This window comes from Martes martes (assembly GCF_963455335.1).
Source record: "Martes martes genome assembly, chromosome: 14".
Taxonomy (NCBI): domain Eukaryota; kingdom Metazoa; phylum Chordata; class Mammalia; order Carnivora; family Mustelidae; genus Martes; species Martes martes.
Genome location: NC_137902.1, coordinates 16,398,069 through 16,685,368, shown reverse-complemented (window position 1 = coordinate 16,685,368; position 287,300 = coordinate 16,398,069). Strand labels below are relative to the sequence as shown.

General features: G+C 46.8%; 5 protein-coding genes across 12 annotated transcripts; 3 read left to right on the top strand and 2 right to left on the bottom strand.

The window, feature by feature from the left end:
• The first annotated feature begins 93,629 nt into the window (after window positions 1-93,629).
• Window positions 93,630-126,786, top strand: HABP2 (hyaluronan binding protein 2). The gene is made up of 13 exons (XM_080823108.1): window positions 93,630-93,806; window positions 105,228-105,264; window positions 111,756-111,866; window positions 113,286-113,393; window positions 114,580-114,696; window positions 115,577-115,696; window positions 116,193-116,364; window positions 117,554-117,651; window positions 118,526-118,781; window positions 119,820-119,962; window positions 120,719-120,853; window positions 122,170-122,315; window positions 124,640-126,786. Exons 1-13 carry the CDS (start codon window positions 93,738-93,740, stop codon window positions 124,802-124,804), a joined length of 1,677 nt encoding a protein of 558 aa, XP_080679234.1. The 5' UTR covers window positions 93,630-93,737; the 3' UTR covers window positions 124,805-126,786.
• On the bottom strand, window positions 125,129-195,403 carry NRAP (nebulin related anchoring protein; the record flags this gene model as incomplete). Of its 7 annotated transcripts, none has more annotated exons than XM_080823101.1 (42): window positions 195,100-195,403; window positions 194,676-194,770; window positions 194,010-194,097; window positions 189,515-189,619; window positions 186,913-187,017; window positions 185,718-185,822; window positions 184,857-184,961; window positions 183,987-184,094; window positions 183,598-183,696; window positions 180,379-180,483; window positions 179,282-179,398; window positions 176,796-176,900; window positions 175,226-175,333; window positions 174,042-174,146; window positions 169,290-169,388; window positions 167,904-168,008; window positions 166,213-166,320; window positions 165,865-165,966; window positions 163,522-163,719; window positions 162,835-162,939; window positions 160,102-160,200; window positions 158,925-159,029; window positions 157,668-157,775; window positions 155,868-156,179; window positions 154,700-154,804; window positions 151,915-152,013; window positions 150,202-150,306; window positions 149,171-149,278; window positions 148,517-148,630; window positions 146,670-146,867; window positions 144,872-144,976; window positions 143,637-143,735; window positions 141,610-141,714; window positions 141,158-141,265; window positions 139,959-140,270; window positions 134,066-134,170; window positions 133,196-133,294; window positions 131,813-131,917; window positions 128,447-128,554; window positions 126,923-127,234; window positions 126,054-126,185; window positions 125,129-125,504 (listed from the first exon to the last, which is right to left on the bottom strand). In XM_080823101.1, exons 1-42 carry the CDS (start codon window positions 195,169-195,171, stop codon window positions 125,400-125,402), a joined length of 5,187 nt encoding a protein of 1,728 aa, XP_080679227.1. In that variant the 5' UTR covers window positions 195,172-195,403. The 7 variants fall into 7 exon arrangements, with proteins under 7 accessions (XP_080679227.1, XP_080679231.1, XP_080679230.1 ...); XM_080823102.1 differs by having other exon boundaries at window positions 125,146-125,504; window positions 126,084-126,185; XM_080823105.1 differs by lacking the exon at window positions 176,796-176,900.
• A 2,303-nt stretch (window positions 195,404-197,706) lies between these two features.
• LOC308354986 (uncharacterized protein) lies at window positions 197,707-202,818 on the bottom strand (the record flags this gene model as incomplete). Its single annotated transcript, XM_080822913.1, has 4 exons — window positions 197,707-198,885; window positions 198,989-199,109; window positions 199,696-201,341; window positions 202,804-202,818. 2 exons carry the CDS (start codon window positions 202,816-202,818, stop codon window positions 200,232-200,234), a joined length of 1,125 nt encoding a protein of 374 aa, XP_080679039.1. The 3' UTR covers window positions 197,707-198,885; window positions 198,989-199,109; window positions 199,696-200,231.
• CASP7 (caspase 7) lies at window positions 200,581-230,270 on the top strand. Of its 2 annotated transcripts, none has more exons than XM_080822856.1 (7): window positions 200,581-200,733; window positions 206,803-206,912; window positions 225,708-225,844; window positions 226,321-226,449; window positions 227,226-227,401; window positions 227,868-227,997; window positions 228,699-230,270. In XM_080822856.1, exons 2-7 carry the CDS (start codon window positions 206,803-206,805, stop codon window positions 228,920-228,922), a joined length of 906 nt encoding a protein of 301 aa, XP_080678982.1. In that variant the 5' UTR covers window positions 200,581-200,733; the 3' UTR covers window positions 228,923-230,270. The 2 variants fall into 2 exon arrangements, with proteins under 2 accessions (XP_080678982.1, XP_080678981.1); XM_080822855.1 differs by lacking the exon at window positions 200,581-200,733 and adding an exon at window positions 201,280-201,486.
• Window positions 230,271-247,330: 17,060 nt separating this feature from the next.
• Window positions 247,331-267,988, top strand: PLEKHS1 (pleckstrin homology domain containing S1; the record flags this gene model as incomplete). The annotated part of the gene is made up of 12 exons (XM_080823491.1): window positions 247,331-247,358; window positions 255,469-255,557; window positions 255,670-255,776; window positions 256,357-256,491; window positions 258,254-258,326; window positions 259,192-259,311; window positions 261,254-261,379; window positions 262,446-262,552; window positions 263,014-263,220; window positions 263,929-264,030; window positions 265,207-265,342; window positions 267,809-267,988. The coding sequence occupies 12 exons, from the start codon at window positions 247,331-247,333 to the stop codon at window positions 267,986-267,988; spliced, it is 1,410 nt and encodes a 469-aa protein (XP_080679617.1).
• Between the last annotated feature and the right edge of the window lie 19,312 nt (window positions 267,989-287,300).

Below are 287,300 nucleotides of genomic sequence, written 5' to 3'. Positions count from 1 at the left end.
CTCAATTATGCCCTTGTGCCCAGGGCATGGGGGACCCTGTCTTATCTGGACACTTCTCTGTATCATTCTCTTAGGGGCTGGGGACTGTGGCAGGAAGGGTCCCCAGAAATTGGACCAAGCTCCTGAGAGTATATGTGTTATTTTGGGGGGTGGAAGAGAAGCTGAGAAGGGGGCAATCCTAAAGTCAGTGTGTAGGAACATAGAAGATGAAAATCTAAGCGGGGACAGCCGGAAACTGGACTACCTCCCTCTTGGCTATTTCTTTGGATGGACTGTAGGAGGACTTGGATTTTTAGGGTATGCCACTGACCTGTCCCATTAACCATTCCCAATCTGCAGGCAACCTCTGGAAAATTCCAAGGATGCTGGAGTAGGTTGATCACATCATGGCCTCCCTTATTGTATGTATTTACCCTGTGTAACTTTATAGCCCCTTCTCACTCAGATTCTGGCTTAGCCATGAGAATTGCTTGGCCAATAAGATGCTGGTGACATGGGGCAAATAGAAATTTGAAAGTATGGGGACGCCTGGGTGGCTCGGTTGGTTAAGCAGCTGCCTTCGGCTCGGGTCATGATCCCGGGGTCTTGGGATCGAGTCCCGCATTGGGCTCCTTGCTCGGCGGGGAGCCTGCTTCTCCCTCTGCCTCTGCCTGCCTCTCTGTCTGCCTGTGTTCACTCTCTCTGACAAATGAATAAATAAAAATCTTAAAAAAAAAAAAGAAATTTGAAAGTATGGATCTATTTCCACCAACCCTCTAACACAACTAGAGTCCCTCTCCATGCCAACCCCGACATTGCCGTAAGAACACAGCAAGACTAGCCTATGGAAGGGCTGTAGGAGCTATGAGGACCTAACGCCATCCTAGGCCTGCCAGCCCACTGCCAGCCTGCCACTGACTGCAGATACATGAGCAAGACCAGCCAGGACCCCTGGAGGCTTCCTCAGATAAGCCAAACTAACCCTTAGACCCTGAGAAAAAAAATGAATAAATCCTATATTAAGCTTTGGGGTCTTTTGTTACTCAGCAATAACTAACTGATAGAGACGTGAATATTGTCAAGAGTAGAGAAGGGAGGCAGTGAGGGAAAAAGACAAGTAGAAGGCACAGTAACAGATTGAAACACTCAGAAAAACCCCAGCACTACTATATAGCAGGAATCCCGCCCCTGTGGCTGCCCTTTGACCTCCAGGGTTGAGCTCGGCTACCCGTTCACTTGAAGACATTCTCCCTTCTGGGTCTTCTGATCGGCGGTCCCAGGAACCAGAGTTGTCAGCTCTCGGAGAATACTGGCCCATGCTAGTCCTGAGGTTTTTGAACTGCACAACCATCAGGAGAGAGCACTGGAGACCCCACGTGGGAAGGCTGGGGGTTCTTTTGTCCTTGTCTACACTTTCGGCATTCCCCTACCCACGTGGCTGACCTCTTGAGCTCAGGTTTCATTGTTTATTTCCCATCTGGAGCAGCCTGCAAGACTGTATTTCGTTATGGTCTCATTACCGGGTCCCCAAACTGGACAACACCAGGGTTGGGGGAGGGTGGATAAGTGGGAGGTCATCAAGGTAGATCAGTGCACCTCCGCACAAAATATCTCCCTTTCCACCAGGTTTGCCTCATACCCCATGTCATGGGCATGGACAGGGCCGTGAAAGATAGACCTCGGGGAATCTGAAACACACAGATTCACTCCATGCAAATAAATGGCCATTCATTCTCGTCTCCTTTTCCTTCAAGCTGGCTTCCAAACTGGAGAAATGCAAGTCGCCTTCCGCTCTTCCCTGGATATTACATGGTGGTTTCAGGCTCATTATTGTTGCATTATACGTAGCACATCTGTTACTGGTCAGGAGCCAACTATTTAATTCTATTAGATACATCTATACAGCAAAGTGATAATCTACACCAGGTTTGTGGAACAAGCACTTAATACTTGGCAGTGAGCAGCCGAAGGCTCAATGCACAAGCAAGAGAATGTCTTGGAGGCCCATCGTAGCCGAGGGTCGCAGGCGGCCAGAAGGTTCTGCAGCATTCTTCCCCAGGCCGGCATTCCAGTGTGGGAACCGAGTCAGTCATCGGCTTGTTCCAACATCTGCAAGATATTGATGGAGAATGAGGGAGGTGAAGAGGGGAGGGAGAGGGGAAACGTTTACCTAACCAAATGCTAACTCTTCCAAGGGGATTCATGTCAGCGCAGACTAAATGATGTGAGAGCTTTAGGCACATGTGGTAGTATTTACCCCCCAAGAAATGGACACAGATTCGTGTCTTGTTCAGTAAGTACAGCGCCTTACACACACCTTCTGCAGTTGCCCCCGAGTTCCTCTCTGTGTTTCCTGGCCTCGTGTCTGTGCACTGGAGAACGGGTTTGCCCTCAGCACCGGGACCACAGATGGACGCTGTGTGCTGGGCTCTCCGGTCCGGACTCTGAGCCCAGGAAATGCCGGCCAGCCCGGCTCCACGCTCTCCCGAACCCCTCATCTTGCACATGCTCCGAAGCCACACTTGCTGTCTTGCCTCCTAACGAGGTCACTTTTTGTTGATATCTCTTGCCTTTTTGCCCAGAGGGCTGGAGAGATGGGGAAGGAATGCTGCTAGAATCTCTGTCTAGTTTCCCCTCCATCCAGCAGGAAGAATCGTTTTTAAATCTCAAAACTGATGAAGGGAAGCAGGAGGGGCAGGTCAAGAAGAAATCATGTCTCATATTTCATCGGTTCTAAGTAAGATGTCATCAATTTGAAGATGCATCATTATTTTATATACAACCAAGAAAGAAAAAAATGCTGACTCTTCACTTATGATAATGCCATCAATTAAAAGACTTGTCCCAATTTCAGAGATGTTAAAATATGGGGACAAAAATGTACATCTCAGTATGTTCAACCGCAGGGCTTCCCAAGGCTGGCCACTATGACTTGTGCGATGGGGGATACATCATTTAACATCTTTGTGCCTCGGTTTCCTCATCTGTAAAATGGGACTAGGGAAGGCACCCACTCTCTATAACACTGTTACAAGGATTAAATATTAATGTATGTGAAGTGCTTCAAGGAAATGCTACAGGAGTATTTATTTACTGTATGACCTTAACTACATTGCTTAATATCTCCAAGCCTGTTTCCTCTGTTACCAAATGTAGGTGGCAATATTGTCCTATTTATTTCCCTTTAATGCAAACCAATGCTTGGACCTGCACTGGCGAGGAAGACGGGTAGATGAGGGGAGCCGGTGGAAGGAAAGGAGCCACTGTAGGGTGTGGACCTACATGCCAGCATGTGGACCCATCCCCTCCTGGTCCTCCCAGTTGTCTGGGCCACACCTGTGGGACTGCCTTGCTGAACCCACCTGACCCCACCCCCACCAGACTGCGCTCCTTTCCAGGGGTTCAGGGCAAAGACCTGTCTTTACAGCTGATATGCACTGGGGTTGACTTTATATCCTAAATAGAGAAGAGGCGTGCCTTTGTCCCTCTGCTTTAATCATCATTCCCCAAGAAGTTGCCTATTTAGTCTCATGGCTAATTTTCTTAATGACCCTGGAGGGAAGGGAAGGTAGTACTATGATTCCTATTTACAAAATGAAAAGACTGAGGGCCGGAGAAGTTAAATGGCAGCCCAAAGTCACCCGAAGCTGCTTCTCTTAGACCTCGGTCATGGTGCTTATCCTGGGGTGGTTGATTGGATTTCTGCCTGCCTATATTCGGTGCCTCTCCCTGCCATGACCCTTCCTGCAGAAGGATTCTGCATTCCTGCCTGTTGACATCAGACTTGGCCAGGTGACTTCATTTGGCCAGTGAAATGTGAGCTCCGTCCAAGAAGAAACTCTAAGAGCGCTGCTTGATTTGCCATATGTCTTTTCCTTCTGCCATAACGTTGGCAAAGTTCCAGTTAGAGACTGCTTTATCACTGGGTCCCCTGGCAAGGACAATGTGAAACAGAGTTGCAGTTGGCCTACAGGAGACATGTAACATGAGCAAGAAGCAAACATTTGGTTGTAAGCCATTGAGATTGTGGGGTTGTACATTACCACCGCAAAACTGAACCTATTCTAACAGATACAGTGTGCTTTATAAAACATACCCTCCATGCACAGGGTCTGTACCTTTTACCACCCTCTACCTATATGAAACATTTGCTCTTTCAGAAGATAGTGCCAGTGGCCAGATAATGGCAGCCTCTGCTACCTATCTTTGCACACACCTGTCTTCTTCATAAAGTCCTGATTAGCTTCCTCTTGGCCCCAAAATCAAATATTTCTAATCATGTGCTAGATCAGCACAGTTTTAACCACTGATATCTCTTGGTATGGGTTCAATTGTACCCCATTCTACTTCCTGCCAAATTCCAATGCCAAAGTCCTAATTCCCAGTACCTCAAAATAAGGTCTTATTTGGAGATAGGGTCTTTACAGAGGTAGGTCATTAAGGGCAAATGAGGTCATTAGGGTCTGCCTTAACCCAATACAACTGCTATGCTGATGAAAAGGGGACATTTGGACACAGAGACACTCATTCAGCAAGAACACCATGAGAACATGGAGATAGGTGGCCATCCGCCAGCCAAGGAGAGTGGCTCGGAACAGACTTTTTCTCATAGCCCCCCAAAGGAACTGACCCTGCTAACACCTCGATATCAGACTTTCCAGCCTCCATATATGTGAGACAATATATTCTTTGTTGTTTCAGCCAAACACTTTGTGATACTTCATTATGGCAACCCTAAAAATACACTTCATGTATCTTTCCATTTAAGATTGTGGAGATGATAGCAAATTGGAAGTAGCAAATTAGGTAAGAATGAGATGAAATTTGGTAAATAAAAAGTAGGGGTGGGGTGGAAGAGATACTCCAGAGGCATGACATCGGCAAGGGGGCAGAGTGGGAAGTCCCTCTCGTGTGTTTGAGTCCTGGCAAGTGCACAGATCCTGCTCCTGGGTTGGGTGGGAGATGCTGGGGTAGCTAGGCTGGAGCCAGGTCTTGGGAGCAAATCTTGGTTTTGATTAATGGGCTAACTCTAAATGCTTTCATTTAAAAAAAAAAAAGATTTATTTATTTTAGACAGACAGAGTAGAGGGTCAGTGGGAGAGAGAATTTCAGACTCTTTGCTGAGCACAGAGCCCAGTGTGGGGCTCGATCTTACAACCCTGAGATCAAGACCTGAGCCCAAACCAAGAGTCTGTCGCTTCAGTGGCCACCCAGGAGCCCCAGAAGGCTTTCATTTTTGACAATCAGAAACTGTTACAGCTTTCTGAGGAATTCTCTGGTGGATTGGGCATTTGTAAATGGTCAAAAATTAATCAGGACCAAGCCTAGTTGAGCAAAGGCAATCATCAAGTTGGGACAATAAGTAATGAAGTAATGAATAGTTTTCTAGAGGGGTTGGCTTTTGTGGCGTAAATAGATCTCCCTCTGGCCACACAGTTGCACATAGCGCTTCTTGAAGAAGCTACTTGGTTGGTCAAACTTCTGATACGTCTCCCCACTTCGTAGTGACATCTCAATCAGCACCCCAGGAGGTGGCCTACTGAGTCTTGGCAGGCCCGTTCTCTCCTTCTCCTGGCATTAGCAGTCCATCCGAGTCGGGCAGAACCCTGCGACCTCTGAGTGGCCAGTGCAATGATTAAATGAGCAGTGCTGTCCTAGATCTGCCACAGAGGAACCCAGCCTTGACCTGATCCCACCATGTTTGCCCCATCCATGGCCATGTACTAGTTTCAGTCTGCCTTCCTGGTTTTCCATTCCAGGGTTCTCAGCTCTCTGAATTTGGAGCACTGAGCATCAGCCTGGGACCTCGGGCCCTGATGGACTCATCACCCTGAGGTTCCGGCAGAGGCCCTCCTTCAGGTGATAGGGACCCTGTGCCTGGAGGACCATGGTGACATGATCCGCTACCTAGATCCTTCTCCCACGGGTGCTGACTCCACCCAGCCTGCATTAACTGTGACAGTCTGCATAATATTAGAGAGGACAATGGGTCACCCTTCTGAAAGGTAGTCAACAACCTTCCAGCCAGGCCAGTATTCAGGAGGCTGCCCCACCTGGATTGCCAGAGACCCTGAATACCGCACATAAACTCCCTCCCCGCAAGGCATAACCACAGCCATTTCTTTCCACAGAGAACGGGGCGTGCTTGTTACTCCTGATCCTCAAATGCACATAGAAGACTCAATGCCTAGTTTTGAAGGTGCCTGGGGACCTGCAGATAAATGATGGCACTCAGAAGCCAGGGGCTCATGTTACCGCTGAGCTGCCCACAACTGGCTTTCCTCACTCTAAGTACCTTGGCAGCAGCGTCTTTTCCAGCTGTACGTCTCTGACTTAATGGGGAGCCCGTCCAGCACTCTGGAGCAAAGGCCATGAGATTCAAATCCCATTCCAAGCGGGTGAGTGACAAGCAACTAATTTCTAAAGCTGTGCAGCGGATATTTTTCTTCCTTCAACCCTCTGGGAGAGAAAATGATGCAGATGAAATGCCCCAAGGGGGAGCAGCTTGTTGTAACTTATGATTAATCTTGAAAAACCACATGAGTTAAGCATCCCAGTCCTGGAGCTAACCTAAAACCGGGAACTTGATACTGCTCCCTCGCACACCCTCTCGTTCCCGCTCCCAGAAAACTTAGTTGCATTTGTACAGTGCAGCTCTCTCGCCACTCAAGCCAGTGGAGGGACCTTTGCTGGGACCAGCTGAGAAAAAGCAGCCTTGGGTCTGTCTTGGGGGACAGATCCGTTAGTAGGAATAATAGCCCCAATGCATCTTGAAAGTAGTTCGCTCTTTCAAATACTTGGTTTTGTTGGTCTTCCTGAAAGCCAAGTCTTGGAGAGTCTTTCATCCTCTCCTTAGTCCAATAAAGATGTTTCTGGAAGCGTATTGGGCCACGATTGACCATTGGAGAAAATGGTCATGACAAATGGAGCCTGGGGCAAAACACAGCCATCCCACCTCTTCATAAGTAGGGCATCTAGGTCCCCCAAAAGGGCTCTCTGCAAGGTGCTCACTTCTGACCGGGAGCAAATCATTTTGCCCCTCAGGCTCATGTTCTTCATATCAAAATTAGACTAACACTGTTTGCCCCACCTCCCAGATTGCTTGGGGAAACAAAGTCACTCTGGCAATAACATCACTCATGTGCTTCAGCTGCCTCTCTTGGGGTTTTTATGAAAACTAAGTGAGCTCATGCATGTAACATGCTTAAAAGTCGTGCCTGGCACACAATCAGTATGGAGCAAATGTTGGCCATTATTTTTATTGGCTTGGAATAAAGCCACACTAAGGATGGTAAAAAGGAAAAAGTATGTCACCAGCAAGAGCAGCAATTACCTCCCTATGATCACGGCTCTCAAGCTGTGACCCCGAGTGACCCACTGGGCAAGAGGTTCTTTATCCCAACTACAAATGACCTCAGCTCTGAATCTTCTAGGTTGTCCCCATAGCGAAGCGGAACCTTTGGTCAAGGTTGTTGTGAATCGGGGACATTTCAACATGCCCCTTTTGATGTTGAGCCATCATAATGCAGAAACACTTTTCTTTTTTTATTAAGAAGTGATGAGGACAAGTGGCCTGGAGCCTTAAGCCTCCCCCCTTCCCTGAGCCCAACTTTGTCCTCAAAACTGACCCTATCGGAACAGAAGAGGAAGTGTTGCTATTTCCACAATTCCTGCTAATAACTTTTTTTTTTAAGTGGAAAGTTTAAGCATTTGTTTTCTAGGCTGCATCCGAGCATCCTGGGTCAAAGTTATGATGTCAGATGTCTGTCTTCTCCCACAGACCACCCAGTCTTCTCAGACAGAGCTTGTTGCCTGGATCTCGCTATGGGTCACTGGTGGGGAGTAAATCAGAGGCAGAGTTGGACCAATTTTTTCCTAAGGAGAAGGAGGCAGCGTTATTGGCCATGAGCTTGGGAGAGCCCTGGTTGGGGTACTGGGGTGTCCAGGCTTGCAAGGCATTTCCATTAATTGGCCACCATTTATGCCTTCATTCTCAGCTTATTTTAATTAGCTGCTTCCGGATTTAATCTCCCAAATGTTCTGCCTCCCGTCCTTGTTTAATCCTGCGGTCTGATGGGTCCTTATTTATGCACATCAATACTGTTTACAAACATGAAAGCCGCCCAGCGGTGTTTGAACTTTAGGCACTGCCATTGGTTATCGATGAGGAAAGGCAGCTCAGCAGGGGGCGCATCAATACTAACAGGTCAATATTGCATGCGCAGGCAAGATCTGGGCCTTTTTGCATGGTCTGGGGGAGGAGGCTGCCCTTGGCAGAGGCTCCATCCTGCTGGTCTTTGCCCTCTAGTATCACCATCTTCCTTCCCATTCTGAGTCACTGATCGCCTACAGGGTTGATGTGGTTATTGAAGAAGCTCGCGATTGCAGCAAGAGTAAACCACCATTGTGGAAGACTGTCTTTTTTCCCAATGGACCCATAGGGCCATGGTTCTCATGGGGTGCTGGAATCGGAGTCCATTTTCTGCCAGGCTCCCATACTTTGGGACAAGTCAGAAGCTCTCTTGGCTTCCCTTTCTAAGTCTAGAAGACATGTCTCAATGGTTGAACATGGTAACATGTACAACAGTGTTTTTATAACAGTACGATGGGTTAAGTAGGTTACGCAATGGTTTACGGAGCCAGAGGGACACAGGTTCAAGCCTCAGTTCCACTCCTTACTGGCCGGGTGCCCTTCCATGTGTTAAATGGGCTGTTTCAGAACTAAATGAGATTAAACATTAAAGGGTGAGTGTAGCCTAGTACCTAAGACCTAAGAAACACCGTTCCCCCATTATGATGGCTATTTTATTAAACTGTTATCATTATCGGGACTCCTGGTTGGCTTAGTCTGTTAAGCATCTGCCTTTAGCTCAGGTCATGATCCCAGGGTCCTGGGATCGAGCCCCTCATCGGGCTCCTTACTCAGTGGGGGAGGCTTCTCTCCCTTTGCCATTCCCCCTCTTGTGGTCTCCCTCTCTCTCACACACAAATAAATAAATATATTTTTTAAAAAAGATTATTATCATCATCATTATTATTCCAATTCCCAGATCAGCCACTTCTTAACTGAGTGAACTTGGAGAACTTCGTTTTCTTCCTGAGCCCTGATTTCTTCAGTGGTCAAATATGAGTCACAGCATCAACCTCTCAAGATTCTCAGAATTAAATGAAAATATAGTGTAATCCACAGACTGGCATATTGAGGTTTTCTCACCGTATCATCCGCTGAGTGCTGTTTTCTCTCTTTCTTTCTGTGGAGAGATGTAAATCTCCTTCCTTTTTGTGCCGGCACGAGGATTTGAGAACATGGTTGACTTCCCTCAGGGGGTGCCTCGGGAGACAATGTCCATGAGACACCTACGGATCTGGGGTTTTTTTTTTTTTGGTCCTTTTTCACTTTACCATCTCCTCCTCTCTGCATTTCATAATAAAAATCTGTGGGAACCAGCCTGGTTAACTCAGGACTTCATTTTTACAAGTTCCTGCATGGGACTCTATCTTCCAAGGGGGTGAGCCCCCACAGCCCCTGAGCTGTGTGACTGAGAAACTATGTGTTTCTAGGACTTCTGCCATGAGAACTGCCCAAGCCACATATACACATTTAGCCTCTGATGATCCACTGAGAGGCCCCAGTTTTTACCGAGGTTATTAACTGGCTGGGTGCTTTGGGATTAGCAACTCCTCCAACTGTAATGACTCTCCAAACAAACCGTTTAAAAATCTGCCTTCCAGGAGAGTGACAGGACTGACTCATCTGGACTTGCCCGAACTTTCCTTCTTTGAAGACTGACAGACCCATGTCCTAAAAACCCCCTCAGTCCTGGGCATCCTACCACATCTGTGAACCTACTTTCCCAGGTGATCAAATTATGTTCCCTGTAAGCTAGTGATGACACCAAAACAACTTGGGACCAAGTGTGGGGTTTCTCTGTCAGAAAGGAACATGGACACCCAAAGAAACCTGGGGTCTCATACCTGAATTCCTCTTCCCGCAGAGAGCATACGAGGCAGGTCATTCCTGGAACAGATTCTGTAGAAAAGACTAGATGGTATGGATGGTGTGATGGGTCCACACTCAACTTCTTTGAAACAAAACCACTCCTTTTCTCTACTCCCTACCTTTTCTTTGAGTCTTACGTAAGACCTCTTTGGGTAAAGCACAGCCCAAAGTAAATCTGAAGACAATTTTGTTATCTCTCTGGATTTAAGAGTCATCAAAGTTCTAGTCTCTTCGAGAAAGAGCAGCAGAAGCCACTCTACCAGCTTTGTAAGAGAAACTTGAGAATAATTTTAAGCATAAGCAAAACAAACCAAGTTAAAGATACTGGTCAATTCCCGGTATAACTGATGTTTCTATGGACTTTAGATTTGGAAGAAATGGAGTAAGTGAGGAAAGCAAATATAGTAGCTGATGTTTCCTGGTCCGTGATGCACGCCAAGCACTGTGCTAACCACTCATCTGCCTTATCTCATTTATTCCCAGTCGTAAGCCTAGAAGAGAGGTATCACTATTATTTGCTTCTTGAAGTTGAAAGCATGAGTTCCAAAGATGTGGAAGGAACTGGTCTAAGGTTGCACAGCTCGTGAGGGTCAAGGCCAGGATTTGGATTTTGGTCTTCAGGGCACAGAGCCATGGTCTTGACTAGTGAGCTACACTGCCTACCACTGTCTTGTCTTCCTCTTATAGTCAACCTCACCACTGTTCCCATAGATTTTTAACATGGTTGTTGAAAACTCTTCATAGGTGCTTTGCTCAAGAGGAAACCAAGTAGTCTACACTATTGTAATGCCAGGTGTCACATGCAAGCACACACACACAGACACACATACAGACACACACACATCTGATGAAAAAAATGCAGCGACACAAGTGGAATCATTGTAAAACATGCAGCTTTTCTTTTAACTTTGAGCTTTCCATGCATGCATCTCTTTCAGCCAGACATCAGACCGAATAGCCCTGTAAATTCTGAGGGATTTGGAGGGGGGTGAGAGAGGGGACGAAGATGCTGAAGCAGTGGAGGGAGAGTCATAGAAAGTAGGAAGCTCTGTGCAGGTCACGGCCCTGCATTTCTTCAGAAAACATTTCTTCAGAAAAGTTAAAACCTTTATGATTGGAAGCCTTGAGAACAACAAGGGACCAATATCTACCCTGTGGCCATCCTAAGATGTCACCCCAGGAAAACATGCCCAGAACTTCATGGAGGGTGGGGTAGTCTGGGAACTGGGAGAAACTGGGAGGAGGGTCCTGGGCTTAGTGGCTGAGCTAGGAGGCAGATTGGAATTGGGAATGTGAGTCAAGTTCACCTGGTCTGTCAAGGCAAGATGGTTTCAAGTGGTGTCTGGGCCACACACATCCTTCAAGTCCCCAAACTTTTGGCCACATGTTTTCTAAATCCCAGACTCCACTAGCCCAAGACTCTGAGAGCAAGGGAGTGCTGTTCTAGGCAGCTTACCCTTGTCCATGTATGTCCGCCAGAACCCTAGGAGCTGGAAAATTCTGATTCTGCCACAAAGGTCCTTTGAGGGCATCTCCTTTCCCTCTCCTCTACCTCAGGTTCCTTCTCATTCCTCCTTCCCCTAAAGGATGCTGACTAGTGTATCAGATACTTTGGGTTTGCCAGCTTCCAGAAGCAGGGTGAACTGAGGGTATGAAGCTGTAACTTCAACTGCCTTCAGTGTTCCCCCTTCATAGGAGGCAAACACTGAAGACCACCCCAAGGCCATGTGGTTCACTGTTGGGAGAGACTTCTTGGAGATACCTCCAGCTCTAAGTTCCCAGAGTCCTCCATGAGCTAGAAGTCACTTTACTTGCCTCTGAGAAAGTACCCTCCTTTATGGACCATGTAGACGGTATGGTGTGGGGGCCCCATTCTCCGAGATTCTGGAAAAGTTTTCTTGAACATCAACTAGTCGCTAATGTTGATATTCAAGTCTCCAAGACCATTAATGCCTCCTCACCCAAACAACAGGCAATGAGGAGCTTTTGAAAACACCATCTTCATAAGGTAAGGCATTAGGCAGTAAATCTGGACTTTTTTCTCCCCCTTCCCTGTCTACCTTTTTTTTTCCTTGCTAATTGGCAGAAAATTAATGAACGAGGCACTGATTGAACAGATGCTCCTCATGGAAAAAGGCAGAATTGGAGTTTTTCTTGCCCTCTTTTTTTTTGGACACATCAAGAAGGTAGTAACATGTGGCAGGTCAAAAATTAAGAGAAGGTAACATTACAGATTGTACAGAACACAAAGGAGTTGGAGTATGTGTGTGTGCATGCGTGTGCGTGTGGGTGTGTATTTTCTCTTTTGTTTTAACTTCCTTGCATCTTGTTTTTTTTTTTTTTTAAAGCTCATATTCGGCTGTAGCTCATAATTAGCAGCTAGGCCTCTGGGACCTAATTAACCAATTCAATTAACAAAAAAAGCACACAAGTCACCCTGACATTTGTCAGCCATTAGGAAGGATGTCAGACTGGCAGTTTCAGCCGAAACATTAATGGTGATTAGCTCATTTGCGACTCACTTTCCTCCACCATCCTTCTGGAGAGGCGGCCTCTAAGCCACGTTGTCAGGAGCTAGGGGCCAGTTGCTTGACCTTCAAAGGTCAATTGAAGGCTCCCTCCTCCCTCTTCCACTGGGTCAAGGGGTCCCATCCCAGCCCGAGCTAAGACATGCCTGGACTTCTCCCAAATTCTCACCAAGTCCTTTTGGATAATCCTAACTACTCTGGGTATTTCTCCAGGGCATAAGAATCCAGCAAAGACTTCTTTATTAGGGATGAAGTTTTGAAAATCTCATTGCCATTATTATTCTTGGCCTCTTGGTTCCCACATTTACTTCCCGTGTTCAGCAAGGTGGCTGCAGCTGGATCCAGCAGGCAGTGCTTGCATTTGGGCACCGCCTTTGTTCTTGGACTTGATTAAGTCCGGTATCTTAGAGGACACAGACAGGTATACTTATACGGTAGCCGTGGCTATCTTTGCCTCTGATCTCCCTTAATTTAACTCTACTTCCCTGGAAGCCCTGATTTAATAATAAGCAAGGAAGTCTCTGTAAATAAAAGCTCAGGTGGACAGATAAAGGGGGTCCATGAATATCAGAAACTAGGTGGTTTTCTCCCTGCTGTCTTCCTCTTCCTGACTTCTGGGGGTCTTCAAGGAAGTTTCCAAGGCTTCTTGTAGGAGCCTAAAGAAATAATAATCAGCAGGTATCAACAGGGAGATTGTGCTTGGCTGCGTGTAAGAGAAAACTCGAGTAAGCATGAGTTAAATGCATGGGGGATTTACTGTTTTCACATGATAAGAGGGCCTGTACCTCAAGCTGGTACAGCCGCTCTGCAACCCCACAAGCCTTCCCCCCATCCTCTACCCTTCTGTCCCACTCTCCTCAGCCTGTGTGGGGCCCGTCTTCATGGTTGCAAGATGGCGGCTCCCAGGCTTCCAGGCCTGGTGACTGTGTTCCGGGAAGGAAGAGTGTGCAGGGCAGAAGGCAAAAGACTTTCAAAGTCTGTGTCTTTTTAAAGCGAGAAAACCCATAATTTTCCAGGAAGGATACCCCCTTTAGACTGACCCAAACTGTGTCAGATGGCTCCCTCCCCCACAAGGAACACTGAGAAATCGGGATTTTCTTGACAGGATACGCTGCTGCCCTGAACAAAATTGAGATTCTGCCGGTAAGGAAGAAAGGAGGGATGGATATCGGTAAACTAGCAACATCCGCCACAACCGTGTATGGGATCCCTACTGGAGGGGCATATTTCCTCTACAAGAGCTCTGCAGGGTGGTGATGAGATCCTCATTTGAGGGATCAGACAAAGATGCTCAGAGAGGTGAAGTAGTTGGCCTAAGATCACACCGCATGCAAACAGCTGTGCAACAATTGAGATTCAGAGGTACTGGCGGTGAAGACTGGGTTTTCTCCACCATTACCGCCATAGACTAGCCACGGGTTCTCAACCACTCCGTCTATAGCCACACAACACAAACTCCTGCCAATTAAGATTTTGCCCAGTTGAAAACTTGGGCACAGGACACTCAGAAGATGCTCTCGCCCTTCCAGCTTGCCTCTGTCGTTTGCCTGGGTCCGAGCCTCATGCTAACAACCACACATACGGGTCTCATTTCCTCCCAGAGCTTGCCCAAGGGAGCCCCCAAAGCCACCTTGCTTGTCACCCTCTGCCCCTTCCTGCCAGCCCCCAGCCCCGGCTCATACACAAAGTTGACCCATTCAAACTGGAGATACCCCGGGCTGTGCAATTAGGCTGGGGGAGAAAACAGACCCTGTTTCAAAAGGTGACTCCCTACCATTTTGAAATAAGACTTCATTAATTGCAGGCCCCTATTGATTCATTACCATGAAACAGCCTGGACGGCTCACGTGTAGCATAACCTTTCTCAGCTGAGGGAGCTGGACATTCTTTGCAGGTAATCTACAGGGCCCAGCAGCAAGTATCTGGAATCAGGACCATTCATGCATGAACAATATAGCAGCTCCGTATTGTTACGCCCATTGTTCCCGCACAAAGAGCAGCGGGCAGGTTAAATCTATTTTAGCTGAGAAGGCTCTACAGAAAGCCTTGCTACCAAGCATTTGATACTGATCACAGAGTCACATCAGGGAACAGCCGCTGAAAGGAGGAAGTCATTTTTATTGCTGAACGTGAGAGGTGACAACCTCTCTTCTGCTCTGGCTCCCCAGGATTTAGGCCTCTAAGTGGGAGTGAGGGTTTTGTTTTGTTTTGTTTTTAAGGCCACTCAATGAGAGTGGGCTTTTAAAGGGGGCGATGGTACGGATAGTCGGGGGGGGGAGAAAAAAAGGTATCACACAATGTCGCATTCAGGCAACATATGTGAACTCGGGATTCATTCAATTTTAAAACCACGTTCCCAGGGGAATCAATTCTGTGAGTGTGAATTATAGCGAAGGGTGTGGCGGCTGGAGAGTTGGTGGCCCCAGAATGGTACCCTTTGGAACAAGGCATCTAGCATAGGAGAATGGAGATTCGGCCCCGGATTTGCCTCTCTTGGCCAGGCCACGCAAAGGCCACTGGCTCCACGAAGCCCCCTTCTGTCAGGGGTGGTCCCTTCGAGATTTCTGTGATGACCAAAGCGTGGGAGGGCTGGATGCCGATGGAGTGAAGATTCAGCCGGGTAAGATACAGAGGGGACCGAACGTATTTAGTTCGTGCTCCTCTTACAGCAAGAGGAAGCCACTGGTGGCTTTCCCTGCTTGTTAGTTCTGGGATTAGAAGCCAACCCACAGCTCCTCATCCTCCGAGGTCATTTCGCAGAAGAAAGACAGGGCTAAATTGGGGCAAGAGCACCGAGCTTTCAGGATGGACAGCAGCCATATACACGCTCCTGTGCCCTCCCAGGGCATCTCAGAGCCAACCATCAGGCCTACTCTAGATGTCAGGAAACCGTCATGGTGTGCACCGGGGTTGGTTGGAGTCGGTGAATGAACCTCCAGTTCCGGGGCAAAGAGGAGGGAGCTGCAGACAGCCATCTGTTTGCCAGCTGGCCCGGCAAGAGGCAGAATCAGGGAAGTGGGTGCCATTGGTGGCTTGGAATCATTCATGCCACAAATACCTAGAAAGGTGTGGGGAAATAAAGACCAACCAAATGCAAAAAGTAAAGGCTATTTAATCAGAGCTTGCCATAGCCGGGGAGTCAGCCCCCATCACTTGCACTTGGCAGAGACTCAACGGCAGCAGGAGTGAGGCAGTTTTCCTGTGGGAAAGAGAAGCTGGAGGTGTGGCCTCCCTGGAGGCTGTTGGTCGGGGAAGTGGGAGGTGGGAGAAATGGAGTGTCCTAGCTGGGGAGTGTCCCGTGGGGCTGCTTAGGGTACGTATTTGGCTTTCTCTGGTTGGTCCTAAGTTGGAATCAGGGATGACCACTAGGGAGGCTGTCAGTTATTATCTGAGTCCTGGCTCTTCAGGGCTGTTTAGCTCCCTGGACTGTCACCAGAGATAGTGGCCAGGCCTCCTGGGCTGTTGGTGGCCGATAAGGGGGCACTGTGCTTTGCGGGTCAAAGTTCACTTCTTACTTGTGGTCATTGTGCCTTTGTATTTTCAGTCTCTCAAGTGGATGAGGCCCTAAGTTGAAGATAGACGCCTTTAGCCCTCAGGTAACTTCTAGCTTGGTTCAGTCATTCTTCCCCACCATTCTTGTCCTTGGGAAAAAGAAAAATAATTACACAGATTTGCTTAGCTGTGCCTTCTTAGTAACATAACCCACTCTTCATGGATCTCACTTTGTTCCCAAATCACAGGTGCCTCCAAAACTGAAAATTGAAACCAGTTGCTTCAGGTAGGAGCCGCCATGTTGCTCCGTGAGCCACGTCCCCAAATAAGAGGGACCTCTGGGAATCCGGCATCCACCTTCCTTCTTCTGCCCTGGCTCCCACATGGTCAGGCAGATTCATAGTCAAGTCCGGGGAAAATACCACTCTGCTTTTGGTTTTGTGTTGAACTTCTCACGGTCTTGGGGCCAATGCCATGTGGTAATACATGTATGCACACATATACATTTCATTGTTGTAAATTATATAACTTATATTAACATATGAAACATCCCGTGCATCCTACGAGTAAGAACAAAGGGTACGTGGTTAAAAAGTGAACCAGTGGGGCGCCTGGGTGGCTCAGTCAGTTAAGTGTCCAACTTCTGATTCAGCTCAGGTCATGATCTCAGGGTCCTGGGATCCTGCCCCACATCAGGCTCCCTGCTCAGTGAGGAGTCTGCTTCTCATCTCTTCCTCTGCCACTCCCTCCCCTTCCCATTTGTGCTCTTGAATAAAATCTTGAAAAAATAAAAAAAGATTCTCTCTCCCTCTGCCCCTCCCCACACCCTTCCCTAAAAAGAAAAAAAGGGGGGGGGGGGAGTACCAGAGACTTTCACAAGAGCAAAAAGAGCATGTTCTTAGAAGATGATACAAAAGGTTATAGAAGTTGTTTAGTTTGTGACAGTAAATTTTTTTAATTAAACGGGTAATACAGAGACATTTCCTGTATCCTTTACCCCTGCCCAGGTCTATTGAGGAATAATTGACAAATGTATACATTTGAAGAGGACAACATGGTGATTTGATGTGCATGTATTTTGCGGCATGATTACTGAGATCAAGAAAACTAACACACTTATCATCTCGCATAGTTAAGTCTTCTTTTTTGTAGTGAGAATACTTAAGATCTACTCTCAGCAAATTTCAAGCATTCGGTATCATATTATTAACTATATAGTCGCTACGCTGTACATTAGACCCTCAGAGCTTATTCGTGGTATAACTGGAAGTTTGTAACACTTTGACCTACATCTCCCCATTTCCCCCTCTGCCCAGCCCCTGGCAACCACTGTTCTAGTCTCTGTTTCTATGACACTGATCTTTTTTCTTTTCTCAGCATCCACATGTAAGTGATAAATACAGTCTTTGTTCTTCTTTGTCTGGCTTATTTCACTTAGCACAACGCCAGGTTCATTTGGGTTGTAGCAAATGTCAGAATTTCCTTCTTTTGTATGGCTGAATAATATTCCATTGTGTATGTATATAGAGAGATATACGTATATATCTCTCTATATATCTCACATTTTCTTTATCCATTCTTCGGTCAAAGAACATTTAGTTTTTTTCTGTATCTTGGCTATTGTGAATAATGCTACAATGAACATGGGAGTGCAGATTATCTCTTTGAAATACTGATTTTGTTTCCTTTGGATATATGCCCAGGAGAGGGATTGCTGGATCATAGGGCAGTTCTATTTTTAATTTTTTGAGGAACTGTTACTCTGTTTTCCATAATGGCTGTGCCAATTTACATTCTCACCAGCCGTGCCAAAGTGTTTCCTTTTCTTCGTGCCCTTGCCAACATTTGTTACCTTTTGCCTTTCTGATAATAGCCATCCTAAACAGGAGTGTGATATTTCATTGACATTTACTTGCACTTGGTTAGTGATGTTAAGCACCTTTTCATTATCTATTGGCCACGTATTTATCTTCTTTGGCAAAACGTCCATTCAGGGTCCTTTGCTCATTTCCAATTTTTTAAAACTATTTAGTTGTATAATTTCCTTATATGTTTCAGATATATATTTTGGACATGTGATCAGATATTTGGTTTACAAATATTTTTCCCATTCTGTGTCCTGTGTTTCAATTTGTTGATTGTTTCCTTTGCTGTGTAGTATTTTAGTTTGATATAGTCCTACCTGTTTATTTTAGCTTTTGTTGCCTGTTCTTTTAATGTCTTATTCAAACATCATTGCCAAGAACAGTATCAAGGAGCTTTTCCCCAAAGTTTTCTTCTAGGAGTTTTATAATTTCCGGTCTTACATTTAAGTCTCTTAATTATTCTGAATGAACTTTTGTGAGTGTTATACAAGAGGGGTCCAGTTTCATTTTTTTGCATGGGGATATCTAGTTTTCCCAGCACCATTCATTGAGGAACAATTCTTTCCCTGCTATGTGTTCTTGGCTCCCTTGTCAAAGATTTCTGGGTTGTGTATGCCTGGGTTTCTTTCTGGACTTTCTCTGTCCTGTTCCATTGGTCTATGTGCCTGTCTTTATGCCAGTACCATACTGTTTTGATTACTATAGTTTTGTAATATAGTTTGAAATCGGTTAATGTAATGCCTCCAGCTTTATTCTTCTTCCTCAAGATTTGGCCATTCGGGATCTTTTTCGATTCCATATGAATTCTAGAATGGTTTTTCTATTTCTGTGGAAAATGCCATGGAAATTTTGATGTGGATTGCATTAAATCTGAGATCGCCTTGGATTTTATGGACATTTGAATTATATTAATTCTTCTAATCTAAGAACACAGGATATCTTTCCAAAGAGGCTTGAGAGTTAAGTAAGGGCCAAATGCTATGGAGGGCCTTGCCTACCGTGCTTGGAGCTCGCCCATACTTGAGTAGGCACTTGATAGCTCTGACTCTGAACAGTAAAATGATGTGGTCAGATTTGAGGTTGAAGCACATTTTTATGGTGGCTGGGTGGAGGATAGATTGGAAGGGGACAAAGACAATGTCAATTAGGAGTGTGCCTTGGCATTCTGGTAGAAGAAGATGAGGTCTAATGTCTGATAAATAAGCAGTACATTGTGGGGTAAGAGTAGAGAAGCTGTCATTTAATATATTCCCAATTTCAACCCACACCTTGAGAAAATACTCCCAAACTGGTTTGAAAGACCATCAGCAGAGAGCTTAGTGTCACTGAAAACAACCAAGACCTACTGAAAAAGAGCAGTGGGGTAAACGACAGCATGACAGAGGTAGAGGGGACAGAGACATCGGGACCCTACTTTCTTCTTCTTTGCTTCCCACTACATTGTAATTTTTGGCACAAACTAGGTACTCAATGACTGTCCTTTGAGTGAATGAACATTCACTTTTGAAGGTTATCCACTACCTTGAACAAGTTTACCATTTTCAGGGAGACTCTCATCGCATAGCAGCCAGAACAAGATGCCCTTGGCTAGTTGAATTTTTACCTAAAGTCTTATTAGGTCCATCCTACAATTATCTGTTCATTTGTTAGAGACAGCATGACTTAGAGGATCTGGGACTTTGGGGCTGTACAGGCTATGGAGCAAAGGTCCCTGGTGCTAAGGAGCAGAGAGGAAGTTCTAAGTCAGACCCTAGACTCTTCCCGCCTCCCATCCGCAGCCCATAGTGTCCCAAAGCATTTGTCCTTCATGGTCAATCCCAAGTGTATTTCAGGGGAAATTTCATCCATATGGTTTTGATTTACTTACACTTAACTCATCAAAACACTTCCTTTTTCCTGGGAGAGTTTGTTGCCATTTGGGAAGCATGATCGGATGTGATAAAAGCCTTTAAGCAGGAAAGACGCTGGGAAGCAGCCACAGATTTGACGTGTGAGAAGGCTGTGGGCCAGGCTTCGGCTTTCTTGGCCCCCGGTCAGAGACTGCCAATTTCAGTCCATTTTTCCTCCTTGACCTGAGAACCAGACTAGGGTAGAGAAATATGGAAACCTTGGGACAGAAGCTCCAGTGGCCAACATTGTAGAGTAGGGAGGGTGAGGCCCTGGACCACACCTTCAGACTGCCTGGCCTGGAGACGGGGTCTCAAATACAGCCATGTCGCCTCCAACTCCATGCCTAGCCCAGTTCATGTGGCTCAGTCTCCTTGGTTGTTGAATGGCTCCCAACCCTGCACCAGGAGATGGTTAGAGTGGGTGGATCCTTTTTTTTGAGAGAGAGAGAGAGAGAGAGAGAGAAAGAAAGAGTGAGCAGGGTAGGGGTAAAAGGAGAGGGAGAGAGAATCCTAAGCAGGTTCCATGGCCAGTGTGGAGCTCAATGCAGGGCTCGATCTCATAACCCTGGGATCATGACCTGAGCTAAAATTAAGAGTCAGACACTTAACTGACTCAGCCATCCAGGTGCCCCATCAACCCCATGATTTACATACAAGAAACCAAAGCCCAGAAAAGCAAGTGACTTGCCTAAGGTCACATGTGAGGTTAGTGGTAAAGGAAAATCTAAGTCAGGCCTTCTAAATCCCACTCCTGCATCTGCCCATTACTGCAGATGTGACCACGCCCTGGAACGTAGCCAGCTGGTTAACACTCTTCTTGCTCCTCTGTGTTCTCTCAACGTGTGTCGGTATCAGACACCATGGTAAGCACTTTGTGCCCAATATTAGGAGGTGTGACCTCAGACAAGTCACTCCACATCTTTTAGGTTCAAGAGGTGATAAACATGGTGGTCAGGAGCTGATGTTCTCCGAGCCATGTTGCCAAAGTTCAAATCCCAGCTCTGACGGGAACTAGATAGCTGATCTTGAACAAACTACTTAATGTTCCTGCCCTTCAGTTCCTACTCATAGTACTGGGATAAGACCCAATATTCTTATTATTTCAGACAAACCTCCCTAATGACCCAATGATGGAGCTGCTCTTGTTACCACCGTATTACAGATGAGTAAACTGAGGCCCATGACCATTATTATGACAGTTGTCCAAGGTAATTGGCAGAGTCGGAATTCAAACCCAGATCTTTCTGACTGCAGAGAAGTAGGTCTCTGTGATTTACTGGATAATATGATTAAGTGTATTTGTTTATTTTGGTTTATTTTTTCCATGAGTGTAGGCACAGCGCAATTTCTCTTACATCTTTAATATCTCCAACACGAAGCAACTCTGATGGATATTGCATATCAAATACATTTCAAATGAAATTTTCCATTGTATCTTCAGCTCCCAGCTTACTGATACAATATTTCAAGAATGTTTCTATATTAGGAGGCCTTCAGGACTAAGAGACAATAACTCTACTCAAATCTGCAGAACACCAAATGAAATATATTAACTAACATTATTAGAAAAATTCACAGTTGAATCCAGCCGCTCAAAAGATGTCACCAGATATCTTTGTCACAGTATCTCCTTTCTCTGCTTTTCTCTGGGCTGCCTCCTGTCCCAGCTGGCTCTCCTCAGGTAGGGCAACACAGCCATTAATTCCAGGCTGACGGGCTCCCAGATTAGCAACCCCTACAGAAAGAGCCTGTGTTGTCCCTCAGTTCCAGCAAAACCTCAGGACTAACTCTCTCTTGGTTGGGCTGAAGAGTGATACCCACCTCTGAAATATCCCACCTCCGAAATATCCCACCTCCAGAGTATGAAGTGTAGGAATTGGCTGGCCTTGGTCATGTGCCCATCCCCGGAGCCGGTGAAGAGAGTAAGACTCATTCAAACCAGAAGCCTAGGAGTGGGGGAGGGAAGACCTCCTCTCCCCACCCCCCCAGAAAACCCAGGACGCTATGATGAGAAGAAAGGGAATTGATGTCAGCTGGGAGAAACATCAGATCTCCACAACAACTTGCCAAACAAGTTTAATGGGAAAAAAAAAAAAGCTGTTTGCATCACACTTGACACCGCCATTGGACCCAAACCTTCGATCCTTAAACATTTAGTAATACCACTTTTTTTTTTTTTTAACCTGAGAAACCCTTTAATCTACCAGGGCAGCTGAAGGTGGGCTGGACAGAAGCTTACGACGGCATGTAAGCTGATGGGATGGCCACGTCATAATTTCCTGGCATCCTGTGTTGTGCACATGTGCAGCAAGACATAGCCTGCTGGGACAGAATGGGTCATTGAGACCAATGCAACAAGCATCTGAGTGCCTCTTTTGGCCCAGAGACCACCTAGCTGTAACATTCTAGTCAATTCCATCAAAACTCTCAAGGCAGTGTTCTAGATTTAGAGCCTGACTGCCCTGGGTATAAGCCTTGTGTCAACACATATTTGCTGAGGGATCTTTGGCCTCCGTTCCCTCACCTGTAAGGATGCTCACACAGGGGCACGTGTCACAGGGCTGCCCAGATGATGACTGCAGGAAACAAATATCACCCAGTAGCTGCCACCGTGAAAATCACTCCACAAAGGGAGTGACCTTCCCTCTTCCCTCCCTTGGGTGCCTCATTGCTGACCTGATGGGCCAACCCTTACATCCTTCTCGTGCTCCATAAGGATGGGTGCTGACCAGGTCCTGAAAGCTGAGATGGTGGCATGGGTACCCTTCCCTATGCATGGCATCAGCTTTCTCCACCACCCCTTTAGGGTGTAGGAAGAAACAGCAGTGACTCTCTGAAAATTGGCCACTCATTGGCCAGATGCACACCTTCACGGGCACCTGGGGCTTTCCACTGGGCTCCAGAATGCAGATTTAAGCGTTTATATTGAGCTTCGATATCAAGGCTTCTAGGTCTAATAATAACAGACTCCAGGCATGGAGCTGGATCTAACACTTTCCGCAGCTCATTTTGGGCTTACAACAGTCCATGAAGTCACCATTATTATTCTGTTTACAGATAAGGAAACCGAGCCTTGGACGGTGCAAAGCCTCCACAATCCCGTGCGGTCTGTGTGAATAGCGCCATCTGGAGCTGTGAGGTGCATAGCAATTGGGAAGGCAGCAGGCGTTCTGGTCTGCACCCAGGATACACCAGACACTGTTGCACTGTGCATTCTCTAGTCCCGTGCAAAATCTCAGGAACCATACATGGGGACCCAGGCTAAGTAACTTGCCCAAGATCAACAGCTAATAAATGGCGGAGCCTTTCAGAATCCTTGCCAAAAGCCCCTGCATTTCTCCCGCAGAGCCCTTGTTATCACTGTAATTCATTCCTTCCCTCCATCCTCCACCTAGATGCACATTCCCTGATGGCAGAACAGTCCATTCTTGGATCCCCACCGCACAGCAGGACACCTGGCTCGGAGGAGGTGCCGAATAAATACTGAAAAGTCAATGAATGAACGAACAGATAGCGTGTGAAACAGATATAGGGAAGAGTTTTTAACAGCCCACACTGTCCACTCTTTCACAGGGGATGCCTGGTGCAGGCATCCCGGGTGGTGGTTGGGCGGGGCGGGGGACCCTGCCTGCCTGCAGTGGCACCAGACTGTACAGAATAAAGTCCCCCAGAGCAGCCAAACTGAGGTTAGTTAGTGGGGATGGGCTCTCCAGAGCACTGCAAAGATCCTTGGCCTCCACACATCTGGCCAAACAAGCATTCTGTTTCTCAGACAAACTAAGACAATCCAGCCCAACATCCAAAGTGGCCACTGGCCAACAAGCGCTTGGGTTCACCGCTGATTCTGTTTAAACAGCTGAACGTGCACCAGAGATCCAGTCCGTCTGCTCGGGCCCTCTCCTCTCTCGTCCCTGGCTGAGGATGAGAGCATCTCAGGTCGGGACTCTTAATCCTCCTAAATACGGGGAAGGATATACTCCTGACTGGAGGCCAAGGCACCCCGGCGCCCTGAGAGGCGGCCCCGTGGGGGGTGGGGGGTGGGGGGTGGGGGGTGGGGGAGAATGATCTGGAACATTCAGAAATGCTGCCATCTTGTGGTACCTTCGGGCCAGAGCAAGGTACTCAGGCCGACTGCAACAAACCGGCACCTGGAGGGCTCCTCCCAAACTCCTATCTCCCTTTTTCTCATCTTTTTCCATCTTGACATGACACCTTCCACCCCCGCCCCCAACACACACTGCTCCTCAGTGGCAACAAATTCATGTTTGAATATCATTTGGGAATTTGGATTTTTTTTTTTTTTTCCTGTAAAGAGCACAACTTTTGAAAGCACTTTGGAATCCTTGGGTGTTTTTTAGAATTCTTTCTTCAGAGAGAGCACTTCCTTGAGAGTCTGTGAGGGGAGTCTCCCCAGTGTGTGCAGCATGGTTCGGGGCCCAGCTCAGAGCACAGGCCATGAAGGCGAGGCATCTGGGCTCCTCCACCCACCAGAGCTGCTCCTGCTGGCCATCCCCTCCAGGAAGCCCGTGCTGGACGCAGGGTTTTACCCTCAGCTTCTGAAAGCTCCCTTGAGAACTGTATGGCATTCGCACTGAACGATTCGGCCTCGAACTGAAAGAATTTCTGGGTCAGGGACACCAGCAAAAAGTCCCCCAAGGGCTCCAGGTAAAAAAAAAACCACTTGCCAGATCGCCGGATGTTCATGCTCGCAGCCTCTTTTCCCTCCTGTAATCCTGTGGCGTCCTGGGCTCCTCATCGGAGGATCTCATTGGAAAGGAAGAAGCCAAACCTTGACTGGGTGCTCAGAGGCTGATTGCTGGAAGACGTTGCTCTGGAACACACCGAACACACCGTACAGACCGGGCATGTTTGCATCACAAGGAGCTGAGCTGCGGGCGCCACCAAGCTGGTTCTGCCCAGGGTGGATTACCTGCTCCAGGGCCAGCCCTCGGCAAAACTGTCAAGGGAAAAATAATGATTTCTTCCACCTCCCAGCTCTCCTGCAATGCATGGGGTCTGCAGAGGGCAAGCTCCTGAGGGAAGGGGGTAGGAGGCAGGGCAGGCGAGCTTTGACGGAAAGTGAACTGGGTTACCATGTCAAGGACACTCCCCGCAAAAGGAGAGGGGGTCCTACTGGAGCCTGCTTGAGCCCGGAGCGGATTGGCTAGAATCAAAGAGTGGGAAGGTGCCCTCAGCCGGAGCCCTCCCCGCTGGGGCAACAACCAGCAGCAGAGCGTCGCCACCGCCACCGTGAACTTGGATTATCAGGACTCTGCCTGAGTGCAGCTCCCCACTCTGCCTCTTGGTGGCTTTGTGACCTGGGGAAAGTTACTGAACCTCTCTGGGCCTCAGTGTCCTCAGCTATAAAATGGGGGAAATGACCATAAAGGGTTTTTTAAGGATTAAATCATTTTGAAGTCATTTAAATAGCACAGGTGCATTGTAACTGCTAAACAAAAAACTACAGAAAATGTCATGTGTCTTTGGAAGCAGTCTTCATCTTCCCACACGCAGGCCCTGCGCTGTCAGAGGTGCAAAGATGAAGCCCCCGTCTGGCTGGTGCAAAAGCCTGTGCGGGATCAGAGTTGAAGGCACCCTGACGTTCCGGTCAAATAGAGCTCTCAGGAGTACAGTTTATGGGCAGAGGCAGGGTTTTGTAGAGGAAGGACCGTGGAGGGGAGTGGGACAGAGGGATGAGTGTGATGGACAAGTGCCCTTTGCCAAGTATTTTCAGCACTTGCCACGCAGATGCATGGTGGGTTTGTTCTTCCTTTTGCTCGAGGACCCATGTAGTTGGTTGGAGCCTCCTGATTAGTTCCCACCAATGAGTGTGACCAGAAGTGACATGTGTCACATTCAGGCCAAAGTGCTAGACCCTCCAAAGCGCTCTCGTCCTTTCTGACCCAGTGACCCGTGTGATTTGAAATGATGGCTGCTCCATCGGTCTACGTGCCCCCCATGACAGCATGCATGCAAACCCATGATGGACTTGTAGAATGGGTGACAAATTAAGCTTGTGACCTGGGGGGTTATTTGCTACCATAACACAGCTTGATTTATTTTTTTTAAAGGTTTTTTTTTTTTTTTAAGATTTTTATTTATTTAATTTGACAGAGATCACAAGTAGGCAGAGAGACAGGCAGAGGGAGGAGGAAGCAGGCTCCCTGCCGAGCAGAGAGCCCGATGCGGGGCTCGATCCCAGGACCTTGGGATCATGACCTGAGCCGAAGGCAGAGGCTTCAACCCGCTGAGCCACCCAGGCGCCCCAACACAGCTTGATTTAGATCAATGACTCTGGTTACTAGGAAAGAAGGTGTGACTTTGAACCAGTCCCTTGCCTTCTCTGGGCTTCCTTGTTCCTTCAACACGACAACATTGTCTCAGAAGGCTGGCTACTAAGGAGGGAGAAGCAGCACAACCTTTGGTCTCCCCTAACACTGCCGTTTAGAGACTGGTCCAAACAGACCCTCCTATGATTTCTCATGCTAACCTAAGGAGGTAGGCAGAACGGGTGGATTTTACACTTGTTGAAGATGGAGGAAGTTGGGTCTTCTGCATTTCTGGTTTCCCCTCACACCTCCCCCTACCCTCCCCAACGCCCCCATCTCTCTCCCTCCCTGCTCACCTCACCCTCTCTCCCACAGTTCCCTCCCCCCTCCGCCAACGCCTGCCCGGTGACCTCTATCTTTTCAGGCAGTGGTTGCCCTCTCTGGGTGTTCATGCGAATGTCTCCTGGAGTTGCTTTTATTTTACTTTCCTAAGAGTTAAAAATTTATATATTTTGAAACCAAATCTGGGCTATGCTATCATCTTAGTTTAGATCCACCCCAGGATCTCAGATCTACACGGATAGCTTTGTACAGAGAAAACGGAAGCTTGTCACAATGGCCCCAAGGTGGGATAAAATCCTAAGGTGTCTTCAAAAATGAAAGGGAGATACAACTGTGCGTGAGAGATCTTGAGTTATGGGAGGAAGCCTAGGGCTGGGTTTTTCAGGTTATACATGAGAAAAATGAGACCCAGGAAGATCAAAGGACTTGCTCCGAATGATGTAGGAATGATATAATTATTGGAAGGAGACAGACTAAGCGCTCTGTTTTCCAAATTCCCTCGTGTTCGTTTGCAAGATGCCTCCTGCAGACTCTGTTCAGTCGGTCTGGGGTAGGGGCTTGCAAGATGCCTCCTGCAGACTCTGTTCAGTCGGTCTGGGGTAGGGGCTGGGATCCCATGGTTTTAAAGTCTCCCAGGTGGTCCAGGAGGCCATCGGGTAGAGCCCTGCAGTGGGAGTGGACAGGGGTCAGAGCAGGGAAATTGACAGACAGGGACCTTTGTGTGGGATGCTCTAGGCAGCTTGCTAGAGAGCAGGAGGCCAGGCTTCTGTCCTCCAGTCAGGCTGCCGGGAGAAGGCTTGTCGGGTGTCTGCAGATTCTCGGGTATGGGGCAGAACCACTTAGTTGTATGTTAGTGCTGAACTGACTTCACAGGTCCCCCTGGCACACCAAGTCTGGAGTGTGTGCGATGGTAGGAAGTGATCATGGCCCCGCTCTACTGATCAGGACACTCACACTCAGAGGGCATGGTGGGGCTGAAGCGTCAGGAAAAGGCAGACTTGGAGCCAGGCTGCATTTGTCTGCTGTCACGAGTTACCTCTTAGCGGCTTAAAACAACACAAATTTAGTATTTTAAAGAGTAGGACACGGGTCTCACTGGATAAAATCAAGTGCCAGCAGGATTTGTTCCTTCGGGAGGCTCTAGGGGAGAATCCACTTCCTTGCCTTTTCCAGCTCCCAGAAGCCACTGCATTCCTTGGCTCATGGCCCCTTCCTCCGTCTTCAAAGTCATGCATCCCCCTCCCCGCCCCACCCCTTCTGCCGGCACACCTCACTATCCCAAGCTGGGAAAGTTTCTCTGCTTGTGAGGACTCGTGGGATTCCTCTGCACCCACATGGATCATGCCCCCGTGTGCAAGTCCTTAATTAGCCTCAATCACATCCCCAGAAGCCCCTTCTGACAGGTCAGGGAACATATTCACAGGATCCAGGGGATTCAAGTGTGGGCATCTAGAAGGGGGGTGATTTGCTCTGCCCACCGCACAGTCTCCACTCTTCTGGCTCTTAATTCAGAGCTCCGAGCTGTCCACTGGGCTGTGCATCTGCCCTTTTTTCCTTCCGCTCCCTCCCAGCCTCCCCTCAGCACAGGGATCGGCTCCACCTCAGGCTATATCTGCTTCCAAACTACTGCTCGGTTCTCACCCAAACCCACCATTTGCTTCTGAATTACATGCAGGACTAATTGTTGCTGGAGGCTACTTGTGAAATGGGGATAGTTTGCTACAAAAAAATCCCAGCACAAGGATTCAAAGTAGGAAATGAATTGCTCTGGGAGTGGGAAGGGGACACACATACACACACACACACACACACACACACACACACACACACACCCCATTGGAACACAATACGACAACTCCCTCCCAGAACCCACGGAGACCTCCTATGGGGAAGGGGAGAGTGAAGACACATCTTTAAAAAAGTTTTGTCGACCCCAACACTGAAAAGGAAGCAGGCAGGCAGAGCAAAGTGGACTCCGTCGGGACCACTACCGGTTCTGCAATTAGAAAGACGTGAGCAAGTCATCCCCTCCTCCTGGACACCACCTTCTACAACCATCAGAGGAGAAGGGGAGTGCTTGCCTGTGGGGTCCTCCCATGGTAAAGCCTACAGTGTAGTGTCCTCGTTATTAAAATGGACACGTGCTCCCAGGGCTCCTGGAGAGCTCAGGTGCAGAGCTGAGTAAAAAGTCCGGCTCTGGCACGCGTCAGGAAATCCTGGCCACCCCTGGGATGCTGTAACTCGCATTATTCTCCTTATTCCGTGTGACGTGCTTTGTATTCATCACCTTATTTAACTCTCGTGACAAACCCGTGAGGGAGGCGCTAGTCTTATTCATATTTTCCCAATGAGGACATTGAAGCCCGAGCTTAAACAACAGGTGTCAGGTCACACAGAGTTAAATATCTTCTGTAGGGTTCCCATAGCTTCTCCGAGGCAGGGCTGGGGCATGAAGCTAGGGACACAGAGCCCAGAGTTTCTTCTCACACCCCCAACATGCTTCTCTGGGATGCTGACCCCCTTGTCTGGAGCTCTTAGCCTGTTCCAGTATCATCGGTCCTCGAAGATCATCACGGAGCGGTCACTGCGAGCCGGAAGTGGATTCAAAGAGCAGGTCAGGGATTGTTCTTTGACTTGTCAAGTGAATCTGAAGGGAAAACTGTCCAATAAAAGCACGGAGGAGTTAAGACCAATTGTTTAATATATAGGCCTTTGAAAAAGAGGGATTTTAAAATTAGAAATGTTTGCTGTAGATTTTCCAAAAAAACACATTCAGTGATAACCCCCAGTTGAACGTGGCCCAGTGCTTCCCGCTTTACCCCAGCTGCCAGAAAAACTTGGGGCTGAAATCCAACAATTTTTCTTCCTGAAAGAATTCTTTGACCTTCCCGTGTCTGTGACTTGGAGTCTCTCGGACCTTCTTTGTGTGTGTTTTTCTCACTTTACGTCTTCTTTTTTATTATGCGCCCCCTCAAACCCTTTTGGCCAGTTCAGGGTACATATAATAAGGCCAAGGTGGGCGGGTGGGTGGGAGGATCTCAGCTCAAGTCTGAACTGCCGTCCCCTGAAGATGCAGGCGAGTGGGGTCCAGGATGTAGGACCTGAGGCCCACCCAGCGGGAGTTTACTACCTGAGAGATGGGAGAGCCTCCTGGGATGGGACTCACCCTAGGGGACGGGACAGCAGACAGTGTTAAAAAAGATGGGGGGTGGTCCTCCAAGGGCTGGTGGCCACTCGCAAGCTCTGATCCACCCATCCAAGCTGGCCTGAGTCCTTGGAGGAGGGTCCTCGACAGGAGAGGAGGAGTGGAAATTGACAGGGTAAGACAAGATGGCGAGCTGACAGGGCTGCTGCTCCCTTCCCTGACCCCAGCCGTGCAGATGTCACAGAGGCCAGAGCAAGGTAGATGGAACGTGCAAAGTGATGAAGAGGGTGTGGGACTCTGAAGGACGCCCAACATGATAGGGTCTCCAGGTTGAGGAGTGGGAGCACCCCAAGCAAAAGAGGGTCAGTACCCCTATGTAAGGTGCTTTTAATGTATGTTCTTTTCTTGTCAGCACACCGCACAGGGCTGACCCCTGATTTCTTTGTCTCCAGTGGGAGGCACTGCAGTGCCCAGACAGTGGCTCCTGGGGGCGGCAGGTAAGCATCACAGTGAGCTCCAGCCTCCGGCGGAAGCTCTTCTCTAGCTGGAAGCAGTCTTCTCTGCTTTCCCTGTCCTGTTCTGTGTCCCCGATTCTCCCTCTCCTGAGGGCTCTCCTCTCACACGTCACTTGGACAAGAATTCCTGCCTCAGGCTCTGCTTCCAGAGAATTTGACCTAAGCCAGTGTAGCAAATGCAAACACGTGAATAAAGTAACAGGAATGAGTCCTAATATATTAGTTGTAAATAAGTTAAATTCACTGATTTAAAAAAGATAGAAATTCCAGGGATGCCTGGGTGGCTCAGTCGGTTACGCTGCTGCCTTCAGCTCAGGTCATGATCCCAGGGTCCTGGGATCCAGTCCCACATCAGGCTCCTTGCTCAGCGGGGAGCCTGCTTCTCTCTCTGCCTCTGCCTGCCACTCTGCCTGCTTGTGCTCGCTCTCTCTCGCTCTCTCTCTATCTGACAAATAAATAAAATCTTTTAAAAATTAAAAAAAAAGAGAGATTCCGGGTTGAAAGTAAAAACTAAACAAATGAGTAAAAAACAAGGTATGGAAATATATGTAATAGGTAAACTCAGATTAGGTGTTTATAGAACAAAGCATTTTACACAGACGATGTATACATCAAGTTTTGAGCACACATAAAACCCACACAGAAACTGGCATAGATTTAGCCATAAAAGAAGACTCAAAAATTTCTAAAGAAATAAACCAAACAATGTTTTCTGATGGTGTTGGAAAAATAAAAAACCAATATCTAAGTATTAACTTTAAAAAATTGTATTGGTTAGGTAACTAAAAAGTGGGCTATTTAATTACTCTTGGGTCAGAGAGAAAATCTAAAGGAAGTTCTAAAATAACACTAAAAGCAAAATGAAAACACTGTAGGTCAAACTTGTGCGACAGATAAAAGAATGAACATATGGCTTTAAATACATGTGTCGAAAACAAAACAAAACCCTGAAAACAAATTAGCTTAGTTTTGATATTTAAGCTTTTACACTTTTTCAGTGGCAAAAAAGAAATCTCAGAAAGGCGTGATGGGAAGAAATAAAAAATATAGGATAGAAATTAATGAAACAGAGAACAGAAAAAAATAGATAAGACTAGCAGGGCCAAAGCATTTTGAAAGTTTAGTAAGGAGGATCAAACATCTGGCAAAATTGATCTTTTTCATCCAAATTTTGGTTGAAAGAATCGTGGATTTACACACAATCAGAACAATCAATGTAGAGAGAGTCTTGTGTACTCTTTCCTCAGTTTCCCCAAAGGTAACACTTTGCAAAACCAGACTACAAAGCACAACCAGGATATTAATGTAAATACGATATACTGATTTTATTTAGAATTTCTCCTTTCTACTTGTACACATTGGTGTGTGTGTGTGTGTGTGTGTGCATGTGTGTGTACTTAGGGCTATGCAATTTGGTCGCATTTAGATTTGTGTGTCCCCCACCCTAGTCAAGACACTGAACAGTTCCGTCACCATAAGGATCTCTCATGGAAAATCAATTTTTAGGGCACCTGGGTGGCTCAGTGGGTTAAGCCTCTGCCTTTGGCTCAGGTCATGATCTCAGGGTCCTGGGATCGAGTCCCACATCGGGCTCTCTGTTTAGCAAGCAGCCTGCTTTCCTCTCTGTCTCTGCCTGCCTCTGCTTACTTGTGATCTCTGTCTGTCAAATGAATAAATAAAATCTTTTAAAATAATCAATTTTTTAAAAAGGGAGTGAAGATATTTAAAAAAATAGCTGCACAATGAAAGCAGATAAGTACTTACAGATGCAGTAGAAAGTAATAAAAGCATATTATGAACAACCGTGTACCAAAAAAATCAGAAAACTTAGGCAAAATGGATAAATTGTCAAACAAATACAAAAGCCAAAGCCAAAATTGGGATAAGAAAACTAGAAGTATTGAATTAATATAGCTAATCAAGTAATAGATATGGTGATCAAATAGCTTTCCATGTTAAACCCCGGTATCGAACAATTTTGGAAGTAAGTTCTATTAAATTGTCAGATTAAGAGGTAATACCTAATTTACACAAATTGTTTCAGAGATCAGAAGGACAGAAAGTTGCCTAATGTATTTTGTGAGAGGAATAGGCCTCAAGTGAACACCCACATAAAACAGTTATGAGGTAAGAGCTAGGAAAAGATTAGCCAAACAAATTCAACACTATAGCTAAAATAGATAATGGCAAAGCAAGCTGCATCTCAGAGTGCAAAGATAGCTTCACTTCAGCAAATCTAGTATTGCAATTCACCATATTAATGTACTAAAAAGAAAAATTAGGGACGCCTGGGTGACTCAGTCGGTTGGGTGTCAGCCTTTGCCTCAGGTCATGATCCCAGGATCCTGGGATCCAGTCCCTCATCAAGCTCTCCGCTCAGCGGAGAGCCTGCTTCTCCCTCTGCCTGCTGCTCCCCCTGCTTGTGCGCTCTCTCTCTCTCTCTGACAAATAAAGAAATATAATCCTTACAAATATAAAAATAAAAATAAATACATACATAAGAAGAAAAATTACATGTTTATCTCAATATATCCAGAATATTATTTCAATACAGTTTAGCATCTAATTATGATTTTTTTTAACTGAGAAAAAAGGTAAGGTTACTTTTTAAAAATATGTAATATATATACTAAATTTAAAAATGTATGTAATATAGTATAGGATATTCCATTTTCAATACGACAGAGTAAGAAAAGGAAACAAAACATGGAAATTAACAGAATAAAAAGAAAAACTTTCTTTGCAAATGGTAACGATCAATGGAAACTCTTAATACTCAGAAGTGTTCACAAGATTGCCAGACACAAGAGTAGTTGATGTACGTCCATGAAAAAAGTTATCTCTGATTTCTGCCTATGGTCCTGTTGAATTACCAGGCCAGAACTTACCATCTTACCAGAAACAACTGGAAAACAGGATAAAATACATGAAGCAGCTGTTTTCAGGCATCAAACAGCACAGGCATGTGGTCTCTAGGAAAAGGCAAACGAATGAAATAAACCCTACGATCCCTGCCCTTCTTCCTGGAGGAAGGTTCTAGAATACAGCACAAACAGGAGGCTCTCAAGCATCCCATGGCTGCTTCAGTGCCTTGAGAAGAAAGTGATCAGAGGCTTTGGTGAGGCTGAGGAGACAGGAACCTGTGGGCAGGGAACCAGAGAGGAAGGAGGTTAGACGCAGGAAGAACTCCACGTGTTTCTGAGGACCATGCGAATGGCACGTGCGGAGTGAAACTCCACGAGGGCTGGGAAAAGACTTTCCTATAAGTTTCCACTGTGAGGTAAACAATGTCCAGAGTTGACCGAGGCCTGGGAGACACTGGAGTTCTGACCAACTAAAGGAGAGTCCTTCGTATATCTGGGATTTTCAGCAGAGTCACTGGAAGAGTCACACGGTAGTAATAAGACTAAAGTAGCCCAGAGTAAAAGTTACTATAAATCGGTCCTTAAAAAAGCCAAAGAACAAGACATTTTATGATGTCATAAAGATAGTGGAGTACTAGTGCAGAAACAGACACATAGAACTTAGAAAGTAACTTTGAAAGAGACCCATGATATATGATTTTAAACAAATAATAATAAAAAGGCACCAGGATTCAGTGGAGGAAAAAAAATGAATTATTTACTATATTCTGTGGGGGTAAATGGCTCACTGGATGAATAAAGTTGTGGTTCTAATTCAAACCACATTCAAAAATGAACTCCAAAAAGGCCCCGATGTACGAGAAAAATGCTACGTATTCCATAGAAGAATATGTTAAAGAATATCTTTTTGACATTAAGGGTGGTAAGGATTTCTTCAATTGGACACCAGAAACATAAACCACATGGCAAAGATCGGTGAACTTGACTACATCGAAATGAAAAAGAGCTGTTCAAACATGGCCCCAGAACCACGGTTAACTGATGGGAGGCAGATTGGGAGGAGATAATGACCATCGTTCAAACCAACAAAGGAATGGACTCTGGACTACAGAACACGGCAAATGAACACGAGAAAAACAGGAAACCCAAAGGAAAGGTGAGGAAGCCGCATGGCCCGTACGTCGATGGAAAACTGTTTCCCCTCCTCAGTCATCAGAAATAGGCAATTAAAAATAGCAATGAAATGCTGACGGGCAAAAATTCGACACATCAGAAAGAAAAGACAAAATGTTAGGGAAGAGGTGGGGAATCGAAGTGTACAATCTGCTTTCGCACCGAGCATCATCTTCCAGAAAGGCAGGGCCTTGGCGTCCTGGGTGAGCTCTGGGTTGCTGGTTGTGCCTGGGCGGGAAGGGCCGGGAGCCCTATCGAATGACACACTGAAGTTGGAGCTGTTAAATGAGCCACCAGGGCTGCCTGGAGGCAGGCCACCAGGAGAGACCATGGTGGCTTTCAGGTCCTGGCACTTGTCCAGATTGGACTGGACTATTCAGGAGAGGGGGAGGCTACGGAACGCAATTTCTTTCCACTTAGGAAGGTACACGACAAGGTGGGAGAAAGAGGCCAGTCCCAAAACATTGGAACACTAATACCGGCCCCGTCCTTCATTCTTCCAAGGAGGGGGCAGGTGTGGGTGAGATCCTCAGGTTTGCCTCCTCTGGGGCTTCTGACAATCTCTGGGACCCTGGGTAGGGCCCTCCGGACCTCAGAAGCCTCATCCACGTGGTGGGAAGGGGTCGTGGCCCTCGCCTACCTCACCAGCCAGGTTACATAAATACGAAGGCCTGTAATTTCAGGATGCAATTGGTCGGCTGGACCATTAAGGAGAGTTCGCTTGACTGCTTTGAGGTTTGACCTATTTATTTTTCTCCAGGAGTTTTTTTGGAAATTCTCTGTATTAAGGTTTTTTCCTTCCTTCTTCCTTTCTTCCCTCTGACTGACGTCAGCACAAAAGCCGGCGTGGACAGAATTTGGGCGTTCAAGGACACTGCAGGATTGTCCATTCCTGGCCCCTCCTCCTCCCCAGGTCCTGGTCTCTGCCAGAGCCCCATTGAACCCCAAGGACAAAGGACAAGGCTTCTCCTCCTCTGTCCCCCAGAGGCCTCACTTTCTCATCCCACTATTCAGCAACCCAGGTCTGGGGTCCCAAGCAGAAGCCTCAGGACCCATGGTTTATCCTGGGCCATGTAGGCCCAAGGCTTAGTTACCCTGCCTCCCATCCATTACTCCAAAAAGAACTTTGGGTCTGCAAAGTGTAACCCACAGAACATTCAGGAAGCAGGACAGACTTTATTATGGGCTGAAACTCTGGCCACCAGCTTCACATCCCCTAAAATGTTCCCTATCCAGATGCCTAATGGCTCAGAATTTGCTGTTAGAAATAAAATTGAACAAGGAAAACTTGAGCCCAGCCAGAAGTATCCCATTAAGCCTTAATAGTAGTTTATGGCTCAATGTGAATGAAATACTCAGAGCCTTTCCTGAGGGTCAGGTGTGAGAAAATTCTAGAACCTTCCAGAAGCCTGCCTATAATAGGGGAATGTCTAAAAGGGGGAAGGGGCACAGGCAGGACATGGGAGGGTGCCAAAGACAGACCCCGCCCACTCCTGCCCAACCCTGGACTGGCCAGCCCAGAAACTGCCCAAGCCCCTTCCCATGTGGCGTGTCCCCTGGTATCTGTGGACCCCACCACCCAGACCGGCCCTCCTGCCCTGCCGCTCCCTTCCCTCCTTCTTGCTCTTTCTCTCTCTACAGATCTCCCCATTCCTTTACTTACCTTCTTTCTTTTTACATTCTATTTTACTCTCATTTTTTCATTTCCTTTTTCATTTTTTGTCTTTCGCTTTTGCTCACATTTTTATCTTATTTATTGCCTTTTGCCTTCTCTTTCAGGTTCTCTCTCACGTTCCCTCCTTCTCCTGCCCTTCACTTTCACTTTCTCTGATTTTCTTTCCACGGGGGCGCTCAGTCTGCCGTCTTCCTCACTTCCCCGTCTTTCTGCCTATCCTTCAATGGAGGTTTTGGTTCTTGTAAATGCTACACATCGATGAGCATACATTTTTTTTTTCCTCTTTTCCCGGTTCTTTTTCTTACCCCCCCTCCCTGGTCCATGCCTCCTCTCCTCTTTCCCTGTCTCCCTTCTCCCTGGATACCCCTCTCTCCCCAATCCCCTTCCCTGCAGCTGCGTGAACATCTCAATTGTACCACGTCGGCAGATCCTCGCTGGCCTGACATTTTATCCTAGGTGCGTCTGCTTTAACTATACCACTTAAAAATTAAACCCATCTGCCCCAAACTGAAAACAGCCTCTCCCCCACCAGGGACAATAAATATTGATGACTTGAGGCATGATTGGCTTTATGATGTTTGATGACAACTGGTCTCAGTTACAGAATTTACATCACTTAATAAAAAAATGAAAAGCCCTAGCAGGGATGTTGCGTGTCAACAGACATTATTAAATGTCAAAAGAAATACGTTTTCTTCAAGAGCCTGAAATCTAAACAACGTGAGGGTGCCGGGAAGGGGTTGGGGGGGGGGGGAACGTGGGCGGGTGGGGGGGCGTTTGGACAGCTCTTATTTGAAGTTCAGAATACTGTTTCTTTTTGTGTTTGCCTTGATTTGCTCCGGATGAGTTTTCCTAGAGCCCTACTGTAGCCACCACCACAAAGCCTTTCTCGAGAGGTCTTCTTCCTTTTCATTATCTGAAAAGCTGAGCCCATTTGACATCTCTCTCCTTTCCCCCACGGGAGAGCTCTCAGATGCTCCAGGGGGAGAAAACTGGATGCACGGAAGGGCATGATGGCTGGAAGCCGGCGAGGAGGTGAGGACGCTTACTTGGGTCTCTATTTTTATTGTCAGGGCGAACTCAGGACTGTCTGGCTCTCAGGTCGAAAGCAAATAAACCCAGAGCTGCTATGTGAGCCTACTGTGCTTCCATTTATATCCTGATAAGTTAAATATAAATAGTACTATTAAAGGGGTGGCTGCCAACATTTCTATTTGGGGTACGCTCCGTCATTTAAAAAAAAAAAAGAGAGAGAGAAGGGTGGAAACAGTTACTGCTATTTTAAATATATTTATGTGTTTTACAGAGCTGGGTTCTGACTACCTGAGATGCTTCTGGAGGCTCATGTGGCTATATTTAGAAGGATCGTAAATGCTTGTGGTCTTCAGAGTGGTTTCGTGAATTAAGTCCCTAAAGGCGTTTGTAATTGAAAAGGTTAACATGGCTTTTTGGAATTCCTCACCAGTCCTTCCTCCCCCTCCCTGTGGCTTAGGCCAGGGGAGAATCAGACTCCTTTTTCACCAGGGCAGTTGTTGTGGTCTTTCAAAGAAGGTTCTGGAAAAAGACAACAGAACTGCAACAGGAATGCAGGGATTGATGTTGCATTTGTAAAGCAGAGTTGTTATTCATATCCACCTGACGGGGTCATTGTGGAGGCCCCAGAAATGCTATTTGTGGGAATGTCTTGACAATGGAGAAGGAACTGAGAGGTGTCTCTTCTGGAGAAAGGGTGTGCCACCGGGAGATCAGTGAACTTTGGACACTTAACCGTTGGGGACTTTGGGCAAGTCATGTGTCATCTCAGGGCCTTCGAATTTATCACCTGTGAAATGAAAATGCTAATGCCTACTACCTCTTAGACCTTTAGTGGAAATTAGATGCCAGGTGTCTGAAACTGTTTAATAAACATGGAACGCTGCCTTCTTTCATTCAGAAATATTTGGAGCACTGTGAGCCAGGAAAGCTGCTGGGAGCTGGGGATAGAAACAGAAGTTGTCAGAGGAGCAGTTCTGACCCAGAGGGTGCCATTCCGCAGCTCTGGCCTCAGAACTTGGAGGCACTCAGAACCTGTGCGGGAATTTCAGGAACAGTGGAGGTATGTGGGAGAAAGTTCCAAAGAGGGATGTGAGAGAGCAGCTGGGTCTAACTTGTCCAGGATATGGATGGTAGGGAGTGGGGGCACTAGGGAATGGGGAAGTTATCTTTTCTTGGCGGACGAGTCACCCGAGGCCGATGGAAGCACAGCATGATGCTGAATGGAAAGAATGACGCTGAATTTTGGACAAAGGAGGTCCATGGAGGCTGGAACAACGAGTTGCAAGTCCTTGGATGAGTAGCATGGCAACCAAAATGCAAGGTTTGTTAAGATTTTTATAGAGATGGTGATTGTGTTCACATTCCCAAGATTTGCCCTGTTTTTTCTTTGTGTGGTTGGGGTTGGAACGAAGCTGGAATGCTCAGAACGTCCCAATGTCCAGGTTCTGACAGGTCCTCTCAGACCCAGCCCATTACCTGACAATCTCAGCCACCTGAGCTGGGGGGCGGGCAGGCAGTTGGCAGGATTCTCACAGAAATGACTTTCTTGTGATTTGTCCAGTCATTCCTTCCCTCAGCCAAACCAGAAAAACCACTGAATCTGAGGTATTTGGCGTGGGTGGATGGTGTTCTGGAACCTTTAAGGGCAAATGGCTGTAAAATGAAATGATTCCCTTAAAAGCTCACTTCATCCTTGAAGTGTGTGTGTGTGTGTGTGTGTGTGTGTGTGTGTAGGGGAGGAGGTCCTATGAGGCTCTCACTTTTTCCCAATGAACTTCCCCAACTTCATTAAGAGCAAGTGCAAACAGATGGGGAGGGTGTGTTTCATAATAGCAACGGCCTCTTCACCACTGACCACCATGAGAAAAAAACAGCACTGCCCCCCACACCCCCTTCTGGAAGTTGTCCTTTTAAGTGAGGTAGGAACGTTGGAGCTGTTGGCCTCCAAGGAATTTAAGAGAATCAACATGTTTTCCTTTCCTGGTTGCATCTGTGGTTGGATTGCTTAAAATATTTCACTTCTTAAAGTAACCTCAGTTTGTTACGGTGGATTTTTTTGGGGTTTTGTTTTGTTTTTCTCCCTCTTGTTTTTGTTTGGTTTTGAGGCAGAGAAGACTAGCTCCAGGAAAAGGGAAAAAAAAAAAAAAGCAAGAAAGAAACTTCGAGTTGTCAGAATCGGAATGCATATCAGTTATGCTGGAGACAATGAAAACATCAAAAAGCACATACAAGCCATAAAAAATTCAGGTCCTCTGAAGCAATGTGGGACACGCTTGGTTGTGCTCCTCATTTGCATGCCAGTACCCACAATGCTCTGCAAGCTCCCAGATCTTTCCGAGCGGCCCCCGTTCTGAGCTCTAGGGAACAAAGTGAAAGGTTCGCGTGTGCTCGTGGGTGAGAGAGGAACTTTGGTATCGGCGGGAAAGGCAAGGCGGGTGTGGGGGGAGAGCTGCTCCCACACTGTGATTTGCAGACAGCCCTTTAGGGCTTAACCTCAGGCTTGGGAGCTGTACCTTGCTTTTTATTTTTTTGTTTGCTTTTTGTTTTTTTGTTTTGTTTTATTTGTTTTCACCTTCCTCTTCTTTCTTCTTCCAGACACGCTGTGATGGTGAAGGCGCGCCGTGCGGTCTTCAGAAGCCCTGACTGATGGGGTTGCTGCGGCGCTTGGCCGGAACTGGAGATGTTTGCGCGGCGTGTGTCTTGGGAGGCTGGCCCTCGTTCCAAGACATGTTGGCCTCTTCGGCATTTGGGCTCCCACGGACAACCCTCGCTTGGTCAGTGCGAAAACACACAGATGCCACCGTGACCTGCTGCTGGGGACCAACGGGGCACCCTCTGACTTCTCTCTTCCCTCCCACGCATGACACTTCTCTCTGCAAACCTTGCTCCCCGGGAACCCCCAGAGAGCCATCGTCTGGACAGTCCAAATTCCAGGGACAGATTGGGAATACAGGCCCCATCCTAAAGGCCGGTGGAGGCGGGGACAGAAACTTGGCCCCTGACTAGGTGTCCTCTGCCTCCTGGGTGGTCTTGGCTGTGTCACTCGCTCCCCGCCATGTCTTCTTTGCTTCCCAAGCCTGTTCTGTCCTGGAAGGACTTACGGAGTATCCGTGACTGTCACTGTCACAACTGTGATTTTAACAAGGCCAACCGTTCTGGGACCCAACAAATACATTAAAAAAAAAAGTGAAGCTGAGTCTTGGAGGCTTCCTTCTGGAAGGTTTTTGTCTGGGCCTGTCGTCTGATTCTTGAGCTTCACTTTTCTCAAAGCCGCAAAGGAGTGCTTAGGCTCGATAAATTTAGCGGTAGGAGGATACCGGCGGAAGAGTGAAGGTGGGTACATACGGGCCCTCACCCCACTGCCGGACGCCCCCAAGTGTCAGAGGTCAGAGAAAAGCCAGCCCCCACCTAGAACTCAGAAGCTGCCCCCCCGGGGAAGCCGGACCCAGCGTGAAGGGGTGGGGGGCGTTGGTCTGCCTCAGCCTGCACACAGCGCTAGAAAATGTGTTCTAGCAGGGGCCAACATTTGAAAATCAGGAGTTTTTATAGCATTTCTGGAAACCTCTGAAGACCTGACCACGCTAGGCCTCCAATGGCTTCATCGTCCTCCTGAGACAGTGGGCCCCCGGGGTGGTAAAGGCTGTCCTCTCCTGTGGGGCCTCCTTCTCCCGCCCACCCACTCCTCCACCCATGTACAATCCGGGCTGGCTTTCCCAGCCTCCGCCTTGGCCAGACTCATGCTCTGAATCCCTGAGGTTAGGAAAACTCAGGTTACCAGTCACATCTGCATAAGGGTCACCCAGGCCCTCCCACCCCAGCTCTGACAGCTTTTCCTAGTGGTGATGAAGGGGAAGCAGGACTGAAGAAGGCCTTGACGCATAAACACCCCCGGCTTTTCATCCCCATCCCCAAACACGCTCTACCTCAGCAAATGTGCTTTTCACCTGCTGCAGCCCCAGGAATCCGCTCCGGCCTCTGCCTCCTCCGCCCGGCAGGCCCATTTCCCTTCCTCACTTGTGAGGCCTGAAGTAGTCTGAGGTGAGGGGTGGGTTGCAAGGTTTGGATGTTTCAAAATTCTTTCCCAGGTTTGTTGTGTCTAACTTGGGCTGCAAATGGTTTTCGGTGTCAACGGCTCACCACTGTTTGGTCTGAGCATTCAGCTCTGTTGAATTTAGACGGCAGTGAAAGCCCAGTTTCTCCAAATACAGTCTAAATACATTTACACATTTATTCCCACATGTGCCGTTATGTTTCTGCCTGTCTCACCACACCTCAGACACGTCCGTGGAGAGGAGCGTCCTGGGAAGAAAATGGGCAGGTAACTTGACCCTCTACTGTAAACTTCATGGGGGAAAAAAAAAAATCAGCAAGTTGATCCAATCAGAGGGTGAGTGATAAAGATGTTTCTGAGCAAGGGCGTTGGACTGAGAGCTTGGACTGGAATTTGGTTGTTTCCCTACAACCTCAAAGATAAACAACATCACCAGAGAGAAGAAGGAGAAATAAAGTAAGGGAATTGAGAAAAATAAGTAAAAAGGTCGCTTTTAAAAATTACCCCCACCCCCCCAGAAAAATCTAACCGGGATTCTTCATCAACATCAGAGCCTAAATTTGTTTAATGTTTACCAAGTTACAAGACCGTTAAAAGAACAGATGAGTAATACTGATGGTGACAGTTAACATTTACTGACCACTCACCGTGCTCTAGGAACGGGGCTGAGGTTATTATGCACTTACTCCTTAATCCTTATAACCACGCTGTAAGGTCGATATATTATCCCCAAGGAAACTGACACTTAGTGTGGTTAAGTAATTTGTCCAAAGTCCCAGAGATCGCAAGGGACAGAGGGATATTCAGACCAGGCTGCCCTCCCGTGTAACGTGGGCCTGGACAGCGAGACTTATGCTCCCCTCACCAGCTGGCCAGAACGAGGATCTGGCAGATGGCCTGCCTCGGTCATGACTGGCTTGGGAGCTAGCACTTGGGGGAGTCTAGGAAGGCTGAAGAGAGACAAATGGTGTATTGGGACCACAATTCCTTTCCTAAAAATGACCGTGGGCATATCCCTCAGGAGGCCCACTGGCTCCTGTTTGATGAAACCCACGATCTTCAGAGATCGGCCCACGCCGGACACACCGACGGAACGGGCCACAGCCTGGCAGATTCGATGGTTCCCTCACGCTGAATGCGTGGGACCTGGTTGGAGGGTACACGGTATGCTCGTTGCCTCAGGGTGCCTGGCTGCCTCCAAGAGGTGATGCCTGATGTGAGGCCAGGATGGAGAGGCGGAGCCAGAACGGAGAGCCAGTCCCATCTTCCTCTGCCCTGTATCTGATGGCGGCCATGAGCATGGGATGGGGGTCTGAGCTCCAATGTGCATGGCTGGGAAGGAGACGGGGCATCATCAGGGAACCTGGAGTCTGAAGTGGGCAGCCCTTTATATGGTGACTTTCTGATACAGGCAGATGCTTAAGCAGCCTGGTCTGGGCTGAAAACTCAGCTTTCACGTACCCCTGCCCAGAGACCTCGAGTACCTAAGGGGCAGGCATTGTGCAAAGGTCTATGGGGAATAGTAAGAAGAACAAGGGAGGTTTTCTGCCTTCTCTGTTTACAGAATTCCTCCGTTGCAGGGCAGCTTGAAAAGGGATTCCAAGCTCGAACGGAGATTCCAAACAGAGCAACTCACGCCAGTGGGGAAAAGGGGAAGCGTCACAGGGTCAGAGACCCTGCATACTCCCCCTTCCAGTCCCCAGTGTGGACTGGAGAGTTGGGCATTAAGTAAATGTCTGTTGATGAGTGACTGCTTCAGTGGACGGTTGAATTATTCTAGGGCTCTTGGAAATGTCTGTGGGGAAGGTAGAAATTGAATGTAAGCTGTGTCTGTCAAAAGTAGGCTTGCTGCTAGTAACCAACAACCCAATTAGCAGTTGTGGTGTAAGTTAAAGGTTTATTTTTCTGTCACGTAACGTGAAACGTGGAGGTTGGTGATCCCACAGCAATATGGAGCTTCCTAGTCATCAGGGACTCCACCTCCTTCAATCTTTCCATTCTTCCATCTTAAGTCGTGAATTCCTCTCCTAAAATCCCCTCATGGCCACAATATGGCTGCTGGAGCTCCATTTATCACATCCACGTTTCAGGTTGAAGAAAGACAAAGGGGAGAAGGGCAGCCTTCTCAGAAGCCTCAGTTGACATTTCATTGGCCACTTATAATTGCAAAGGAGACTAGGAAATATGTGTTTTTATCTGGGCGTATTTCAACCTGAGTAAAACGTTGCTTCTATGAGTAAAGAAGAAGGGAAGAGTGGATAGTGGGCAGATAACTGCAGACTCTGCCTTTCAAGATTCAGCCTTCCTCATAGAGAGGAGGAAGGAAAGGAATCCGCCAAGGTAACCCCTGTCTCACTCCTGTCCTTTGAGATGGCACAGCTTTGAAACATTCTTTATTGAGGCCCGATGGTATGGCAAATACAATATGTGGGTGCCCGAGGTGCATAATTAGTTCCTTCACTATTCAAATCCTACTGTTAAGGGCCTGGTTAATTGCGCTGACTTCTCCTTCATTATCTTCAGCTATGTAAAGTGCCTCTAAGACAGCTTGGATTCTATTTCCTAATGAAGCTTCTGGTGAAAAATGGCATCTGACAGGGTTGTGGACAGAAATGCCCTGCAGTGGCTGACAGAGCTGGACATGTTAGTCAGGCAGGAAGATGGACAGATAGGCAGATAAAGCCTTTCGTAAATACCAAGTGTTACTTAACAGCCAACTTAGTGCCTCTCGCTGACTCGAACAGGCTCCTACAGGTTATTTAATGACTTCTGCTAAACAGAATACTAGAGTTTCTCACTTTTCTTAGGGCTACAAAAATTAAAGCTACTGTGTAAGACAAATGCCAAATTTCCACTCTCGTGTTTGTTCAGCTTTCTTAGCTTATTCCGCCAACGAAAACCAAATAGACACTCTTGGTTTTTCCAAGATGGCAACCCAACAACCAGCCATGTGTTCTAAGGAAAGTGCTCCCTCAACACAGAGAGCATAATGGGGCTGGAGGTTTTCCAGTTTTCTTTAGCCTCAGGCTTGGGAAGCTGCACTGAGGTTTTTGAAGAGGGAGGCAACGATGTGAAATGGAAGTGCTTGGAGCTCTGCCCATTGTTAGCCTTGGACGATCGCTGAAGGGGTGCACCACCTCCTGGTGAAACCATCAGCTTCTACTAGACATGGTAGAATTGACCAGTCCTTGAAGGAGGTTGAGATTATCCAAAATCCCAAACCTCACCCATATTCTATTATCTAGAAAGAGACTCATCAAAAGGAGAGAATAAATTCTTCATATCATTCATATTGGTAACTAATTACAGATGTCTTCCTTTCTAGGAGGGAATAAGTCTTACTGGTTCTCAATTAGCTTTTTTCCCCAGAACTTAAATGGTGCTCCATAAGTATTAGTTTAACGTCTGTGTAGATAACACCACCTAATTTCTTTCAGGAGCAGTGTCCATCTGGGCTTCTCCCATCCCCTTTGTTGCCAGTCTTTTGACCTATTTTCTCCTGGACATTTTCTTTATATGTTTTAATGATTAAGATTATACTGCACATACACAACACTGTGTGTAATATAATACACACTATAACATAATGTAATACACAACTGTGTACAATGCTCTAGTAGTCTCCTTAGCAGAAGTCGTTAGTGCTACACCATTGAAGCACAAACATATTCCTATGTGTGTTCATATGGCTAAGCTTCAGTAATAAGGAGACCCAAAACAAAGAGGCTAAAATAAAATAGTATTTCTCTATCTCTCATGTAATGGTCTAAGGATAGGTTAGGGCACTTGGGCCATTCTGCTCCACAAGACAATTGAGGGACAGGCTAGAAGAACACTGTCTTTAACACATGGTCTCCAATTCTTGATCCCGTGTGACTCCTCCAGTTTTTATCACTTCAAAGCCAGGGAGAAAAGGGAAAGGGAGAGTGGAGAACAAAAAGCTTTCTCATAAAAATATAATCCAGAAGGTTCACTCTTCATTTGGGCTTACATCTTATTGGTTGAAACCTAGAACATGGCTATACTTAGCTTCAAGGGAGGCTGGAAATTGTGGTCTCTAGCTGGACAATGTTGTATCAGTGCTTTCCCAGGTGGATATTAATCTTCAGGGTTTACAAATGAGAAGTTGGAATTCCTGGGAATTTTTGGAACTTCCTGAAATCATAAGATGGTCATAAAAGAACTCCGACATTGTTCATACTTTTTCTCATTCTCTGGATATCTAACAATATTGGTTCAATAAATAAGACATACTAAGTTTAGTAAATTTACAACAGTGATAATGTGTAGTAAATAATCAAATGTTGGAAAATATCATTGGGTAATATTCAAATAATGTGACATTTAGATGTAGCAGAGTGAAAACACTATGCAGAATTACATGTCAAAATTACTGATTTAAGGACTTACTTTGCTCCCCAAACTTATTTCTGAGATTATTATTAACAGGAGATATATATATATGCACAAGTCTATAAATTTAACTTTTTTTTTTTTTTTTGCAAGAATGACTCGCCATTCACAGCAGTCAGAGTCATGAACACACACTTGTAATGAGATAAGAGCTACAAACAAGGTTGAGTAGGTCATGACCACTTCCCTCCTATGTACTCTGATCCTGGTTCCTGGAAATGTTCATCTTAACCTGACCATGTTTTCTGCTCTTGGTTTTGAGTTAACATTGATGGATTCAAACCAGTAATGTCTCTCTGTTGACTGTGAAGCTTTGATTCTTGCCGGAAAATTACAATACTTATTTTTATGGTCCTAATTTCTTTACTAATTTTTCTTTCAGGATTTTGAATAACATAAAAATTTCCCAAGAAATTCTGGAAAGCAATCCTCACATGGAAACCTTAGTCAGGGTAAGAGTGGGGTGGGGGGCAGTTGGAGGAGACCCCTCAACTCCCCTGGGACTCCCCCTGGGAGATATCTCTGCTTAGAACCAGCTACATAATTTGTGGGCTCAATGAGAAATGAAAATGTGGAGTCTCCTGTTTAAAAATTATTAAGAATTTCTGGGTAGTAGCCATGGAGTATTAAACCAAGTGTGGTCACCATGGATGGGACCCTATTTAATAGCTCAGGTCCCACACCCATGAACCTGACCCTGCCTCTGCTATATCACTTTACTTAATAATCTTTTTTAATTCCATTTTAACTGGCTGCATGGTATTCCATGATTTATAAAACGATTTCTGTATTCTCAGGCCATCTTTCCCACCAGTTTTATTTATCCTATTCTTTTTTTTTTTAAGATTTTATTTATTTGACAGAGAGGGAGAGAGAGAACAGGCAGGCAGAGGGGCAGAACGAGGGAGAAGGGAGCACAGAGAGCCCAATGTGGGGCTGGATCCCCTGAGATCATGACCTGAGCTGAAGGCAGATGCTTCACTGACTGAGCCACCCAGGCGCCCCTACTTATTCTATTCTTGGAATAGGTTTGGTCTCAGGATATGGAAATATATGGAAACATTTGGTTTTCTGCCGAAGATGTGGAGCTTTAGCTCTGACACTCCTCAGGGGCTGCACACCCCAGTAGAGGGGTGATCCGTTACCCACAGGTTTTAAGTCTGAACCAAAGCCAAACAAGCAGAAACCAGCACAGGATGGGAACCCTGCACAGGAGGCATCATGGTGGTGAGCAGCTTCAACAAGCAAATCAAGCCACGGGTGGATAGAAAGAATAGGAGTCAAGACAACAGGGCCTGGCCTCAGTGATAGGACCAGGGATGAACTCCATGGGCGTGTTGCTCAGCCAAGAGACGCTATTGCCCTTTTTCCTGGGGGCTATCTGGCTCTTCTCAAATTCTTCTCCAGTCCATGTATCCCTGAGCTGGTCTCCTGTCCATGTTGGATGGCTCGCTTGCTCTCTTATAAACTCTGGGCAGGCTGAGAGCTCAGCTGTTAGGGGCTTAGAGAGGAGGGGTCGGGCTGGATGACCTCTCTCTGGGACTCCAGTATCCCCAGCAGGCCTCTGTGTGACCGTCAGCCTGAGATATAATGTTCACAGAAGATAAACATGTCCTTCTTGGCTGACACCTTAAGCAGGAATGAGCCAATGCGACAGAGCAGGAAGCATGACAGTGAAGGCTGGGAGCAGCATGGGACTGGTTATCTCCGGGGGCCAAAGGCATCTCTGACCCTGTCATTTATAACCAAAATGATCTCAGGTGACATACAGTCATTCTGTGCCTCTGTTTCCCCATCTGTAAAGTGGGACCAATGGGGGTCCCACCGTTCAAGGGATCAACACACTTCTTCCATAATGGGACATATAGTAAATATTTAAGACTTTGTGGATCATAGGGTTTTGTTTTGCTTTTTGTTTTGTTTTGTTTTAATAACATTTATAACCTCCTCTCTTTGAAACTTTGAAGTGCTTAATACAATGCTGTTAACTGTGCTTTGCCTCATATCTGAAGAATATACTCATAACTCAAAGTTGATGCCCTTTGACCAGCATATCCCCATGTGCCCCTACCCCAAACCCCTGGACAAGACCATTCTACTCTCTATTTCTGAGTTCAGCCTTTTTAGATTCCATACCTGGGTGAGAACATGCAGCGTTTGTCTGATTTACTTCACTTAGTCTAATGCCTTCAGAGTCTATCCCTACTGTCGCAACTGGTAGGATTTCCTTCTTATGTATGGCCTGATTTCTTTTATTTTTTGAACTGAAATATGTTTGTCCTATAACACGGTGTATGCTTACAGTATACAGAATTTTGAGCATGTAAATTTGATACACTTATACATTATAATATGATTTCATTACAGTCTTAGCGCCTCCATCACTTCATGTAATTATCATTTGTGTCTGTGGCAGGAATAATGAAGAGTTCGGTTAACCCAATACTGCAGTGTCATCTCCATTCACTGTACTGTGCATTAGCTCTCCAGGATTACTTACCCGACAGGTTGCAAGTTTGTACCCTGGAACATTTCTCTTATTCTGCCCCCCCAAGCCTCTGGTAACCACCCCTTTACTCTCTGTTTTCATGAGTGTGGCTTTTACAGATTCCACATAAAAGTAAAATCATCCAGTATGATTATTTTATTTTATTTTATTTTGTCCCTTCTTGGGTCTGACATGTCTCATGGAGCATAATGTCCTCAAGGTCCATACACGTTGCTACAAATGTCACTTTGAGTTTCTTCTCTATCTCATGCCTCAATACTATTCCCACACCTTCTTCATCCCTCTGATGAGGGGCACTTAGGCTCGTCTCTGTCTCTTGGCTATCACGACTAAGGCTGCTGTGAACATGGGAGTACAGATGCCTCTTCAATACAGGACGTAGGATTTTTGTCCCAAGCACCCCGCTCGGCTGCTGGGGAGTGAAAGCAGCCACGGGGGCATGTACACGAACGGCAGTCCCTATGTGCCAGTGACACTGTATTTACAAAAGCAGGTGGCGGCCACAGCGTGCAGATCCCTGACCCATATCACAGGACCGGAGTGATAACAAAGCAAGATAGGGTGTGGAGAGAACTTGATACAGACGCCTCTGTAATGAGAGCCTCTCCCCTGCGCAGCAGGGATGGCCAGGCGGGAGCTCTTGGGAGAACGGTCCCCAGCTTCTCAGCTTCAAGATCTGGCCCCTACCTTCTTAGCAAGATCCCGAAAGAGTGCTCCTCATCTACTTTTTCTTCCTGAGAGCCAAAGGGCGAAAAGGAAGCATCTTGACATTCTTCTAAGCAGACCTCATGGCGTACGTCTGCTCTGCATTAGTCACTCTCCGTGAGCATCACTGAAGATGGATGCTTTCTAAGGTGTGCGTGTAGACATGGGCTGCCACCATGAGAAGGGTCTTTGAGAATATGCCCCTGTCTTCGTTTCCATACTGCACGTTCTTAAAAGCACATCCCTCCTCTTCGATGTTGTCAGCTTGGTCGTCCACAGGGAGCCCTTGGGGAGGAATTCTCTCGAGCCCGAGACCCCTGGGTGAGCTGCAAAAGTGAAGTAGCTCAGAACGATGCTGTCTCTGGGAATGAAACAGAATCGGTGCCTGCACTTTCTTTCACCATAGAATCTCCAAAAGAGGCTGTGCCATGCAGAGTCTGAATCTAGTCTGGGGTGGGACCTGGAATCTGATATTAAATAATAATTTTAATAATGATAATAACAGTAATTTAAATAAAAGTTCCCCCGGGGTGAGTCTGCTGCTCATCCTGGTAGCTGCTTAGCTCTCAGCCGTTCTCCTGGCTCTGGTTCATTCCCCCTCGCTATTCCACAACCCCGCTCTCCAAAACCCCAAGCCCTACAGCCCTCTGATCATCTCTTTTCTCTGTGCACTCCCTGTGTTAGCCAAAAGGCAGAGGGCTTCGCAGGCGCTTTCGTCCCTGCAGCGGTGGCTCTTTGCTCCAGGAAGGAAATGATTTCACCCCGGATCGGCCAGCTGGGAAGGCTGGAGCCTGCATGTTCAGCCAGAGGACTCGGGAGAGCTTCGGGCCGGGAGGACTTCAGTGTTTCCAAGTCAACGCCGAAGGCTCATACACTGATGGATGGGAAAGCCATCGATTTTTCTTGAGAATGATAACTCGAGTGTATTTGTTCAGTGTTTTTCAGAAACAAAGGCTTGTCTGATTTTATTTTCATTTTGTTTTGTTTTGTTTTTTGTTTGTTCTGAGAAGAAAAAGCTTGAGCAGCTAAAGCAAAAATCTTGGTGTTTTATTATTCAGTGGCTCCTGGGGCCAAGTTGGTCGCATCCCTCTACCAAACACATTGATTTTTCAACAGATATTTCATGAGCACCTACTGTGTATCGTTCTGAGCACTGGAGGGCTTTGGGAGAAGCCTGAGACTGGGCAGTTTCTGTGTTGGCTGTCCTGTTCCTGGCGTCCACGGTCTACCACCACCCCAGCCCCCAAGGGGCTTCTTGGTCCTGATCGCAGTTCCACAAGAAACCAATCCCAGACAAAAGGATTTTAAGGAAATTTGGACCAGCTGCTCAGTAAATCAGGTGTGTTGTCTGGCCTTGCTGGGCCACTTCCTATACCCAGTCCTTGCCTTATTTCTAGCAAGCAAGTCTTCCTTCCTTTTACTGACTGTGTGCCGTGGAATAGGGTGCTAAGTGCTTTACACCTGCTATCTGGTTTGCACTTCCCATAACCTTAACAGGCTAAGAACATGATGCTCATATGACAGATGAGAAAGCTGAGGCTGCAGAGGGAATATTTGCCTGGCCCTTGATGCCAGGTTGTCAGACACCAAAGGTAGCGTTCCTCACCCCTGTCCCAGATGAGCTCCCTTGTGCTGTGGCTTCTGTGATGGCGTTTAGTTATGCTCCCAGATAGATCTCATCATCTGCACCTTTTGGTCCTCAACCCTGGTCTCTTAAAGCCAAGTGTCTCTTCACTGTCATGCATTTCATCGGGGAAATGGGACATTCATGTCTAAAAAGATCAGCTGTACTAGAAAATCACTCCTGTTCCTCCAGGTTGTCTGTTGCTGGGGAATCACTAAATATCTCTAAACCAATAGTTCTCAAAATATGGTCCCTCCACTAGCAGCAACAGCATCCCCTAGGGACCTAGAAATGCATATCCTCGGGCCCCACTCTGACCCACTGAATCAGAACCTCTCAGGACAGGCTCAGGTGTCATGTTTTAACTTCTCCAGGCAGCTCTGATGCACACTGAGATTTGAGAACCACTGGCCTAGATTTGAAGCCTGAGCGCTAGTAATTGTATCTATTGCAGATGGCGGCCGTATGAGGCACAAGGGCAAACCCGGAAACGGAAATCAGAGGGGTTGGCACTTCAGTATTCAAAAACTTGGAAACATTGGATATTCTGTTGCTATCTTGGAAATTCATAAAGATACATGCCACCAGCAGACTCAAGACCACATCTTCCTCTACTAAAAGCCTTGTTTAAATGTATTTAAAACAGCCTTTCCTAAATTCATTTAAATTTAAATCATGGCCCTTGTCTTTTGCAAAAGATCTGCTGACATCCCAAGGAATGAGGAATGAATAACACACTTTGGGGAGAGTTGATGATCATGATCTCAAAGTGTGTATGACCCCCACTTTGAGCATGGTTATCAGAATTAAATATCCAAAAAATTCAGGAACATCAAGAAGACTTGTTTTGGAAAATCGTTTTTGGATCCATATAGACACCATGTGCAAGACTCCAGGAGACAGCTATGTGAGTGGAGCCCCCTGGCGTTGTGCAATACTATAGCCTGGACCATTAGCCAAACACCGAATTAACAAAAGGCTTTAGAGAACTAAAATGTTTCCATCTAACAGAAATAACTTAGAGTTGAGATGCTTGGAGGGAGTCTAGGAAGAGGATTTTCGAGATATATAACTCTGAAATTGCATGGAAACTATTTCAGGATGAACTTTGTCAAGTGTAACTCTTGCAGTAAATGAAATGACCTTGACTAAGGTCATATTTCTGTCCTTTTGGCCTGAATCACTGCACACTTCCAAAGCATTTGACAAGAATAGTCTGTATTTAGGTAACATCTTTCACTCCCAAGCTTCAAGAGTCTACTACAGCCAGAACTGGCCAGAAAATTCCCAACATGGATGTCCCCTCCCCCCTAGGGGAATGGTAAATTTTTATGAAGCAGGAAGTCTGAAGACAAGAAAGTCATGCGCTGACAATGGAAGACAGAAGACCGTATCAGAGCTCATCAGCATGCAGAGGAACATGACTGTGGGCTTCATATTTCCATGAATTAACTTAAGAGAAAGAGGAGGATAGCTAGTTCTTGTTCTCTTTGTGGTACCCTAAGAACTTCACATTGGATCGAGAGATGTTTGCTTCCCTCCCAGGCCCCAGTCATGCCTGAGAATCACCCCAAATTACTTCACATGAGATGCAGGTTCCAGATTCAGCAGGGAACCAGAAATGCTAGACACATAAGACAGTCCAGCACAGGGAGGTGGTGAGAAGGGCCAGCTTTGAGTTCCCCTCTGCTTGGTGGGTGACTTCTTTCTCCTTTGTTTTCAAATAAAGTTTATCATTTTCTCCCTTATACATTCTTATTATAGGAAATTTGGTGAAAATAGAAATATACAAAGCAAAGAAACTCCCATCATCTGAAGAGAATCCCTATTAGCAATTTGGTCTACTTCCCTCCAATCTTTTTTCGATGCATTTTTAACAACAGAATTAAGATGACACTGTCTATGCAATCCTGTTTGTGGAGCATTATAGTACAAGCTAAGCATTTACTGGGTGTTATTTTTTTTAATCCTGCACAAAAAATGACAGCATATGCTCTTGGAAGGCAAAGACCGAGTTTGTCTTTTTAACTGTAGTGATCCTGGGACCTAGCACAGTGCCTGGCAACAGTGATGTTACTGAACAAAATCACAAAGAGCAATATTTCATTGAGTAGATATACCAGAACATGTTTAGGCTCCCTCTACTGTGGACATTAAAATCACTTCCATTTTTTCACGGTTACAGGTAACACTGAAATTTTGTTACTTTTTTTTTTATATTGGATTATTATCTATGGCAGATACTGTCAGCATCCAATCTCTAGGCCTCTCTCAGGGGTGCCCGAAGACTGTCTCTGGATGGTCTGCTGGGTTCCTATGTCACCTGACTGGACTTGTTCCTCAGCCATGGAAACACGCTTGGCCTACAAACATGGAGAATAGCCTGGATGTGCCAGCATTACTGTCTCTGAGCAAACTTCAACCAGTGGGGATAGGAATTCCAGCTTCTTTGTTCTTCAGCATGACAATTGACACAGTTGACAGGGTGTGTTCTATACACTCTGTCAGACGGTCTTGACAAGATTGAGCCCCAGCTCAGCTACCCACCTTGTCCAACTCATCATCTTCACTTCTCTCTCATTCCTGTTTCCCACATTCACCCGCTCCCTCATCAGGCTTCCTGGAATCACCTCATAAAGAAACATCTCACTTGCACCAAATCCTTTTCTCAGGCTCTGCTTCTGGGACACTCCAAACTAAGTCATTGACTTTAGGTCAAGTCGCAGAAGCCAAACTATTGAGCCAAACCAGATGACTTCTTTAAAGATCCAGGATTTATATTGCTGGGAAAATCATTTCCAAGGAGGGGTTTGCAGGGTTCTTTTATCAACCCTTGATTTTACTATAAGAATTTGGACCAAGAGGTGGACATTTAGGAAGAAGAGGAAAAGAAACCAAAACACTCACCTGCTGGGTCTATACTATGAGATTGGTAAGCCATTCCATTTGTTGTTCACTCTTCTCTGTTGTTTGTCTTGCTTCATTTTCTTCCATGTTCCTGGACAGAGGCCAGTGGTTATAGAATTTTCTCCTTTGTCTCCACCAATGGGAAGGGAGGGCGAATTGAAGGCAACAGAGAAAAGAACCCTGGAGGAAGGACCATTGACATGTTGCTTTGCAGTATTTCAGCCTTGGTTCTCCGTTACAACCAGAGTCTGGTATTTGGGTGGGGGGGGTGAAATGAAGCGAAACAGACTGTGCTATAAGCAGGTTTTTGTCATTATGAAACCCCTGCAATCCATGAGGAGTGAGCTCGGTTGTGTTCCAAAATAAGGCTCCGTGTTTGGGGATTGTCATAGTGACCTGGGAAGCATGGCTTCTCCAGGGAAACAGAGGAATGGACTCTCCTACGAGTTTCACTGCTGAGGCCATGACTCCACAAGGAAAGAAAACCGAGGCCATTGTTCTGAAAATGAGGAATAAAATCACCCTCTTTTGCCCAAGAATGACTGGATGTTCCAAGAGAGCATGGTCAACCTTGGCTGGAGGGGCACCGAGGATAGACATGTGAGGAATCCGAGTGCTCATCTTTTGTGTGTTGGTGACGAACCCCTTTCTATTCGGTGCGTGCCCGTTGCATGTGGTATTTTTGTTTTTCTGATCTTGTGTTTTATAGAATAAAGAGAAGGGTGCCTTGGTCAATGTCAATTTAAAGGCATTTATTAAACCAGACACATCCTTCCTCCAACCAGAAAATGTCAGATGCCTCCCAATTTTCTAGGCCCATATAGAGTTCTCAAAACTCCTCAAACGTGTTCAAAATTCTGTTTTCCTCTGGAGGATTCTAGCTTCCACATAAATCCATTGTGCAGGGAAAGGGAATCACATGACACCCACAGACCTGATGCTTGGTTGTCTTGGGGAGCAACACCAGCAGGGGTCCCGAGTCTGGCTGATTTGGGAACAGCTGGTACTACGCGGAGGGCTCTGTATGGCAGAGACTGTTTTATGCTACTAAACCAGACCTCCATTTCCTTCGGGAGGCACAGCTAGACAACACATGCAGGCCTCCCTGGTGGGGAGGTGGGAGCACATGATTGGCAAAGTGATGTGTGCATACTTCCAGGCTGGCTCCTGGCTTGTGTGCCCTTCTCCCTACCCTAACTTTCTGCAGTTCTTGCAACTGGATGTGAAGGACTCCACGGCCCCAGAGGATAATGGACTAGTAAGACTCTAAAAGCCCGGTCCCTGGAGTCATGGCTTGGGAGTGGGGGGATGACCTGCCCAGGAGAACTGCTGAGCAGTGCCAACACCAAGGGACATCATGCGAGTGGAAAGTCAGATTTCATTCGGTGAAGCCTTTGACTTTCCGCAGCTGTTTGTTGGGGTCCTACTACCACCTGTAAATACTGGTCGTTTCCAGGCATGCACCTGCGTTCACCGGAGGGCAGAGTCTGCTGTGCCACTGGTCCCACCAAACACCAGCAAAGCTGCTCATGGGAAGGGGCGTTCCATCACAAAACAGTGGCGAGAGCTTTTGGAAAACCTGAGATCGACACCCTTTCTCCATGGCCTGGGGCCACAGAAGCTCAGCCGACAGGGGGGTTGTGAAAGGGCAGAGATGTGCCGCCTGCGGGACCCCCAGCCGATCTGGTCACGCGCACAGCGAGCATCAGCGGGCATCCGAGAGCAGCTCACAAGCAGCTCAAGTCTACAGCACATGCGCTTAAGGAACCGCATCATAATGCAACGCAAAACTTTTGAAATTCTTCGTCTCCCCATCTCACTGTGACACAGTTCACGCAGGCACAGTTGCTGCTGCCCCAGTCTCTCTCGATCCTGGTGCCAAACTCATCCCCTAAACCATCTCTCTCACCCCTCCCACGCTGTCCCTTTCCCCTGTTCCGCCTCCCCATCCCTCTCCAGAGCTACTCTTTTGTCTCCCCGTAGCTCTCCACTTTGGAGCTCTGTAAACGGAGCCAGGCTTTCTGCTCTCCCTGGCTTCAGCATTTCCTGTTACAGCTCATCGGCTCCATTGATGAGTTGGTCATAAACCCAGAAAGGCCCATGAATGAAAACAGAATTCTCAGGGGTGGCCTTGGGGCAGTGCCTGTGAATATACATAAATAATAATAATAATAATTATTATTATTATTATTATTGCAAACAGATTGATCATCTGCTCCACTCCTTGTGAGTTATGTGACTGAATAATTCCTTACAGCCTTTAGCCTCAGTTTCCTCCCCTGTAAAATGGGGTGAACGGAGGTCCACCAGCTTCTCGCAGGAAGGGGGTGCGGTGCAGTGTGTGTGAGTGCAGTGAGCCTGCAGCTGGCAGTGAGCCACGCTGCCCTTCCCGCCCTTTCTGAACTTGACTCCTTCACTCCAGGTGAGGAGAATTCAGGGTGGGGAGCCAGCCCGAATGGTGCCAAGGAGGGTGAACTGAAGCCCCAGCCCTCAGCAGCACCCCACCTTGATGCCAGCTGCTCCAGAGCTCACTCCCGAGTTTCCTGGTCAACTTTCAAGTGACCTTGAAGGAAGTGCTGCTTCTCCGCCTCCAGCTGAGCGTTTCCACCACAGGGGAAACATGCCCACCCTTCGTCCCCCAGGGTGGGTTGTGAAGGTTAATGAATTGCTATTTGTGAAGTGCTTTGAGATCCGTGGATGAAAGGCCCTATGAAGTCAAAAGCATCGGGATGATGATTAAATTGCCTTGCCTGAGGTCAGACAGCGCAGGACTAGGGGAGCCGGGAAAGGGAAGACACATTCCCTTTCTTCCGTTCCCCTGCTAGAACAACTAAGACCGTCACCTGTTCTTGTGAAAATGGGCCTGTCCCTCTGTGGGTGGGTGTCCTCGGGCTTCTCATCCTGTCTCCTTTACTCCCGGCACCCTGGTTAGGGGCAGATTCGGGCTCCTACCCAGCTCCGCTCATTGGAATGCCGAGCAGCTCCCCGCTCTTGGGGAGATCTCTGGCTTGCGGGGTTTTTAAAAGCCCAGGGAAGCTGTCCTGTGAGGGAGGAAGACTCACACTTGACCCCGACACCCTTGTTGAGAAAGAAAGGACACAGTCTTTCCTAAGCCGACTGGCCACCCAAACGAAGGAAGACCCCTGCTCCAGCCAAAGGAGGGGGAGCAGGGGTCGGCGACCCCACACCGCTGGCAATCTCCTACACCCCACTTTCTCTCCCCTTTCTTTTCCTTTTCCATTCAGCCAGCCTCACAGTGGCAATAGTTGTTTTTACAAACATCTCCTGCACACCTTCGTCTTTTCCTGCCCCCACGTCCGCGGTGGTAGAGACACCTCATTGTAATTCAGACACCTGTCACTTTCGGATGTCAACGTGGCTGTTGCCACACTGATTAGTTAAGATGAAGAAAAAAAAACTACAGTGCCATATAAATAAAAAATTAGAGACTGTCACGTTGTGTAAAAAGGGTCCACCTTCTAACACCGGATCTCGGCAAAGCAACACTCCTTCTGCTTCCTGGGTATCCCAGCTAAGGGGAATGCTTATAATGTCTTGTTTTTAGTGATTAAGTGGTTAATGATTTAATGAACTAAAAAAAAATCTCATTTGTTGCTTCCCTTGGACTTGGAAAAAACCTCAAAGAGCTGATTTTCTGTGTACCTCAGTCCAATATTGCTACCTGCTGGGATACGAACACAGTCTCTAAATAAATTGCCAGTGGCCTTAGGCGGGTAGAAGAGTCTCCCTTTGATCCTGCTAGAGCAGATGAAGTCAAATGTTCAATCAATCAATCACATTCATAACTAGCAGCTACAATCGGGCTGACAACAGCCTATTATTTATTTTTAAAATCATATATTTCATTATTGCAAAACACACAGGCTCTCACGAGGGGCAAGAGACTAAATTATTGATAAGCCGTATAGATGACGGAGTTTGCTGTTTCTGACATGCTTGTCACTAACTATTGTCAGGAAGAATTTACTAAGATGTAGAGCCAGGAAAGTTGGCCAGAAATGTATGTTGTGCCAAAGCGGAGATGGGGAGAAGACACTCTAATGGCCTCTCTCTCTCTTTCTCTCTCTTATTGAATTCTTGTAGGTAAAAGGCAGCTGAAGACAGAACAGGTTTCTATTGTAAAGCAAGACTTGAAAAGCCCCCAATTTGATTGCTACAGAGCAGGAGATTTGGTTCTCAAAATAGCCATGCGTCTGGGAAATGAATTTTTGCTGGTGTCTGTGCATTCCTGGAAATAACAATCCTAACTCTCCAGAATTCCCACATGGACCAGGGCCAGGCGTATTTATTCAGGATTGTGCATCGGGGGTTGGGGGTGGGAGGCGATGTGCAAAAGCAGCCCAAAATGGAAGGGATGGAGGAGGCTTGCCTCGGACTCCAATCGTGGAAGAAAAGGGGGCGCTCTCCCCATTGCCTCCCCTTTCCTACCCCTTGAGCTAACAGGGTGCTCTCCATGGAGGCAGACTCCCTGTGGGCCTGCAATTGAACTTCTCTACTAGACTTGGGAGAAGGACGACCAGTCAGAAGAATGCTCAGCTCTGGTGTCTGTGTTGTTCTTTCTTTTCTGTTTTCTGGGTCAGTAGCTGGGTAGGCCATGGCTAACTGTGAGCCCTGGTGATGCTTACAGTCGCCACTGCTCCCCTCGTCTGAACAGTGAGGGGCTGGACAGGAAGATCTCTCGGCACTGTCCCCTGGCTGTCACCACCACTTCCAGGACCTGCTGGAAGACAAGAGCCCCTTGGACTGAGGGAAGGGAAGATGTTTTATTAAGGGAACGTAAATGCTTACTGGTACAAATCAAATTCGATTAGAACAAATAGCATTATATTTGAGCAAAAACAGCTGTGGAACTAAAGACTGCTCCCACCCACGCCCCCCACCTTGGATACCCCCTGGAACGAAAGTACAATGTAAATAGAATGTAAGCTCCTTTGGAGGTCCAGTCGAGATTTGACTTGTCCTCCTAAATTATTTGCTAATTCCAAGATGCTCTCCCAGCGGTTGCGATGGAAGAGAGACTCTGCTACGGGTCTCTATGCCCTAGAATCAAAGTTTTCTCAAGGCAGAAGGGCCCTTCCAGATCAATCTGCCCAACGCCTCCCCTCCCTATTTCACAGATGAGAAAACAGTGTCAGAGAAGTTGGAATCAGACAACCAGTTGATGGCAGAAGGGGAATGAGATCCTGGCCTCCAACCCCTTCCTTAAGCTAATCCAAGGAATAATCAACAGGATTTGAGTCAGGAAAAAAAAAAAAAAAAAAAAAAGGTGTCTGGACTCCCAGTCAAGTGTTTGTCCTATTTACTACATGATGCCGCTTTCCGGTGGAACATTCTGATCTGTGATCACTCGGTTTTAAGACCATAAATTCCATATAGAACCCAAACAACCAGAAAGTCACCTAATCACTCATGGTTTCACAATGCTGACCGAGAAAACGCGTAGACAAGGTTATATAGGAGTAGGATTTGAAAAAAACTTTTGGATCCATTGGAAGATGTTGCATCACCCTTCCGGAAGTCTGGAACCCTTCCAGCCTGGATGGCCACTTCCTCTGTGTGTCACTCCTGGCTGATATGCCCCTCTCTGGGGCACACGTTTCTGTCCATGATGTGAGGGGTCATCTATGTGTGCTGCAAGCCAGTGTCTAGCTCCGAATTTCTACATAAAATCCTCCTCCGGTGGCGTCTTCCTTTTATTATTTGAACATTTTACAGCCCGAGTTAGCACATATGGAAACAGAACTAACCAAGGACGTCAACGCAGCAGAACAAACCTGCCTTCTCATCTTCATGGTGCAGGAAAAATAACTCTTCACCGGGAAAATGAGGAAAATCAGCTGGTTAGCCTTGGCCTTGCTACACTTAGGTGAGTCGTGGAATCGTGTACATCTCAGTCTTCTCGTCTGTAAAATGGGAATATTGATTCCTTTTCTATCCACTGAGCTGGGGCAGATGGCCAAGAAGATCTGACTCCCTTACATAAGTGAGAAGAGGGAAAGAAGAAGCTTCAAGTGCATGGGAGACAGAGAGCAGTAGCATCACTTGGTGGGGGGATGTACTGCAGACGAGAGAGCTGGCTGCAAATACAAGATTACATTGCTAATGACCTTCAGATGCTGACCTATATAAATAAGCCTGTTTCACTTCTTTGGGAGGGGAGAGGAGAAAGGGACAGGGCGGGACTCATTAACTTCTTGGCAATGCTTTTTCTGCAGCAGTTTCAAGGAAAAATCTTTAGGAGGTGGAAAGCCAGCTGCTTTTCTATAGAGGGAGAGAGAGGCAGGAGGGAGTGCCCCTTCTCTCGTTCCTATCCTTGTCTGTTCTCTGGGTTGCAAGGTGCGTCTGTCCCCTAACCGCACATCAGCAACTCCCCTCGACAATGTCCATAAACATTCCAGTCATTTCCTCTGTGTGGCTTTTTCCCTTTTGAAGCCCGGGTGCCGCACACTTTGGGGAGAGTTGTTACCTCAAGGAGGTCTGGAGTACCTGCACGGCACTGGCTTGCAGCATGCTGGACAGATGGCTTTTTTCCCTGGCAAGATAAGACTATATTAAGTATGATTTTATGAATAGCCTGTCTCCCAGCCCTGGTCCCCCTGGGGGCCTCCCGCGATTGGTCAGTTGTGTGATTACAATGGGCACTAATTATACCCAGAAGCGAAGGAATAGCAGGCGTAACTTACAAAGCCCTTGGTGATAAGGGTCTGGGTAAACACAATGAGATAAAAAACGACTTCATCCTTCCAAAAGGACAAAGGCAATACTTCTTGGAAAAAAAAAAAAAGAAGGATGGTGTAGGAAAATAGTTAAGCAGAGAACAGGAATAAAACAGAAATGCTTCCAGCTTCTTCTTCTCTTTTTTTTTTTTTTTTTTTTTTTTTTTTTTTAGGGGAACACAGGCAAATTTGGGTTAACCCTGTGAGAACCACGGAAGAGCCAGCAGAACACAGTCCTTGACTTGTGCTGGGAACGCTCGGATTTCATGGTGATGCCTCCGGGAAGGGGATTCTCAAGCGTGGAAGCCAACCGTGTACATGTAAGACCCCAAAGGTATACATTGGAGCCAAGAAACAGCCGCAGCCTACACTCCAGTACAAACGCTCTTTCAGTGACTCCCTCTTTTTCTTCCAAATGGCTCAGCAGCAGCTGTGCCCCAGACGAGCCTATGACTCTTCCCCCGAAGACTAGTCAACTGAGTGTTGAGCAGAGTCAGGACGGCTGTATAGTCTCGTGTGTGAGAGGCAGCTAGTGCACACAGAGTCAAGGAAGGCCACACAAAGCCCAGAAGGCGCTCCCTGGAAAGAGGATGATGGGGAGCAGGAGAAAGACGTACAAGAAAAGAAGAATCACCTTTTTGCTGAGGATGGCTGACTCTGGTGCCTGGACTTTGCCCCTATTTCCTGCCCTTGCCCCTGCCGCAACACCCTCCCCCTACATGTCTTCATGGCTCCCACTTGCTTCTGTCAGGTCTCTCTCAAAGACCCTTTCCTTAGTCAAGCCATTCCCGAAGCTCTGCATAAAATACCAAAAACCAACCTCCCCAGCCCCAGGTCTCATACTGTTCCCCTAGGAGATTTCTCTACGAAGTATTTACTGTTGTGTGACACTTTCTATCCACCTGTTGGTTTATTGCCTGTCTTCTCTCACTAAATGAAGCTTTATGAGTGAGGGGACCTGGCTCCATTCATGCCGCGAGCCCAGAGCTCAGCACAATCTGATTGAGTTTGGGGATAGCTGGTAAAACGTGTGTGTGTGTGTGTGTGTGTGTGTGTGTGTGTGTGTGTGTGTGTCTGGAAGAGACTAGCATGTGGATTGGTAGGATGAGTAAAGAGAATAGCTCTCCCCAACGGGAGTGGGTACCCCCCAAGCCGGTGAGGGCCTGGGTAGAACCAAAAGGCGAAGGAAGCATCGATGGGCTGTGTCTGCTTGAACGGAGGCGTCCATCTTCTCCTGCCCTCAGACACCGGCCCTCTTGATTCTCAGGCTTTGGGGCTCAGACAATGCTCATGCTATCGGCCCCAACCATCAGGCCTTCAGATTCACACTGAATTACACTACTAGCTTTTTGGTTTTCAAGCCTGCAGACAGCAGACTATGGGGCTTCTTGGTTTCCACAGCCACATGAGTCCATTCCTCCCATAAAGCTCCTTATCTACAAGATATCTCTCCTATTGGCTCTGTGGCTCTAAAGAGCCCTGACTAGTACAGTGAGACTGTCACACGCGCAGCCCCACTGAAGCCTCGGTTTTACTCATGAGAGCACAGATGCCATGATGTTAAACCAATCCAAGATGCCATGATGTTAAACCGTCCAAGATCCAAGACGGTGGGTGGGGAGCTAAATTTAGACCAGGCAGTTTGCTCCTGAGTTCAGTTTGCTCTGAACCACAAGGCTCCAGAAACTTCTTTCTGAGTTCTTGACGGAAAGCATGATTTCCAACTTTCAGCTCCTCACCAGCTACCAAACCCCAGCCGAGCCCATGAAGGATGCACGGTCCCCTTTCTTCATCCACATTCCCCATGGTCTGTGCCCCGATAAAAACGCGTCACCATCATCAGAGAAACACGGACTTGACCCTTCCTAATTCTGTTACTGAGTTGCATTTGGGGGTGGGTGGGCCATCAACCGACACAGAGCCTGTTACACAAGAGAGCTGTGTGGTGTTCCCCCGATCTGCAGTTTTACTTTCTGTGGTTTTAGTCACCCGCGGTCAATGGGCAGGAGGTGGAAACAGGTGATCGTCCTCTGACACATGGTCAGAAGGTCAGTCGTGGCTTAACACTCATCACGGTGCCTCTGTCATTCACCCCACTTCATGTCATCACATAGACATTTTATCACCTCACCTCATCACAAGAGGGAAGTTGGCTACACCACAATAAGGTATTTTGAGAGAGAGAGAAATCATATTCAGGTAACTTTTGTTACAGTATCTCATAGTTCTATTTTTTATTAGTTACAGTTGTGACTCGCTTACTGTACCTAATTTATAAATTGAACTTTATCATAGGCATGCACTTATAGGACAGAATGTTGTCTACATACGGTTCACTGCTATCTGTGGTGTCAGGTACCCACGGAGGGTCTTGGAAGGTCTCTCCTGCACATAAGGAGGGACAAGGGGCATTGCCCTTTGATGTAAGTGACCAGTGACCACCCCGTGGGGAGTCATGAGAGAAGATTCTCACGTCTAATATCTAAGCAACAAATACACATGTACCTTATAACTACCGTGAACCGAGTAACTTGCAGTCTTTCCTGCTTCACAGCGACTCCTGGGAACTTGGAGACAAATGTCTTGGTCCCTCCTCTAGCACATGCAGAGAGCTACCCATCCCCAAACTGGTGAATTAGCCTCTCTCTCTATCTGAGCACAAGATAACTCTTCTAGTCTTGGTTTCCTTTTCCTTTTCTTAACTGTTTTTAACTGTTCTTACCCTATTATGTGTCCGTGGGTGTGGGGTATGTGTGTATATGTCTGTATATACATTTGTGTAGCTTGTAGGTTTCTTCAGCTTAGGACACAAATACAGTCAAAGCTCTTTGGACTTTCCAGTCCACTGCCTAAGCACCATCTTCCCTCTGTTAGCAGAATGTCCAGCCTCCCACCCACTTCTGAACCCCTGAGACTTTTTTTTGATTTATCTATTTTTAGGGAGGGGGGAGGCCAGAATCTTTCATGTAGACTCCCCCTGAACAAGGAGACCAATGTAGGGCTCTATCCCACAACCCATGAGATTATGAGATTATGACCTAAGCAGAAAGCAAGAGTTGGATGTTTAACCGACTGAGCCACCCAGGCGCCCCTTGAATCAACCCTGAGTCTTTAAACAAAGAAGTGAAACTTTCAGTCCTGCCTCCAGTTTCGGATTAACAGAGAGGATCAGAGAGCTGAGTGGTTTGCTGGGTTGTTGATGCAGCCATGGTCCCGTGGTGCCCCTGCTTGTGCTCTGCAGCCCACTTCCGTGTTTGAGATCCCTGCCATGGTCTTGGGCACTCCATCATGGACCTCACATTTTTCTTTCAATTCACTATCATGTAAGCCATTTATCCTCAGAACATGACATAAGCAGGGTCCCAGGGTGGCAGGCACACACCATTCTAGGCCACCCACATGCCCCCCCAACAAAACTCCTGGACTCTTGGGATGTATTTCTGGCCACCAGTCCAGGCTAACTCTCCTTTTTCTGCTCTCCATGGTTCTTCTAGGGAGCCCATGTCTTTTTTCTTGCTAGAGAACCTTAGCCAGAGCCAGATTTCTAGAACTTTTAATCTCAGAAAGCAGTGTTTGGGGTTCTAATTCCATTCCTCCCAGTAAGTTCTGAGCTTTTAACGCAAATGAGTCCACACCCTCCCCAGTGGTGTCTCCAAGGTCAGTGTCCAGCTCACCCACTCTGTTTTGTTTATCTCTGCTCTGCTCTAAGCTTGGTTATTTCCTCTCTTCTGCTTGTTTTGGATTTAGTTTTTCTCTTTTCCTAGTTTCTGAAGGTGAAAGTTTCTATCGTTGATTTGAAATCTTTCTTCTTTTTATATATAAGTATTTACAACTGCAAATTTCTCTCTGAGCATTGTGTTTGGTGACTTTCATGAATTTCAGTATGTCGTACTTTTATTTTCATTCATCCCTAAGTATTTTCTAATTCCAATTCCCAGACGTTGTTATTTCTTTGTTGACCCATTGGCTATTTAAGAGTGTATTGTTTAATTTCCACATATTTGTGGATTTTCCAGATTTCCCTCTGGTATTGATTTCCAATTCTATTCATCGTGGCTGAGGAAAGTATGACTTCAAACTCCTTAAACTTTCTGACACTTGTTCTGTGGTTTAACGTAGAGCCTATCCCGGAGAACACTCCACGTGCACTTGAGAAGCATGGGTGTTCTGCTCTTGTTGGATGGCGAATTCTACAGATGCCTGTTTAGTCTACAGTTTACGGTGTTGTTTGTGTTCTGTTTCCTTACTGTTCTTCTATATAATTTCTCTACTATTTAAATCAAGCTATTGAAGTACCCAACTATTATTGTGGAACTATTTTCCCTTTGATTGTGCCTTTGATTTTGCTTCATACAGTTTGGGGAATTCTGCTGTCAAGTGTGTATATGTTTATAGCTGTTGTATACATCATTTTCATGGTTTCCTTTAGCTTTATATCCATGGTTTCCTTTATTTCTTGGAGCATATTCAAAATTGTTGCTAGGAAGTCTTGCTCTAGTATGTCCAACATCTAGGTAATTTCAGGAACAGTTTCTGTTGCTTACTTTCCTTCTCTGCATGGACCATACTCTTTTGTCTCTTTGCATACTTCACAGTTTTGTTGTTGTTGATCTTGTTCTTGTTCTTGTTGAAAACTGGACACTAAATATTGATGTAGCAACTGTGGAAATTCATCCTTCCTGGGATGTATCGATGCTGGATAGTCTAGCTGTTGGCTTGTTGAATGATTTCACTAAACTAACTTCATAAAGCCTGGACTCCTTGTCATTTGTGGCCACTTAAGACTCTGTTTCATTTGTCTGGTTACCAGGTAGATATTGGACCATGGTTTCTTTAAATGTCTGAAACAATGACAACCACAAAACTCCCAGTCTTTGCAGATGAGCTTTGTGTGCATACCAGGACGTGTCCTCAATACTCAACTGAGCAGTTGACAACTTCACCTGACCCTTTACTTCATTCTGTGCAGCCTCTGAATTCAGGCAGAAGGGAGGGTTTAGGGACTGTTCAGTTCCTTCCTGAGCAGGCAAACAGCCCTGGGCATGCAAGAGGCCTTCATGATTCCCAAGAAAATGTCAGAGCCTTTCAGAGCCCTTATTTTCCAAAGCATCTCATTCCCCAGCCTTCCTCCCACATTTTTTGGTTAGTCTATTATTTGCACCAACTGTTATCCACTGCCCAGGCAGCAGGAACGAGTTCCCTGGCCTTTAAGTGTTTTTGACAAGTGGCCCATGGATAGCCACCCCAGCACTGGGTGAGTTCTGAGTCAGGCAAGGTAAAGGTGAGCCCTTTGAACTGCTCCAGGGAGCCACCAGACAGGTCAAAACAACCAACCACAATTCCCTGAGAAAAAGATCTATTTTTCTCCCTCAAGTTACCAGTGCCTGTATAGGGATTGTGGAACATTGTCTTCAAGACCACTGCTAAGCTAGGGAGTGGGGACTGGGACCAGGATAAGTTAAAAATCACAAAGATCTTTTACTGAGATAAAGTTGTTAGGTTTGTTTTTGTCTTTTGGGGGTTGGGTTTTTTTTTTTTTTTTTTTCAAAATCTTTACTAAGTGTCCCCCTTTCTGCTGTACACTTTTGTTTAGTTTCCAGAATTCCAAAAGGGTTGATTCTGAGTTTTTTTGCCAAGTACTCATAGCTTTCGTGGAGGAATGAGCTATTCAAGTTCCCTACTCTGCCGTTTTCACTGATGTCAGTCTTGTAAGTATCTTGTAATTCCCACACTGGGCTAGGTAATGGGGATGCAGAAAGTATTAAAACATGGCTTCTGACCTCAGGGAGTTTACAGTCTGGTAGGGGACAAGATTGTGGTACATGAACTAATGGTACAAAATGACGGTTGCTCAAGGTCAAGATTCCTACTCCCAAGGGAGGTCACGGAGGACAGAATTCTTTAAAAAGCCAAGGGCGATTGGGCCAAGTCCTTTTTATGAGTAGTTTCCTAGACATCTTCTGTCCCTTCCCGTAAGCTTCTGGGGTCACACTCAGAGGTAGTAGCCATTGCTCTGTCACTTTTGGTATTTGTTTCTAACTCCATAGTAGACAAGGGCAATTCTCTCCTAGACAGCTCAGAACTGACCTTTTTGAAGCTTCTCTCTTTAAATTAAATATGTGCATCTGGGACTTAGAGAGCATTGATTAGGTCGAGGCTGAATTGACCTTGTTTGGAAATAGGTGGCCATCAGATTGATAGAGTAAACATGTTAGAGGCTCTAGTTAATTTGGAACAGCTGTAGGCCATGACAGCCGCCAAAGAACAATCTCTTAATTATTTGGTTGAGCTCTGCTGTTTGCCAGGCAATGCTTTGTCAGCCCCAAAACCAACTATTTCATTAAAAAAATAAATATTTTGGGCGTCTGGGTGGTTCAGTCAGTTAAGCCTCTGAGGCTCAATTTTGGCTCAGGTCAGGATCTTGCGGACTTGGGATTGAGGCCTGCATCAGGCTCTGCATTCACTGTAGAGTCTGCTCCAGAGTCTCTCTCCCTCTCCCTCTGCCCCTCCTCTTGCTCTCTAAACAAACAAACAAACAAATACAATCTTTTAAAATAAATAAATATTTTATACAATTTTATGTACTAGAGAGTTGGTAGAGACAAAATACAGAATAAGTTAAGGTCCTTGGTCCTAAGCAGATCACAGTCCTTAAGATGAACAGAAACTCTTGGCAAAATAATCTGGGTCTACACAACAAAAAATGCACCATGAAGAGTGCTAGTCAATTATTTGGATGCATCCTTCCCTTCCTAGCTTTCTTTTCCACTTTTTGCTTTCCTTCCTTCCTTCCACAGATATAAGATGTGCCCAGCATTGCCTACTTGTTAAGAATGAAACACTAATAAAAACAGACTTGGTTTCTGCCTTCATGGAATCCACAGTCTGGTAGTTGGGTCAAAGTAAAAAGACAATCACAAATAACTAATTACCATTGAATCCATGTAACCACAGAGGCTCATGACCATTATAATCTCAGGGGTCATGAATTACATCCCCAAAGAAAGAATATCTAATGTGGGAAGACGAGGGGAAAATAAAGACTGATTCAGGAGAAGTAAAGGAATTTTTCAAGAGGAAGGACTAAGAGATGTGCAAAGGCCCTGAGCAGGAGGAAATCTGAGAATGGGGACTGGAAGGCAGGGCAGTGTGTGGTGCATGAAGTGGGAGGAGAAGCAATGGCACCAAATGAGATTGCAGAAGGGACAGCATAGGGACATGTCATCCAGGGTCTTGTGGGACTGAATTGGACCATATCCTAAAAACTGTCATAATCATAAAGCCACTGGGAGATGTGTGTCCACACTTACACCCTACGGTTCAAATGTATCCTCAGAATGTTACTTTCCCCCTGTAATTAACGTCAGTGTGACCTTGCACCCTCACCATAGAACAATAAAAAACTCGTACTTGACGTTGCTCATGTCTCAGTCACTTCCCACTTAAAACAATCTAAGACGAACTCTTTGGGATAAATATTTGGTCTTTTCAGAATGTGATCTCAATTGATTCTGGATTTTTCTTCACCCTCTTCTTCAGCCCTCTTCCCTGGAACAGACTACATGTTCCCAGTTGCAGTTGTTTGTTTGTAGAAGGGATCTTCTCTTCCATCCTGGCCTTGTGGGAGAGGCATGTCTGTGGGCATCTCCTTCTTGGGCTGGGTCCTCACCAAGCTCTCCAGAGATGTGTCCCATGGCATGGTCCTTGGTGGCTGGTACCTGTCAGGGGAGGCTGGGCCTCTCGTTTCTCTACAGCCCAGGATGACTCCCCACCAACACACTCACACTAGGTAGCTTCCTTTTCCACCCTCCCCTTGGTTGTGTGCCTGTGTGCTAAGCGCACCTCATCAGAATTAGTGGCGGCCCTGGACAAATGTCCGTGCATTCTCACCCAGTAGCTGGGATAGGTTACTTTGAGACACCCTATTCTTTCCCCCATGCCAGGCTCACCATTTGGTCCTCCTATGCTGTGCCCTTCAGTCTCAGGCAAGTGGAGACAACTGGTCACCTTCCACCCATTTCTCCCCATGGCTGATGGCTGGAAGTCAGGCGATCTAGGTGAAGAGGACAGAGAAGAATCCACCTTGACCAGACAAAGGAGCACAGTGAACCGACCCCTAGGTAGCCACCGGCTTTCCCGTGGCATTCATCCCACCTCAGTGGAAATACAGAACAACCTCCCGGCTTCTGTATTTGCCAAGAAAGAAGTTATTCACTGCAGAAACGGATTTGATAAAGCACATAAAGAGAACACATGCTTTAAAGTGTAAGGATTAAGTAGCTAAGTCTTATGCTGAAGTCAGAAGGGAAACAAGAATCTTAGGTCGTGTATCTTAAGTTTACACAAACATCATCTAATTCTTATTTATTTGGTTAACACTTTGGAGCAGGAAAAAAAAGTCAAATGTTATAGTTTCAGCATCAAAAACATATGTAAAGCAGCTCTTACTCTCCTGCGCGGTTGATGGAAATGCCCCTCTGGAAGGGGCGTGGAAGAATGCCTTTGTGTAGCTGAGATTTTATGTTCTTGACTCACCAGATCAAGGACAGATGTGAATGTATTTTTCGGCTTCATAACCAACAGGGAGTATTGCAACTTAAAGCAGCTGGGGAGAGAACTCTGTGTAATACAACGTTCTCCCTGAAAACTAACTTATATTTTAATGGAAAAACTGGGAGGTATTGGGGTGAATACTTTGATTCACTGGGAGAAATCTAGTGGGGGTGCATGGGGCACATCCTGGAGCTTCTTCTGGGGTTATGGGAAGTCCCTTTTGCTCTGTCAGGGAAGAAGTCCCTCTTCGAAAGAATGCCCAGCTTTCTTCTCTGTCTCAGGCCCCACCTGGCAGCAGTGTCCTTCGGGAGTAGGGGCTGGGGAGCGGTTTTTTTTGCTAGGTGCCAAATCCCACGCTAAGTGCTTTACACGTGTTCTCTCATTTGATTTCCAAAATAATCTCTTGGATTGCAGGTCATCAGGCCTTTATCGTAAAATGCTTGGGGACTGATGTGTTTCAAAATGAGGGCTTTTCCCCCTCAGGTGTTTGTCAAGGAAACAGTGGGGTTGTCGACCAGCCCATCACACCCCCCCACTGTAGGTCTGCGGTAGCACCCCTTAATCAAACACAGTTGTATTTTCCCATTTGATGGCACAAATAAAAGTTATAAGTTGTTTCACATGAATTCTGGTCAGACCTCACCACTAAATGGGTTTTAGTGCCAAACATTTGGGAAGAAAAGGAAAGCCTTTGTGATTTCTGAGTTTTTTGGCTTCAGAATGACAGGAAGGAAATTTGGACTGTCCTATGATGCCCACGTAACAGAGAAGGAGGCTGAAGTCAAACACGCTCGTTCTCTGTATCTCATTCTCTTCTAGTTTTAAACTCATTTCTCAATTAACCCCATATATTTTGGGTCAGTGCTCAGTCTTTTTAGAATTTGCTGGTTCTGTCTTTGCCGCCACTTCCCAGGTGGGCCTCCTTCTTGGGCCAATGGCTGGCTGCTGTAGCTGATTCTCAGGCATTTCTGCTGGGCTCCGCAGCCGCATGGGGACTTGGCATGCACCCTCTCTTTATCTAAACGTAGCTCTCTTTTCTTGTCTCCTCAAGAAGGAGGATTTGGGCAAACAAGAAACAAAAACGTGGCTCATTTCTACAAAAATGAGATATCCATGGACTCCCCTACCATGGCTTGAGAGCTGTTATTTGTGGCTCTAGAACATTTCATGTCTCTCGAAGAGTAAATGTTTCCAGGGCAGCTTGGAAGGACCTCTGTCCATCCACACACAAGGGCCTTAGCTCAGTATGTAATAACCACACACCCAGAGGTGGTTCTAGGGAGAAAGAAATCAAAGGTGCTGGGGGTGGGGAAGGTACTTTCCCGATGGCTAGGTGGGTGCACATGGGTATACATAGCAATGAAGTCTTTGCCAGAGAAGCCCAGGCTGGGTTGACCAGCAAAGAGCCAGTGGTGAGATGGATCTGGGTTCTCCCACCTGTGTGAGTGAGGGTGGGTGTCTCTCTGAGCAGGGTCCAAGCCAGTCTCTTTTCGAAGCCGGAAGTGTCCTTGACGATTTTTGCCCTCTCCCTCCTCCCTATTTCTGGCCAAGGGAAAACAAGGGGTCCAGAGCCAGAGAGGCCAAAGCCATGAGGAAATGTGTGTGTGATGGGCTGGGGGTGGTGGCTTTCCCTGTCCCTGCCGGCAACACCATCCCACCGGCTGAAGGACGACCAGTGGCTCCCGTGTCAATCACGAGTACAGGTGTTCAGAGCCACCAAACTGACTTCTCCTCCTCAGAAAGAGGATGAATGTCTTTCTAGAAGGTGAAAGGGCCTTGTAATTCAGAGAGCCAGCTGTCAAGAATTGGGGATGGAACAGAAGATTCGGTCCCACTAAGGCAGAAAGAAAAGTTCTATCCTAGTGCAGTTCTGCGGTGTGCTTGGACCCCCTGCCAACACAACGAATGTCCTCATTTTCAAAGAACAGGTGGGAGTCTGACGTGCTCCTGAAAAAGAGAGACAGAAAGAAATCCTCCCCAAGAACTTTAAAAGTCACTTTTCTTCTCTCCATTTCTGAAAGGACTTGGCCCATGTTCTTGCCCAGGGGAGAAATGGCTCCCGAGAGCTGAGGGGGTGGGAGAGAGAAGGACTCCTTAGACCCCGAGCCCAAGCATCTTCATCTGTGAAGACACCTACTAGAAATACTACTGGGAGAAGTTCATGTAGGGAAAATGCCGGAAGTGTGCAGGTGCTCAGTAAATTAGTTACTATTTTATTAGCAGTAGTATTGCTATGGTGATGGTAGTGATGGGGATGGTGATGATGGGGATGGTGGTGATGATGATGATGATGGGGATGGGATGGTGATAAAGATGATGAAGGTGATGATAGGGATGGTAATGGTGACGATGATGGGGATAGGGGGATGGTGGTGGTGATGATGATGAAGGTGATGATGGGGATGGTGATGAAGATGGTGATGGGGATGGTGGGAATTGTCATGGTGAAGCTGGTGGGATGTGGGTTGAAGTCGCCTCTCCTGGCCACGGGTACAGCCCCAACACTGAAAGTGTTATGACCCCTCCTTCCACCCCAGTCCTGCCCAAACTGGGGCTCCTTGACAATGAACATCTCTGGGGTGGGCTGGTTGAAAGGGGCAATGTTGTCCCCCCAGCACTCCCCAGGGTTGGCTTCTCCCTCATCCACTTCAGACCCTCTGGGCTCCCAGCTTCCTTGGCTAAGGAATAGCACCAGAGGAGACAACAGTTGCAATCTTCCCCCAACAGTTTCTGGTTGTCCTTTCCTCACTGAGATTCCCCATGCTGGGAGAGGGAGGCAACCAACTACTCCAGTGGGCTCCCTGGGCAATTAGGCTATGGTCCTTGCCCAGCTCCTGACACCCCAAGATGCCCATTTGCTATCCCCAGATCCTTAAGCGTGCTGGGGTCCAGAGCCCAGGTCCTCACTTGGACCCCAGGTAATGGTTACCTCTGATACCTCTCACCACAAGCCTGGGAGGAAGGGACTGTGATGCTCATTCTACAGATGAAATAGAGGCCCAGAGAGGTTAAGTATCAAGTCCAAGCTCACAGGGCCACGATGTGGACAGGGCCAGAATTCAAGCTCAGGGTTGACCTCAACGACCCTGTGATCTCCTGGCCTTGCTTCCTACACAGAGGTTCAGATCAACTGCCAGGAAGGCTGCTGTTTGCCAGACTCTGGACAAGGCCTAAAACAGGAGCAAAGGGATAAGGCCCATTTTGGGAAAAGAGCCCAGGGGAAAAGAGCTGAAAATCCAGCTGCTAAGCAACCTATTTTCCAGGACTGAGGGCTGCACTGATGCGGGAGGGGTGGGGTAGGAGTACCCTCAGGGGTTCACACCCAGACATGTCCCCTTGGGTTTGTTCCAGAGGAAGATCTTGCTGCCCTTGCTGGGAACTCCCATGAATGTGCTCAGGAAGAATATAAATGAGAACTTTCTAGAAAAGATGTGTTTCCACTGTTACCCTTCAACCAGAGCCTATAGCTCCACTCCTGTAGGGTTATAAACCTGACCAAAAGGACAGGAGAATTTCAGGAATCTTTATCTGAAAGTGGCCATCAAATTCCAGCCCCTGGCAAGCAGCAAAAAAATTCACTTCCACTCCAGCAATTTCTGCAACTGCCATTTTCCTCTTCCTTTCGTCTGGGATGTCCTTTTCCCAGCCTTCTCTATCTGGGGAACTCCCAGACCTTCTCCAAGACCCAGCTCAAATGTCACCTCCTCTGAGACGTCACCCTGGACCCTCCCAGGAACATGGTGAGTTCCTCCTTTGAGAATGCAGATACTTTTTGGAAATGTGTGCTGGGTTGTTAGTTTACTTATCCATCATCCTCAGTAGCAGCACAGTGCTTGGAATACAGTAGGTGCTCAATAAATGCAGATGGGACAAATATATTCATAAATAGAAGCCCATTTGACTTAATTTATGCCGGAAGTTGAAGAGAAGTCATGCGTTAGGTCTTTGCAGCAGCCTGTTATGGCTCATCTCATCTGCAGATTATTGATAGTGGCCTTAGAACAAGAAACAGCCACTGCCAGGGCCTCCCCTTGCTCCAGACGCCTGGATGGAGGCTGGGAGATTCGGTTCCGGTAGCCTTGTCTTTACTTCCCTCTTGTGGCCAAAAATTACTGCTGCATCTGAAAAGCCAGAGCTCTCACTGAAGCCAGAGAGAAGGAGGTATTTTTGCCTGTTGGAGGAGGTTTTCTTAGGGTCCCCTGACTTACTCTGATCTGGTTCCACATTTCCTAGATGTATCTGTGGCCCTTCTCCAGTGCCTTGAAAATACATTAAAATGATGGTAGATAGATAACCAGCAGAGCCTGACTGGCCTCGAAGTAAGCATCTAAGAGACTCCAAGTATCTATCAGCTTTGGCTTAAAAGTGTATTGGGTGCTTGGCTATGAAAAAGAAGGATATTACAAAGTGTGTGGTAGATTTCTCCTCTCAAACACCTCACAGTCTATTTGACATCTTGGCCAGAAGTTCGGGATGACGCTGTATGACACTGTATGCTAGAAGAGAATCATAAAAATGTCTGTCAACCTAACAGCCTAGCTTTGGAATCAGCAGAGTTGGAAGTCCATCCTGGTCCTACAACTTACTGCCTAGGTGACTTTGAACAAGTTACTTTGTCACTCTGGACCTTCCTTCATCTGCAAAATGGACTCGCTAAAAGAGTTCCTCCTTCGTGGAGTCACGATGATTTAGTGAGATGTGTGTGTCCAAACCTCAGCATGGTGCCCAGCCCAGAGCAATTCCCATAAGTGTTAGAAATTATTGTTATAAGTACAATTTTTAATTGTCTAGTGCAGATAGAGAACAGGGTGGGATGTAATAAAGAACAGGGCAAATATGTCCCTAACCATGGCCTTCCTAAAGGCAGAGCTCAGGTTTTTTTATTCTTAGAGCTCATTACAATATGGTATTTATTACTATGATAGTGTATCACAGGCAAGATGACCCACAGGGCTGCCTTGTTTAAGGCTGCATGGAAGAGGCAAACTACCAGCTGGCTCTAGCCAGAGTCAGCTTGTTTCAATTTCTCCCTCCTTCACCCATGGCAGACATCACTAATCAATCACTTTCCCTCCCACACCCATGGCAGGCATCACTAATCAATCACTTCTCCCTCCAAAACCCATGGCAGACATCATTCCTATGACATGGCAGACATCACTAATCAGTCATGGCCCACTTTCACATAGAGCAAGCATATAATCTCGGATTTCTCAGTATAGGGCTCCAGGCAATTACAACAATTAAGCAGAATGGGGAAATGGCATACAATCTAATTTACCTTTTTGTGTCTTGACACCTGGGTGGTTAAAGATGTATAGAGGAGTGGGACGGACATCTTAGCCAGAGGGAGTAAAGTAAGCTGAAATATGAGTGAGAAGGCAGATGTGCCAGGAAAAGGAAGTTAGTTAGAAAAGGGTTGCTCTGTGGAGCCCGTTAGCCCATAAAGTGGGCAAGGGGAAGGTTGTTGGACAGGTGAATATGTGATAGCAGTAGTTTCAGGGCAAAATCTCACTGGTGACTCAGCTAGTGCCAGGTGACTAAAAAGGGGTCTGAGCCCTGAGGAGGCGTGCAGAGGGCTGGAACTCAGGACAAGGTGCAGAGGGAGATAAAGGCCAGGGATGCTAGGAAGGAAGCTCTGGTGGGCTTGGTGAGTCCAGGCACATCAGGAATAAAGGAAGTGGTGCCAGCAAATCTGCTTCCCTGGCCTTGAGCTCCACAGGCCAGAAGAATAATGACACCTCCAGCAGGAAGGGGGGCTGGGACTCCGAGGAGAGGATGTGCTTTGTTTCAGGCACTGGAGGTGCCTTTGGGACATCCAGTGGCAATTTCCTGTGGGCAGCTGGAAATGGGAGATTGGAACCAGAGCTAGAGCTGCAAATATTAGAGAGGAAGAGAGGAAAAGGTTAATGCTTTACAGAGCCAGCCTCTCTTTTACTCAAAGCAGTTTGGGTAGGAAAAGAGAGCGTGCGTTCAGGAAAAAGATGAACTGGGTGAAGGTCATGGCTTAATTAAGAGGCATTCTCTGCAATTCGGTTATTCCAAAAGATACTGCATATCTGGGTCAAGTGTCCTTTTCACAATATCACCTAAAATGAGTAGGAAAAAAAATGTGTTTTTGGTAATAGGGAACAGTAAGTCTCATGCACAGGACCCCTAATGTCCCTATCGCTAAGAAAGAAAGTGTGTATTTAACTGTAATACCCAAGCAGTCAGAAGAGAGGTCAGAGGGACAATTCCTTTATTAGGAAACTCCATTTCCTAATGTGTAATAAAGTCACTTGGTCTCAAAGGTCAAACAGACCTGGATTTGAACCTCAGCTCCAGCACTTCCTAGCTGTGTGACCTCGGACAAGGCACTTAACCTCTCTGAACCTTGGTTCCCTCATCCATAAAATGGAGCTAATAGAGTACTTCGTTCACAAAGCTGTGGTGGTAATCAAATAAAATGATGTACATAAAGGTTTAGTTCAGTACTTGATCAGTAATAAGAATAAAATGGATGAGAGCTGTCCTTTTATCTTATCATCTAACCTTTTTTAGGAACAGACTTTAAAGAACCAGTGCATCTTTTCATGGCTGATATGAGCCTGGTAAGTCCTCTGGTGGTGGCAGAGAAACCCTACACTGATATGCACCAGCAGAGCACATTTATTTCTTTTGTTTAAGTCCATCACATTATCCAGTAAAAGACAAAGTGGGGGAGGTTTCCAGAATTCTCCAGGAGATAACCAGCTAACTGGTCATCTTCTATGGTCTTGTGCCCCAGATAGGTGTGGAGGGCTCTGAGGTCTGCAATCCTGTGTCCTTCCCCCTTTCTGCCAATGTTTCCTGAGGCATCACATCACTGGCGCTACAGTCCCCTTGGTCCATAGGTAAGGACATCTAACCAACCTAAAGAAGATGTCCTTGAGCCAAGGACCGTGAGCAGAAATGAGGTCCCTATTTGGCCGCAGGCCTATCCTTGAGGCCACTTTGGAGAAGTCCTACCACTGATGGCCTGCAAGAGACTAAAACTCTGGAAGGCTCTGGAAGGTTCTGGAATGTTCCGATTCATAGATTGGAGTTAAGGGCAGAAAGACAATTTTTTGTAGGAGGATTAAACTCAGAGTATACTGACAATATCTAACATTTGCTAAGCAATTACTAAAGACCAGGAACTGTTCGACATATGTACCAACTCGCTCTATCCTCACCACAACCTATGAGGGGGCTATCATCTCCATTTTACAGATAGATCACAGAGGCCCAGGGATGTTAGCAAACTAAAAGTTACTTAGATAAATTAAGTGGCAGAAGAGAGCTTTGAACCCGGGAAGTCTGACTGCAGAGCCTGGACCGTAACCACCGTACTCCAGCTGTGTCCCAGGACCGCAGTCCACACCTGAAGGGAGGGTGGGCAACCATGTAAAGTTGAGAAGAGGTTTTGTGGCAAAGGCACCCCTCGTAAGTGTTGTTTCCCCAGGCCTGAGCTCTCCCTGGCAGAGCGTCCTGCCTGGTACCAGGCGCCCAGATAAAGAACTTTTTTGTCAGATGTTCCCAGGAATGACTCACCGTTAGGAAGCTGCTGGATTCTTCTAAGGGCCCCTGTTCTTTTATCTTCTTGTTCCTTTCCTGGGGATAAATAGGACACTGAGAGAATTTCTTTAATTCCTATATTTACTCATATGTTCTTCTCATCCCCAAACAGTATTTAATAGGAAAGGTAAAAAGTTCCCTGTTACACCATCCTCCTCCCAACTAGTGGAGGAACTTGGGAGATGGCCCAGGGACCTAGCTGAATGGCTCTCCTTGTTGTACACGTAACTGAGGACTTGACCTCTGTTCCCACCTCTATGTCTGCTTTTGTGAAGCTGTAGAGAAGGGGAGGGCAAGAGTGCAGCAGCAGAAAGGGGGTGGGGTCTTCCACTCCCAGCTTCAAAAGGAGCAAGGGGACACCAAGGGGTTGGACTCGTATGATTTCTCTTGCAGCCACTGGCATTAAGTTATGGTGGTGGATCCCAGAGTCTTAGGATGAACCTCCAGTAGAAATGGTAGAGGTCAGAAGCATGCCAATGTGTCTCAGATCACAGGGCCCTTGGAGAGGAAGTCCCCAGCAACTTCATGCTGTCCTATCCTTGGGTCCACCCAAAGTCCAAGTTGGATACAAGAAGGCCATGGAATGAAAGACTGAAGTCTACTCATTCATGATTTACTCATTCATCACTCTCTTCACTGAGCACTCGCTCTGTGCCAGGAGTCTCGCTACAAGGGGAGGGGGGGCGGTGGTGGTACAAAGCCAAAATGGACACAGTCTCCGAGAAGCCTGCAGTCTGGAGGAGAGCAGATCTCAAGCACCCAGCTGAAACAGCCCCAAGTTTCCAGAAGCTCAGCGACGCATGGGACTCTTCCCCTCTGGCATGACCGGAAGACACAGTGGTAAGGTGACCACATTTAAGGCCTGGGGGAGGAGGCAGGCGGGCAGGGGGACCCACATGGTCTCCCAGCTAAACAAGCTGCCCACTGATGCTTTGGGCGGATGTGTTTGGTGGGACTTGCCTGGGCCAAAGGTACAAACCCATTCTTTCCTCCATCTCGTTCCCATCATCCAACCTATTCAAACAGCACTGGTCCCAGCAAGAGAGGGGATATGGGGCACAGGAGTGTTTCTGCTCGAAGGGCCAGCAGAATGTCGCAGAGGTTAGAGACACAGAGGGGAGCCAAGCCTACTTCAATGTACATCCAGTTTTGCCCCCTGAGCAAACATCATCTTTCTGCGGTCCAGGTTCCCTGACTGCAAAGAATCAATAAGGAGACCTCCCTCACAGGGCCGCCGTGACAATGACATGGACAACACCAGCGGGGCCCTCAGCACAGCACTCGGTGCATTGTAGCCCCTTCCACCTGCTCTACAGTGTTGTGTCTGCTCTGCAGTGCTGTGACGGTCAAATGAGACAACAGTAGGAAAGGGTTTTGTGAATCAATTGCGCTGTGGATTGAGACGATTATGAACCAAGGGCGTTCCTGGCTTCTGTCCCGTGTCTGTGGTGATCACTACCCGGTACCCAGAATTTCCTTCCCTTCTCGGATGTCTTCTCAGACAAGATTCCCAATCCCCTCTTGGGAATGAAGTGTTTCCACCTGATTCTACGTTTGACTTCTCCCCAGTCTCCAGTGAAACTGTAAGTCTCTTGAGGACCAGATCCATGTTCATACACAACTAAGAGAACCCTTCCCTTGCAGGCAGGATGTGTAGGCATTTTGTAGACATTGTTTCATGTTTTTCTCCCTAGACCCCTGGCAGGATGGGACTGCTGCTATCCCCATTGTCTGGATAAGGGAATAGACACTTCAACGAGTTGAACACTTTGCCAAAGACCTACCAGCCAATGTCTGCCTTTTTTACAGAGCCCACAACACATGTTTGGACCTCGATCAGTCTGACCCCAAGCCAACCTCTTAGCCCCATGAAGAGCCAGGCCCAGGCAGGCACCCAGTACATTCATTTTGCTTGGTTACTTTTGATTTCTCTTTTATCGCCATCTCACACTCATGCAAGAATTCCCTAATCATGACCCCACAGCCCTCTTGAACATGATGTGGGCACTGAGAAATTCACATGGGTGCCCAGTACAGGCACAGTCTCTGTCCTAATCCCATCAGCAGGTTTCTGAGTACCTACGATGGCCAGACCCTGTTGGAAGGGCTGGGATGATAGTAAGTGATCTAGCAGGCGAGGTCTTGTCCTCGAGGGGAGTGCGTTCTGATGAGGAAGATGGAGAATGGCCAGCAGTGAATAGAGCTATTGGGAGAGTAAGTCGCCATAGGATACGAAGAACAAGGACTATAGCATGACAGAGTGGCGTACTCTTCAAGCTGAATAGTCAGAGGAAGAGGTCTCTAAGTGACATCTGGGCAGAGACCTGAATAAATGGAAATGAGCCATGTGGATCCCAGGGAAGGGGTTGTCAAAAGGCATTCTAGACAGCTTGAAAGGCAAGGACACCAAGGCTAACAAGGGAGGGGGCTGGGTACACAGAGAGAAGACGAGCTGGCCAGAGCGGCTGGTGTGGAGCCGGCAAGGGGAAGAAAGGTCAGGTGAGGCTGAGCCAGCGGACCACGGAGGAGCCTGGAGTGCTCGGTAGACTCTGAGTGAGACCAGAAGCCCCTGGAGGTTTGGGTAGTCTAACAGAGAAACAAAATCACTCTTTGTCTTTCCGAGCAGAGATCAGTGGCCCTCAACTGAGGGCAGTTTGGCCCACCCTGAGGACCTCTGGCCAAGTCTAGAGACATTTTTGGTCATCGCGAACGGAGGGGGGTGGTGGTGTGCTACTGGCGTCTAGTGGGTGGAGGCCAGCAATAATGCTAAACACCCCCAAACACACAGGACAGCCTGTCCTCCCCGGCAATGAAGTATATGGCCTAAAACGTCAATGGCGCCAAGGCTGAGAAAGATAGGTATCGGCCCAAGCATGGGCAGCACACTCTTGGGAAGACGGCCGGGAGCCACGAATGCGGGATCCAAGTCCCTGGAGCCCTGGACTCTCCCAAGGTCAACATTCCCTGCACTACTGGTGGTATTTCCTTCTCCGCTCCAAGAACCACTTAATTGGGACACATTCCAGGCCACTTCCTGCTGCTTGGCGCCTGCTGTGTGTCTAAGCTCAGGATGATGAATGTTCTGTGCCCAGGGCCATCCGTACATGCACGCGGCCCTGACGTTTTGCGTCCATCCTGTATCCCGAAGTGTAATTTATTAGGCCTAATCCCTGTCTGGGGTAAACGGTAAGTCCTCCCTGTAGAAATGCTGGGGAAGAGGATATGCCCCATTATTATTTCATTAGGACACCACTGGGTATTCGGGGAGTCCCTGAGTAGACATCACGTGCTCCTTGGATGATTTAGGCAAGACAGCGGGGGGTGGGGGGCTCGTTCCTTCCAGAACTCAGGACAAATAGCCCCAGATTTCCATTCGGGCATCTTCGGCTCTCTGCTTATTACTGAGTTCCTTCTTTCACCTCGTGCCAGTGTTATTCCTCCACATCGGGAGAATTCACAAAGACCTTAAAGAAAGTGTCAGGCATTCACAGCTTTCTCAACAATGTGAGTCGTGGATCCGAAAGCTAAATGTCAGCAGCGGTTTCTAACCTAAAAACTTTCCCTCTGAAATCGGCATTGATGGAGGCTGCTAAGGCACGTTAGCATTTCATAAATTCTCTGTGTTCCTTTGGCCCCGCCTGTCTAAACATACGGAGTAAGGGGAAAGGCACGGAACTATCAGGAGACTTCTAGCTTCGGCTTCCCTCAAGGATACTCAGCACTCTCTCAATCATCAGGCTTTGCCCTTCCTTCCCACCCCGCTTCTCATGTTCAGGGTCAGCTCTAACATGCCCTGGGTAGTAGGCATGAGGGTCACTGGATTCTAATTCCCTAAGTCATGAAGATAAATTGTTCTTTGCATGTTCATTTCAGCTCGGAGATACCTACTTCTGGATCCTTCTCTTTCCCAGCCTATTGCATGGAGTCTCCAACTGATTTGAGTTGGGATGGATTCATGGACCTTCCTTTTCTTAATACCATGAGGGGCTCCTGCTTTGCCCAAGGTCCCACTGTCATTCAGCTCACAGCTTCCCTCATTGCTATGGGCAAGAGCTGGACCAGGAACGGGCTGAGAGAGGGTTCCGTCCGAGCAGTACACTTCAGTAACTGAGGTCCTCGGGCGAGTCTTCTCCCCATTCTGAGCTTCAGTCTCCTCATCTGGCAAGTGGGAATCACTGCGCTTACCTCTTTGGGTTGTAGTCTACAGAAAGTGAAGCAATGCATAACAAAGCCTTTTTCAAAATGCAGGGGGCAACTTGGAGGTTAAGATTCATTCTAGGGACACCTGGGTGGCTCAGTTGGTTAAGCGGCTGCCTTTGGCTCAGGTCATGATCCCAGCGTCCTGGGAACGAGTCCCACATCGGGCTCCTTGCTTGGCAGGGAGCCTGCTTCTCTCTCTGTCTCTGCCTGCCACTCTGTCTGCCTGTGCTCTCTCTCGTTCTCTCTCTCTCTGACAAATAAATAAATAAAATCTTAAAAAAAAAAAAGATTCTATTCTAATACAGTAGCCCCCTTATCCACAGGGGATATGTTCCAAGATCCCCAGTGGATGCCTGGCCTACAGATAATACATACATGTATACACACATACATACCTAAGGATACATACATACCTGTGATGAAATTTATTATAAATTGGGCACAGAAGGAGATTAACAACAACAGTAATAAAATAGAACAGTTGTAACAGTGTACTGTAATAAAAGTTACGTGAATGTGGTATCTCTAGAAATACCGTATTGTTCTGTACTCACCTTTCTTCTTTATGCTGATGTGAGACGATCAAATCCTTCGGTGCCGAGATGAAGTGAGGTGAGTGGCCCAGGTGGCCCAGGCATCGTGACACATGGTGTGAGGCCACCATCATCCTTCCAATGATCTGTCAGGAGGAGGAACGTTCACTGCTGGACCATGGTTGACCGCGGGTAAATGAAGCTGCAGACAAGGTCGGGGGCTACTCCTGCCATTTTGCTGTGACTGATGGGACGAGAAGCTGCAGGGCAGTGTGAAAGGAAGAGCTCCTCTCCTCAGGGGATGGCCAGAGCGCCCGGGGTGTGTTCTGCACTGGGCGAGGCTGTCGCGCACACCCGTCACCATTTTAGCAGAGTGGGCAAAGGGACAGAGGAGGGGCTGCTTGGCCCTCTTCATTGGGCAGGTTCAGGGGTCCACCTTTGAATGTCCTGATGGCTGGCCTTTCTGCAGGAGGAAAACAGCTGATCCTAGAAGAAAACAGGAGGACCCTCCTTTCCCCCTTTTACTTGATGTCCAGCAACGCAGTCATGAAGGCAAGTTCACACAGTACGTTTGGAAGTCATTTCTGCCTGGTTCATCAATAGTTGCCTTATAAGAACTCTTCGTGCCGAAGAAGCATCGTAAGCCTTTTTAAGCTCCAAAGATTAGGGCGAAACAGGGAGGGGCGTGGGAGGAGGACAGATAGACAGCATTCTCCATGCAGAGAAGTGGATTCTGTGCTTTGGTTCGCTTAATCCCCAAACTGAAAGCGGCCCTGAACATTGCTCTGAGAAAGGAGAGCCCAGATAAGAGAGAGCCCCTCTGCAAAGCCCCGCATTGAGCTGTTTGTGGAAATGAGGATTGTGTCCTTTCCCTGCAGCCAAAGGACAGAAAGACAAGCCCACAGAGGACGAATAGAGGGTGAGAGTTTCCTTGCGACGACCCAGCGAAGCAGGAGACGGGGAGGCCCAGCAGTGGCTGCATGGGTGAGACTCACACGTTTTGCCAAACCTCCAGCCTATCTTTCCTTCTCAGCCGGGGCACCACCAACCCGCCTGCTTTTACACCATTAAAGGCAGAGTGTTGGGTTCTTCGAAGACTGGGCAGCAGGACTGGGCAAAGATAGTGGCAAAGAACGTGGTTTCTAAGCCCAAGATCTCAGCCTGGTTGGGAGAGGCAGGCTTTGGGTCCAAAGGACTCCTCCCAGTCTGTGCTTGAAGGCCAAAGGTGGCCATTAGAGGGGCTAAAGGGACATGAGTGTGTCCCAACGTGATTCATGTGGCCTGACTGTAATTTGTGGGTCATCCAAGAGAGCTGAGAGTTTCCAAGGGGACGGCACTCCTTTAGAGGTGAAGGTGACTTAAAATAACACTCCCATAAGTTCATGATCACACCTAGGAAGATGGCACCGGGCATCTGCAGGGGGGGCCCTGCCCACCTCAATGGCAGGGGCAGGGATGTGAGGAGCCAGAGCAAAGCAAGACCCTGCGGAAGGGGGCTGGTGGGGGGCTGGCAGGGACAGGGGCTCTGAGGGTCACAGAGCGATGGGCCCAGTTCTGTTAAAAGTCGAGAAAGAAGAGGAAGACAGGAATTGTCAGAAGGGCGTGAGAAGGCTCCCGGCTGAAGGCAAAGCTGCGGTGTTCCTATCTGCTTCCTGAATTTTGGGAAATGCCAGTTGATTTCAGTCCGGTCCAGGAGGCCCGCATGGACACGGGGAAAGGGGGGTGAAGTCTGCAGGTCTTGGTGGGTCCATAGGGAGTGGAGACCCACAGATAGAGGCCACATGGGGAAGATGCCCCCAGAAAGATGCCAGCTCCCTGTCCTCACTCCTACAGACTCTGTGAGCACAAGGAGGGACGCCCCCCTGGAAGGGATTTGGGAACCTCAGGGACATGAGTTTTGAGTGTTGCTTACTGACGGGGCTCAGGGTCCCTTGGTCTTCTCTGTAACCGGTTTTCTCCACCCACAGTCGGGTGGTGAGGAAGAGTGTTGGGCTCGTATGCCTTTCCAGGAGCTGAGATATTCCCAGGAGAGCGGGCAGGATGGGGGAACCTGGGAGAAGTGCCAACGGTCCGTGCCACCTGCCTGGGGAGTCTGGGGACAGATACAGTGATGGAGAGCTCCATACTCTTACTCTGTTCTCCAGGCTTGGTGTGGCTCCCACGTGTTCTTTTTAACCTTTTTAACCTTGCCTTTTCCCTGCTGCCATTTTGGGGACGAATAATTAAATATACGAATATTTTAGGAAATATAAAATATTTTAAAGTATTTGTCAAAACCACCAAAATGTACACCAATTTTTTTAAGTGATATCAAAATCATATGTACATGTGATTTAAAAAATAATAGCATTCAAGAGCATCTAATGAAAAACCACCGTCCTCTGTCAAGCCCAGAGGCAACTCCTTAATTTTTAACATGGCTTCTTTCTTTAGTTCCTCTGGTGATCACCTCCATGTTTCCAAATCTTCTGCTTCCACTACTTTGTGCTTTATTGATGGTGCACTTTCTCCATCGCTCTTCTGCTTGGAGAGACGAGGACTCAGCTCGCTCAGGAACACTCAGCGCTTATCCTTCCTCCTTCCTGGTAGAACTAAAGCTCATCTGACTTCCTCTGTTGGTCACGTTTGTCTACATAATGCATGCATTCGTGCTATTTTAAAATACCTACTGTTTACATATATCCGTGTGTGTGTGTGTGTGTCTATCGATTGTAGTGTCTCTCTTTCCTGTCTTTCGTCATCTCTCTCACCATATCTTCATCTACGCAATGTCAACATAGTTGAAAACTTTGCTTGAATGTGGGTGGAATTCAGCACGCCCAGGTTCATGGCTGTCCCTTAGACAAGCAAAAAGAAGGAGAGAGTAAAACATAGGAGGAGCTGGTGTCCCCAGCCCCAGAAACCGGCCTAGCTAAAATGAAAGGATCAAGGTTTGCCCCACTTTTGCATACACACACATCTGCCACTGGACAGTCAGATGCCAAGAGAAAGGCTGGAAATAGAAAATCCTGGAAGCAAATCAGCACAGGCTGCTGCTTCTTGCCTGCATTAGTCTTCCCTTCCTTAATCCTCCCTCGTCACCAGCCAGCTCCTGATTGTTGACTCTGTGTTCCTACCTACTCCAGGAGCAGTCATCCCAGGAACAGTCATTCCCAGGATTGGTCACCCCTGGGAACAGTCATCCCCAGATACAGTCACCCCCCCCAGGAACGGCCACCCCCAGACACAGTCGCCTCCAGGTAGAGTCACCTCCAGAAACAGCCACCCCCAGATATAGTCACCCTCAGGTACAGTGATTTCCAGGAATGGTCACACCCAGATTCAGTCACTCCCAAATAAGTCACCTCCAGGAAGACTCACCTCCCCCCCGCCAGGCACAGTTACCCCCAGGAACAGTTATCGCCAGGTACAGTCATTCCCAGGAAGAGTCCCCCCCAGAAGCAGTCACCCCCAGGAACAGGCAACCCCAGGAACAGTGCCCCCAGAACAGGCACCCCCGGGTACAGTTCTCACTCCCCCTGCAGCAGTTCTCACTTCGGCTTCTCTGCCTCCTGTCCTTCTTCAGCCGCTCATGGATGCAACAGATAGTCACTGGGCAACCACCCTGTGCGTAGACACTGAGAACAGAGGTGCATAAAGACAGACAAGGTCCCTGAGTTCTGGAAAAGGGGCTTAAGAGGACTTTATAAGGAACAGCGAATAAATAGATTAACTACATGGTGTAGAAGTGCCTTAAAGGATGTCAAGATAGAAAATAATAGACATTCTCTTCTCTGAAAAGAAATGCCACTAGGCACTTAAGCTGAGACTGCAGGAGACAAAGGAGCCAGGCATGCAAAGAGCAGCCTGAAGGAAGGACCAAGAAGAGGAAAGAGAACGTGCAAAGGCCCTGTGGCAGTAATGGGGAACAGGGTGTCTTTAGGAACTGAGAGGAGGCCCTTCAGCTGGAGCTTGTCAGGCAAAGCAGAGAATGGTCCAAGGTGAGGTGGCCAGAGGCAAGGGCCAGACTTCGCAGGCCTGGTTGACTACGTAAAGAGTTCCATATCAGTGGGAACACAATAGGAAGGCACTCAAAGCTTTTAGCAGAAAAGAGACAGGGCCCCACGTTTGTGCTTCAAAACGTCCTTTCTGAAGAACAGGCTGAAAGCATGAGGACTCCTCTATCCTAACTAGAGCCAGGGACACCCCATCTTTCTTGGGGAAAGGGGTCCACCTTCTCTCCAGGTGGTACATCTGTGACTAACAAATGGTTCCAGGATAGGGGAGAAAGGAAGGCTCTAACAGAAGAGCCAGGGGGCCTGCTGGGCCACCTTTCACAGAGTGACTCTCGCGCCACGGACATCAGAAGGTGTGCGGGGTCTGCGCATCCTCGCCCGGGGCGAGTGGGGTCCAGCCAGCGAGAGAAGCAGCAGCGGGAGAACGTTCTCGGGATTGCAGGCGCGGGACCTGAAGCCTGGAATTACAGCCAGATGCATTTCAGTCCTCTATTAACATTTTTTTTTTTTTTTTTATCACCTGAACTCTTTCCCGGTCTCCCTGGCTCCACAGCAGGGGTCCCCATGTGATTTCTGCCGGGATCCACCCCCACTTTCAGGGACCGGGTTTGAGGCCCAGCCCCTCCACTTTCAAAGCCTTTCCCCTGGTCATCAGAGAGTGTCTCCTTGGGGCTGGGCTCTGTGAAATCCTGACTCTCTCCTCTCGCCCCGCCCCCTCTCTCTTCCTCTCCCCTCCCTCCACCCCTCCGTTTTTTCCCTGTCCTTGATATTGAGTTATCTGTTCAGAGCAAAGCCATCTCCCGGAACGGTGTGGATGGGATCTTGCCTCCCATCAAAGCCAAAGAACCTTTCTCGGGCGAGTGGTGTCTGTCAAAACTTGAACTGCTGCAGCATTTCGAAGCAGTGCATCCCTCCTTGGAGCTGTAGGCACACATGTCGCTGGTGAGGGCCCAGCATGGGCTGGTGTCAGCCCGTGGGGCCTGGCAGGGTCATGGGGGCTGATTACAGCAAGGCTTGAGCAAGCCCCAGTTCTGGGAGGCACTTGGCCTTGGTGAGCAAGGGCTCTCCAGTCTGACTACCTTGATCCACCTTCTGGCTAGTTCATGGACTAGCAGTTGGACAGACGGCAGGCTGATTAACATCTTCCGGCCATTCCTCAGGTGCTGGAGGCCACCCTCATTCTTGGCACATGCCCTCTTCTCCCATCCTCAAAGTCTAGTCTCTCTTGGACTTGGAATTTCTTCTTTTTTTTTTTTTTTCCCTTCTGTCTCATCCCTTTGCCCCAGCCAGGAAAAGTTCTCTGCTTTTAAGGACTCATTTCTTTAAGAAATTGGGCCCACCCAGATAATCCAAGATGGTTGCCATTTCAAGGTCCATACCCTTACCTACAGCTGCAGAGTCCCTTTGCCATATTAATGGCTTCCAGGTAATTTGAGCATGGCTATTTGAGGGCCATTATTCTATTCTATTCCATTCACATTCCCTTAAAAGTCCAGTTCAAGTCTTACATCTTCTAAAAATTTCTGCTCAACCATTTCTCTTCTACACCACTGAGCTGTGTAGCACAGAGAAAGTCACTTGATCTCTGTTTCTCATTTCCATTGGGTACAGTTGTGAACACTTAACAGCTGGCTCTCCTGGGTGGGGGGGGGGGGTCCCTGATCTGTAGCATTTGCCTATTTCTGTGATATCAATATCTCCATGTGGCTGATTTCAAGCTACCAGTGTGATGCTACCAAATGTAGACTTGAGAAGAGATGTCACAGTCAGCTCGTGGGAGTCGGTAGGGGCCAGCTGCAGCACACATCACATGTGTGCGTGTGAAACCAGGAATTGACTAGTTGATTCAAATATCACCGGTGAACCAATGATCCCTCAAAACCTTGGAAACTTCTGATAGCTCTCCGTATAAGTGTGTCCCTCGGGATCTGGTGCCATCTCCAGTGTAAATGTTGGAACGATACCTCTGTGAAGAACATACGGGAGAACTGGTTTCCTGAGAAAGGCTGGAAGAAATTCTGTCTAGAAAGAGATCTGAAGTCCTCTGCAGTCTGTTGGCCTTGTTGTGATCACAAAGCCCCAAATCCAATCACAAAATGTGCTTGGCTTTAGGAAAGTACATGATTCTTTTTTTTTTTTTTCTAGAAATGAATTCAGATGTGTTAACGGTTTTATTGCGATTTCCTTAGGTAGACATAATCCACTGGAGGGATCCGATGAAGAATGCCAGCCTCATAAAAGAACCATTAGGATGTTACATAAAATACATTAATAATCTTGCCTTGCAATATGTGGATTTCTCTGTGGTGGTTGAAAGTCTTGCTTTTAGGTAGCCCAGGAAAGTAATGGCTGCATTTATTGAGTATTTACCCCATGAAAGGTACTGTGCAAAGATCTTCGTGCATATTATCAAATTCAGTTGGCCTCCTAGGTCCCCGTGGGTTGGATAACCCATGGTCTGGATGACCGGTCCTAGATCATTTAGCTAGAAAATGAAGGCACTGGATCCGAACCCTGAACTCCCTAGCTCTACCATCCCTATCTGTGAACACCAGCCCCCAAGATGGGCTTCCAAAATGAGTGAAAGAATGCATGATTCAAAGGGGCAAATCACACACCTGCGTGTGTGTGTGTGTGTGTGTGTTGTTTCTACTTCTAACTCCTTCACATATATCACCACATTTAACTCACCTCGTAAGGTTATTTAAGACAGGCTCAGAGAGATTAAGAAATTTGCTAAGATCACACAGCAAGTGTGTGGTTTTGCCACCGGCTCTTGCCACCACCACACAAAGCTGGCAAGCAGACATGCTCAGAAAAGATGTCAACATCAGGCTGCATCTAGAAGTACATTTTGAAGGGTGCTCGGAGGTCTGCCACCCCCAGAAGGGAAAAAGGCTTTTGAAAACAGCACATTCTATTCAGAAAGCCGACAAGTCTAGACAGAAAGGGACACCCAACTCTCAGGATCCCTCCTCTCTTTCAGGTTTTCTACTCTACTGAAGTGGGGAGGGGAGGCCTTCCCAACATGCAAAACGTATGCAGAATTTTATTCAAAAATGTTTAATAAATCAAAGGTGCACTTAGAACAAGAAGCATCACACAGCCAGGTGATAGCTCTTTGTGAGTCTGAAGATCCAAGGGGGCGGACTCGTGTTTTTGCAGAACTGATTGATGGGATGGGAGAGATCGGAGGGAAAAAAAAAATACACTCCCTGCCATAGACAACCACGGAACAGAGGAAATTTAAAATATGAGAGGGAAGATTGAAGCCCTGCTGGAAGATTAAAGAAAAGAAAGAACTACAAATGGGCAGATCAATTGTTGTGTGAAGATCCTGAGGTATTTAATTCATATTGGGCTGGGCTGTACTTGGAAGTCCCACAGTTGTGCTGCACAAATGGTTCTTGTATCTTTCCAAAACTCGTAGATCACAGGAGTCCACAACCACCGATGACCAAAGACCAGGGTTCATTTTGGCTAGAGATTGCCAGCATGTCAGTGGAATTCCCCATCCTGTTTACCCAACTCCAACCTGTGCTCATCAGATCAGAAGGGGTTTTTTTTTTCTTTTAATCAAAATTAACCAGGAATTGACCAAAGAGGGGGGGGGGGGAACCTTTATTTTTCCTGGAAAACTGACTTAAGTATAATGAAAATCATGCCAAATGATCAGGGTTTTCTTTTATCATTGGCCAACAGGGAGCTTAGCTATAAATTTGTAGCTTGGCTTATTAACTGTGTAGCATCTATGATTTCCATAATAGCAGTCTGGTTTTCTGCTTGATATTGATTGCCCCAATTAAACATCTGCAATTGTTCCATGGACCTAGATTGGCCTGGCCATGTTTATGGCTCCAGCCATCTTGAATTAGACCAAGGGTAGACTGGGGAGGTTCATCCACAACTTGACTGAGCCATTCAGGTTTCCTGACTTGGATTTTCCAACTAAGCGATGTGAAGGAAATTTCCAGTCAATAGTTGGAGTGGATACTGTGGTGTTCCAGCAGATCCCTCCTCACAAATGAGGCCCTCTTTCTCTCAGCTGCCTAGTGTTGGCTCCTGAAGGCACTCAGCTGAGTTCCTTTTGGAGAATTACCCTTACCCAGAATTCCTTTGACCAAACTCGTGTTCTTTCTGTGGGGATAGCCCATGTCCAGTGACATTGGGTGTTACACGCAACAAATGAATCATTGAACACTACATCAAAAACTAATGATGTACAATATGCTGGATAACTGAACATAATGAAAAAATAAAATAAAGTGTCAGAATAAAGATTAGATCAACTGGAAAAAATAAAATAAAAGGTATTATAACTCCTTTCTGACAGGATGATTCCAGTAAAAGGGTCTGCCCCATGGCTCATGGCAGGACAACACTGAGGGCCAGCCCAGCTCTAGAACTTTCCAGGGGATGGGCTCTGTTATGACTATACTTCAGCCCAACTTCTACCTGTCCTGATCCCCTCATTCCTCTATGGGCATTGATCCTAAAAGCACTCCCCAATAAACTTCCTGTCCACAAATCTCAACATCTCCATCTATTTCCCAGAAAACCCAGCCTAAAATAATAGTGGCTGCCACTGGAGGAGGAAGTACAGAAGTACAGAAGGCCTTCTGTACTACCCTCTGGGCACATGGCCACTCCTAAGATTCTTAGGTAGATAATCTTTGCTGGAAATTTACAGATCAGTGAGGGGCCTTGAATAATGGGAAGGAACAATGGCACTTCCTTGCAGGATGTCTTCTCTCCTCTGATTAGGGATGACTTTAAGAATTTAATGGAATAGGCACCTGGTTCAGCGTCTGACTCTTGGTTTCAGCTTGGTTCGTGGTTTCTGGGTCCTGGGATCAAGCCCTGCATCAGGCTCTGTGCTCAGTGCAGAGTCTGCTTGAGATTCTCTCTCTCTCTCTCTCTCTCTCTCTGCCCCTCCCCCTGCTCACACACAGTTTCTAAATAAATAAATAAATAAAATCTTAAAAAAAAAAAAAGAACTTAATGGAAGTCCATTAAATGTGGACTCTGAGTGAGGGTCATTATGAGAATGTAACTTCATGAGGCTGGCACCTGGCCTGTCTTCTTTGTCCTGGCACATTGTTGGTGCCCAATAAATCCTTGTGGAATGAATGAGCAATCATCATTAGTCCCCACATTCCGTAAAGTTCTGATGATTCTGGAGCAGGGGACATAACTTCTCAGAGAACACTTGGAGGGCAGTGACGTCACATCGGTCCAGGCCCCTGCCCTGGTTTCTGGTGTCTCCACAGAGGCCTCTGCAATTTGTGCAGTGTTCTGGCTGCATCCTGTCCCTTTCTCCTGGGTCAGGGCTTCACAAGCCATGGCCTTCTTCTTCTTCTTTTTAATTAATTTATTTTAGAGAGAAAGAGAGAGCATGAGCAGAGTGAGGGGCAGAGGGAGAGGGAAAGAGAATCTCAAGCAGACTCATGCTGAGTATGGACACCTGACGCAGGGCTCCATCTTATGACCCTGAGATCATGACCTGAGCCAAAACCAAGAGCCAGGCACTTCACGGACTGAGCCACTCAGCCATCTGCCGTGACCCTGTGTTTGTAAATCCTGTTTTACTGGGACACAGCCACGTTCACTGGTGGAAGCATTCTCAGCAGCAGGATCGAGGGGACGTAACAGAAATGGATGGCCAGGAAAAAAAATTAAAATTTTTATTATCTGGTCCTTTCAGGAAAAGTTTGCTGACCCCTATCCTAGAGATAAGAAATGAGATAAGGGTTTTCCCCCAAGAAGGGGCTCATTCCTTCCCTGGGTTGGAGATTAGACTCTCTTAACACAGGGCCCTTTCATCTCTGAGGGTCTGGGGGCTCAGCAAGTACGGTCCCATAAAAAGACTTGACTGACATCAAAGGCAGTGCGTTCAGCAACATCTCGTCTATGCGAGCTGCTGCCCTAAGACACCTCCATGTTCTCATGTGCACCTCTCAGTAATGCCATGGAATAGGAACTGTTATCCCCACTTTACAGATGAGGAAACTGAGGCCCAGAGAGAATAAATGATGTCCACGGTGTCCTGTAGCAGGGCTATGGCAGAGTGGGGGCTCCCCCAGGTCTGTTTTGAGTCCTGGATGCTGTTTGTGGGCATTCCTCTCTCTGCTTCCCTATGCCGAAGACCCAGAAGGAAGACTGTTGTGACTTCAACATTGAATAAACATGAAACAGGTTGGTTCAGGCCCAACCGGTGGCTCCAGAATAAAAACCACCCCGAGTCCAGGACATTGAAGAGTGGGTCTCTGGCAAGGGCATTGTGAGGAAGCCTTTTCTTAGGGTGGAAGAATCAGTCCATAGACCACCAGAGTCCCAAGCCCACCCAAGGCAGCACAGGAGCTCTATGGCGGGATGTGTAACCCAGCTCATGAGAAAATGTCGCCCAGAACTCGGACAGAGCAGACGAACTTGATCGCTCCTGACACCCACACCGGAATGAGGGCTGAAGGCTCTGTGTGTGAATTCAAAAGAGCAGAGGTCCCAGGTAGGACTAGTCCAACTCCCCAGATAAAGACATATTACACGATAAGCTCCCCCTTTTTCCTTCCTAAATTAAAAAGACTACACATCGTTTAGAGACCACGCTCCTTTAGGGCTCTGTGCAGAAATCTATTCAGTTTCATGTTGTTGTGATACCAAGACTGTAGGGACATAAGAGACCGTGTGTGGGAAGCCTGCAGTTGTTACACAAAGAGCAGAACTGTTTTTTGCTTGAGATAAAGGGAAGATGACATGGCAGGGAAATTAATCTGGATTAAAAAGACTGAGGTCACTTCCTGTCGACACAGGAAGAAAAGCTGCTGGTTTGTTCTCTGAAACTCTATCCACAAAGTCAGAAGGTCTCAAGTTCACAAGAGGCTGGTGGGGGGGAAAGAGACGCCCCAGCCACATGAGTGATGCAGGGATTTGACTTTGGTGAAAAAGTCTCTTTGTACTTTTTACCGACCATACAGGTGCTGGGAAGTCCCCAGCTTAAATCTGGAAAACAGCAAACTCCCCAGTGCTCTGCCTCCTTGGCCCTTGCTCTGTGGTCAGGTCGCCATCAACGGTGTCCCCAGCACTACACGGGTGACCTGCTCTGCAAACATGGCCACCTTCACCGCCTCCCAGTCTACGGAAACCTCCCACCCACAAGGATGTCTTGTCCATCATCTTGTTCCCTTCCTTTTTCATACCAATCAGCAACTAAAATGAACTTGCTCACTTTTTCGTTGTCCCTGTCTCCAGACAGAACGTGTGTTCCTCAAGAGCCAAGTTCGTGTCTGCTGGCTCTGTCCCTGCGTCTCCAGCGCTCGGCTCACAGCGGATCACTGGGGCATATTTGATGGATATTAATGTAATCTTCAAGCACAAGTTGGAGCGTGTTTAAAATTTCACAAATGCCTTAGTTTTTCATATCAAGTTAGCGCTGCTATTTTAGGGGTCCTGGTTATAAGGTATCCAACTGTCATTTTAACAGAGTGGTTTTTCATTTAAGATACATTTATTGAACACCTACCGTGGGCCGGTCAAGTGCCAGGCATCTATGCTAGGAATTCAATGGCAAACAAAACAGAATGCCCACCCTCAGGAGCTTTCAGTCTGGTGGGGACAGTGGGGAATAAGGATTAATGACACAGCAATGCAGGCACAGAAGGGCGACCTCGCTAAGGGCTAGGAAGGAAAAGCACACACAGGGCTTCTGAGGAAGTCATGTTCTTCCTGAGACCAGAAAGATACATGAACTAGGTGCGTTAACTAAGTAAACTTGCTAAAGAGTGATCAGGGTTGGAGTTAAGAACAGAGTTAGCGTGGAGTAAAGATTAGGGGAAGAATAGGGTGAGTCCAGAGAAGAACTTTCCAGAAAAAGAAGAACTTTCCAGAAAGAGAACTTTCCAAAAAAAACTTTCCACTGTCCTAGAGGTCAGGTGGATGTTGACCTAGAGTAAGTTGATGGCTGCCTAAAATAGCTGGAGACAAAATAAGTAGAGAAAAGAAGACAAATTTGGAGTTATTTAGGAGGTAAAATGGTGTGACTTGGTCTGTCCTCCAAGGACATCTGGTGGCCGAGGCATTGAGTTTGGCCTTCTCCTGGGCTGGTACCTGGGGGACCCTCCTTGGTTAGCAACTTGGCTTCCAAAGCCGGAAGCAGCCACGCAGCTGTCCGAGCACGTGTGACAAATAGGTTACGACGGATGGGTGAGCAGGAGGGCCGGGGCGGCACCTGCCTCGGCTGGCAGCGAGGTTTCAGAACTTGGATTCAGAACTCAGGCGGGAGGATTCCTGGAACCCTTCCATAGATTACTGCGGGCAATCAGGTGATTACGAGAGCTCAAGATGATGCCTATTAAAGAAATCAATTGTGTTCCTGAGAACCCACGCTTCATGGGTTACGTTGCCTTATATAGTCGTCCCTGAAACCCAGTGTAGCTAAATAAGGAACAGAGGGAACAACGGGGCCCGAGTGAGAGCATCGTGGTTTCTTCACCCTCTTGATCAAAGAAAGACTCCAATGAAAGGGGAAAAAAAATAATTAAAAAGTAAAAACCTTACGTAATGAGATTTAAAAGAAAACTTTTGAAGCCAACAAGCAACCATGGGCAGTGCTTCAAAGGGCCCAGAATCAATGTTTGTCAATAGCAGTTTTGCATCCTTTATCTTTCATGAATATAAAGTGTGATGTTATTAGGAGCCCATCCATGCCTTAATTCTGTTTGAGATTTGATGAATCAGAACTCTGTTAACATTCTGTCTGAATCAGCAATGGCCAAGGCCTATAGCAGAAGCCTTACCCGAACCGGGGCTTTCATCCCGCCACTGGGATGGCAGTTAACTCTCGGACCTTCTGCAATGAACCCTCAGAGGCCCCCGGGGTACACCCAGGGGCCGGGGCTCTTGAACTCTGCCACTTTCTTTGGAGACTTTCTCCCCAGAAAAGAAACCACCCCGTGACTCAGCCTAGCTGCAAAGTTACCATTTGTTTAATCAAGATAGTTGGTTTGCAAAACATTAAACATTAAACAGTATTTGATACCTAGTTAATAATTGGCATCCTCTTCATGTGTTCTTGAATCCCTGGAGACTGACATTTCCCCCCCCAAAGGCACAGACAACAAAAGAAATTGTGCGTCGGGCCACGCAAGGGTTCTTACACTGAGTAGATGTTTGCCAGAATGTCTGTTCTCCATATTCTGCTGTTAATGGTTCTAGCAGGGAAGACAGCCGTCGGGGTAAGTGTTGCTTTCATATATCTGTAGTGGAGAGACTGAGGTCTGAGGAGGACCAAAGGGCCAGGAGTGACTAGAAACTTCAGTTGTGAAGGGCTGGTGTTGCCTTGTTCTATATGGCTTGATTGTAAGCATCAATGCACACCTGGGATGTTGGTTGCTGTTGAGAAGCCCGTTCCACTGGGCCACGCAACTGACTTGAGACTTCTTGGAGCAGAGTCTCCGTGAGCACCTTCCGACTAAAGGGACTGAGTGAGAAAATCTGCTAAGATGGTGGTCTGTGATCTGGGGTGGATCTTGGAGAGCCCTTTGAGAAGCCTTTGAAAACCATCGGCTCTCCTTGTACCTATTGATAGACTGACACAGTTTTCTAGCCATTGCAGGCAACACGAGGGTAAGATCGCCTGTGATTTGGCTCTAGAGGAAAATCTTGTCGGTTGCATATGATCCTGGTCACAGGTTTATTTAGACGAATTCGTTTTGGAGAAAGTTTGTGGGTAATATTGTTTCTCCCTTTTCACAGGACCCTAGTAGATGGGGCAGGAAGGGGAAGCAGGGACCCAAGGGAGGTAGTGGTGAGGAGGGAAAGGAAATGCCATCCAAGGGGCTTGCATGGGGCGCTAGGCATTTGGGAGCAGAGGGGTAGAGGAGAGGTTGGCTCCTGCTGTGTGCCATTGTGGTCCCAGAGTACTGACTGGATCTCTGTGGGCGCAGGAGAGGGGCCATCAACAGAAGTAGGGCCTTCTGGAGTTCCCTACTGGATGTGGTTTAGGCAAGAGTGTGGGTCTGGGAGCCAGCGCCTTGAGTCGCAGCTTTGTTACGTTCTAGCTGTGGGATATTGGGCAGGCAACATAATCTCTTGGAACCTCAGTTTCTTCTACTGCAAACCGAGTGATAATCTCTTACTGATCTGGGGAGGGCCATGGCTGATTGAATGAGGCAATGCATTGCCTTTCAATAAATATTAGCTCTTTTCCCTCAAAATTTCCAGAATGAATACAACTTCTCTGTAAAAATCAAAGAATGCACTCCTTTGTGCTGTGCATCGGGGCAGGGGGTTGGTGGATAGAGAAGGGGGAGGGGACGGGAACCGAATTAAAAGTCATAACCTCTTTATCTTATGAAATACCTTTGCATTTTATCTCCCATTTTACTCTATAGAGCTTTCTGGTAGGAAGCAGGTTCAGTTTTAGGTTTTCTGATCGATACTTCAAAAACAAGAGCCTCTCCTTCCCTTTCGGCAAACTGTCCTCAGACACTTACCTTAGCCCCATATTAACCTCTCAGGTGTCTCACCTCTGAGAGAGTTCTCTTTTCCAGTGATGACTTGTATATGTGTGCTGGGGTTGCAATTACAAATTTTCAAGCCCCCACCTCATTTGATTGCTTGTTGGATGTCTGGGGCAGAGGCCCAGCAGAAATTGCACAGGTCTAGAAGAAGAGGTGGAAATTATCAGAGGTGCACAAGGGGCCCAGAGAAAGTACCCATCAGAAAGAAATAGAGCCTAAAGTTTGGAGGCAAGGAGAGGGTTGATGCAGTCTGTTTGAAATTCACAAAATGATAATGGTCCCCCAAAATCCCTTTTTTGCAAGCCCCAGTGAATTTTTAGGGTTAGCAATGAAATTATAAGTCAATAATGGATAAAAGAGAAAATATGAGAGATAGCCTTCAGGCAATGAGCTTAGTCAGTTCCAGAGAGAGGATTCAGGGCTTTGGAATGTTTTCTTACCCCAGATGTGTGCCAGACAGGTGGTCGGGAAGGCGGTTTGCGTTCCACGGGCCAGGCCACAGACATCCAGAGGAAAGTGGCCAACTTGCTCAGATGCTTTGGAGAGTTCGGGAGATCATCGCTGGGAGGAAGCCACGCAGCCAGATGGGCTGGGGAGCGTCTCCCACCCCACATAGCTAAAAATAATAGCCAACTGCTATCATTTAATGAGAAGTCCTGTGCGCTGGGCTCTGTGTTTCCGGTGGATTAGTTCATCTTGGGAAGCACCCAGAGAAGAAGGTACCTTTATAGCTCCCATTTTACTGGTGAGATGATGGACAGCTTGGCCTCAAGTCATACCCCTGGGAAGTGGCAGAGCTGAGCTCTAGACTATGGGCTGCTGTCCACTGTCTGGACCAAGTCTTTTGCCTGGACCCCGGTTAAAGATGAGATTTCTTCTGTCCACAGAGCTTCAGGGGCATGGTCCTTTGTGTAGGAACAGGAATCTCTTAGACCGGGAGTCTGTGTGCTGGTTGGGGTGTAATGGCTCCCCGTGCTTCTGGAACTTAGAGAAAAGCATTCACAAGGCCTATGATCACTATCCTTTGGAAGGATGTGTGGACACTCTCCCATGAATTTAGGTCATGCAGCAAACCTTATAATGTCTTCTCTATGTGCTCATACATCCATGATCCAAAGATGTATAGGTCAAATGTGATGGCCGTCAACACCAGAGAGGCAACCATGGGTTCTTCCTGGCTGGAGCTACATTTGGTTTTCCTTAACGAACATCTGTCGCCAGCACAGCCTTGTAGGGTTGTCCCCATTTGATAGGTGAGAATCAGACCCAGAGTTGTTCAACTAACTTCCCAGCCAGGATTGAGGCCCAGATCTGCCCAACTCCTCCCCCATTACAGGAAGCCTGCTCAATTCCGTGAAGCATGGGCACCGCCATCCAGAGTTCAGAAATCTCTTCTTGCTATGCTTCTTGGGTGATTTGGGGGTGCCCCTGGTCTTGGTCATAGTGGAATTTGACCTCTTCCAGGGTCAGAAGCCAGAGGACAAGGCTTCTTCAGGCCTGCCCTACTTAGCTCAGCCCATCCCGACAGAGGACAGAAGACAATGGCTCTTCCTCTCCCCAGTGTGTTTGCTCCCACTTCTGGACATTTTAAACCTTAGCATTTAGACCTAAGAACTCCAGAACTCTATTATCCTCCCAGGCAGAGCACCGCAGAAATTTTTGAACAGGCTAGAGTCTACAGATTGGCAATTTGGGGTACATTCTGCTCACAGCCTGAGTTTTATTTGGTGGGTAGAAGGTCAGCCTAAAAGTATTTTAATTTCCTTTCAATTGCTTGGTGACATTTGCAAATCAGAACATTTCACATAGAAATACAAATTCCCAGCTTCTCTTGAAAACCAGACATTCTAGTAACATGGGGCTCACATTCTTGCTTGGCACCAACCAGACGAGGGGCTATTGCTCCCATTTTTAGAAGAAACTCAAGCCCCCGAGTCCATAGGCTTTACCACTTTCTACTGTTGACACCTTTTTGCTTGGCAGATGTTCATTATCTGCTGGGTTCTAGCTTGGAGAGAGAAAGAAACAAGAGGGAGCCCTGCTTGTCTATTGTGATGCAGAAACAATCTGGATGTTGAAGAATTGGAATCAATTTTGGATGGTCACATAACTGGGTTCAATGTCTGATTCATTTGAGCATCCAAACCTGCACGTCCCCCAGGACTAAAGCAGGCCTTTGATGGGAAGATACAAGCCACCCCTTTGTAAGCTTCAGTGTTCCAGAATGTCCAAGTCTCTTTCAAAGCCAGGAGGGACATCCCTCCCTCTTGCTGGAACCCACACAGAGTCTTATGGAAAAGAGAGCGACTGAATTTCACTGCGACTTCTCATACTTTTTTTTTTTTTTTTTTGACTGATCCAAAGCACAATTTCAACTCATTAGCTTTGGCGGTGTGCACTGGTATTTAGGGAAATCAGGTCGCAGGAAATCGCATGTGTAGATAGGCACAGATATATTTATATTTGAAATTCATTAGGGTTCCCTAAATGCAAAAGCCATGCTGCTGTCACAGAGAAACAGCGTGGCAGAATATTCGGGAGCCGGGATTTTAAATAAAACATGCTTTTCTTCATAATTAATATAACAAGGTTTTCTGGCTTAGGACCTGGCAAGGATCCCAGGAAAAATGAAGGGGTGGGGGTTGGGGGGTGGATATGATGTGCCTCTGACCCAGTGAACATATCCCAGGAAGAGTTTATGCTTAGGGAACCCTCCTCAGTCATGCCCATAAGAGAGAAGGAAAGAAAGAAAGAAAGAAAGAAAGAAAGAAAGAAAGAAAGAAAGAAAGAAAGAAAGAAAGAAAGAAGAAGGAAGGAAGGAAGAGTAAGAGAGAGAGGGAGGGAGGGAGGGAAGAAAGAAGAAAGAGAAGGAAGGAAGGAAGGAAGGAAGGAGAAAGAAAAAGGAAAAGAAAAAGAAAGGAAGAAAGAAACTCAAACTCATCGACAACAGTGGCTAATAATCATAATCATAGTGGCAACCATTTATTAAGTTTATTAAGTCTCTACCGTGTATCAGCTATCATGTGTCTACTGCTTATGATCTCATTAAAGTTTCCCAATAGCCCCACAAGTTAGGGACCATGTCACCCTCATGGACAAATAAGAAACTAAGCTGTAGAAAAGTTCGATGATCTGCTGTAGATGGCAGCCTAGGGCGGGGCGGGGCGGGGGTTGGGGGGCCGTGGGCGCGGTGTGGATACAGAGTTCGGATTCAAACCCAAGTCTGCCCAGTCCCAGTTCCAAGCTCTCGACCACTGCGCTAGAGGCTGGCCATGTCAGGCCCTACCCAAGAACAAAGGAGAAGGTTCAGTGTGGTGTGGAAGGTGTCAGAAGAGGCAGTGTTCTCAGACTCCAGCTTCCAGCAGGCGACAAACTTACTTCCACCTGGAGGCAACTTCAACAGTCCCTAAAGTTTTTCTTTCTTTCATCGAGGCTTGCCAGATGGCTAACCAATCAGTTCATTGTTTTCAAACTTTACTCATGAATGAAATCTTGTTAAATCCCAAGCCAGTTTCTTAATATGTTCCTTAAACATACTTATCTTTTCTCTATCTTGATAGATTTATTTTTAGAGGAAATTGTCACTAGTATAAATGGAAAAACAAAAATCACAGAAAATGATATCAGTGAATTCTTACTGGCTACACTTGTCACGCAGATGGTCAGAGCCTCAAGCCTGCTTTCTCCTTGTGGGAAGGGGGGACTAGCAAGAGGGGGAGAGGATAGAGACTTACCAGCTCCAGTGAGTTTTCCTTTGTGATTGTGATGGCTTTCCAAGGGTTGACAGTAGAATTGGGAAGGGAGTGACCGCCTCCTGCTCTGTTGGCTGTGGCGCCCTGGCCAAGCACCGCCCACATCATCAGCCTGGGGATCCCTGGGTCCCGCCTAGAAGACACAGCTTCCGGGGCTGGGCCGGGTTCCCATCAGTGGGCAGCTACTTTTCTGAGCCCCCGGGCTTTTTGCTGAGGCCAGCTGGCCCAGGTTAACTTGAGGGGTTATGCTCCTGAGGCCGCCTCAGACCCATCCTACTCTTTTGTTTTATTTGTTCATTTGCCTTTCCAAGGGCCTTCCAACTGCATTATCACATCTAGAAAGGAGTGTTTTTATCCAGTATCCCCATCCTGAATGACCTTACTCACTAACGTTCAATCCTCCCCCAATTCCTTGAAAACTACTCTCCCCAGGAGCAGCCGCATCCCCTTGCATAAAACATCAGGGCAAGGAAATTTTTAGTTTTACAATTGGGGAAACTGAGGCACGGAGGGATCCAATGCCTTGCACAGGAGCAAATATCAGCCCCCAGTCTCCTTGGCCAGGAGCTTCATGCCTAAGGCAGATACAATCAAAGTGAGACTGAAGGTAAAGTCACCTGGGTACTGGTTTGAAATTCATGTTCTAGGCTTACTCCAGACCCAGAGATGAAAAACACCTGCAGATAGGGCCCCAGAATCTGAATTTTCATCCAGCTCTCCAGCCAAGAATGACAACGGCCATGGAACTCCTCCCTCCACCCCACCCCCTCTCTGCTTGTCACGGGAAGCTACAGTCAGTCCGGCCCCTACTTACCAGGGCGGGGGGGGGGGGCTCGGTGGGCTCTACAGCTCTGAGCTTGAAAGCAGAGAAGCTGTACAGAACGCCTCCAAGCCAGGCACAGGAGACTGACTTCAGAAAAAGGCGGTCAGGTCTTGAGTCCCTCCCCTGCCCCAGTCAGCTCAGGTCCTTAGAGGAATACTTCACGCACACATACCCCGGGCCTTCGCTTCCTCCTCCTTACAAGAAGGCTCTAGACCCGCTCCTCTCCACAGTGCTCGCTTGCTGGTCACTATGGTCCTGCTTCGCCCAGGCTCCCAAGAAGGAAACCACCCACCCAGACAACTGGGCGGGGCTTCCTTCTTTGGCCTCCCTATTTTCCCTCTTAGAGCCTTGCCTCCTTGCCCGGGGCTTCAGATTAAAGCAAAGCCACAGTGAACCTGCCGGTCTTGAGAGAACATCGTGCAGCTTCTGGGCTAAAGCAAGAAAGGCAAGATTCCTTGTGACCATAAAAAAAATAAAAAAAAATTTAAAAAAAAGAAAGAAAAAGAACCAAGTGGCACCACTTTGACACCTATTAGGATGGCTAGAGCTTTTTCAAAAATGGAACGTAACCAGGGTCAGTGAGGATGCGGAGAAATTGGACCCTCACGCGTGGCTGGTGGGAATGTAAAATGGCGCAGCTGCCGTGGAAAACAGGATGGTGGTTCCTCAGAAAGGTAAACGTAGAACTATCCTAGGACCCAGAAAATTCCACTCCCAGGTATAACCCCAAAGGATGGAAAGCAGGAACTGGACGCTGTTTGGACACTAGTACTCACCATAGCCAAAGATGTAAGCAACCCAAGTGATCCTCCACACGCGAAGGGATAAACCAAACGGATATACAATGGATCCGACTCTGCCTTCGAAGGAATGAAATTTGGATATGTGCTACCAACGCGATGAACCTCGAGAACATTATGCCTCGTGAAACAAATCCAGTCACAGAAGGACAGACACTGGGATTCCACACATATGCGGTACCTAGAGTAGGCAAATCTAGAGATAGAAAAGAGAACACAGGTGGGCTGTGGGCAGGGAGGAAAGCGTTGTTGTCTAATGACTACAGACTTTCTGCTGGGGATGATGAGAAAGTCTTGGGTAGAGAGCAGGGACGGTTATGCACAACGGAAATGTGGCTAATGTCACTGAATAGCCCACTTACAAACGGTTCAAATTAAAAAGTATTGGGTTATGTGTATTTTATTACAATTTTTTTTTTTGGGAAAAGGTGTAAGTGGCTTTGCACAATTGTTAATTTCATCACCTCACTTGTCTGGAGCAGGAGTCCCAGTGTGGGGATGGCATGGGGCAATAGTTGGGATGGTGACCGGAATCCTAACAACCTCTGTCCTCTGTCACTGCCACCGCTCACCCTGACCTTGAGCTCTTTGTCCAACAGTGAGGACTGGCCTGCTGAACTGCGCACTCCTGTCTCTGGCTCACCTTCCAGTCCCAAGGCTGTGGCCTCACCTGGCCACAGGGCAGACTTCTCTCCCACCCAGCAGCCCCTGGGACAAACGCAATTCTTCCTCGTTGATCTACCACCAGGTCGTGGTAGAACATCCAAGGAGGAAGGGATGGTGGGATTAGGGTCCCCATTTTTTACCTACCAGGGGAAAGGTTTTTCTGTTGTTGGTTCACACCAAACCAAGCTTCTGGCCCCAAGGGACAGGTCTAGCTCCCCATCTCCCATCTTCTGCTTCCCAAGCTTGGAATTCATCGACTCAGGGTTTTAGCCTCTGCCTTTTTGTTTGTTTTCCAGAAGATCTAGAGTTCTGAAAGGTAGGGGAAGAACCAGAATTGAAATAGTCTAGAAAAAGATTAAACTAGATTAAAGAGAGGACAAAGCAGATTAGACTTCAATGCTCCTCACCCCCAAGGAGATTACACCGTAAATCAGTAAGACTCGGACACAACATCTTTCTCTCTGCCCTTTCTGTCTTTCGCACTAACCAACCTTAGCCTAGAAGACACTAGAAGCTGCTATTTTAGCCCTGTTGAGACGAGGAATACAAGTGGTGGAAGAAGCAGGCGGTGGCTGGCATGCCCCCCGATCTGGGTGGAGATGTGCGTTGAGATGCATTAGCCACAGCGGACCGGCGAGGCTGGAGCTGACGTCCGTACCTTCAGCAGCTGTCACTGGTGCCCATTGGCCCTCTCTGTGTCCCGCCAGGCCTGGGCTAGTCTGAACAGGCCTTTCATAAAGCTTTCCAAGGACAGGGGTCTGATCTCATCACCCAGTTCCATGCCCTGCCTCTCTCAGAATTAGGTAGCTCTTCTGTTTCCTTCTTTATTCTTCCTTCCCAGCAAATGCCTGCCATGGCGCCCTCATCCCCCGTCGTAACGGAGATTAAGACCGAGGCCTCCGACGGCCGGCCGGCCCCGTTCCATCCTGGCTGCAGCAGCGGGCCGGCCGAGTTCCTCTGGGCAGCTTAATCTCTGCACATCTGTTTGCTCGCCTCTAAAATGGGCATAATTATAGAGCCTCAATGATCAAGGATTGTGTACAGCAAGTGAGACCAAACGCACATACATCACTTGGCACGCTGTCAGCTGTCAACACACGTCGACTGAGACCACAGTTGTCTCCTCTTTCTTCTTAATTCTTTTGCTTTAGGGGTCTTCCTCCTTGGATTTCCAGCCCCAGGGTTAGGAGCTGTTTCATTTCCCTGTCACCGTGGAAAAATGGAATGCCATAATGGGATGAAAAGAGGCAAATATTGTGCCCACCCAGTCCCCTGGCCCCGCCACCCAGGTTAGTTTCAGGATCCAGACGTCCGGCATAAACAATGGCCACTGGCCCGGCCTTTCCCACCTGGAGCCCCAGTTACCCAGCCTGTGCCGGGGCACCCCGTTTCTGCATTGCACTGCGGCCTCTGCTGGAGGACCCGGTGAGTCACAAAACGAGTGGGCCGGCTTCGGATCCCTGGCACCCCCTGACACACAGCCCAGGCTGCACAGCTGAGCGGCAGCAGCTTCTGACTCTGCGAAACCCAGTGGGATCCTCAGGGCCCCCAGCCCCGAAAGGTCCAGCTTTCTTTTTGTCCGGTTTCCCTCAGAGCGCCTGCGCCTGCTCCTGGAAAGGGCACGTCTGCCACCTGCTGGCTGTGGGCTGCGCAGCACCTGGCCAGCCCTCCTGGTCCAGGTCAGAGCCACCATCTGGGGCTCCGGCCCAGGCACAGGTGTCAGAGGGCCTTTTCCGCACTGGGCGCCGAGAAAGTCTGTTCCTCCAAGTCCTCCCTCCTGTCCTGCCCACTTCTCGGGGCCCACAGTGAACACGCACGGCAGTTTATATGGGAGAATTCAGGTGGTACCGCCTCAGGGCTGGGCAAATACGGGGTAGACAAGCTCCGGACAAGTTCCATGGAGGGAAACTGAGGCAGGGTAAGGGACAGGATCAAGGCAGAATTGGCAGGAGAGGTAACGTTGGCATCTGGGGCTGTCTCATACCCCTCTTTTAGTACCACCCTGACCCTCAAGCCTGGAGGGGTCAACATCAGATGCTCCCCGTTCAAGACCCCAGGCCCGGGAATACCCCCTGAGACCCGAACTCACCCTTCCTCTGTCAGGCTCCCAACTCGGAACCCCCTTCCCAAACAAAATGCCCAGCCTTTGTCATTCTTTGCAGAAACCAAGCCAGGCGGCCATGAGGCAATTAAATGGGGACAGGCATCGTCCAGAGAGCAAACGGCCTCAGCTCTCTGCATCTACCTCCCTCCTCAACTGTGTGTGGTAGATGTTGTCCAGTCTGCAGAGGGTGGAAGGAACAGCATGCTGAACGTGAATATAGATATATTCACAATGCCGTTATCATTCTCGAGAAGTTCCACATTGATACACTAATAATCTTCAATATGAGTTTATAATTGGGTTTCCCGGTTGCCCCAATAATGTCTTTTATAGCTTTTTTCTTTTTTAAATCAAGGATCACTCCCTGCATTTGGTTGTCAGGTCTCTTTAGTCTCATTTAAAAACAAAACAAAACAAAACAAAAACAACCTTTCCATCTTCTTAGTCTTTCACGACACACACTGACATTTTTGTAGGGTCGAGGCTGGTTGTTTTGTTGAAATGGCTACTGTCAACACCTGTCATATTCCTCACGGACAGACACAGGATCAGCATTTTTGTCAAGAATCCCACTTGTTGATGTTGTGTGCTCGGTACCTCCCTTCAGGACACATTCTTTCTTTTTCCTGTCTTTTCTAATTTATTGTCCAGCTGCCTAATTCCCAAAATGGTTAAAGAGGCCCACAGTAAAACAGAAAATCAAAACTACCACTGCGGGGAGAGGGAGGTTGATGTGGGTACTGGGAAGATGACCACATTGACCACAGCTTTTTGGTGGCTAAGACCCAAAGGGAGACCTGTCAGGGGCTAGAAACTTCTTTTTCTAAATAAGAGGTCAGCAAACTTTGTAAAGTGCCAGATAGGAAATATTTGGGGCTGTCTGGTCTCTGTCACCACTTCGGCAGTATAGCACAAAAGAGGTTTCAAAGAATACTTAAAAACAGGCATGGCTGTGTCCCAATCAAATTCAATTTGTAAAGCCACATGTCCGGGTTTGGCCCCAGGGGCCTTAGTTTGCTGACCCTTGAATTAAGTAAAAGCAAATATTCCAGCTATTAAATGAGTAAAGCTTTCTTTTTCCGGTAAGTACTGCATTCTAGAAGGAACTGTTCATAACACTATTTATTTATTCAGCAAAAACTCTTTGAGGATTGCCGTGCGCCGAGCACTATGCTCAGTATGGGGTAATACATCAGTGATGAAACAGACAAGATCTTTGCCTTTCTGGAGGACAGAGCCAATGTGAGCAAAAGATAGCGTGCAGATAAACAGATGTAAACTGTGTGTTGCAATAAGAACTATGGAGCAAATGCATGGAGGTAGTGATGAAACAATGGGGGAGGGGTCATACCCATAGGGGAGTTGGGGAAGTCCTCCTTGAGAAGATGACATTTAAGCTGGGACCTAGTGGTGGTCATGGAGACAGCTTTCCAAGCAGAAGGAAGAGCAAGTGCAAAGGCCCTGGGGTGAGGGGAGCTTGGCTAGTGCTAGTTGGAACCCATGTGTGGCTGCAGATTAGCAACGGTCAGTGGAAGGGAAGGGTATGGAAGGAGGTTTATAAGTTGGGGCAGATGTTTGTATTTTATTCCAAGAACAATGGGAAGCCACTGGAGAGTTTTAAGCATCTGTCCATCCCCAGCCCAAGGAGCTGTCAACCAAGACCATCACCTAGACTTGAGTGTGAATCTGAATTCTATCACAACTGTGTGACCTCTGAGCCTCAAATGTCTCATCTGTCAATGGGCTGACAAAAGCCTCTTCAGAAGGCTCTTATAAGAATGAGATGCAACGATGCACAATCGGGCAGACAGGAGATGCTCAATCCATGCTAATCCCTATCACTGACAGATTGTCCATACCTGGGCAGCCAGGCCCCAGCATGAGAGCAGGTGATCACAAGCCCCATAAGTCAGGGAGGCACCCAGCCAGTCAGCTGACTCGACCTTGCTCAGCCCTGTGTGGGTTTATGTTTGTTTTTGTTTTTTTCAGTTCTCCCTGATGTCTTTACTCCTAGACCCGGACCCAGGTGAGTGTGTGGATCACCCTGGGGCTCCTCACAAACTACAGGCTGGTTCTGGGATGGAAGAAATGGGACCTTCGCATCTAAGTGCTGTCACAAGCTCAGGGTTCAAACGATTCAGAAGTGTTGTAGACCCCTTTTGAGAAATTTCCCAGAAAAATGCACTCCCGGTATTTGTGTCTCTGTGCACAAACACCATGCTTTATTCAATTCTGAGTTGCCCATGGATACCCCCGGTCCCCCGTCTCAGGACCCCAAGGGAAAAATTGCTGGTATAGTTAAATCTCTTCATTTTACAGAGAAGGAAATCGAGGCCCTGGGAGGGGAGGCTACAGGTCACACAGCCCATTAGTGATGCGATGAGATGAAAAGGCCAACGCAAAGCCAGGGTGGCACTGGGCACTTACTGGCTCCCTGCAGGCCCACCCTGGGCCCCGACTCACTCCACCCCTTGGGTGGGGAGCCAGGTCCTCTGTGCTGTGCCACGCAGGCAGTCCCCAGGCTGACCTGCCCCTGTGGCAGCCTCCCACCAGCACCCAAAACAACGACCCACTGCCCGGTGCCCTCAGCTGTGCCCAAGCCGAGCAGAGCTGCTCCTTCTGCCATCATCCAATCTCGGTCTTTGACTCTGGGCCCAAGTCTCCCTTCTCTGCTCCAAGACCGAAGGGAGAAAATGCTACACAAAACTCCCATCAGGGCGGAGACTGGCATTCCCACTGGCGGTGACCTGTGCTGGTCACCCACAAAGGACCAGAGCCAGGGAGACAGCACATGGAGATGGCAGTCATGTCTGAACTTTGGGTCAAGGGCTTATTTGGAGCCAAGGTGGGGACAACTGGGTCAAAATCCATGTGACAGTCAATATTCTCCTGCAGCAAAGCCGTGGCTGGCTCAAGACAGATGATGTCCGATCTTTGTCCACCCCTTATGCTCAGGGGATGTTTGTGGAATTGAGCATGGAGTGTGGCTTTTGAAAGGGTCTATGTCTTTCCCCAGTGCAAAGGAGACTGTCCTACTCAACAACATATAATTTAGTTCTTGGAGGAATTGTGTTTCAGGGGGCTCCCCCAGCTGCCCACATCAACACCCACATGTGGAGTTCGGTGGGGGGGGTCCAAAGCCAAGGGGACTGGGAAAGCTGCCCCCTCTGCGGCCTTCAGAACACACCACTCAGGTACCAGGTGTCAGACAGATGGAGCTCCAGAACTGTGGGGTCACACAGTAGGTGAGGAGCATAGAGAAGTCCAGAGACCTCATTCTCTTCAAGGATTTGAAAAGCAGACCCACCCCTAGTCCATGAGGTCAACTTTGAGAATTAAGAGGTGTCTTTACCCCAAGACACGGTACTGCCATCTTCCAGAAAACTGCGGAAGACATCTACAGTGACCATGAGTTTCTGACACTCTGGCACTGAAGTTGTGCAGTGAACAACGTGAACAACTGGAAGCAGTGGCCCCACTAAACATGGATCACAGGAAAGGGAGGATTCAATCTCTGTGTTCACAAGGCTTTTAGCTTTAATGAAAGAGATTAGAAGCAATAGGATCAGATTTGGTCTGCAAACCAGGAGAACTTCCTCACCATCAAAGTCATCAAAAAAATCTGAATGGGCTGTTGGGCTCTTGGGAGGTAGTAAGTTCTCCATCACTGGCCATCTTTAAACACAGGCTGCTTAGGAGGGAGTGGAGAGTGTTGGATTTAACCTTCTGAAATTCTAGACTCTAGAAGAACTCTGTCAATAGCTTCTGTCAGTTCGGTGAGTAGATGAAGGGACCCGGGAACCCACCAGCCCCGGGCTCCCAAGTCCGTCTCGAGGTGCTCTGTCGACCTCTGGCTAGGGAACAGGGTGAGATGTGTAGCCGGGCCTTTCTACAGAGCAGGTTAGGTTTTAAAAATGCCGCTGTTAGTGTCTGCTCTAATTGCACATGGGGGTGGTGCTTTGATGGAATTTGTCAGATCCCAGCTGGCTTTAGAGAGCAGCGTGGCCAAAGAAACACCATGCCAGTGTCCACAGGCAAGCGGCTTCTGTAGCTGGTCTTGCTGGACACAGCACATGGCGAGGGTTTGGCGGGAGCAGAAGGCGCCTGGGCCACAGTCCCCCGTGGGTGGCAGAAGAGGGGGCCATCAAACAGCACAGACTCCGCTCATCTCCCCAAAGCAGGTGCCGTGACAGCCAACGGGCCTGCGGAAATGCCTCTTCAAAGCTGGCTGGGCTCTACCCAGCAACACAAGCTAAGCCCATCCATCAGCTGTCCTGCCGCCTGCCAGTGAGGGTCTCGGCTGAGCTTGCCCTGTCAGCTGGATGGGAAGCGTCAAATACGGGCCAACAGGGCTGGGGCTTGGGGGAGGCCCTCGGAGGACCCGTCTGTGCCACGGTGATGGATGACGCCAACAGGGACAGCATTCCGGAGATTTTTATTCCGTTCCGCACATCTGGCAAGCTCCTTAACCAAGCAGCTGCAGAGTCCCCATCGCACAAACGCGGAGCTTTTTCCGAGAGACCCTGGGTCCAGACCACGGTAATCCCGGTCGAGGGACTTGGAGCGTGTGCTAAAAAAGATTTCTCGACGTGTGTTACTTCCTGGAAGCTGAAACCCATGGAGTTTCCTGAAACACAAACCCACAAGAGGCTCCTGGGCTAGTAGAAAAGCAAACCAGGTTTGGCATGAGGTAGACCTGGCTTGTGATGCCACGTCCTCTTACCTCCGCCACCACATTTATTTAGTATAGTGTCCGGGACATAGATAATAACCAGTTATCAGGATGATTTGAGGAAGTTCAGGATACTCTCACCATCCTTCCTGGTAAGTTCTAGAAAAAGACTCTGATAACTAGACAAATCCACAAGGATTTCTCCTGATGCCTAGTGTAAGATGCTCCCAACAGCTCCTCCAGTCTTCACCTGAAGCATTCTCCTTTTCTACAGTCTAGAGAACATCTCCAAAAATCTGTATTCAGTCCTGGAGTGTTTTTGTCCAGTCCAGCAATGAAAGCAAATTCCATGGCAGACAGTAACCCTTCTCCAGGCAGGAAAGCACTTGGACAAATTTCTAGACTCTACAGAGCCCATCAGGCATCTTCTTCACCAAATACCTCTGACCCGGATCTCACGTAGTTTCTCTCCTAAGTTCCATGTTTCCTCTGCTCCAAGCAGATACCAACTTTGCTGGCCTAGCTCCATGCCTGCTGTGTGCTGGCCAGTCAGAAGGAAGGGAGGCCCCGCCACAGAGGGAAAAACTCCCTTGTCAAACACAACCATTAACTGCATATAGGGCTCTGTGCTGGGTCTGAGGAATAGACAAGGCCCTCGCTCTTAAGACGCCAACTGCCTGCTTGGAGGGAACTATCAGATAGACGACGTTGAATAATAAACCATCTGAGTGCCAGCCATGAAACCTAACATTCTACACGGCTGCTGAGGAATGCTGGAGTTTCTAAAATTCTTATCCCACCGGCAACCCAGGATCAATCAATCCCTGTGTGTTCATTCATTATTACTACAGAGTATACTACCCTAAACTTAGTGCCTTTGACCATGAGTATTCTTACTGGAATAAGAATAATGTGTCAATTCTTTGCGTTGGCAATTTGGACCAGGTTCAGCCGGGCAGTTCCTCTGGTCTAGACAAGGCTCGGCTGATGTTGGCTGGGCCTCCTCTTGTGTCCGCAGTCAGCTAATGGATCGGCTGGGCTCTTATACATCGGAGGCCTTGACTGGAAGCGGTAGACCTTCTGTTGCCCCCACATTCTCTTATCCTCTATAGAATGGGCCAGACTTGTATGACAGGGCAGTCACCGGGGCCCGAGAGAAAAGAGAGAGGAAGTACACCAAACTTTAGAGACCCAAGCTTGAAACAGGCTCGTTGTCCTTCTTGCACAAGTCCCAAGGCCAATTTAGACCCAAGGGGTGGGGGAATCAACTCCATCTCTTGGTAGGAGGAGCTATAAAGTCTCACTGCCAAAGATGAGGTGACAGGGAAGGGTGGGGAGTCAGGACCATCTTCCCCCATCAGATTAGCTCATACTGCCTGAACTTGCCAACGTAGAATGTGAAGCAACCTCACCTAGACTTGGCCACATCTGGCTCCCCTGCCTCTCCACTCCCCATTCATCTCCTTTCTTGGCTGGCTTTCCTCCCCCATTCACCCTGGCCCAGAAACTCTTGTGTTGGAGGCCATATTCCACTCTTTTCTGTATATCTCTCCATTATTCCCAGTGCCTTCCTGAACCTGGTGTCATATTGGCCCATCGTAGGCGCACAACACCCTTTCCTTATGTAGACAATGGGATTACGTGCCAACAGCATAAAAAAGACAAAATAAACTTTAAGTTTGGAGGTGGAGAACCCCTGCCAGGGAGGGCATGCTTCTATATAGCACTCTGAAAACATGGGGCAGGAGCCCCAGAGGATCTCAGTGTCTTTCCTCACATAGAACTCCAACTGGCTGGCTTCTGGAGACATGGGACCACTGAGCCTCTGTTGCTTCTCTCCATCTTAACCAAGGGCCCTGGGCCCCCTGGGGAAGAGCAGGGACTTTTTGCTTTGTTTAGCAGAAGTATGACTCAAAGCCTACATGTCTCATTCCCTCTTTAGCGTCACTGAGGGCTGAGCAGATCTTGTTAACAAGGCTGGATTCCAGTTAAAATACACCAGCAGACATTTCAGCCAACCCCCATCACCTAGAAAAGTCACACGATTCCATTTATGTAAAAACCTTCCCCATTTCCAAATATCTGCGAAGGGAATGATTCTTAATGGCCGAGCTGAGATTAGCCCAGCCGACCTTCAGCCTGGGAGTGGGATGGGAGAAATTACAGGAGCTCTCTGAAGGCACTTATCTACATACACCTGTTGGAAAAACAAAAATAAATTCTCTAAACCAAGAAAGAAATAAATAAATGATGTAATCAGCTCATTACCAGCCCATTGTCTCTCCCAAATGTCAGTTTGAAATCTTTCATGTCAAACTCTGAAAAATGGTTTTTCTCCCCCCTCACTTTCTCACTCTCTTTCTCCGCTTTATCGTGCTAGATGGAAAGAAACTTTATTTGCTCCAGGAAGACAATGGCCTTATCTTCAACCTAGATCCTCGTCCCTGGAAAGGTGGCCTCCTCTGGGAGCATTTTCATAGTGGGGAAAAGCAGCTCGTGAGAAATAATGAGCAGGCAAAGGGAGTCTTGACTTGACACTGTGATAAATGAGGTGAAACTTTGGCAAGGAACCAGAGTTGGCGTATTCAAAAAGGAAATAAAAAGATCGTTCCATTTTAATGGGAAATATAAAACAGCCATTGTGCAAAAGTCGATTTTTCAAAAGCCAAAGAGATAAAGACTAGAAGGGAATGACTGAGAGACGAGGGAGATAATGCGGTTGATAATCAGGCTGAGGTAAAGTGCCACGCTCGGAGCCACCAGCGGGCTCGGTGGGAGCGCCTTTGCAAGTCTCACAAGCTGGATTTGCTCCTGCCTCATTACCATATGCATCTCCGGACCTTGTCCTTCTAGCTTTAAGTTGCCGCCTTGCCACACTCCTGCCAGCCCGAGAGAGAAAAGTCAGCCCAACTTGCTTCAAACCCCAAATTCTCTCCATGAGCCATAGAGTTACCAGCACCCTCTAAGTCCCCAGAGGACAGAGAGCTGAGCCTTACACATGCACTTGTTCTTCCTGATGGACCTGACTAGCATGAGGTCGACAACTGGGGGCTGCGCCACACCCTGTCCTGTCTTTCCCTGGGCAAAATCCAGGAACCTTCTCTAGGCTGTCCTTGGGCCAATCCTACACAGCAGGCTGGGTATGTGATGGGGATGGTTGGACCCCTTTCCCCAAGGATAAGTGTGAATTAATGGAGGCAGTGGAAGAGACCAGCTGAATGCAATCAAGCTGATGCAATTTAGGGGTTCTATGGGGATCAGCTGCCCTAGTCCAGGTGCTTGGTGCAGGGCCCAGTGCATAGTAACAGCTCAATAAATCCTAGCTGTTAGAACGAGGCTAGAGATACAAGGAAAGTAGTTTGGTGCCGTGACCAAGAGGAAAGTGATGAGTTTCTTTGACTTCGTAAGCTAAGGTGACTAATAAAGGCCCAGAGAGAAAGTTAATTCACAGAACCGCCCAACGAGGTGCTCAGGCACCCCTGGGTCTGACCATGGGCACATCTTGTGTAGGACCTTGGGGACCCTCTAGACCCCAATCATCTTCCTACTGTTTACAGATAAGCCAACCGAGGCCCCGAGAATACAAGTAATGTGTCCGACATCACAGTCGGTGGAAAGCCAGATCTTGAGTTCTCCTCATTTCCAGTCAGGTGCTCTTGACCCTGACAAATGCCAACACTGCCTTGCTGGTCATAACTCAACCCAGTGAAAACTCACGGCGCCTAAGCCGCTCTGTCCACCCTATCAGTCAAGGAGCTAGAAAGACACATGGGTGCTCCTTCAGGATCCGGAAATCTTTGGGTTGAATGATTAGGGTTTCTTCCGTTCTCTTCCTACTTCTGCAGATTGGACCCCTGACTACTACGAGAATAGCTACGAGGAATACAACCAGGAAGAGAACAGCAGTAATGCTCCTGCCTACCAGGAGAATCCTGACTGGTACTACATGGAGGATGGTAGGTTCCAACACTCTTCGGGGGCCCTCCTGGGAGGAGGGAGCACCGCTAGAAGAGAGTTTGTGTGTGACTGTACGCCAGCACCTCTCTTTCCTCTCTGACCGGCGTCAGAGAATGGGTATAGAGTACATGACTTAGACTGGCATTTTTCAGTTTGGATCATACACTAGGAGGACTGGGAGGGGGGAGGGGTTCCTAGAGATTCTTTCTCCTACCTTCAAGTGACAGAGGAAGCAGCTGAGGCCAGGAGTGGTGTTGACTTAGCCAGGGTCATACAGCAAGGTAGTGTATCGTCATCTGGATCTCCAGACACAGTGATTAAAAGTCATGTTCAAAATCACTTCCTAGCTTTGATATACAGGAAGGTCCTAATTATGCAGAAGAGTCTGGGTTGGCATCCAGCATCAGATTGTAGGTTTCACAAATTTGGCATTGAAACTCCCCTTCCCCTTGGGCTGTGTTTTTCTTTCTCTTTACACTCTTCGGAAGCTTTGCCTAGTTGTGTGTGTGTGTGTGCGCGCGCGCACGCGCGCACTCACACGTGTGCTTCTACATTTGTTTTTGTTTTTATGGCTTCTTAACCCAAGAAATGGGACAGAAGGAAAAAATGAGAAGTGGGGCCGGAGCAAAACCATGTGATGAAGCCAGGAGAAGGAATGGAATGCACTTAGCCGCTGGAATAAAAACTGTAACTGTGCGAAGTGGCCTGGAAGGCAGGGCCAAGATACAGGGCATCAGGGGAACATCAGACGGGACCATCAAAACAAGAGCTGGGCCCAGGGATCCTAGTTCCTGAACCAAAGAACAATGTGTGTGAACAGAAGGATAAAGAATTCCCCAAGGGAAGATCCATTCAGACAACCATGAAAAGCCAAAGGCACAGATGAAATATGACAAAATCTAACTGAACAAGTAGTTGAAGGAAGATGAAGGCCACTGGGTCATTTCCTCCTCGCCGCCGATTCTTCTGTCACCCTCTTGCCTTTGGTCTTCTTTCCTGATGTTCAGAAAGCTTGTGTTTCATTAGGGGTGGGTTTTCTTTCCCCACTCCTGACCTCCACCCCCGGGCACTGGGAGTAGGGGAGGTCTTCAGGCTTATGAAATGCCTTCAGCATCAGAGGCAGACCCCGTGGCACTCCCAGCGAGACTGGGAGGAGAAAAACACTGATGGTGGAAAAGGGGAGTTTCTCAATGAGAAACTCAATGAGATTCCTTCTCGCCCGTCCTCTTCCTAACCTGAATCTCGCTCTGTGACTGCGGTTTTCCTTGCTTTTTAAGGGGAATTCACGTTCCCCCCTTTCCCCCAATCACCGGCTACGCATTCCCTCTCTCATTCCGGGCAGGAGGCTGAAGTCTGATGGGCCAGCAGGGGGCTTCTCACCCGCTGTGAATCGCAATCATTGACTTCTGCCCTCATAGATCCGTGCCTGTCAAACCCCTGTGAACACGGCGGGGACTGCCTTGTCAGTGGCGACACCTTCACGTGCAGCTGTCCGGCCCCTTTCTCTGGAAACAGGTGTCAGAATGGTGAGTGGGCTTTCACCGGCTTCCCTCCTCCCTCTGAGTTGAACAAGAGGCTATTCCTCCTCCAGCTCTAGGGGGCAGAAAGGGCGGAATGATTCCGTGGAAAAGGTAATAACCACACATATTGTATCCTCCATAATGGACTCCTCGGCACGATAACAAGCAGCATCTCATTGAATCCTCCCCCATGCCTGTCAGATAGACTGGTATGTCCATTCTACAGATGAGAACACTGAGGCTGAGAGGAAGTAAGAGCTGGACTCTGACCAAGCTGTATCCTCCACCCAGGACTTGTTGTTTAGAGTGTTTAGACTAACTACAACAGAGAAATACTGTTCTCGAATGAGAGAGCAGGAAGAATCTGAAGGCACATGAGACCCAATGCAGTTAGAGAAAGGGCGCCCAGAGATACAGGGGACTTGCTCATGGTCACACAGCTAGTTAGAAGAGCAGAAATTAGAGCCCTGGTGCCTGGCTCCCATCCCCATGCTCTTTCTTCCTACCATCCTCACAATGTCTGACTTCAGTGACCTCTTACGGGCATAACATGAAGCTATGTGATAAGATATTGAGACTAGAACTCTCACAGGCTAAGTGCACCCCTGGAGAGAACATGGTTCTGTTCCATCCAGCCACCATCTAACTGGAGTGAGGGGGCCAGTGAGGACCTTTAAATAGGGCTTTATGATTGCCTTGTTTTCTCTGTGCCCTCTCTGCCCCTTCCTTCCATTTGCAATCCTGTAAGTCCTTCAATAAATGTATCAGGATGGTTTGGGGTATCAGGCATTAACATAATATCTGGGTTCATCCCTCAACTTCCCCAAAGAAGGACAAAATTGTAAATAGAATATGAAATCAACTACAAAGTAGAGAAACTGAAATTGCAGTTCTATTTGTTTGTGGAAGGTGTAAAAATTAAGTTGTTGTTGTTGTTTTTTAATCAAGATAGAGTAAAAGAAGAATATGAGCCCTGGAAGGAACTGGGATACAATCATTCATGACCCAAGGATTTGTTTTTTTTTTTTTAAATTGTCCAGGAGTAGCGTGGTGTTTCCAGACCACAGACAAGGGCACGCGTTCTGTCAGTCGCCTCTCACTACCCACCCCCCAACATCACATTGTGCAGGTACCCCGGTAGGTAAAATGTATCCCCAATCATGTCACTCACTTCTCTATGGATCTCCCATAGTGCAAAACAAGTGCAAGAACAACCCATGTGACCGCGGTGAATGTCTCATTACCCAGAGTCCTCCCTATTACCGCTGCGCCTGTAAACACCCTTACAGCGGACCCGACTGCTCCACAGGTGAGTGCTGAAGACCCCTTCTCTGCTAGGTTTTCTCTCTGGCTTGTGCCTCGGATGTCTGCAAACTATGGTGTGGAAGTCCAGAGACCTCTGATGCTTTAGTGGCATCCGAGATGGCCCTTTTAACTAGGACTTTTTAAAAATGCATCATCCCAGGGCGCCTGGTTGGCTCAGTCAGTAGAGCACGCAACTCTTCATTTTGGGGCTCTGAGTTCGAGCCCCATGTTGGGCGTAGAGATTGCCTAAAAATAAAATCTCGAAAAAATAAAATGCATCACCCCTAGAGATTCTAGGGGGAATTGACTAACCTGTGTTCCTTCCCAACCAAAAAGAATAATCGTGAAACTCATTTCCTCCAGGAAGTAAGCCTGGTCTATTTCTGGAATGGGCCGTGTAGGGGATTAAATCTGTACTTAGTCACTGCTATGAGTCAGGCATTGTCCCAAGGGATTTAAGTTTTTTCTTACATTCTTCCAAAAATGCCACAAGGAAGAGCTTTACAGATGAAGGAATTGAAGTTCAGAGAAGTTAAGTAACTTGCTTACAGTCACACAGCCATCGAAGGGCAGAGCCAGGTTTCAACCTAGCCCAGACTGGCCTGCTCAGTCTATACCCCTTGTTCCTTACTGGGTGACCCATCTACTTAGGTGTTCTTCTTTGCATGGCCTCCAGCATATTGACTCAATCACATTTGCTTATGTTGTTAAGGTTCGTGTGTTCATTAACTGGAGAGTCAATGGGTCTGTCTTTCCCCTGTGGTAACCCAACTTTTATGAAAAGATGGGCACCAGAAAAGTGCCACCAGTATCTCCTCATCATCTCTGATGTAGCTACAACTCCTTCTGAAGAGACTTCCTGGCCCCACTTCCTGTGTTCACAGCGGCTCCTGCGTGCAGGCCAAACCCCTGCCAAAATGGTGGCACCTGCTCCCGGCATAGGCGGAGAACCAAGTTCACCTGTACCTGCCATGACCAGTTCAAGGGGAGATTCTGTGAAATAGGTATGGGTCTCTACCACCTCTTCAACAGAAACTCTGGACCACAGGGAGGCCTTTGGGATCCTTTTATGTTTGGGTTTTGTTCCCAGAATGGAGTTCACATCAAGATTCCCAAACTCTACTATTGCCTTGGCCTTCCAACCAAAAGGCATAGGGTGCGCCTGGCTCCGTGTAAATAAAGTCACAAACTGGGATGTAGTGTAGGACAATCAAGCACACCTGGGTCTCCCTAGGCCTCAACCCACAGGCCACCAGCCCTTGTGTGAGCCAAAATTAAAGAATTAAGTTCCAGCTACCCACAACCACTGTGTTTCATGTTTTTAAGCTGAGTTGAACATGGGATATACAAGCCACTCTCTTTCTAGAATTCATGATGGAATCTCAGGGTGATCAATATTCAGGCCCGATCCTCTCCCTACTTGATGCTCCTGCCAGGTCCTCTTCAGGAGCAACATGCCAGTCCCTCTCAGTTCCCATGTCCCTGCCTACTCTTTCCAAGGTCCTGATGACTGCTACGTTGGTGATGGCTACTCCTACCGAGGGAAAGTGAGTAAGACAGTCAACCAACACTCATGCCTTCACTGGAACTCCCACCTCCTCTTACAGGAGAATTACAACATGTTTATGGAAGATGCTGAGACCCATGGGATTGGGGAGCACAACTTCTGCAGGTAAAACTAACATTCTTCTCCATGAGCAGTCTTGGGCACTTGTCAGTGTAAGGGTTTCTCTGTCCCTTTCCCCTGCTCCTAGTGTTCCTCGGCCAGCTTAAAAATTGGGGAGTGGAACACTGAAACTCATCAGCTTTCTTTCTGGGAAGGTTTTCCTATACAGGATAGGTTAGGTTTTGCTGCTGTAACGAACAGCTCCCAAATCCTAGTGGCTTGAATATCTCAGGGTTTAATTTTCACTGTGGCTGCATGTGGGCTGGGGAATGAGGAGTGAGGGAGAATCTTAGCTCCACACAGTTACTCAAATACCCAGGAAAGGCAAGGAGAGATTCAAAAACAGAGCATGAGGTTTTTTTTACTGCCTGAATCTAGAATGAACACATCATCTCTGCACATATATTTTATTGGACCAAAATAGTCATGCTTTATCCTGCCTGACTTCAAGGGAGAAATGTAAAAGGTAAAATGGAATGTCTAGTCAGCATTACAATCTCTGCCACAAGGATGCTCAGGTTTTCCCACATCAGGATAACCCCATTTCTATTCATGGTGATGCCTAGTTAACCTTCTTCCCCTTCTGCTGTCTCCAGACACCTCTGATGGCTTCCTCTACTGCTCTAACCAAGGCCAAGGATGCATATCATCTGCTTACAAGGGACAGGAATGCTTTTGTATGGCTTTAAACTGGTTCCATTAAGCCAGAGGATTTCCCTTGCATGAAATACAAGTTATCTCCCACTTTCACTCACTTTGAGCTGTTTCCTTCCTGGAAGGGTCTTCAGAGTGATGCCCATGGTAGGGCTTCCTCAGAGAATTCTCACGCACAGGATTTAGAAGTCTGGGCAGAGGAGCTCTTCTTTTACCATGTGTCTGTGGCTATTTCACTTTTCTGACCAAGGAGAATCTTCAACAGGGATCTCATTGCTTTACCTACAAACAATTTGATATGTCCCATGGATCTGGCAGAAGGCTTGTTGACTATTTTCTGATCATTGGGATTCTTCTCTGCAAGTTAAGTTTTGCCAAAAACACTATGTGCCAGGGTTTGTTAAGCTTTTGGAAGAATGGAATGGAAAGTGGCCCCTGGGAGAGCATAGGAACTTGTTACTCTCTTATCCAAAGGTCCTTTGATGAAGTTCAGTGGCTTCACCAAGCCTTAACCTTGGATTATTTTGTGTTTTCATTTTAGAAACCCAGATGGAGATAAAAAGCCCTGGTGTTTCATTAAAGCCAACAGTGCAAAGGTGAAATGGGAGTACTGTGATATCTCAGCTTGCTCAGCCCTAGGTAAGACCATGTTTGTCCCAAAGTCCCAGTAAGGTTGAGGTTGCATGTCAATAGATAGATGTTCCTGCACCCCATCTCTTCTACACTGTCCACCCACCATACCTGTTTTACCAATTGCCATCCCAGTGGAAACCCAAATGCCCAATCCTCTGCTCCCCTTTCAGGATGCCTAGCATGCCTGGATACCTTTGTAAACTGAGGCCAGTGATCCAATTATAAACTCATGTTTCCTGACTCCCAGTCAGTGTACTCAGCAAATACTGGCGGATTTCTTGATATATGCCCAGTACTATCCCAGGTCTTCAGTATACAGTGGTGACCAAATATTGGCTGAGACTCCATAGCCTCTCAGGATGCGACACGGACAGAATTCCAGCCTCACGATCTTCCTGGCAATCCCCTCTGGCCCACCTCTCTAACCACGTCGGGAACGTAGCACCCTCACACCTTGGTTGATGGGATTACCTCCCTGGATAGTTTCAATTCTGTGCCTTTGCTTTCATGGTCAGCTCTGTCTACAATACTGACATATGTCTGATTTTGTCCATCTCCAACTATTCTTTAAAAATCAACTCAAGTAACCCTTTCCCCAGTGATGGATTTACATATTTACACACAAGTTTTGTATACATGTCAGAATAAGAAGTAAAAAGCAACACCTTTATCATTAATTCTATAGACTTGCTTCATAGGAATCCAGGTATTAACATATTAACTGGGCACCTACTACCTGCCTGCCTGGTATATGTCAGTGCAGTCTCTTAACTCTGAAGCTTGCTAAGCTGCTGGACTCAGAATCATACCTCTGACAGCCTCCTTCTGAGGCCCTGGAAGGAAAGTGAGTGGTGTGATTTGTCTTTCTTGTGTCCCACAGACATTGCTGACCCAGAGGGAAGCCTCACAGAGCCTCTGACCAATCTTCCAGGGTTTGACTCATGCGGGAGGACTGGGATGACGGAGAAGAAGATCAAGAGGATCTATGGAGGCTTTAAGAGCACGGCGGGCAAGCACCCGTGGCAGGCATCCCTGCAGACCTCATTGCCACTGGCCACCTCCATGCCCCAAGGCCACTTCTGTGGGGGAGCGCTGATCCACCCCTGCTGGGTGCTTACTGCTGCCCACTGTGCCGAGTAGGTGCCTACTGAAAGCAGAGGCTAGAGAGACTCAAGTCTCTGGGGGGTGTTCTCCCCTTCCCATCAGATCAGCATTTTGGTGACTCTGGCAGGACCAGAGGGGCTGATCTACCCTAAGAGCAAAAGAGTGGGGCTCCTTAAAACCAGATGGAAAAGAGCTACCATGTCGAGAATGCTTACCATGGACATTACATGCATTCTGACAGTTAATCCTGAACACAATCTGCTGGAAGACAAGCTGAGAAAGGACAGGGATTTTTACTTTTATTTATTGTAATATATCCAATGCCTAGTGCAGGTCTTCATACAGTGCCCGTCCTTAGAAAATATTTGTGCAGTGAAAAAATATATTGTTATTCTCATTTCGTAAACAAGGACCCAGGGTCTTGGGAAGGTTTAGGACCTTGTGTAAAGTCATGTGTAAAGTGAGTAGGTAAATGGGATATGAACCCAGACTGACCTGTTTCCTTAACCTCTCCAGTCTTGCCCTGAACAGAGACAATGGCATGCTCCTATTGGATGCCATTACCATGAACCTCCTGGTTTTGTGTGTCTTCAGCCATGACTCCTGTTTGGCCTAAAGAAGCCAGCACTACTTCCCCTGAGTTCCCCAAGTTCATGGTCGGGGCTGGTCCCATGTAGACCAGGTTTTTGCGGCAGCCTTGAAAGTCTTCCTATCCAGGGTCATTAAGCAAATTCTTCTGGCATGCCTCAAACACGCAAACATTAACCTCCATAGAGAATAGTTGTTCAAGAAGTTAATTGACTGCTCTTTAGCAAATCCCAGGGGGAATGGGAGGTCTCTCAGGAAATGTAGGATACATGTCACAGCTTGCGTTTGGAGACCATGTTTCCTCACATTTTCTTATTTGGACCACACAGCAAGGTTCTGTGAGCAAGACAACAGTTATAGATGAGGATACCAAGACTGCAGAAGGTTGGGTCATTCATCCAAGGTCAGCCAGCAACCTGGGAGCAGAGCCAGTGCTTAGCTTCAGTCTCTCAAATACCAGACCATCTTACCTTCCCTTGCAGCATAAAGACCAAACATCTGAAAGTGGTGTTAGGGGACCAGGACCTGAAGAAGACAGAATTCCATGAGCAGAGATTTGGGGTGGAGAAGATCTTCAAGTACACCCACTATAATGAAAGAGAAGAGATTCCGCACAATGACATTGGCAAGTCTCCTTGATGGCAGATCTCCTATGGGTCTTGTTCCTGGGTAGATTTCATGACTGATGGAAAGTTGAGGTTTGGTCCTGGAAGGTGCTTTTATCTTTTTGGTCCCTCACAGACTCTATAAGGTGGAGAATTTATTCCAGAGCCTTTTAGTTTTAAGGGTCTGTGTTGATGTTATGGATAAATGAGGGGAAGAAGTGCTAGCAAGGCTATATTGTGCAAAGAACTCAGCCTTGAATCCCAGCTCCCTCCCTTTCCAGCTGGCTTCACTCCTCCAAGCCTCAGCTCCTCTTCTATAAAATGAATACATTGGTGTACAACAGTCAGCCTCCTGTGTGTTCAGTGACATGACGTGCATATGTCCCCATGTACATCTGGCATCTGGTAGGTGCTCGGATGTAAAGACAATGATGTTAAGCTGCTGGCTGCTCGGCGTGTACCCCAATTCTCCTTTCCTGGGACCTGTCACTCTCTCTCTTTCCTCAATATCTTATTTTTCCCTCTTGAAGCTTGTTCTTTAAAAAATGGATTAGAAATTATTTCAAATTCCTCTATTATTTTTTTTTTTATATTATGCTCAGCCTGAAGAGTGACTCCTCCCCCAAGAGAAGTTAAAAGAATGCAGTGGCCAAGGAGCGAGGCATTTGTTTGTTAGGCACTGGGAGTGGGGCTTTGCTATGTCTACCCGATCAAGATGAAGCTAATGACAGAAAAGATATCATTGTTCATTTCCTCTTTCTCTCCCTCCCTACTAGCTTTGCTCAAGCTAAAGCCAGTGGATGGTCACTGTGCTTTGGAATCCAAATACGTGAAGACTGTATGTTTGCCGGATAACACTTTCCCCTCTGGGACTGAGTGTCACATCTCTGGCTGGGGTGTGACAGAAACAGGTGAGTCTGGCCGTGCACCCTCCTGAGACGAAGGTGGGTTGCGTTAATCAGAGAAGAAAGGGGTCAAACTTAACATCCCTTCTGAACTTGAAATCAGTGTTCTGTTGAAGATGTATTACCAAAAGAAGAGATTACCTCATGGCTAAAGCTCTAGTTAAATCTCATTATTTCCAAGGAGCCTTCTTTGATCTTTTTCTCTGTCCCCATCCCCCACCTTGACCTCCATCAAGTATTGATCCTGTATCCACGGAGATCTCTCTCCTTCCCTAGGTAGATTGAAAAAAGGATAGATTATAAACAAGATGGGTTTGACGTCAGACAGACCTGGGTTAGATTGTTGGCTTTGTCACTTGGACACCTGAGTTTTAGTTCCTCCACAACCTCACTTACCTCCTAGGTTTAGAATCATGATAAAAGGAGCTGATAGAGTTCTACGGAGATATTCACTAAGTCAGCCCCTGGAGGGCGGGGTCCGTGCTTATTCACCTGTCTGCCCTGGAGTGCTTTGCTCAGGGGTCTCCATATTGTAGGCATTCTATAAATTTTCTTAAACCAAGCTATTGATTTGTCTCTAGGATGGGGTCTTATCTAAAAAGGTAACCACAGGATTAATTTCCTCGTGTGCTGACAAGATTATATTCTCTAACATATAAACTTCAGAAACGTGTTTCAAGTCTTTCTCAAAGACTCAAAATAGATTTCCACCCCCCCAAAAATCTTGTCCTTAATAATAGAAAGCAAGAAACACTTTAAATAGACCTGTATTTGTGAAGAAAATGAAATGTAATATACAAATTTGCCAGAAGGCTTTTGGGAAAGAAGATTTCGGGTTAATTAGATCTAGGGTTAACGGGAGACTAGTCTTCATGGGGCTCATCACTGTTGTGCACCTAAACCTTTCAATATCACTGTGCTGACCAGAGCACACTGAACAGACCAGAGGATCTGCTCTAGGAAGTGGGTCATCTAACGGAGCAACCAGGACACTGCACCTGTCATTAGGAATCTACTGTGTGCCAGCCCTCTGCTAGGAAATTTGAAAGGTGGTTTAAGACATTATCCCTGCCCTTCTAACCTGATGGTCTAGTTGGGAAGACAGAAGAGGGAAGAAAGGTCTCTGTTCCACTGATATAAGTACAGCGTGGAAGATCTAAAAAACCATGGTGAAACCAGGAGGCCAAGAGCTCCTGTCCTTGAAAGAGGAGACTCCTAAGCCCTGCTTAGACCTGGGGCCATCTTCTTATCCATGCTAGCTTCTGGTGGGGCAGGTGTTACCCAGGTCCCCACAGTGATGACTTCTTTCCTCTACCCCATAGGGGAAGGCTCCCGCCATCTCCTGGATGCCAAGGTCAAGCTGATTGCCAACACCTTGTGCAACTCCCACCGACTCTATGACCACATGATCGACGACAGCATGATTTGTGCAGGAAACCTGCAGAAGCCTGGGAAAGATTCCTGCCAGGTTAGAGGTTCCAAATGGCACTTGGAGAAGGAGACGTGGGTGGGAGCTTGCGCTGGGCAGAGGCCAGACTGACAGCCCAGGGCTGGGAGGCCGGTTCAGAGGCCCACCTGCCATAAAGCTGAGCCTCAGGCAGGTACACCTGTCCTCTGGCAAGTTGGTACCCATATCCATCCAGGAGGATCCAGCACGGTGACTATAGCGGCCACTTGGCCTGCCTTGTCTAATTTAATTCTCATGACCCTGGTGAAGGGGATATCATCATCACCAGATCACAGGCATTTCAAGAAATGATCTTGGCCTAGAGTACCTGGGTGGTGAGTGGCAGAGCGAGAATTTGCTTCCCTGGTGTTTAAATGGGAAGATGGTGCCTCTCGGCCCTGGGCAACGGGGCTGAAAATCCCAACGAGGACCCAGGCAAAAGACCAGTGTCTAGAAGAAAGATGACAGGCCCCGAGAATTTGTAATAATATTAACTAAGCATTGAGATTTGCATATGTATGTGTGCGTGTATGTGAGAGCAAGACCAAGACGGGGGTGGGGATTCAGCCGTAGCAAACTAAGTGGTTGAGTGGCTCCTTAGCCTGCTGGCCTTCCCTCCAGTCTAGGACTTTTGGGGACCTCAAGCCATGGAGGCCTATGGTGACTCAGAGGTTGCAGGACAGGGAGAGGGTGGAGGTTCTGTTGACTGCTGCCAAGGTGTTCTCAAGCCTTTCTCTCAAGTCGGAGACCAGGCTCCATGGTGTCTCTCTCTGTAGAGGTCACATCTCATCAGAGACATCCTTCCTAGACTCCCGGGAACACCGAAGCTTAGAATTTTCTGTCTGTCATCCTCAAAAGTCCCCCAGCTGTCCTGGAAACCCCAGTGTGGACACACTCAAACCTCAGCTCCCCCCTTACAAAGGGGCCCAACGATGATCTGCCGGCCTCGAGCTGGGATGGGAAGTCACCATCACTCTCTCTCAGGTTTGTCCCTTCCCAAGGGGCTGCAGATATCCACCTACTCAAAGGAGGGTCGTGGGCTGATGGGTGTGATTTGTCTGAACCCCCTGGAAGGTGAGTAAGGAGACAGATCTTTCTGTTCTCTAGGTATTTCGAGGGCTTTGCTCGCAGGCTTTGGAAACAGTCATGGGTTTGAATCCTGGCTCTTTCACTTTTGACTTTTGTCCATCACTGAATTGCTTTGTCAGCTTGGGCTGCTCTAGTAAATCCCCATAGATCGGCTTAAACAGCATGAGTGTATTTCTCCCAGTTCTGGAGGCTGGCGGTCCTGATCAGGGTGTCAGCGTGGTCAGGCTCCAGGGGGCGCCCTCTCCCGGGTTACAGACAGCCAACTCCTTGTGACCTCACACGGAGGAAACAGGGGGCTACCCCTGTGGGGTCCCTTTCCCCAGGGAACTAATCCCATGCTCGATGACTTCGCCTCATCTCCTCCCAAATGCCCCACCCACCGATAGCATCACATTGGGGAGTTAGGCTTCAACATCGGGATTTGGGGGAGGAACACATTTCAGTTCATTATATTAAAATAATTCTCCAATCTCGGGTGCCTAATCTACAATATGGAAATAACGTATGCATAAAATCCTAAGGTGTGGCTAAGATTCAAAGAGATGATTCACTAAAAATCCTCTCACTGGCTAGTGTAAGCCATGGTGCACGGTGAGAGCCGTCCCTTCTCACCAGCCTCCTCCTGCCATGTTAGCTGGGCTCAACCAGAACTGGGCACTGTTCTATGTACTTGACAGACATTAACCTGCACAGGAGCAGGGGCAGGGTGGGGGGGAGGTCTGTTGCTCTCCACAACCCACCATGTGAGAAACTGAGGCCCACTTCAGCGGGCCTGGTTTGGAACTAAGAAGATCTAATCCCATAGACCCTGTTGACAATGTAGACTGTGTTGTCTCTGAGTCCCGTCCTCCCCACACTGGTGTGTGCCCTGTGGGGCCTGGGAGGGCTCTGTCCAAACAGGGTACCACCCCCCCCACCAGATCTTGCAGGGGTGAGAAGTTGGGGGCTCCTGAGAACTCGCTGTGACTACGAGTCATGACTAAGTGTGTGGAAGCAGGGGCGTGACAACTGTGGTGCAGCCCTGTGGCTTCTCTGCCAACCCCTCGTGGACTCAGGGGCCTGTGGTGGTACTCGCTTCTCTCCCCTCAGAGCTTTGTGTCTTAGGAGGCATTGGAAGAGCCCTGCCACCACTTTCCAGAGAAACCCACTGGGGCGATTTCCCCCATTGCCCCCGGCAACTCCTCATGGAAGGCGGAGGGTGTCTCTGAATGTATTCTGATTCATAAAGCTGAACTCAGGTGTCTTCTTTCCCTTAGGGTGACTCTGGAGGCCCTCTGACCTGTGAGAAGAATGGCACCTACTACGTCTATGGGATAGTGAGCTGGGGCCTGGAATGTGGGAAGAAGCCAGGAGTCTACACCCAAGTTACCAAATTCCTGAATTGGATCAGAGCCACCATCCAGAAGGAGGGTAGCTTCTAAGGTGTCTTCTGAACCTGAGAGCCCTTTGTCCTGAGCACCTAGACAAGGCCAGGCCTCATGGGCCGCACTGGATGCCCCGGGATCCCCCAGGAGGCCATACAGCCGAGTGGCCATGCTCTAAGCAAAGACAGAGGCTGCCCAGCCAGGGACCGCCCCGGAACCAGCACGTCCACTGCTTTATTAGGCTGCCTCGTGGGTAACCCAAGAAATGCCAGAACCCACCCAATAGATACTTTGTTGGCTTCCCTTCAAACATGGACACCTTCTAGAAAATCACAGACCGCCTTCACCTCAGATATTTGCAAACGTGGGATCTCAGAATGACCGGAGCCAGCAGGAGTCACCTTGACATCTTTATTCCCCATCCCAGACACCCAAGGTACGCCACAGAACGGGCCACCCACTTCCAGGATTAGACGGGAGACCAAAAATACAAGATTCTCTGTGGCTTTCTGAGAGTCATTGTTTTAGTAAAGGGGGCTCAGGGAAAGGCTGGCGCACGGTTTTTTCAACTCTCTTGGACAGAAGCACGTCTCTGGTGAGCACCTTTCCTCCTGAGCCTCTTTCCCAAGAATCCTGGGCGGACGCAGCTCACTCACAATGGCAGAACCTTCCTCCTGTTGACATGTAGAATCTCCATGGCGTCTGGGTTCACGTCCCCCCTCTGATTATCCGTGGGCCCCACAGCCTCTGGCCCCCCCTGCGGAAATCAAACACACCCCCTGAGTCAGAGTGAAGCTTCCGCCCGGCTCCCACAGGTTGAGAGATGCTCCCCCACCCCGCCCAGCCCCTCCTCCCCCCTCCCCAAGAGAAAGGATCCTCGAGGCAAGAAGGAGAAAGAAGCAAAGCCAATCTCTCATTTAGACGTGGTGTCTTTCTTCAGAACAAAGTAGGGTTCAAAACCCAGACTGCTGCAGCCAGCGAGTCCCTGACCCTTTCTACGCATGTAACAAGCCAGCAGTGAGCGCAGCCTGGGCTGCCATGGCCCGCGATTGAAGGAGCCCCGGTAGGTTTGTCTCCGCACAACTAATGGCTGTGACTTCAGAGAAAACAGTGCAGGAAGTTTAACCCGGGTGTCATCCGCCCGGCCATCTCAGACCCATGAAATTAGGCGCCTTGCCCCAGCTGCATTTCTCACTTCTTCAGAGCCGGCTGACCTTTGGCCAAAAATAAAGTTTGAAAAGAAACAATGAGTCCGCCTTTCCCCACGGCTCTGCCGGCTGGGGTGGGTTGGCAGCTGGCTACTCACAGAAGCCCCCCGGAGACCCAGGCCCCTCGCCTTGGCCAGTTCCGCCGCCCGCCGAGCCATTTCCACTTTGTAGGAGCCGGGAGGTGTCCAGCCAATACCTCTGGTCAGATTCAAGTCAGATTTGTACTTGACCTTAGGGGACGGAGGGAAGCAAGACAAATAGGTCAGCACAGTCTGGGATGCTGGAACATATGCCGTTGTCAGTAACGGACAAGGGGAGCAAATTCCTCCTAGAGCTGCTGCACCGAGGGCCCGATGTGCTGTGAGCCGGCCCGGCATGTCCCTGGGCTTTGCATCTTTTGACTCAAGCAACAGGAGCGACACTGGGGGCCGAGGGTGGGGAGGACCGGTTCGAGTCTGAGCTCCCACCTCAACTCGCCCTGTGGCCTCAGGAAAGCCATTTCCTTTCTCTGGGCTTCAGCTGCCTCCCAGGGAAAGTGCAAGGACAGAGTTGGGACCGGCTAAGACCTCTTAGAAACACTGTGGCAGAACCGTTGAGAGCTTGAGCTCTCATATCAAACCAAATGGGGTTCGTATCCCAGGCCTGCTCCGTTTTGCTGGGTGATCTTGAGTCGGTTTCCTAACCCTTCCAGACCTGCGGTTTCTCATCTGGAAAATGGGGCAGGGACGGGTTGCTGCGGGAGCTCCAGGACACTGTGCTTGAAAAAGCATTTGGCAGCGAGCCTGGTCCACGGTAGAGACTCCACAAATTAGAATTATTAGTCCTTCTGGCTCTACAGTGTTAGGTCTCCCGGATTCTATCTCGGCCCAGCTCCCCCCTGAAGGTCATGGGGGAGGCTGCATGGTGGCCGAAGCAGGGGAGGAGGGGCCTGGCTGGGCGGGAGTGGGGGGCACGGGGGACAGCTCACATCGCTCTGCAGTTGGTGGGCCTTCTGCGCGTGCTTCAGGCCTAGCTGCTCCGGGTCGCAGGTGGGCTGGGGCAGGGGCTGCCTGTAGCCTGCGTCGCTGGCCAGCTGCTGGCTCCTCCTGGCCTGGATGAAGCCGGGCTGGTCCAGGCGGCTGTGGAACCGGGACCGACTCTTGGCAAAGTCCTTCTTGTACTCATTGTCACTCTGGAGTTTGCCGACGCTGAGGAAATGCCTCATCCTTGGGTCGTCGTTGACGCTGCGGTAACCAATCTGCAGGCCCCGGTCCCGTAGGAAGGCCTCTTTATACCGGAACTGCAGGTCAGAGAAGCAGAGATGGGTTCTGGGGGCCTCCCTGCCCTCCCGGGCCAGCCCACGGGATTCTCAGCAGGAAGTGCACCACAGGGTAAGAGGACAGCTTTGGACTCAGGCAGACCAGGAATCTAGAGCCCCCTCTGCTACCTTCTAGCTGTGTGGCCTGGGGCCAGTTACTAAGTCTCTCTGAGCCTCCGTTTCCTCACCCGATAAAATGGGAGAACGAGCCTCCACCCCACGGGACACGGAGAGGAGTCAGTGAGCGGGGGGCTGAGCTTCAGGTTCGTGCCCAGCGAGCGACAGCTGGGGGTACTAAGGCTGCTGTAATGAACTCAACAGCAAGAGGAGCGAGGCCACTCTCTCAGCGGCCACTCTTCCTTTGATTCTTCCCAGCCTCCAGGGACCCTATCCAGGGTTCCTCAAACTATCTATAGGGAAGGATCAGATTCATTTTGTTTTGGTTTTGGAATTTCCAATCCATCAAAGACCCAAAGGTGGCTCTACAGCATCTCATTCGTATGTCGTGGTAACACCCAAGCCAGCCTCTACCCTGCTACAGACGAGTCCCCTGGGCACAGGCTTGGTTGTCACAACGACTAAAACGTTGCCAAAAACGTTTCTGAATGCTTGTCCTTGATTTCTGGACCGACTGTGGGCAGATGTGAGCTATTCATGAGTGATCTGTGATCTACCTTCCTTTTCCATAAAAATGGCTGCCATGTTTTGAACACCTGTTACTTGCATGGCACTGGAAACCATGTTGTTTTCAGTCCTACATCGATCCTAGGAGATAAAAATTGTATCCCCATTTCATAGATGTAGACATGGGCTTTCGAAGAATGTAAACAACTTTCCCCACACTACACGGCCAAGTCCCAAGTGACTGAGCCAAGATTTGAACTCAAAATCAATCTAGGGGAAAGCTCAATCTCTTTCTACCCTGTCACACTGCACTTCAGCTAGAAGTCCCTTTATTGTGGATTAACACATCCGTCACATGTTAGTTCACTTCTAGGGACCCATACGTCAACTTTTAAGAGTGTCCTCCCCAACCTGAAATTTCTGGCTAAGGTTCTAGAAACTAAGGGCCTATTTTTAATTTCATTTGAAATACTTGTCAGGTTTGGGTGCCTGGTGGTTTGCTTTTCAACAGAACTGGGGAAAGCAGTCAGACCTATTAGTGACAGAGGGACAGAGAGCCCAAGGTCTTACGTCACTGGCGATCTCCCTGGACGCCCGGGCAGTCTGGAATGGAATGGCGTCCAGCCTGAAGTCGTAGCCGCCAGCCCGGGTCTGTTCCCAAGAGCTTCTGTAGGCTTTCTAGATGGGGAAAACAGAGAACTGAGTGAGCAGGGAGTAAGAACTCCATACCTGGCATGTTGTTAGCTCTGAGCAGGAATGAATGCATACCCTCCACCCTGCAGGTGTCCAAGGACAGAGCCATGGCCTCACATCCATCCCAAGGAGCTCCCCAAGCTCTTGGGACTGGTGGGGCTGGCCACAAGGGGCTCAGCTCTAAGTTCCTGGCTTGAGCATCAGGCCCTGCTCTGGGGGGCCTGGGGTCTGTGAGTCTGGCTCATTTGCTACATCCTGGTGGTACCAGAGGTCCTGCCCTACTCTTTCCTGTCTTTGCATTCACTTTCAGAGCCTCCGGTCTGCAGCTTCTGGATGCCAGAACTCAAAGTTTGAGAACTCTGCTTCTTCCCTCATGCTAAAAGCTCTCCATTCCTTGGGTCCAGGCACCCATAGCTCCAATGACTTCCTGGGGGCCCCCTCGGCTACTTCTGAAGCCGAGTCCCACCATTACAATGAGGCATGATGCCTCCCACAGGTAGCCTCCTGGTGCCTGCTTGGAAGGAAGAGCCTTCACCTGAATTAAATTGATCGCCAAGAACCTGACCGAGCTCCTGACCCGTGTATTTCACATCTTCCTCTTTCATTTTTTCCCTTTTGAAGTTGTTCTCACACACCCTCCGGGAGTCTGTAATCACATCCTCTTGGTCCTCAGGTAGACCCACATACCGGAGAGAGCATCAAAATCTCCCATGCCTTCATGTAGCTACTATTTTTTTTTTTTTTTTTAAGATAAGGGAATGGCTCCATGAAAGGAACCATCTGGAGATCCCAGCGGAGGGCTGTCCTTTATTCGGCCACAGAGAAGGGGGACAGCAGGTGAGATACATCAGCAGCAGACGACAAAGTGACAGCCCCAGACCGTGTCAGTGGCTCACTCATTCCGAGAGCCACAGCAGATCAGGAGGCCCCTGAAGAACCTTACTTTTGTCACTTGGAAATAGAGGTCATGGCTGAGGCTATGTTCTACAGGGGACTGAGGGGATTAAGCAAAGGAGGGATGGCAGATAAAAAGCAGAGGGCCTCGAACCACTGCACAACTGGGCCTGGAACTGGAGGGGCCCATGGAGAAGGAGCCACATTATTATGGAGCTCACCCTCCATCACCTTCACCATCATCATCATCTCCAACTCCAACATCCAAACCCACCAACCACGAGCCAAATACCTGCTGTGTTCAGGGGCCCAATTGCCTAATTGATGGGTCACACATAGCCCCAAGGATTCAGTTGACTGGGTCACCATGGATGGAGCAGGCAGGACGGAATGATAGGCAGATGGAGAGCAACATTCAGATAAGGACAGAGCAAGCATCACCTTTAGCATTCCGCCCCCTGATATGGTGGCCCCACAAACAGTAGCATATACAGCAAATAGAGTCCAAGCCCTCAGCATTCCCTGGGAAGGGGATAGCTGGCGCCTTCCTACAAAGGGTCTCCAACGCCGGATCTTGGCTAGGCAAGGACGCCAAACTTTCCTCAGCACCAAGCTCCGACGTCACCCCACTCTGGCGTCTGATGCACCCCAGCTCTCCAACCTCCACAACGGAGGCTCACCTAGTGCAAGGGGCCGAAATTGGGGTTCTCCCCAAGGCGCCCCCTCCCTGTCCCCTGCTCCTTCTCCCTGTATACTATTTGCTTGATGGTGATCACTTCCTGCCTGAGTTTTTTTTTATTCTGTTGAGGTTTCTGCCTTGCCACTGGGAGCCTTTAGATTCCGTAGGCCCTTTGATTTGGAACCCTGGGCGTCCTCTTCTTTATCACAGTGGGCGCAGTTTTGTCCTCATCCTCACACATTAGAGTCATTTGATTTTTAGTTATTTCGGCTGCCTTACACATCTCAATGGCTTTCTTTGCCCAGGAAGGTCACTTTCCCCGCACATCTTCCTCACAGAGCACTTGATCCAATTGTGTGCATTCTCCACGCCCCCGAAGAAGTGCTCTTTCAAAAGAGGTTCATGAGTTCCCCACATCCCACATGCCCCGGCGGCTCATTTCAGCTCCGGGACTCTGCAGACTGGCATCCCTCGTGAGCCGAGAGGCGCTCTGTTGCCAGCCCAGGGTGGCCGTCCTCCTTCCGCCGGACCCCAAAGGGACTAGCAGTTTCACCCCACTTTTCCCGGCTCAGGGCTTCCAATCCCGGCGGCCGGCGGAGGCCGGGGCCTTCCCCCATCCTCGGAGCACTAACGCCGCGGAGGTTTTGTCCCAGCTCTGCCGAGGGGGAGGTCCCGCTTCCCCCAGATGGAGGTCAGCCCACCAGAGCTGCTGTTCTAAAATTATCACTCACACATCCCTCAAAAGCCTCAAATGGTCATAATAACTCATATTTACAAAGCACCGTCGCATTCACCGCGTGGGATCCCACAGGGCTTTACAAACGCACAAACTAATACACACGCTAACTAGAAGGCGCCCGGCGCCGCCCCCCGCGAGGCAGCCACCTCTGGGGGGCGCGGGAGCAGCTGTTGATCCGCGCGCAGCCCCAGGACACAATGGCCAGGCCAGGGAGGGAAGAATGGCTGGACTCTGGGAGGCCCCGCGCGGCCCCAGGCCGACACACTCAGCCTGTGTGATTCTGATCTGACGCCGTCGTTTGATTCTGCCGCCCGCCTACCTGTCATCCCCGGATCACAGCTTCGCTGGCTGCTCGGCGGCCTATTCTGTGGCAACCGGGGCCTCCAACCCCCGCTAACAACACGCCCGGGTTTAGGAAACAGCATCTTGGTTATGCACGCAAAGGGCAGACATCTGAGGGGAACAGAAGCGTGGAGGCCGCCGCCTCCTGCACAAAGGGGCCACTTGTGTTCGCGCCCGATGGACGACAATTGCGCGGCGAGAGAGGGCCGCCGGGCCTCCGGAGTCACCCCGCTCCGAGGAGACGTGTCCGGGGAAGAAACGGAGCAGGGGTCTACGCCTGCCAGGGCCAGGGGTCCCGGACGGCAGCCTTCGCCCGTCGGGCCCGGAGCCAGAGTTCTGAAGCCGGAAGGAGCCGCGGACACCAGCTGGCTCTGCTCCATCCCGTTTTCCAGTTGAGGAAACTGGGGCCCGGAGAGGAAAGTGGCTCAGAGTCGCACGTGCTGTCTGTCTCCCTCTTGGTTCTGGGTTCTTCCTGTCGCAAGTCCTCCCCTTCCTGGGACTTTTCTCCCCCCAACAAATACAACCCAGTGCAGGTGTAGACACGTTTGCAGAAGGAGGGGCGCGCCACGCGAAGCATGGCTCCACTTACGTCACTCAGATGCAGTGCGTTGAGGCGGGCTCGGGCGAAATCGGGGTGGTCGGGGATCGGGGTGTACCTGTGCAGGGATTCCGCATCCCCCAACCTGTACAGGCGCTGTGGGGGAGACAGGCTGCGGTCAATGCAGAACGGGCAGCTGGCCGAGGTTATGGGTGAGAAGCAGGCTGCCCCTCCCCCACCGGGTGCCCGCCATGGGGGCAGAACCCAGCCCTACCCACAGGAGAGCATCCCTCCAGAACCCACCATCCGACCCACCGCACCCACGTGCCCAGAGTCAGGGAGGGTTGGCTGGCGGTAAGTAGCCCCCCATTTAAATATTTATCAAGATCTGCTCCAAATAGGCCCCAAACCAACATCCTGGTTGGCCTCACCTGTGTGGTTTTACAAACACTATAAGGTGTGGGGCTCTTTTGAGACTCTTTGCAATTGAGTATTGTTAAGTTTTCTATGAGTATCAAGATGTCTTAATGCCCTTATTGCTTAATAATAAATGAACAGTAATAATAAAAAGACACAACCATTAATCCTAAAATGCCTTAATATGTTTTGAGAAAATTAAAGTTTTCCGAGTCAACCTGGGTCCCAGGAAGACACAAGTTTAAAACTCAAGCTTTCTCTTAGTTGCTATTTTTAGATCAGTGATCTAAGAGCTACAAAGAATTTTAGAACGGGATAGAGTCTCATCTCCTTTTAGAGAGGATAATATAGTATTGAATATTCTGATCCTTTTCCAAATTCAGTTTGGGCTTCGCGAACGTGAACCTGTCGGTATATTTGGACTCTGTGTGACCGGGGGTCAGCTTTGTCACTGTGTGTGCAAAATCAAATCCCTCGACGAGGTCAGAGAAAAAATATTTAAGTTCCTATACTTCAAAATAAATATAGGAGAGAAGAAATGAGGCTAAATCATACAGAGAGAACGGAAGCAGAAAGAAGCCTTTAATATAGCTATTCTTTCTTTTTTCTAACTGGGTTATGTCCAGCTTTTAATTCCATTACCATCTATCAATAATTCAGATGTATCTCATCTAGTGTTAGTAAAAGATCATCAATAATACACAGTATTAATATTGTTATGATTATGAACCAAACCATAATAAGGGGCCTGTATTGAGGACCTACTACGTTCCCCATACTTGCTAAAAGGTTCACATATGTTTATTTATTTATTTCTCATTTAATTCACTTAATTGCCCTCCTTTCAAATAAGGGAATGGAGGTTAGGAGAGAACAAGTAACTGGCCCTACATCACCCAGGTAGTAGACAGAAGGTTTGCATTCCCATCTCTCCCAAGCCCGTGCTCTTAAGCACTGAGTACTGAGCAACACTACCCACTCCTGGGCACCTACGGTTGATGATGAAAACATACCCACCTCATTGCAATGCATGTAGCTGTTCTTGGCATGAACCAGGTCTGGGGAGTCAACCACCGTGGTGAACTTGATACTATCTGGTTTCTTACGGTATTTGGTCTATAAGAGGAAGACACGGATTCCCACGAAACAGTTGAATACGATGTATTTTTCTGAATGCGGCTTCACTCCACCCACTGGGTACCAGATGTGCCAATGACACTACTGAAAAACAAGTCTCTCTTCTTGGTGGGCACCTCACAGGGTCTCCAAGCTGTCTCTGTGATAAGGAGCATTTTACAAGTATTTACGCTCCTGCACCATTCCAAGGCATATCACAGGAAAGGAATTCAAAAGAGGGAAGGACTCAGTATCAATGCAGAGCCCGTCCAAATAAGTTTGGCTACTAAGCGATGGAAGGAGGCAGCGCCACCCTTGAGGGGATCCCCAGGCCTGAATCTGCAGGCCAGCAATATTGTGGGGAGTTTGGTAAAGGTAACCATCCCTCTGTAGTGCGTGATGTTATCTGAAATCAGATAACCACAGACACTACGCGCTTTGCGTAAACTGTAGGTGGATGGCAAATTCTGCCCCCAAGAAAACAATGAGCCAGCTTAGCTCATAGCCGCCTGATGTACCTACCGGGAATCTTCTAGTGCGTCATCTGTCTCTCATTGCCCAGTAGGGAACATGACTTTCACTCCCCAGCAAGTGAACTCATTTGGAGGGAAATCTTGTTCTGTCTTGTGATTTGGTTGCAAAAGGCCAGGAAAAAACTGGGGGTCTAGTGGCCATGGGGTCCTCTTGGGGTTTTCACCCCATAAACAAGTTCCCTCTTCAGGAGGAAATAAATGCCATGTTGCATTTATGAGAGAGTTGGGTGAGTGGTACCTCGCTGATGAGTTCTCCAGCCTTCTTTGCACTCTCCAGCTGAGGGGAACTCAGTGTCAGCCATCCTGTTCCCTTCATGCCCATCAGGTCTGACTTGTAGCGAAACTGCGGGAAGAAGATCATTGGCTTTTACCAACAGAGGGCCAAAGTCCATCAGGTTATTTCAAGGTGCTTGATTTGTAATAGCATCTGTATTCATCTTCATCGTAACACGTCAACATCTTCATTCAGAGTACATTGTGCACATCATTAAGTCAAACCGTGCAAGGGTATGTACTCTGGCAGGAATTAAATAATGGGTCGTGAAGAAGATCCAAGCAGGCCCCACCTGTGAATGGGCAGGGTTAGAAGTCAAGGGAATGGATGCACATGACTGCTTAAAAAAAGAGTAGAGACCTACACCCAAGCCCAGGCATCAGCCTGGATTATTCTGTTCCCTTCTGGCAGCGAGGAGACTGCCTGCCCGCCTTCCTGCCTGCCTAAAGAAAACAGTTTTACCCACCTTCAGGTGATCAAAGGGCCCAGAACCGTGGGTCAAACCTGCTGGGACTCAGAGCAAATCGCTTTACCAAAATGTGACTCAGTTTCTCTCTGTGATAGCTGAAGGTCATCACAACCCTTCTGTTCTCATGAGAACTCCTGAGAGGCCTCGAGAGCAAAGGCCACTCGATGCGTTGGATCTGGTTTTGTCTCGTGGTGGTAGGGGGGGAGCAGGGGGCAGAGACAATGCCAGCAGGACTCTAAGGACCACACACACTTAGATACAACCGGCCTACAGCATGAGAGGCATTTTAATTTTTTTGTGCCTGGATTTACCTCCCCTTCCCGCTGTTGGCTCGGGATTTGCTTATATCACAACGATGGGCTGGGTCTCATCCATTTTCTTCATTTTAAGGACTCAGAAGATTAGAACTACAGCAGCATTCCTGGGTGAAAATCCTAAGCGGTGAGTGGGACAATAGGTCTGATTAGGAGTCTCCTAACACGTTAAATCTTATTACCATTCCACGATCTGCCCACCATTACCTAGGACAAGACGGTTTTAGGAATGCTTTTCTTCTCTACTTTATGGAAATTAGGCATTTTTAAAGGTGGAAAAGGACTCTCCAAGGAAATCTAAAATATGGATCTAAACGAGGTTGATAGCGTTTCTCTAATTTAGATATAAGCTCTGCTGTAACGCCAAATATCACTCCAGAAACCAGTCTTCTGGCCTTTTTAGTTTCCTTTCATTTCAGGATTCACAGCGTCCCTCACAGCTGGACTCAAAGAGGGTCCGTTTCTGATCTACTGTCTGCTGGTTAATGCTCCTGTGCAAATTCCACTCTGCCTTCCAACTGGTGAAGGGAGGCATCACTCAAGTTCAGGAGCAGGTCTCAAAACCCCATGTCAGTAAGATTGCTTTGTATGCCGCGATCTTTCGGTCTACACCGGCAAAGCTTTTGCCTTCCACTCTGATAAAGAACAGAGAAAATTGGATAAATTTCTAAGTTAGAGAGAATAATCCTACAGGGCCTCTTCACAGCCGGGCCTTGCTCCTTTCATACGCAAGATGAAGTGGGGAGCACGCTTTCAACTCGCCTTTTGTTGAGCTGAGCAGTACAATGGCAGGTAAGTCAGAAAGCAAGATGCTGGTTCCCCAAAGATCTGACTGGGCCTCAGACTCTCTTATAAATGGATTGTCTCTTGATATTTCAGCTCCCAGCCCAGGTTTGACTATTCACGCAGACCCTAAAAACAACACGCCTGCCCCGGACTTCACGATGAAAGAAGGGGAGAGAGGAGGGGAGTCGAGAAGAATCAGCTCCCCAAAGAAGGTTTTGAAGAAGGATTCTAAGATAATAAGAGACCCTCTCACGCTGTCCAGCTGCACCTGGCTCCCCCAGATGGCAGTCTTGCTGTTTTCCCTTGCACGGATTAAGGCCTGGAAGCCACCTTCAGATTCTTACATGGGGGTTCCTGGCACCCTCGTTTTGGAGCACAGGCTGCAGTTTTGGGTCCCCAATTCCTAACAATGTCAACAACTGCACCCAGGAGGTGACCAGGAGAGGAGGTATCCGGGTCCTATTAATGAAAATCTGTAGAATCACCCTCTGGAGAGGTTTGCTTTATAATCACCCTCTTGCCAACCGTGGTTTGCCTTAGACTCATCACCCACGCAACGTTCTCACCACCCTGCAAAGGCGGGGTTCTTATACGCATCTGCAGAACAATTTTAGTGTTCAGAGGACTTTTCAGATTCAGAAGAGCCGTGGACGGCTGTCCTCTGGATGTACCAGACAGAGGGTCCTTAAGAGAACCCTCAGGAGCCAGAGAGCCTGGGTTCCTAATCCAGCCACCGGGGGGAGCCAAAGAGCACTAAACCAGGAGTCTGGACCAGAGCCCAGCTTCCACTATGACTCGTGGTGAGGTCTGTAGCAAGTTCTTTCCCTGCAGCCTGTGACCCTGGGCAAGTTACTTAAGATCATAGTACTCGAGTCGCCACATCTGTAAAAATGGGAGTCATATCAGCACATACTTAGATACTAAATGGGATAGTTCGTGCAAAGTATTGAAGCCAATGCCAGGTTCAGAATAGACACCCCATACATTTTAGCTATTGTTATTGTTGTTGCTTCTGATGGGGAAACTGAGGCTCAGAGAGCTTACAGAGTCTGCCCAAGGTCATGCAGCTGTAAAAGGCGGGGCCAGGGCCGTCTCCTTGACAGTCCCTGCAGGTGTTTTTCGGGTCTCCCTGCAGCTTCTGTGCAAGATCGTGGCCACTCACAGTGCAGCATTCCCTGGGCAGAGTATGAGTCTCAGATACGTTCCAGAGGCAAGCACGGGACAGGCAAGGCTTGAGCGATCATGGCCTGAAACCTTCGCCGAGAGGTGAGCACCTCTTGGCTCCCTCTGGCCCAACCCACAGCTTTCTTTCTAGCCTAGGTAGGAGAAGGCAGGAGAAGCAGCTGCAGGCCAGGGGGCCTGTTCCTCCCCCAGACTCTGCTGAATTGAGTGAACACACGTGGAGCCTTTGTTCCTTTTCCTATGCAACATAACCACATGAAATTAGATTTTCAATAATGACCACAAGAAAACGGGAAGCCTCAAAAGCAGCTGGGCTTTATGGGGTGTCCTCTGTTCATAGCATCTTGGAATCCACGCCCCCAAATTATCAAACTTCAGATCTATAAAGCCATGTATGAAGCACAATACGGTGATTTAAAAAGTTAAGCAACAGTTTCTCAGCATTCAAAATTGTAGTACACAGGGGCACCTGGGTGGCTCAGTGGGTTAAAGCCTCTGCCTTCGGCTCGGGTCATGATCCCAGGGTCCTGGGATCGAGCCCCACATTGGGCTCTCTGCTCAGCGGGGAGCCTGCTTCTCCCTCTCTCTCTGCCTGCCTCTCTGCCTGCTTGTGATCTCTGTCTGTCAAATAAATAAATAAAATCTTTTAAAAAAAATTGTAGTACACAGCCTATCTCGTAAAACGTCCATTTAAGGGTGCCAACCACCATTTCCCGGAAAGTCCTCTTCTCTTTAGATTGTTCTTCCTACTGGTTTTAGGGCTAAAATATCCTTTCTTTTAAGAAAAAAAAAGTGATAAAAATGGTAGCTTGAGGTAATGTTTTTTTTCTCACTTAGTTAAAAAAAAAAAAATCTCACAATATATGGACGCCACCCTCTTATAAACATCTACCCACAAACCCTGAAATCTGAGGTCACCAATCAAATCAACCGTCTCTGGTCTTCGGTTGCCTGGAAAGTGAAGGGACAGCTCGAGGACACGAAGCCGGTAAGTGACAAAGTGGGGCTTCCAACCAACATCTTCCGGCTCCCAGCTTGGTCCCAGATGGCCTATGTATCTCCCTCTGGGATCTGCCCTGCCCCAGAGGTTTGTCTCCCCCTCCCTGTCCCCAAGGAACAGCCCACTGACAAGAGGGTTGGGCCATGAGCTCTTCTTGCAGACGGTAGGCTGGCCATCTAGCAAGTGGAAGGCGTTTCCAGCAGAACGCAGCAGGCACCGTGGTGACCATGCCCTCTGTATGGAGCCCAGAGAGCTCCCCTTACTCCACACCGGACTTGCTCATGAACCCTGTGATGCTGCTCTTCCAGCAAACTGTGATGAATAATTAGGTGATCCTTAAACCATCACCACCCTGATTCATAAGTAACCCCCACTTATGTGTTTATGATATTCTACCTGTGCCACATCATTCAACCTAAGAGCAGTCGTTGCCCTAAAGACAACTGGAATTGTAAGGCTTGGTATAGAGAATGATCCAAACAGCTAACCCTTCCTGGCCTGTTTCTATGGACCATACGCTACACTGGGTGCTTCATAAAGACCAACCAGTCGGTCAGGGATGCTGCAAGGCACGGGGCGGGGCCCACAGCAAAGAATTCTCCGGCCCAGAACATCCAGGGTGCTGGAGTTGAGAAACCCAGATATGGATGGGAAGGCTTAATGTGACAACAGTCCCACAGGCTGTGTTCTAAAATGAGAGTTCCTTCCTCGTAGGGCTGCTCCGAGGTATAGAGAGGTAGCATGTGCCCGGTCTCGTGGCACAGCACCTGCTGCACAACAGGTGCTTCACACGTGCCGACCACGCCCACACTGTGTCATTAACACGTCCAAGTGGAGGAAGCTGAGGAGTGGGGAGGGATGGGACGGACTCTGGCACACGTTGCGGGGGACTCCTCACCAACCTGTTTGGTTCCCTTGCCTGGGTGAGGACCTCTCCCTTCTGTGTCTGTGTCTACACTAGGATTGTGGGAAGCATGACTCCCCTGCCTTGAACTCCCTCCACAAGAGCAAGGTGGGTGAGATCGTGGGTTCTACGGCCAGTCCTGCCTGGCCATCTCCCACATGACCTTATCAGTTAAAGATGAGTCATAACTGTCCCCGCCTCATGGCATGAGAGCAAGAAGGACAGTAATAGCAGTCAGTCAATCAGCATCAGCCATGATTGGATCTACTGTTTTCTGGTCATGACCTTCACCCCCACCACTCAGCGTCCAGCCCCAGAGCTCTCTCAGACCCCACTCCAGACCACGTCCTCCTCACTCGCCCACTTGCTTCTTGCCAGCCTCAAATAAGCTGAGGCTCCTCCCGCTCAGGGACTTGGCCTTGGGATTTGCTATTCTGTTGGCTGGAGTGGTATCCCCTTCCCTTATCAACTTTGGTCTTTGCTCAAATGTCGCCTTTTCAATGGTAACTTCCCGGACCCCACCCCTGATTTTAAATTGCACATGTGCAGGTCCACACACACCTTCACACCTACCCTGCTGCCCTGCTTTGTCTGTCTCCACAACATGTGTCACCATCAGACATGTGTCACCATCAGACATACTACGTATCCTACTTCTCACATTCTGTCTCCCTCCCATATCATGGAAGCCCCATGAGCACAGCAGTTTTTTTACTCTTATTGACTGTGGTATCCCCAGGGCCTGGAATGGTGCCCGATACATAGTAGGTGCTCAAGAAACAGTTGTTTCTTGATTGATTGATCAATCAAGAAACAACTTGATTGGGCGCCTGGGTGGCTCAGTGGGTTAAGCCGCTGCCTTCGGCTCAGGTCATGATCTCGGGGTCCTGGGATCGAGTCCCGCATCGGGCTCTCTGCTCAGCGGGGAGCCTGCTTCCCTCTCTCTCTGTCTGCCTCTCTGCCTACTTGTGATCTCTGTCAAATAATAATAATAATAAATTTTTTTAAAAAAATAAATAAATAATTAAAAACTAAAAAAAAAAAAGAAACAACTTGATTGATTGATTCCAACTCAGATGACCTAACACAGAGACCCAGCAAGTCCTGGTTTTGATGGGGTGCTGAGGGTAAGGGAGAAGCAGAGATTACACCCACTCTTGGTGGGAGGAGGAGGGCTGGTGTGCAGCCCGAAGGCCCCCTACCTCACTCTGCAGGGCGTGAGCTCTCTTGGCCCAGGACATCTTCAGGTCCTCAGGCAGAGCCGTGAACTCGTGGCACCGTGTCCTGTAGTCGTGGTCGCTGGCGAGGGCCTGAGCCTTCCTGGCGTGGACCAGGTGCACCATGTCCAAGGGCAGGTGACACTGGGCGTGGCTGCTGGCCGCCCCGCGCCTGTACTGAAGCTCGCTCTGCAGCTGGCCCACCCGCCAGCAGTGCTGGAGCCGGGGGTCGTCGCTCACGCTCCGGACCCCGATCAGCCTGCCTCGCTCCTTCACAAAGTCGTGTCTGTAGAGAAACTGCAAGGGAGGACCGCTGTCAGGGGCCGGCATTCGGCCGGCTTCAATTCCATGGGCACGTTTTCACTGCAGACCCTAGAAAAATCACCTAGTCTTTCGTGAGGACGTGATGATTATAAGAAGAACCACAGTGAGGCTGGCCCGGGAGCGTGCTTCCTCCCTGGGGGATGAACAATTAAAACATCGCTCCATTCTTCCTATCTAATTAAAACCAGATCCTCAGAACCAAAGAAAAGGCCCTACTCCCTTAAACGTGTCCTGTGGCCAAAAGGAATTTATCAAAAAAGGTAAAAGAGAAACTTGTGCTTTAACCGTGCGTACTTGGCAAAACATGAAACCCAAAAGACAGGATCCGTTTATTTGAAGTCCACATTTTCTGTGATTTTGTTTGTGGGAAAGAGAAAGTCACCTTCATGTCCCAAAGCTATGGACGCTATCGACAGAGTGGCTGAAACACAGCTGGCAAATCCTCATGCCAACGTGTGAAACTACAGAGAGCCAAAAGGAAGATGCGTTAGGGCTGTGTTACGGTTTCTAGAGCGAGTTCTCTTTCGAATTCCAGGTGAAGTTAGGCAGTGCACATGTTACCGGGGGCTGGGAGTTGGGGGCGGGGGGGTTGGGATTGTGGCTCAGGAACTATAATTCGAAATAAATCATCATCTCTCTCCTGCTGGAGACCTTTGCCTGAATTTAGCCCCTGATTAACAGAGCCTTTCTTTCCCTCCCTCCGTCGAAGAATCTCATTTCTAACTAATATATTCTGCAGGTGACATCCTGTCTCACAGGGTGATAGATTTGCTTTAATTCAGGAAAATCAGCCCTAGACGTTGTTCTACATGAAGTTAACAGACATTAGGCAAGACGGAAGGTCGTATCATTCAACTCACATCACTGGCTCGATCTCCAGAGACACGAGCAGCCTGGAAGGGGAGAGCGTCTATTGTCAGCTTGTAGCCTTGAGCACGGAGATTACGCCAAGACTCCTGGTATTTTGCCTACGGTAGGAACACATGTAGATCTTCTTAAAAAAAAAAAAATGACATGTTTCGGGGAACAAAGGCTACCCCTTTCATTTGTAATACAGTGTTCCAGAATCGATCCCTGACGAGTGAAATCTCTCTCTTTTGCAGAAACAATCTCATTAGCACACACACTGTAGTGCGCGCTGACGCATTTGGACGCAACACACTTGCGAAAAGGTATATGTACTGTGAGTCTCAAAAAGACATTTTTTTTAGGTTTCTGGGAACACCGGAAGGGTCGCTGTGAGATCCCATCCCAGCCACAGACATACGTGGCTTCGGAGCCCGTCTGAAGCTCGGCAACGAGAAAGGCTTACGTCACTCAGATTGGCTGCGTTTGCTTTCGCTCGGACCAGCTCGGGCAGCCCCAGGGTCGGGGTGTACCGGTGCATTTCATCCGCTCCGGCTGCTTTATAGAGGCGCTGGGTAAAAGAGAAGAGAAAACAAGCAAGGAGACAAGGCTTTGGTTTCTGCAATGCTAGAGGTCCCTCGTTTGCAAGTGGGAGATGTGTTCCCGGAAGGCCCCTCACCGTGTCATGGATACACCTGCGGCCTTGGGGAAGATCTTTCTTTCAATAAAGACAGTCTTTATGAGTCAAATTGAGTGACATAAAAGGAACGTGTAAGGAATTGCAAGTTGCTTTCGACGGGGTTCAGGACAGGTTACCCCGGAATATGGCACCTTCAAGCTGAAAATGTGAGACACAGCGGGGGTTCGAAGAACTCTTCCTTCTCTCCTCTCCTGCCGCAGGTCATAAGATCCTCCTGTGAGAGGTGCCCTCCCTACACCCAGAGGAACCGAGCATCCTGCTAAACCATCCGAAGATGGAGGGCTGCTGAGAGGAAGCTGAGTGAACAGACCTTCCTCAGTGTTCCCACTCTTAACTCTACCACATCTGCCCATGACTTTCCACTCTTCATTGAACCTTGTACAAAAACGTTCAAGTTTAACTGTTTCTTCTGGTCTTCAGCTCCTTATAAAGGTTCCCGTATCGTGTAAAACTTACATTAAGTAAACTCGTATGCTTTTCTTTTGTTAATCTGTCTTTTGTGACAGTATCCCCACCGAGAACCGAAGATGGGGAAAGAAAAGGTGTTTTTTTTTCCTTTTTCCTCCCTTACGCTTTACTCAACAATAGACTGAGGAAAGAAAAATACATTTAGGAACACCATTAAGGTTCTTCTCATTATTCGCTTTTCCTTTGAGGATATGGTATAAAGACAATAAATACTAAGATCTGGGAAATTTAGGAAAAGCCCTTGTTGGTGGAAGAGAGGCTCCCAAACCCTGTTCTGCCTCCTTTCCTAAAGCTCCAGCTCCTCCCACGAATGAACTCACACCGGTGTTGCCCTGGGAGGCCTCAGCCTGTTCCGGAAACACCTATTCTCGTGCTCAGAAATGGGTCTGTGGCTGGGGAGTTCTCTGAGGCCCGAGGCCACCGTAAGGGGCACTGTTAGCCCACAGCACCCAGCTCCCGCAGCAGGCAGGAAAGACCCCAGAGGAACTGAAAATTGTGAATGTCGCTGCACAAGCCTTTGGGGGCATTCTTCTCCCAAGCTGCTCTGTCTTACTTTTTGACTTTGGTGAGCGTGGAACCTCACGGCATACGTAGCCAAGTCTCAGCTGACTTCCAGAAGAGTCAGAAGGAGAATTTTTAAAACTAAGGACGATGCCAAATTAATTCCCTGCCAAGCTCAATTTCTATTTCAAACTTGCAAGAGAGCCGCCAGAGGGGCTGGAACGATGATCTGATGCCGTGAGATTCCTTCCCCTGGGTGCCCCTCTGCTAGAGACAATTAAATGAAATGAGCACACGTCAGGTGAGGGGAGGAGGCAGAAATTCCAGAAGGCTGACCCATACCACACCACGTGACCGCCCCTGGGTAACCACCCCTGGGTAACCACACATCCTCCCTCCACTAATCATCAGAACAACGATACGTGCACATGCGGTTAGCCAGTATGCGCCTAGACAGAACAGGTGAGCAACAGATCAGTACATCTCAACTTCAGCGCACGGAGGAAACCCGCAAGGATCCTGCTCAATGACCTTGTGGATTCCGTGGGTCTGGAGCGAGGCCCGAGTCGGTGCTACTAACAAAACCCCAGGAGATGCTGGTGCTGCTGGTCCACGACTGCCCGTGGAACCAGAGACTAAACCTGATTTCCAACTCGGCCTGCTTTCCTTCTGGAAAATGTCTACATTCCATTTAGGACGTTCTTTCCAGACTTTCCTGCAAACACGCGTTCTTTCTCCCAGCCCCAGACCCACACATATTCAGGCATATTTTGAACAATCTAGCAGTTTTGTAAAAGCCCATTCTAAAAGCCATCCAATTTTACCTCATTGGTAATCTGGTTGCTGAGTTTTGCATGAAGGAGGCTGGGTGTGTCTGTCACTGCTGTGTACTTGAATGACTGGGGATGCTGACGGTATTTACTCTGAGGGAAGAAGATGACGTGATAAGGCACAAAAGCAGAAGCGGAACACGTGCTATAAACACTAGTTACAAAACCTCACTTTTCAACTGCTTGTCCGTCCCCCGGAACCCAGTCTGACACCTGCTCTCACCACCTCTGTGAATGTGACCATTGACATCCACGTTTTGCTTCCAACCTTTGCTCACGGGAGACCCAGAGGTGCTCAGCTTTGGGGGTATCCCAGAAACAACGGTGCAGCTTAAAAAAAAATATATATATATATATATAATGCCTGCATTCCACCCTGGATCCCATGGGCCCAGGCCTCTATGTTTCTTTTAAAGTTCCAAAGAGGATTCTGACGCACCCACCAGGTTCAGAAACCACTCTCTTTTGAGATTTCACTGGAAAAAGAAAGCACAGAGTTCAGTCTAAACTCCCACGGTGAGGTCAGTTCCATTTTCTCAGAGCTTCTGATCAATGTGTGAGCCCACATGACACTTCCAGTGCCTTCCAACATGCCCTCCTGTCCTTGCATCTGTAAGCGAGTGGAAGTCCCAGAGCCCTCACAGGTGTAAGTAAGATTCCTCAGGCGCTCAAAGAGCTTAGAATCCTAGTCTTCTGTATTTTTACTATGAAATTATCAGCAAGCTTCTATCAATCATTTCCCGGCCACCAGAGTAGCACCGTTGCTTAGATTGTTAGTGCTAATCCCCTAAAAACTAAATGAGGGAGGTGGGAGTACCCCCATTTGACTGATTAAGAAGTTGAGACAAAGAGGGCAGGTGGGAGGCTAGAAGTCACACAGCCAATGAGCGCTGGCCTGGAATTTCCGTCTCCTTTCCTGTTGGTCTCCAAGGCCTACCTTCTTGCCATTGTACCCTAGGAAAGCAGATCTTAAGAGCCAATGAATAATTCTTATAGGTTCACCAGGGAGCTGGCTTGATATTTGCAAAACTGTTTTAAATCACATCCAGTCAGAATGGAGAATCCAGTAAGAAGAAGCCCCTGGCGAGAGGTAATGCTGCGAGTGGCCACTGTTAAGCTGCACATCTCGCTCGCTCTAGCAGTGAGCAGCAAGCTGAGTGCTGGGAGGGAACTTCTGCCACGGAAATAGACTGACCCCCATCACCGGTCCTTCCAGGGTCCCCAGTTACCTCACTGATGAGTTCAGACGCTTTCTTTCTCCCTTCGATCTCCAACGTGCCCGGGATGACACAGGGAACGCCTCGCATGAAGTTCAGGTCTGACCGGTACAAATTCTGTAAGAAACAACACGAGGCATCAGAAAAGCCAAACTCACGGGACATGGAAGCAAAGAAAAAACCGAGGACCCATGGCAGGGCCACATCAGAATTAGGACGCCAGGCCACGCCAGTCTCTCCGGAGAGGTCACCCTCGGCGCACACACGACGCCCCTCAGTTAACGTTCATCGGGGAAACAAAAACGTAGGTCAGGACAAAAGATTTTTCTGCTGTCACTTGTCTCAAGAGCTGCAGAGGGACGGGAGGCGGGTTTTTATCTTAATGTGGGCTATCAGAAAATAAACACCGGAGTGGATTGTGGTTAGGAAGTCAGTCGTCTTGGGGCAAATGTGGAAATGATGGTTTAATAGGTCTTCTAAAACAAAACCTAGCAGCAGAGGGCGGCATTAATTAATCATGGGTTAAGAAAGAACTAATAAATGAATCCACAATCATCTGGCACAGGTCTGTCTGAGTCTATCGCGGGTAGGGGCAAGTGCGTGCACTTGAGTGATTTGGGCTGACAGTTTAAAGGGTCCCCAAATTCACTCCCCTGCAGAGTCACCAAGGTGTCCCCCCTCCTTGCCCTCCTCCCCCTCAGGGCATGCTGTCTTCCAACTGCTATCACAATGAGAGACAGGGCAGGCGAGGGCTCTGCTCAGGCAACACAGGGGCTCCAAGTGGAGCGTGGCTGCTCCCTCGTCCCTGCAGTGGCTCTGGGGTTCCTGACAATTCATGTCATCTGATAAACACTGCACACAGCCAGAAGATTCGAATGGATGACAGACATCCCTAATCTGAGCACCCCTCTGCTTCCAATCCCTTTCAGACCAGGAAGCAGTCTTTGTATGGTGTTTTGCTTTCCAATCCCGGTGTGTTCGTTGCAAACCTCATCCCAGGGAAACCTAGCAAGCTGGAAAATAAGGCGAGCACTGAACAGGATGGCCCTGCCTGTTGAGAGGAGACATCCAGGCTCTCTTTGGGAGTCAGGAAATCCTCAAGGCTTCCCAACACTCCCGGGCCACCTGCTTCAGCAAACAGGCGGCATGAGCTTGAAATGCATGTGGGAGGCCCGTTAAGGCCTCTACAACTCCCTTCAGGGACCCAGGAAGGATCTCTGGGCCCGATGTCCTGCCCTCCGCTGGACACTCTCCTCTGCTTGAAGTGGGTCCGCTCTGACCCAGCCTCTCCCAACAGAGCATAGCCTCCCACAGAAAATGGGCAACTCAGGAATGTACTGAGCCCCATGAAGAACCCCTGGTCCGAGCTGAGGCCAGAGGCAATGCCACTGGCAAATCCTAAACATGCAGACCTGTGAACCAAGGGCATCTTGGTCAGACACCGTGCAAGTTCGAGCCCCCCCTTCTCACTGATGGTTGTGTGACCTAGGGCAAGCTACATTTTCCCCTCCTTTGAGCCTCACTGTAATGTATCCTTAAAATAGGGTAAAGACTATTGACTTAGGGTTCTTTTGAGGTAGAAATGAGATCATGCATGAAAACATAATGCTCAGAAACAGTAAATGTTTCCTGCTGCTGTTAAATCCGTACAATCGTGCTGGGCAGGAACACTGGGCGGTGTTTCCAAAGAAAACCCAGGTTTAGGATTTCTCACCTCCAGAGACCCCCACGGCGCCAACAGAGCTTCATGGTCATGGTCATAGTCAAATTTGAGCTGATCAGCCCCAAGAGAGATGCCGGGTCTCCTTACCTCGCTCTGCAACTTGTGAGCTTTCTTGGCACAGCTGAGCCTCAGGTCTTCGGCCAAGGAAGTGTACTGGGGGAGCGGGTGTCTGTAGTCCTGGTCGCTGGCCAGGCCCTGAGCCTTCTTGGCATGCACCAGGGTTACCATGTCCAACGGCAGATGGAAGTGTGCCTTTGAGAGTTCAAAGTCTTTCTTGTAATTCACCTAGAGGGGCAGACAGAACAACAGCGCCTGTTCTAAAGCCACCATTTGCAGAAGGACCGTCAGGGAGAGTGGTAGCAATGCAGTTGTCCCAGGTAAGCTGGGGAGACAGTCCTAGCCAGACTGGTGCTCCCTTCCTGTGGGGACAGGCTTCAGAAGTGGGGACTGGGGCTGACACTCACCACCTCCAGCTCCTGGAGGTCATCCTGATTTGGGTGATGAAGGCCCATGGCTCCCCCAGTTGGAGGCCATACAGAAGTTCAAGAAACAGACATAATGTCAGTGACCCCTTGCTTGATCTTTAGATCTTCCTGTCTTCCAGAGGGAAGAAGCTACATGGCTAACCTGGTTTTTCTCCCTGTCACCTACCAGATTCTCCCCATCACCCTCTCAAGTTCAGATTTTTGACACCAGGGTTTGTCTACTTGGGTGAGCTTGTGAAGAGCTTCTTCAAAGCATCAGATGAGACCTCCTAAGAAATCTGGGGGCCAGGAGCAGTGGGGCCAGCTCTGAGGGACGGGTGCTCCCAAGAGCCCAACATGCATGCTGAAGGAAGAAAGGAGAGGCCCATTCCAGACCATGAGCCCCACTGCAGTCTTCAGATAAGCTGTTGAAAGATCGATGAAACTCACTCCGGGCTTTCTTGGAACTCTGATGCATGATCTCCACTTCCTCCATCCGTCCCAAAGCTCCAGCTACCCCTCCCAAACCTCCTGCTCCCATCTCCATGAATCCTCCCCGACTCCCAAGGACAATTCATGTCCAACCCCACACTCTCAGGTCAACATCCCAGCACAGAAAGGGGGGGGGGAATGTTAGAAATGGGGAAACTGTGGCAGAGAACAAGATGACAGAGGACATGGGAAGCTGTGGAAAGAGCACGAGATGGACGGCTGGCTCCATGTCCACTTTCTAGCTGACCTTAGACAAGGGACTGAAGCACTCAGAGTCCAACCTTTCTGACCAGCAAACCAGGCTGGATAAGGGGGAGACGTTCCTAGAGACAGTTCATGGTCAAGGGAGGCTCAACATGCAAAAAGGCTTAGTCCTCCGTGACACAGTGGATCCGTCAGCCAACTCACATGTGTGCAAAGGGGCAGTGTGTACACACTCGTGCCAGCACCCAGGAGATCGAAATCGAGGGCTGCACACTCAGATGTTTCCAGGGGCCAGACAAGTAGTACCAGGGAGTAAAGCAGGAAGTGGGGAGGGGGTGCTGCATGACCAGGGAAACAGAGATCCCTTTTCAACGAAGCTCTCCACAGTCCACTTCAACTCTAGCCTTGAGGGGTCCAGGCCCAGCTTCTGGCCAGAAGTCTAAAACTTTTATGTGAAAATTTCCATTTTTTAAAGGTTTGCAATCGATTCACTCTGCAGACCAAAGAGAATACTTCTGTTGTGCAAATCTAGCCCACAAGCTCCCCTTTGGGGCCACTGGTCAAATCACAGAATGCCCAGTCCCAAAGGGAGCTAAGTCTCTCTTGATGGAGGAAGAAGCAGAAGCCCAGAGGAGCCAAGGGACCTAACAGCGACACAGAGTTAGTCTGGACAGAACCAGTGGCCACAACCAGAAGGACCAAGGACATAAGCTGGCTGGACATCATTAGCCGGGGGTGTGGGGGACCAGCTCCACCGGATTTGCTCCCACTTACTTCGCTCTGCAGCGAGTTCGCGTACACTGAATGTGCGAGGCTGAGATCGTCTTCCAAGCTCCGGGAGCCAAGCATCTGCCCTTTCATTTTCTCAAATGCCTCTTTGTATTTGTACTAAAGGGAAAGAGAGCGGGAGAGAGTAACAGCTCGGGGACAAGGGACACGGAATGGGAGAGGTGGGTATTGGGCGAAAATGTTTTGTTCTTTTGACAGTGACTGGGTGAGTTAAAAGAAAACGCGCGGGAGTCGTCAAAAGGCCCAGTCTTTCATATGCAAGACTCCCAATGACTAAAGGGCTGGGTATGAAGTGGCAGGACGCGCTAGCACTTGGGCGGCCCACGCTGGAGGAAGGTGGGTGCATTGTTAGCAGTCTCTGCCCGCGGACTTGCTTTAGGAAAGCGCCTGGCGGAGGGTGCATTTCATCTGCCCAGGGTCTGGAGTTACAGTCCGGCATTGGGCTTTGTACCCGGGCCCAGGGATTTTTTTGTTGTCTGGTCTGTTCTTTCTCGCTGGTCGTTATCCGATCGCCCTAACACAGTCATTTGGGAGAGCAGAGGATTGTATCCACAGGCAAAAGGCGGCAGGGGTGAGGGCAAAAGGAGTAAAAACTGGTTAGTATTAAACATTGACACAGTAATGGGGATAGATGCTCACATCACTTATGATTTCGCCAGAAGCCTTTGCTGCCTGGAATGGAATGGCATCCAATCTCAGCTTGTAGCCACCGTCCCGAAGTTTGCTCCAGGATTCCTTATAACGTGTCTGTTGGGAAGATGTGGACAAATAAAGACTTTGTGGGATCTGGCGGTTCTGAAATTCTCATTACCGAGATGGGGATCTGCTTTGTTGTTGGGTTTTCTCCCCGCACACCGCCCCCCAACCCGCCCCCAGTTGAAGCGCGAAATCATGGTGTCTTAGCAAACACCAAGTGTTGGATCCTGCCTTGTGTCCACCCATGATGGGGGTAGAGCCTCCTGGGGGGGACTCCTCGGAGTCAGACAGACCCACATGTCTCTGAATAAGAAGCAGCAAGTATAAGGTTGAGTGTGCAGAGCTCTTTACGTAAAATACAGAAAACTCAACAGTCTCTATCAAAGGACGGGGCGGGGGGGATGTTGCTAATCACGATCACGGGAGGGTAGGGTCTCTCCTTGGCGGAGCCACTGGATGCACTTGCCTATACTCTGATGCTCCATATTTCAGCCCCTCAGTACAAATGCCCTTCATACTAAGGCAGTTTTCCCAGTCTCCTTCTCGTAAATGAGCTTGACTCTTCTGCAGGGCAGCCTACCTAATCTGCAGAGCTCTATGCCAATGAAGATGTGGGACCCCTTGTTCAAAAATATGACACATTTGGGGCGCCTGGGTGGCTCAGTGGGTTAAAGCCTCTGTCTTCGGCTCAGGTCATGATTCCAGGGTCCTGGGATCGAGCCCCGCATCGGGCTCTCTGCTCAGCAGGGATCCTGCTTCCCTTCCTCTCTCTCTGCCTGCCTCTCTGCCTACTTGTGATCCCTGTCTGTCAAATAAATAAAAATACAATCTTAAAAAAAAAATGACACATTTTAAGATGGTGACAGCAGAGTGTTAAACTAGGCTGCAGGCCCTTCTGAGCCCAGGCTGTTGTGCCCCGCCCAGACCCCCTGATCTCTCCTAATTAAAACCAGGGTCCCTTCCATCTGCCTCACCTCACTGATATTCATGGCATTCAGCTTGGCCAGCAGGACTTCAGGGAGGTCAGCTGTCTGAGTGTAATGATGCTTTATGTTTTCTCCTTGTTCCCTGTACAACCTCTGTGGATGAAGAGAGGTTCTGTATTAGACCCGGGAGCCTCCTCCACGCAGGCACCAGCCAAGCTGCACTCCTGGGGACAAGGGTGGGGTGGCTGCCCCCTCCCCATAGAGACAGGATGCTGGGTGCCTCTGCCGAGATCTCACAGCCAGCACGGTGGCGATCGCCTCATCCCCTCCCGAGCCCTCCTTCCCAGCTCAGAACAAGACAGGCTGAAACTCACCTCTCAGCGAACACTCTCCACTTGTAGCATCTGCTGACCGCAGGTCAGCAGAAAATGAGATCTAGCTAAACCTTAGTAATTCTGTTATGCCCTATAAACCGTGAGAGGGCATCGAAATCTAGAAGCATGAGTGATGGCCCTTCCACAGGTGAGGTCTGCCCTGGGCCGACTCTAGTCCTTGTTCCCTCCCCTCATCTCAAGGATTCTTGTGCTACTAAATGTCCACTCGGTGGGTCTGGGGTCACGAGTCACAGGGAACTCTGATGTGGGCTCATGACATCGCCGTAGAGACGACACACGAAGTTGGCATGGACCACCGGAGAGAGTTTCTAAACCAGCCTTTTCCATCCTAAATCTTATTAGTGTGTCCAAGTTTCTCCGTATCACAGCAGTGCCCCCTAGAGTCGGTTAGGGTAAGGAGGAAGCGGGTGTTGTTTCCCTTCATACAAAAGTTCTTGTCTGACCATCTGTGTTTCTCAGAAGTCAGGGTGCTTCTGCTGGGCTGCTCGTCAATAAATTATAAATTCCTAAACCCCTAAGTGTGTAAATCATCCCATAACATGTTCTGACAGGCACTGAGGACATTTCCAAGTGCCTGTTGAATAAGGCATCCCCAGAATAATGTATTCAACTGGGAAGCAAGAGAGATAATCTTAAAATTCCTCTCCCATCAAGATTTGTAAATTTTCCTCGTAGCAAGTTGAATGGTTTGAAGATATTTATAAGGCGTGCCTGCCCTGCATAAGGATCTGTGGGCCTGTCTCAATAAAATCAGCCAAATGGGGTTGATCCATATCCTAAAGTGAGTTTTTATAGGATCTCGTAGTTCAATTTAGCCCCCAACAAACACTGTGCCATGAGGGCAAAAGGCCAGATCTCAGTTCCACATTATACAAGGAATATGGGAAATGACTTCAAAGTTAGTCTTACGTACACAAGACCCAAATCGTTTTCAAAGTCGTTAGGGGAATTCAGAGAGCAAGAATTTCTGCCCTTGGGTCCCAAGGAGTCCTAGCAGGGCTGAGTCTGCCAATTACCAAGAATTCTGGCCCCCAAAGTTCCAGTTCTGAAAACAACACTTCAAAACAAGAAGGACAGGGGGGAAAGGCCCCACCACAGACCAATCTTGAAAACATGCAAATGGGAAGATAGGAGAACATGGGGACGGCGGGGTGGTGGAGCCCCACTTGGCATCCGAAGAGCAGTAACACCCCATTTGCATCCTAATGAGGAGGCACCCCCCTAAGGTGTGTCTCGGCAAAAGGACAAGAAGTTCCTTCATCCTTAGAACAACAGAAGGAGCAAGACAAGAACCCCTCGGCTTCAATCGCGGTGTTGAAAGAAGGGCCCACTCTTAGAGTCATAATGTATATATATTATCACTTACATCCACTGCTTGGGTATAACTAATTCTGGCCTGGACCATCTCCGGAGTGTCTTTAATACTGGTAAACTTCAAAGCACCTGGATGCTGACGGTACTTCTTCTGTTGAGCAGAAAAAGATCAAAGCTGTGAATTTTGTGCTGCTCTTTCATGCCATTTGAAAGGGAAAATCATAGGTTGCTTGAGATTAGAGTGAATTTGTGAACATAATTATTATTCGGCTTCCTCCATCTTTATATCCTCGGTGCCTTCAGGTTAATATTTGTTTCAATTTAAGAATAACCTCATGTCAATTAACATTAAAGTATTTCTACCTGGTGCAAAGAAAACATCGCAAAATTAGGCTATTCCCGTAAAATACTGTGGGATGCACACTTAGGGAAGGATTCTTTTTATAAGCTTCAAATACTGTGTCACAGTTGTTTACATATCTTAGTTTGGGTCCCCCAAGCAAGAAGGAAGTCACATTTATCAATTGAAGCATCCTGTTTTCCTTCCCCAAAAGGACACCACAGAGATCATCACAGTCAAAACCCTTGCATTTAACAGCCAATGATATAACAATTCAATCACTTTAGGACCCAGAAGACCGCTATTATTGAAAGGAGCCATCACACATTTTGAAAGACACTGGGGGGGGGGGGAACAAAGAATTACAAAGAATTCAAATGCTGGCAAAGATCTAGATACCCCATTCAGATTCTAAAAGTCACGCTTAATTAATTCCTGTTGTTTTTTTTTAATCCAAATACACTTCCAGAAGACTAGCACAGTTGCTATCTCAATGGAATTATAAAGTGTATCTTTCTGCAAATTGAATAGTTATTTTATAAACACTTCCTCATTTATCAGGTTCCACTTTTGTATCCTGTTTTGTTTAAAGCAGATACAGTTCAACATCCAGCCCTCTCTGTTTTGTCACCTGTTCTTATAAATAAAGTTTTATTGGAACACAGCCGTGCTCATTCATTTACATGGCAGAGTTGAGGAGCTGCAAGAGAAACCGTGTGGCCCATAAAGCTGAAAATATTTACTATCTGGTCCTTGACAAATAAGGTCTGCCGGCTCCTGCTTTAAGTGACAGGCGTGTGTACATTTGTGGCTCTTTCAACAGTGTGTGGGATTCTGTCTGAAAATTAAGAGGTCAGCCAATTTGACACTAAACTGGAAATGTGCCAAACTGAAATGAGGTGACTGGGGAAAGTTGCTGAAGGATTTTCTTGCCTGACTGAAGTTGAGAACTGGTGTGAAGCATAGAAGATAAGCACATTTGTTGAGTAGGTTTGCAAAATGAGGTGGAAAATTAAGCCCACCATGGGATAAATAGTTCCAGAAAGATCCCTTGGGTGCCAGACTTGGATGCATGAAGGAATCATCTTGAAGTCTAAATTGAGTGTATAATTCATTTTTCACATCCTTTTATGAGTGGGTCCAGTGAGAGTTTAGGATCATGAGTCCTCAAACCTAGATGTTTGCTCCTTCAAGTTTCTCAAAATCATCCTTTTAAAATCATCCTCAATCAGACTGAATTACTTAGGGTAGTACAGTAGCCACAGAGCTCCCAGGGTCTTCTAAGGCTTGCGTGTTGACTAAGATTCCGAAAAATTAGGCCACTCAGACCGATCCTACTTTCAGAACCCGCTCTGTGACATGTCAGAATAACCTCCCACAGGAAAATATCAACGCTGGGCAGGTGTGTTTGAAAAAAACAACTGAGGGGTCTTTCCGTTTTACCTACTCATTTAGTAGGAAAGTCTTCTCAAAACAAGGTCCCAGGAGACTAGTAACTAAGGCTATAGGTTTTCCTGGGGCTATGTCATTGTGGTCTCCCCCAGACCCAGAAAAGTCTAGAAAGACCAGATTACTCTGAAAGCAGCTAAAAAAGTTCTCACTTGCCTCCTGAGCAAACAGACATGAACAGAGGGGGACTTGGGTTGTTGGAGGGTGTGCAGCCACAGTGTGAACATGAGGCAAGGACCGCTCCCTGGCCTGTCTAGTCTGGTGGCTCTCTACCTTTTGGCAGAGTCTGGAGACATTTTTGGTTGTCACAACCGGGAAGAGGGTGCTACTGACACCTAGAAGGTAGAGGTCAGGGGTGCTGCCAAACACCTCACAAGACTCAGGACAGCCCCCCGCTCCCCACCCCAAGCAAGAGTTTTCAAAATGTCAATAGTCTTGAGACTGAGAAAACTTGATCTAGTCTTTAAACGATCTGTTTAGTGAAACTCTCCTAAAATATGAGCAGACGGCTCTTTTTAACACGCCGCGACACCTTCGGGTCCAGCCAGGGAGGCTAAAGTAGACAGGAGTGAGATTTAAATAGAAATGAGACCCCCCTCCCCAATCAGGAGAGACCCAAGTTACATGCTCCACTCCACGTGAATATTCAAAAACTGTTTACACTGTCGCAGAACGAGAGGGAGAAAATGCACAGAAAGTCACGAAAGAGCTTTCAGGGTGCAATAAATGGGTCTTTTCCTCATCTCTCCCTTGTTGCTTCATTAAAAAGGTAAGTTGGTGGGTAGCAATTGAGCTTTTTTTGATTGTCGCTACTATTCCTAATACCGTTTGTCACCAACTTTGTTTTTGCCAAGGCTCGGTGGGCCCCTACTGGTGTGTGTTTGGTATGCAGTTTCCCTCTAATTACCAGCCCTAGTCTGGGTTTCCAGGCCTTTCATGTAGCTTTGCCTTTTTCTTTGCCTTTTGAGTGGAAATTATTTTAATTTTATACAGAAATGCCACACGCCTAGTGCAGCCAGGCCTGTTGCACGCTGTCAGGAAATCTCACCTCGCTAATGAGTGCTCCTGCCTTCTTCGCCTGCTCCACATTTAATGACCCGGTGGCGACCCAGCCCGTGCCTTTCATCCACTTCACATCTGCCCTGTATCGGTTCTGACAAAGGAGAGAGGAAAAAAAAAAAAAAAGGCAAGCCATTGTCGGTGCGCAGACATTTAAAGGGCTATTAACGGCGCCCAGATGTCGCCTTGGTGCCAGCTGAGTCAAATTAGATGCCACTTTTGTCTTATCCATTTCTGTACAGTCACAGGTAGGGCTCCAAAATGTCAATTAATTTCCCCTGTAATTGGAGCGTCCCGGGGCCGGCGCGTTAGGCCCCGCCCAGCAGCGCCCGGAGCGGGCGGGCCCATCCACCTGGTCCCTCATTAAGGACGCGCGTCTACCTCGGGAAGAGGAGCGTCCTCATTGTCTGCTTTCCCCGTTTCCTTGCTTAAAATGACAAGCAGGGGAGAAGAAAATGAGAATTCACAACAGAACCCAGGTGGGGAGCTATTTGAGGGAATTTCACAAGACAGCCGAGGCTTCCCACTGTGCCGATTCCTTCCTACACCTCGGTGTGGGGCGGGGGGGGGGGGGCGGGGGGGTGTCTCATTTCTTTACTCGCCATTGAAGGAGTCGTTTTCATGGAAAGCCATTTAAATGGACACGTGTCTAAACTAGCATATCGCCCATCTATCCGGAAACAGCTCGACCAGGAAGGGGGTGTCGGCACTGCCCTCCCCAGCCAGCTGAAGGCAGAGGAAGCCTGAGCCAGGTGGATCACACAGGGAGAAAGGGGAGGGGGCGCTCAGGGGTTAACCTGCTGCTCCTAAAAGGGACTGCCAAGGTTGGAAGGAGGATGGGAGATGCTGTCCCAGAACAGGCCACAGTTAGGAATGTCACGCATACGTCTGCCCCCTCCGCAGTAAAAGAAAACAGGGAAAACGTAGGCAGAGCAAACCCCAGGAGGAGAAAGTCACTGTGATTTTTTCCGGGTGCTGGTATAGGATCGCAAGTGGGCAGAGCGGGACTAAACGTCGAGCCGCTAGGAAAGGGAGGATGGATCTTCCCTGCGATCCAGAAACAGGAATCTGGATGTATCAGCTTCTGGCTGGGGTGGCTCGGGCAAACACTGGCGGGGGCACTAGCACACGTGCACACGAGCACACACGGAGCTTACATCACTCTGTAAATCGTACGCCTTCTTGGCCCATTCCACCCTCATGTCCGTGGGCAAAGCGGTGAACTGATGAGATGCTGTCTTGTAGCCGATGTCTGTGGCTAGATGCTGGGCCTTGCGGGCGTGCACAAGGTGGATCATGTCCAGGGAGACGTGGCACTGGGATCTGGTGTCCTCGAACCCTTTCTTGTACTCGAGCTCACTCTGCAGCTTGGACATTTGCAGCGAGTGACTCATTTGTGAATCACCCCGGGCATCCTTCGCCCCAATGAGCTTCCCTCGGGACCTCTCGTAATCCTCCTTGTACTTCACCTAAACGGGAGGAAGAGAGTGGAGTGCCTTAGCATCTCCTGAAGCCGCTGTTCACTTTCAAACCGAAGGCACGACCGTTCAAACACAGCCACACAACAGAACGTTATTAGAATTAGAGTCATAAGGAGTTTGCCTCCTATCATCACACAGTGAACTGAAATATTACTCGTTATTTCCCTTTTCACCTCAGCTGCCCGTCAGCTCAGAGCTACACTGAAGGCTCAGCTACACTACGGTCTTTTCCCAAGTTCCTGGTGACATTCCGTCTCTTATCTCTACTCTTCAGCCTCGTTTTTTCTGGCTTTAGTTTTAAGTGGCCTGCTGCTTTCACGAAAGTCACTTTAAATACCTTCCTGGGAATAGTGAAAACACCATAAGCAGAAAGTCATCATGAAGTGAAGAAGACACAGAAGAGCCAAAATATGATTGCCGTTGGAGAAAAGAGCTCGAATGACACAACTGGAACCCACAGAAATATGCGGGAGTGTGGGGAGCATGAGGGAACACAGGGGCTTGGAAAAAGACGCGAGGCCAAGAGTAAGGAGGATCAGAAGAAAAAAATATATGTGGAAATGCTTTAAAAACTGGAACAGGACACAAGCATGTGGCAACCTTTTCAACATTATCAGGAGACCTGGGCTCTCCTCTCCTCTGTGCCAGCTACAACAGCAGTATTTACTGAACCCTCACTCTGAGGTGAGCGTGCACCCCCACCCCTGCCCCACACACACACTCTAGGCCTCAGAGCACGTCTGCAGACCAGGGCTGCTTGGTGAGCTCTTCCCAGGTGAGCAGAGAAGGAGCTTATGCCAGAAGGTAGATCGACCGCATCACCAAGCCACTGTTTAGTTCAGCTGATATCTCCATATATTTATAGAGACAAGTACATTTATGTGTGTGCATCTATTTCGGAAGCCAGACTGTCTTGATGAAGTGAGCGGACTTGGCCTTACATTCTGGCTTAGGCTTCTTAGCTCACATCAGACTCCCAGCAGATGGCTTTGGACGACGGAAACTCAGTACGCATGAAATCGTTTCCTTTCCTCATAACTGCTTTGCAACTGCCAATTTCCCGATGAGTTAATGGAGAGGTGCAAGGTGGCACGGCCTTCCCAAGTCACCATGCTGAGAGGGGATGGAGCGAGGATTTTATCAAGGTCCACCTGCTACCAGAGCCCGTACTCTTAGTCGGTGACCAGCCACAACATCCTTAGATAGTCCTGGAACGGTCTCTGGGCATCTGTTAATCTGTCAAATAACCCATTTAGATCACTAGTCTTGCTACTACTACTAATAATGCTTCCAGCTACTAAAAACCAATATGTAGCAGGCAGTATGCTGGGCACTCATGTGGCAGTCTCACTGCAAAGTCGTCACCTCTCTCCCCACTTCACAGACTGGACCCTGAGACTCAGCTGAAGAGCCTGTGCAGACTCTCTCTGACTCTCCCAGAGGGAAAACGGCGACCTTCATTGAGCACCGACTCACCTCGCTGGCCAGGTCCCTGTTGGCTTTGGCTGCCAGGAAGCCCAAGGAGTCAAGACGCAGCTCAAACCCTTTTGCCTTCTGGTTTTCCCAGCTGCTCTTATACAGTTTCTGAGGAGAGGCAGGAGAGAAGAGATCACCCTCCCGTGCAAGGGCTTCCCTGGCCTCTGTAACGCTCTCTCTCAGAGGCCAACACTGACCGCCCCTCCACGGCAAGCCGGTACCCGGAATACCACCGGACCTCCTTGTTCCTGCCTCAGGGCCTCCTGACACACAGGGCTTCCGTCAAAAGAAGCAGAATTCAAACTCCAGAGACCTTGAAAAATACTAGGAGTCTTCGGGGAGGTCTCAAACACGTGGCTACGGTGGAACATTGCAGAACCCACAGCAACATTTCTGAAAGGGCTGTTCCCCACCTCCGCCCACTCACACCCCAGACCAGCTGCTGCTGCATTTACACCTACGACCTCCCGTTGTCTTCCTGCCCCCGGTCTCTAGTCCCCTGGATCTGTGCTTGCTCCTCCCATCTCTTGTCCTGCCCCCCCCCCCCCCCCCGCAGATTTCAGGTTCCTTCTTCTGCAAGTCTCCTGCTCTTTCTATGTGTGTCAATTGATTTAGCCTCTGTTGCTCCTTCTAATTCTCCCCTCTACCTATTACTCGGACCAGGACTCCAAGGACCAGGTTGCTGAGTGTGAGAGCTAAGGAAGGCCTCTCCTAACAGACAGAGAGAAGGAAGTTGGGACCATGCGTGCTCTTGTGTCTAGGAGTAATAGCTACATTGTACACACTCCTTCCAGGGATTTCTATATATTGACTCACTGAAGCCTGTGACAACCCAATGAGACAGTATGACCCTGATTTTACCAATGGGACAACTGAGTGCAAAGAACTTGCCCAAGGCCACATACGTAGTAAGTGGTAGACCCAAGGAGCAAACCCAAGCGGTGTGGAGTGAACACCTTGAAGTCTCACTTGCTTATTAATACCCTAATGCTGTTCTAACTAGGACGGGAATCACCACTGCCTCCTACCCTGTTATATTCTCAGTGGTTCAAGATTCCCACCAGCTCTGTCCTAGGAAAAATGGTCCTTCCCTCCCTTGAAGACACTGGCCAGGATCAAGGTCTGCTGGATGGGCTATTTACAGTGTCCAGATGTGTGGAACCTCCGTTGACACACCAATATGGCAGGTGGGTTTTGTTGCCCAGGGGCCTACATGGGGAAGCAGAGGCTACAGCTGCCCTCTCCCTCTTGCCGTACCTCACTGAGATTGGCGGCGTTGGCTCGGGCCTGTAAGAAGAGAGGCTCGTCTTTGCTGATGCTGTACTGATGGACAGACTGCTCGTTTCCTGCCTTATAGGCCACCTGTGGGGAGAGAGCCCTGGGTCAGGAGCAGGTGGTGCGGGGTGGGCTGGCATCACTGATGCGTCTTCAGATCTGCTTGCCGTCTCTGGGACCTGCACAGGCGGTCCATTACAAAACCACCCAGACCAGACACTGGCCGGCAGAATCCAATAAAGGAGGCTTCCGGCAGGAGGGGTAAAGGCAGAAGCAGCGGCAGGAAGGAGCTGAGAGGAGAATGTGGCTGGGGGACCAACACCTCCAGGGTCTCTGTCCCCACACTTCTGCCATGAGAAGGCATCAACCTTCCCAAGCTGTTGCCATCTACGCTGCCCACGGCCACAGGAAATAACCCCCCAGAGGTCTCGGATGAGCACAGACTCCCCAAAGGGGAAAAATTAGAAGTCTACCCGACAGCCTGCACCCCCACCATCAATCCCAATAATCCCAGTGCATTCACAGGTGCTGACACCCGGAAAGTGAGCAGTGACCCGAAAGTCAGCGTCAGTGGACATCTGAGCACTCGGCTCTCTCTCACTCTCCCTCCCTCCCACCCACCCACACAGCGGCTATTTGCTGACTCTGAGCTCTGTTGATGGCAGCTTTTCTGGCACGTGTACTTAGACCTTTAGGAAAGAAGGCCAGGAAGGTCCTGGCCCCATTGTAGCAGCTCGGCACCTGCGCGGCGCCGGGGCACGGCGAGTGCTGGACACTGATGTGTAAATAAGGCACATGCCGTTTCATTGTCGTGCCACCCAGATCTGAGCTCAGGTTACCCTCCTCAAAGGTAATTCTCTACTGGCTGCAGAATTAGGGAGTCTTTGAAGAGAGAGAGGAGAGGCAGAAAGAAGAGAGCGGGCAATTCTGAGAGCCGAAAAAGAAGAATGTCAGTGGGTAGGTATCTCCCTCAAACCAGCCGAGGAGGGGAGTGGGTGAGGCAGGGAGAACAGGGACTCTGGTTCCCACAGACAGCCTGGGGACCCCCGTGCAAGCCGGGCCCAGCCTGTCGAAAGCAAAGGTTTATGGTTCCTGGACGGCGCCTGGGCCCAGCCTGCGACACAGCGGCCTGGCGGGGCTGGGGCAGCCCGGGACTCACCCCGCTCTGCAGCTCCTGGCTCCTCCTGGCGTGTTCCATCTGGGAGCTGTCGGCCACACTGGTGAACTTCAGCTTATCCACCCTCTGCCGGTAGTTTTTCTGTTTCCAAAGAAAAGGGACCCTGTGGCATTCGGATTTAGCTGTCCCCACCACCGCACTTGTACTCATGACCATACGCACGTTCTCAGCGACTCCCCTATCTTCTGGGCGGGAGTCCTCCCGCGGGGCCTGCAGCCCCATCGGGACCCCACAGACCTGAGACAGCCTGCTCTGGGGAGCTTCTCTTAGCTGCTGTTCCTGAGTGAGGCCCTGAACTTCTCCCCCCACTAAACCTTATATCCCCTCTTGTGCCCCGAGATGCATCCATTTTGTAAATCGAGATCTGGCATAGGAAAGTGAGGCGGACGGAACTGGGACTTCACCACCTGGAAGACAGAGGCCAAGGCTCGCCTCTGCCTCTTTCCAGCTTCGTGGCCTTGGGCACATCCCTTAATCCCCAGAGCCACTCTGGCCACAATGGTACAAAAAATAGCAGCTGCCCCACTGCGGGGAGGGGCAGAAGCTTCACGGCTTTGCTTCAGTAAGGGCAGTCCGGGGGCACAAGAGTGTTCACACGAGCCGTCACCGGAACACATGGTGCTGTCGCGACTGTCCAAGGAGCCCCTGTGCTCTAGGGAGAGGACATGTGGGGGGGCCGCGGACGGAGAAGGCTGGTGGCTTGGTGGGATTCACCCTCACAGTTTCTCCATGTTCCAGATCACTGAGGTCTTGTCCTCCTGGTGTCCCCGCCTCCCAGCCACAAAGTAACTGGCAACATTTCAGATGTGCTAATTCTGTCTCCCCACAGGGACTCCTTGTCCTTCCCGGAGGTTGGCTCCTTTGGCTTTTCCACGGGACATGCCAAAGTTGACGGGAAAGGAGGCAGCTGAGCATGGCGGACTGAAGCTGAAGCTTCACATGGAGGGGAGAGCCGAGAGGAGCAAAACCCCGGTGCTGTCAGCAACAAGGTCACGGATACCAGCTGAGCCCAGAATAGGGTTTGGAATATTGAAGCCTCCAAGTGTCCTCCCTTGAGGAAAAAGAAATTCTAGGGGCACCTGGGTGGCTCAGTGGGTCAAAGCATCTGCCTTCGGCTCAGGTCATGATCTCAGGGTCCTGGGATCGAGCCCCGCATCGGGCTCTCTGCTCAGCAGGGAGCCTGCTTCCTCCTCTCCCTGCCTGCCTCTCTGCCTACTTGTGATCTCTGTCAAATAAATAAACAAAATCTTTAAAAAAAAAAAAAAAAGAAATTCCAGAGACAATATTCCAAAGAGAATTGTTATTCTCCTCTCTCGTTCCAAGGTGTTGAATGGGAAAACTTCACCACACAATTGAAGGAAGTCGCATTACCCTTCCATGGTGGGAAATTCCCGATCGTTCCAGACTCTGCCCTTGGTCAAATCGTAAGAACTTACTGAGGAGCCAAGATTCCACCCTGTACAGGGCACAATAGAAATATAAAACAGGAGAAGAGGGTGCTGTCTTCCTGGCCCTCGAGGAGCTTAATAACTAGTAGGCACAGGAAGTCAGGCAGAGATGGGAAGTCCCAAGAATGGAGGTCAGCCGGCTGGGTCTCCGCACCAAACCTTTATCCAAGACACACGGGGCTTTGTTTGCTCCACCCGGAGTTTAGTAGGCTGGAAAAGAAGCTAAGTAAGAGGAACCCTAACGTGCCGTTCACTTTTCTCTACCTTCCTTATTTCTATGTTCTAACCCTTAGTGTGTCTGTGTCTGAGAGAACGATGAGCAGGAAAAATAAGATTAATTTACAAAACGTGCTTTGGGGATACAAGACCACTTCGTGGGCAGGAGCTGGGGCCTCGGACCACACACACCGGGACAGAGCCCAGCTCTGTCGCCTGCTCGAAATGTGACTCTCCGTCTCTTTCCTCGTGAAAATGAGGATATTGGTAGGGTAGTCAGAGTGTCTACTCCCATAGGGCGGTTGTGAGCCATAAATGAGCCATATGTATGTAATGCACTCGAAGCCGTCAATCAACGACATAATTATTATCGGCCCACGAAGGTCAGCTACATTATCACTATTATTACCATTTGCAAAAGATACGCTGACTCAGCCTTCCTGATCCTGAAACAAGAGTTCCCTTTAAAGAGCCCAAACAGAGTTCCTGAAATAGTCACACTTCCAAATGAAATGCCCTTCAAAAGTCCTCCTCTGCCTGCTGCCAAAGCCAGCTTTACATGGTGCAAAGAGAAGCAGAGGCTTAGAGCCGCAGGGATGCTCTAACATTCTCGGTTATACCCAAGAGGAAGAGGAGCGGAAGGCTCGAGAAACTTGCCTGGAGTCTGCAGTGAGTGTAAGGCCCCAGCATCGTGGGAACGCTGACCTCGGGACATCAGGTTCTCTGATTCAGAAGGAATCGCACGCACCTCCCGTGACAAACACATTTCCCCACGTGCCCATCGACTAAGTATGACCACCCTTCCGAATTTTTCTTTGGATGCCACTGCTGCTCTATGTAAACCAGTAGGCTCCTTGCAGACACCTCCCCAGGATGGGTAAGGGCGTGGAAGACTACCCAGAGTGCACTGCTGGTGCCAAAGTGAAGAAGGACTCCTCTGAGTCAGGCCCCAGACAAGCACGGGGCTTGGGGAGGGAGAAGCAGAGGGAAAGATGGTTCTCAGGGTCGTGGGCTGAGAACCACTAGAAGCCAGGGCCTGAGCTCAGGTTACCTCGCTGACCAGCTCCCCAGCCTTCTTGGCCTGTTCCAGATTGAGACTCCCCTCCGTCAGCCACCCGACTCCTTTCATCCATGCTAGGTCGGCCTTGTACTGCAGCTGCGAGAGAAAACCCAAGCTGTAATGGGACGCAGGGAGGCAGATGGGGCAAAGGTGACGGGAGACTTAGGGGAATCCCTCCTCTCGCCTTTGTTTTCCTAAAAGAACTGTCCCCCTACACTTTTATAGTCAGACACAGCACTCTCCTTGGGGGTGAAGCCACTCGGCCCACCTTGTCGCATGTTCTGTCTCAGTGCTGAAACCCCACCACCGACCACAAAGAGGGCTTTTCAGACTTTTTCACCAAAAATCTTATCTACCAACCTGCTAAATTTCCAAGATTTACTTGCCATCTTCAACACTTGCTTCTTCCTCTTTGCTCGTTACCATTACCAGCACATCTTGACTCCTGCAATAGCTCGGAGCCCCAGGCCTCCACGCTCTAGCCTCCACTGTCTTGACTTCTATCTATAGCTCTACCTCCCCGCCCGTCCTCCCTGGGTCCAGCCCCTCTTGGCAGTTCTTCCTGCTCCTACGAGTTACATCATAGACTCATGCACGGGTTCCAAATCACCCTCAAAATGTCCCTGTACCCAACTGCAGGAGAGGCGGGAGGAGAACCGGCAGTGAGTGGGGGCTCACCTCACTCTGGAGCCCATAGGCTTTCTTGGCCCACTGAGTCTTTATGTCTTCAGGCAGTACGGTGTATTCGTGCAGCTTTGTCCTGTAGTCCAAGTCACTGGCCAGAGCTTGGGCCTTCTTAGCATGCTTGATGTGCACCATATCCATGGGGAGGTGAAAGTGGGTCTTACTCTCCTCAAAGCCTTTCTTGTATTCAACCTTGAATGTTATCAACAAGGCCATTATTTGAAGTCTGCCTTTGCAGAAGTGATTTACAACACAGGAAAGAAGCCTGGGCTTTCATGAGGAACTGGCAATGCCACTCATCTATCAGAAAGGTGTGACTCAATTTCTGGGTCTAGAAGGGGGCTGTGCTGGGGAGCTATGGTTCCACACGACTTTGTCTCTAGAAGGAATGCCTCTCACCAATATTAAATATTTTTATCTGGCTGATCCAGGAGGAGAAGGCTCTATCCAAGGTTTCCGTAGACTCTTTAAGAGGCAGAATGACGAAGCTTGGGCTCCAGAGCCAGATGAGCCTGAGTTCAAGCTGGTCTACCCCTTGCCAGCTGGATGACCTCTGGAAAGTTACATCACCTCTCTAAGGGCTCATGTTCTCAGGGGACTATTGTGATAAGCAAGCAAAATAGTAGTTGAAATCCACCTAGTACAAGGACTGGCATAGAGCAAACACCTGAAAAATGTTCACAGTGAGGATGACAATGATGATGGTGGTGATAGTGATGATAGTGATGATGGTGGTAATAATGTTGATAGTGGTGATGATAGTGATGATGATGATGGTAATAATAGTGATGGTGGTGATGGTGGTGATGACAGTGGTGATAGTGATGATAGTGAAAATAGTGGTAACAGTGGTGATGGTGATAATTGTGAATATGTGGTGATGGTGGTGGTGGTGATAGTGATGGTGGTGATGGTGATGATGGTGATGGGGGTGGTGATAGTGATAGTGATGACAGTGGTAATGAATGGTTATAGTGGTGATGATGATGGTGGTAATGATGGTGATGATGGAGATGGTGGTGATGATGGTGGTGTTGAGGGTGGTCATAGTGATGGTGGTGGTGGTGGTGATAGTGACAATGATGGTGGTAGTAGTGGTGATGGTGGTGGTAATGATGGTGATGGTGGAGATGGTGGTGATGATGATGGTGGTAGTGATGGTGATGGTAGTGATGGTGGTGGTGACAATGATGATAGTGATTATAGTGAATATGTGGTGATGGTGGTTGTGTTGAGGGTGGTGATAGTGATGATGGTGGTGGTGGTGGTGGTGATGGTTGTAATAATGATGATGATGGTAATGATGGTGATGGTGGTAATGGTGGTGGGAAAGGTGGCATGCTACAGAAGAAGCAGTATGGTGCCAGTACTAAGAGTCCTAGGCTCTAACACTACCCCTCCACCTTTGTCACTGACTACTATATGGCTTTGGACAAGACATAATCTTTTTGGTCCCAACTGCTCCAACTGCAAATAAGAAATGTCATTTTGTTCTCTGTCTAAAAAGAAGCCAAATTCTCAATGTCTTAGTATATTTCATGATTATGCGCTTCACAGGACTTGTTCCATAGTCACAACCAAAATGGCAACCCAGATGCCAACTCTCTTATTCTAGTCAAACCACAGCTCCTAAATGACTCACCAGGTAATTATATCTGGCCGCACCATGGGAGGAGCATAAGCTGGCCTCCTAACTTGGAGCGGCAATTGTAAAGCAGAAACTCAACACTCCTGTGTCCTTTTGGCCTGCTCAGCATCGTCAGGGAAGACCTGACCTGACACCAAGTCTATCCTCCCCCCAAAGCATTTTGGTAAGTGACACCTAAGAGGGTTAATCTCCAGCCATTATAGCTGTTTACAAGCAGCGTCACTTTGGTTGGTTGGAGTCTCCATGCTCCAGTTGTTTGCTAACTACTTCATACATCAAGTGTGTCACGGCCACAGGACCCACCGGGGACATTGCCACAACAAGCAGGATGCTTAGTATCTGACTTTCCCTATGAGATTAAGCTCCCCTGGGAAGGAACCTGTTATGTGTTGTTCATTCCTACAGCCCTGGTGTCTTAACAGGATCTTGCTCATAGTAGTTGCTTGGTAGACTTCTGTGGAATTAATATAGGTGGACAGACACCTTTGTACCTTGAGCCGTAGATGCCAGTCACCCTTTGGGCCCACACTCCTCATCTAAATAAAGAAAGTGAACAAACTCCTCGCATAAGCCACGAGAGAATTTGTAGGTGGCAGTCAACCATAAGGTCCCGGGTGAAGTTGGCCCCGGAAGGACACTTAAAGCAGCACAAGTCTGAGGAAGGGGTTGAGGGACAGGAAAGAGTTTACCTCACTGCTCATCTTGGCCACCTGCAGGGAGTGCAGAAGCCTCGAGTCTGTAGTGCCCATGACTTTGCCTTTCGTTTTCTCATACTCTTCTTTATATTTAATCTTGAGAGAAAGAAGAAAGTCTACGGTGAGGGGAAGAGAAACTGTGCCACCTCAGGGGCTTTGGTATTCACAAGGTAAGGGGAACAATTCTGAAAACAACCTCCCCAGTCTTTCGTGAACCCAGAAAAAGATTAAAGTCCTGGGATGTTTACAATGTAAGCAGTCATTATTTTTTTCCGCAGGACCGCTGACATTTTTATGGGAACCATTTCTTATACATTTCTGAGTTAATGAGAGGAAACCTACATTGCTAGCGAGCTCTCCGGAGGCTTTGGCGGCCAGCAGAGAAATCGCATCCAGCTTCATCTCAAATCCTTTCCCCTTGGCCTTCTCCCAGCCTTCTTTGTACTTAACCTGGCAAACAGAAACACGGGTGACTAAGAGTCAGGATCCAAATTCCTGCCCAAAGTTAAAAAGACATTTCAAAGAACAACATCAGGGGCACCTGGGTGGCCCAGTCGCTTAAGCATCCAACTCTTGGCTTTGACTCAGGTCATGACCTCTGGGTGGTGAGACCGGGTTCTGTGCTGGGCGTGGAGCCTGCTTAAGATTCTCTCTCCCTCCCTCTGCCCCTCCCCTCTCTCCCTCTCTAAACAACAACAACAACAAAGCTGGTTTCTTCATCTGTTTACGGACCAGAATCTTGGCTATTATTGTTAAAATGGTAATAGCAATTTTTGAGACAGTGCATGGATTCCTGAGCTGTGGGGCCATGCAGGGCAGCGGTGATGGGACAGAACAAAGAGGAGAGTCATGTGTCTATCCGGGCTGTGCTGTTTCCTGATCATGAGACTTTGGGCAAAGCACATTGCCTCTTTCAGCCTTGCTTTGCCATTTGCAAGAAAAAGGGAAAAAGAGAAAAAAAGAAAAGAAAACAAAAAAACAACAACAGAAAACCTCCTATTACCTATCTCAGGGTTGCTGTGGGGATAAATTGGATAATTTGGATAAATTGGGTAAAGAACATGAACGCGGAAACTAAGCTGGTAAAGACATAAGTTACTGATGTCGGCATGGTAACAACACCTATCTAATCGCCTTCTACTCTTCAACGGTCAATCTTTGCTTTAGGCCTGTGAGGCTCAGAGACATCAACCGACCTTATGTAGGTCACACAGCTTAAAAATGGCAGTACCAATTTCTGACTCAGGGCATTCTGATACCAAAGGCCATGCTACTGTGTCTATGCCATAAATAGGTGCTAGGGGTTATGATGATTCAATAATTGCATATGTAAGGTGCCGATCTCAATGAGCAGCATAAAGCAGGCATTTAATAAATGGTGGCTCCTTTTTTTCTTCTCCTGTCTCCCTCTAGGACAAGAAGCCTAATCATAGCCAGGCTATGACTCCAGGAACTCCAGGTGACTCCAGGAACAATCTAATGATTAAGATTGATCTTAAAACTGAAATTTTGAGGGCACCTGGGTGGCTTAATTGGTTAAGCGTCTGCCTTGGGCTCAGGTTATGATCCCAGGATCCTGGGATCGAGCCCAGGTTCAGGCTCCCTGCTCAGTAGGGACACTGCTTCTTCCTCTCCCCACTGCTTGTGCTCTCTCTCTCTCTCTCTCTTACTCTTCCTCTCAAATAAATAAATAACAAAAATCTTTAAAAAAAAAAAAAAAACACCTTAAGTTTTCTCTGCACAGCAAAGCAGCAGTCAGAAGTCACCAGGACAATGACAATGACAATGATGATGATGGTGTGTGTGCATTTGAACACATGTTTACATAATAAGAATTAAATTCCTGTGATCAGTTTATCCCCAGGGAACAACCACGTGCCATGAGACAGCAAAATTCAAAACCGTAACATGACGGGCGCCTTTGATGAACGTCTCTCACAAAGATAATAGCCTCTGCTTGCCGGGCCTGGCGCCCTCATCCTCACGTTGGTTAGTTAAACTCTACCATGTTCTCAGCTCCATTGCTTGCTCACCTCACTAAATAGTTCAGCATTGGTTTTGGCCTTCACCAGCTGAGGTACATCCTGTGGCAAGGTGTAATTCAACTTATTTTTCTCATAGTCAGCACGATAATTCACCTGTTGGATTTAAAATAAACCCACAGAGTAAGCGCAAGGTGTCTAGATAAAGGTGAATTCTGGAGGCAATGCTCTCTTTTTTAGTTTCCCCTTGGGCCCATAGCTGAGAAGGAACTTCTAGAAAAGGCATTTGACAAGGAAGCCTGCAATTGTATGAATGGTTTAAATGAACTGATTAAAGAAGTCAAATGAAAAGAAAAACAATTCAAAGGCACATTCGGGGTTGTGAGTTTATAGAAGATTTCCCTGCAGTTACTTCACCGACTCTCCATGAAGCACTAGAGGGTAGAGAACTTGTTTTGGTTTTTTTTTTTGTTGTTGGTTTTTTTTTTTTTTAATAGCTGTAGTACTGAACATCTTGCTTACATGCAGAGAAGATACTCAAAGAGAAATTACCCCATGACTGTCCACATTGAAAAAAAAGCCACCTTAAGTCACCTAAAGAAAAGTCAATCAGACATTATGTGATTTCCAGTGGAAAAATACAGCATCATCTGAAAAGCATCCTTGCCCCAAAACTGAACCTAAACCTGATCAAACCTACAGATCCAACTATTATTTTATAAGACATTTGGAGGCCAGAAGAACACAGGAAGTCCACACTGGGATGCAGTTCACAAGGCTCAGACCATGGGAAACATAACAGGATCAACACTCCAGTTTCTTCCATAAACCACTTGCGAGGAAAGAAGAGAGATAAACAGGAAAACTTAAAGCTGAAAAGAATCTTAAAGACCTATCAACCAGCCACAAGCATGGACTTCATTCAGATCCTGATTCAAACAAAATGTAAAACTGTAGAATTATAACTTTGTGAGATCATTGGAATGTTAAATGCTAATAGGATTACTGGTGATACCAAGAATTATTATTAGTCTTTGGTGTGATGTATTAAATTGTATAAATACGCTTAAATTTTTTTTTTATCTTTTAGAGAGGTATCCTAAAATACTGATAGTTTATATTATTTAATCTCCGGGATTTTCTCCAAAATAACAGAGGAGGGAGAAGGGGATGGGCATACAAATGAAGCAAGACTGGCCATGATGGATAGAAGCTGAATGAGGGATACACAGAGACTCATAACATTATCCTTTCTACAATTAGATGTATTTGGAATTTTCCATAATAAAAAGTTTAAATTAAGGGGGGGTCATCTCATGGTTGTCACAAGACATCTATTACTGTTAATGAACGCCAAACCCTTGGGGAGCCAGGTATCCGGGGGCCACAAAGCACTTGAGTCCCCCACATCTGGCTGGGCAAGGGCCGGGGACTTACGTGACTCAGTTGCTGGGCATTGATTTTGGCTTGGATAATCTGAGGAGTGTTGGTCACAGAGCTGTACTTCAACTTGTCGATGCTTTGCCTGTAATTGACCTGGTTAAAAAAAAAAAAAAAAAAAAAGAAAAGATACAAGAAGATGTCACCAGCAGTTTTCTTTAAGATTTGCTTAGTTCCCTACCCCTAAGCCCAGCAGAGCTAATTCTCCTATTCTATTACCCTATTACTAAATTCTCCTATTACAAAAGAAGGATTGAAGATTCCAACTGGAAACCAACAGATACTCCAAGCCCACAGATTAAACAAACAAACCAAAAAACAAAAACAAAAACAAAAACAAAAAAAAAAACCAGTACATTGATGAGTGAGTGACTTGAACAGGTCAACTATAGAAGATAGAACGGGTCAACAATAGAAGAGGTCAACTAAACTGCCAGTAAGCATAGGAAAAGCTGCTCATCCACATTGTTTTTTTTTTAAGGATTTTATTTATTTGACAGAAAGAAAGAGAGCACAAGCAGGGGGAGCGCAGAGGGAGAAGCAGGCTCCCCACTGAGCAGAGAGCCCAATGCGGGACTCTACCCCAGGACCCCAGGATCATGACCTGAGCCCAAGGCAGACGCCCAACCAACTGAGCCACCCAGGCGCCCATCCACATTGTTATTATGAATCAGAGAAATGTATATTAAAACTGCAATGAGACACCCCTCGACATTCGCCTGAAGAGTGAAAATTTAAACTGCCGACTACACCAAGGGCTGGCAAGGATGTGGAGCTGCAGAGACTCTCACAACACAGCTGGCGGAAGTGAGGGTTGGCACAGCCACTTTGGGAACCAATATGGCGCTTTGGCACACACACGTACCCCAAGTCTCCACAATTCTATTCCTAGGTGCACTTCCAAAGAAAACACATGCACAAGGTCACTCTATAATAATTCAAGCTGCCTGTCTATACTTAATGTACTTTTCTATATATGTTTTATACTTCAAAAGAAAAGAGGTTTTTTAAAAAGGGAAAGAAAAATGAAAGAGAGACAAAAAGTCCAGCTGATACGGTAAGTGGGAGGCAATGGCACATCAGACTCTGGGTGAGGATACTGTAAACATGGCTTCACCCTGTATGCCAGCCCCTGCCTGGCCCTCACTTTGGCCTTGCCTGAGTCCCTGAGAAAAGGGCTGGAAGCTAGGCACTTTCCTGAAAGAAGAGAAGGTTTAGAAGGTTTAGAAGGGACTTTTGGCTTCCCACTATTTCAAGATACTGGGGACTCGTGGATTTTCCCTTCTGAAAGCACAACTTGCCCCTCAGAGACTCAAGGATTATTAGCCACTTGCCCACAAGAAGATATTCATCCAATCATCTTATTTTCCTCCGATACTCCTAGGAGCCACTGCAGAGGGAATGGGGACTTGAGCAGGGAGGTAGAAGAGCATGTTGGAGGCACGAGGGCAGGGGATAAAGGGAAGGGTAGAGGGGAGTGACTGAGAGCCCCAGGGACCCGCATGGGGCGAGGGGAGCCAGGATGCAGACAAATGAAGAGAAAGAGTGTGAGGTTGTGGACGGTGAATGACCTCTGCCGGCGTGGTCCCCTGTCCTTCATTTGTCCATTCATTCATGCCTTAAACAAACAGTCACAGAGCGTCTACTCTGCGCAGAGTGAGCACACTCAGACGCAGCCCTGTCCATGTAGATATCTCAGCTGGGTCCTTGCTCTCAGGACCCCAAACTGACTCAGTCCTGGGGACACCTGACACTACCCACCCCCCCCCCAGGCTCCAGGTGAGGCCCTATCCATCAGCGACCCTCTGGGTTTGTTCACAGCAATCGAACCATTGAACCTCTCACGCCCAAGCTTCATCCCTCTGTTTTCTTGCCTGAAGCCCAGGATCCCACCTGGTATCCCACACAGTGGGGCAGCTTCTTTAGGCTTACACCAAGCCTAAGAACATAACACCCCTTTGCTGTGTCCCCACTGTCTGCTGCCATCTCTGCCCAGACCTTCACTGACCGCCTCTGGCCATGCTCCTCTGGCCACCACCCTCTTATTATCCCTACCTTACAATGTGAAAACTGAGGCCCAGAGAACTGAAGTGATTGGCCCAAGGTCACCCAGCTAATGTCAGGATTCAAATTCTAGCACTCTGCCTCCCAAAGTGGCTCTCATCCTCTGCACTTAAACCTGGTTTGCCAAAGCTAGTGTAGTGTGCTTGGAACTTTCATTTAACAGATGAACTTGGGGCCCCCTGTAGCCAAAGCTACCACCGTTTAGACAGGGAAATATATTCTGGGTACAAACAAATGACTTATAGATTAATTTCTAGGACAGCATCTAGGAAAAACAGAGTGTTCCTGACAGCGGGACACGGGGTATTTTGTTGGATTCAGAGCTAAAGAACAGCATCACTTTGTGCTTTTGGGTTAATGGTTCAATGACAGAAGTTTTGCTCATTCTCAGTTGCAGATATAGGGTATAGAGAAAAAGTAGGAAATACAAAGTCATTTCAATGTCAACCATTAATGAGACTAGAGTGCACTGGCGTCCTAATGCATTTACTCAGAGGGGAAATTATCATCTCATAATAAAGAGTCTATTAGAGTTCAGAATTGTGCATGATAAAATGTCATGAAAACTGTATTTTTTAAAAGGCATATTCCTTCCCAATAATTTTGCATTAAAGTGTTGCAGAGCACAATTACTCTCCTCTGCGGGACATAATTAACAGTTTCCATGATTAATCACATCCTTGCAACATCACAGATCCTTGGCCATTGCTTCCATCTACTTTCTGAAGGAAGTCTTTGCAAGGACGGAGTCTCATTTTAATGCTATTAGTGCTGATAAAATCCCTCTGAAAGGAATGCCCTCTCATTAAATACCCATGCCTGTTTATTTAATTTCATAGCTATTTGACCACCTTTAGAGCCACCAGACAGAGAAAACATAAATGCTCTTGTAATGGATTTCCCAAACTTCCTGAATATTTAAGTCCCTACACTAGGGGTGGTAAACTCAAATTCACACAGGAACCAGGAAGGGAAGGCCAAGGAGAATAAGATAAGACAGAGCACCTGCCACTCAGTCCCAGGCAGTTGCTACCACGTGGGAACTGGGGCTGTCATTTCCAGAGTTTCTAGATTATTCTAGAATAGGCAAAAATATGAATTTTTATATCAACTCCCCAAATCTTTATATGTTGACACCATTGTTTTTTAGATACTGTGTGGCCAAACTAAACACCTCTGCAACCTCAATGAGGCTCCTGGGCTTTCAGTTTAGAATCTTCCCCCTGCTTCTAATTAATCCTCTAACCCAGGCTGGTTTCATTCTTCTATCGGGCTTGCCCAGGTGAGCAGGCTGTATTTCAGGTGCTTAGTTTGATCCACAGCCTTACACAAACAAACATAATAGCAAGTCATGTTAGAACAGGAGTGCAAAGTTGTAGGAATCTCTCTAGTTTTCACTGGGCTCTTGAACATGGTTGATGGAGGTCTACAAACAGAAGAGCTCCCATTCTAATGAGGTGCTCTCAGTCCTCAAGTCCCAGGTGATGCACGCAGCCAAAAAAGAAAGGAAGTAGCTTAGGTAGTCAAGTGTATCCTTGGGTTTCACGAAGTGCAGTGATAAGTCAACCCAACCAAACTTCTTGGGAAAAGAAGAAGCAAGGCTTAGTTTCCCTTTATATCCCTCAACTTCCCATCCTTTGCTTTACTGTACATTTGAAAAGCCCATTTCATCTATTAAACTACCATTTGCCAATGATCCTCCTTTGTTGTCCTATAAACCATGTTAAACACTGAAGATGTCCAGCAGGAACCCCCAATGTTCTCACTCTGAGCAAAAGGGAGAACAATGTGAAGACCATCTTGCCAAGAGCAAAACCCAAGTCAATGTTACTAGGGTCACACTGAGCCCAAAGGAATGTGAAGGAAAGTAGCACTGGGCACTTAGTAAGTATATGCTGAATTATTTGTTAAATTCTTAATTGGTTAGAGATAATCATCACTGACAAATAACTATGATATGAACTGAGGTCTAAACCACCTTAACTACTTTTTAAGAAAACAGATTATTTGAATCTTTTTCCTTGTGTTTTTCGGAATTTTCTAAATTTCCTGTAACAAACATATATAGTAAAATTCCTATAATAGAAAATAATAAATTTAATTAATTATATGTATTTCACCAAGATAAGCCAAACTGTGAAGAAATAAAATCACTGCTATAATAATGAAGAAAGACATCTACCTTCCCAAGTGCTCCTGAGTCAACATTAAGTCAACATTACTACTTCCTCACAACTTATAGCTATATTATTTTTTATATATTTTATTTTTTATATTTTACTTCCTTTAGTCCTTCAACATACCACACTCCAAAACTTCAAATAGAAGGAAGGAAGGAAGGAAGGAAGGAAGGAAGGAAAGAAGAAAGAAAGAAAGAATTATTCCTCATTGTTAAGGAAGAATAAATTTAAAGGGCCCAAAGGCAGACATATTCTACCAAATTCTAACTGAACTTCGGATTATTTTCAAGATGAAAACAGAGTTGTCCCCACCTTACATGGGAAATCTAAGAGTTTCCACACATGCATGAATGGACTCTCTTAGTGGAAGAGTTCCCCTTCTCAATCCCTTCCATCTGTGAGGAACTATTAGAACTTGTTTCTTCCCATCTTGCTACTTAAGAATCACTCCACAAGAGGAAGTAACAAGGAATAAAGCAGAAGATGCTCTTGGAGGGGGACTTACATCTTTCAAGGGAACCAGTTTCATTGTTGTTTGGTAGGAAGGAGTGAGAGTGGCTGGGTAGTTGTAGTCCACAACATCGTGTTTATAATCAGCCTTGTAGGCAATCTAAAACACACACACACACACACACACACACACACACACACACAAGAAAGAAAGAAAGAAAGAAAAAGAAAAAAGAAATTAGTCTCCACTTTCTTTGTTTTGACCTTGTTTGAATGTCATAGGAAAATTTTTTAAAAAGTAATGAGAAATAAAATTAATTCTGTTTCACCACCTCCAAGGAAAATTAAATTATGTTCATACTTTGCTTTTAATTAATTTGAATTCTTCCTAATTAATCCAAAATTAGCTAACTTCCATCTGTAGCACATTTATTTTAATCTTTCTTATTAATTATGGACCTCCTTATAGTTTTTGTTAAAAAGAAACACCAGCATGTGGGTGTAAGATGAAAGGTCTTCTTGGCTAACCCCCTAGAAAATAAATGAAAAGTCAAGAGTCTTCAGAGTATTTAAATTTTTTCCCTAAAGGTCAAATTTGACATTCTCAAGCAGAGGAAATTTGACCTTTGTATGTTTTACTAATGAAATCGGTTCCTTTGAAGTGCCCTTTACCTCCAAGATTTACAACTTGGCATTTACAAACTGTCAGGTGAACTGACAAAGCCAAGGAGGGATTAAGAGATTCCGTGGTATGAGATCTGATCTATTTCGTTACCCCACTACCTTGACCAGTACTTGCCCCATAGGAGGTCTTCAGTGAACACTACAGTTGAATAAATGAATGAACCAACCAACCAACCAACCAACCAACTCCAAATAAATCACAAATGCTTTGGAAGTTTGAGAAATTTCGAATAAGAATATGTTCATCCATTTCTCTTTATGTCTCAGAAACTGGATGTTTTTCTCACACTGGATCAAAGATAACAGATCTAAGTACTCTTCGAGCCAGAGAAAGCTGAGATAAATAAATTGAAGCTTTTGAAAATTTTCAAGGGTTTTACCTAGCTTTGGTTATATTGGTTAATGTTTAGAAGCTTTCATGGGTCAGTCTTTATACAACAGGACATTGACTTTTAGAAAGAAAGTTTGAAAAAGAGTTGGCTGGATTCTTCAAATTTCACCTGCCTCCACCCCAACAGGTCCCCAGACCTACAGGCCCTTCAAACCTGGACTCACATTGCTGGCCAAGCTTCCAACCTTCATAGCATGGAGAGTCCGTGTGTCCATACCAACTCCTTCATAGTGGCCTCTCATGTGGTTCTGGTAATTTTCCTTATATTTATTCTAGAAGGAAACACAAAGCTTTCAATAAAAGACTTCTCCTCCCAACTTGTTAAAGATCAACTACGCATCTTAATGCAAGAAACTGGAAATAAAAATGACTATATAGAACCTATTTAAGTAGTCAGTGTATCACCAAAAAGAAGCCAAACCTTCTTTCAAAAAAACCACTTGAATTTCAAGCCAGCACAGGAAGATGGAGGGAGACAAGCACAGAAGCACACAACCAAACACAGGATCTGGTGAGTACAGGCAGCAGAAAACAGACCCAATTTTCTTTTTAACGTTTTCACTTGGGAATGTGTCCAATTTTCCCCATGTGAAAACCTCCCATGAGCGGGGCCTCTCCGATGGACAAGACTGGTCGTGCAGACACTGGGTACAAAGCCCCACGCTAGGGGCTGGTACAAATCACTGCATGCTGTTACCTCCGTTTCTAATCATATGAAGAATATAACCTGAGCTTCGTCAAATTCTGTGATTTTTTTTTTTACACACAAATTGGTGGCTACTAAAGCCATGTGAAATAAGGATGTCACGTCCCAAATGCAACTTACCAAGTGAAGGGAAAACCAAAACAGGATGCCAAGAAGTCATAAATAGGAAAATCTGGGTAGCTTCTAATGAAGCTGCATTAAAATCACCTACCCTGGGAAGCCACGAAGTTCGAGGCTCTGAGATTATTTAAACAAATACAATAACCACGTATCAGACACGATTCTACTCAGTTCGTCTTCACAAGGACTCCATGAGGACTTAGTGTCCCCATTTTACATATGGACAAAGGGGCTCGAGGGGGCTTAAACGACATGCCCAAAGTCGAACACTTGACTAATTATGGAGCCAGGACTGTCAGCTCCAAGGCTGGTGCTCTTCACCACTACATTTAGCCAAAAGAAATTCCTCCCTGAGCCTTACAAAGTCCCTCGTGATCTTAAATTCTACTACAGTATGCCGCGAGGCAGAAATAAAATCACATCATCTAGAATAAGTCCTTGATGTTCTCAAGGAAATATCCCCAGAACTTCGCTGAGAATTTCCAAATTTACAAATGCCATCTGTTCCTCTGTAAAATGAGGAAAGCACATCTGGGTCCCCAGGTGAGATGAGATCAGACGTTAACTAAGAAGCACAAAGTCACGTTGAAAGGGGATGTCGCATGCTCAGCCAGACTCCCATTCCAGCATTCACCAGCAGGAGCCGATACTGCTACACAAGGAGAACACAAGAGGAAAGGTGCTACCATTAAGGATTCAAAGTCAAGTGCATGGTAGGACAGAATTTAATACCAGGTGGACTACTCCCTGCAGGCAATCTTAATCAACACTCTTAGGTATTTGTGCCTAAGACGCCATGCTTCTCCGAGACAAACAGATATATTCACATAGACTGTCTCTTAAGAGACCTGGAGATTAGCTCATTTTTTTAAAAAGCCCAAACAAATGCTTAGGTGTTAAAAACTCACATCGCTGGTGAATTTTGAGATCTTGCTCACGTTCCTGAATTGAGGCGTCTCACAGTAGTTGATACTGTGACCTTTACTACTTTCCAGGTCCTTCTTATATTCCACCTTAGAAACCAAAACACCAGACGCACAATAGAACCAGGCCCAAAGCCACTCTTGAAAATGTCCCCGGGACTTTACTAGGTTATTTTTAGAAAACTTTCAACCCAACATTTAAAAATACCAGGCATAGGACACCGTAAGTTAACAGTACATGTGTTCCTTTCAAATAATAAATAAGTAAATCATTAGTTTGGCTCTGGAAATTAAAGATACATGGTCCCTTCCAAGAGAAAATCCAGTAAGAGATCATACAGCCCAAAAAGTGGCAAAATAGGTTTTAGAAATCAGAACGGCAGTTACTCTTGGGGGGAAATATCTGTGGGTCAGGGGTGGGGGGTATATCTGAATCACGTTCTGTTTCTTGATCTGGTGTTAGCTACATGGATGTGTCCACTTGCGGAAATCTCTTCCATCACGCACAAATGGCGTGTACATTTCTCCATATGTACACTTCAATAAAATCTAACCACAAAAGTTACTTGACAAAAGAGTATAATAAATGAGACCACTCACAGATGCCCAGAGCATCTTCTAATTTTAAATGGGTTAGCTAGTTGAGCTCCCCTGGGTAGCTGGATGTAAGATGAGAGGTTATAGTTACTGAAAAGGCCCCAAGTCGTCCCAGGTAATTAATTGGAGGAGCCAGCTGAAGGCCGATTACCACAAATAGAGCAGGACTGGTTTGTCCTACTGGGTAAACATAAGGGCAAAAAGAAATGGTAGGTTCTCTTGTGACCTCTTACCAAAACAAAACAAAACAAAAACCCCACAATTTGTTATCCTATCTTACAAAACATGGTGGAAACATGCTTTTTAAAGTATGCAAGATACATTATAATGCTCACAATCTGATAAGAAGTGAAAAAAGTATACCAAGCTATAAATAGAGTTGAATTCTAATCTATAAATGTCTTTATATTCATATACTTGTTTATAATATCTTCACCTAGAAAAAGGCCAAAATGTTAACAGTATTTTTCCTGGGTGGTAAAACTGTACTTTCAGAGACCTGGTTCCAACTCTCTCCCTAAAATTCTCTCTGAACCAGAATAAGACACGTTACTTTTCTAGACCTATGACAAAATCAGGACCTAAAGATTGCCGAGGTCCCATCTAGACCTAATATTCTGTGAATCAAGAGCAAGTTTTGGCAACTACTTGACTCTGCTCTTGTGGTGTGAAAGCAGCCAGAGATGATATGCAACCAAGCAGGACGTGGCTGTGTTCCAATAAAACTTTATTTATAAAACCAGGCTACAGGTCAGATTTGGCACTCAGGTTATCATGGTTGGCTGACCTCTGGCCTAGAGTATCAGAACCATCTCAAACATCTGTTTAAAATGCAGATTCCAAGACCTAGGCACCCATCTATTACTTCGAAAAACTTGAGATCAGGAAAATGTCACTCCTGGAGATTCCGAGCAGCCCACAGTTAGAGGGCCACAGATAGTTGGGGGCCTGAAGACTGGCCTTTAGAAGTTAGGGAAGAAAAATATTTTAGGATACTTGAATATCCTCTTCTGAATTGCAGATAACTTGTTATGGGAGTACTTTTAATAGCCCTCCTTCTTCCCATTGAAAGAGGTTGTTAACTCAGATGCCTTTAGGGTCTAGAGAGGAAATGCCAATGAGGCTCCGCTGTGAAAGAAAAGACTGGAGGGCGTGATAAGGATTTGGGAGCTCAAGGGGTTATTTCCCTGCCAAAATCTCAGCAATTCAAAAAATCTGAATCACTCAGTAGACTGAAGAAAACGCACCGTCTGGCGGCCAGTCCAGCCTCTAAGCTACAGGAATTCAGAGGAGACACACAGCTTCTGGGAAACCGGACTCCGATCACAAGACAATGAGAGAGGTTCCATGTTGGAACCACTTTCTGATCTTTGATGACCACTCCGTATGAGTGACGTATGGTTATAAAGGTTGGCTGGGGCACTATTCTGCAACTAAGAGTTGACTGCCTGGGGGCGCCTGGGTGGCTCAGTGGTTTAGGCCTCTGCCTTCAGCTCAGGTCGTGATCTCAGGGTCCTGGGATGGAGCCCCGAGTCGGGCTCTCTACTCGGCAGGGGGCCTGCTTCCTCCTCTCTCCCTGCCTGCCTCTCTGACTACTTGTGATCTCTGACTTTCAAATAAATAAATAAAATCTTAAAAAAAAAAAAAAAGTTGACTGCCTGAAACTTCTGTGAGAAGCTCTGTGAGAATTTGAGAAGAAACTTCGGAACCCTTGGAGAAAATTTGTTTGATTTGTTTGATTCTAGGCTCTCTCGTGAGTTGCTCTCTTTACTGCCCATTTGTTCCAGGGAAAGTGGCAACCGTGTGCAGCTCCTGCGGCATTGAACAAAATTTTTCACGCTGGGCTTGCCCCGTCCACGGTGCCCCGTACGCACCTCACTCACAAGCTTGTTCACGCTCTGGGCCCGCTTGAGAACCAAGTTGTCCTGGGCTGGGAGGGAGTGATAATGTGCAGCGCCTTTCATCTTATTGAAGTCCTGCCTGTATTTTATCTGAAAGAAGCACACAAAGAGGGCCCAGAGTTGTTATTTTCATGCTCCATGAGAGAAATTACTCCAAAATCACCCGGCATTTCATGTCAACAGTTACTTAAGAGAATTTTCTGAAGGGGGAAAAAAAAAAAACAACTACATGGGCTTTTTTTTTTTTTTTCCTCCATGAAATCCATAAACCACTCAGTCCCTTTTGTATTAAAGTTTTACTGGCCCTTTTCACATTTTGTGTACTTTATACTCTAATTCTGCATGAAGAAACATCAAAACAAGCATGCCCAAAAGTGTAATTCCAAACCTAGTCTTTTCTCATCTCCATCTTCAACGTCTTTTCTCATCTAACCCTCTAACGAGGGGCCAAGTGAGTCACATGGTTCACATCCCCTGTCGGGCCAAGAATGCACTGTCCTGGGCAAATGGGTTTAATAACCGAAGAGCACAGAACAAAGGAGAAGGGCAAAGGGGGTGTGAAATTCATGTGCGGCTTCTGACTATATATAGACCAAGCTCAAGTTGGCGTGTTGGATCTACATGGGCACATCGCTCGACTGAGTTTAATTATAGTCTATCTTTCAAGGACCGCCAGCTGGCCAGCATTCTGCAAATTAAAATCATTTCATCCACTGGGTTATACCCAGTTTGATAGTCACGTGACCTGTTTTCATCAGCTATTCCCCTAAAGTGCTAGGTTTCTAGATGGCTTCTTTTGCAAAGCCTCTCCTAACCCCAGCTTCTCTGGCTGGACCAGCATTGGCACCTGCTTCAACTCGCCTAAAGTAAGTTCCACCATCTGTCGGTGACATGCTCCTTTGAAGCAGGTAAACGTGACCAAACGGTCTGAACAAAAGAAGGTGTCGGAAATTTGGAGAGAAATCGAGCGCTAATTGATCTGTGTGTTGGCTTCAGCTAAGCATAGTCTTCAGAGTCTCATTTCTCCTCTGCTTTGGTGGCTCTGCAGGTCATCCCAACATGGTACTTACATCACTGGCGAGTTCGTTGGCTTTCTTGGCATTCTGATAAGCGGGGGTGATCATGGCGGGGAAGCTGCCTTTTCCTCTGTGCTCCTGATAGTCCTCCAAGTAGCCCTGTGGGGAGAATAAAAAATGTCCCTCAGTGATGTCCCCCTCCTTCAGTGGGGGGGGGGGGGTTAGGAATGATCTCTCCTAGAGCCTGTTCCTATAGAGGCCCGTCTACCCCGGACATTCCAGGGATCACCCCAGGAGCAGAACCATGTGATGACTAAGACTGTGGACTCTGTGGTCAGGTCTACTTACTGGTGCCCGGCACACAGTCAGCACTAAATAAATGCTAACTAACATCAACAACATTTCCGCTAGATAAATCCAGACATTCTACAAGTCTCCCAGGCCCATAGGGTATGGAGTTCTCATCCCTTATCTGACACCAGGGAGGTCCGTCTGCCTTCCAGTAATCCCAAAAGCTGCCTTTGTTGGGCCTGCAGATCTATGCAGAAAAACCCATTAACATCCCAGACACTGTTTTCCCATTTGCCAAGAAGAGCATTTTATAACTATTTGAATTTTTTGTATTTGGGGGGAAATTTCAAATTGCCCTAAGAGGCTCTAAATGGGGCTAAATGTGAATTTCAGACTATTATAATCTGAGCCCGTTTCTTCCTTCCTCTTCCCCACACCACCCACCCACTCCCACAAAACAAAACTTTCTCTTTCATGGACCTGTCATGATGTCGGTAGTATAAAGCTTTCCTGGCGATGGGATGTACTTCCAGACCCCATCTGATGCTACCTGCTCTCCGGGAAACGCCTCCCTCATTCCCAGTCCTCCCCCAGGCAGAGTGGGCTGCTTCCTCAACCGTGTTCCCACCAATCTGAAGAAATCTATGTGCTCCCTCAAGCTCATGACTCCCTCTTCCTCTGGCCTCCTCCAAGGCAAGGGCCTGCCCTACTCTCGCACCAGGGTCAGAATCCAGCACACACGTTTTTAAAAATAAAACAGTTGGGTTGAATTAGAAAGTCCAGGCTTCCCTTTTATCCAGTAATGACAATTGTTCAGCCCGAGTGCTCCTTTATGTTTGGCTGCCAAAATGTTCTGGGCCGAATGCAACAAGGAAAAAAAGTTAAGCTAAAAAAATTATAATAATGAAGGCTCCCAAATTCTTTGGTAATCTCCTTTTGCCCCTCCTGCTGTATGGGTGGGGCTGGCTTAGAACTTTATTTTAATTTCTCTGCTTATAAGTATCCACGTTGGGTATGTAAATCTTTCAGTGAGACACCCAATCCTACCAGGGAGTTGGCTGGTTACAAACAGTAAGTCAGTTACATGATATAGTCCATTGACCTAAAAAAAATGTTATTCGTGAAAAGGAAGAATGAATTGTTTGGCATTTTAGGCATTACAGATATTTATAGTTTATCTGACTGTCTGTCTGCTTTTCTCTCACTCCCTCCTCCTCGTGCCTGGCGGGTCCCGCTAAATCACACCAGGAAATGCCACACGAGGCTGATCCTCTCGACAGTTGCTGGCGGTCCTATCAAACAACACCCACTTTGATCCTAAGATTTGTTATTAGCATGACGGGAAACTTCAGCCAAGATGTCCTAATAAGCGAGAACCAACTACGACACTGTGAGGTTGCATCTCCATGATGGGTACAGACGTGTCTAAACACATTCGTGTCCTGCCAGAACGTGCTGGCCACATTTAGAACAAAATATTTTCTGCCGAATATAGGAACCAAATATTTTTTAATCTGATTTTTAAAAGTCAACTTGAGCCTTCTATACAATAGATTTAAAACATGAAATCCCTTAAAGCATAATTTCATTGAGGTTAAGCACTGAGGCCATTTAAGTAACTTACAGAATTTAGCAAAATGGTCTTTTTAAGATTGAACATTTTTGTTCAGACAGACTTTTGCAAAGGGGTCACACCCCCATCTTCATACACATCCTTAGTCTTCCGTGAGTGTCTCCCTAGACACTCTTTTAAAGAAAAGAAACAAGTTGTTTCTGTCATAAATTATGTATGTTGAATAAATCATGTATGTTGTAGAATCTGCCCACTGATGAAAAATTCAAACAACTTTCCAATCAATTTTTTAAAAAAATCAACTAAGCCCACTGAGTGCATTCTTCTGGTACACACACTTAGCCTTCCAGTATTCTTTACTTACAACTATGAAAAGATAATCTTCCCTTTCTCTCCTACACCTGTTTAGTACCAGAAAATACAGAGGGACATGCAAATAAAAATTAGCTTCCAATTATCATCTCAACCTTTTTTTTTTAAGATTTTTTTTATTTATTTGACAGACAGATCGCAAGCAGGCAGACAGGCAGGCAGAGAGAGAGAAGGAAGCAGGCTCCCTGCTGAGCAGAGAGCCTGATGCAGGGCTTGATCCCAGGACCCTGAGATTATGACTTGAGCCGAAGGCAGAGGCTTAACCAACTGAGCCACCCAGGCGCCCCTCATCTCAACCTTTTTACCCCCTATCACTAGGTAGTTCACTTGAGAAGTGGAATTGGGGGAAAGATTTGCATTCTCTGCCGAATTGCTTCATCTAACAACCTAGATAAGATATGTAGTTGCTAAGAAATGAGCCTTGCTACTCAGTGAAGTGCCCAATATTTTTCCAGACATGCCTTTGGATCCCTTTCGTGCTTACACAGTGATGAGCTAAAATTAGCCAGTCTTGGGCCTTGGGACCATTCTTCATTGAATAGGTGAGAATGTTTTACTCTTGACAAATCCACCATCTTGGCAGAGGTTCTTTATTTTTTAAAAAGAAAAGGAGGGGCACCTGGGTGGCTCAGTGGGTTAAGCCTCTGCCTTCTGCTCAAGTCATAATCTCAGGGTCCTGGGATCAAGTCCTGCATCGGGCTCTCTGCTCTGCAGGGAGCCTGCTTCCTCCTCTCTCTCTGCCTTTCTCTCTGCCTACTTGTGATCTCTTCCTCTCTATCAAATAAATAAATAAAATATTTTTAAAAATTTAAAAAGAAAAGGAAAAGTGCGTAGAAACTCTTTTCCTACATGGATCAGTTTGAGCTCAATGTAATTGTTTATCATTGCTTTCTGACTTAGAAAATCCACCTTTCATCAACAGGGCTAGATAAACCACAACCCAACTCCTAACTCCAGGGCCATCGGTTGTGTGACAGGCCAGCAGGCTACTGACCCATCAGAAAGGGCAGTCTCCCAGGGAGTGATTCATCACCTACCTGGCCATATTGGTCCATGCATTCCCTTGTGCCTGCAGCTCCAGCAGCCGAACTAGCCATTCCCTTCATTTCCCTTTGATATTGTTGATGGTACCTCACCTAAATGAAGGGGAAGGACAAACCTGGTGAGTTTCACCTTCTATGCACAGCAGCCAGAAGAGTAAAAATGAATGTCTCATGGAATGTTCTTTTTCTGCTTGGGTCCAGGGATTGTGTCTTAGACATAAAAGTGCCAGATCATGGTCTTGGCAAAACCTATTCAAAACTATGAAGGAAAGCTACACCCTGGACCATGGTGCATACAAAAGCAGACAGGAAGTTGTAGTCGCCCGGCCCAGGTAACTTCCTGCTTCCTCTCCTACCACAAATACACTGTCATGGACACTCACATCACTGGCCAGCTCATTGGCTCTCTTGGCGATCTGATAAGCGGGTGTGATCATGGCAGGAAAACTGCCTTTCCCTCTCTGCTGTTCATAGTCTTCCATGTATCTCACCTGGAAGACGAAAAAAGAAAAGGAATCTCATGCCACAGTCATGCTATGTATGAGGTTGTCTGATGAGAAGCCTTGCCAAGGGTTTGCATGAACCCCTCACATCGCCCATCACAGCCCCTATGGCACCATCAATGGCTTATAGCTTGATGGAACCATGTGCATCTTTTTTACCTTTTTATTCCCCCAAACCCAGCACAGTGCCTGGTACATGGAGACACTCAATGCAGAATTCAACACATGAAGCACATGCTGTGGGCCAGGTGGTAGGGGTGGGCAGAGGAAGGAGAGGAGGCTTTTGCCCTCAAGGGGTCATTGGTCAAGTCTAGGAGACAAAAGTGGCTCTCGAACCAAGGCGAGCGGAAGCCACTTGTTAAGCTGAACCTGGATGTGTGCTTACACTTCCGGCTCAGAAAAAGACAAAGTTCTTTGTCCTGTTATGTTAGGGGAAAATGGGGCTGTGAAAAGGCAAATGGTGGAAACCCCTTAGAAGTTATATTCTCTATTCACGGCGACAGGGATTGAAATTTTTCGGATTAACCACATACATCTGACTTGTGACTGATACTAAGCTTTCTCTCTAAGGAAGATATTTTACAATGTCTGTGCTGGCTAACTTATGGGACTTGACTGTCCTTGACCTTAGAAAGTTCTCCCTGGCTCCCACGCAGGATCAAGAGGCCTCTGCCATTCTTCCTCCCTCTACCTCCAAGGAAGGAAAGCATGGAGAATCTTAAAAGACTCTAGGCCTCCATCATTTCTTACATCACTTTGAAGCTGTCCTCCTGCCTTGGCCCGTAGCAGCTCAGGAGTATCCGCCACTGTGGTGAACCTGGACACACGCTCGTCATGCCCTCTCTTGTATTCCACCTGATGAAGAGATAGCATGGAGTCAAGGTCATACTCACTAGCCTTTGTGAGGACCCTTCCTTCCAGCTGTCCTGAAGCTATACCATCAGGTTAGACTCAACACAAGCCTATGACCAAGTCGTTAGTACAGGCTTCCTACGCTCCTCTTCAAAAAGCATCAGTGCTACTGTGTTAAGTCCAAGAGAATGCTAGGCATGGCTAACCATTAACAAATATTAACCCACATCATCTCTATAACCATCGCATGAGGCAAGACTCTCACTGTCCCCATTTTTTCAAATGAGTCACTGAGAAATAGAGAAGCTTCGTCATTTTCTCATGGTCACACAGCTAGTAAGTGAGAGAACCAGGAATCCAATCCTAGCATTCTCGCTCTAAAACCCGAGCTCTTAGCCAACAAGTTTTCTATTCCTCAGGAGGACGTGCCATCTACTTAACAAGAATCAGTATCTAAAATGTTAAAGTGACCTCAAGAAATTATTTGGTCCAGTCTTTGGAGGAGTTACCTCGTCTCTCCATTTGATAGATGTGGCCCAGTCAAGGCAGAGAGGATATCTCAAGGCAAGATAAACTCTTGAGAGAGAGTCTTCCCTTAAGGCAGAGGGAAGACGTAAGAGCACAGTTCTCTCCATAATATCATACTAATGACACCTACTGTCCACAAGCACTCTCTTACTGGTTTTTATCTGAATCCCAGAGTTTAATTAGTGACAAAAATTAGCATAATCTATGGTGAATAAGCACTGGTTTGCTCACTTGGCTGGCCAGCTGGTTGGCTTTCTTGGCTCTTTGATAAGCGGGCGTGATCATGGCTGGAAAGCTCCCCTTGCCTCTCTGTTGCTCATAGTCTTCTGTATACTCCTGCTGGTCAGAGTCAATGTCAGCAGGAGAACCAATATGATATCAGATAAGAATGAATAAACTGTAATTGTGAGCCTCATCAGAACCAATGCAACTGAATTTATAAGATAGTTGGAAACCATTTCAATCACCTGGAGTAAATTCAAAAATGTTATTCCACTGGTGACTTGAATAGCACCTTCAACACTAAAGAAATCCTATTTTCCAGGTCAAAGGGATTCCCCTTCAGTGCTTATATCAAATTGTGTGGAACCTGGCCCAACCCAAGGGACCCAAAGAGAGCACCACCCCTTTGACTCAAAGGCTTGTATGATAATGCAGCAGTTAATGCGTGGGAATCTTTTCTATAATTTGTCTGCTAGAATTAGCTCTACAGCATTGAGAATGAAGTGTTAGGCCTCCCTTCTCACTTTTTGAATATCACTGATGATTAGTCTTCCTACTGAGACATGGCTCTTAGCATTTGTGTCTCTGTTTTCTTTCCATCTGCTAAAGGCTAAGTCACTAAAGACCAACAATAGTTTCCAGAGTGATTTCTTCAAAGGGTAAATGCTCTGAGAGTATGGAGAGAACCAAAAGGTACTGTGTGTAAATCGTTAAGGATTTCCACAGTCTGGGCCAAACTTCTTTCTCTACATGAAAATCTAATAAAATCTCTCTTACCATGCTGGGGGGCAGGAGTCTAAAATGGGCTATCAGGGCTGGTCTTTTCTGGGGGCTCTCAAGGAGACTCCATTTCTTTACCTTTTCTAGAGGCCACTTGCATCCCTTAGTGTCTGGATCCCAATGGCTTTGACCTCTGCTCCTGTTTTCACATCACCTTGTTTCGGACTCTGGTCATCTTGCTTCCCTCCTTATAAAGGACCCTTGTGATTACATTCATCCACCCTATCAATCCTGGGTAACATTCCTATCTCCAGATCCTTAACTTAATCATATCAGCGAAGTCCCTTTGGCCAGTAATGTAACAGATACACAGTTCCTGAGGTTGGGACATGGTAATCTTTGGTGGAGAGGCCAGTAGTCTACCACAATCTTAAGATAAAGAAACATTCAAACTCATTCCTAGAATAAATTCTAAAGCCCTTACCTCACCAAGAGACTTTCGGGCCTCAACCATCCTTACGATTTCGGGGTCTGGCAGATCTCCTGGGCACCAAGCATTCCCTTCCCCATACCCAGTCCAATAGGCTCTCTATAAAGGAAACGCACAAATGCATAAACACATACGCCATACATTTGGTTGGTAAGACCTACCCCACCCTCTTAGCAATGCTCACATACACTGTCAACATAAGAGAAATTCTCTAAAAACTATAAACTCCTAGTGGCCTATGGTGGGTCTCAGCTAAAAGAAATGTTCAACTTTTTCACCTAGAAAATAATCTAATATCCTAAAAAGTAGAACTTTCTGGGATTCATTTATATTCTAGAAGGGTTTCAAATGTAACCTGGCATTTCTTTGCTCATCACTGTACCTAGACTGAGCCAGTGGGGAGTTGCTATGGACAGGCAATACGAGATTAACCAGCATGATTCAGACATGATGCAAAAACCTACTACTTGTCATGTGCCTAATATTGGGATAAGCAATTAACACTGGGAAAAGAAAAGCCAAAAACAGAGAAGAAGTTCCTTATTTAAGATATCTGTGGCCTCTATAGGGACATGAAACCAACACAGGAAATAAGTAATGATTAGAAAATGTCTGTGTGCTTAAGTGTACTGTATTGATGACAAACATGAGGCTTTAAGAAGAGATCTGTAATGTGATGGACCCCATTCTGGATAGGAAGATGGAACTGAGCTGGACCGCCAAGGCTGAGGTCAGTTAACAGGAGCAAAAGGAGAAAGGACATCCATTCTAGAAGGTCAGTTCCATGAAGGCAGGGATTTCCATCAGTTTTGCTTGTTGATGTATTCTAATAGCCTAGATCAGTGCCTGGCACATAAGACTCAAGAAGTATTTGTTGAATAAATTCCAGGAGTGGGAGCTACCATGAATAAAAGCATGAAGGCAATGATGGGCTTCATGTGAAAGACCATAAGGAGATGGGTTTGGTTGGAGTTCAGGGGGAAGAGATGGGAGCCAAGTGGGCTAAAGGTAGGGCAAATTGAACAGGTTGGGTAGAACCATGCTTTGGAGATCTGGAAAGACAGATAATTCATATATGAAAATATGCTCAACCACACTAGCAATCAGGGAAATTTAATTTAAAACGACAAGATAAAAAATTGTCAAAAACTTTTATCTGCAAATACCAAGGATCAGTGAGAGTATGGAGGAATAAGTCTTCCCATCCTCTGCCTGTAGGAGTATCAAATGCACAGCCATTTCAGAGTGCAATTTGACAGTGGCCATAGAAATTAAAAGGCATGTGTCTTTTCATTTTTCACTACCTGTTCTAGAGAAACACTCAGTTTTGTCCAAAAGAGGTCACACACAAGGGTTTCCACTGCAAATTCATAATAGAAAAAAAATTGGAAAGAACCCTGCCCATCAACGGAAGAGCATGATACATCCATTCTTAATGGTTGCATTCATGACATAGCCATCCAAAATAACTTAAAAGGAAGCTGACACAGAAATATCTCCAAGATATTTGTTGATTGAAAAATATAAGCTGCAAAACAAGGCATGCTGTTTCATGGGGAAAAAATAGAAATATCCCAATAGAAATATACATATGCAATATGTATGCATATGCATACATATAATGCATGCATATAATACATAGAATATGCAATTGCAATATACATATGCAATTTTCAGCGAAAATAATGACAAATATTTGTCGTGCCTTCCATTGTTCTAAGGTCTTTACATTTATATATTCTCTTAACCTTCGCCATAGTTCTGTGAGTCAGGAATTGTCAGAAGTTCAGTTTACAGATGAGAAAGCCAAAGAAAAGAATGGTTAAATAATTCATCAAAGACCCCTCAGTACATGGCAGTGGTCGTATTCAAATGGGAGTACTAAGAAACAGATGACGTAGATCTATATTTGTAATTGAGTCAAGTCCGAAAGAATGTACAGGTCCCTCTCCAGGGGGACTGATTGGAGACGGGGCACAAGGGGTTAGCTTTGTACTTCAGATTTTTTTTTTTTTTACAACAAGGAAAACACAAATATTATGTGTATAATGAAAAGTAAATGGCTGAGGACTTTTGAAATGATAAGACTCTTCCTAGTGAGCACAAATTCTCAGGTGGCAGGAAGAGTAAGTTAGGGCCATCTAGGAAGCTGCGCATAACCAACGTCACTGGACAGGCCGGACAGAGGCAAAGCCAGAAGGGAGAAGGCCATCCAGGAGGCCCTGGTGAAGGTCCACGCAGGAGCTGACGTGGATCAGAGCAGGGAGAGTGAAATGCAGGGGAAGGAGCAGAACTGAGGGAAGTATCAGAGGGAGGAAGGGCAGCCGTGGTTCCCAGCCTGGGTGCTTGTTCCCAGGGACAGAAACACAGTAGTTGGAAACAACAAACTGACTAGTGAGTTTGGGCTAGAAGCAGACACAGTGGAGATGACCCCACGACAGGCTGCGGGATGTCTTCTGTAGACAGCTGGAATCACAAACTGGGTAAATGAAAGCCTAATCCATTTCTCTAGAAGTAATACTCATGATGCATCTCACTTGCAGAGTGTGTGGTTCTCTTCCCTTTTTCCCAAACCCGGTCACACGTCTCCTCTCACCTCGTTCATCGGGGGCTGCCCATTAGGTGCAGCTGTTCCATCCCTGGATTTCATGTCCCAGTGAAAAACCGACTTAAACTGTCCGCCCTCATCTTGGTCATCAATCTGCACCACGGAGACGTTGTCAGTAACGTTTCCATCGGAGAAGAGAAAGAAAATAAACAACATAGAGTTAAATCGGAGGGATTGTTCTAAATCGCAAAGGCAAAGCTTCATAAGTGCACAATGACACACACTGCGTCTGCCTGTCGCACTGTGGCTTCACCCGCTCCACCAGCCAGGTGAGACGTGCAGAGCCCCTGCAGTGTGCAAAGCTCTAGCTAGCAGTGCAATTAAAAAGACTGAGGGTCTCAATGAACTTATCACATGACACCCAGTATTCAGGTTAGAGTAACCTCAGAAAACGCTAGATACCAGAGTAGTGGTTCTTAATTTTAGTCTGTGTGACAATCACCTGGGGAGCTTGGTTAACAGGTTGACTCCCCAGACTCATGTGTGTGTTCCCCTATGCTTTATAATTTTACCTTTCCTATCTTGACCTGTAATACATCTTGAGTTAGTTTTTGTGTATAGGTGTGAGGTAGGGGTCCAGGTCCATTCTTTTCCATGCAAATATCCAATAACTCCAGATCGTCCTTGCCACACTGGACTGCAGTGGCACATCTGTCATAATCCAAGTAACTGCATAGGCACAGCTCTATTTCTGGACCTTGGGTTGCGTTCCACTAGCTGGTCTATTCTCACGCAATACTACGCTAAGTTCATGACTACTCCTTTTGTAGTAAATCTTGAAATCTCGTAACTGAAGTCCTTCCATTTTGTTCTTCAGGATTTCTTGACTATTCTAGAATCTTCATGTGGTTCACATCATTTTTAGAATCCGTGGGTCAATTTCTACGAAAAATGCCAAGACTTGTACTGGAATTACTGTGAACATGTAGATCAATTTGGGCAGAACTGACATCGCGATGGTATCTTCAGAGCCTTGGGTGTAGGCCAAGAGTTCTTAAAGACAACATAAGAAGGACCCACAGTAAAATAAAAAAATCAAAAGGTCTTAGGTCCCAACCCAGATATCATAATAAATGAGGTCTAAAATGGGCCCAGAAACCTACGATTTTTACAAGTGGAAATTGAAATCATGGGTTTTACACATGAAGAAAGAAACTGAAGGCAAAGAAGTGACCTTACTAAAGTCATTCAACAGGTAATCAGAGCCAGGCTTAGAAGCTAGGAATTCTATTTCCACACGAAAGGCACTGCCTCTCATCGAATTTCTAGGCTGGCTACCACCCAGTGCAGCTACAATATGTGTATTTTTAAATATAGAAATTGAGAGTGCTTTACCTGCTTCTTCCCTTGGGTTTTGAGAAACTACCGCAAACATGACATAGACATAGAAGGCAGCATTTCCGGGTGGTAACACTGCTAATACTGGAGGCCAGTTACGTCTTTCTCCCGGGTCCTGTCCGCGGCATGGCCCAATGTTTAGCAGCTAGGCTGCTCCCTGCCCCTCAGACGCTGACAGTACCCCTCCCTGCCAGCTGTGACATTCTAAAACGTCCCCAGACATCACAAACGGCCCGTGAGGAGTAAAATTGCCCTCCTAGAGAGCCATTGCCTTAAGGAATCAGAATCGCGTGATCAAAATAGATAGAAAGCCTTATTTGCTTGTTCTCCACCCATGGAACAAATCCATCACTGGGGAGTGCCTGCCTCCCCAGAGACTTTTCATGAGATTCTGGATTATCCTGAGGAAGTAGGAAGAGGGGGAAAAATAGTAAGTGTCGCTAGTGGGGTAAGGAAGAAGCATTAAAAGCCAAAGCCCCCTCGCTGAATAAAAGAGAATCTAGATGTTTTCTTTTCCTAAAAATTCCATGCACACCTACCAAACAGGAAATTTTGGCTTAGACACTTATTTATTTATTTTTAAAAGGGTGACATTTAGGAAACACAAAAATGTCAGCCTGCTTTGAATGCCAGCTCCAACTCTTTCATTTTCTCCTTCATTACCATCACGGAAGCATCCCTTTCGTTCCCTCCTTTAGCACAAGCGCAATGAATTTGTTTTTACTCAAGTGGCAAACTCAGAGATGCAAGAGTTAGGCAAAAAAGTCATCCATTCCCCTTCCTCAGGTGCCTGTGAGACCCAGGGCCTAGAAGGGGCACAGCTGTCCGTTTGAAATTTTTCCTGATGGGGAAGAAGGAGAAAGTGATCTCAACAGCCAACTGTTTGGCATAACACACACATACACACACACGCACACATGCACACACAAATATGCATGTATACACACACATACCATGTACACAAAAATATACACAGAGACGTACACACACACACACACACACACCACACACACATATACATATGCACACATGGGCATGCATATACACATGGGTATATGCATGCACCACATACACACATATGTGTGTCCGTGAACGCCTATTCACACCTACACCCACACATACATACACTCCCCATACACACACAACCATATGCATACACACGCACACATATTCGCACAGAAGCAAACAAACGCGCACACACACACGTCCCAGTAAGTTCACATCACTGTCTGTGGCTAGCACCAGAACCAGCACAATTCTCACTCCAGCACGGGCCTGTGACACACAGTAAAAAGAGAATGAACCCACTACCACCTCAAAGAAAGGTAACATTGTGCGACCTGTTGTGATTGGAAGGTAGGGACAGGCCAGTTAGGAGCTAGCGTAGCGTGGAAAAGTAAAGACATTTGGGATCTTGTTGTAGAGCGTGTAATACCTACAAACAGCACTCGGATGGTGTAAGTACTTCTGGTGTTGAATCTGTAAAACCCTGGCTATCCAATGGTGGAAACGTCTGGATGTTCGTAAACATAAACAAGTGCTTTTCTCCTCCTGGACGGTTTACGCTATGTGCATAGAAATAGGCCAATGGAGCAGTTTAGGGTAAGCATTCTAGAGTCTGATAGATCTGGATTTGTACCCACTCCAGTATCTGGGTAAAACCAGGCAGATTACTTAACCTCTCTGAGCCTCAGCCTCCTCGGCTGTAAGACGGTAATATTACAGAGGATTCTTGTGAAGAAGAAATGAGATAAGATAGAGAAAGAGCCCAGGAGAAGAGTCCCACGTTAGGCCCCCTGTTTAAGTAAGAGCTATACTCAGTCAGTATTCATTGCAGTTTTGGGTAGCTGCCCTTAGACATCAAGAGACTAGAACAAGATCCCCATAGAACGAACGCTCTCAGTAATGTAAGATTGCTTGTGAATTCTCAAGGTTTGCAAATCCTTCAAAATCAGTGATGTCTAAGCAGCTTGTCATCTCGGGCTCCTCATCCGCAGGGTGAGATAACAATAGCACTAAACCTAGTGGACAGTCATGTGTATTAAATGAATTAAATGTGCAGTAGAAGTTACATAAGCATCTTTAAAAAAATAATAAGCTCACAATGAGTACAGAGCTCTTAGCAAAATAAGCTGTTTGGCAGGAGGTGTGGGGGAAGCTCCCTCCAACACACGTTTTCCTGAGGAGACTGGTGGCCTGGGCCTGCCGGAGAGGCAGTCTGAGGCAAGGTGACGTGAGGAGGGCAGATCACTAACAGACTTCCACCTCCTGTGCAATGTTCTAATTTTAGAAAGTTGTTAGCTCCATCCCACAGAGCAGCTTCCGTGGGGCAGGGGGGAAAGAAGTGAAATGAGTCATCATCTTAATAAATGCAGGCATCCAAGCCATCCCTAGCTATTTGACAAGAACCCATTGTTGGTTTTTCAAAAGGGGCTGGTGTGTCAACACGGCTACCTTGTCTATCCAAACATCACTTCCAAATCAAAGTATCTTTGACCTACCCTTGCCCCCAGGGGAAAGAGAAGCTGCTAGTAATCGTAAACACTCCCAAATTCAGAGAGATTTTAAGAGTGTGGAACTAGAGGTTTTTAATTTTCTATATCAAAATAATCATGGGAGGGGTGCCTGGGTGGCTCAGTGGGTTAGACCTCTGCCTTCGGCTCAGGTCATGATCTCAGGGTCCTGGGATCGAGCTCCGCATCAGGCTCTCTGCTCTGCAGGGAGCCTGCTTCCCCTCTCTCTCTGCCTACTTGTAATCTCTCTCTCTCTGTCAAATAAATAAATAAAATCTTTAAAAAAAATAATCATGGGAGAAAGTAAGGAAAGGCTCTTGTAATGTGTTCCAGCTATATAAACTTTTGGGTTATTAGGCACCTACTGTGTACAGGGCCTGCCAGGTAAACCGTCATCAATGTGAACAGAGCTGGCAGACAGAGATTACAAAGGCATCAGATATTCAAACTAGATTATCTGGGATCCTACCTTACATTGTGGTAGGACAAAGAGCATAATCTGTTACTTAAATGCACTTTGCGCCTCTAAATGAAAAACGTGAGCAGGTTCAATGTTGACACAGACGCTTAAAAACCTGAGGTAAGAAATTTTCTTTAAAGGCTATTTTGAAGTTCAAAATTAAGTCACCTACCCCATGGATGGCTTCTGGGGACTTCCTCACATTTAGATTTAATGGAGTATGATAGACACTCGTGAAAGTGTTGTTCTTGGGGTTATGGCTAGAAAAAATAGATATAAACCAAAATTAGAAATGTACTTTTACCCAAGATGATTGAGTATCCCTAAAGGTATAGTCATCTTTTTAAGTTGATAAATATGAAACTTAATAATTAAGTTTACGACTTTCCGGGCAATGTCTTAAAGGAAAAAAAAAAAGGAAATCAAATAAATTCAGTATATATTACTTCAAGACCAAATCTAAATGGAAACAGCCACTTAAAAACTTCCTGAAAAAAAAATAGAAATGGATTCTGGAATTATTTAAAAGAAAAAAATTAAAGCTCTTTAGGCATATCTATGGCAATTACACTGTACTGCACAGTATCTAATGATTTGACATGTGGTTATAGCAGATAGATTTGACTTTTTACTTAGAAGAAATTTGAAAATTCCAACTTTCTGTCCTTTGCATAAAATCCTGCCTTAGGGCTCGTCAGTGATTTTATGTAAATGAAAACTTTGGGGAAGATATTTCTTGGATTTAACTCTGGGCTGTGTGATTGGAAACTCTGGTTGGCTACTTTTTTAAAAATAAATAAAACTCAAGAAGTGGTGGAGGCGGGCACCAAACACTTACGCGTGACAGTATGGCTTTTTCTGGTGACTCACGAAGTTATTAACCGATAACATCATCTTGCAAACTTCACAGTGAAAACATGCTTTATGCCAGATCTAGAAATCATAGAGAAGAAGATGTGGCAAAATTACCTTTTCTTCCAAACTCAGGATTCTTATACATTTCCAGGTAAAAATGGATCCTTAGAGATAAAATGGTAATATACACACACATAGACACAAACATGACTATAATATGTTAAATGAATGAATAACTTTTTTTTTCCAAAGCAACATAGAAGACAGAGATAGAAATGAGTAGAACTGAAGAAAGATGAGAAATACATCTTCTTTTGATGGTTCAAAAACCCCTACACATCCCTCTGTAAGAAGATAAATCTACCATATTGGTTATTATTTCCAAAGGCCGAGAAATGTCCACTGACCTGATCTAGACAGCTGATCTTCTCGGCAGGATAAACTCCATACCCACACCTAGAGCAAGCCTGCACATTCATCTTGATGTCTGAAGAGAGAAGACAAATCTAGGCAACAGGCAAGAAATCCAAGGAAAAGTCCCAGGCTAGCTGTGCAAGTTTCCCAAATCCTGACCACAGTTCAATCCCCGTGGACACCTTGATCATTCAAAATCCAACTTCCACTTTCCTTTGCTGACCTTCTAGTTTGAAGTCAGCAGCTGGATGGTTTTTAAAGCTGCCACTTACTCAAGGGGCTATTTTGGCGACTCACACAGCACGCATGCGCCCGGGAAATTAGGTGGAGGTATTTCTAGCTGACATGCTTCTCTAAATAGAAAAATGAACTCACAACAGCATCATGTTTATGTGGGTGACCAAATCCTCGTGTATGACTAGGCAGCATGTAGTAGTTTAACACGAACTGTGATCATAACCCAAGAAAAGAATACAAAGAGATAGGCCATACACTCATCCAACAATCCAATTTAGAAAAGCTCACTCTGTGAGGCCTGTGACTAAAGTAGAAAGGCCAGCTCCCAGAAAATATAAGAAATAAAACAGGATTGATCCAATCCATGGGAAGGGTAAACACCATATTTGAAATTCTGGCTTTATCTGTTAAAAATGTTTACAACATGGGGCGCCTGGGTGGCTCAGTCGGTTGAGCATCCAATTCGTGGTTGTGGCTCAGGTCGTGATCTCAGGGTTCTGAGATGCAGCCCCGCCCCGTGTTAGGCTCCACACTCAGCAGGGTTGTCTGCCTAAAGATTCTCTCCCTTTGTCCCTCCCCCTCACATCTATCTCAAATATATAAATAAATCTAAAAAAAACATTTTTTAATGGTTTAAAGCGAGGCTGAAAACTGATCAAGATATTAGTGCTTAGCTTCTACAAGAATGCAAAACTAAGAACATGCTAGAACACTCGGTGTCTTGGCCCCTATGTTATCCTGGACTGTTCCAAGTTCTCATTGTTTACTCTCTTGCCTCCTGGGCCTGAAGTGGGGCAGCTTGAAGACAACCTCTCTCCTCCCGGCTTTGTTAGCCCCTTCATTGTCTTCAGTGTCCACTAAGTGTCACATTAAAACAGCCTTCTAGAAACCGCTTACAAAAGATGGCACCTGACCTGTTCCCATTCCTCAGCTAACTACCTCCCATGACCCTTACCCTGTTTTATGTTCTTAATCGCAGTTAACTGCCACCTGACATCCTGAATATTAGAATCTCTGCTTTTTAAAATTATCTGTCTCCTCCTTCAAAATATAAATTCCATCAAAACAGGATCCCTGGTCTTTGTCATTTCTATCTCTAGTGCCTAGAACAAGGCCTGACACAGAAAAGATGCTCAATAAGTACTTACTGAATCAATGAAACAAATTTAATACTCTCTCCAAAATGCCTACGGAAGCCAGAAGTGAAGTCATAGGTCATATTAGGGACCTTCCCAAGCGGGCGGCCACACACCCCATCTGAGGCAGCAACCACTCCTCAGTCCCAGCCAACTTGTCATGAGGAAATCAGTACCCAGCCCTGCCAAATACTGAGACTTTTCCAGAGAAGCCAAATACTTGCATTTACACATCAGAGTCTGTGTTTTTGTGAGACGTTGGGAATTACACCAGGCCGGGGGCAGCTGAGAGTCTAGGACCTGGGCAGGCTACCACTTAGGGACCTCTGGTCTAAATGCTGAGGTGATGGCTGGGGGTCCCCAGGTGGAGAGATGTCAGCAGTTCTTTTGTGTTGTGTTGTGGGGCCATGGGGAAGGCTGCAAAGCAAGTGAAGGAAAGTAGAAAGTAGCATTCACATGACACAAGCCCACAAGAGGGGCTGCGGTCTGAGGTTCCCAAGGATAGAGAGTGGGGCCCAAGGCTGTTCTCTCAGCACGATGGGGGCCCTAGGTAGAGACTCCAGGCTCTGGAAGATTCCCACTCTGGAAGGTGGTGTGAGGCAGCTTGAGCGGATGGGAACAACAAAGGACAAAGACTTGGAGCCTTCCCAGAACATTCTGCTCTGTACCAGGCTTCTCAGGCCTGACCTGGGAAGTGGGCTGGCTGCAGGCCCCGTAACGACTGAGAGAGGCTTCTGCCCCAATTCAGAGGGATGCGGAATTATAGTCAGATTTCATTCAAGGTAAAAGCCGTGTTAACACTTCTCTAAGGGGTGTGTGGTTGCCTCTGGCTCACCCTCCTGAAAACGGAATTACCAGAATGAAGAGGTTGAATTTGACTTGTACCATCACTTCTGCTTTTAAAAGGCAGGTATTAGGCATCAGAAGTCATGCAGAGAAACCACCCCAGTGAACTGGGAATGGACCCTGTATGAAACTCGGTGACCACTCACTGCTGAGGTAAGCGCCACACAGCCCTCGTCTGCCTGGCCAGCACCGTGGGCCGGCTCTCCTTTGTCCATCCCACCCCACCTCACATCAGGTAGAGCCCTCACCCTTGCCACGGTGACTACCTCAGGCCATCCAAGCCTTAGCCCACAAGCACACAACAGCATGGCCTTCGGGATTGGTTCAGACAATAGGTCTTAGCCCGGAGTGCCCAGAAAACAGAACATGAGGCAAAGGCTTACATTCAAGGACTTTATTAAGCACTGTAGTCCCAGGAAGCAGAAGAAAGGAGGCAGGAAATAGAGGGGTGACACTGAGTATGAAGGTTCATTGTCAAAGTAGCTGCTAACTGATGCGAGGTGCCTTGGACCGCTTGAGCGCCATCTTCGGAGCCATGCTCCTTGCGAACATGTGCTACAGGAAGGAAGGGGGAAGAACATATCTGTGGCCCCTGTCTCCCTTTGGTGCAAGTTTTGTCCCATTGGGTGTTCGCTCCCCTACATGTCTATGCTGTGGGTATGCCCATGGCGTCCCACAGCATCTTATGGCTCGACAACAGGGAAAAAGCAAGGGCAACAGAAGGCCAAAGATGCTGTTGGTCATGCCCCCGTTGAAGATGGCAAGCCCACACGGAGCCTGCCACCCCCGCTGAGCCTGAGCCAGCACAGGCAGGCCGAGGTCCTGAGACAGGTGAGGCTGTGTGGATCAGAGGTGGCTCCTGACACGTGTCTGATATGCTGTCCAGCCCGCAGAGCGTTGGGGACTTGGGCTGGGTTGTCACCAGCCAAAGCCAGATGGTGGAGAGTCTTGGTCCTTGGTTTGGTTGCTTCTGCCAACACTGCCTCATGTTTCTTTGGCTTTTTTTTTCTTTTTTTTTTAAGTCTTGACTCACAGGGAGATTGTGATCCGTGAAAAACCCTCACATTTTGTTTCACATTAATGGCTCTCATGTTCAATGTGTGGGTAGTTGATTTTCTTTTTGAACTTAAACACAGCACTGATTGATCTCTTCGATTTCCTCCCGTTGACGGTGGCCTCGTTGCTGCAGCTGGTCTAGAATTGCTGGTACCTTGGTTCTGTCACCCAGAATATGAGGTAATTCTTCCTAGCTCTGAGTCATTTCCAGTGCCCTCCAGGGCCGTGGATGTGAAATGGTTTTGAAATTGCAGAGATGACAAATTCAGACTGAGGAGAAAGCTCCGTACCCTTTGCTCTGTCACTGTCACTTTCCTTAAACTGGAGCTGTTCCTCCTACGCCGTGTCTACCTTAGCTTAGGTTCTCCCAAAAGCAGAGCTTGAGGTGAGGACTTGGATGCACACAATGTATTTGGGGAGTGCTTCCACAAGGCAGGAGTGAGGGTTTGAGTGAGCCCGTAAAGTCAAATGTATTATTTTGAAGTAATTACCATGGTGGGCGGCCTATAACAACACATAACATAACATAACATGCTGCTACCCCTACCTAGAGCTGAGATACAGACCCCACCCCCTCCTTTCCCCACCCCAGGACCAAGATCCAAACCTTGCTGAAGAGAGGATGTCTATGGCTCACTAGGTGGCAGAAAAGTCACTGTGGTGTCACGCTGGAGGAACTTGCTAGAAATCTGTCCTCTAGAACTTTCTGGAAGTCCACCCTCTGGGTGCTAGAGAGAGTTGTTCATAGGAAGTTATCTCAAGGGAAGAATTCTGCTATAAAATCATCTGAAGGAATGTCAGTGTTGCTGGGTTCTGCTGGCTTCCAGGCATAGCAGTAGCTGGGCACTGGAGAAGCCAGGTACATGCAGGAACCCAAGAAGCCTCTGTAACAGCCTGATTCTCCAGGAATGGATAGGAAGGAAAATTCTTTTTTTTTTTTTTTTAAGGCAACCTGATCCTGGTTCTGCCACTAGCAAATTTGTGATACAGGGCACTTCTCCGAGCCTCAGATTCTTTATCTATGAAATGAGCAGAGGGATTAGTTGTTAAGGCCCCTTCCAAAATCTAACATTGTGTTTCAAACTTATTTATAAATCAGTAATGAATTTTCTTTACTGATAGGGACTTTTCATTTCTTAAATGATTTGCAATTGAATTCCTTTAGAAAGTAAATTATATTAGTGTCTACAAGACTTCGTTATCACACACATTTCAGAAATATAGATGCTAGAGTAACACAACCTGTCTTAATCTGTGTGGGCTGCTCTAACAAAATACTACAGACCATGTAGCTTATAAACACCAGGAACTTACTTCTCAGTGTTCTGGAGGCTTGAAGTCCAAGGTTAGGGTGCCAGCATAACCAGGTCGTGGTAAGAGCTCTCCTCGGGGATGCAGACAGCAACTTCTGCCTATGCCCTCATAGGGTAGAAGGGACTGGAAAGCTCTGTCCAGTCTTTTTAAAAGTAAGGGCACTAATCCTACTCACTAGGGCCCCACCCACAACTCCTGATGTCAGATGCCAGCACTCTGAGCATTAAGTTTCAGCATATTAATGGGGGTGCAGTGAACACAAACTTTCAGCCTACTGCATTGGCCACATGGGAAATAGTGTAACTGTTTAAAATATTCAGGAATTAGAGATTTTTGCTGAAGTTAATAAATTATAATTATGCCCTGACTCTTACCTGCTGCCAGTCTTCCTTAAACCAAGGAAGTGTCCTTACCTGGTGAGATTCTAGAGACAATCCTGAAGTCTGAGGCGCAGGGTGAAGTCCGCAAACACAAAGACAGGATGTGATTCTTGCCTGATCTCACGCCATGAGAGATTCAAGGTGTACAAAGTTTTTTTAAAAGCAATTATTTCTGGCACCGATAAAAATCACAAAAATCACATAATTACACCGCGGTGTGACCGAGTTAATTAGTTGCGGTCCTGAGGAGCCTTGGAGAGAAAGGCTTTGGAGGTGCCGGCTGGAGGCCCAAGAGTGAAGAAAGGCAAAAGTGTGAGTGGTGCGTGCGGGTGTGTGTGTGAGCGCGCCCGTGCACCTATGCGGGGCTCTAGGGGTAGGGGCGAGGTGGGAACGGGGAAGTGCAGGGTCCCTCCCACGTTGGACAGTCAGGGTCCCATGCCCAGCGGCTGACACTTGGGGGCGCTCAATAAATATAGCGGGACTGATTCTGGCGCTTCCTCCGGACAAGTTCGCCCAGTTGCGAGGCGGGAACTCGCCTACGAGAGAGAGGATTTCTGGGGTCCTACCGTCCTCGAGCGCACCGAGGCGCCCCCAGAGCGGACACCGGAAACCAACCCGCGACTCCACGGCTGGCCCCAGAAGCCCGGCCCCGGAGAAGGTAACTCCAGCCGCTGCGGGCGCCGAGCACCCCTCCTCCCCAGGGTTGGGGCGCCAACAGCACAGATTGGGGTCCGGGGCCTGGCTGGGAAGAAGCCCTCTGGCTGTGGGGCTGGGCTCCGGGTACTGGTGCGGAAGCCCGAGGGGAGGAGCAGACGGGGGACAGCAACAGCAGGAGAGAAGGAGGGGCGCCCCCTGCCAGGCCAGCGCCGGGTCGTCGTCGAGCGCCGCGAAGTCCCCACTGCGCGCTCCTCCGCGTGCGCGACTGGGGCTGTGCGCGCGGCCGGCCTGCAGAGCGCGCTCCCGGTCACTCCCAGCACCGCTGGGGGTGCAGAAGGTGCTCCCCCCGGGGCTTCTGAGCGCGGCGTTGGGGTCGTAGAGCTGTCGGCAAACTTCACCCAGCACGCTCTCCGGGGGCGCGGCCAACTTCGCCAGCGCGCCTTCCCCGCCCCCCCGGCCGACGCGCGCGGACCACGGTAAAGACCCCGCGACCGGTTCTGCAGGGGGCGCCCTCCCGGAACCGGGCGCGCGGTGGAGCGGCGGCGCTGGGCTCGCGAGCGACTCTGGGGAGCGCACCCGTGCGAGAGGGAGGCGGCGCCCGCGGCCCGGCTAGGCCCGGGACCCTGCCCCGCGCAACTCCGCCTCCTGCCGCGCCCGGCCTTCTACTTTCGCTTTCGCTGGGGCGGCCCCAGACCCTCGCCGCGGAGGGACCGAGACGCACGCCAGCTCTGGCCGTCCGGCCGCCGCGGACACGGTAACTTCGGCCCCCGCCTCCGCTCGCGCCCCTTCCGCCCCGGCCGCGCGCGCTCCTTCCCGGCCTCTGCCCGCCGCCTCCCTCCCACCCAGCCCGGCGCCCCTCCCACCCCCGGGCCGGTTCTCTTCCCACCACCAACCCCCGAGCTCCCCGGCCCGCCTGCGCTGACACTTTGGGGAGAGAGCCGGGCACCGCTTGCTCGGCTCCGCAGGTCCTCCCTTCCCGGCTGGCCGCGGGATTTGGAAAAGGGGGCGTGGATTGAGACCGGCGGGAGGGGATCGTGATCTCGCCGGGCTGGCCAGCGAGCGCCCCCAGGGCTGTCTGAGCGCCGGTCCCCGCGCCCCAGTTTGTCAGCTGTGGGCCTCCCTGTGCCTGTCCGTTAAATGGGAACAGTGGTGACCGCGGGCTGAGGGTCGCTGCGAGGATGGAAGGAGGTGATGGTGCACATGGCAGTGCCTCGGTCTGGGCTCCGTGTGCGGGGAGCTGCTGTCAGCCTGGCCGGGGCCACAGGTGCAGGGCTCTTGAAGATCCCTGGAGGAAGTGAAAAAAGGCAGGACCCCAGGCGACCTTTGTATTGAGTTTGTCATTGCTCTGGTGGACTACGTGGCACTGAACTTTGTTTACTTAAAGGCTGTTTCCTCCTTCAGGGGCTCCTGAACTTCAGCCTGCATAGACAGCCCTCACCTGGGTTCATAATCCACCTTTGCTTCCTGTTAGTTGTATGGCGCCCGGGGCAGGTTCCTTAAACTCTGAAGAATCCGATGTTTCTTCTGCAACATGGGAGGAAGGAGCCAGCCTGCTAGCAGGGCTGTGAGCCTCTGGTGATGGGGGTACTCGCGTGCCAGCAGAGCCCCTTCTCCAAGTGCCAACGGTGAACCGCGGAGGCCATCAGGGCAGCTTCTCTTTGAGCCTTCAGGGGGATTGTCTTCACGGGGGCAAGAGTGGGTGCAGGTTGTGTTAGGTCACTTTTTAGAGGAAGCAGCTGCAGTGAGTCCATCCTCCCACCCATGGGGGGGGGGGAGGGGAACAGTCCAGGATATAGCCGCGAAGTGATTTCCGACCAGAAGTGCATACCAGTCGCCTATGAAAATGTGTTTAGAAATAATCGCTAGAGGAATTTTTTTTTTTTTCTCCACAAAAGCTGCTTAGGATGTGGATGTGATTTTAAAATATAGGTGAAGGTTGACAGCTGAATGCTTTTTAGTCTTGGGTTCTGCCAATAATGGTGATAATGGGGAATAATTATTGAACATCTAGAATGTGCTACACTGGGCTTAGCACTTGACGTGCATTTCTCCATTCATCCCCACAGCCAACCTGCGATGTAGGCATCGTTATCTTCCCATTTCACAGATGAAGAAGCTGAGGCTCAGAGACATGGAGAACTTTGTTCAAGGCCCATGGCTAATAGATGGAGAAGCCAGTTTAACCCCCGATCTGCCCCTCCCCTGACTGGGCTCTGAACTTGGTTGTGTTGTCTGTCCTGTATCAACAATTTATTCAGGGCACTGAATGATTTAAACATTTAAATTACGTTTTAGTTAAAACATTTATAAGGAAATATTTATTGGGGTGCCTGAGTGGCTCAGTCTGTTAAGCACCCAACTCTCGATTTGGCCTCGAATCATGATCTCAGGATCTCAGGCTCCAGCCCGTGCCTCAGCCTCAGGGCTGGGTGTGGAGCCTGGTTAAGACTCTCTCTCCCTCTGCCAACCCCCCACCTTCCCTCTCTTAAAAAAAACGGGGTGTGGGGGGTGCCTGGGTGGCTCAGTCATTAAGTGTCTGCCCTTAGCTCAGGTAATGATCCCAGGGTCCTGGGATCAAGCCCTGCGTGGGGCTCCCTGATCAGCGGGAAGGCTGCTTCTCCCTCTCCCACTCTCCCTGCTTGCGTTCCCTCTCTTGCTGTGTCTCTGTCAAATAAATAAATAAAATCTTTAAAAAAAAAAGGAACAAAAAATATTAATTGAGTGCCCACTGTGTCCTGGGCACTTTTCTATGACTAGAAGAAAAAAAGGATGATTAAGATACACTCTCAGTCTGCAGATAGGGTCCTAGTGGGTTCTAGTGACAACAAGAATGGCAATAGCTAACATAGAGGGCTTACACAGAGCTCCTGGCAGCTCTAATGCTTTCTGAGCGGGCACCTGGGTGGCTCAGTGGGTTAAGCCTCTGCCTTCATCTCAGGTCCTGATCTCGGGGTCCTGGGATCGAGCCCCGCATCGGGCTCTCGGCTCAACGGGGAGCCTGCTTCCCCCCACCCCCCGCCTGCCTCTCTGCCTACTTGTGATCTCTGTCAAATAAATAAAATAAAATATCTAATGCTTTCTGAGCATCACATATTGATTCATTTAAAGAGAAGATAGACACCTTTCACTGAAGACACACATGCCGTTGGATGAGCGGCAGCCATTCCATGACTGACTGACTGTCTTGGCAGCCTGAGCCCTACAAGGGCGACAGACACCAGAGAACAACAGTTAGGCCTGCCCTCTCCAGGCACAGCAGAGGTGAGATAGGCCTGGATTTTCTTGATGGGCTCTGAGGGTGAGTGGAAATACGGGGTCAACACCAAGTCTGGGCTTGACCGAAATGATGTGGCCAAGATTAGGTACCCGCTGGGTCACCCTGCTAGCAGGGCAGTGAGCTTGATTTTACCCAGAAATGAAGCCCAGCCTCATAGGAGTCAGAAAGTCACTGAACGTTCGCTGTCCCCACTGTCTAGGAAGTGGAGACACAGAAGACCCCTGTGGACTCGTGTTTGGAGGGAGAGCTCTGGAAAGCACCCCCTCCCCCCCTTCTCAGACCTCAGGTCAGATATCCCCTCCCCTGAGAACCTTCCCTAATTCCTCCGAGGCTAAGTCCAGTTCCCTCGCGTGGCCACAGATTGTGGCTCCTCGTGACACTCACTGCAGTGGCAGCATGACATCTGTGCCATCCTTTTTTCAAAGCCCCATCAAGGCAGCACCAAGTCACTGTGCCCCCAGCTGTGTCCCTGGCTCCTAGCATCCAGCCTGATGTGTCAGACCCCCCAGTAAACATTCACTGAATGAATGAAGAGGAATCACCAAAACTCTTCTCAGGACTCCCCCAACATCAGAACCAATATCTGGCTTGCTTAGGAGCTGTTTTGTTTAGGGTTGTCCTTTCTTAAAAAATTGGTCCCCTTGTTTTATCATCGTATGTCCTAGACTCAGCCTTGAAGACAGCATCAGCAAAAGGCCCGAGGCTTAAATACCACATGTCGAAGGTAGCGTCCTTTTCTGATGGATTTTGTCCAACTCTAACTTCCTAATTTTTAAAATATTTCTGTGCTTTGCTAATGGCAATCCCCATGGAAGAGTAACTCGGTCTATATAAAGGGGATGAAATAAAAACTATTGAGTGTTTCCACATGCCTGGGTTTATGCTTCTCTGATCCAGGGATGAGGTTATCTCTGTTTTTAAGAAACATTTTGCACTCTAATCTAAAAATCTAACCGCCACCAACCGGACGCTCGGGTTGGGTGTTGAGAAACAAGATGGCCACCTGGCTTCCCACGGTCCTTGGAGAGAGCCTGTGGGGGACCCTCCCTCCCTCCTTCTCGGTTCCCTCTTCACTCTCCAGCTCACCCCTAAGGGAAGCTGCAGGGTGACGTGACAATGCCACTCCGAACTCAAGGCCTCTTCTTCCAACTGGCTGCATCACTTTTAGCTGATTCTTTTCCTTTGGGCCCTTGGTTTCTAACCACTCCAGTCAATTAATATTTATTCAGTAAGCACCTTCTTGTGTTGGAGGCTTCTGCCGGGATGAACTTAGAACTGTCTTGTTTGAACTAAACAATAAGAGTGAAAACAAAAGACAAAGAGAATGGGGGTGGGGGGAGCTGACGTGATAGGTGTCCTCAAGGCAGATCGCCCTGCGGTGCTGCCATTTTAGCTGAATTCTGAGGACTGATTATTAGCAAGCTGGGCACTGGGCTGAGATGTCCTGTCCAGCAAACATGTGGGTGGTGACTTCCAGAAAGACAGAACCTGAAATGAGCATAATATGCTGAAGACACTGAACGGCTGCATGGCGTAATGGTAGAGGTGGAGGGGGTGCTCTGGGGTGCCTACTGCTGGCTTCAGATAGAAGTTATGTAGCCTAGAACAACCTAGATAACTTTTTCTAGCCTCGCCTACCTCATCTCAAAAAGCAGAGATCACAGGGGTGGTCTAACAGCATTATTGAGAGTGTGAAATAAGGTAACGCTCACAAAACAATTAGCACATAAATAATAATAAAGTTTCTGTTCTTTTCTTAAGATTTGATTTATTTATTTGAGAGAGAGAATGAGTGGAGGAGGGGGGGGGCAGAGGGAAAAGCAGACTCCTCACCAAGTTGGGAGCCCGACCCGAAGCTCGGTCCCAGGACCCCCAGATCACGACCTGAGCCAAAGGCTGATGTTCAACAGACTGAACCACTAGGTGCTGTTCTTACTGTTTCTATTCTTAAGTTTCTATTCTTGCTGTTATTTTTTATTCTTTAAAGTAGAGGGAATAGTAGATTAGTAGGAGATCCGACATTTTTTGGAAAAGGCCAGGTAGTAAATATTCTAGGCTTTTCAGGCCACATAGTTTCTGCCACAATTGCTCAACTCTGGTTGCCGACAGTATGTAAACGGATGGGTATCTCTGAATTCCAATAAAGCTTTATTTGCAGAAACAGGTGGTGGGCCGTAGTTTGCAGGCGCCAGTACTAGATAAGACGGGGTCTTAAAATCCAAGGAGATGGGTTTAGATTTGAACTTTTTAGATCATAGGGCTCTCTTGGAGATTCTTGAGTGGGAAAATAATTTGATGGAAATCTCTCCTGGTACAACCATGTAAATAAAAGAATCTGATACAAACAGCTTTGTACCCCAGGTTGCTGTTGTGTTTGAACTGGGTTTGAGGTGATGCCAGGAAGAGGATGAGCACCTTATAACCTGTCAGGAATGTAGGGGAGAGTTTCTTGTCCTACAAACCTTGACCAAACTCCCACAGCTTATCCTACACAGGGAACCTTTAACAAAATCCTGGAGGCCATGGAGGCTGAATGCGACGCTCTGTGAGGGCACGGATTTTGTTTCCTTTGCTGCTATCTCATCCATCTCTCAAACAATTTCCGGAAATAAAGCTAGTGCTCAAGCACTTGAATAACTTGTTGGTGCAGGATACCCCGGAGCCTAAATATGCAAGGTGGCCCACCTGCCAGCTTAATTAAAAACTGTGTCGCTAGTGAGTGCTGCTTAGAAATATCCTGAGGCTAGTGATGCCACTAAATACCAACAGTGTGGTTGGTTTTTCTCCTTCCAGATGGCAGATGATCAAGGCTGTGGTGCAGAGCAGGCAGCTGGAGACACAGGCAGCCCGGATGCGGTTGATGCTAAGCCAGATCGGTCCTCCTTTGTCCCGTCACTCTTCAGGTAAGTTTCCTTCCTCGCCCTGGGCCTCTTCAGCCTGCCGTGCCTCTGCCATTGCCACACACGCACGGGTGAGGGATCGTCTGGGCCAGAGGTCTATGCTGCGCCTAAAAGATTTGCACAGAATCCTGCCAGCTGTCTGTGACAACACTAGGAAGCCCGTGTGCACTCCCTGTCTCTGGGAGCAAGCCAGACTTGGTGGTGGTGGGGGGGGTGGGCGGGGGTCTTCCTGTCGGTAGCTGTGCCTCTGGACAGCAGCCGCCCAGGAGTAAGGAGCTGTCCTCGGTGGAGGTGAGTTGCAGCCGACCTCCTTTGGGGCAGAGTCTATGGGCTGCTGCTGCCACTTGGGGCCAGGTTTGGCTGAAAAGCAGAATCCAGGGACACAGTACAGGGGGTTTTAGGGTAGCGCTCCAATGGAGGAAGCCTCCTGTCTAGTGATTCTCACCTTGTCTTTTCTTGAGTTCACTTCTAAAATTCTAAATTTTGCATTTAGTAAGAATAATAGCTTCTTTTATTACATTTTTGTATGCCGGCTCAGTGTTGCGTGTAGCCCTCACAATCTCAGGCGATAGTTCTGTTGTTATCATCACTTAATAGGTAGGGAAACTGAGGCACAAAGAGGTTTGCTAGCTTGCCTCTCTGATGACAGAGATTAGAACATACACGGTACCAGCATCATCAACAGCTCTACCGTGCTTTCCATTTAAAGGTGGGGCTGCAAGGACACGGAGGAGGGGTCCCTTACTCCCTGCAACCCTAGTCATGAAATGGCAGGCGGTGGGGCTTCCTGGCAAGAAGCTAGAGTGCTTTGTGGGTCAGAAACATCTGACTATTGGGCATCTCCTAAGCCAAACCCCACCTGGGAAGGACAGTGACAGAGATAAAAGTTGAGGTTAGGGAGTGCTCCCAAGCAGTGCTCAGGAGGGGAAGAGTTGGTGATGAGGGGCAGCCTGGCTCCCTGCCACATCCTGGAGAGACCCTGGGGTCTTACCATCCCAGACAAGATCCGAAAAAGTGGGAAGGGCCCCAACATCCTGGACCCGAATTCCACTGGCCTTGGTAGCCATTTAGGGTCAAGAACACCCAAGAAAATGATCAGAACATACAGCTCCAACCCCTGAAAAATTTTGAAAGCCATCAGATCAGTCCATCCAAGCTAAACCCCTCCCCAGCGCATGCCCCTTAGAACGATGCCCATCAGATGTTTCGTTCACGTAGCTGCAGAGTGATCTTGTAGAACTACACACGCACTCATCCATTTTAAGGCGACACAGAAATTTCTTGTCAAATAGTTGCGAATGATGTGAGAATATTTCAGTTTTCCCAACTCTTTTTGAGGCTTTGGGTGAAGCGGGTTGCCCGTGGTGACAAAGAAAGAGGAACTGTGTAATGGCCATTTCACAAGGCTTGATAAAGCCTTGTGGTGTACTTGCCAGAAATTATGAAAACCAGTGGTGTGTTGTAACTATTGACATTTAAAAATCACTCGTTTATATGTATACAGTGGAATCTAAATCCACAAGTTTTTATTGTTGTTGTTGTTGTTGTTTTAAATTTTATTTATTTGAGAGAGAGAGAGTGTGTGTGTGTGTGTGTGAGTGGGGTGACTGGACAGAAGGAGAGGGAGAAGCAGGCTCCCTGCTGGGCAGAGAGCCTGATGCAGGATTCGATCCCAGGACCCTGAGATCATGACCTGAGCTGAAGGCAGAGGCTTAACCCATGGAGCCACCGAAGTGCCCCATCCACAGGCGTTTTACAACCACATTTCTCCATTAAGAATGGACACGAGCAAGCTGTCTTTAACAGCTAGAGTTTCTGTTGTTTCTTTTTTTTTTTTTTAAGATTTTATTTATTTATTTGACAGACAGAGATCACAGGTAGGCAGAGAGGCAGCCAGAGAGAGAGGAAAGGAAGCAGGCTTCCCGCTGAGCAGAGAGCCCGATGTGGGGCTCGATCCCAGTACCCTGGGATCATGACCCGAGCCGAAGGCAGGGGCTTTAACCCACTGAGCCACCCAGGCACCCCTTTGTTGTTTCTTTTTTCCTCAAACTCTTGTTTTCCCTCCCACACAGTATTTTATTCTGCTGCGATGGGTGCGGTTGCTTGAAAGTCTTTTATTGCTCACCTCATCATGAACCTCTGTACCATATAGCTGTGCACGTAAACAGATGCATAAATTATAAGGCCTTTTTCCGGGTATCAGGAATATTAAAAGAAATTTCTCCTACATTAAGTTACTCATATTTTCTCCTAGACTAAGTTTCTGTCCTGGCTATTGCTGATTCACTGTTGGTCCAAACAAAAATGTTGATAAATCATCAGTGCTGTAAAATTGTTACTCACCACAATAATACATAGAAATTGCATTTAAATTGCAGCTTATCATGGGAAAGCAGGCTTTTAAAAGCTAGTTTACAAATAAATGGACAAATAGTCATTGCTAGAATAAGGAAGTTCCATATCCCTTCTCTTGCATATTTGTCATTTTTAGGGGTAGAGACGCTGAGAAACCATGAATAAGTACATGGGATGACAGCAGTTCTGCTCTAATAATGCCACTTAATTCTTTGAATTCCTTCTAAGTTCTCTGCCAAAAACTGACAAATCAATTAGTTCCTTCTTCAGTTGCATTGAAAATGATTAGAAATTACCTGACTTACAAAAGGAATGTTATTCAGCCCTTAGAAACATTTACTTTTTTTTCCTTTCTGGGAAGTACACTCAGAAAGCTTCATCAGAACTTCTCGAAAAGCTTTGTGCAGTGGCAGTATCGTAGCCAATGTGGTTTATCCGAGGCGCAATTGAGAACTTCTTGAGAACTTGAGAACTTCTCAAAACTGTACATTAAACCTGTTCCTCTTTACTTAGAGGCAACTTATGTAACCCCAAATATTCCCGACAGAGATAAGATAATTAAAACAGCAATGCTAAACATTTGTTGGTATCCTTCCCCCCCCCTTTTTGGTAAATGCATATTTTAAACTATCTGCTTTTTAAAATATTTCATTGTTAAGACCTTGGAGCTGCAAATGTAGCTCATTCACTTAGGTAAAATGTCTGTTCTGTCTTCCAGTTGACAAAGCCAGTCCTTCTTGTCAAACCAATCAACCTCACCAGAGTTGCTTTCAACCAGTAAAGCTCTGATACCATTTTCAGTTCAGCAAAGGTGTTATTAGGTATCCCTATGACAACCAACCATGTTTCTGATTCGCGGAGGATAGTGGGTGGATGGATGGGTGGATGGATGGAAGGAAGGTTGGATGCATGGATGGATTGATGGAGGTAGGTAGGGTGGGGAGAGAGGGAAGGAAGGGGGAAGGAAAGGCACAACGAAAGTGCTCTGTTTACCTCCCTGAATCAGTGTTTATTTGCTTTGCTGTCACAGAACTCTAGCCCAAAAGTGATGGTCTTTGGAAATAATCAGGGGATAAAAAAATCAAAGTCATATAAAAACCACATCACTCTCATTCCATTCTACTATATTACATATTTTTATTAGTATATTTTTAAACATATAATTGAGTTTGGAACAGCCCAGTGTGTCCCCAAACAGCCCCATTTCTTTTCTTTTTTTTTTAATATTTTATTTATTTATTTGACAGAGATCACAAGTCGGCAGAGAGGCAGGCAGAGAGAGGGGGAAGCAGGCTCCCTGCTAAGCAGAGAGCCCGATGCGGGGCTCGATCCCAGGACCCCGAGATCATGACCTGAGCTGAAGGCAGAGGCTTAACCCACTGAGCCACCCAGGTGCCCCAGCCCCATTTCTAATGCCATCCTTCACCCTCTTTAGACTCTTACACAAATAGGAAGCCCATCGTGGTGCCTCATCCAAGGAGACCCACAGATACTGATACTTGAATTATCTGTTTGTTAGAGGATATGGAGGTTTTGACATCATCTGGGAATTAGGATGGATGAGATTCTGCTCTTTTTTCGTATATTGGGATATAGGAAACTGAGAAAGGGGAGGCAGTAAATCAGGCAGACCAGTTTTAGGAAAAATGCATGTGGGAATTGAAGATCTGATCATTTCCTTAAAGCTGCCTATGTCTGCACCCCTTGGAAGGTCTTTTAGTGCCCTGTTGGAAGACCTCTGCCTTACAGATGCATCATTTTGCAAAAATAGATACAGTCTGTGATATGGGTTTGGTTTTGTTTTTTTTTTTAACCCCCTTACATCCTTTGGAAAGGTCAATAAGCCCTCCTGGTCTTCTGTATTCTAGTGCGCTATACCTTTTTTCTTTAATAGCATGGCTGACGTTGACCTCAAGCTACATGTTATCAAAATAAACAGTAATTATCCTTGCAAAATACTTGAATTATATTCCATTTTCCAATTAAATTTTTGAATTACATTAAACAGGCAGGGGCCAGATTTTAAAAGGGCTTGTCTGTAAGTCATGTTAGGGATTTGGAAGCTGTTTATATTTGTTGTATGGATTACGAGACATGACTGTTGAATTATCAAACAATACTTTGCTACAGTAAATGGCAATTTAATGTCTTACTCTTCCAGGCTGTGAATTGTTAGTTGCTTATTTTCTCTGCCTTCACCAGGCATCGAACTCAAATCCTGTATTATGTGATACACAGGCCACCTTCCAAGGAGGCAGTCAATTCAGATAAACTTCTTCCAGAATTTGTGATGAACCCTTAAAATTTAGGTTTTTCCTTTCATTTGTTTTTTAACTTAAGATGGAAGGTTCGTTCATGTGGCTTTAAAATTAACCATATCAGGGGTGCCTGGGTGGCTCAGTCGGTTAAGAGTCTGCCTTCAGCTCAGGTCATGATCCTGGGGTTCTTGGAGGGGTCCTGGGATGGAGCCCCAACATCATCGACATCATCGGGCTCCCTGCTGATCAGGGAGTCTGCTTCTCTCTCTCTCGAATAAATAAGTGAAGTATTTAAATAAATGAATAAAATTAACCATGTCAGGTGCTATTTTGGGTCACTAATTCATTATTTCAGACGTTCATTAAATATCTATGGAGCAACAGTGAGAAGTTAAGCCCCTTGTACCAAGTCCCATAGTTGATTAGTGAAGTTGAACCTTCACTCGCCTGCTGCTGCCTTCTCAGCTGCTGCCTTAACATATCAGGCTCTGTGTTCGGCCCAGAGCTGCAGCTGGAAACAAGGTCAACAAGACCCACATGACCCCAGCGCCAGACACTCAACATTCCTGCTGGGAAGGCAGGCATGCAACAGGTAACCGAGGCAGGGTGGTGGCCGGGCAGGGCAGAGCAGGGCGCTGGGGAAGTAAAATTGAAAAGGAGGCGTAGCCTGGTCTTGGGTGAAAGAAGCTTTCCCGGGAGACGTGATGTGTGCTGAGACTTGATGGGGCAGGAGGGTGGTGAAGGGGGGTGTCGGTGCATGAGGTCAGGGTGATGCATGCTGGCAGGAATGTGGGATGTGGCAGGTACCCCAGAAGAGGAGACTGGAGAAATAGGCAGGGGCCAGAGTTTAGAAGGGCTTGTCTGTAAGTCGCATAAAAGATTTGGAATCGATCCTAAGAACAAGGAAGTCATGAAAGAGTTTAAGAAGTAGATTGACTTAGGGGTGCTTGGGTGGCTCAGTGGATTAAGCTGCAGTGCAGGGCAGGTCCTGAAGAGGGGGCTGTTGCCAGTGGAATGCGGCAGGTGGCGCGGAGCCTCTGCACCCCAGAGGTGACCAAAGGGAGGAAGGGCCGAAGAGTGGAGAGATGCTGAGGAAAGTGGCACCTGAACTCCACGGAAGACTGGAGTCATCTGGTGACCCCTGAGTCCTTCGGTTAGAGAAAGGGGTGATGAAATCCCTATTTCTATTGTCATAATGACAGAAGGGCACCAGCGTTTGCCACCTTTCATCGCTTCCCTGAACATTCCTGCTGCCTTGGCTTTGCTGCCCGAGAGCGTGTGACAGATTTGGGTGGTGCCAGTGACTTGGCCTGAGGTGGGGTGAGACTCAGAACAACGTGATTTGCCGCGAAGAGTGGGTGTCCATGGGCACACCTGGCCCGTCCACAGGGTCAACACCCTGTGCCTTCAGCTCTGTGTCTTGAGATTCTAAATTCTGCTGAATTTAACTCATGAGGGGGACGTGAAGAGCGAATCTGCCAGTGTGTGAGCATCCGGGCTGCTTCTGGTTCTCCGCGCCCCCAATAGTGGGCACCCCGCCAGCCTGTCCTGTCCCCAGCTCCCTCCTCCAAGGTGTCAGAATTCTCTCTGGTAAGGCAGTGGGTGGGGGACAGTGGTGGCCCCTGCCCATTTCTAATTCAGGACACCTGCCTTCCCCTTCTGACTACAAGGATTTGGGGAAACAAAAAAGAAGTCCCCTTCCCCCAACCCTGCCATGTGGGGGGAGGACTCACTGTCCCCAGGTAGTTCCAAGCTGTGACTTACCTTGGCTTTGTCGCCTCAGTGTCACTAGATGGCATCACAGCCTCGTTTTATTTCCATTCCTTGGGCCCTGAGTATACCCGGCTGTTCTTTAACTTTACTTAAAAAAAACAAAACAAAAAAAAAAAAAAACCTTATTAAAACGTTTTCTAATTTCCTGATTATAGAAGAACATTTGGAAAATACAGGAAACCACAAAGGAAAAGTATTCGAGATATTAATTTAAAATGGGTCAAAGTGTTTGGACTTGTAAACAGAAAAGACTTCGAAGAAATCAGTACGTGCACCGTCGGCATTCGTTATGAACTACAGTTTATGGAACAAGTTCTAGAATCATCTGTGCAGGTGAAGAGGGTTTCCTCTTGAAGTAAAGGTAAAGGAAACCCTAGCACCCAGCCCAGGGGTACCCACCATCCAAGGTCACAGCCTTGTCCCTGCCCTGGGTGTGAACTCAGGTTCTTATTGAATGCCTAGGCATGGCTCCGCAAATGAAAACCAAGAGCTAATTGCTGAATTGTAGTGTACTGGGAACTGTGGAGGCAGGGCCAGGGAGGGAGGAGGAGGGAGAGCCGGAGGAGCTGGAAGTGGAGTTATCAGAGGACAGGAGGAGCCTGCCGGTCAGGGCCAAGCCACCGTGAAAGTGAGGATAGGCTGGGCCTTGAAGCACGGGAACGTGCGTGGAGGCCCCTGGACAGGATGAGCTGGGTCCTGGAGGCACCACTGTAGGTACAAGACCAGGCACCTGGCAGCTTCCTGCAGGTCCTCCCTGGGGCACACTTGAGCTGTGAGGCTCCTTTCTCCTCCCTGCTAAAGGAAATAAAAGGCAAAGTAGCAAACAGATTTCACACCCTCAAATTTCCCCAGGATCTTGCTGGAAACTTCTGCCTCCCTGCAGGGGGTGGGTGGTTGTTTATCCTTCTATATCCCGAGCCAAGGGGGCAGGAGAAAAGCCTCATTTTTCAAAACTTGATAAACTCCCAGTCTTTGAGGCACTCGTTCAGAGCCCACAGGCGTTCTGCTTGGTGTCACCTCTGTGCTCCGGCCGTTGTGCTCCTCTGATGTATTTAATGATGGCCACTGGCTTCTAATTCTTTCTCCTCCATTGCCACTCGGGTTTCTCCACCAGCTAAGGGTTATATGTAAACAAATCCCCGTAAAAATATGTGTTCTTTGTATAATTATGAGAAAGATCCAGGTGGCCTATCTTTACATTTGGAGGTGAGGGGGTGTTTCAGGAGAAGTGATGATTTGGAATTAGAGGAAAGGACAAAGATAGCAGACCGTTAGCTCATTCCAAAGAGTATGTTCCAAATGAGGCAAAGCTCTTTTGATCACACCCATTGATTCAAAGAGAGCCAGGTCCGTCTGGCCGCCCCCACCCCTCGCAAAAAAAAAAAAAAAAAAAAAAGGAATGTTAAAATATAACCCAAGGAGTTGGCTTTTCCATAAAGGAAGTCTTTGAATTCTAGGTGATAGAATACCAGATGCCTGTCTCCCAAATTTGTATGTAAACGGTACTCAGGGTTCAGTGCTGTGTTTGAAGTGGTGATGACACCACTTATAAGGACAGCAGGAGTGGTCTGGAGGCGGACATCCCAGGTTCTAGTCCTGGCCTCCCAATCACTCCTTGAAGGACTAGCAAGTCCTTTGATTTTTCTGAGCCTCAGTTTTCTCCTCTGCATTATGGGGATGTGAATAAAGGCCCATGGCATTGTTTGTGAGGCTTGAATAAAGTAACTGTGAGTTTGCTGAATGGCGTGATGAGGAAGAAGATACCGGACATCCTTCCTGAGGAGGAGGAAATCCTCCCATTGTAATGTTAAAACTAGAAGACTCCTGAAAATGGGATGTCTCCCAATTCCCTCCTCTAATGGTCAAGGAAAGTTAAGACCAGGGAGGTAAACTGCTCTCTTTACCCATGGTCACCCAGCAAGACCAGACCCGACACCCAGCTCTAACTTGGGGTCCAGTCCTCCGCCCCTTATTTCGAGCGCCAGTCCTGACTGTGGTGGCATGGAGCTTTCCAGCCGCATTAATCCCCCCGCAGCGTGGTTTTTCTCTCCTGCCCAAGTGGGTCAGCAGATTTAATTCTTCATTGAACTTGCTCCCTTTCTGCCTCACTTCAGCTGAGGGATGGACGCGTTCCAGCAGGGCTGGCGATGGGCTTTCCGATAAAGAGAGCCAAGTGCCCGTTACAGGAGCAGAGAGCCACGCTTCTGAAACAGTGTCATGGGATCTAGAAACTTTGAAGCTCCACACGTGCAGAATCCCGCCAGTTATTTTAGGTCATTGCTCTCCTAGAAGGGAGAGGTGAGCTGGAGGGTTAAAAGAAAACAAATGAAGAAGGTGAGTCAATGATCAGGTTTTCATAGTAATGAAAATGTTAAAACACCCTTCCAGGGACTCCTGGGTGGCTCAGTCGGTTAAGTGGCGGCCTTCAGCTCAGGTCATGATCTCGGGGTCCTGGGACCGAATCTCGCATCCAGCTCCTTGCTCAGCAGGGAGCCTGCTTCTCCCTCTGCCTGCCGCTCCCCCTGCTTGTGCTCACTCGCGCGCGCTCTCTCTCTCTCTCTGACATATAAAATTATAAAAAAATAAAATCTTTAAAAAATCACTATTCTAGAAGCAAGTCTAGTTATAGAGAAGTACTATGAGGAGCGCCTGGGTGGCTCAGTCGGTTGAGCATCCGACTCTTGGTTTCCATTGAGGTCATGATCTCAGGGTCATGAGATCGAGCCCCGTGTCGGGCTCCAAGCTCAGCAGGGAGTCTGCTTGAGATTTTCTCTTTATCTCCCTCTGCCTCTCCCCCCATCTAAAATAAATAATTGAAATTATTAAGAAAGGAAGGAAGGGGGGCTAGAAAGGAAGGAAGGAAGGAAGGAGTACTATGAAACCAAGGCCTCTTTTTTCTCTGGAGCACGTGCAGTCACAAGTAATAGAGGCACAGTGTGGCCTGGCACGTTCAAAGCCCAAGCTCTCTGGAGAGCTCAGGGTGTTCTGTCTGGCACGCTTCTGTTACGGAGTGTCTGCCGTTCCTCTGAAGGCAGAAAGGATAAATGCAGTGAGTTTGTCAGAGTGCAGGCTGGGTCCTGTTAGCCACTCTAAGTTCCGGAGCCTGCAGCCATAATACAGACACGAGTTTCAGGCTCTTGAAAGGGAATCCTGTCCTTGATTCCCTCCCTGGCTGATTTATTTTAGTCTTTTATCGATTTTTTTTTCCTTTTTCTTTAAGAGAGAGAGCGAGAGCATGCCTGAGCAGGGGGGTGGCAGGGCAGAGAGAGAGGGAGAGAGAGCCTGAAGCAGGCGCCACACCTAGCACAGAGCCCGACGTGGGGCTCGATCCTGCCACCCTGAGATCATGACCTGAGCCGAAATCGAGAGTCAGTCACTTAACCAACTAAGCCACCCGGGTGCCCCTTTTATCCATTTTTATTGTCAAGAGGTCTCTGTGCTTCATTGTTCGGGAGGAGGAGGGAAACATGCATGTGGATAAGTTTGGGGGAAGGACTCCTTTTCTCCCCAGTCTATTTTAAACCAGCTTTGTTTCCCAAAGTAGGTGTATGCTTGCAAATTTGAGTTTCAGAAAAGAATGTACAGAGACGTTTTCCCTTTGTTCACAGACCTAAGGATGACAAATGTTTCAGTTTGCCCAGGGGTAACAGGTACTGAGCTCCACGCCTTCCACTGGCCGTGACTTTGAACCAGGAAATTGAGGAAAGCATCGTTAAACCATTTGTTTCGTTTTCGTGTGTTTACATTTACCTCATTGCGTTTGGAGGGGTGAGATGGGAAAGGGACCCCTGGATCATTCACTTTATTCAAGACCGTTGCAAAAGGTTTATCTGCCTTATTTGAAAATTAAGGTGCTTGGTCTGCCTCTGTAGTCTTTTGTTTTATTATTTGTGTTAATACCTTGAGTACTTTTATAAGAACTCCGATTAATCACAGAGTCACCCCCTATTTTTGTTCATTTACTTGCATATACTTTCACACATTTCGCCATTTCTGTGTGTGCCGTTCTGCCACCTTTTGTGGACAGGCACTTTGGTGGGTCACCCCATCTGCACGCTCATCACTTTAAAAAGCTGTGTGGTATTTTATCCTACTGACAGTCTCTTGCTTAGCCATTCCCCTCTTTCCATGTTTTCACTCTTACAAGTGGTGCTGCTCGTTGTATCTTTGTGGACGTTTGGGGTTCCCCCCACCCTTCAGATCCCATGCTCCTAGAAAGTCACTTTTTCTCTAGGGAGCTGTCCCAGAATGGGGAGGATGTATCAGTGTGGGCCCGGGCATTTCTGCCGGTCAGCAGAGAAGGGGGAGGCCAGTGTGACTTTCCCAGCCCCAGTGTGAATGGTCCCATGGAAAACTCCAGCCTGTAGTTCACTGCTGATTCAGTCACGGGCCTTCAGGGCTGGGCGGGCTGTGCCAGTCTGCTGCCCCCGGCTGAGCCCCGAGCATGTTGAGTTTTTATTATTACAGAGAAGAAGGAAACTCGCTGCCCAGAGTTGCCGGGCGAAGCCTAGTTCTGATGCACAGGGGGGTGCTTCCGGATGGAGACACGAGGTACCACCTTCACTCTTTCCTTTCCTCTCCGCCTTGCTCTGTGCCTTGGTATGTCAGGAGTGTCGGGGACGCCCACCGTTCAGACGTTGAAACCATGAATGAATCATCCCAAAAATATTTAGACAAAGCAGCTACGAAAACCAGAGCTCTAGTTCCGAATGAAACAGCCCTGGGGAAATGTGTGCCTGGTGGTGTGTTTACTTTCCTGCTGATGAATGTCTGCAAACAGATAGAGCTTCTGGGGATCCTATTCATGGAGACGCTTTAGAAAATAAACAGTAGCAGGTTTGCATGTTTCTATCCCCTTCCAAATATAGAAAGGTATAATTCACATCTCGAGCAGCCTAGGGGATCTGTTAAGAGGATAAAACCTGTATTTATCCACTCGGTGATGGGGAAAATTACATTCACACCCAGAGTGGATTGTAAAAATTCATTGTGCACTTTCTGAGGTTTTTTACTTCTTCGTAAAGGAGGCAGAGTATTTTTATCCTGTAATGTTTTCTGGTTCAAGTTGCCGTAGGCTCTTCCAGGACGTCTCTTTATATAAACAACCATCAGAGCTTGGTTGTAATTTTTTGCCTCCTGACTTTGTTGAGTTGACTGAGTTGGCCTTGCGCTGTGGAATTTGAGGTTCCAAAAAAATGGGTCTCTAACCTAAGAAGGGAGGGTCATCTAGTTTCTTCCTGAGAATCAATGCTGTCTTCATCTGTGTTCCTAGCAGATATTTGAGCTTATCTGAATATGTTTAGGAAGAGAAGATAACGGTCCTTGCTCATACTGGTGAGGAAGGGCAGCACAGAGAAATGAGAGAGATGGTTAGGAAGCACTGCTGTAAATGAACTTCCTTTTGCATTTTAGTGCACACTTACGAACACTTGCTAAGTCGTTCTGCCAGCCTGTCCTGGTTAGTGCAGTCTTGCTTATCTGGCCCTAAGAACAGTGATTTCATGGTCAGATTTATTTTTTTTTAATCTGTAGCCAATTGTTAAACACAGGATCTTTTAAGAGGATTTGGAACTTTTAATTCACTCTTCTGGTTTATCATGAGCCTTGCACTTAATAGCAGGTTTCAAAACAAGAACCCTGTGTTTCTCTCAGCATAGTAATCTTGGCCAAAGTCTTCAGAAAGTGAAAAAGGTCAAGATAAAAGCTGGGTTTATCAGCAGAGAATTAGCAGAGACAGAGGAGAAGGGGTGGGGGGGGGCGGGGTGGAGAGCAGGTAGAACCCGAAATACTAGAATCTGACTTTAAAAAATACCATGGCCAGCTTTAATTTGCTGTGTCTTTGCACGCCTCTCATCTATCCTTGGCAGGATGAATGGGATAATGATTATGAACAGGCTCTGTAAAACATAAAGCATCACACAGACATTAACAATCCTTGTTGCTGGTGACATGCTAGATGGGAAGGGGTTCCCGAACCGTTTGCACCATTGGTCAGATTCAGGGGAAAGGCTAGCTTCCATCGATCTAGTCCGGAAAGAAGCTCCACGAACCCTCCCTTTTGGGGACTGTGCCATAGCCATGCACGCGTGTTCCCGGATCTTCTGCAAAAAAGTCCTGTGAACTCAGGGCAGTGAAAATGGCCACTTTTAGAAGATCTTATCTCTGGGGGAGGATCACCAGCTGAAGAAATGGCTCATCTGGATCCCTGAAAGCTTCTTAGTATCCTTCTCGTTCCCCAGCCCCGGGCGAGCCTGCCGTGCTGTGGACTGTTGGCATCTTTCTGCAATGGCTAATTAATGACCACAATCTCTTTGGAGCCCCAGAGGCCTTTGCCCCTGTCCAACAGCAGTTGTTTATCTGAGGATCTGCTTGGCTCCAGCAATTGATTTCCAAACAGACAGTAACTCTTCATGAGCTGCTGGCACGGGGATTGCAAAGCTTCCTGCCCTGGATTCTCAGTTACTATGCCCCCAAGGCCATGCAGGGGACTCTCCAAACACTGGGCAAATGAGGCAGAAGAGGGGTGGCATTTCCTGGGAGCATTTCGGTTGTGGTGTTCAAGTAACTGCAGCCCCCCCATTCTGTTTGCCTGGCACCCCTAGGAGACCTTGCAGGTTTCCAGGAAGTTGTAAATCACACACATGACCCCGCAGACAGTCTCGCTGCTGCCTAGGGGCACCATGCACAGGCCGTGCTTCCCGAGGTGTACCTGGTTCGACCTTCTGGCCACGAACCAAGGGTCCTGAAGGCTGCGCCCACGTGGGAAGTGGCCTTTGACAGGAGAGGGCCAGCTGACTCTTCTGCCCAGCATGGGGCTCAGCAGTGAAATGTTAGAGTCAAGAGGGCCCGTGCAGGGGCACCTGGGTGGTTGAGTCGGTTAAGTGTCTGCCTTTGGCTTGGGTCATGATCTCGGTGTCCTGGGATGAACCCCACATCAGGCACCCTGCTCAGCAGGAGGTCTGCTTCTCCCTCTGCCTCTGCTCCTCCCCTCCCCACCATGAGATCACACACTCTCTCTTTTTCTCAAATAAATAAAATCTTTTTCTTATAAAGGGCCCAAGTGGTAGGAGGACAGGCTAATGCTGAGGCCCTCATACATCAGAGGGTGTGAACATCTCTAGGACGTTCTGATTCTCTAAGTCTAGGACAAGGTCCTCGAATCTGGATCGTAACAGAGGCAAGGAATGCTGGAATAGGGGAGTTGGTTTTGGACCTGTGACTGAGTCTGGGCTCTCACCCCAGTCTGGCATTGTGTTCTCAGACAAGCTCATGTCATCTTTTCCTATGGGATGGGGCCAGTACCCAACAGAGTTGTTGGAAAGACCTACGGGGTCTTTGGCAGTGAGTCTTCCAAAGTGGTACTTACTGTGGCTGTATTTATTAACACCGTTGTTACTGACACAGAGAAGAGGAGGAAGCTCAGAAGACTGGGGAATAAAGTCACATGTGAAATCACAGTGAAACACAGAATCATGGGGTCTCTTAGGAGCCCTTGGAACGAGTAGCACAAAAAAGTATGAATCCAGTAATCTTCAAAATAGGCCAGAAAATGAAATCCATTTGCAGCAGGTGATTTTTAACTACTAAATAATCTGTATTTTAACCCTTTCAATAACTGATTCACGTGTACGAAAAAAGAGATACAGTCACATTCTTCCTCCTTCCTGCTGTCCTTGCCCCTGGCCCCCATCACACGGGTGACCACTCGTTATTCTATACAACAAATACCATTAGTAATAACAATAACATTTGTGCCCTGTCGACTGCAGGCCACACACTGTCCTAAATGCTTTGTGAATATGAACTTGTTCACGGGCTGTGAAGCAGATGATATAATTTTATCCTTTTTACAGAGGAGGAAGCAAAGCCTAGAGAGGTTAAGTAACTTGCCCGTGATCACTCAGCTACGTGGTAGAACCAGGTTTCAAAGACCAGCCGTCCAGCCCTGGAATTAATGGGTTTATCCATTATGTGACCCTTCCAGAGTCTTTATGCAAATACAAGCGAACAAAAAGATACGGTTTTTTCCCCTCTTTTCCCCAAAGGGTAGTATACTATTCTCATTGTCCTGCCCCTCTGTTTTCTTTCATGCTTCATCTGCGTTCTGGAAATCATCCCACATCAGGACACAGGGAACTTCCTTATGCTTTCTTGCAGGGCTGTGTTATCCGGACTAAAGACCCTCCCCCGTGTAGTTCAACCAGGAAGCAGAGGCTGAACTAGATCTTTACACCTGTCCTTCAGGTCCTGATGGGAGTGGCCAGCTGGACAAAGTCCTGTCCGCCCGCCAGGTCTTTTAACTGAGGCATGCTCTTAAAGTTGACGATTGGAAGTAAGAGCGGCAGTGGGGAAAGGGGTGAAGACTCGCCAGTCCCCCCGTGTTTCCAGGTAGCGTGAGGTGTCAAGCACAAGAGAAATACTCAAGCAAGACCACTGCCCCAGGTGCATGCAGAAGCAGCCTCCAGCAGCTGCCCTAAAACAGTTGCCTCTCGGAACTCATTTCTCATCCTAAATGGGAGAGTATGCTTCTATCTCTGCAGCAGTCTTGCAGCCAGAATTGGCAGAGTGGAAGTGAAGCCACGGCTCTCGTGGGGTCTTGAAGGGAAAGTGGAACAGAAATGGCGCTAATCCCCAGGAGAGGGTGCTCAGAAGCCTTGCAACTAGTAGTAGGCGGCAGACTTGGACTCTGATCCTAGCAGAATGTATCTTTTATGTCGTGGACCCTGGTCCACTTTTCTTTTTTTCCCCCCTGGTGCTTTCTGCATCTTGGTCCTCATTTCTTCCTTTTGTTTGTCTCTCCAGTTACGTGCTTTAAACTGATCACAGGCGTTGCTTCCCCAAAGTTAAGCTACAGATGGTGTTTACCCCAGGCTGGTGCCTCTTAGGAAGATGAAGTCAGCGGGATGGAATGGACTGCACCCTAAGACACATCTGTGGTCTGGGAAGAACTGGGTTTAGCAAAAAGCTCTTTGGGTTAGAAGGAAAAATCAATATTGACTGACTCAAATCCAGAAAGAGGAAGCAAATACTTTATTTCGTTTCAAGATAGGGGCAGGCTAGGTAAGGGAATTCCCTCCCTTTTGAAATGTTTACCAGGGATAAGAATCACATTTCATATTCAATTTTAAGGTACTTTTTGTAGCCATGGAAAGTATTTTCTTTAAAGGGTGTATATCCTTATTCCCCTTTTGTATTTCTTTTAAAAAAAAAGTTTACTTCCCAAATCTATTCTAATAGAAGTGGAGTCCTTTTTTGTTTTATGTAACTTATAGCCAAGCCAGTTTCTCTTATAAAAGAGGCTCACCAGTTTTGTTTTGCTTATCATTGTGGATGGGCTGATGGCAGCAGCTTTAAAATAATCACAGTGAGTTTCTTACTTGGATGTTGTTGTACAGTTTGTTTTAGAATAATTCATATTGCAGAAGGTAGAAGTAGAGTTTTCTCTCTTAAAGACCTCCAGCCTGTTAGACTTAGCCCTAGTCTTATTAGGGTCTTTGAGTGGCCTTCGGTTAGCTAAAAATCTGTCAAGAGGCAATGAGAAAATGCAGGCAGAATTTCAACAAGGTCCTCGTCCCTTGTAAGCCCTGACCAATGTTAGAGGTTATTATAACCTATAGAATGGGTACAATGGAGCCGTTTCCATCTCCTTCAGAGGCATAAATTGAAGATTTTATGTGCATGTGAAAGACCACATACAGATAATTTTCCACATGCACAGAGGACACTGTCGGGATGGGTCGTTGTCAGGGAATTCAGAAGTAAATCCTGCCCCCCCCCCACCCCGTGCATGGCGTGTCCTTGAACACTGCAGAAGCTCGCTTTGCTGATATGCATCTCCACTGAGCTTTTATGGAGGCTCAGGAGAGGGAGAGGACTCCACGAGAGTATTTCCTGCCCACGAAATCGACCACGTCGTTCCGCGAGGGTCACAGAAGGCTCTGTTTTCCAGGAGAGGAGGTCAGGGCTCTGTGAAGGGTCCCGTGGGCAGATGCCTGCGTCCCAGCCAAGCGCTCATTTGTGCAGCCTCCCTGGGGGAAAAAAGCATGGCGGAAAAGGTAGGGAGGAAAAATCTGGAGAAGGTGGAGGTGATTTCTCTTTTAGACATCAGATGATGTCACAGAAGACAGTTGGCCTTAGAGAAGTGGAGGATAGAGCAGGGTTGCCGTTGAAAGACAGCAGTAAGCACTCTGGAGACTGGACCCACAGAGCCACACTGTGACCTGGACCCAGGTAGGAGGGGCAGCGGCAAAGGCCATGTCCTTCCAGAGGTTCTGAGAAACTGCAACAGTCGAGGTTCAGCGAAACTCAGGGTGAAAGGCCCACATTTGTCAGGTAACAAGCTGAGTTTTTATTTTCACTCTACTCCTCCCAGCGTTTGACGAGAATCTGGGGACAGTGGCACGGACGAGTCTTCTTATAAATGCTCTGGGGTGGAGGGCACCGACTCAAGAGGCTGACATCACCTGAGGCCCACATGGTGGTCTCATGGTCTCACTTTGCTCATCCCTGCCTGGCTGACCTTGAACAACCCCTACCGTCCTGTGTAGCTGTTTCCATGTCTGTAAAATGAGGGCACAAGACTGGATGCATTCATTCCTAGAACACATCTTTTTAACCTAACTGCCCAGATGAGAACCCCTCATACAGTATTTAACAGAAGCGGCCAGAGTGGGCATGTTTGACTTGTTTTCGACCTTACTGGGAAAGCATTCAGTGTCTCCTCATTAAGGATGATATTATCTGTGAGTTTTTCATAGATGCCCTTTTCAGGTTGAGTTAGACCCAATGTAATCCTAGTTTATTTAGCATTTTTATCATTACAGTGTATTGAATTTTGTCAATTGCTTTTTTTTTTTTTTTTGCATCAGTAGAGCTGACTATTTGGTTTTTGTCCTTTATCTTTGTCTATTAAAATGATGGATTACATTAATTGATTTTTGGATGTTAAACTATCTTAAATTCCTGAAATTGGTCACAATTGGTGATAATGAATAATCCTACTCATAGATTACCAGATTCGGCTTGCTAATATTTTCTCAAGAATTTTTGCATTTTGGTGCCCGGGTGGCTCAGTCAGTTGGGCATCCAACTCTTGATTTCAGCTCAGGTCATGATCTCAAGGCCGTGAGATTGAGCCCTGCATCAGGCTTCACGCTGAGCATGGAGTCTGCTTAAGATACTCTCCTTCTTGGGGCGCCTGTCTTCAGCTCAGGTCATGATCCCAGTGTCCTGTGATCAAGTCCCACATCAGGTTCCTTGCTCAGCAGGGAGCTTGCCTCTCTCTCTCCCTCTACCATTCCCCCCACGTGTGCTCTTTGGCTCTTTCTGTCAAATAAATAAATAAAATCTTTAAAAAAAAATAAGATGCCCCTACCCATTTGCATGCTGTCTCTTTCTCTCTCTTTAAAAAAAAAAAGTAAATTCATCTGTACTCATAAGGGATATTGGTCTGTAGTGTATTTTTAAAAAAATGTATGGAACAACTTATATGCTAGGCATTGTTCTAGGTATTGGGGATTCAGGAATTTTTCAGAACAGATTAAAAAAATAATCTTCTCTTGTGGCATTTCCATTTCCATGGATGACCAGCACAGCTGCTTTCCACTCACACTTGACATTGTTTTCTGTGCCCTTTCAATGATGCTGCATGTTCCAGCCTCTGTGCCAGACTTTTGGTAAGCTGGACAGTCGTCGTCAGGAGATTGGAAGGGGACTACTTTCTTTTTTAAGTTGCTGCTCCTTTTTCCCCCTTTTTAACGGAACCATGTCTAACCCCTGGTAATAGTGTTCTGAGTGTGGGTTCTTTCATTCAGCAGTATCGTTGTGAGACTGGGTCGTCCACGTTGCCATGGTTGCTCATTCTCATAACGCAGTCGCTCCCCACACGCGTGTTCAGCGTGTTCACTGGGAACGGACGCTTGGGGTAGTCGCTGGACCGCACCGCTGTGCGCATGCGTAGATCTGTCCTTTCTGCAAACGCGTTTGTTCCACTCTAGGATGTATTCCCAGGAGCGGAGTTGCTCTCTCCTAGGATGTGTTTAAACTCAGTTTGGGTAGATTCTGCCAGTTTTCCACAATGCAAGTACAACGTCGGTTCCCAGCAGCTACGCGGGAGGGCGGCAGGTGCCGTTCGCGGGGTCGCGGGCGCCCTGCCGCCGTGCCGGTTGTCGGGTCTGCGCAGCTCCTCGCGCCGCAGTTTTAGCTTGCCTCTCTCCGACATCTGACGAAACGGAGCAGGAGATCCTGTTCGTTTTAAATACGACGATTAAACGGAGCCATCTGCCCCCCTCGCGCCGTTTCTTACAGAGGTTCCGGCTTTCCTGGGCGCCTCTTCCATGCTCACTGGAGAGTCAGGAGGCCATTCCCGTCCCCACGTCTCCCACAGCCCCTGACTGGCTTTCTGTTTCCCCAGTAAGAAGAAGAAGAATGACCCGGGCAAATCAATTAAGACAGCCCAGGAGCGAGTGCCTACATACCAGTATAACATGAATTTCGAGAAGGTGGGCAAGTGCATCATCATAAACAACAAGAACTTTGACAAAAAGACAGGTTAGTGCTGAGGGCCCTGGGCTGGCCTCTCCCGTCCCCTTCTGTCATTCTCAGCTTGTATCGGACTTTGAGTAGAGAAGGGCCATGCCCTCCTGCTGGGGCAGGAGGGGGTCTGGGGAGGTCACTGATGCTATTTACGTGTCCGGGAAGAAGGCATGAGGGACATCGGGAGCTTCGAGTCTGAGGTCCCACCACGTGCATTAGCTGATGTGGGACTTGGACCAAAGGGCTAAGAATCCAGGGGTGCTGCTGGTCTTGACTGAGGCAGAGAGTTGCCATGAAAGGCTCACCTTCCGTGCGCAGGCTGAACGACTTTCTCCTTGGAGTTCGCTTCTTATCGCAGTTGCTCATTTAAACTATGACCTTGGGAGCATGGACACCAGAGCCCACCAGGCTTGTGCTGAGCGCCGGGATGGGAGGCAGCTGGCAGGCCGCTCTCAGCCAGGGATCGCTCATCATGGCCTTCATTCCCACAGGTATGGGCGTCCGCAATGGAACAGACAAAGATGCCGAGGCTCTGTTCAAGTGCTTCAGAAACCTGGGTTTTGATGTGGTCGTCCATAATGACTGCTCTTGTGCCAAGATGCAGGACCTGCTGAAGCAAGGTACATGCCTGCCTCCTCCCCGCTCCCCCTACCCACCCCGCCTGCCTCCTCCCTGCTCTGGGGAAGGGGCAGCCTGCCAGGGTCTCTGGAGGGCGGCTTGGCACACAGCGATCTCAGCCCTGGGAGCCTTTCCTTCCTCTGGGCTACTCCGGCCCAGGCTGAGACCTTTTCAGGAAACTGCGGTCGCTCCCAAACAGATGAAATCAGCAAGTAGGACAGCAAGGGATAGGTTTGGTATCTACAGAACAGTCTCAATTTCCAAAAGCTAATCCATAGGGAAGGAACAAGTCAGTATCTTTCTGTCCAGAATGGAGTGGAAGTGTCAGCTTTTCCCTGGTGGCAGAGAGAGATTAATCATCTCCCTGTATTTCAGATGTTTATGTTTTAAATAGACTTTGCAGAGTCGGGAACTAAGGCACAAAATGGCTACGTAACTTGCCTGGTGTTGCAGATGTAACAGAGACCAGGGCCATGCCCATTCAGCACCCACTGCTCTCATGCTGCCTCCCAGCAGCCGCCTGAACCCCTCCCACACAGGGGGCACACCTCCTCACGAGGCAGCCCCCTCAAGGTTTCAGACTGTGTGAGAATTCTAGAATTCTCCCTGTCTCTAACTTCTCTCCACTGGGCTTCCTTCTCTCCAGAGAGGTGCTTCTTCCCCTGCACACCTGTCTTGACAGTCAGTGGCCCCTGCCAGGCTGGGAGGGAGAGCGCTTTGGAGGTCCCACTAAGGACTTACACCTTAATCTTTCCGTCCTCAAACTGCTTGCCCGCAGCCTCTGAAGAGGACCACAGAAACTCTGCTTGCTTCGCCTGCATCTTCCTAAGCCACGGAGAAGAGAATTTAATTTATGGGACAGATGGCGTGACAGCAATAAAGGACTTGACTGCCCATTTTAGGGGGGACAGATGCAGAAGCCTTCTAGAGAAACCCAAACTCTTCTTCATTCAGGTAATCCCTTTTCAAAGCCAGTGCCGTTGAAAGAGGAAAGAGATGACAGTGATGACAGAGTGACGGGTGCTAGCACTTTTACAGATACACGCGCTGTTTCAGTTGGGATTTGCAAATCTAAGATTCGTTTCTCTACCCTGCTGTGCTTGGGACCTCTGTTTGCATCAGATCAGTGCTTGTGAGGGTTTCTTTAAGACACTGCGATATTTTCATTTGCTTTGCTTGCTAATTTGACACAAGCTTTGTTCATTATGTATTCTAAGCTTTGCGCAGTGGCAGTATCGTAGCCAATGAGGTTTATCCGAGGCGCTATTATTGCTAATTGAAACATTATGTATTCTATATCGAATGCTTATTGAGCCACTAGCGCACACCGAGAGGATCCCTAGGCACCAGAACGCAGCCATGAAGAGCTCGCGTGTCCCTATTCCTGACTCCAGGAAGTGATCTCTGCTTTGGTACTTAGGCTTGCCGGGGGACAGAGCTCGATGATGGGGTCCAGGCCGACTCAGGGCCGATCAATGACACAGATGCCAATCCTCGATATAAGATACCCGTTGAAGCCGACTTCCTCTTCGCCTATTCTACAGTTCCAGGTATCAGGTCCATTGCCTGTGAACCGGACAGGGGCGCACCACCCTCAGAATGCAGGGTCGGGACTGTATGGGTCTCCTGTTGCTGCAGTGATAAATTACCCGAAACGCAGTGGCTTCGGACCTTACAAGCCTATTATCTCACAGTTCTGGAGGCCAGAATTGCAAATGGGTTGGCAGGTGGAGAATCCCAGAAGGAATATTCTGGAGGCTCTAGGGGGAATATCCACATCTTTGCCTTGTCCAGCATGTTAGAATTCCCTGACTTGTCCCCCGCCTCCAGCTTCAAAGCCAGCAACCTCAAATCTCTGTGACTCTTCTCTCCTGCAAATTCCTCTCTTGAGGCTTGGATTAGAAAGTAGCTCTCCCCACTGCTAAGGGCAGTGAGGAGTTCCAGAGTGCTTCTCAAGCATTTCCTTTGGAACACTCCATGTGCCCATTTGTCTCCTGCACACTTAGGTGTTTCATATTTATTCGTGCAGGAACACTTATGCTGGGCATTTTCATGCAGACTTCTAAACCCAAGATGTTTGCTCTCCATGCACACAACATAATTCTTATGGGGAACTTGCATGCAGAGAAGAGTAAGATAATTTCAGAAAAGCAGGTGTGAAGCCCCATACACTTGAGAGCTCCTTCTAGGTGGCACGTGGGGCAGCAGCCAGCTCAGTGGATTTGATCGTCTCCTTTCTGTTTTGTTGAAGGCTATTACTCATGGAGGAACCCAGGAAGTGGGTCTTGGTTTGTGCAAGCCCTGTGTTCCACCCTGAATGAGCATGGCAAGAGCCTGGAGATCTTGCATATCCTCACCAGGGTGAACAACAGGGTAGCCAGGCACTTCGAGTCCCAGTCTGATGACCCCCACTTCCATGAGAAGAAGCAGATCCCATGTGTGGTCTCCATGCTCACCAAGGAACTCTACTTCTGAAAAAATAACCATTTCAGGGATGCATTCAAGCGGAAAACCTATGGATCATTTGTTCATGAGTCTTTTTTTTTTTTTTTAATGGTCTTGAAATACCTGGAAATTCTAAAGGATTTTAATTCAGGAACATTTATTGATTCAACAGGAAGGAAACTTTCTGGTGCTGTCTTACATTCTTAATGTTTTTGGAGGTTTTTTTATTTTTTACAATGTTATCCATTCAATGGCTTTGTCATTTCTTCTTAAGAGTAATTTTCTGTTCATGTCTTTCTCCTTGTTGTTCCACTTAGTACATACAACAGAAACAACCTCCATAGACTCTTGGCTGTGTCCACCATGATTGTGGTGACATGGCAGATGGGGTCCACCTGTCCCAGAGCATTCCAGTACTTGGAAAAAAAGCAGGCTGTATTCCCCTGTGTTGCAGAAAGTGGGTATTGAGTGTGATTTGAGTGATTTTTCATTGGTTTAAGGCAGATTCTCATGCAAAACTTCCCAGATAAAGCGGGGGTGGCGGGGGGCACAGGGTGGAATGTTCGTGATTCTAATATGTATCAGAGAGAAAACAGAAACCGTTTTAGGTATTTCAATAGAAGGAATTTCACAGAGGAAATTGACCTACAAAAGTAGTAAAAGAGAAGCCAAATAAAAGGAATCTATGATCACCTAGGACTTTGAAAAGGTGTGGTCCCCTCGATCCAGAAACTGGGGTAGCCCACAGGAGCCGGCAGGGTCGTGGGGGCTGCCTGGTGAGAGCTGAGACCTCCAAGAGATTGTGGGAATTGGAGCCATGGCAGAGACAAAGCTCTGGCCTGAGATGGGGCAAGACCAGCTGGGTCAGTTGTGGAGAGATACCCTGCCTTCATCTCTCCCGCTGGTGCGCCTTCCTCCTGTGCCTTACCTGGAAGCCACCCGCAAGGACCCTGGGAAATGGGATTTTCTGCAAATACAGAGCACAGCAAAGCCTAGTGAGGCAGGGCAGGAACAAGGAATAGATATCAGAAAAGCCCGTAATGTGAATATAAGTAATCCTGTTCCCTGATGTGCAACAATTCCTCCCTTCGATTTATTCATGGAATTGTCAGATAATCTTTGTATTGCCCACTATGTGCAAAATAATCTTTTTTAGCTTTGAAATCTACCTGGAACTTTTTAGATTATTCCAATCCTTATTCTGAGTAAATTTTTTTTTTGCCTCTAATTCTCTATGGGGGAAAAGTTTATGGCAAAGATGTTTGCACTTTGTTTTCAAGGTTACCTTTTGAATTTTTGACCATTCTATTCTGGCCTAATAACTGGTTAACACACAGATGTTCATATTTATTGATTAAAATCTGGTTGCTTAATTCCTAACCTGCTCAGTTTGCTTTCCTTCTAAAGTTTTTTTATGGCAGTGGAAAAATGGAAAAACATGGTAAGAATTGACCCCACTGACTTCATCTCCACACAAAATATAATTCATGTCTCTTTTGAAGCTGGAACACGAATACAACAATAAGTCAGTCCCTTTGGAAGCTGAAATTCTTCACATAAAGGGTTAATTAGAAAGCTATTTGCCATGGGCTACCATTTATTAATTTGGCAATAAAATCAGAGCAAGTAGAAGTTATCTTGTTTCAATAAGAAAACTACTTTAGGGCCAGTTTATTCAAACTGTCCCTGGTTTCCTGCCATCTAAAATACACCAAATGTACAAAATTTAAGTGCATGAATCAAGAATCAACAAGCATCCTCCCCACTGTTCTCAGAATTCACCAGCCATTCTTTGGAAAACAGACTATCCTACTAAAGGAACCACTCGTAGAAATAAATGGGCTTAAGAGCATTGTAACTGAAAGTAGAAATTGTAGCATTCTAGTTCTTCCCCTCGTAAGCTTCGTTAAAGATCCCAAGTGTCAGGGTTTGGGATTCCTTTAAAAATTCTCTGAGTGATCATAGGTACTAAGCTCACAAATAATGAATATTCTTTCATGTCCTTTAGACCAGAGATAGAAAGGGCTGTTAAGAAAGAGCCTTCACGGGGCGCCTGGGTGGCTCAGTGGGTTAAAGCCTCTGCCTTTGCCTCAGGTCATGATCCCAGGGTCCTGGGATCGAGCCCCTCATCGGGCTCTCTGCTCAGTGGGGAGCCTGCTTCCCCTTCTCTTTGCCTGCCTCTCTGCCTACTTGTGATCTCTGTCTGTCAAATAAATAAATGAAACTTAAAAAAAAAAAAGAAAGAAAGAAAGAGCCTTCACCCTCGAACACTTCGTTGGGCAGACACCATTGTTAATCAAGATCAGAGATCCTATTCCAAGTTGGGTATACAGTCAGTCAACACCTCCATTCTTAAACTTTCTGATCTTCCTATAAACCAGAATTCTGGTAAGAACTCAATCCTGGTGAATGCACATTCCTAGTTCCCATTATTTACAACCCAACCTGCCCCTTGCAGGGGTAACAGGCAGAGCCCCATCTTGGCTCCCAAGGAAGCCAGTGGCCTATGCTATCCTCACTGGCATCATGGGCACAAATCTGGGCTTCTCTTCGTTTTTTTCTCAAGGTGCCATTAGCCTATTTTAAGTGTTAACTGTTAATATATTCACAGTCAGCTTTAAGCTCTGCCCTGGGCCTTTTCCCTGAGCAAATTTCCATAAACCAGCTAAGCCTATTGTGTTTATGAATTGCCCAAAATAGGTCTCAAAGTGCTGGAGTTCAGTGTATTCACATGGTTTAAAACCTCCAGGAAAGGAAGGCCCCTCTGGGAGAAGGGAGATGATGTCCTCTGGAAGGGCACAGGCCCTACGTGACAAATCCTTTATTTTGTCCAGTCTTGCGGCCCATCGCCTGCAAATCTTGGCACCAGCTGCTCTGGGAACCAAAGACTGCCTTTGGACTCCGGAGGAGCAGATGTCTCCCTCCTTCTAGCCTTTCATCTTTCATGCCCCTTTCCAGCAAACATCTGGCCAAAGGAGAAGCTGTAATGATCACCAGGTTCAAGCCAAGAGTTCATCTGCGTCATTAGCCAGGAGACAAGGAGCTGCAGCCCAGGTATCTAATTTCCGAAGGAATGGGATCCTTAAGAGTTCTTCAAAGACACACAGATCAGAAAGTTCGTTGACACTGCTTGCCTTGTGGATAGGTCACTCAGTCTTGCAGCATCGAGTGTGTGAGTGTGTGCACAGTGACGTCAGCATCCCCGGGAGCTTGTCAGAAATGCAGGGTCCCGGGTCCCACCCCACAGCTGCTCAACATGAATCTGCCCTGTAACCAGGTCCCCAGGGGATCCAGGTGCACCTTACGGTCTGAGAAGCTCAGTTTGGAGGGCAAGGCTCCCTTGTTTATACGTTGTTTCTCACCCTTTGCACTTCTGAACGTGGAGCCACTAATACAGAATAGTCCTACAAGGAATTAGGGAAAGAACAGGTATATTTTGAAGCTTCCACAGAAGACACCTGTTTAGGCATCTCTTAACCTTAACATCTTCTCATGAAATGACATGTTGCCCTTGATTTACATGGTAGATGTTTTATGCCCGTCCGCATTTTAAATGAGCCTTCTGAGCCACGTAATAGGATTGCTTCTCTGTTCTCAAAGTGTCTTTTTTTTTTTTTTTTTTAAGATTTTATTTATTTACTTGTCAGAGAGAGAGCAGAAGCAGGGAGAGAGTGGCAGGCAGAGGGAGAAGCAGGCTCCCAGCTGAGCAAGGACTCCGATGTGGGACTTGATCCCAGGACCCTGGGATCATGACCTGAGCCAAAGGCAGCCACTTAACCGACTGAGCCACTCAGACGGCCCCCAAAGTGTCTTCAGATGTGAATTGCAGCCTTTCAATTGTCTGCATAGATAGAAAGGGATGCCAATGCTCGCATGTTTTTGTTGGTTCAGGAGCTCCTGGGCATTGAAGCCTCAGAGCTTGTCTCTTCCCACCTATCCTCAGAGCCCTGGGGGACACCAAGAGAATTTTACTTCTCCCTGCCACTGTGCCCTCAGGACATAGATCACCCTCTGATAAACCTCAGAGCTTTGTTTGAGATCAGATGGCAAGTAATTCTTTTTCCTTCGTAATTAACACAAACACACCGATCTCAGAAGGCCCCAGCTACCGCCACAGTACCGATGTGGACATGGAAACCCCAGTAGCTTGCAGGCTAATGCATGAATAGCCATTAAAAATTACTTGGACCACAGTCAAAAACACACAAGCCAGATATGATGGTTGGCTTTGCCATGAGTTTTGACTTACAAGACACTATAAACATGTATGGCAAGTTTCTGATAAGTGTGTTTTAAGCATTTAAACCCAAACCATGTCAAAGATTTAAATTTAGGCACATGGTGTTATAACTACGGATAGATATACAAGGCTGACCACTTCTTGGGTTTTGATGGTCTGACCAAAGTAGATGGCATGAGGTTCAGGGAGGATTTGGGAAAGAGGGGGAAGTATGAACAGTCTGAGGGGTTTGGTGTAAATTGCTGGTCCCAGATTAAGTGGGTTGAGCATATCTCAGCCAGCACAGCATGGTTAGCAAAGGTGTCTTAACCATTAGTGTTTTGAAATCTGGTTCTGAGTCCCATTGGAGTTCTAGTCTTAGCTCTGCCATCTGACCACTTAATATGGACACGACCTTGGGCAGTCCTGCTCTTTCCTCCTCTACACAGGAGGGTAATAACATCGTGGAGACTAAATGAGATGATATATGTGAAGAGCTTGTTAGCACAATGCCTGGCACAAAACACTTAATAAAAAGGGGGTATCACAGATGACGATGAGGACAATGACATGAAGCTTACAGAAAAGCAAGAAAGGAAGACGCTCCACTGGACCCTCTCCTCACTCTTTCTGCCTCAAGGACTGTGTCTTTGATCATGTCTTCCAGTCTGTGCCCCTCCCAAGTGAGATCTCCCGGAAGTGCCGTGATGACGCCAAAGACGGAGTAATGCAGCAACCACTGAGAGAGTCCCAACTAAATTGGATTGGTTGGATTAGGGGTGGGGCTAAAAAGATGACCGCGAAATGGTGCTTTCTCCAGAGGAGGTGAACAAATCACTCCAGTAAAATAGTGGTTGTAAAGGAACTGTGCGTACATTGCTCCAGAATGCAGATGAGGGGGTGTCTCTCCACTTGGGGATCGAAAGAGGGGTTCCCGGGGGAAATATCTAATCCCCCTTCAGGTTAGCCACCCAAGAAAGGCTGAGAGGAGGCAGTACAGAAGGGGAAATTAAGGTCGGTGGGTAGAAGCTGACATTTTTACTTAAGAGATGCGCAAGCTCTGGATACCTACCTAAGGATCCCGGGGGATCTGTGCATGAAGCAGAACACTGCACCCAGTATTCCTGGGATGGAGACCAGGAATCTGCTCATTTAACAACCTGCCTGGATATTCTTTTTTTTTTTTTTTTAAAGATTTATTTATTTGACAGACAGAGATCACAAGTAGGCAGAAAGAGATAGAGAGAGGAAGAAGCAGGCTCCCTGGTAAGCAGAGAGCCCGAGGCAGGGCTCGATCCCAGGACCCTGGGATCATGACCCAAGACGAAGGCAGACTGCCTGGATATTCTGATGCAGGTGCATTATACTGCTGTCGAAAGGCTGCCTTGCAGATCAGCTCGAGTGGCAGCAAGGCCTAAATTAAGCAGCTGGAAAAAAACCAGCAAAGGGCCAGCAATGCACTGACTATTCGCACACTTGGTTATTCACAGTCTTACCAGCTCAGGCTGCTGTAACAGCACCATGAAGTCGGCAGCTTAAACAACAAACAAATATTTCTCACAGTCCTGGATGTTGGGAAGTCCACGATCAAGGCACTGGCAGATTCCATGTCTGGTGAGAGTCGGCTCCCTGGATCATAGATTTCACCTTTTTGCTGTATTCTCACTTGAATACAGCAGAGAGGGGAAAGGGCTTTGGGGGGTCGGGAGGTCTCTTTTATGAGGGCATGAGTCCATTCATGAGGATTCCACCCTCATGATCTAATCACCTCCCAAAGGCCCCACCTTCACATATCATCATATTTAGGGACTAGGATTCCAACACATGAATTTTAGGGGGACACAAACTAACACCTGGCTAGCCATCTTACCCCAAGATTGAATGGCAAAGGATCAAAGGCACTGATGTGCTCAGGTCTCAAGAACACTTGCCCAGGAACTTCAGAGGCTCTCCATGACCTTCAAGGCCATGGCAACTTGTGAGGCAGCTCACCAGTTGCAAGGAAGGAACAGAAAGCACACAGCTTGCAGTGAATGGGTCCAGGTGCTCTGCTTCCCCAGCTGGTGTCAGCAGGCCCGCTTCTTTCCTCTTCCTCTCCAATCACTTAGGCAATCATTTCTAAACAAGATGGGCCACTCATGTTTTTCCTTCCTCTGGTACTTTGTGGATATCGCAATGCAAAACACTCCCTTTGACAGCATTACTAACATGTTTAATTCCGTCTACATCACCTTTCATAATTAGTATTAACAGGATTAATGTTAAGTAGGGAAGGGAAAAAGTAATTTTCAAGTGAGTGTTTTTTTATACTAGGGTAAAGGGCTAACTCTTAAAAGCTTAGGAAAATCAGCTTTTGCAAATTATCCTTTCTGAAGCTTCCAGCTGTATTAAATGCTGACAGTTTTTAAGCACTGAGATGAAAGAGACAAATTCTTTTTCTTTTGTGTTGCTAATTACAATTTTGCTTAGCCTGATGAAGGCTGCTTTCCTCTTGAGACATTTGCCAGCGTACATTAATTGCACAAATATTTACAGATTGCTAAAGGACAGGGACAGCTTATACCCAAAAAGATATGGAACTCTCAAAAAAAGCCTCTCTGACACAATACATTTGTGGCCAGCTCCCCAGAATCCATGTAAACTATCTGCCCCTTAGTCTCAGCAAACGTGTTTAAAGAACATTGTCCCTGGGTTGATTTAGTGTTTGCTTGGCTGGCAATGGCCGCCAAGGTCTTTCTTCAAAAGCCTTCTTTTTCTCATGGTTAAAAATAAGCTTCCAAAAATGTATATTCATCTTATGGATTGCTATACTGTCAACACTTAATCTCTCCGGCCACCCACATGGCACAGAAGAGGTCTATCCAGGGGTGGTTCCAAACGCCAGGAGTTTGAGAACAAGCTAGAAGATTTGACTAGCAACTCCACAAGGTTCTGAGACCCACCTTATTTTCCTAGAACGCCAGTCAAGAACCAGGGCTCTTGAGTAAGACAGCCCCGTTCAACCCTAACTTTGGCAACTTCCAAGTGGCATAACCTCTCAACCTCCATAAACCTTGTTTTTCCATCTTAAAATGGAAAGAGTCCTGTGTAGGTACCTAGGAAACAGCACCAACCTCCAGGAGCCATGTAGGGGGTAAATGAAATAATGAAGGCAGAGCGCTTTCTGTGTGCCCGGCACACAGAAAGGACTGGATAAATGTTTGATTATGTTTTTGTTTTTAAGATTTTATTTATTTATTTGACAGAGAGAGATCACAAGTAGGCAGAGAAGCAGGCAGAGAGAGAGGAGGGAGCAGGCTCCCCGCTGAGCAGGGAGCCAGATGCGGGGCTTGGTCCCAGGACCCTGGGACCATGACCTGAGCCGAAGGCAGAGGCTTAACCCACTGAGCCACCCAGGAGCCCCTGATTATGTTTTTTAAACCAGCCTGAATTTATAAATAATTTAGGCCACAGGAGAAAGGAAAGGGGGGGTGTGGGAAAGGAAGTACAAGTAGATTCTAATATCCAGAGGAGGTTCTTTCTGAGGAGAATGGCTACCCATACAGGAGGGAGGAGGAACGTGGGCAGGAGCTCAAGCTGACGAGTTGCTAGGAGATCACAGGAAGGCAAGAGAATGGCAGAGCCACCAGCCTGAGCTTCAAGAGAGGAATGGACACTCAGTGCACAGATGCCCGATAAGATACAGGGTGCCCAGTTACAATAGACTCTCAGAGCAACTGGTTTTAGTGTATGTCCCAAATATTGCAAGGAACAGACTTACATTTAAAAATTATTGTTTCCCTGGAATTTCGATTTAACCCGGCATCCTGTTTTTGAGGGGTTTCGTTGTTTTCGTTTGTTTTGCTCTGTGTTGTTTGTCATTCTTGTTTTGGTTTTGTCTGTTGCTTTGCTTGTTTGCTTGTTTGTTTGTTTGCTCACAGTGGCCACTCTGGCCCGAACTGCAGACAGCTGCTCCGGCTGCCGTCACCTCACCCCAGCCCCAAATTCCCACCTCACCGGGAAGTGGGGAGGAGTCAGAGAAGTCATGTGTGGGGAATGGCTGTGCAAACTCCGCAGAACTATCAAATCGAGTAAGGAGACATTTCCTTTGGTGGGTGTCATTATGAAAACTCTGACTCATCAAGCAAAAGCCAGGGCTTTGTAAATTTAAGGAGATGTATGGAAAATTCCAAGGAGTTGGGGGAGGTTATTCAGAAGGGAAGGTTCTAAGACCCCAATAAGAGGGACTAGATATGCTGATTCTCAGCTGTGGCTGCACCTGAGAATCACATGGAGAGCTTCTCCAGTCCCCAAGCAGCACCTAGACCTACTAAGCCAGGACACTGCGAGTGGGACCAGGAATCAGTGTTGTTAAACCCCCCCCCCATGTGATTCCAATTTGCAGCCAACCTTGCAAAGTAGTGGTAGAATAACCTGTGAAAGGGAAGTTCAACAAGTTAGAAAACTTGGTTCCTAGGGAGGATGCTGAGGGACGGTGACACCTTGTAGTGTGACCTTCCCTAAGAAGGGAAGGGGGATCAAAGAAAAACAAATAAGAAAAACAAAGAGAGGAGGGAATTTGTAAAGATAGGTACATTTCATCTGCTTAAAAAAGAAAAACAAACATTATAAACACTTTAAAATAAGTACCAATAATAAGTGAGAATGGCTACTTTTAAAACCAGGAGATTTGGATGTGAGCAAAAAGCAGTGGGTGAGATAAGAAAAGCAAGTGAGAATTTTCTGTAATTAACCCACCAGCACCCAACAGCCACATCCATTGGGAACAGTGGTCCCTTTCATTCAAGAGGGCAAAATGATACATTTGTGATTGAAAAGGGATGTGTTGGAGGATTTGTACTTTCCATGAAATCACAGATGGCTCATAATTTTTCCTCTAACTTCTTACAGGACTTGTGGTAGCTGAGGACCAATTTCTCTCTCAGGCATAAAGATTTAGAAGGTGTGGGTGGTTATGTAAAAATGTAGGAATTCTTGTGCTGAGTAAGTCACACCTACAGGAGAAGTCAGCACTTGTCTTTGACTAACTAACCATGATAGTCACCTACCAGGAAATAACCTTTTATATATACGGACATTTTTAATCAACAAATATTCGTTGAACTATGTGCTAAGCACTGTTCCTGGCATTGGGGATAGAACAGGTAACAAAAAAGTCTTAGTCCTCATGGAATTTATATTTTAGTAGAAAATACAGATAGTTCATATACTTCTATATAGTGAGAAGTGTTATAAAGAAAGATAGATTAGGGGACTCCCGGGAGGCTCGGTCAGTTAAGCATTTGCCTTTGGCACAGGTCGTGATCCCAGGGTCCTCAGATTGAGTCCCACATTGGGCTCCTTGCTCAGCAGGGAGCCTGCTTCTCCCTCTACCTGCCGCTCCCCCTGCTTGTGCTTTCTCTCTCTGACAAATTAATATAACTTAAAAAAAAAAAAGAAAGAAAGAAAGATAAAGCAGGATAGGAGAAATGGGAGAAGGGAAAGTTAAGTTAGGTAGAAGCCTGGGAAAGCCCTTTCCAATGCATACATCTGAGCAGAAATTTGAGTAGAGTGGCGGGGGAGGGGGGTGCACCATGTGGATATGTGTAAAAGGATGGTTCTAAGCAGAGCAAGCAGCAAGTGCAAAGGCCCTGAGGCAGCTACCACCCGGCCCTGTTTAAGAAACATCATGAAAGCAAGTGCTGCAGAGCAGGGTGGTGGGCAATAAGGATGAAAGGCAGGCAGGGCCAGATCATGTAGGGCTTTCAGCCATAGTGAGCAGCTTGGATTTCATGCTAAGCGACTGGAAGTCATTGGAGGGATTTGAGCTGGGAAGTAACAGGATCTGATGAACTCCTATAAAAGACACTATGAAGACTGGATTAAAGAGGGAAGGAATAGAAGCAGGGAGCCCAGGTAGGAAGCTGTTGCTATAGGTCATTTGGTAGGGTGATGGCAGGCTGGAGTGGCCATGACATTGTAAAAGTGGTCAGGTTTGGGCTTTATTTGAGAGGTAGAGCCAGCAGGATTTGCTGATAGATTTGAAGTGGGATTGTGAGAAAAATCTAGAAATGGAGGATGGCTCCCATGTTTATAGCACAAGCAGGTAGATAAATGGAGCCATTTCCTGGAACCAGGAACCTGTTTGGTGGGAGGGATGAAATTGGTGAAATGAACATTTCTATTTCACACAAGTTGTGTGAGTTATCTACCAGACACCTGAAGTAGACCCTTCCATTAACCCATCCGATATCCATTCTCCCTATATTTGTTTCCAATTGCTGCTGCAACAAATGAGCACAATGTTAGTGACTTAAAACAACACTAATTTATTCTCTTAGAGTTCTAGAGGTCAAAAATCGGAAATCAAGGTCTTAGCAGAGCTGTGTTTCTTTTGAAGACTTAAGGGAAAAATCTATTTCCTGGCTTTTGCCAGCTCCTAGAGGCTGCCCATGTTACTTACCCCTTGGCCCCTTTCTCTATCTTCAACCCAGCAATATAGCATCTTCTCTCTCCTGTGACCAAATACCTCCCTCTTATAAGGACCTTTGTGATCACATCAGGTCCACCTGGCTGAGGCAGGATAACCTTCCCATCTCAAGATCCTTAGCTTACTCACATCCACATGTAAGGTAATATAAGGTCATATATTCATAGGTTCCAGGGATTAGGATGTGGACATCTTTGGGGCGGGTCATTATTTAGCCTGCCATGACTTTCTTATCCTCAGAAACATGACTGAGGTCAAAAGAGCAATGTGCCTAACCAAAACACCACATTTCACAGACCTATTTGCACATAAAGGGGACTAGAGCATCTCACCAAAGGAAACAAGCACACGCCGGTGGTGGTCACACCTAGCCCTCATGCTCATCACTGTAGTGCAGTGGCCAGCTCTGAAGGGCGGACAGGCATGTTCTTCCCCTTAGGAGCCCCTCTGGTCCCTGAGCCCACTTTGCTACATGTGCGACAAGCCAGAAGTGCCAGAAATTAATCTCCCCCGATGACTGATAAGAGCTGGCATATAAATACCCCAACTCCCTCCCCCCCGGATGAGAAGATCAGCAGATGCTACACCAGCTCCCAGAGTTTTTCGGGGGATTCAGCTCCAGTTACCCTCAGTGGTAACTTATCTAATATCAAACCTTTTTTTTTTTTTTAAAGATTTATTCATTTATTTGAGATAGACAAAGAGAGAGAGGGAGAGAGAGCATGTGAGCCTGTCAGGGAGGGGCAGAGGGAAAGGAAGAGAAATCCTCAATCAGACTCCCCACTGAGCGCGAAGCTCGACATGGGGCTCAACCCCAGGACCCCAAGATCATGACCTGAGCTGAAATCAAGAAACAGATGCTCAACCGACTGAGCCACCCAGGCAGCCCTGATATCAAACCTCTTATCAGCTAGTTTCCCTTCATTGGGTTGTGAAACAGGAAGAAGAATATCTGCCTTGCCCTCCCTCAGAAGTTTTTGTGAGAACAGAAGGAGGCACTGCAAATGCTTTGTAAATGGTAAACTACAGAATCGATTAATGTGGCGTTATGAAACCCATAGACTTTTAGGGATGTTAGGTACCTGGCAGTCATCTTGTCACCCCCTACCCCTAGAAGGAGAAAGGGGGCAACCCCAAGTTCTCCTAGTGAATTGAAGCAGACCACAGCATAAATTTGGTGTCCTGGTTCTGGATTTGATGGGTTCGTCTCCATCATGATGTTTGTTATCAGTTCTCTCTTAGATGATTTCTAAGCCCCCGGGGACTCTCTTTATTCGTGTGAAACATAGGAAGAGTCACCTGGCACCCACACTGTCACTATGTGGAGTATTTTGGAGAGTCTTCCAAATCAGGGAGCTCAGCGCCTCTCATTAGATGTGGGGCTTATGCACAGTTGCAGATTGCGGACACAATGCCGTTGATTTATTTGACAAATACTTGTAAAGTACTTACCACCTTCCAAGAACTCTTGTAAGCTCTTCACAAATATCTGCTCATTTTGCCACATCTTAATGGATGAAAAAACTAGATAGCTAGTACCATCTGAGACCTGAGAGAAATAAATTAAAATCTCTCAAGGAGGATATCACCTTCGCCTTCAATTTGCTTTCTACATATGATGTTCCAAATATTATAACCAGTACCCGAGCAAAGGTAACCAGGCATGCACAGAGATAAAAGAGCATCTAACAAAAACTAGTTCAGGCGCACCTGGGTGACTCAGTCTGTTTGGCACCCAACTCGATTTCAGCTCAGGTCATGAGATTGAGCCTCAAGTGGGGACTCCGCTCTCAGCAGGAAGCTGTTTGATTTTCTCTCCCTTTCCCTCTGCCCCTCCCCCTGTTCATGTTTGCACTCTCTGTCTCACTCTCTCTCTCTCTCAAATAAATAAGTCAATCTTAAAAAAAAAAATCTGCTCATTTAATCCTCATCACAACTTTATCAAGTAACTACTATTATCATTCTCACTTTCAAGATGGGGAAACTGAGGCATGGAGCAGTTAAGTGACTTCTCTAAGTTACAGAGCATAGCAATGAATCTGAAAATTCTGACTCCATGCCCAAAAATAGTGTGCTCTCTCCTTCTTTTTTACCATACCTTTTTTATCCTTTCTTTCCTCCCAAACTCCCTCCCCCATCTCTATCCCTGGGTTAATTCCTAATGTTCAAATCATAACATCTCTCAGTCAAAATCATTTCCATTTGCATAAGACCATTTAATGTAATTGACTTAGATAGTCAAGGGAGTATCAGTTTCTCCTAATCTATTAGTCCAGAGGAAGGGTGGAATTCAAGCATAGTTTGATCCCAAGTGTCCCAGTCATCAAGAGGAATGCTCTGCATCTCTGTGATTCTTTCAGCTCTATTCTTTCCTTGTGTCAGCTTAATTTTCAGGTTGGCTTCCCTCAAAGAAGCAAAATGCTCTTCCACCCACACATTGCACCTCCCAGAGGAAGAAAGGGAGCCTTTGACCCAGCATCCATCTCACAAGACAAATTCCTCTGCCTCTGAACAAGTGGGTGAAGCCAAGGCTGGGATCAAGAGAGTGTCTACTATCCAAGATTCACATGTGCCTCAGGGATAATTGGAGAGTGAAAGGGTAAGAAGGCTTCAGGATCCAGCTGAGGTGTCATGTCACCTCCTCCATGAGATCTTCCTTTTGGTTTCATCTTCTTCCATCTTTGGAAGAACAGGTCCTTCCTCTGGATTCCCATTACTTCTGTTCTGCATTGCTCTAACAGCACTCACCACTTCATAATCTTCATTTTGGATTCTCTTTTGGATCATCTTCACTTGCTTCTCCAAAACAACTCTCCACTATTCTCCACTCCTCTGTGCTATATTCTGTACCCCAGCAGATGGACCATTTCTCTTTTTAACCCACTCCCATCAGATTTTCTACTCTACACCACTCCACTAAAATAGCTCTTGCCAAGGTCATGATGGCCTTCATCTTGCCAAATCCAGTGGCCAGTTCTCAGTTCTCATCTTTCTCACCCTCTTGACAGCATTTGCCATGAATGACCCCTCTCTCCTTCTAAAACATTGGCTTCCACTTTCAGATACCACATGCTTCTGTGTTGTCACGTACTCCCCTGCTCCTTTCTAATGTCCTTTGCTGGCTTCTCCCCTTCCTATCCCACCTCTACCCAACCCTGCTTTCTCCACGTGGTCCATGGTTTTGACAATTGGCACATTTGCCTTCCTAAAACCACTGCTTCTGTGTCATGGCACCTCACCCACAGCTACCACTCTCATCAGAATCTGGAAACACTGCCCCCTCCTCTTACCCCAGCAGGTCTGGAGGTGGTAAAAGTTTCCCACTATTGCTAGACACTGAATGCTTCTCCACCCCTAGTTGGCTCTCTTAATCCAGCCCACACCTCTGTAGACAGTCCCTTCAATAGCTCTCTTCCATAAATCTTTGGAGAGTGCTATTCCCTGCTAGGACCCTGACTAACACACTGCTTGATTTTGCTTTGCCACTTACCTCCCATAGTAGCTTATAAGGCCACTAAGAACAATGTCTGTGTTTAGTGCTTCTTTTCTCCCCAATAGTGCTTGCTATCCAATTGGGACAAATAAATGCTGAAATAAAATATTCTTTCTTATTAACTGCCTTCAACATGAACACGAAATGAAAGTGATACAAACATTTAAAAATACACACACACACACACACACACACACACGTGTAACACACGCACACATCTCTCAGAAACCAAAGGCAAGAGAATGAAATAATGCTAAGTGCTGACTTCATGGGTTTTGCCCGATTCCTCAAATTCACAGTTTATTCAAAATCCATATGGAACGGGCTTTTTCTTCTCCAAGCCCAGAAATGAAAGATAGTTACTTCTGTTACAATAGAAATCAAAGTCCAAATAACTGAGAAGCATTGAAGCCCCATTGCTGACCAACGGGAGGATTTAAGAAACAGAGGGTGCCAGGAGTTGCATCCAACCCTATGCAAGAGAGGGGCTTTTGGGAAAAAAGCTATTCTGTGGGGTCCCAACTTTGGGGAGTCCTTACCCTACTTTGCTTGTTTCTCTCTCTTCCTATTGTGAGCTACACTGCCACCCCTTCCCTACCAACCCTGATCCCACTGCTCCAATGCCAGCCAGGTGGGCCATATAAGGATTCAGGACAATAAGGGGAAAGGAAAGGAATTAAAAAGAAACCCCATCATCCCTCATCTGGCCCCAGTGGTGGTCTTGTTATCGGTCTCCCTAAGCCACAATCTTCAGGCCATCCTCTATCACCTATAGACATCCCCTAATCCCCAGAAACTGGACCGAAGTATTCTTTTGAAATAAAGAAGATTCTGACTTTGATCTTCTATGGATCCAAGGGTCCTCCTTTGACATCTGTGTCTGCTTTTGCTTCTACGAATGAATCCAAGTATAAAAATAGACGGTGTTGTGTATGTGTTGGGGGAGGTGTGTAGATGATTACCTTTAATCTCTTTCTCGTATTTCAAAAACCTTTAGAGACCTTCAAAAAGGATAAACTGGACATCCAAGTGGATGACCAAACACCCTACCTCCTCAGTTCCTTGACCTCCTCATCCCCAATGACCTTCCTTTTACACGATAGCAAAGCCACCCACTCCCTGCAACTGCTCTACTTTTAAGATCGTGAGTCAGGTTGTCTCTATGCAGACCTCATACTTTTCCAGCCAACTTGCTCCGTCTTTCTTCAATCTCACCAGCACTTCCCCCCTAAGAGTCCCCTTCTATTTCCTCTCCTCTGTATGTGCCTCTGATTCCATGGTTCATCCTTTGGGGAAGACTTTTGCAAATATGGTAAGTTCCCTTGCTCCTTTGTCTATCTGTGGTAACTCCCTGGCACTAAATAAATCAATACGTAAGTAAGCAAGTAAATAAATAAAATAAAACCATTAACCTGAAATGAACCTCGCCCCTCCGCTCCCCCCATTCTGTTCCTGAACAACTGAATGCCACACATCATTCAGACAGGAATCTTGCTAAATTCAAGGTCACCAATCTCAAGAGACTCAACATTCCCAGCATCAAGAAGTACTTGCAGAGGGGGGGAAGGTATAAGGAAGGAACTGGGGATTCTGAAATGAAGACCATGCATGCAGGTAGAGGAGCCAACAAAGAGACAAAGCAGAAGAGAACCAGATGAGAAGAGTACACTGGAAGCAAAAAGAGAATTTCAACAAGGTTTGACTGCCATTGTCTCTTGTGAGCAACACTCTTTTTTTTTTTTTTTAAGATTTTATTTAGTATTTATTTGAGAGAGAGAGCACGCACACAAGCAGTGGAGGGTGGGTGGAGAGTGAGCAAAACTTTTATTTTTAGGTGTTGTTGGATGCCTGCACAGGAGAGTCTGCCTTGTGCCACTCTGTTGATGACAACTGTTATGGATGAAGAAGCAAATTGTCCTGGGGACATATGAAAGTGTGTTGATATCAGGCTTTTGTTTCCTCTTCTGGCACAAAGGAATCTCCCCTAGCTTCCCCAGGAGGATGTTGGGAGGATATGAATGGGTGGGAAGCAAAGGCATTATTGCAACAGTAATGAGTGTATGAGGTCAAGGCAAGGCTGACACTGTTCTCAATAAGAAACATTGTGATTGTGAACAAAGGCTGTGGGTTTTGTTTTGTTTTTTTTTTTTAATTTGTTTGCTCTTATTTTTTTGATGCTAGACAGTTGGAATGCCAAGGGCAGTTCTGTGCCAAGCCACAAAAATGAAAGGCCGGGATTTCCCCTAGGACATCAGCTTCCATACTAGCTAAAGTCCAGCACAAAATCTTCCCTAAGGTAGCAGTTTAGGAACTTCCTGTTGGTTTACATTTCAAACAGATTATATTTAATTTTCACCTCACCAGTCAGCGCTCAGAGTGAACAGTGATACAGTCAGGAGACCGACGGACGGGGCACTCTGCTGAGAACTGAACCAGTGACCCCCTGGCTTCTAGTAAGTACTGTTTGGTTTGAATGTTTTAGGTTCTCAAGGCTGTGGTAATCTGAAATATTAATTGAGCAAAATTGCTGTTTGGGGTTCTTGGTTCATTAATTGTACAGTCAGAAGGAAATAGGACTTCTTGGTATCATGTCGATCAAATCCCAAATGACGTTAAAATGAACAGACTATAGGTAATGATAGGGGGTCAATTCTCCTGAATGAGATCAAAGAGATGAATTTGAAAGGCTTTTTTTGTTTGTGGGCTATGACAAGAAATGCAAGCCGAACTATGAAAAGATTTAATTCTTCTTTCTTAAATAGGAAAAGCAAAGTGGTTCAGACAACTCTGAGGTTAGAATTCTGGCTCTGCTTCTTTTTAATTATGTGGTCAAAGGCAAACTGCTTAGTATCCCTGATAACAGTTTCTCATCTGTAAAATGGGTCCTACACCATTGTAAAAGTAGTGTTCTGTAGTATATGTAACAATATATGGAACAATATGGAACAATATATGTGAAATCTATGTATTTTATTACACCATTGTAAAAGTAGTGTCAGTTCTGCCGTGTATGGAACGATATATGTGAAATCTATGTATTTTATAAATATATATATGAAATTGAATGAGATTTCATATATAATGTAGAATTTTGTTTATATAACATAAGCTTATGCTTGTTCTGCTTGTGTTATATAAGCAAAATTTATATAATAGGTTTCATAGATAATGGATTTCACGTATGTATACACAGATTTCATATATGTAGTATGAAATTCATACACATAATATGAACTACATATTCTGTAGAAAATCCAGTATTTCTATACATACACAGTTGAATCTTGAACAACATGGAAGTTAGGGGCGATGAACCCCCACACAGTGGAAAATCCACGGGTAACTTTTGACTCCCCCCAAAACTTAACCACAAACAGCCTACTATTAACCAGAAGCCTCAGAGTTGGTTGACACATATTTTGCATGTTAACACATATTAACATGTCAATACATATCATATGTATTATATATATTATATGTATTATATATAACATGCAAAATACAGATAAAGGGCCCTTGGCCTCCTCCCATCTTCCTGGGACTGCTCTGACGCCTGCCCTGCTTGATGCCGCCCTCTATTTTGAGTCTGGTTCTGATCACCAACAACAACAACAAAGATCTCCCCTGCCCCCAGGCCCTACCCCTGTGAGGTCCCCCTTCTCACAGGGCCCCACAGGGGTCGAGGGATCGCCCCCAGCTGCCAGGAACGAGCTCCAGCTCTTGGGAGTCAGTTTCACCCCCAGCGCTGCCGGCAGGCGCCTGAGGCGACTTAAGAACAAGGCTATGCCCTGGTCCTTGCTCTTGAGTTTCCCTCTGGAGAAAGCAAGTTCCTGGCGCGGAGGAGGGTTTATCTTGTGCTTCCTCCTGGCTAGACAGGCCTCCTCAGCTGCATTGGGTCCATAGCCTCCGGCCGGTGCCCTCTCCTTGTCTCTCCTCCTTGGTGCTGTTTCCCGCAGGGACTTTGTTGTCACAGTCCCTTATGGAGCAGGAAAGTCCGGGGAACAGGGCTCCTTCCAGCACCTCCACAGAACTGCCCCTCGGTGAACACAAGTTGCCCGGATGTGTCCTTGTTACTGTGGCAACTATCAGCCTCAGGAGCAGATAGGAAAGCGGAAGGCCGATAACCCATCGCAGGGACATTGGTGGGCACCGTCCTAAGGCTCCACGATCGAGTGGCTCATCAGTGAAGCACACTGTTGTTTGAGGACTAACTGGCCTTTCACTCTTCCTTTTGACAGAGGAGAACTGACAGCCATAATGGAACCCAGACCTCAGAAGAGTCCAGGTACCCGGAGCATATACGCTCCAAAGTAAAAAACCATTGAATGTGACAAACAATCTCATCAAACTAACCAGGATCCAGAAGACAGTGTTAGTGAGACTAAGGGGTGGCATTCTGGGACAATGATTCTTGGTATGGAGAGTGTGGCAGGGGCTGTTGGATTCGGTTCATTATTTTGTAAGAGCTCACCTGTCTAGAAATTTGACATTATCTGAGTTTCATCACCCAGCTGTTCCCTCGGTTGCTTGGAGATGATGCTCGAACAAACACTAGCCCAGAAAAGACTGAAGAGTATTTTGTAATTTATTTTAATTTTTTTAAAGGATGCTAATGACCCTAATCCTCTTTTTTAAAATTTTTTAATTTTTTTTAACATATCATGTATTATTAGCCCCAGGGGTACAGGTCTGTGAATCACCAGGTTTACACACTTCACAGCACTCACCATAGCACATACCTTCCACAATGTCCATAACCCAGCCACCCTCTCCCTACCTATCAGTGGAAATCTGAATTTTATTTCCTGTTTTCCTTTTTATTTTCTTTTATTTTTTAAATTACCATAAAATGTATGATTTGCTTCAGGGGTATAGGTCTATGAATCATCAGGCTTACACAATTCACAGCACTCACCATAGCACATACCCTCCCCAATGTCCATCACCCAGCCAGCCTATCTCCTCCCCTCCCACACCCCCCGGCAACCCTCAGTTTGTTTTGTGAGATTAAGAGTCTCTTATGGTTTGTCTCCCTCCTGATCCCATCTTGCTTCTCCTCTTTTATTTTTTTAAGATTTTATTTATTTATTTGACAGAGAGATCACAAGTAGGCAGAGAGAGAGGGGGAAGCATGCTCCCCGCTGAGCAGAGAGCCCAATGTGGGGCTCGATCCCAGGACCCTGAGACCATGACCTGAGCTGAAGTCAGAGGCTCAACCCACTGAGCCACCCAGGTGCCCCATATTTTGTAATTTAGTAGGAAATTCTCACTTGAAGAAACTGCCTGAATTGTTGTCAGAGAGGTAGACCGAGGTGTATTACTCAAAGGTCCTTGTTCATGCTGACATAGTTCATCGCAGGTGGGTAGTTAAGAAAGCTGAGTGTGGAGTGAAATAATTTAGAAAGCAAATTATCCAAATCAGCTTAAAAATAAATAGTTTTGAATATCTATTCAAAGCACCTATTATTAGTAAAGTCACTGTGCTTCATACTCTAGAGATTATACAGATTAAGTTATAGAGTCATTGCTCCTGGTGAGTTTATAAATTTTGTTGGGAAGTTAAACACACATGAGTATCTGTATTGAGAAGCTAAGATAAGCACAAATAATCAGGGTATGCTAGGAATCACGAAATAAAACGTGGTGGGGATCTGAGGAAAAACATACAACTAGTTGTGAGAATCCAGAGAGGTTTTATGAGAAGACATTGAAGCTGGACCCTACAAGATGTGTAGGGTTTTAAAAGAGATTGGAAAAGGGCACATCTCAGCAGAGAGGGGTGGCATGAACAAAAAGCAATGCGTGGGTTAGGGACAGGGTGTGTCAAAGGACAACGGGTGTAGAAAGTAGGACAGAGGAGAGTAGAGGATGAGGCCATGGCACTCTACTGTGCCTGACCTTGATCTCATAAGACCAGGAATCCTTGTAGCCTTTTGAGGAAGAGAAAGGCATCATTAGATTTGCGTTTTAGGCTGGTCATACTTTTTTGAAATAGCTTTTTGCCGTGAAAATGGCATACAATAAACCACACATATTTAAAATGTACAATTTGATGAGTTTTGATATGTGTATATGCCTGGAAAACCATCACCGCAATCAAGATAATGAACATATACACCCCTCCCAAAAGTTTTCTGTTATTGATTTCCAGTTTGATTCCATTATGTTCTGAAAATATACTTTGTAAACCTTGGATCCTTTCAAATGTGTTGAGACTGGTTTTATGGCCCAGAACATGACCTGCCTGGGTACATCATGGGCCTTGAGAAAGGCGTTCATTCTGCTGTCGTTGAGTGTTCTATAAATATCAATCAGGACGAGTTTGTTGATAGTGTTGTCCAAATTGTCCAAGTCCAGTATATCTTTATGATATTCTGTCTATTTCTTTTTATCCATTCTGGAGAGAGAGGTATTGAAATCCCTGACTAATTGTGGATTTGTCTATTTCTCTATGCTGTTTTATCAGTTTTTGCTTCATGTATGATGAAGCTCTATTATCAGGTACATAATTAGGATTGTTATGTCCTCTTGATTAATTGACCTCTTTATCATTATGAAAAAAACTTTATCCCTGGTAATATTTTTTTGCTTTGAAATATGTTGTTAAAATAGCCAGCCTAGCTTTCTTTGGACTGCTGTTGGCATAGTATGTCCTTTTGCTGACCTTTTATTTATAACCTATTCATGTCTTTATATTTGAAATATGTTTCTTGTAAGTACCACCCAGGTTTTTAAAAAATATTTGAGTATAGGGGCACCTGGGTGGCTCAGTGGGTTAAAGCCTCTGCCTTCGGCTCAGGTCATGATCCCGGGGTCCTGGGATCGAGCCCCACATTGGGCTCTCTGCTCAGCAGGGAGCCTGCTTCCTCCTCTCTCTCTGCCTGCCTCTCTGCCTACTTGTGATCTCTGTCTGTGAAATAAATAAATAAAATCTTTAAAAAAATATTTGAGTATATAATTTTTAATATTTGAATATATTTTTTGAAAATATTTTCCAAAAAATTGAAAAATTTGTTATATTTGAATATATTTTTATATATTTATGTATTTTTTATATTTGAAACATGTTTCTCGTAAGTACCATACAGTTGGGTCTTGCTTTTTAGTCCAATCTGACTAATCTCTGTCTTTTAATTGAATTGTTTAGATATGTATACTTAATGTGATTATTGAAATGATCAGGCTTGACTCTATCATAGTGTTGTTTTCTATTTGTCTCGTTTTTTAGTTTGTTCCCCTTTTTCTTCTTTTTCGCCTCTTTTTAAACTAATTGAGTACTTCTATGATACTATTCATCTTCTTTCTTGGCTTATTAGTAGTAACTGTTTTGTTATTTTAGTGGTTGCTTTAGGGCTGATAGTATATATCTTTAACACAACACAGTCTATCTTATTACAAGTGATATTATACCAATTCATATACTATATAAGAATTTTACAAAAGTATACCTCTATTTTACCCTCCTGACCTTCATGCATTTTACTTATTGAAACTGTATTTTTCTTACACATTTGCTGCAACCTGCACAACATATTGTTAGTATTTTTGTTTGAACAATCAATTGAATTTTAAACAATTTAAATAATAAGAAAACAATTCAAATATTTACCTCTCCAGTTACCATTCAGTGTTCTTCATTTATTTATATAAATTCAGATTTCCAGTGGGCACCTGGGTGGCTTAGTCAGTTAAGTGTCTGCCTTCAGCTTGGGTCATGATCCTGGGATCCTATGATCAAGCCCCACATTGGGCTTCCTGCTCAGTAGGGAGTCTGCTTCTCCCTCTCGCCACCCCCTGCTCATGCTCTCTCTCACTATCTCTCTTTCTCTCAAATAGAGAAATAAAATCTTAAAATAAAATAAAAAACAATTGTTACAAAAAATATTCATATCAGAGAAATCATATGATAATTGTCTTTCTCCAATTGACTTATTTTGCTTAGCATAGTACCCTCTAGTTCAATCCACATCATTGCAAATGGCAGGATTTCATTAGGACAGGGTGTCTTGGGTAGGGAGGGAAAAAATGAAACAGGATGGACCCGGGGAGGGAGGCAAACCGTAAGAGACTCTTAATCTCACAAAACAAACTGAGGTTTGCCAGGGGGTGTGGAAGGGGAGGGGATAGGGTGTCTGGGTGATGGACATTGGGGAGGGTATGTGCTATGGTGAATGCTGTGAATTGTGTAAGCCTGATGATTCATAGACCTATACCCCTGAAGCAAATAATACATTTTATGGTAATTTAAAAAATAAAAGAAAATAAAAAGGAAAACAGGAAATAAAATTCAGATTTCCACTGATACCATTTTTTTTTCCCCCAGCTAGAGGACTTCCTTTAATGTTTCTTATAATGCAGGCCTCCTGTTGATGAATTCCTTTAGCTTTTGTATGTCTGAAAAATGTCTTGAAATTGCCTTTATTTTTGAAAGATATTTTTGCTGCATTTAGAATTCTTGAATGACAGTGTTTTTCTTTTAGTACTTTAAATATGTTGATCCACTGCTTTTTTGGCTTGCATTGTATCTGGTGAGAAATCCAATATCTTAGATTTTTTTTTCCTTTTCCTTCTGCGTACGTCCAAACATCACCACCACCCCTCCACCACCAGCTGATTTTAAGATTTTTTTCCTTTATCACTGGTTCTGAACAGTTTGATTATGATGTGCTTTCATGCCATTTTCTTCATGTACCTTGTGCTTGGGGTTCCTGACCTCGTTGGATCTGTGGATTTATAATTTTCCTTAAATTTATAAACTTTTCGGCACTATTTCTTCAAATGTTTTCCTGTCCACTTTCCCACTTAGGGATTTCTTTACTTACATTGTAGGCCATTGAAATTGTCCCACGGTGCACTGCTGCTCTGTTAATGTTTTTTTTTATTCTTTTCCCTCTGCATTTATGTTAATAGTCCCTAGTACTTTGTCTTCACGTGCACTAAATCGGCTATTCATGCTATCTGTCCTGTGTTTTTGTCTGTCTGTTTGTTGCTGAGACATTGTAGTCTTCGCCTTTAGAAGTTCACTTTGGATCTTTTTGATATCACCTGTATCTCTACCTAATTTCTCATATCTATAAAGCACAGTTATAGTAACTGTATTAATGGCTTTCTCTGGTCATTCGAACATCTGTGTCAGTTCCAGGCCCATTTCAATCAATTCTTTTCCTAATTATGGGCCATGTTTTTCCTGCCTCTTTGCATGGTTGGTAGTTTCTGATTCATGGTCGGACATTGAAAATTTGACCTTGTTGGGCGCTGCATATTTTTGTATTTCAACAAACCTTGAGCTTTGTCCTGGAAGGCCATTAAGTTTTTTGGAAACAATTTGATCCTTTTAAGGAACAGTTCTCAGCCTAGAGATAATTATCCCGCACTACTGAGTCAAGCCCTCTTGAAGCACCCTACCCAATGCCCCATAAATTATAAATGTTACCAGTCTGCTTGGAGAGAACAGTTAATTCTTCTGGTTCTGTATGAGCACCAGACACTGTTCCCTCTAATCTTTTCTAGTGGTTCTTTAGCCTCGGGTAGTTTCCTCACACCCACATATTGATTTATACTCTTGAATACTTAGGAACTTGATGCATGTTTCTATGATTCTTTCTGTGTGAAGCTCTTCCCTCTCCAGCACTCTGTCCTGTGAACCCCAGTGCCTTGATCTCCCTGAACCCTTAGCTCTGTCTCCTCAACCCAGCCATCCGCCTGGTTCCACCTCAGTCTCCCTTTCCTGTGCTGTAGCCTGGAATCTCTCTCAAGGGGATCGTAGGACCTCCTGGGATTGTTTCCTGTCTCTTAGGGACCAGTGACATTAGCTGCCCATGCTCAGTGTCTTGAAAACCACTATTTTATATCTTCTGTCTGGTAGACACAGTCTCGGTTATTCTGTCTTTGCCCAAAGTACTAGATCAGTCAGATTTGGTGTTTAGTCTCAGGGGTATGTCAGGAATGGATTTGAAGATGTCAAGACTGGAATTAGGGGGTCAAACTGGACAGCTACTGAAACAGTACAGTGAAAAACATACAAAGTTCTCGAATTCACATGAACTGAAACATACTGAAGCGTCTGAAGATCTCGAAGGCAGCGCTGATAGGAACAGGGAAAGGGATGGATCCCAGAAGTATTTGGGAAGTGAAACAGGCATGATTTAATCATTGGCTGGCCATAAGGCTGATGGGAGGGTGAGAGCTGATGATTCCTCAGCATCAGTTCTGGAGAAAACAGTGCCATTGCCATGGTCAACATACACTGTCAGAGGTTTTGTGCCCTGGAGCTGGTAGTTGGTGTGAGTACTGGGGACCCACTGGGAATGTCTAAACTGGGCAACATCTTCACAGATGTTTACTTTACTTTAAGATTCTGCTACTTGTAGGGACACCTGGGTGGCTCAGTCAGTTGGACATCTGACTCTTGATTTCAACTCCGGTCATGATCTCAGGGTTATGAGATCGAGTCCCATGTCTGGCTCCATGCTGGGCACCCTGCTTGAGATTCTCTCTCCCTCTCCCTCTGCCCTTCCCCCCTTAAAAAAAATTCATCTAATTGTACACAGTGTTATTAGAGACTTCCAACACCAAATTTTCATAAAATACCTACATCCCTTGAATCCTCTAAATTTAGTACCACCAAAGAGGACCTATGTTATAGGCTGATGGGAGACTGGTTTACCGTGCAAATGACAAAGGCTAAAGTTTCTTCTGTTATTAATAATAGCTACTCTTCAGTGAGCCCTACTGTGTGCCTGGCCCAGTGCTGAGATATTTCCATGTATTAACTCCTTCAGTCCTCACCACAAATTCGTAAGGTCAGTGCTATTGTCTCCATTTTACAGATAAGGAAACAGAGAGATAGCGATCCAAGGTCCTCTACAAATACTTGTTCAGTAAATAAATCTGTGTTCTTCCAAGGCCACATGATGATTTTAAAGAGGAGCTAATAGCAATATTGTTTCCTTCTCTTTTTTTCTTTTTCTTTTCCCTTTCCAGTGTGTGTGGGGTATGTGTGTGTAGGGATGAGGGATGGGGAGCAACAGAGTTGCTTCAGAGGGACGAGAGGGAGGCAAGGTGAGGGCAGCTGCCTAAGAATTACTCAATTCTGTGGACACCTGGCTGGTTCAGTTGGAAGAGCATGTGACTCTTGATTCCAGGGTCATGAATTTGAGTTGGATGTAGAGATTACTTAAATAAATAAACTTTTTATTTTTTTTTAAAGATTTTATTTATTTATTTGACAGAGAGAGAGAGACAGCAAGAGAGGGAACACAAACAAGGGGAATGGCAGAGGGAGAGGGAGAAGCAAGTTTCCCACCGAGCAGATAGCCCAACACAGGGCTCGATCCCAGGACCCTGAGATCATGACCTGAGCTGAAGGCAGACGCTTAATGACTGAACCACCCAGGCGCCCAATAAACAAACTTTTTTTAAAAATGTTAAAGAAGGGACACCTGAGTGGCTCCGTCGGTTAAGGATCTGCCTTCAGCTCAGTCATGATCATAAGGTCCTGGGATGGAGCCCCCCACCCCCCGGGGCTCCCTGCTCAGTGGGGATCCTGCTTTTCCCTCTGCTCCCCCCACCCCGCTCCTGCTCCATCTCCCTCTTTCTCTCAAATGAATAAATAAAATCTTAAAAGAAAAAAAAACTATTCTAAAAAAAGTGTAAAAAAAGAATTACTCGATAGGCTGTAGCATAACAGCCCCATCAACTGTGCTACCTAATCCTGACTCTGTTTCCACTTAATATAAAAGCTCTAACTCTTTAGTAAAGGCTGTCTTTTATAAAAACAAGGACAAACTAGAACAGCCTGGATGTGAAAGCAAAACCAAGCTCTTTTTTTTTTTAAATAAATTTTATTTTAACAACATTATGTTTTTCTAAATAATAAAAGTGGTGCAGATTTCTGGAAGACATTTTTGAAATTACAGGGAAGAAAAAAAAAACCAACCCTACACATTTCAGTACTTACTGAGAAGCAGTTAACATTTTGGAAACCTTGTGATTTAACCACTCTGCCACCTCGTTTTCAATAGCAGGTGGTTTTGCTTTTGTTTGCTAAGCCAAGGTGAGGCAGAATGACCCTGCTCAGCCTGGTTCTGCCAACAAGAAGAGAGACAAACCTTGGCTCACAGCTAGAGAGCCAGCAAGGTGCCCCCAGATGCTAGAGCTAGACATTAAGGAGTTTCTACATATCCTCTGAAGGAAGGTCCTGACTGTGGATGAGTAAGAGGAACCCTGGTGGTCCTTTGGCTTCTTTGTTTTCCTGGCCCTGTTAGAGATGTTCTTTCCCACAACTGAATAATTTGCAGACCTTTCCAGAGGTAAATAGTGTTTTCCGATTGCAGCAGTTCTCTTTCCCAAAACTCACAGGGAACAAACTGAATCTGTTCACTTTCTTTTATTAGGCAAACCATTGGCGTTTTATTATGAAAATGAAGTCTGCAAACAAGATTACTTTATTAAATCCCCACCTCCTCACCTTTTCTTCTCCGCTGTAAGTGTGCACCATGATTTAACAGGTCTCCCACAGGCTTGTGAGCATTTTAAAAATCCTTTCTTTTCTTCCGAGATTTGACTAAGATGCAAAATGGTTTCGTGTTTTTCAGTCTTCTTGGAAAAGGCGGTTTTTCATTCTTTCCAAGAGTGGGGAAAGGAGCCTCCGTCTTTCCTATTACAAAGACCAACAGCGCCGAGGGTCCATTGAAATCGACCAGTGTGTATCCAATCGAGAATACAAACAAGTTGCCTGCAAATCGAAATTTAAATCATTGACTGAAAGAGCCAAAGGCTTCACACTCAACAGTAGTTGTTGCTGAAAAGAAGCTAAAATGAGGAACATTTTTTGAGTAAAACGTAGCTAAATACTTATTTTGTATTGTATACTATAGTTCATAACTTATTACTTAATAAGCGTCTAGTTACAAAAGATTTTGATTCACTTCATTTATGGATTAGGGGTGATAAAATCATCACTTCATAAAGCCAAGATGGATTTTTAAAAAGTATTTAGATCGGCTTTTTTTGGTCTTTGCTTTCAGAAATTTTGTACGAAAAGAAAAGTAGAAAACACGGTACTTTGTAGGACAAAGACTCCAACCGAAAAAAGAATCTCTGGATTAAGTTTGAGGCTGAGCAAAGTATTCTCTATCGGGGGTGAACCAGATCTAAACGTCTTTTCTGAAATGATCAGACATTGATCAAACAGAACTAAATTGTATTCAGTTTGAATCCTAATATGAAACGCTAGTCTTCATGTTCGAATCTGTTTAACACTTTGTGTCTGTATCTGACAGGAATTCCAGTGCAGAAGTTGGCATACGTGGCCAGGACAAAATGCAATCTGTACAGAAGATGTTTAAATGTCTCCCTGATGAGGTGATGTCCATACGAACCGCTAACAGGGAATACTTCCTCATTGGCCAGGACAGGTAAGTCGTAAGACAGCACAGAGTGTTTCCTGTGCACCCAATAAAAAAATAGACTCACAGACAAATGAAACATTATAAAAAGATAAACAACATGCTTTGTTCAGAAGCTCACGGCTGCCCCCTTCAAGACCAGCTTGATCGTCTTCCCCATTTGTGACAATATCTTGAAAAATCCCAAGTATTCGTTTCCTAGGGCGGCCATACCAAAGGACCGCAAACTGGGTATCCTAGAACAACAGAGATGTATTGTCTCACTGTTCTGGAGGCTAGGCATCTGAAATCAGGCTGTCCCAGGGCCGTGCTCCCTCTGAAGTCCTAGGGAGGGTCTGTTTCAGGTCTCTCCTAATTTCTGGTAGTTCCTGGGCTTGTAGCAGCAGAACTCTAAGGTTCAAACAGCATTCTCCCTGGGTGCGTGTCTCTGCATCCAAACTTTTTTTTTTTTTTAAGATTTTATTTATTCATTTGACAGACAGAGATCACAAGTAGGCAGAGAGGCAGGCAGAGAGAGAGGAAGGGAAGCAGACTCCCTGCTGAGCAGAGAGCCTGATGCGGGGCTCCATCCCAGGACCCTAGGATCATGACCTGAGCCGAAGGCAGAGGCTTTAACCCCCTGAGCCACCCAGGTGCCCCTGCATCCAAACTTTTTATAAGGACGCTAGTTTCATTGGATTAGGAGGCCAGTACGATGTCATCTGAACTAATTACAGCTACAACAACACAACCCGATTTCCAAATAAGGTCCCATCCTGAGGTACTGGGGTTGGGACTTCAGTATCCAAATTTTTGAGGGGACACCATTCAACCCATACCCCTATCACCATCACCCCAGATGCACTTCATGTGAAAGGACCCAATACACACAGGGATGCCTGGGTGGCTCCGCTGGGTCAGCGTCCAACTCTTGATTTCAGCTCAGGTCACGCTCTCATGGGTTGTGAGAATGAGCTCCTGCGGAGCAAGGAGTCTGCTTGTCCCCCTCTCCCTCTGCCTCTCTCCTCTCCCCCCCCCCACCCTCCTTAAATAAATAAATAAATCTTTAAAAAAAAGAACCAATTCACAAACAACTATACAAGCTACCTATGTTAGGGAGGGGCAGTGCTCATCCCTGAGGGGGTCTTCAGTTTTTAAGAGGGGCTCCTGGCGCTAGCAAAGTGCCTTATGGATCCTTTATAGATGATCATCTGCTTGGCAGGAAGGCCAGGGTCAGGGGAGGAAGCTGTGAGAGGAGGTAGCGAATGCCAAAGTGTGAAGACCCTTGATCCGTTGCAGATGAAGCCCAAGGCCAAAGGCTCTCTTTTTACATCGTCGTGAAAAGTCCATAGAAAAGACGATGTGATTTATATAAATGCATTCAAACCCATTCTTCATAAACACATGCCTTCCCCGAAGGGAGGCCGACCAGAATAGCTACACAAAAGTGGCACTGACAGGTGAAGGGGCTCGCTTAAGAACACAAAAGAAATCAGTGTCAAAGCCCAGAGCTCCAAACCCTGTGATTATTACCATTATTTTCCAGCGTTCTTCCCCATTTCCCTGTGCTCGCCTCACAGAGGCGGCGTGAAGATTAATTCTAGTGCACAAGTGTGGAGGTGGTGAGGAGTCCGTGGGTCATTGAAGCTACTTCAGAAAAAAAATCTTTATTTCCCTGGTACCCGCTCCCACTGCCTGTTCCGACCTTAATAAAAGAACCCTTCTCTGGTTCAAAAGGAACACAGGTGCTATTGTTGCCACACACCAGCTGCGAGTTTATTCCTATCGACAGGGAGAAGATTAAAGACTGGGTCTCCTTCGTGTCATCATTCTGCGGGGGAGAGACAGCACGCCACAGCCCACAGGTGACTCCATCCCTCATGAAACGCCGGGGCACACGAGCACACCCTCTTTCACGAGGAAACAATGGTGGCTTTTTCTTTTCCTCCTCAGCCCCTGGCACTCATATGAGGAATAAATAAGTGAGAGAATGTACATCCTTGTCATTTGTATGAGTCACAATAGGGAAGAAATACTTTTGTGTCTTGCAAGACACTTCAGGTCTTCATTACTGGGGCCGGAGGAGTGAAGGGGAACTGTGGCATTTTATTAAGAGTCCCTGAAACTAGAGTATTTTCCATCATTGTCATGTTAGGTGCATAACGGCTACCTTTTGAATGACGATGTCTAGGGTGGTTTCTGTACAAATGCTTTTTCCTCTCTCTTGCATTTTCAATGCAGTATCTCTCTCATGTAAAGGCTAATAGGTTTAAGTGTTTCATTTACTTCCCAAGAACCTTCGCGAATTTACACAAGTCCTTTCTTAGGGCAGACCTTTATAAATGAAACTCAGTCTCTAGGTATTGTTTTGACGTGTTTTCTAAGTGGTTCGATGCTGACAAAGAAAGCGGAGGCCGAGGAGGAAGAAAAGTGAGACGTGTCTCTGAGTAGAATCAGATGATTAGAGCCAAGGGGGGAGCTGCAGAGAGGTGTCGGTTTGGAGAGGCGGGTCTAGGGAAACTTGGGGCATCTGTAGGCCAGGCTGGGAGTCCTCAAAGGTTTGGAAACTGCAGAGAGGCACGATTGCGTCGTGTCTTAGTGAGAGAAGGCTGGCTGGGGTAAACATGTTCGCGGTAAAAGACGGGAGGTAGGAACCCAGACACAAGGCTGTTGTTTAATTCCAGGAAAGAGATCAATCGTGCCCTGATTGCAATATTCCTTTTCCATAAGCAGGAGAAATTCTCACTGGGCGGTAAAAGGCCCTCTTCAGACCCCAGCCCTCTCCTTGGTCCTTCCAGCACATCAGACGCTGTCGGCCCCACCACACCAAGAAACAGTCTTCCAGCCATGGTAATGAGACTCACGTCTCTCTCCCTCCTTCTCAGGACGCCTTGCCTGGGGGTCCGCGGATGCTTCAGAAGTCTTGCCAATGAATCTGACACTTTGCTCTAAGCCTAACCCACCATAAGAATGACTCTTCGCGCTAGTGATGGTCTTATGTTCAGTCTGTTTCTTGTACCACAATGAGCCTTACCGCTTGCCCTGCCTACCTCGAAAGGTATTCATTCATTCTGGTGCCCCTCGCCCCGCACCCACGTATGTGAGCTGGGGAGCCCTCCAGCTAACCAAAAGCCTGGCTGCCAGCCTTTTCCTCCCTTTCACACAGAGGGCACAGAGTACCTCTGTGAAAAGATTCCTGAAACACCACTTGGTTTTCTGCCCTATCGTCTGGCCTGCTGGGGTAACACCAAGGTTCTTGTTACTTTCCTTCACTTACCCAGATCAGTCTAGCTTCCCTGTGTGTGTATGTGTACGTGTGTGTGCGTGTGACTTCATCTTTCTTTCTAGTGAAATCCATTTGAGGGGAAAAAATACACCTGGCCCTTGAAAGTGATTTGTGATTATACTCTCTGGTTTGCTCAGATTTGCAGTCTTCCCAAGTCTGGATAAGTGGGCTGAGTAACTGTTTGTTTGCTCGCTTCTTTTTTCTGCCATGGATACCGTTTGTCCTTCAGAGATGTAACCATTGACTTTCCCTTTCCCTGGGTACACAGCACATGTGAATACAGCATAAGCTCCTGTTCTATCTGGCTGGGAGCTCTCCAACTATTTTAAAAGCTTTCTATAGTGGATCAAATTCACCAGGCCAAACACCTCATTTGGTATTTGCAGGAAATGGGTTGTGAAAGATAACTATTCAGTAAATACCTCTTGTTTTTCACGCATGATACCCCTCTCGCTAAAGATAAGGTTGTGGGTTGTCTTGCCTGTTCACACGCTGTGTTCCAACTCCGTGACTGTTCAGTCAGCTCCAGTTACAAGTACTATCTGCCTTGCTGGGGCTTGTGGTTGCCCAAACTAAGTGGGAACCCTTCTTCACCCCCAGCTCAGCGTGGTCTGGCTTCATGATCTTGGCACTAGAGAAATGGACACAGTTGAAAGGATTATGTTTTTAAAATTCCTTTCCTTCAAGGACTTCTTAGAACACATTCAAGATCTTTTCAAAACCCCCTGCTCCCAGGCATTGTTCTTAGAAGAATTAAGTTGTACTTAGAACAATTCTCCTGCCATGCACAGCAGCTACTTCAGTAGACTATCCTGTATCTGCTGGGGAGGGAAGGCGGTAATTGGTTGAACGTACATTACCTTGAAGACTGTAATTCATGCTATCACATGATCAACATGAGCAAATTCCATTTCTATGGAAACAATAGAAGTATGTGAGCAGAACACAAAAGAGGAATACTGAGCAGGAAGAGGGAAGGTGTGGTGCCTTGACCATGAGCTAATTAATTACCTTCTCAGATGGCATTGGGTGAAAACTAGTAGGTGCGGGTGAGGGCCTCCGTGGCAGAGCTAAGTGCCTTAGAACACTACTCCCCCAAACTCCCCCAGCCCCGCCAGAGTGAGCCACTTGTTCTGAGTTACAGATCCCAATTGTAGAGAAAGCCAGAAAGATGGGCTTATATTTTTATATCACCAAGGTGATCCAGATGCAAGAGGCAAGTTCAAGTTGTGTGGGCTTCTTCTTGTAACCTTGGAAGATCCTCTGATCTTCTCAACCCAATTAATCTAGTATAGCTTTTCCAAAGAGCATATGGTTTAATTCTGTCCCCTGCAAAAAGAAGAGAAAGAAAGAGAGAGAGAGAGAGAGAGAGAAAGGAAGGAAGGAAGGAAGGAAGGAGGGAGGGAGGGAGGGAAGGAAGGTAGGAAGGAAGGAAGGAAGGAAAGAAAGATGGAGAAAGGGAGAAAGAAAGAAAATAATTAATTCTGTCTTCATCTCTTTACCCAGCATTTAATGGAAAAAAATTCTCCAGGACTCAGACAAGCCCATTTACTACATGATTTCTTGCCAGAGACTACAGAAGATACAGAAGAAGAGAGTTACTATGTTAGTCCTCAAAGCATTCTTTTAGAGGTAACCCCCTCCATCCATTAACCCTTCATTCCTTGTATAGATATTTGCTGGGCCCTGGCTGCATGCTGTTCCTGGGGAACCAGGCGGGGTTCTGTGGAACAGAGCGATGAATGGGGCACAGGTGATGTGTCACAGTGTTGACTCTCGAATAGGAGCACCCATGAGACCAGACAGAAAGGGCTCCGTGCTGATGAGAGATGCTCAGAAAATGCATGGAGTGCATGAGGGAAGGAAGGCAGGGCAGGTGATTTCCAGAGAGAAGACCACGTAAAACTGAGCTAGGAAGGCTGGTAAAACTAAGCTAAAAGGCCATTGGTAAAAAAGATCCCCCTCCCGCCCCCACAAATTAAGTACAAAACTGTGCAGTAGGAGTTCAGAGAAGGAGGAGATACATGGGCGAAGGTGAAGAGGTCAGGGGGGCTGTGGGACCTCACAAAGCCTGAACACAGCTTCGTCAGGCCAGAGGACAAAGGTGCCATCCAGGTGAAGCCAGGGGCCTGAAAGCTGGCCCTGGAAGTCCACCATTTATAGGGGAGCAGCGGAAAAACTGATTTTTCCAGTTATGGGTTCATGATGAATCTGTTAGGCAGGCAGGTAAAAGCCCTCAGTGTTCTGGATCAACCATTCCCCCAAATGACTTAGTCATGAGGGGTTTGTGGAGAGCCTCTTGGGGTTGGGGGAGGGACGTATTTCTAGGACTTCTGCAGCCCCCTGCAGCCCTGTGTTTCGTGGGACTCTGGTCCAGCCAGGTGACAGGATCCTCCAGTAGCACCATCAGGGAAAAAGAGTTCATATCATTAAGTGCCTGGTGATGAAACAGAAAAATAAATGCAGTCCAGCAATGCAATCCAGCAAAACGCTGTATTGGGAGCGTGGGGGAATCCAGGAGGAGGATACAGACTTAGAGTTGGAGAGGCTTTCCCAGTTCAGTCTCCTAGAATGAATGCCACTGTTCATCCCGTGGAGGATGTACTTACCATTTCAGGGCCCAGGGCCATCATGGAAGGGTTAAGAGGTCCCTGGCTATTGGTAGACTTGCGTTTACATCCATTCTTCTTGTCTGCAGTTGAATACTTTCGTTGCTTCCAATGACTCTGGTGAATCTGCCGAGGCTGACAGTCTAGACCAGTTCTCCGAGACAACCGGGAATCACTACATGTCAATGAAATCCTGGTATGTAAAATTGCCGTGTTCTTAAAACTGATTTTTAACAAACGCACTCTTTTAGAACCATTACTGTTGACATATTAATTCAAAAGCATTGCCATAGACCAAGTCACTCCATTATTCCATAGTCTCACGAGAATGATTTCTCTACCTCCTAAAAACCATTGAGTGATCACCTCAGACCATATCTATCTCCTGGGGAACTTATTTTCTATTCTGAATGTATACCGTGCATTCTCCCTTCTGCGCTCTAAGTCCTCCCAATGTAAAGAGTTATTTTGACGCCATTTCCATTTTCAGAAGAAAAGTCTGTCAAGTTTGATTCTGTGATTCTGAAGGCGAGGCATACTTGAAGACCTTGTTAGTTTTCACGAGGTTCCTAGCTCCTGAAATCTGATTCACAGACCATAGAAAGTTGTAAACAGACCTGCTGAAAAAGGGTATTGTATTAATTTCTCATACCGTAGTGTTTTCAGAGAGACGTCCCATGAGACTGCTGATAGCAACGAGGAATCCCAGGCCTGTCCAGAGATCCAGAACGGGGGACTTCACTTACAAGAACAAGACTCCCAAAGTGACTCTTGTCTTCCACCTGCCAATATGGAAGCACAGACCATGAATGACAAAAAGGGGTTGGCCTCGCTTACTGTTGTGCAATTATCTATTCTTATCAAGTAAAGTTCTAATTTCTAAAACTTTATGGGCCCTTAGAGCAAGGCAGCTTTCCTTTTTAACTCAGAATTCGAATTTTAAAGTAATTCCTAAAAATCTCCAATCAGCCAACATTTTGACCAGCTTCCCCTTCTCACTGATGTGGTGGCCAAGGACAGTGAGTAACAGAGCTAGAAGTAAGGTGGTCCCCTGGGCTGTGGGTAGCATTTTCAAATATTTCTAAAAATTCTCCCTCGGCTAGTATTTCAGGCCCTGGAACTTTGGATCACGCTGAACTAGGTAGCATGTCCCCCAATGTCTACAGTTAAAATTATGGGCACACAAGTTGCATGATGTTTGGTTACAGAATAGGAGAGGGAAGTGACAGGCTTTAAGTGATGCCAAGAGTATTTGGTGAGATTGTTCTCCATTTTCACTCTTTCCATTGTCATTTCTATGAATCATTTCCAGTGGAGAAACGAGCAGATAGATGTGATATATTATCAACTTACTCCATTTTTCACTCTATTGTCTGCCATGCACTACCACATTCCAAGAGGGGTAGGGAGGGCATTAATGAGAAACTTAAATTCATATTCTGCAAATTTGGGGGACAATCTTTAACTGGAAAATACCATCTTAGATGTAAGAGGGCAAAGTCTACTCAGGAAGTCAGTTCAGAACCAGAGACTCTGGCCTGATGTGACTTTTACAAACATTTTATCTCATAGTAACATCCCTGACGAAAGCCAAGTGGAGAAACTAAATGTGTTCCTTTCTCCTTCTGACATCATCAATTATCTCACTCTCACAGAAGCCGCAGGTCGGATATGGTAGGTGGGAGATCTGAGGGTTCTTGATTATAAATGGAGTGGGAAGATAGGGAGACAGCAATTGTATCTTGAAACTCTGTATGTGGCAAAACAGAGAGCTTGGATGGTAGTGTTGATGTTATCACCAAAGGTCTTTGGTTGGAGGCAGAAAGAAGGGTGTTGCTGTGGGTTGCAGATAGGAGGACCCAAAAGTCCAGTAACCAGCAAGTTTCTGATACTTGGAAGGGAAGGAAAAGCAGAAAGGAATAGGTATGGTCCAGGGAAATCATTCTGAGCAATGACTACTAAGTCATTAATCACTGAGCAATGACAATGGGATAAATGAATGAAGTGTGTGAAGTCAACAAGAATCTAAGATCTAAAAGAAAAGGTAGGACCAAGGTCAAAGACTTCCAGACACCGCTGAGTCAGGGACAGAAGCAAAAGAGAGAATTTTCTTAAAATCAGCACTGTTGATTTGGTTCTAAATCCTTTTAAAACCTTTGCGATTTGTTTTGGTGGAAGATTACATTTTTACAAGGGAAGAAACCCCTTTAACGTCAAGGGGTGACACGTTCTGGAAGAGGGCAGGAAACGCGATCTTCCACTTTTTCAAATTTCCTGCAATCTCAGAGCTTCAGTAAATACTTGGCTGAAACTATTGACTTCTCTGAGCCTGGGCTTGCTCATTCCTCCATTCACGTATTGTTCATTAGATAGTCATTGTGTAACCATCGCGTGCTCCCTTTCAGTAAATACCCATTAAACATCTTCTGTTTACTTGGAGTTACGTGACTGTAAAAAGATTTTTTTTTGAAGGTAGTGCTATCCTTCTGGGGTCTCATAGCCTGGTGAAAAGGACAGTCACGTAAACAAGCAAATATAAAATGCATGTGATTTAGATATACAAGGAATGGGTGTTCCCACCGTGCAATAGAAGTCCAGAGGCAGGGAGAGTCATTAAAGGAAGGGGAATGTAGGAGGACTGTGTAGAGACGGTATGATTAGAGTCTTTGGAAGAAGGGTCGGGTCCAACAGTAGTGACAGATGAGAGAATATTCCAAAAGAAAATGGAGTTTGTCTGCATTAGATGTGGTGCACGATAGCTTAAGAAGCTGGTGATGGTCATGAGGGACCGTAGTTTGTGTCCTGCGGGCACAGTCTCACGCTTGAGTTGAATGCTGTGTCTCACTGCAGTGTGGCTCAGTGGCAAGGGCCCCCGCGCCTGGGATGCTTATTTTTTCACGGAGATCATCTTTTGGCTGTGAACGACCTGAAGCCCCATGGCCTGGACGAGGCCTCCTTGTTTCTCAGCCGGTCCGTCCAGAAGGAGGTGAGTCCTGCTGCCTGACCCTGGCCAGGAATAAGACCAAGGTCTTGGGTGGAGTCTAAACAGCGCATGCAAATACATGCAAATAACAGAATGTTATTTTAGAAGCTTTTCAAAATTGTTTCATATAAAGGAGTATCTGGAGAGGGCCAGGGGTAGGAGACTGAACATCGGGGTCCAAGACCTCAGACACAGCATGAGGTGGTGGAAGGAGCTTGCAAGGGGATCCCATTGGCTCAGGGTGTGTGTTCCATTTCCTTTAGCCAATTTGTGCCTCAACTTTCTCTTCTGCAAAATTGGGAGTAAGGCTCATACTCATTGTTGGAGAATTAACTGTGATAATAGGTATCACGTGCTTACAAATGGGACTGGCCCACACTAGGCACTCTGTTGCGTTTACTGCTTTTCCTTCTCCAACTATTGGCTGGGGAACGCTGGCCAGGGTCCCCTTTTTAACTCTTCAGGTTCCTCATCTCAGAAATTGGCCTCGCCATACCTTCCTCACAGAGTTATTGGAAGAATTAAACAGAATGTGTGAGTGTGTATTAACTATGTATGTTTTCAAAGGGCTTGCCATGGCTCTGCCTGTGGGTGCTGGTTCGGTGGGGCAAATTCCTTCCCCGGCCTATGTTTATTTCTAACATGCCACATAACCTTGGGAAAATCATTTTCTTCTCTGGGCTTCACCTTTGTCTCTCTATAGTAAGATAGTTGGTCTTCAACCTGTGCTCCTTGGGCCCGTAAGAGACAAGGACTTGAGGAAGAGGTGAAGAAGGGGACAGTATGCATATAAGACTTCAACAAGAATGATCTACATTTGTCATTTATCTGCTTCCTACACTGGCTCTGTTAGCTCTCCCAGAAAAAACGTTTCCTGGCCTGAAAATTCCTGAAAACCACTGTGCTAGATGATCTCTCCAATTTCTTCCAGGGTTTACGATTCTTATCTCTTCTGCATTACACAATAACCTCATTGGTTTAACAAGTGGTATTATCCATATTCTCTAAATGGCGAAATCCAGCAAGGGTGAGGGAATTGTCTAAGGGACACATCTAGTTAGTGGCAGGGCAAGGGCTCATTCCTTCCTTCAGTCACTCATTCACCATTGACCAAGCTCTTCCTTTATGCTGGATCCTGGGCTAAGTCCTAGAGCTACATAAATGGCCTCAGCCAAAGCTTAAGGAGCTCACATATTATGGGTCAAATAGGCACCTTATGTGCTAGTTACAGTACAGTGTGTGCTCTAAGATGTGAATAGAGGGCCATGAGAGCAGAGAGGGAAAAGGAGTGAATCTATCTGAGGAAGACCAGAAAGGCGTCTCAGAGGAGGTGGTGTCTGGCTTGGGTTTTGAAGACCGGAAAGGAGTTTGGAAAAGAAGTAGATGTCAGGGGCTCAGTCCAACAATCAGGGGATTATAATATATTTCCTTGGCCAGAAACCTACCCTGCGGCCAAGTGTTCAATATAATCTTCTGAATGTTACCAAACAGTACTCTGACCCAAAGAGCTAGGCATCAGCTCTGAAGCCAAGAAAAGAGGGGGAGGGGTGTGGAGAAGGGTTTGCTGGGGAGTAAATGCAGGAAGTTCACTTGGACACTCCTGACTAAAGAGTACCAAGACTTCCTTTCTAGACTGTGAAGCATCTTGTGTGGGAGGCGACAACAGCATTTCTCCTGTGCTGTCTCTGCCTGTCCCTTTCTATTGGATAACAATTAGATGTTACGGAGAAATATGGGACGTTCGCCAACATGGTTATCTGGGAGATCAAAAACTTCTACTTTCCCATTCCCCCTTCCCATTCCTGACTATTGTTTATGTTAAAATGGATGTCCAGTTCTCTTTAAAAATTCAAATAGCTGGTCCTTGGAAGGGAAAAGAATGTTGGAAGGAGGGGGATGTGTGGAACCAAAGGAGGGGCAGCCAAGGGTCCTAATTGTTTTAGAGCATTTGGCCTGATCCCATCCACTTTCCCTCCTGTTGGGCTACAGTTGAGAGACAAGGAGGTTGGATTGAGGACAGGGTAGGGACATTGAGAGGAGGCCATGTGAGATTTAAAGGGTTGGGGGGAAGGGGTGTGTCTAAAAAAAAGAAAGGAGGAGATGCTAGATTATAGGGGAGACACATCAAACTTTAATTTCCCCTGATCTTGTCCGGGGCTTGTCTGGCCTTGTTTGTGCTGGTTTCATATGGTTTCATCTGGATTTTCTAGTTTCAAGAGGCTTTTACATCCTGGTACAACTGGGCCCATCAGGTCTACCCTAAAGGCTCAGGCTGACAGCCACCAGAGAGTAAAATCCATCCTCCACCTGAATATGTAAGCCATCGTGGCTCCTCTGGCCAGATTTCGTGGTTCATGGTAGGATTTTCTTCAAAACCAGCTTCAGATGGTGTTAATGAGGACAGACAGAGAACAAACAATCGTAAGGATCATCTTTAGTCATTTAGTTTCCTCCTTACTTGTGTTTTAGAAAATAAAACTCACCATCGGCCGGATCCCAAATTCGGAGAAATTTCATGCTGTCTCCTGCACGTGCTCCTTAAAAAATGAGCGTGTTGTACCTTGTCAACCGGGTAAGTCTGGACCCGGGAAGACACTGAAGAGGAGTCCGGCCATTAGAAAGGGTCAGTGCAAAGGAAGTGGAGAGTAACAGGCCAAGACCTACAGAGGAGCAGAGAGGGTCCCTGGACTCTGCAGGGGCTCTGCCCCTCACTGCTGTGTGAGACAAGGCAAGTTAACACAGCTCTCTGATTTTTGGCATCTACATCTCAACGGTGGGGATAACTCCCCTCTCTGGCTATTTGCATCCGGGATGTTGAGAGGGCCAAGGGTGGTAATGACTGTGGAACACAGAGGAAATGGAAGGCCTCAACATCTCAGACTTTGTCCCACACACCACCGAGATTGGGTAAGTCCCTCACCTAAGATGAACACGGTGTGTTCTGTGAGGTGGTACCCCACGTAATCCCTTCTCTGTTGGGAACATACGGTTGGAAATGCTCATTCCAGGAAGGCAAGGTTCCCGAGAGATGTGACATCATATCAGTCCTCCCAAACACCTCCTGCTCCTTGTCATGCCCTTGGTCCAAAATGCCAGGCAGAGTCGCCTGTTGGACTCATTAATTATCTTGTTTTCTTAAAGACCAGTAACTATTCGAGAAGTCAAAGCAGTTTCAGGTCATATACAGCAAAGATCTGTTTTCTCTACAAGATCTGATTTCTCTACAAGAATTAAGGCAATGACTTAACACTTCTGAGTTTGAAAGGTCTTAACTAATTGATATAGTAATTGATCCTACAGGCCAAAAACATCAAGTCTTTTTTCATAAACAGGAAAATGGAGGCAGAGAGTGAAAGGATTAATCAAATCTGGCAATGTTAGAGCATAAGGAGGCTTCAGGAAATATGTCTTACCACGTTGTCATTTTGTGCCGGAAGACATCAAGGCCCCAAACGTTTAATACAAACAAAACAGAAACAGGCTCATAAGTACAGAGAACAAACTGGTGGTGGCCAGAAAGGAGGAGGGGACAGAAGAAGTAGGCAAAGGAGATTAAAAGGTACAAACTTCCAGTTATCAAATAAGGCAGTCTCCGGGACGGAAAGTGTAGCCTGGGGAATAGAGTCAATGATACCACAAAAATATTGTTTGGTGACCACACTTAACCATGGTGAGCAGAGCGTAATGTACAAGATTGTTGAATCACTCTGTTGTAGGCCTGAAACTAACAGAACACAGCATGTCAGAAAGGAACAATAGTAAAGCTGTATCCTCTGTGGTTCCCAGTTTCATAGCTGTGTAGTGGCAGAACAAGAAACTAAAACCAGCTCTGAGAAACAGATGTCCTGATCTTCACTTTGTTTTTGGACTGAGGTTTGAAAAGACCTTCAGCAGACAGAAGACACATCCAAATACAGATCTGTTATCCAGATCGTCTAAAAATCCTTACCTACTCTTTCTTTTTTTTAAGCTGGATTGAAGACTCTGCTTTCTCCCTAGTTTTACTGAAATGTCATTGACACATGGCGTTGTATCAGGTCAAAGTATACAACGGAATGATCTGATGTGTGTGTATTCACCTTCTGTTTCTACTTCCAGAAATCTGTCCAATGGAAATACTCACCCAACCCAGATTGTTCTGTAATGTTCACTGCAGCACTTTCTGTAATAAAAAATAAATTCTTTAGGGATTGCTTCATTATGAGGACTTTCTGGGAATCCTACTTCCTGGGATTGGCTGCTCTGAAGATGTTAAATGTTCTACATGTGAGTCACGGAAAGATGTTTGCAATATAGTAAGAATGACAGAAGCAAGTTGCGGCGCGCCTGGGTGACTTAGTCGGTTAAGCGTCTACCTTTGGCTCAGGTCATGATCTCAGGATCCTGGGATCGAGCCCCGCATCGGGCTCCTTGCTCAGCGGGGAGCCTGCTTCTCCTTCTGCCTCTGCCATTCCCCCTGCTTGTGCTCTCTCTTTCTCTCTCTAAAATAAATAAATAAAATCTTTTAAAAAAAAGAAAAAGAAAAAAGCAAGTTGCAGAACAGCAGGCATGACATTGTCCTATTTTTACAAAAATAAATTATTGCTATTTACATATATGTATATGTGTATACAAAATTTCCCCAACCCTAATAAGAGAGAAATGCCTAGTTCATCTGGTTGTCATGAGGTTTAAATGGGTGAGGTGCGGATGGCAGCTAGGACACTGCCCCATATGCAGTGAGCGCTCAGTGCTGGTTACACAGCTGCTGCTTTGACAATGCTGTTTTGTTCCGTAAGAATCATCTCTGAGAAGTAGGAGCATGGTTGGCCATGTGGGGGAGGCATTTCTATAATGTTTGAATTTTTTTTTTTTGCAATGAGCATGTCACTTTTATTTAAAAAAATACAAGTGTGGAAAATAAGTAAATTTTATATATTTATATAATATATATCATATATATTATATTTATATATTTATATATAATATAAATATATAATTTCATATTATATATAATTATATATAGTATATTATATATAAATGTAATATAAATATTATATAAATATATATTTATATAAATGTATATTTCTTATTGAAACAGATTTATATTTATATCTTATTTACATTTATTATATAAACATACATTTAAATAAATATGTTTATATAAAAATAGAGAATTACATAAATATATATATATTTTTAATCTTTAAAAGTAAGAAACCAAGCCACTTCAGGAAAGGAAATGCAAAACCATCGAAGTAAAACTGTCCAGCAACCAGCAATGTGGGGAGATACACTCCTTTGAAGCCCAAAGGTCCTGCCGTTGTTTGGCTCAGAAGTCTACACCACAATGCTAATAAAAGCTAAAATTAGATGGGCAGAGCTTAGCCACCAGGCCCTAAGCCCTTCCTGGGATGAACTAAATCCTTACCAGGCTCTTCTCTGCCCTCCAGCATGAGAGCCGTGAGCCAGCCCTGGGCCCGCCCACCCTCCTATTGTAGCCGAATCAGCTGGGGGGCATGTTGAGCCCGGGGCATGTTAAGCCGGGTCCTGCTCTAGGGGCTCCTCCCACTTGAGGGCTTTGCTTCCAAAAGGAACCCACAGGGCACATTCCCAGATTCCCCCACCCACAACCCAATCTGATTCCTTAGGTCCAGGGTGGGCCCTGAAATCTGCGTTTTAACGGCCACTTCCAGATGATTGGATTAGGTGGACAAGGGACCCTTGAGGGGCATCAGCCCCGGGGTCATGGTAAGAGGCAAAGTGGCTTCTGAGAGGCTGCAGGACATGGAATGTGGATGTGGGTGGTTTTCATGGGTGAGGGCCCACAGTTCTCAATAATTCTGGAAAAGGCTAATGGTGGCCACCCCTTGCCTCCTCTTCTAAAGAGAACTCTGTTCCAGAGGTGAGAAGCCCAGTGTCGCTCCTTGCTCTTGGTCCCGGGGTGGGGTGGGGGGGGGAGATGTCCTAACCAGGGCCTGCCAGAGGCCGTGGGATCCTGACCCTGCTGCCACAGGCCATTAGATGCCGCTGGCATTGGGTGGAGCCAGGAACCTGGTGCTTGGCTTCCGGTAAAGCCATTCCTGCAGGCCATTCCTCCTCCTCAGGCTTCGTTCTTCTGTGCCTCCCCTTCCCCGAGCCAGGGGCCAGCCACTCTCCCCCAGGATTCAACCTAGGTCCCTGCCCAGTGAGGGGCCTTTCTTCCTCCCAACACAGGTAGTGACCCCAAGGAAAGCTGCTGACCCGGAAGTCTGGTGATGAAGTTGTGTGCGCCCCAGCTTTTGGAGTCGTCTTCTGTCCCTGGGCTGAGAGAGCTGGAGGATGGTCTGCTGAGGTGGGGGCAGGTCTCCAGGCCAGGGCTGAACAGACGTGTGCCTCATATAATTTCCCCAGAGCAGAGACGGTGGGACAGACCGCCTCACACTGCCCACCGCCAGCCACATCCACACCCGTCCTCAGTGCATGATGCCATCTGTGACCTCTTTGCTTCCAGAACTGTCTTGATGTTCATTCTAACTTGGTCCCAGGCGGATAAACATGGGCAATGGTGGGGCTGGGGCCCGCAGAGTGACTGACCCTTAACCCTACGGGGAGGCCCCGTTCTAGGCATAGTTGTGGAGGAAAGGCAGTAACAAGAACGGATTATAAGCTGTTCTGGTGCAGCGCTGCAGTCTGGCTGGGGGAGAAACCGGAGCCCAGACATGGGAAACAGGCTGACCTGGGCTCCCTGAGGCCCGGGCCACGCCTCCAGCTCCCAGGTCAACAGCTTCACCTCAAGGCCTTCACCATCTCCCTGGGCGCTCCCTCCTCCTCATGGCCTCGCGCCTCTAGAACCCACACCAGAGGGAGTCTCTGTCTTCCCACTTTGTCTCTCTGCTGAGGACACAAATGGTGCAGTCAATTCTAAACAGCAGCTGGTGAGGTATGCAGTGAATGCGCGGGGGCCAAACACATCCAGCCTTCCCTGAAGCTGCTGACATGTTCGCGTGGGTTCCAGAAAGGCATCTGGGGTTACGTAGAGTGAGGCACACACGTATGTGTACGTGTGTGTGTGGAGAGAGGGAGAGACAGAGAAGACAGGTGGGAAATAATAATTCCTTATATTTTAAAGATTTTATTTTTGCGCAAGAGAAAGCGAGCACACGTGAGTGGCGGGGGAGGGGCAGAGGGAGAAGCTGGCTCCCCAGGGAGCAAGGAGCCTGATGCAGGACTCGATCCCAAGACCTCGGGATCATGACCTGAGCTGAACGCAGACGCTTAACCCACTGAGCCATTCAGGTGCCAGGTAACAATAATTCTTTACTAAGCTGAGAAGCCCAAGCCCGCAACGGCCCCCACCCCCCACCTTTCTCTTCAGGGCTGAAGCCAAGAGACTTTCTTTTAGAATAAGGAGAATTTAAAGTATCATAAACAGGTCCAAAGGGAGAGGCCTTTCAGATTCAGAATGTGGATTAACTCAGAGTTCTTTAGTGAAGCTGAATTTCCAGATATGGAAGAAATGTGTTTTATTGGAAAAACTCTTTAAAACATCTGAGTTAATGAATCCTTTGTCTAATGATCAAGGATCTGGAAGGATCTCAGAAGGCATTGTCAATATCAACTCTGGCTAGAGGTTCTGGAAAACTAAGGGTTTATGGGAATCTTGCATTCACAGTACTGGACTCTGGAGCTGCCCGATTCGGTAGCCACTAGCCACGTGTGCCTTTTACAGTTTGAACTAATGAAAATTAAATAAAATTCAAATTGCATTTTCCAGTCGCACCAGCCACATTTGGAGTGGTCAGTAGCCCTGTGTGGCAAGAGGCTGCAGTACTGGACAGCACGGATAGAGACTATCCTCACAGGAGGTCCTGGTGGACAGCGACACTCCAGAATGTTAAACCCCCAAGAAGGGTAAACAACTTATGTCTGTCTTGTTCACCATCATGATCCTAGCATGTAAATACAGTGTGTCACTCATGATGAGTGCTTGACCAATATATTTGAAAGAAGGAATCACTGAATTTGGGGTTATATTATATAATTCCTAAGCATTCTATTTGATGATATTTTCAAATACATCAGTGATTCTGATAACCTATTTTTGGGGGGGTAGGGGGTCAGATCCAACTGATTTTTAAAGCCAAACTGTGGGCCTTTTTAGTGTAATCTGTTGTCTCAAGAATTAGCAGACTTCTCTGAGTAAATGAACTTGGGAGCTGTAGAGATACACACACACAAACACACACAAACACAAGATCTAAAACCCTTTCTCAAGAGTTTATGACACGGTGACGAAGGGAAAAATGACTTGTTGTGATTTCTGGTTGACCTGATGTCATTTGAGGAGGCACTATTCCATAAGTTTAATTTTAAAATTATGTTCATCATCATCTTCCTAAAACTTGCCAGCCCTTCCTTGCGTTCCTCAACTCCTCTTACTCGGGGTCATGGCTGTGGTATCCCTTCGCCATACGCTTCATATTTCCTAAGGAGTACTGAGACCTGAAGACTATCTCCTCCTCCACCAAAGTGATCCCGGACTGCTGTGTTCGTGCCGGGGGCTGGGGAAGCAGACAGCGCGGCTTGTTTTAAACCTACGCCAAGTAAGAGTCAGTGTAGGCTCTGAGTGTGAGAGGTCTTGTGACTAATGCCCGCTCGCTTCTAGTATAGGGTTCCGTGACACTGGTGTGGGCTGCTCGGTTCTCTTGACAGTGATGTCTGTGGTGCTGTCATTTGCTTGCCTCTCGGTTTCCAAGTGTGGTCCGCGTGGTTGAGACCGCCAGGAAAATGATCAGAAGCCAAGTACAATTACTCGGTGAGAAAAAGTAGAGAACAACGAACTACCAAACCGTGTGGTGATGCAGGCGTTCCGAGAGGCAAGCGACGATGGTGGAAAGGAGGGCTGGTCGTGACTGCCATCCAGCGCGGCCATGCTACGGAATCTTATCACAGCTTTGTGACACCAGAGGTACAGTCACCCCCCCCCCCATGTTTTGGATGGGGCAGTTAAAGAACTCGCTCGTGGTTAGTACATGACAGAGCAAAAAGTTAAACCAGATGGATTAGCTCTGGAGGCCGCAAGCTGAGCTCTACACTGTGCTGAAAGCCTCCTGGAGGAGGAGGCGGCTGGAGCTCCCGAAGAGGATAACCCCCAAGGCTCAGAGATGTAGACGGCGAGCCCAGAGTGCACTTTCCCAGGGAAAACAGGGAATGTGTGGAATGACTCAGTTTTCTCATCCACCACTGGTTTCAAGAATATCCATTCATCTTCTGGGCCGCTCGCCCAGGAGAACCTTAAAAGTCCACACCCTATGTTTCAGGAACCAGGAAAATTCTCTAGAGGCTCCTGTTCATGACTGTTCAGCATTTTTTACATCTCTCCTTTTAGATGGTCATCTGGATCCATGTAACGTTCACGTTAACAAGGGATGAACGCCCAGCTCCGTTAACAAAGGCTGCTAGGGGGCACCTGGGTGGCTCAGTGGGTTAAAGCCTCTGCCTTCGGCTCAGGTCATGATCTCAGGGTCCTGGGATCGAGCCCCACATCGGGCTCTCTGTTCAGCGGGGAGCCTGCTTCCTCCTCTCTCTCTCTCTGCCTGCCTCTCTGCCTACTTGTGATCTCTATCTGTCAAATAAATAAATAAAATCTTAAAAAAAAAAAAAAAGGCTGCTAGGCTGGTCCTCTGGACAGAAGACGAGTAATGAAGGATCCTTGACTTTGCAAGCCTTCTCCTTGAGTGGGGGTGATACAAACATACACATAGAGAGCGATGAGACAAGTCTGTGATCCTAAATCCTTAGTTAAAGTACAAATTCAGTGTTAAATGAGTGAACAATTTATTTTTTTAATTGTATTTCTTTATTTGAGAGAGTGAGTGAAAGAGAGAGCACGAGCATGGGGAGGAGCAGAGGGAGAGGGAGAAGCAGACTCCCCACTGAGCAGGGAGCCCAATGTGGGGCTCAATCCCAGGACCCTGGGATCATGACCTGAGCCGAAGGCAGATGTTTAACTGACTGAGCCACCCAGGTGCCCCTTAAATGAGTAAACAATTTAAAGACTAATCCTATGTAGTAGGTTTGGGAAAAGCTTCATAGGATAGGTGACTTCTTCTCTTACAGGTTGGGGGGGGGGTGTGCTGGAATTTTACCTCTGGTCAATCCCCCAGTGTAACCATCACAATATAATTGTCAGGACCAAAGAAGTTCTCAAAGTCCATAGTACAGAACTCCTTAGTCCTTATATAATTCGAGCTCTTTGAACTCTCACCAGTCAGTACCTTTGGAACACCTCTTGGGATCAGGGCGCAGTGCCACACACTGGTGATATTAACGAGAATAAAAGATGGCACCTCAAGAAGGTGATAACCTAATTAAGGATATGGGTGTAAAAATTGCTCAGGGGTAAAAACTTGTCAAATAGAACTGAGGTATATAGTCACACAAAAATTGTCCAGAAATATTCATAGCACCATTATTCACAATAGCCCAACAATGGAAGTGTCCATCAACTGATGTACGGATAAGTAAAATGTGATCTGTCCGTACGATATGCAGAAATATGATGCAGTCAGAAACAGGAATGAGGTACTGACAAATGCTACAGATGGAGGAACCTTCTAAACATTGGGCTGAGTGAAAGAAGCTAGTCACAAAGGCCACATGTTATATGATCCTGTTTAATATGAAATGCCCAGAAGACACACAATTGTACAGGCAGAAAGTAGATTAAGGGGAGAGAGGGAAATGGGGGGCGTGACTGCTCATGGATACTGATGGGGTTTCTTTTTGGGATGGTAAAAAATTTTTGGAATTAGTTGGTGGTGATGCGTGTACAACTCTGGGAATACACTAAAAACCACCAAATTGTACACTTTAGAAAGGTGAATTTTACGATATGTAGATTATATCGCAGCAAAAATGTACAAAAATATGGGGCACCTGGGTGGCTCAGTGGGTGGTGTTGTGACCTTCAGCTCAGGTCATGATCCCAGGGTCCTGGGATCGAGGCCCTCATTGGACTCTCTGCTCAGCGAGGAGCCTACTTCCTCCTCTCTCTCTGCCTATTTGTGATCTCTGTCTGTCAAATAAATGAATAAAATCTTAAAAAAAAATTCACTCATAAACTCTCAACTCCAGGTAGGGAAATTGGATATTGGATAGCAAGGCATTTCCCCCAACCTTGGAGATAGGCTTCATTTAGAACTGATGAAGAGTTGGGGTGCCTGGGTGGCTCAGTGGGTTAAGCCTCTGCCTTCGGCTCAGGTCATGGTCTGAGGGTCCTGGGATCGAGTTCCGCATCGGGCTCCCTGCTCAGCAGGGAGACGCTTCCCCGCTTCTCTCTCTCTGCCTACTTGTGATCTGTCTGTCAAATAAATAAATAAAATCTTTAAAAAAAAAAAAAAAAACAACTGATGGAGAGTAAAGGCAGGAGCAGTCTTCCCCAGGGACAGTTGGAGCAGACTTTTCTAAAACATTACCTCAGGTGAAGATGGCAAGGGCATCCCTATGTAAGAAACAATTGATTGCCTGATTAATACAAATCTTTAATTCTCTTATAGGTAATAATTCTTATTACCACCAAATCTTAAAAGTACTTTGGGACACCTGGGAGGCTCAGAGAGTTAAGCATGTGACTCTTGATTCTGGCTCAGTTCGTGATCGCAGGGTCGTGAGATCGAGACCCATATTGGGCTCAGCACTCAGGGTGGAGTCTGTTTAAGATTCTCTCTCTCCCTCTGCCTCTCCCCTGCCCACACTCTCTTTCTCTATATATAATAAATTAATAAAATATTTTTAAAAATTAAAAAAGTAAATGAAAGTACCTCAAGGACTAGAGAACTTGCTTAAAGACTCATTCGTACTAAGGTGTAAATAACACTAAGTCTTAACTTAGAGCAGAAGGATGGCTAGAGAGGACAAGAGAGGCCTCAGTACATACAAGGGTAGGACATGCAGGGCTAGACCACAGAAAAAGAGGAAAGATGCTAATAAATCATCTAAGGCAAACTTTCTCAAATTATGAATAGCTCAGTAGCTATTGATACTGTCTAAGAGGAGCTAGAAGGCATATTCCCTATTCCAATCCCTACTCTAAAGACGTCTAGGAGCTGTTTCGAAAACATAACTGCTATCTTCGCTAAGTCATATTTAGGACTAGTAGGATTTCTTGTGCTCCAAAGAAAGGTAACTCCTTGATCAAATGTTTTTTGCCTTATATGCTAATCGGATCCTGCTTTCTCATAAACTTATCTTGCCACCAAAAAACAAAAAAGCAAAAAACCCAGCAACAACACCAAAACAAAACACACAAAAAAAACCCCACCCCCCCAACATACAAAACAAAACAAAAACAAAAATCACAAAATTTAACGTTGTAGTAGAAAAGTCTTCACAGCGCCTGAACAACGACCAAATCATGAGACGCAGTGAGGAGAGGAGGAGCTCTAGCAATGAGCAAAGCGGAGAAGGAGTAAGGCTTGGAGTCAAGGGAGAGATGCGGGGAGGAATCAGTCTTCGCCAGTTACAGATGGCTAGCAAGCCGCTGCCAGCTCTAATCAGCCTGCATGCAATAGTCCCGCTTTTCTTTAATTAATATCTCACACTTCCAAACAAAGTGGGTGAGACCGTGGAGAAGTCTGCCAGGATTCCTCTCAGCTTACATAAGCCAAGCTTGAGCTGGGCTGCGGATTTATTAGGCAGCGCTGTGAACATTTTTAATGCACTATTTATTTACTGAGCTGTATAAATAGACTTGATACTAGTGTCATCATCGGTCTAGGAAAGATGCTTCTCTTCGCCGGGTCTGACGGGGGCTGGGAGGCATGTGCCCATCATTCATTTCTTCAGAGCATTTCCTCTGCCCCCTGCAATCCTTCCCTCCCATTCTGCTGAATTTGAGAATGTAGACAATCTGCATCATTAAAACCTGTACCAGAACTGCCTGATTAACTCTCTAGGATTCAGGAATTAAGGGAAAAAAGTAAAAGCAAAGCCAACCCCAGAGCTGTGAGCACTTTTAATGGAGCATTTACTCACTTTTTACTCATTTAAACACTTGACCCCACAAGGTCTAACCAAGTATCATCCTTCCTCTATCTCAGGTAGAACCAATTGCCTGTCTGTGTTCCCACATCACTTTGTACCTACTTCCTCTGTGACACGTAAATCTATTAAGGATATTTGTCAATAAACATGTTATTCCACATAAGTCTGGATTCTTTGCAAGCAAGCTGTGTCTTATCACTGCTCTTTTGTTAGGGTCTTTGAGAGCACTCAGACTCATGATAAAGGCATGTTGCTCAGACACTCTTGGGATAATAGAATTCTCACATTCTTCATTAGCAAATATCCTTCACTTTGCCCTGAGTCGATAAACAAGTATTTACTCAGTGCTGCTTAATACAGGCTTGGAGCTTAAAAGGTGCCTTAAAGTGCTTTCTTTTCTTACAGTTACAGAAAGGAATGGAAAGGGTCTGTTTTTTTGGTTGTTTTGTTTTGGTTTGGTTTGGTTTGTGGAGCATCTATTGAACAACATAGGCCCTTCCCAGGGGCTTTATGTACAGTATTCCATTTAACCTTGCAAACAATACTTCAAGGTAAGTGCTATCATTTCACATGTGAAGAACCTCATTTTGCAGGAGAAGGAGGCTGAAGCTCACAGAGGTTAAGTCATCGTCCCAAGGTCACAGATTCAAAGCCAGGTTGGCCTGGCTCCCAAGCCCATGTAACAGTCTTACTGACCTTTCATTTAGTTTGACCTGGGGCCTAGAGCATATACTTCACTTCTCGGGCCTCAGTTACTGCATCTGTAAAATGGAAATAATACTACCTTGTTGGAGAAATGATCATCTAATCTTTTAAGGAATCCTTGATTACCCTCAGGCCTGTCATTTTATTTTATTTTAAATATTTTATTTATTTATTTATTTATTTATTTGACAGACAGAGATCACAAGTAGGCAGAGAGGCAGGCAGAGAGAGGGGGGGAAGCAGGCTCCCTGCTGAGCAGAGAGCCCAATGCGGGGCTCGAACCCAGGACTCGAACCCAGGACCCTGAGACCATGACCTGAGCCGAAGGCAGAGGCTTTATCCCACTGAGCCACCCAGGCGCCCCAGGCCTGTCATTTTAAATCCACTCAGAGAGATGTGGCTATCCTGAGCGGAGTAACATAAGTAACATAAGAAAGAATGTATTTAAATGCTAAAATCTACCATACAAACAACAGGCGATGTGGGATTTCAGGGGAACAAGAGGTGCCTACAAGCGAATGTCTAAACCCCTTGGAACAGACCAGGCTTAAACTTGGCCTAAAAGGATGAGTGATATCTGGGAAGATGAGGGAGAAAGCAGGTTGAGCAAAGGGAGAAAGATGAGTTTGAAATGAGCAAGATAGTGAAAATATCACTGCACATAACAATAATGAAAATTACCATTTTTAGAAAGATTTTTATTATTGAGGCACGCAGACACCCCGTGAAACATACCATTTATTTTGTGTTTGAGGTACAGTGGGAATTGCACCCAGCCCTTAGGTAGCATACTTTCATTGAATCTTTACACCAGTCTTAAGCGGTTACCTACCTCTTTGATCACCTCCATTGCACTCATGCAAAAATAAAGGAGCAGAGAAGTGAAATTATTTGCCTGGGGTCACATAGTTATTAAGTTGCAGGAGAAGTCTGGCTCCACGCTGTTGACCAACCCGGAAATAGTGCACACATTACAGATGGGTTATGAGAGGGATGTGCCAGGGGGTTCTGACGCACTGGGATGATAGGTCTACCTGAGCTGATATTCCCCACAAAATGTTAAGAAATGCAAAACCTTATAGATACCTCCCCCAAATTCCTAAAACTTGCCTTACCTTTTGCTGGAATGACAAATCCAACTCATCTAACTTGACCTTTTCTGGGTATTCCCTGAATCATTTCAGTTTTGCCGATGTCAGTAGATTTCATGTTTTGTTTTTAAGTCCTGATGTCAACATAAAATCAAGGTGGTTTCCAGTAACTACTTTCCCTTTGGAAAATTATCCTTTCTTCCCCTTTTTAAGGTTAATATCTAAAAACTTTTTTGCTGGTCAAATTGGCTATTATCTGTATCGAAAGACAATAATGAGAGGTTGGCTGGTCACTGAACTAGCAGGATTATTCCTTTAATCCCATCTTATAGATTGCAGTCACATGAATCATTTTTACAGAGAATGTATCTCTCAGGGATTCTTCAGAAGAAGATAGGTCTTTGAGATCTTTGTCTAAATTGCTTTGAATTTCATTAGGTTTAGCAAAAGAGTCCCAAGTTTTATTATTATTATCTAGATGCATTTCTTATGCACCTATTGGCATTTTTTTTCTATCTCTTTCTCCCAAGCTTTTAATTCTCCGCTATTCTCCTTGTGCTGTGTAACTAAGACAACTCTTTCTATATGTTACTGTATCGGAAAATTTCTAGGCTAGAGGCTTTGTTTGGTTCTAGCATGTATGTGGTCCATGTGCTCCAAGCAATTCAAGAATTTAAAGCGAGACCTCTCGTATAGAAATGACATGCTAGAGGTCACTTTCTCACCTCCTTGTACAAAATAGAACAATCAAAGGCTGTGAATTTATGGTTTGGGGGGTCAAGAAGTGATCTGGCTTCACATTAAGCCTCCTTCGATCATGGGCCTTTTTGGTTCAGGAAAAAAACAAAACACTCTTTAGATGACCATTAAGGTAGGAAGCATCCCTACCTGCTCTTATGCCTCCACCGTGGCAAAGATTCCGTTGACCTGCCACCTAACTTCATGGCATAAATATTGTGCCTTCGGGGCGCCTGGGTGGCTCAGTGCGTTAAGCCCCTGCCTTCGGCTCAGGTCATGATCTCAGGGGCCTGGGATCGAGGCCCGCATCCGTCTCTCTGTTCAGCAGGGAGCCTACTTCCCCCTCTTTCTCTGCCTGCCTCTCTGCCTACTTGTGATCTCTGTCTGTCAAATAAATAAATAAAATCTTAAAAAAAAAAAAAACTGTGCCTTCAAGTTGAAGCTCCCAGCCAATAGGGGAGTTTGTGACCAGTGTGTGTGGCAGGAGCAAATCACTTGAAGACTCAGTGCCCTTCGGGCACAGCTTCTACTATCACACACTGCATTTGCTTTGACTTTCTCGAGACATCCATTATTAAAAACCAAGCTGAATACCCACCAAAACCATAAGTGTTTTCAGATGGGAAAACGAGAGATCCATGGCCCTAGATTGTGAAGATTCCTACCTGGAAAGGAAGTAAAGGGTGTTGAAAGTTGGCATGTAATGATGACGACTGTACCTACCCTGAGGACTATGTACGGACAGAAGGTGTGGCAGGGTGGTGAGGAAGTGCACTCCCTGTACCCTCTCCTTGGGTGCCCAACTCCCCCTGGCACCATCCTGCAAAAATTCAGCCACAGGGTCTCACAAGAGTCTTCCTGGTTGGGTGGGGGGTACATAGAGCAAATTTAGCCCATTGATGTCAACCACGTGGCCCTGGAGGGCGCTTCCTGTTGAAACACTTAACCAGAGCATCTTGTGGGGGTTTGGGGGGGGTTTGGGTTTTTTTTTTTTTTAAGATTTTATTTATTTATTTATTTGGCAGAGAGAGAGATCACAAGTAGGCAGAGAGGCAGGCAGAGAGAGGGGAGGAAGCAGGCTCCCCGCCAGGCAGAGAGCCAGATGCGGGGCTCCATCCCAGGACCCTGAGATCATGATCTGAGCCGAAGGCAGAGGCTTTAACCCACTGAGCCACCCAGGCGCCCCTTAACCAGAGCATCTTAGTAGAACATAAATCTATTACCAAACTGCATGGAAAATTCTGCAGATAGCACTTATTTTGAAAATGACTGGCAAGTGCAAAGGAGTTGTGCAGCATTTCTCCATATGTTAACTGCTTTTCGTTTCAGGTCTGGAAATAAAACCAAACTTAATCATTGTGGCAGGCCTGAATAACAAGATGTCTATGTGTTCAGGCCTGATGTCGATTTGTTTCCAGGTTAACATTTGCCAAGAAAAGTAGAAAGCAACCCTTAAGACATGAGTTCCGCAGTCCAGTGCAACTCTACAAGTATGTAGTGAATGCGTAACCCTGAAGAGAGACGGGAGGAGGGAGTAGCACCTTTCTTTCTACTGTCACCTGTGGCATTACAGATCGTCAAGGTGAACACCTCCGCGTAAACATATGGGCTGAAGATTTGGAAAATAGAAATCAGAGTTAAAGCTGAAATCCCTTCCTTATTCCCAAATGGATGATCAACTTCAACCTGAAAGTGAGACTAAGATCCAAGTATGAAATGTTCTTAATCCTTGGTAAATCTTCCCAAGTTTCCTGTCCTGGCTACTCGTTGACCAGCTTTCACCTGTTTAAGAAAAGCCATTGGTTCAACAAGTAATTTCCAGCACCTGTTACTTTCCAGGTACTATTCAAGGCACCAAAGCTACAGCAATAAACGAAAGAAGCCCAAGTTGCTGCTCTCATAGAGCTTGTATTTTGGTAAAATCATCACCTCCAACATAGAGATTATAATAACAGGGCGCCTGGGTGGCTCAGTCGGTTAAGTGACTGCCTTTGGCTCAGGTCATGTTCCTGGAGCCCCAGGATCGAGTCCCACATTAGGCTCCCTGCTCAGTGGGGGAGTCTGCTTCTGCCTCTGACCCTACCCCCTCTCGTGCTCTCTATCTCTGTTCTTCTTAGTCTCTTTCTCAAATAAATCAATCTTTTTTAAAAAGAGGAAAGAAATTTTAATAATAGATGTGTCTTCCATGGAAAGTTGACAGAGACTATATATTTTCTACAAATTTTTTTCCTAGGACTTCTGAATTGAAAATAAACTCTTCTAAACACTATGCATGCTGATTATTACTTAACTATACCCATATTTTAAAAATTGATAATGTATTTACTCTATAGTTAAGTGTAACTATGCTATTGATTAAATGCATATATTTTATTTTTAAATTTATTTTTATTTTAACATTTTTCTCTTTTTTTAAATTTCTTTTCAGTGTACCAGAATTCATTGAAACATATATTTTAATCGTTTGAAAATATTAAATACACTTAACATGCTGACAATATCAAAACACTTTCACAGATTTTCTGTTATTCCTAAAATCTTTGGTCTTGCTGGATTGTGGTTTCTACTGTCAGCCTAATCTTTCCCTTCCTGACAAATGTAATCTCTTAAATAACTTGTTTTTGTCCTGAGAAGTAGTAATCCCACATGTGTACCCTCGTAAAGACTTCAGGCATTTTTCACTTCATAATTTTGCTGCATTTCTGCAAGGAAGCTGGAAGGGATCAGACATTTCCTAGCAACCTCTTTTGGATATACAGAGCTCTGAATTTAACATTCGAATGATACAGTGCACCATCCAGAAAAAAAAAAAAAAAAGGAAGAAATTAGTTAAAAACTTGCAGAGGTTGGCATTTCTCAGAAGAACCAAAAAAAGGGTAATGTTACCCATGAACTCCACAGTAGGGTTCCCAAGGCGGTGGGGCGTTGGTGAACAGCAAAACATCTGGATTTAGTCTGAGCTCCGACACTGTAACGACCCCAGCTAAGGGACAAGCTCTCTGGTTCTTCAGCAGCTCCATTTTTACACCTACATCTGGATGCCAGATAATGAACCTTCCCTCCCAAAGAAATTGATGTTTAAGTCAAGTAGATTGGATCTCTGTAAGTAATCCCATTTGGTTTTAAATGGAACCAGGTGGAACAATTCATCTTAGTGATAGCATTTTGGTTGATACATCCACACTATAATCTCAGGAATTTAGAGCTGGCTGTCTACTTTTTGGTACCAAAGGGCACTGAAATTATTTCCTTCCATGTACAAAATGATTTTAACAGAAGTTCACAAAGTCACATTACTTCCCTGAGGTCTGTTTTGAGTGATCAGAAATAGAATCTTGCCCAATCCAAAATTATAACATTAGGAAAGTCACAGAACTACAGTCTAATCCTATAGATAACAAAAGGATGAGACCGGGCTAGGGGATTGTTTTCAGATTATTTCAAGATCCCATCTCCATAGTTTTGCAAGTTATTCCTTCAGCCATGGAAATAAATAATTGCACAATATTTTCAGAACTTAAATCTGGTTGAAATCAGGCAATAAGACTAAAACCAACTGAATTTACTCTCCCTCTCTTCACCATTTCCTTATTTTTTCGTAAGAGCTGTATTTATTGGAAATCTTTTAAGTTCAGTGGAAATTTCAGATTCATTTTACTGAGGAATGGATTATATTATGTAACTTTTTTTTTTCCAGTACAAATTGTCATGGAGACTAATAACAGTGACAATCCTCCCCCATTAGACTGAGAAAACACCCCCTAACAAGACTATGAATCCCTTGTGTGTTCTTAAAATTTTTTAAGCTAAGAAGATACTGGGTGGGATTTTTGGGTTTTGGTTCAGTTTTGGGTTTTGGTTTTTTTCCCAGAAAGTTCACACAGTGAGGGAGAAAATGCCCCAGCTACAGTTTCCCTGATCCCAGGGAGTGCAGCAGGTCAAAGGGTCAAGGCCATGCAGGTACAGGTAAGGATTAAAGATTCTGACCTTCATAGAATTAGTAAGCCATGTCTTCCTTTGGGTTTGGGATTGGAGTTGACTATGGTGTGGGGACATTTCCTAACCTGCAGGCCTACGGAACATCTCCTGGGAACATAGCATAAATATTTACTTATTCTAACATATGTTCTGTGAATCATTTGTTAAATTCATTTCCAAGAAGATCAAGCCCTTATTCCCACTCATTTGCAATTTGTGAAAATACACAAGATCTATACATGATGTGCGTGTGGTGTGTGTGTGTGAGTCTGTGTGTGTTTAAATCATGTATTATTTTCTCCTTCTGCAAATTTCGGTTTTCTTCATGACCGAACAGAAATTCAATCTCCGATAAATTACCTTTTCAATGTGCCTGCATAAAACGGTAAGAAAGCCTCTGATTTCTTAGTCTAACCCAGTCTCGTGGTAAAGGATCACTAACTTTAAAGGAACACGAATTTGAAATGCAAGCCTATCTCTCTGAATCATACATTTTTCATCATTCATTTTATTTTTAGCATTTGTTTATATCATAGGTTATAAATATGAAATGTGAAAAATAATAAGACTGACTCATTTTAGGCTGGACTCCTATTTAGTCATGAGGAAAATCCTAAAAGTTTGCAGAGAAAATAATTTCAATCTTTCTTAATTCATTAAAGTCACATAGAGTTGAAGCAAATTCTTCATAAATTAGAAAACCAGTCTAGATATGACAAAATCAAATGCATATTTTTCATGGTTACATTAACCTTCCTAATTATCTCTGTACTAGTGACATTTGATAGAGAAGGTCAGTAGTTCTCAATCCTGGCTGCATATTAGAATTCTCTGGTGAGCTTTTCAAAAAATATCAATGCATGTGCCTCCTCCCAGACCGCATTGAATCAGAAGCCCTCATGGGGAGGAAGGGCTTGGCAATCAGCATTTTTGGAAACATCCCATCTGATTCTAATATGCAACCAAAGTTGAGAATCACTGATTTAGGTCTTAAGGGACAATCTGACCCTAGAAACATGATTGATCACGTGGTCTATGTTCTGGAAGATGGCATTGCAGACCTACCACCAGCAGGTAGCAGTAGAGGGAAATAAAAAACCAGGCCCGATGCCAGGCTGGTTAAGAAGCCAGGTCAATGCACATTGGGCACCAAAAGGAATATTTATTTATTTATTTAAGATTTTATTTATTTATTTGACAGACAGAAATTGCAAGTAGGCAGAGAGGCAGGCACAGAGAGAGGGAGAGGCAGGCTCCCTGCCGAGCAGAGAGCCCAATTCGGGGCTCGATCCCAGGACCCTGGGATCATGACCTGAGCCAAAGGCAGAGGCTTTAACCCACTGAGCCAACCAGGTGCCCCCAAAAGGAATATTTAAAGATTGAAGGACTTCTTAAAAATTATTCTCAGGGGGCCTGGGTGGCTCAGTCTGTTAAGAGTTGGACTCTTGATTTTGGCTCAAGTTGTGATCTCAGGGTCCTGAGATGGAGGCCCTTGTGGAGCTCCCCGCTCAGTGGGGAGTCTGCTTGAGGATTCATTCCTCCCCCTCTGCCCCTCCCGTCCACTCATTCTCTCTCTCTGTCTCAAATAAATAAATACATAAATCTTTTAAAAAAATATATTCTCAAGGTCGTGTTTTTTGGCTTTTCTGAAAGTTTTATCTGGGTACGATATTTCAAAAATTCAACACACGCAGGGCGCCTGGGTGGCTCAGTTGCTAAGTATCTGCCTTTGGCTCAGGTCATGATCCCAGGGTCCTGGGATCGAGCCCCACTTTGGGCTCCCTGCTCAGCGGGAAGCCTGCTTTTCCCTCTCCCACTCCCCTTGCTTGTGTTTCCTCACTGGCTGTGTCTCTCTCTGTCAAATAAATAAATTAAATTAAATTAAATAAATTCAGCACATACAATCAAAGCAAGGTATATAGGAAAGCCTAGAAGATAGGGGAGGGGATGCAGAGGGGAAAAAAAAAAAATCACGGAACAAAAAAACTGTTCTTTCTCAAGGACTTCCTTACCTCCAAAAACATACAGTTATTGGGAGAAATATCTCTATCCATTTTTATGTCTGTGCTTATCTATGGTTTACACCATCACGACTTTGGAAAGAACTGTGGAATTTAAAATGAAAGGTGGAGGACTCTTGATGCACTGACAAGGTGAACTTGGGCAAGTTAATCTCCTCCAGCCTCAGTTTCTTTATTTGTAAAATGGGGATTAGGTAGAAAAGCAAGGGAAATCCAAACCATTTATACAATTTTCAAGTGTATAAGTGCTAATCATTTCCTTTAATTAAAATTGACTTTCAGGTATATTGGAATTTCAAGGTCATTCCATCAGCAATCATTTTTCGAGAGCCTCCCACGTGTACAGCTTTACCCTATGGGCCACGGTCTAATGACGACCCTGACTCATTGTCAAGTGTGGGCGAGAAGACACACCCCAAAATG

What these genes read in the sequence shown, in the direction of transcription:
- HABP2 (XM_080823108.1), top strand. Translation starts at nt 93,738, where the DNA reads ATGTTTGCCAGAATGTCTGTTCTCCATATTCTGCTGTTAATGGTTCTA. An exon ending in CAGGGAAGACAGCCGTCGGG is followed by an intron (nt 93,807 to 105,227) that starts GTAAGTGTTGCT and finishes TGTTTTTTTCAG; the next exon opens with TTCTCCCTGATGTCTTTACT. An exon ending in ACTCCTAGACCCGGACCCAG is followed by an intron (nt 105,265 to 111,755) that starts GTGAGTGTGTGG and finishes CTACTTCTGCAG; the next exon opens with ATTGGACCCCTGACTACTAC.
- CASP7 (XM_080822856.1), top strand. Translation starts at nt 206,803, where the DNA reads ATGGCAGATGATCAAGGCTGTGGTGCAGAGCAGGCAGCTGGAGACACA. An exon ending in TTTGTCCCGTCACTCTTCAG is followed by an intron (nt 206,913 to 225,707) that starts GTAAGTTTCCTT and finishes CTGTTTCCCCAG; the next exon opens with TAAGAAGAAGAAGAATGACC. An exon ending in CGCCTATTCTACAGTTCCAG is followed by an intron (nt 227,998 to 228,698) that starts GTATCAGGTCCA and finishes GTTTTGTTGAAG; the next exon opens with GCTATTACTCATGGAGGAAC.